The following is a 288,358-nucleotide window of genomic DNA, read 5'->3' on the forward strand; positions in this document are numbered from 1 at the left end:
CCTTGCGGGCCGGCAAGGCGGGGACGGCTAGTACAGAACATTCTTCCCGACTGTACTGGCCGTCGTCGCGTTTGGACTCTACTGTTACTTACCATCAGGTGGAGTAGAGTCATTTGCCATCCCGGCGCATATATAAAAAAAATGAAGTCCATTATTTATTTATAAGTGTAATTTCTAAATCTCATGTCATTCGTAATATATCACGTAGGTTTCCACATTTGATTATATTATAATCACAATTTCTATGGCAAGTCTCGCTCTAAATATCTACGGTCTTTGTTTTCATATAATTATTTTATTTAATAAAGCCTTTTAACTCAGATATTCGTTCATTGTTCAATATATATCTTCAACCCAGTTATATTATATAAAATTTTTCAAATTATTCTCGAATTCATTTGTAAGTGTAAATTTAACGTAACAATAATCAAAAGCTACTACAATGCTCTAAGTCCTTAATTCCACTAAAAAAAGTTTTTTTTTTAAAAAAAATATACCAATTTTTTGCAAAATAACTTTTTCTGTAATCAACCAATATCGTTAAGTATCATTCAGTCTGTCTATTTATCTGTTTGTTTTAACATTTTCTCTTAATGTAACAACGGAGGTAAGCGACGCTATAATCATAAAATAAACGAGTATTACGTACAATTTAGTTTTAATATTTATAAACATTATAAGTTAAAACAAACGTCGGATACATTCACGTTCATTAAGGACTCGTACGCTTTTGTGTAGAAAAGGCTTTAAAGAGCAATTCCATTCGCAAGGGATTTAGCTAGTAAGGAAATACTGCGCTCGAAATAGAAGGGATTCCCGACACAAACTAATATAAATCTCATAATTCCACATGCTAGTATAGTTTTAGCGAATATTTTGTTAAAACTTTTCTGTTACAGGATAACGTTGAATGCGATTATTGGCACGGTTCGCATTTTATGTTATTTTACGTTTCGTGACGTTATCTTTTTTGATGTGCATCTTAGCGCTCGGTACACGGTAGGGGCTAACTGAGAATTCGAGCGTCAGACGAGCAAGCTTAAGATTTCGAGCGTCAGATGACGTCAGCATAAGGTTCGTATAGCCTATTCCAATTGGAGTAGGAATAAAGGTAAACAAACGGTAGATTTACAAATTGTATGCGATTTTCTAATTGTTCTTTTTTTCTGTTGTTTTGTTCTGCTGTATTACAAACTATAAATAGTTCTCGATTAATTTACCTTTATTTATAATACATTACTATTCTATTTAACTAGTTATAACCACATGAATGAGACTTTTCGACACTAAACTCCAATAACTTTTTGTAAGCCCGACCTGGCATTTGAACCTAGGACCTCCGGGGCTGTGGCCTTACATCTAGCCATTAGACCAACGAGGCAGTCATCCAGCAATAGGACATTTACGATACTGTACTTAGATTTGTCTGGATGGCTGGATAACGTGTCGGTTCGCAAGACTACAATTTAATCCTAGGAAACTAAAAGGTCTAGGAAATTGACGGAAATATTTAGTATATGCCTCATTGGCTTAGAAACAATGAAGTGTTTCACACACATGCCACGGATATAACGTAAATTTGCGTATGATATTTCCGGTCGTGTCGGATTGCTGACCCATCGGATTATGAGAGTTAAGTAATAGAGAGTGCGTTTGTGTTTGCACATACATTTGTGCCCTTATATATCCAGTGCCGTTGGCTAATGGCTGCCTTAGATGAAATCTGATGAATAATTTTTATTTTTATTACATTTTAACATACTTCAGATGTAATGAATTTAACTATTGTTCTAATGAATTTACAAGCCGAGATGGCCCAGTGGTTAGAACGCGTGAATCTTATCCGATGATCGTGGGTTCAAACCCGGGTAAGCACCACTGTATTTTCATGTGCTTAATTTGTGATTATAATTCATCTCGTGCTTAACGGTGAAGGAAAACATCGTGAGGAAACCTGCATGTGTCTAATTTCATTGAAATTCTGCCACATGTGTATTCTACCAACCCGCATTGGAGCAGCGTGGTGGAATAAGCTCCACAACCTTCTCCTCAAAAGGGAGAGGAGGCCTTAGCCCAGCAGTGGGACATTAACAGGCTGTTACTGTTACTGTAAAACAAGTTATAATATAATATAAGTTGTTATTATAAAATAAAACAAATAAAATCTGCAATGCATTAAAAATATTCGCAATTAAAAAGCGAAAAAAAAATATATAATAAATTTATTTCTCTTGAAACTATTTTGTAATTTGTAACAACCTCTAAAAAACTTCTTTGAATTCTTGAAAAGGAGTTACGCTATAAATCCTATTAAAAGCTTAAAGAAATCAATTATAAGATTCAAACAACTTAAAGCCTCGAAGCCAATTGAGTGTAAAATCGAAAATACTAAGTAAAGTTTTAAGTGGTATTTGAGACTCAAGTAGATTCACTTATGTTAAACCTTAACTTATTGGAGCGTTTTAAGTCATTAACGTAAGTTAGATTCTATGTGTAAACTATAAACTATTGTTGTAGGCTCAATAGATTAAATTGTTGCACTGGTTTATTTCATATAGGTAATTTAATTGGTTAATATTAATTATTTACAAGACCGGCCCTTTAATTTTGCAAGATTAGTCCCTGTATGTAGCACTGTAGTTCTTTTTAGACAGATAGTTCTTGTTAGTTAGATTTAATAATATCTCATGATATGTACTTTAAGCATAATGAACTCCCATAGATAAGACGCATTTCTTTTAAACTTCAAGCATGGCACTATAATAATAATATCCTCCAGACCAATTTCGGCCACGGCGGCCTATCTCAAGAGAGATTAGCTACTACGCAGGAGATATTATAGTGCACAAATGTGAGCGCAAACACAGGTGCACTCTCTATTCCCTAACTCTCATAATCCGATGGGACGGCAATCCGTCACAACCGGAAAGAGTTCAGGCGCAGGACCAACGGCTTTACGTGCTTTCCGAGGCATGGCTGCTACTTAGAATTGACTGACAGAAAAACCCAATAACTTTTTATTGGCCCGACCTGGGAATTGAACCCAGGACCTCCGGGTCTACGGCCTTACATCAAGCCACCATAAACTAGTGGTTATAAATAGTGGTGGTTATAAATAGTAATGTAGTAATATATACTAGTAGCTATAAATGCCACGTAAGGACTTGTTAAAAACTGTCCTACCACTTCATTTCCATATCCTACTACTTCATTTTGTTTGTAATGGATAATGTATGTAACATTGACAAGAGACCAAAGCTTCTTTTACAGACTAGTGGGGACCCAGAGGAATTACTTGTAATATTAATCAAGTCATTTTCAAGTTTGCCCCAGAGCCACAAAATTACGAGTATAAATTTCTCAACATCCGAAAAACTAACATGGAAATGTGTTCATTAGTTTATAATGTTGACAGTACAAACAAATCTAACGTTGTATGACAATAAAGATGAACCCAAAAGTTCCCTACTAAAGCAACGTGATAAGACAAATTCGACATCAAAACAAACTTATCAAGTAAAGGCCGTGTGATATCAAAAGAATGTTCTAGTCCCTTTTTTGTATTATTTCCCTAAAACTGGCAGTCCTTGATTAATTACTGCCGGACGTTTGTATAAATGACTTGACTTAATTCTTAAATTACATTTTGATAAGCCTTTTACTAACAGGGTAGAGCTTTAAACAAACTCGCCTGGGTCAGCACCAACCATTCTATAGTTATTCTTCTGCCTTACAATAAAACTTTGTATTAACGTCTAACGTCTAAACAGTAATAGCCGAGATGGCCCTGTGGTAAGAACGCGTGAATCTTAACCGATGATCGTGGGTTCAAACCCGGGCAAGCACCACTGAATTTTCATGTGCTTAATTTGTGATTATAATTCATCTCGTGCTTTACGGTGAAGGAAAACATCGTGAGGAAACCTGCATGTGTCTAATTTCACTGAAATTCTGCCACATGTGAATTTTACCAACCCGCATTGGAGCAGCGTGGTGGAATAAGCTCCAAACCTTCTCCTCAAAAAGAGGAGAGGAGGCCTTTAGCCCAGCAGTGGGACATTCACAGGCTGTTACGGTCTAAACAGTTCTCGATTAATTTACCTTTATTTGTATTACATTACTATTCCATTTAACTAGTTATAATCACATTAATGAGAGTTTTCGACACAAAAATCCAATAACTTTTTATTGGCCCGACCTGGGAATCTGCACTGGGACCTGCAGACTCGGAGGTCCTGGGTTCAGGACCTCCGAGTCTGCAATCTTACATCAAGCCACTAGACCATCGAGGCAGCCAGGTAGTCATTTATTATTTAAACTTATATACCCTGCCTGAAAATCAATAAACACTAAATTATACGCTTTTGTATAATCTATGTAATCTTATTCTGAGTAATACGCAGTTTTTATTCTATTATATAAAACATAACTTAGTAAATATCTAAAATACACTAATCTAGCAGTATTCGTTTCCTTTAATTGTCTAACTTTTTTAAAGTAATACCGAAATAAACGGTATTATTAATGTCAATACGTCTATAAATTAATGTGACACTAATATTTTGCCTATTGCCTAACATTATTTCTAAATTATGTTATTTTACATTAGTTAAAGTAAAAATTAAACTTTGTACATGTGTTTATTTAAATCAAAATAAGCAAATTATTTATTTTTTATTATCTAAACAGAGCTTGTACGTGGAAACCAGACAACTGATATACTACTTTTCTTTTATAAAAACATACTTATATAAATAATTACACCCAGACAAACAGACATGTTCATGCACACAAATGTCTGTCCTGGATGGGAATCGAACCCACAACCTTCGGCGTGAAAGGCTCAAAAAAGTACGTACCAACCACGCCAACGGCCCGTCAATACTTAATAAATAATAGTATACTTTTATATGAATAATATTTATTTTGAATTAACAGACAATGATAGTAAATATATTTGATAGTGCTCATACCTTAATATTAAGTACAATAAGTTGAAAAGTTAGATATAAATGAATAACCTTCTGTACGACAGTATTAACAATTCCCACGACAATTTACAGAGCTCTTGAAACATTTTCGCGTAATGTCAGTACTTTACTATCGTAAAGGTAAAACAAACGACTCTGAAGCAATTTTATTTTGTAACAGATATCCTATTGAAGTTTTAATAATAATAACATTAAAATTAAACAAGATTTAATCTTAGTTTTAGACAATATAGTTAAATATTTTTCATTTTATTTAATGTTAGGTCTTTACATATGAAATTAGCGTTTTGTCGTACTGACCAATTTGACCTGAAATATATCCTCTTTGGACTGGAATTCCAAATTCAAAATTTAAAAATTCATTTAGCTGGTACATTTGAGTTTTGATAACAGTCATTCATTTATTTTTTCCTCATTATTTTTTTCTTTGGCGTCGCTTATTACCGCAATATGGAAAAATATATATGAAATATTGATATATTTACGAGTACGAGTTCTACCCTGGCACCAGTGCTGCAGAAACAGTTCGAAGGATTAATGATGTGTACGGCGCTGGTGTCACAAAAGAAAGCACGGTACGTTTTCGGTTACAACGTTTTCGTTCTGGAAATTTCGACCTTCAGAACCAACCCCGTGGACGGCCGGACACCAATGGAAAGTGGAAAATGAAGAATTAAAGGCTATTGTGGAAGCGGATCCATCACAAAGCACTTCAGAGATAGCTGCAGGCTTCGGGGTAAGTGTTAAAACTGTATTTATCCACTTGAAGCAAATTGGGAAAGTAAAAAAACTTGAACGATCGGTACCTCATGAATTGAGTGACTCGAACTTGCAAACACGCGTCGACTGTTGTGTTACTTTGCTCAACCGACACAATAATGAAGGGATTTTAAATCGAATCATTACTTGTGATGAAAAGTGGATACTGTACGATAATCGGAAGCGCTCGTCGTCGCAATGGCTGAACCCTGGAGACCCAGCCAAATCCTGCCCTAAACGAATATTGACTCTTATAAATATTAAAATTATTAAAAAGTTACTTGTGAGTGTTTGGTGGACTAGCGCCGGTGTCGCTCACTACAGCTTTCTAAAATCTGGCCAAACGATTACGGCACATATCTATTGTCAGCAACTGCAAACCATGAAGAAAGAACTAGCTGCTAAACAACCGAGATTGGTCAATCGCTCTAGGCCACTGCTGCTTTGCAAGACTACACACTGCACAACAAACATCCACTAAGTTAGAGGAGCTACAATTGGAATGTCTGCGACATCCATCATATTCCCCGGACCTTGCTCCGACAGATTACCATTTTTTGGACAACTTCTTACAAGGAAAAAAATTCAACTCCGATGCGGCAGTCCAAACCGCCTTCAAAGAGTTTATTGATTCTCGCCGCCATGGTTTTTTTTAGTAAAGGGATCAATGAACTACCTATGAGATGGCAAAAGTATATAGATAACAACGGTGCATACTTTGATTAATTAAATATATTTTACAAATAAAAATTGACTTTATATTCCTCCCGTACAAAACGCCAATTTCATATGTAAGGACCTAATATATATGTTTACGATTTGTCCTAAAATTGATTTTTTTTTTTGCATTTACTAAAGATAATTGCAAGTAATTAACAATTAATAAAATTTAACCTGATATTGAGTTGACAAATGTTATAAACGGAAAAATTAAACGGAAGACGGATAAATAGAAAACATTTTAAAATATCGCGCCTAAAATATTGTTACTCTTAATTAATATACGGCTAAGACTATGCCAACTACTATTGATTAATTGCTAAATTGTTAGCAATTTGAACCATTTAAAATTTCAACCAAACTGTAAGAACAATATAATCAATTCAAAAAAAGTTACTTAAACTTTTGAATTTTTATTGATTCCATTTGAGACTTCATATTTATTATTTTTTTATGTTGATAATGTGTTTTTATTGAACCACTACGATAAATTTTTGAATAACTATTTGAAACTTGGCAGAATATTTTTTTATTAATTCGATTCGTTGATATTTCTAACACTTTTATATAAATTCGTTTTCTATTTGTTTCAAAATATAACCATTAATAAATATGGGCCTATTTAACTTTTTTAACAATCCGCTAACTTTTTGTCGGTGAAATTCTTTATAAACTTAAATAAGGGTATCCTAAAGCGACCTAGATTGACAAACTTGGTATAATAATAGCCGTCATGGGCTTGAAAGGATTCCTTAAAACATATATTTATATGAACTTTGGAAAACTTTTTTCTGTTTATTTCCATTCTTATGAAGTGGATGTTTTCCCTTCTTCGAGCCTTGTGGACAAAAATAGATCACGTGACGTTTGTTTAATATATAATTCAGTATACGCTTTCTATGTTGTTATATAGGAAACAAATAAACATATTCTACAATAACAGTAAATTGCCTTATGTTAAATCAAACATACTATTACATAGATTATTATTAGTATTGTCGTTATACGTTTACAAGTTTACAAGTTATACGTTTTATTATATCGTTTTGTTTGTTTAACTTGTTGTAGGAAAATACGTATAAATTTAACGTACAACAATACATAAATATAAATATTATTGAAATCAACAATTACAATTTTTCCCGAGAGGTAATTGTAATAATTTTCAATTAGATCCAAGATCGAGTCCGGCTTGCCGCCGACCGCCCATAAAAGGCTTATCCAAATTGAATTAAGTCGTGATAGAGGAAACGTTGCTCCCAACCTTCCATGGGATTTCGTTCAAGATTTTTCATGTGACCTTTTCTTTCAATCTATTCCTTGAAATGTGGCACAGCTTAAAATATGTATTGGCTAATATTTATTGTTTAGATATTATGTGATTAAAAGTAGTAAGCGTCTCAAGTTATTTAAAATTATAAGAAATGATGACTCTTTGTTTTATTAACTTAAACAAAAACCGTTCACTTACAATCGCATATCCACGTAATATTCAGCTATTCGTGACAGAGTATATATAGAAATAAAATATTATTAAAACATTTTAAGCAAATTTTGAAATTCATCCAGATTTTTCTATTGCTTTAATAATATCGATAAAATACCAATACAATTATTACCCGTGTGAAAAAAACAGACCTTAAATATCCCACTGCTGGGCAAAGATTTTCTAAAAAGATTGGTAGATACTTACGTGGCAAAATTTTAACGAACACATGTAGGTTTTATCAGTACTAGCAAGCAAAGCTTTATAAGGTAAATGTGCAAGCAATTTATAAAGCATCAGAAAAAATCAATGAATGTTATTAAAAATATTAACGTTGAAGCAGAGACATCGTAAAGCAAAAAAACAATAAAAAACAACCTTGAAGTCGCTAAAAATCTAACTTTCATTAAAATCAGACAATTGTGTATAATTTTTTACAATTCAGTTGATGATTTGAGCAAAGCGGTCTGTTTAAATGAAATGAGGTTCTCAATTGAATTATCGTGAAGATGAGACGAGACTCATAATCTTTCTGTGGACCTCGCGGTCTATACGAACAAACGAGTTGCTTTCAGAAAATAAATCAAATTCTATTCTCATGAATAGTTTTTTTATTGAAGTAAAACGTGATGAAAGTAAAATTTTAAGGTTATGTTTAAAAAAATCCTTCTGACGGTGAAAGGTTTTTCTTCTATCACGAGTACTGAGTTAATTCTTTACCCAATTGCCCCAAAAGGGGTTTATTTATATTTTATTTCAATAGAGCTGTTATTGATTTTTTTATATAATCTGAATATTTCAATATTTGATCAAATCATATGCAGCATATATAAGTTACCAAGATATTTACCAAACTTGGCCACCTGCCTGCCCGACGTTCTATCCTGCTCTTGCAAGTTTAGTTAAATATATTTCGATATAATAAATACTAAAATAAAATATAATAATAACATTGGGAGCTTAATGACAATATTTCCTCTGGAAATCGATTACAATTTCGTTTACTTACTTCCACAAATTGTCTGTTTACTGGAAATGGAATTGGATCGTTGAGAAACAGTACACGTGACATACACTAATTAACACATTCAATCAGGATAGTGCTGGAAAATCCTAACTATATAACTACGAGTAATCAAATGACAATTAAATTAAAAGTGTTTTAGATTCTGTGCGCCTAGTGTAAGATTTTTTTAATTATTTGATGGCATTGACTTTAAAAAGCGGAGATGGCCCAGTGGTAAGAGCGCGTTAATCTTATCAGATGATCGTGGGTTCAAATCCCGGGCAAGCACCATTGAATTTTCATGTGCTTAATATTTTGTAATTATAATTCATCTCGTGCTTGACGGTGAAGGAAAACATCGTGAGGAAACCCTCATGTGTCTAATTTCATTGAAATTCAGCCACATCTGTATTCCACCAACCTGCATTGGAGAAGCGTAGTGGAATAAGCTCAAAGACCTTCTCTCTTCAGTGGGACGTTCACAGGCTGTTGTTACTGGTACTGGTTGACGTTAACTACCTTTTTATTAAATTCTGGTTACTAGCACTAGATGGCGCTATTTTAATTCCATACAAATTTCAGTTAACGACAACGCTATCAAATATTTTTTTATTTATTTAACTCGCATTAAGCACGGTATTGCTTTATATAAAGTAAATGTCTCACGGCTGGGTTAACTTCTTCTTTTGAGCAGAAGGTTTGGAGCATATTTCCACCATGCTGCTCCGATGTTAGGATTTGTGGATTCACATGTGACAGAATTTCAGTGATACATGAGACACATGTACAACACATGTACAATGTTTCCTTCACCGCTGAGCACGAGAGGAATTATAAGCACATGAAAAAAAACAGTGGTACTTACCCAGTAACATAAATACATTTATTTTATAAATTTTTCATAACCTATTAATTTATACTTGGGGTTCTAAGTATCTTCAATAAATCGTAGGTAATGTGAGCACCTGTTCTCAGAACACTCTAACTTGAGGGTTTTGAAGAGGAAATTTATAAGATCGCTTTGTAAATGGCCGATTGAATAGCTGTCAAATTGATTGATCGCATTATCCCTGATTGTTTTGTTACTGTAAAGGAAAATGGCTTTAATTTGTAAGATGTTTAAGGCTAAAATGGAAAGTAAATACATTTTGTTTATACTCTTCTTTTTATCTTTATTGATTCATGTCAAAATATCAAAAGCACGATTTCCTCCTTTATTCTAGCCTTAAATCTTCTTTAACTTTTTTATTTTTGTAGATAACTAATAACAATTTAATATGTTGTATAAAATAAAAACAATTAATAGGCACGTTGGTCAATCCTAATTTGCTTGCTGAGGCACGGGAGGTGCTACAAGGATTTTCTTGACATAAAACATGTTTTTGGCGGAAACATAAAATTTAATTAATGTAAATGTAAAATACATTTAGAATAAAGATTCTACTGAGAATGAGCAAGATCATTTTAGATAATATATCTATTTTTATTATTTATTAACATAGTTGCATGTTATTTACTTTACTTTACTTTCTGACAATTCACGCCCATATTCCGTGTTATTTTATTTAATGCAACGTTTGAGTGAAACGTTTTTTACGCACACATGTTTTACTTCTGTCACGTATATTGAGTTTTAAGCGCCTTATTTTCGATTATATATAAAACATATTCATTAATAAAGCGCTTAATATATATATGTTTTATTGCATTTTATCTCCACAGACGTGCATTAGATTTAGCTTATCTTGAATTTATTTTAATGTTATTTAAATGTGTCTGCATAATTTTTTATTTAAAATAATTATTTTTATTTTATAATAAATAAACGTTATCTAAGAATGTTTTCATTAGGCTTAGAATCTCAGAAAGCCTAACACATAAATACCAGTCGACCCTTTAGCCTACGTAAGTGCTTAAAACAATACCCAAGCATGTATGAAACGCCTGGTACGAACATTTCCCTCTAAATGGAAGTGAACCTGAGACGGCTGTATTTGTACATAGTGTCTTGTATGTAAGCGATACATAGGTCGGTATTTTATTTAGAAAAATAATCTAACGCTGTTAAATAAGAGAGAGTGCTTATAACAAAGTCTGGTGCTGTCTAACTAAAGCCGTAATGAGAAAAGTTTAGCAGGGAAAATTACCTAATTTTATCATCATCACTTCGTCATTTCAATGTTCTTTGAGAAGTTATATGACGTGTGTCTTTGTATATTTTTGTCATTAACTTTGAAAACATTATCGGTTATACACATGTATCTAAATTGTTATTATTGAGTTATTAAAAATTTATAATATTTTTAGTATTCATCGTTTTTTTTTTTTTTTAAATCATTCATATTTATATTTGATAAACTGTTGATTCACTAATTTAAAAAATGAAGAAGCTGCAGTCCTGGATTCAAACATTGGGTAGACCAATAAAAAATAATTTTTTGTCGAGAAATTCTCAGTAGCAACCCGGAGACGAAAAGAAGATAGTATTTACACGCCCGTGCCTCCGAAAGCACGTAAAGCCCTTCATGCGCCTGAACTCTTTCCGTTCGTATTCAGTTTCTCTTCAGAATAGTCGAAGTGGTCCAAAGGTGATAGAAGAACTTCATCAATTATACTGTTCATTTATTAACGACCATCACAAGCATATATAAAAATACGGTCATTCAATTGTATCCAGTACAATCAATTTAGGATTCAAACTTGTAAACCAACTTTTACGGAGATGTAAATTGCAGTATTTATACATATTAAATAATACTATAATAAATCAAAACCTTTTTTGCGTTACGATTGCAATAGTATAATTATATAAGTTATATGAAATTAGTAAGCTGAAGTGGCAGTGGGCTGGACACATATGTCGCAGAACCGACGACCGTTGGAGTAGACGTGTTCTGGAGTGGAGACCATGCCTTGGCAAACGTAGCGTAGAACACCTTCCAGCTAGGTGGAGTGACGATATACGCAAGGTGGCTGGCAGCGGTTGGAGATTGGCAGCTGAAAATTGAGCTCAGTGGCGTGCCATTGGAGAGACCTATGTCCAGGAGTGGACGCGAAAAGGGTGACAATGATATGAAATTACAGTAATAAGTAATATATATATACATTACTTATTACTGTATATATATATATATATATATATATATATATATATATATACATATCTTACGAGAGAAAATATTATATTATCTTCTTCGTTTTGTATAAAGATATTTGTGTATTAATAGGATTAATTAATAATATCTTTGTACTAGGTTTTTCGTAACGTAATAAGATTATTTACACAAAACCAACACGTGTAAAGACGGTGATGTTAAAACTAATGTGACATTTTACTGTAGAATATTTTAAGCTTTATGTTAATTAATGTAGAGAACTTTTTGCTTTAGCAACAATTGCACAAGTATAGCACTATCGTAGCAATTGTCTTGCACTCGCTTGCACTCGTAGCTACGTAGCAGATTGGCGGTGCGTAGAGATTTTACTTATGATGCAATGTTCGTGACATATATTAGATATGTATTCGTGACATATATATATATATTCAATTATATGTAAATATGCTTTTATGTAAATGTTTATTTGTGTATATGCTTGTTTCTGAAAATGGAAAAATCAATATAAGTTATTTTTATCTCACAAGTAAAAGGACGTTTTTTTTTTCTATAAAGCTGTCAGCAATTATACAAATTATTTAAGCATACTTAAGCTTTGCAATAAATTAACACAAAAACAACGCCAAAATATTAAATCGCTTTCTCATAGCAACAAAAACTAGTGACGTTTTTATCTCTAGTAGCGTCAGTTGGCTGTATATTTTAAGTCATAAGACTTTAAATTTGACATAAAATTATAAGAGGAACTGAAGTATTCGATGACATTCGATGAAAACCGTGTGCTTTATTATAGGTTTTATTACATTATATTTATAAAGATTAAGATATGTAAACATAAGGTATATTACAATCAGTATCGAGCCCAGGAACATACTTATTTTTCTCATGTGTTGCTTTGTGAAATGTCTCTACGCCATCGCTTAATTTTGAATGATGAGTGACCCAGTATAACATTACAAAATATCTATTGTGTCTGTTATTATTCTGCTTAAGTTTAAATTCCGACCACTTACCAGTTAAAAATATATTCTCTGACAAAAATATTAGATCCTTAATAATAACAATAATGTCCTCCAAAATGAAGGGTGAGAGAGCCAGTATAATTACCGGCACAAGGGACATAACATTTTTGTTCCCAAGGTTGGTGGCGCATTGGTGATGTAAGCGATGGTTAACATTTCTTACAACGCCAACGTCTAAGGGCGTTGGTGACCACTTACCATCAGATGGCCCAAATGCTCGTCCGCCTTCCTATCATATAAAAAGAAAACAAACTGTAACACTAAATTTCTTAGTATTTTGTTTGATGAAGAAAAGAGGATTTATATTTTCTTCGAACTAAGCCGATTTTAATGAATGAGCAGCCAAGTTGTGACATCAAGTATATTTTTATTGAACGCATAAAACGAGACAATGATATCACAGGGACATTTTTTAAATATTTAAGATGATTCTTTAAAAAAAACCTTTTTAAGGATAATTGCCAATCATGTTAATGATATTTAATTTTTAAAAGAAGGAACTACATAGCCTTTGTTCCTATTTTGTTTCAATTTTTATTTTATTATACACAAATCTTCAGGTATTTTTATTTACTTTTTTTAATTTATTTAAATCTCGTATTTGAGTCAACGCCCAATGATAGAACACGTCAATCTTAATCGAGGGATTAATGGATTTTAATCCAGTCCAGCACAGATGTTTTTTTTTGTTGTGATTAAAATACCCATAATGAATTTCATACTAGGCGTTGAATTAAAATATCTTAAGAACACCAAAGGTCTGATAAAATCCTGTCACTTAGGTATGTTTGTATATTGCCTGTACAAGAACAGCGTCACAAGTTCCAAATCAGTAGTATGCCTAAGAGGAAAGAAATAATTAGCTAGCAGTAACATTTACTTGCTATTCCGTATAACCATCCGTTACTCAAAGCCCCACCGCTGGGCAAAAGCGATCGGACCGGTCCTGCGTTCAGTGAGTCATTGGCGTCACGTCGATGTCAAAAAAAAACCAGCGTTTCCTCGAGGAAATACTGTTACATCCCTAATCGATAATACATATTACAGACATACAACTATCGATTGATTTTAATTATAAAGTGACAGTCAGCAATATATGTACACATTTTTATCAATAAGTCAGTTGTTCTGGTAATCAGTCACGGACCTCAGCTACGGACCTGGTTTCTGCCAATCGGTCTGAACAAGCAACAAGACTAACTCATGAACTTATTTGCCGAACTTATTTGACCCTTTAAAGACCCATCGCAAATCACGTATAACAGAAGTGATATACAAAAAATAAGTCTGTGTAAATAAACACTAGCGCTGGTGTTAATTTTTGTTGTTTTTTTAACTTAAATATACTAGACCTAGATTAAATTTAAATGTACGAGTACTATTAAATTTAATATTCAATTAAACATACACGTCGAAGAAACATTAACTTTTCTTGGTGTTAGTTAAAAAATTACAATTAATGTTACAAATAAATATTATACCCTTTACTAAATATCATATTGTGGAATTTTAATTATTAAACAATGTTAGACGCTTTCATTATAATATTACACTAAATTTAATTATAATTAACTGTTATTTTGTTGCTACGTTATATGTTAAATTTTAGTTCATATTTCATTCTATATTAAAAACAATTTAGTTAATACACTAGCTAGTGCCTGCGACTTCGTCCAATGAAGGTAGGTTTTATTACGATATATTAAAAAATGCATTTACGTGCCACTCTTTTTTCATCGGCCCACTTTAATTGAATGTACAAATACAAGGTTTTCACTATTTTACTGTATGTATAGATAAAACGAATACAAAATTTCTAATCATAAATAAAAATTTTAATGTATTACAATGCGTCATGCATTCATATACATTTTTAAATGACAGATGAATATAAAAAATCTATACCTATTTATAAAAGTCTGCTGAGTAGGTATCACCACATATTCTACCGCCAAACAGCAATACGTAGAATTGTTGTATTTCAGTTTAAAGGGTAAGTGAACTAATGTAATTATGTGGTGCATCGACAAAGTAACGGATTAAAGGATAAGCCTTACCACCGATTATCGATATCAATGGTGGTCACCACAACTAGCCATAAGATGGTCCATTTGCCAGAATTTGACATTATTTAGTTCATAGCGATTGCATAGTTGCATAAAGCGTTGTCTTCTTTTAATAGATGTCAAACTATTGATGTTAGAAAGAGACAAATTGCTTTGTCTATTTACTATAGAACGTTTTTAGTAAGCGTATTATGTCTTTATACCGACATTTGCATGTCTTTACCATATTAGGAAAATATTCCTTGATTAATACGCCCATATTTTTGGACCCAGTCTTATGAATAACAAGAATGTTAGTAATATTTTTTTCATTACACATTGCCCCTGAATTATTAAAACTTCCTGACGACTCTTGTCATATAGTTCATAGAGATAGTATAATATGAATAGTTTTTATTAAATAAATAGCAATAAGCGCTTTTCAATCGCCACGTTACAGGATTACAAAATAAATTATCATGAAAAATGTTCTTGTTTTACGATCTACTCAATTATGTAAATATTTATGTATTAATAAAAATGTTTATTCAGTATTTCTTAAAATATTCTACATAAAAACTTTTTATGAATGATTTTATTGAAATTTTTATACTTCTTTTTCTTCTTCGAAGTTTTTAAACTAAAATTTATTGCGTATTTATAAGCCGAACGATTCTAATTTAGTAAGGCGTTGCCATATGGATAAAAAAGTATAAATAAAATACAATGTACCTTATTATGCACACGTGCCTTGTAGTGACGGCGACGAATATCACCACCCCATCTCATCCCGTGGGGGGCGTAGAAGTCGACCCGAGGGAATATACACCAGAGAACGGGCAGCAGCGTCTCTCTGAGTACTATGACTAACTAACTGCGATCGCCAACCCGTCTGCCAAGCGTGGCGATTATGGCATATCCCCTCATGATTCGCACAACTAAACCACGGCCCCTAGTCCCCGGCAGCCCTGCTATTCCTAACTTTGGTAACAACTGTGGTAACGGCGGGGCAGGGGGTGCTAAGAATCCCCGGCAGATTTCGTGTTACCAACACCGACGACCTCTGGCCCTGGCAACATATAACACGCGTACACTGCGAACCAACGAGAAGATCATCGAACTGGAGGAAGAACTGAGCAGGTTACACTAGGATATCTTCGGATTATCCGAAGTCCGATGACAGGGGGAGGATACGATGATCCTGAAATCCGGTAACCTTCTCTATTTCCGAGAGGGCGATCAACTGTCTCAATGTGGTGTCGGGTTCATAGTCCACAAGTCCCTCGTTAACAACGTTGTGAAAATCGAGAGCGTGCCGACTAGGGTGGCGTACCTTATACTCAGAATCACCAAGCGGTATTCTTTGAAGGTCATACAGGTATACGCGCCGACTTCGACACACTCCGACGATGAGGTTGAGGTCATGTATGAGGAGTTTTCTAAAGCCATACATACCAATAAGACTTATTTCACTGTGGTAATGGGGTACTTTAACGCGAAGCTGGGCAAACGATTCGGTGATGAGTTAAAGGTGGGACCACATAGAATTGGAGACCGCAACCCTCGGGGCCAGATGTTGGCCGACTTTATGGAGAAGGAGGGACTCTTTATGATGAACTCCTTTTTCAAGAAGCCAGGTCTGCGTAAATGGACCTGGGTGAGCCCTGATGGGATGGGAAAACCAAGAATGATATAGACTTCGTCTTGTCGACGAGAAGACAAATATTTAATGACGACTCCGTGATCAATGCAGTCAAAACTGGGAGCGATCACAGACTCGTAAGAAGCTCATTAAATATCAATGTTAAACTCCAGAGGTCCCGACTGATGAAGTCTACGCTCCGACCATCACCTCTTCAAATCCGAAATCCCGAAGCCTTTCAGCTCGAACTCCAAAACCGATTCGATTGCCTAGCAGATTGCGAGGAAGTGGACACATACAACGACAGGCTTGTGGAAACTGTCTGTACGGCTGGGTCTAAGACCTTCAAGACCAGCCATACAAAAGGAACCAACAAGATCTCTGCCTCTACCCTACGGCTTATGGAGGAAAGACGGAAAATGATTCGGACGTCCCCAGCTGATGCTGCCAGCTATCGGCTAATCAACAGACAGATTTCAAAGTCTCTAACTCGCGACACTCGCCAATTTAATACAATGCGCATTAAAGATGCCATCGATCGGAACAAAGGCTCTAAAGTGTTCGCCAGAGATCTGTCTGTTGGTCAGAGTCAACTGACAAGGCTGAAAACTGAAGATGGCAGAACAGTCACGTCAAGATCTGAGCTGTTGGAAGAGGTTGAGAAGTTCTACGGTCAGCGGTACACGACAGCTCAATCACCTGTCAGTAGTCATGCTGCAGATCCCAGAGCAAGACTTACCCGACACTACACTGAAGATTTTCAGGACGTCAGTCTTTTCGAGATTAGAATGGCTCTCGGACAACTCAAAAACAACAAGGCACCTGGTGATGATGGTATTACAGCCGAGCTTCTGAAGAAGTGTGGTGGTACTTTTCTTTAAGCAGGGTGATAAAACCCTTTTGAAGAATTACAAGCCCATCTCACTGCTGAGTCATGTTTACAAGTTGTTTTCGAGAGTCATTACGAATCGTCTCGAGCAGAGACTTGACGACTTCCAGCCACCCGAACAAGCCGGATTCCGGAAAGGCTTTAGCACCATAGACCACATACATACGCTGCGGCAAGTTATACAGAAGACTGAGGAGTATAACCAGCCACTTTGCTTAGCGTTTGTGGACTATGAGAAAGCCTTTGATTCAATCGAAACCTGGGCCGTGCTGAATTCTCTTCAAAGGTGCCAAATTGATTATCGGTATATCAGGGTGTTAAAGTGCTTGTACGAGAACGCCACCATGTTGATCCGACTGCAGGATCAGAACTCAAAACCTATCCAACTGCAGAGAGGTGTAAGACAGGGAGACCTGATATCTCCGAAACTGTTTACCGCTGCATTGGAAGATGTTTTCAAGCTTCTGGACTGGAACGGTCTTGACATCAATATCAACGGCGAGTACATCACTCATCTTCGATTTGCCGATGACATTGTAATTATGGCTGAGACCTTGGAAGACCTCGGCACTATGCTCGATGACCTCAGCAGGGTTTCCCACCAAGTGGGTCTAAAAATGAACATCGACAAGACGAAAATCATGTCGAGCATTCATGTTGCACCTACTCAAGTCAAGGTTGGAAATTCCGCACTCGAAGTTGTAGACAACTATATCTACCTAGGTCAGACCATCCAACTAGGTAGGTCCAACTTCGAGAAAGAGGTAAATCGTCGAATTCAACTCGGCTGGGCAGCGTTCGGGAAGCTACACGATATCTTCTCATCCCAAATACCGCAGTGTCTCAAGTCGAAAGTCTTCGACCAGTGTGTGTTGCCAGTGATGACTTATGGATCAGAGACGTGGTCGCTCACAATGGGCCTCATAAGAAGGCTCAAGGTCACTCAAAGGGCAATGGAGAGGGCTATGCTCGAAGTTTCTCTGCGAGATCGAATCAGAAATGATGAAATCCGCAGGCGAACCAAACCGACATAGCCCGAAGAATTGCTAAATTGAAGTGGCAGTGGGTGGGGCACATTGCTCGCAGAACCGACGGCCACTGGGGCAGAAAGGTTCTCGAGTGGCGACCACAAACCGGAAGACGCAGCGCGGGGAGGCCCCCTACAAGGTGTACCGACGACTTAGAACGAGTCGTGGGAAGCCGTTGGATGCGGGCAGCGCAAGATCGGCCAACGTGGAAATCCTTGGGGAAGGCCTTTGTCCAGCAGTTGTCTTTCGGCTGATATGATGATGATGATGATGATGACCTTATTATATTTTAATTGAATGGTTTTAATTAGCCAAGCGTGTTGCAGTCCAATATAGTAGAAAATCGACAATTCTTAGCAGCGAGAAGTATACGTACTGTACCTGGTGATTTTTTTGCAAGCTCGTCTGAGTAAGTACCACCCACTCATAACAAAACAGCAATATTTAGTATATTCCGATTTGAACGATAAGTGACGTAGTGTTACTACAGGCACGAGAGATATAACATCTTAGTACCCCAGGTTATTAATATTTTTTACAATGCTAATGTCTATGGGTGGGAACTTACCATCGTGTCTATACGACCCTCCGCTTAACTATTCTATTTAAAAGATAGATAGGACACGAACGTATACTGTCCTCGAGCTAAGTGATTAACACTCTAGCTAGTCCTGGAAAGTTATCGAGTTAACGAGCAAAATAAACCCAGCAGGTAATGATTTTCCCCAAAGACTCATTCTCTCACACGGGCTATGTTGAACAACACCTCTTAAGGCGTAAATAACCTTAGTATATTATATACGTTTATCTATTCAATGTTATTATTATTTTTATCAATGTCATATATGTTATAGGTATATATGTTATAGGTAGCAATGAAAGTGTAAATAAATAAAACATCATAAGAAAACTTGCATATGTCGAATGAAATTCGGCCACATGTGCACGTGTGTAAGTACATTAGAATGACGTGGTAGAATAGGCTCTTGGCTTTCTAATGAGTAGAAGGAACCTTCCTAATTAGTAAGACATTTACAAAAAACCTCACCTTAAATTGTAAGGTATTTGATTACCCGTCTTGTTAATTTCTTAATACAGCCATAATAAAACAATAATCATGAACAATACCTTATATTAACTTAAATTACATAGCTTACATTACATTGGACAGTTGTATCCAAAAAAGTGAGATTAGCTCATAAATGGATTAACGACCTTTGAAACAAAGATAAATATTAACTGAACATATAGAAAAACTGACAACTTTCATTGGCCTTACGCGAAATTTTACATTTTGTCTTTAGGATCTGCATATATACAAGACAGCCGTATATACATATAAGACGCGTCTGATCGATATACATGTACATAACAGTAACAGCCTGTGAATGTCTCGCTGCTGGGCTAAGGCCTCCTGTCCTTTTTTTGAAGAGAAAGTTTTGGAGCTTATTCCACAACGCTGCTCCAATGCGGGTTGACGGAATACACACGTGACAGAATTTCAGTAAAATTAGACACAGGCAGGTTTCCTCACGATGTTTTCCTTCACCGTCAAGCACGAGATGAATTATAAAACAAATTAAACACATGAAAATACAGTGGTGCTTGACCGGGTTTGAACCCACGATCATCGGTTAAGATTCACGCGATCTTACCACTGGGCCATCTCGGTTCATACAGGTACATAAATAGCCTACTAAAATCCAATTATTCAGAACTCAGAAACCGTTATAATAACGTCAGCAACTGACTATTTAAATAAAAATGAAAGTTGTTGTTCACCAAGCTATCTATCATTATGTTAATTTATGTAAAATAAATAACACAATTTCTGCTTCTCATAACAGAGTTCTTATATAATTTATTTTTATTGCTGAAAACCTTAAGCGGATGAGCTCACTCATTACGTGTAATGGAGTCTCGCCCACAGGGCACAGATAAAATATTACACGCAGAACACGATGACAAAATCCTTGAAATCCCTTAAATACTGAATTATATAAAGCAAGAATTTTTATTATTTCAGTGCTACGTTTTACGATTTATTCACGCTTAGTTAAATTAATACTAATATTATTATGCCGAGATTACTATTTAAATGAAGATGATAGGCGCACGGTTGAATTTTACGTACAAAATTCATGTTTATACAATACTAAAACGTCTTGAAATATATTTAAAAATATGTCTTTTATAATTATATATTTAATACTCAGGACATCTGAAACTTGAATCATCATCATCATCATCATCATCACCCTTTTCGCGTCCACTGCTGGACATAGGTCTCTATAATGGCACGCCACTGAGCTCGATTTTCAGCTCTCAATCTCCAACCACTGCCAGCCACCTTGCGTATATCGTCACTCCACCTAGCTGGAGGGCGTCCTACGCTACGTTTGCCAAGGCGTGGTCTCCACTCCAAAACATTTCTACTCCAACGGTCGTCGGTTCTGCGACATATGTGTCCAGCCCACTGCCACTTCAGATTACTAATCCTTTGGGCTATGTCGATTACCTTTGTTCTCTGTCGGATCACCACATTTGGGATTCGACCCTTCAGAGAAACTCTGAGCATAGCCCTCTCCATAGCTCGCTGAGTGACCTTAAAATGGTGGGGCAAACGCACTGTCAGTGTCCACGTCTCGGCTCCGTAGGTCATAACCGGTAAGACGCACTCGTTGAAGACTTTTGTCTTCAAGCATTGCGATATCCGTGACGAAACTTGAATACAGCAATACAATGTATTGCAAAGTGAAATAAAGTCAATATTTTTTTTAACTATAAAATGAAGTCGATACTGTTTAGTGAATGTTAGTTCTTCCTACACCATATCCTTGATACACACTTCAAATCTATAGAACAAACTCCAAACTTACCGCAAAAAACGGTCGTGAAATGTCAAACAGTGATAAACGTCATTGACCATAATAATCATAGCATTTCAACAATACACGCATCAAAATTCTATATCACTATTAATCGGTTGTCAACACTGAGTGAGTAATGAAGTGAGCTCTGTAAATAATACTGCTGAAAAAACAAGTGAGAGTAAATAGTAAATGAGTGATTTTAGCAATGCAAGTCGATTTATCATTTTCTAGTAAATTTTAATTCTACAAGAGGGATTTATATTTTACTGTTTTCTCATGTATGAAATTTTCTTGTGATCTACAAAATGGATAGTACCCAAAGAGTGGACAGCCACACAAAGTTATTAATTGTATTAAGTGCTAAAAGCTTAAATATCGCGTTTCATTTTATATATGCAGTAATATTATTATATAACTCACCAAAAGCAAATACATTTTAAAGAATATATCGTATAAAAATATAAGGCTGATGTATAATATATTGTTCACAGATAAATAAGTGCAAAATGTGAAAATAATTGACATGGAAGCAGAGTGCGAGAATTGCAGCCTCTACACGGAGCTGAACACCAGCCTTTACAGCAATGACACGAGAAATGTCACGCTCATCAACAAGTTTTATTTCTATCAGGTAATTTTTTATTTTCACTAATATTATAATTCTGAAAGTCACTCTGCCTGTCCGGAACCTTCACGGCTATTACTGAACTGATCTTGATAAAATTTCGTATGAACTATGCTTGAACCCCAAGGAAGTTTATATGCTATTTTTTTTAACGTAATAACAGACCCCTTTCCCCTAAAACGCGAGCGAAACCACGGGCGGAAACTAGTTATTTATGCTTGCTGAAATCGGTCTGGAAGATTATTGTTACCGCTAAACAGCAATACTAAATACCTAGTGCTTAGCATTGTTGTGTTTCGGTTTCAAGGGTGAGTGAGCCAGTTTAACTATAGGAACAAGGAACATTGTCAATGTAAGGAACGGTTAATATTTATTACATCATACTACGGGTGATGACCACATACCATTAGGTTGGCCATTTCCCATCCGCCTACCTATAACATAAAGAAAGAAAAACCCAAAAGACATGATCCTGCCTGTTGTATCATCTTGTGCCAATTTTCATGGTAATCGGTCAAACGGTTTCTTCTATTCCACTTTTGATTTGATTTTATTAGAAAACCTAATTTAATAAAATAATATATGAAACTCTTATGTTTAAAGGTTCGCCAATATAATATTATAATTTAATTATTAGAATCTGATATTTGTGTGGGTAATGATTATATTTGCCGCGAAGTTAATATTTAACGTAATTAATTAATGTTCTTAGTTTAATTTATGCTTAAGAATAGTAAAGGTTAATATTGTGACGTTTTACAATTAATTTTCCTCTCCGTCCCAATATAAGGTTAGACGTGCGAGAAAATATAGTTTTAGATGAAGAATATATTTTACATGATCGTGGTTTTTATAAATGAGTGTCTGTTTTATAGCTCCGAGTGCCTTTTATAGTTATATGGAATGATAACAGCGCCGTTTAGTGACAAATCGGAATTTCAAATCGTAGTTTGTCAATGTTAACGCTATCTAACAAGTAAGAAAACTCGCACTAGGCTCGCTGGTGTTCAAATTACATTCGTTTCCAGTGCTCTGTCATTCGGTGAAGTGGTTAGGATATACCCTAATGAATATATTATCAAGTTATGCTTATATTATACCTTTATTTCAAAATAGCAATTCTTTGATATTACAACCATTGTTAAATTTAAACCTAAACATAACCTTTTCTGGAGTCGATCTCCACTGACCCCGTCAGACCACTGAAGTGTATGTACATTTTAAGGTTATAGAATTAGAATATATCTGTAAATTATTCCTTATCTTTTATTATATATATTATCTGTATTTTATGTCAATGATTAAACTATTAAAATTAAAATTTATTTAACATTACTTTTTTAAAGGGTGTCCATGGCATACCGGGATAGTGCCAAGTAATTTTAGATCGTCTCGCTAAAGTATGGGTCTAGACTTTCAGAATTCTAATCTTACGTTAATTGTATCATAAAACGGTATTATATTCTATATTATATGAGATGGGTATGTTATTATTTTTTTAATAAATTCATTATTCGGAATAGATGTAAAAAGTACGGAGTATCAATTTATTTTATTTTGAAACATTGAAAATGCAGATTTTGCGTAGCTCATGTCAGTTGAACGATCAAATACAGATATGGGTCTTATCCATACCACTGACAGTAACATTTCATAGCAGTTTTGTTAATTGTGTTATTTTATTGTAAAAAAAAAACATTTTCGAAATGTCTGTTGTTTGGGTGTTTTTTTTTTTCATTTTTTTGATTTCATTATAAAATAAATAAACTAATATATGGCCATCACCGTGTATTTCTATTGTTGTTACTGCGACTATTAAAAGATGTAGCACTTTCAGTTTTCATCAAAATTCCTATGAGCTTACTCCCGAACTTCCGTTTCATTCATTAACATCAACTCGACAACGTAATTTTGTACACAATACGCGAACCTTCCCCTTTTTGGGAATATACGAACTTCCTACAAAATGTTAATAATATAATTTTCGTAACACTTTACCACCATTTGTAACATACGTTAAAACTCGTTGTTAATCTCCTCTAACTCCTTTAATTAATACACAGTTGTAATTAAGGCAAGCGTATATCGTGTAACGTAATGTAGATTAACTAGTATAATATTTAATTATTATAATTAATGTATATTATAAAGTTATAATGTAAGTCAAACTGTGTGTGCGAGGCGGGTTCTTCGTTCTTTTTAAAAGCCCAAGATCCCAAGCAAACAATGATGAAAGGACTTTTGTTCAGTAAGTTGCAGTAGAGTAATTATGCCCGTATTACTATATTTAAGCTCGTCTCGGGTACCACCTATCAGATTCTTCCATCAAACAGCAATGTTCGGTATTGTTGCGGTGGAATTACAGGCACAAGGGACTTAATATGTGAATTGGTTATGTTGGTTGGTGGCGTATTGTCTATGCACGAAATGGTTAACATTTCTTACATCACCTAATTCTATGGACCTATCTAATTCATACAAAATCCATTCTTAAAATAAATTTATTATTTAATATTAATGCATAAAAAAATGATGTGGACGAACTACTAATTTATTCATTCATTTTAATCCATTTAACGCACATTTATACCAATCTACGTTATTAAAGTTTTAATGGGATATGATCTAACGCAATTATTTCTTAATATGCGAAATGAAGTCTTCCCTTTACAAAGGAAATCCATTATCGTCATAGGATGATTAAAAATCTTTGTTAACCGCTATTAACCACCATCGACGTCGTTTAAAAAGTATTGTACAATACAGTATTATGTGTTTTGTGATAATGTCAAATCCAAAATATTATTTATCTATATTATAATTTCTTAGAGGCATTTTTAAATTTTCATTTTACAATATTACATTAACTGAACGCTACATCTGGTTTGTAATGTTGATTTTATTAAGTACAACAGTATTTTTTTTTTCCAATAAAAAACGTAGATTTGTTAAAACAATGTAATCCAATATTTATGTCCAGCCTCAAAATCAAAAAAGGTTACCTAGTAATCGAGTGTTTGTTATGTTCAGGTACTAGCAGCTCCAAGTTGTTTAAACAGTATGAAACATCTTGTCCCGTTCCGTTGGTCGTTGCTTGGTATTATAAGAGTCATAACGTTTTAAAAATTTTGGTTATTTAAAGCACAAAGATTTTTCTGAAATTTCTCAAATCAAATCCGAAATTAAAATTGAAATACATTCAAGTTATTTTACAAGAATAAATAATATTGAAAACCACTACTTGTTCGGAATGTATATTCTACGAAGAAAAACAAGTTTTTTTTCTCTCAACTTTTAAATGTAATTATATCTATATGATGATATCATATCAAGCAAAAAAATCACGAAGATTTTTTTCGTGAAGACGTGGCATATTATTAACTTAATTTTATTTAATTACTTATTAAATTAAATTATAAACGAGTTGTTTATTAATATCTCGTTTATAAAGTTTTAAGTGAAGTACCAAAATTCGTTATCTTAATTTTCAAACTAACATTTAAGCATATTAAAATGCCTAGCTGCCAAGACTTTGAAACTCCAGAAGCGATTAATTTAAAAGATAAGGAATATGAAGTTTTCACTCAAAGATTGTTTTATATTAGCGTATTTATCAATAAATATTGAATTTTGAATAAAATCACCTATGGCCTATTCCAACTACAAGAGAAGTAAGCCCAAATAAACAACTTTGACACCGATATCATTGGTCACCGATATCAATTGAAGCGATATCATTGGTCGAAATCAATTCAAGAAATAGCAAAAAAATTGCCTTTTCAATGTCCGCGAAGATGTAATCGGAACTTCGAAAGTTCAATTGATGTGGTTATAACTAATTAAGTGGAATAGTATTATATTATAAATAAAGGTAAATTAATCAAGAACTATTTTTAGTGCAATACGGCATGCCAAGTCATGCGCATGCATTCGCATGCAATCTGTAATCTACGGTTTGTTCACCTATACTCCTGCTCCAATGGAGTATATATGATATTTTGATTTTTGAATAAGCAGACAGGATAACGAATTAAAATTATTGAAGAAGAAAGATATTATAATTTTACTTTTATACACAGAACGCCCAGCTGGCGGTGTTATGGGTGTTGTTGGTGGCGATCGTCGCGGGAAATGCGACGGTGGTGCTTGCTCTATTTCTCACCAAATCCAGGAAGAGCCGAATGAATTTCTTCATCATGCAACTTGCTATAGCTGGTAAGAATGAAACAACAAATTTTCAAACCATATTCATACTGTCCGACACGATATCGTGTAGAAGTTGAAGCAAACATTATATAAATATGCTTTAAACGTACGATAAAAATGTTTATTAATGCATTAATTCCTGATATTGATTCGTTTTTGTTAATATCGTGTCAGATATATATATTTTAAAAACCCTGTTTTCATACAGAATCAAGCCAATACCGAATAAATTACCTGAGAGAATGATAAAATTGACATTAAAGTCTAACATGTTAGCAAAATTATTAGCAAAAGATTCAGTTTAAAATATCATATCGAACAAAACAGAGGCAAGTCAAATCAATTCTTAATAATAACATTTTTGAAATATACTCGTATGTTCTAAAATGAGAAATATGCGTAATACTATAATAATGTACTAATCTTTTTTTATTTCTTAATTATTTAGCTTATTGCTTAAGTGTGTTGTATATTAATTTAGGATTTATCCCACAAACATATATTTATATAAGAGTTTGCTTATTTAAATATTCGAATAACGAAATTATAAAATTGGTTTACATTTTATATTCAAGATTAATTTTAATTTGATTCCTCCCATTGTATTTAATAGTTCGTCAGACTTGCGTAAATGAAAATAACTTACAAATTTCGAATTATTGCGATTTAAATCGTTGTAATGATTTACAAAGGAAGTTTTGTTTAACTTTGTAAAACTTTGGTTACTTTTGAAATTAATTACTTTAAAGTTTTTCTGTGTATATATTAATATAATTATTATATTATTTTATAAATTATATTAATGTATAAATATTTATTTATTTGAAGTTTAATAATTTCAATTGATTTATATTTGTACACCGTTACGTAAACTTTACTTAATTAAACATAATATATATGTAAATTAAAAAAAAAAACATAAATATAAATGTATGTAATACATATTAAAAGCTCTTATAATACGATTCTTTACCTCTTGTACCCTCAAAATAAGTTTATTATCAACGTCTAAAATTGAGCTTGGTTTTTGTACGTTGAAAAAACTTTTTTTTTTTATGGAGACTATTTTTTTGACAAAAATTTAAAACATGTAGTATGTGATTGCAAAATTAACCTTAAGTAATATAATATCAGATACAGAGATAAAGCAATTTAATATCGTGCGAAGTAACAATGTATATATGCGAGGTTATACAATAAAATAACAAAACAAGATTTGTCAAGCTTAGCCTAAGCAATTCAATTTTCCATAAAAAAACATTATATGTAAACGTAGAAGCACATACATCCAATGTTTAAAATAGAAACAACATTTATATTATTCACAGGCAAACATAAACAAATATACAGCCAAGAACTATTTTATAAAAATAAAATTTTATTTAGTAGTATACACGTGACAGAAATGGAGACTTGCACAAGAACCATTTTGTTCAATTACTATATTTTAAGTAACACTAAAACTCAGCCTTGAAATTATTCTTTTATAGCAATTTAGTTTCCGACGAAATTTTACTTCAAAAGTTTTTTTATTCAATTCCAATGAGTTCACTCAATATAATGTAGATGTTACTCCATTAACATAAATATGATTTAATTAAGCTAAAATATTACAACACAGTAAAATTTTACACAGATATTGATTGATAAATATCTAGAAGATTCTGATAGAACCTCTACATTCCAAGAAGGTGTCTTACCCATCAGAAAAAACAAATTGATTCACAGAAATATAAACGCAATATTTAAATTAAAATAATATTTCTCTTTTAGATTTATGGGTCGGGTTAATAAGCGTTCTACCAGATTTAATACAACGGGTAACGATTTCTTGGTTCGCTGGTTCGTTGGCCTGCAAATTGATGAAATATTTACAGGTATTTATATATTTACAATAATACTATTTAATAACAATAAATTCGAACGTTAGTAATTTAAGATATTATAATAAAATAATAATTTTATACGTTTTCAATGATTACATTTAGATAATAATATAATGTATATCTAATTTAAAAAATGGACCTTTTTTATAGTATAGTTTGGCGGACGAGCATATGGGCTACCTGATGGTAAGTGGTCACCAACGCCCATAGACAATGACATTGTAAAAAATGTTAACCATCGCATACATCGCCACCAAACTTGGGAACTAAGATGTTATGTCCCTTGTGCCAGTAATTACACTGGCTCACTCACCCTTCAAACCGGAACACAACAATACCAAGTACTGCTGTTTTGCGGTAGAATATCTGATGAGTGAGGGGTACCTACCCAGACGAGCTTGCACAAAACCCTACCACCAGTTACAAAAAATATAACACTTCGTCTTATTGCCTTTGCTAACAGTTGTTCTGGTTTTTTTTCGTCTAGATAATCGGAATTTCGATTCAAAGGGAAAATGCTGCTAACATTCTTGACACCATTCCACGCGGTCATGATTTGTACAATAGCTATTTTTAATTTTTATTTGTATATATTTAAAGCTTGAATGTAAATAATATATTGTAAAAGTAAAAATGTATTTAATGAATGCTGTATGGTGTTTGAGAGAGCCCTATCGTACTCTCTATCTCTCTCTCTCTTTTTACTCAACCCGTGGGTATAGTAAGAGACGACAAAAGGAAGAGAATGAACGTCACAATAACTCGAATGTTGGTAAAAACTAATCCACCAGCAAAAATATTCTCAAAGTTGGCTGCAGGCATGCAGGCCCTCAAAACCAGATAATAAACCTATTCTAGAATTGAATAGAACATAAATGCGCTGACCCCAAATTACCATTAATTATATATATAGGACCACCGAATATTGATGAGTATAACATATATATTGATGAGTATATAAAGAATTTACTATACCTATGTAGTATGTGTTCGGATAAAATAATACATGATATGCTAAGCTATTTGAGTTTATTCCCACGCGTGCATCTACGAACCGAGCGTAACAATGACTATCTGATCGGCTGCTACAACAAGCTTGTCATAAAGTAATAAAACACATGTGAAAAAAAAACAAGTATAACATTATAATTAGAAAAAGGTCTAACTACGTTAAGTTCAATATTTAAGAGTGATTTCTAAATTAATTATAAATGTGAAATGGAACAAGATTGCTAGCGTTATTCATATTCCAATTTTCTGGGTGAAAATATATGAGCCCTCTTCTTATTAGTTTAGGCAACGAGATGGGAAATTGACGTTCATAAACTTTTAAATGAAATAAACATAAAAAAAATAAGATTATGTTTAATATTAAAGGGCAATACAGGTAATTATGTATAATTTCAATTGTTATTAATGATCTAACCTTGTCTTATCTTACCTTTGTAAATTATACGTGAAATGTTTAATTTAGTTCAGGTAGATAATAAGTAAATTCAGTGAGCTTCAAAAATATTTCAACTTTGAAGTACAATTTAAAAACTCGCATTTAAATTTTTACAAAAATTTACTTATTTTTAGATTATTTTTTTAATTTGTAAGCCCATCAGAGTAGGAATCACCCACTCATCAAATACTCTACCTACAAACAGCAGTACATAGTAGACCTATTGTTGTTCCGGCTTAACAATTAAGTTAGCCAGTGAAATTACAGGCACAAGGGACATAACATCTTAGTTCCCAAGGTGTCGCAATGGCGATATAAGGAATAGTTAATATTTCTTACAGTGCCAATGCCTACGGACGATGGCTACCGCTTACCACTATTTTATAAAAAAAACACTTAAGTGTCTTTAAAGTCTACTTTGTAATGTTAATAGTAGTTAACAAAAGAAGCATTTATTCTGTAAAGAGGTAACACTTATTATAAATAATGTTTTTTAGGGTGTAGTTACATATTCATCGACTTACGTTTTGGTCGCGTTAAGCGTAGACCGCTGTGATGCGATCACACATCCGATGAATTTCACTGGAAGCTGTAAGTATTATAAAAACAACATTTTCATACCAAAATAATGTCCTCAACATACTCTCTGTCTCTCTTTCTCTCTCACACACACATACACACGCATACACCCATACACACAAACAAACATGCGTGCAAACGTATACGTGCCCTACCCAGCCTTATTTATACATAATTTAATCATAAATTTACGCGTTTACGTGAAACTTGTAAGTCACCGTATGCCTTGAATTAAGCCATTATTCATTTTAATTGAAATTAATTTTAATGAAAATACACTTATAAATGTTGTTTAGGGGTGATTTATTAACAAATGCTGTGTCTTCTTCTTTCGAATGTGAAATCAATGATGTCAGAAAGAGACAAAACTCAGCAGGTAACTAAACACTCCCCTATGTATATAAGCAATGAATTATAAAACAATAATCTTCGCAGGGCGTCGTGCGCGAGCGTTGATAGTCGGCGCGTGGCTACTGAGCTTTTTATTCTGCGTTCCGATGCTGTTTCTCTTCGATGAAGCTGACATTGAAGGTACGTTTGTTTACTTCAACGAGCGTATGTATTCTCAATACTCAAATGCCAGCAACGCACTTTCAGTCACTTGAATGTGTTCAAGATGTACGTTGGGGGACTGAAAGTGCGTTGCTTCACAATGTTGCAGATGTCCACAGGCGGTTTTAGTCACTTTTCATCGAGTGAGTCACCTGGCAGTTTTCCCCTTTAACATAAAAAAACTTCTCTACTAAAATAGAATTAAAGTCGAATTTTGTTTGTGGACTAAGTTAAGTTTTGAAGTGTTGACTCTAATGGTATCTTCGGTGTAGATATAAAAAGTGTTTATAAAATATTGTATGACCTTAAAATGATACTTCGCTTGCAAGATTTCCCAGATAAATATTGAAATTAAATTAATGCTTTATTAGTCGCTAGCATATTGCTGTCTTTATCCATAGAAACGCAATAACTATACAATATGTAAACAAAGCAATTAAATTTTCGAGAATTTCCAGCGAAAGTTGAACTCAAACAAAGATCGTAGCTTTGAAATGGCCCATAAAATTTTATGACAGAAATAAAACAATTCCTATTGAGATTTATATCGAAAATATTCAAACTTACTTAAGGCACTAGTCTGATTTATAGTGCGTTAATATTTGAAAATAGAATTAATATTTTTTTTAAATTATATTTAAAATGTGAATACTACCTAGATGAATCGAGTTTTAGAATAGGAATGGACGAAATACTTAGGAGACGTAAAGGTGCGATAGTTTACAGCCCCAGGACAGCTGGACAAATTTCAAGGCCTTATACAACACAATATCTAAAAGTCAGCCTTTTCAGTTCACAAGCATTTGAAAAGGATTTTTATGACTGGACTGAATGGTCTCAACATCATTTACACAGTCATTCCAATCATACTGCCCTTTGAACTATTGCTTGCAAAGCAACAACTACAACGTAACTATAATAGTCACGTTATTTTATTTAAAAAAATTTTTTTTTTAACATAGGAACTCTTCAATGCTGGTCCAGCATCAACGAAACCCAATGGAGGATATGGATGACCAGTGTTTTCTTGTCACTATTCGTTGCGCCTGCGCTCACGATATCTGCGTGTTACGGCGTTATCGTTGTGACGATACGACAGAAAAGTCGGCGGGTTCTCGGCAAAAGAGCAGCGGCGACACGTCAATGTAAGTTTAAAAAAAAAAAAAAACCGGGAATGCAATTGGCTCCACTCCGCCTGATGGGAAGTGATAGTGGAGTCCAAACGCGACGACGGCCAGTACAGTCGGAAAGAATATTCTGCACTAGCCGTCCTCGCCTTGTAAGCGAGCTGAAAGCTTTCTTTAACACAATATAACATAATATTGCTAATTAAATTACCAGTACGTTGGTGTGTTTATAAAAATGTTTATAAAAGTAATAAAAATGTCGTCAAAGTAGCACGGTAGTAATGTCGTCACGGATGCGCAAGCGATCCCGTGGCGGTCCTCGTTAAGACGGTAAATGTGGGGGAAACGCGTAATGCGTTTTTCCAGCGTGAAAAAAAGGCACGATAAAAATGTAACCGTAATTGTCGTAGTTTACGTGCTATGTGTTTAACATTTGCAGTACAAAGCGTTCGTTGTCAAACGTTTTTTGCCATTTCATTGTTAGGTTTCACCAATATAATGGAGATTTTTTTTTTGTTTTATCTCGTTTGTATTAGCAACGAACTTAAGGTCAAATTTTGACCACTCCGGGACTATTTACAATATATATAACATACCATTCTATAAAACACGGAATTCACTTTAAACCATTTAAATATTATCTTTTATTATTCCATGATAAATATATTATATATTACATTAAAATATATGATAACATTATATAAATAAAGAAGTGGGTGATGTTACGAGCTGGTAAATAAGTCATAAAATATTACTCATAAGGGATTTCCTAGAGTTCAGAAAATTTTACTTCATATCAATCCTAATATTATAATATAAGGAAGTTTGTTTTTTCCGAGCTCACATAGTAACTTTTATTGACATCATAGCTTAATAATTTCTAAATGGAATATGAAGGAAAATCGTTTTGTATGTTTGTGACAATTTCAAAACCATAAAAATCTCATAAATTATATAATATTTTATTGTAATTTTTTCATAAAACAAATATCTACATTCATGTAATTTTTTCATTCTACATTCATGTAATAAACTTAGCGAAATAGATTTATCAGAAAACAATAGATTATTGAAATAATTAATGTTTATTTTTGAACAGAGGCAAGCCTTGTTAAGAGAACACGTGGTTTAAGCGAAGAACGTGGGTTCTGGGTGTGCTTAGGAAATTTTGATTAAACATTATAATAATAATGATTGGTTCGCGCCGAATTTTAGCCACGGCGATCAATTTCAAAAACAAGCCGACTGCGCTGTCGATAATATTATTATAGTGGACATGTGTAATGTCTCAAGTGAAAATATTATTTTTTACATAAATAATATTTTTTTTCTGTTAAATACCCTTTTTAAGTTACAACCTCTTTAATTAAACTTTATTAAAAAAATATCGTATTTTATATCAAGCAACCCTTCGAGTCATTTTGTTTCGTCAGAAGTATTTTATATTGGGTCACTGGTTATTAGTTTATTTAGGACGTCAAATAAAATATTTTATTCTCTTTCAAGTGAAAAGCACAAAAACATTACGTATAATTATTATGTCCAAATATTATAAAATGTGTAATAAATTCTATTTGGCTTTTAAGCGCGATCATACCTTTTTCAAAACCTACCTGGGTAGAATAAAGTTCTACATGATATGTTTATAAACGATTAAACATATAAAGGGAAAACTGATTTTGGCCTCGGCCTTCGCTGGAGTACTTAGAACACCTCATCAAAGTTTCATCACAATCAGATAAATAGTTTTGGAACACATAGAAGACAAACAAACATTTATTTATTAAGAATGAAGAAGTAAATAGACTTGCCTGGCGTACCTAAAGAGTTGCACCCGTCGTTGTCACGAGCCCCTTTTCAATTCGTTTGATTAAAGTCATGTATGGTTTTAAATATAGAACTGAAGCATTTCAAAATTTATTAAAATAATGTCAATAATTAACATTAACATACAGTAACAGTCTGTGAATGTCCCACTGCTGGGCTAAGGCCTCCTCTCCCTTTTTGAGGAGAAGGTTTGGAGCTTATTCCACCAAGCTGCTCCAATTCGGGTTGTTGGAATACACATGTGGCAGAATTTCAGTGATATTAGACACATGCAGGTTTCCTCACGATGTTTTCCTTTACCGTCAAACACGAAATGAATTATAATCACAAATTAAGCACATCAAAATTCAGTGGTGCTTGCCCGGGTTTGAACTCACGATCATCGGTTAAGATTCACGCGTTCTTACCACCGGGCCATCTCGGCTTTCATGATTACATTAACATGAAATTGCAAAATTTAATATTTCGAATTCACGATCAAACACAATTTTATATAATTTTATATACATGCAGAACGAACTGTCTACAAATATAAACTATGATATATTTATTACAGATAGTGATGACTTGGACAGTCGACGAGCGAGCAGCCGTGGTATTATACCCAAGGCCAAGATAAAAACAGTTAAAATGACATTCGTGATCGTATTTGGTGAGTCTATATTTAATTTTTAACGTTGTTAAAAATCTTACTTCTAAATGTTTTAAGAAGACTTACTAATGGGCTCCTCGCTGGTATGTGGTTTCCAATCAAATATATTGGTACTGTGAGAAATATAACATCGTTAATCCGCCACTGACTCACAAAACATACTATACACACAGCCATACTAAGTATTCCTATTTGGCGGTAGAATAAGAGATGAGTGATAAGTACCCAGACGGAATACTAAAATAGAATGTTATTTAAGAAATATTAATTATTATAACTGATGCAAATGTTATGCAAAAATGATAGCCAACTCACAATGATGAGTTGGTGGTGCCTACTCAGACGGGCATACATAAAGCCCACCGAGTAAGGTTCGATACGAGTTAACAGTAATCATATTATTATGAATAAAATATAAAACCGAATTCTATTATTTATTTTGTTATCAACAGTTTCGGTTTCAATTACAATATTTATCGATAAACGCTTGACATGTTTGGAAATATTATTTCCATTATATTACAGCGGATGCGGAGATGACGTAGCTTTATATTTAAATAGGTGATAATAATAGTATTATCCAGGGACATTATTCACACACGGTCATATATTCCCAAACTAAGCAGAGGTTGTACTATGGATACCAGACAAATGATATACTACATATACTACTTTTCATTTGTAAACACATGCTTATATAGATAATTACACCTTAACTTAGGACAAACACACATTTTCATGTGTGTATGCACACACAAATGTCTGTCCTGGGTGGGAATCGAACCCACGACCTTCGGCGTGAAAGGCAAGTGTCTACCAACCACGCCCACCGACCCGTCAATAACACTAATGTAACGAAAACCCACCCTACTGATGTCTAGTTCTTGTCCAGTTACTATATTAAAACGATTAATGGATTGTTGAATTGTCTACGAGACGTAAATCAAAAACGTCCCATTAAAAATATTTCGTAAATTTCATAACATTAGAAGGATTTTAACTGCTCGTTATCTTATTGGAACTGTTCGTCTGTTCGTCGTAACTCAAAAACAATTACTTACATACATTAACGATTCATATTATGGAACTGATATTAAAATTTAGATAAAATAGTTGAAAATAAGAACCAAAATTTTAAATTTATATACACACTACTAAAATATTTATATTATTCACGGCACTCTTGTCTCTATGTACTCTCATACTCATTGTTACCCTACAGTTTCTTGCTGATTCGATTTAATATAATCAACGTTCTGAAACGGATTGATGATTCAAAACTACTCGTAAAAATCTATTCGAATAGAAATTGTGACAGTAATTTATAATATTAGTGAAATAAAATACGGAGATAAATAACGAGTACTTTTATGAGGTACAGGTCGTCAAAACTTTATCTGTATGAAAATATTATTCACGATTTATATTCGATGACAATGCTCCAATCTGTCAGAATTTAATTAAATCGTCGAACATTTCCAATTAATAATGAACGAGCGAATCGTTCGTAGCAATCGACTTTTAGTCTTCCAATTATTAAAATTAAAAATATAGTTTACTGTTAATATTTAAAAGTGCATTTTATTAATTAATGGTTGGGATATTGAATGAGTGAATAAAATGTCAAGTTAATCTTTCTGATAAATCTAAATATTCTTTTTTGAAAAGTCGAATTGGATCCAAAAGTCGAGTTAATTTAAATGGCTCGCTTTATTATTACTGAAGGTTTTTAATATGACAACTAAGTTTTCGAAATATTTAAATATTGAAATGATAAATATGTCCACATTTGTTAAGACAACACCTCAAAAAAAAATTAAAATATTAAGGATTGGACTTAGATAAGGCAAGTAATCGCGTTAAGGCTTGGCAGGCGTAACCCTAATTTGGTGGGCGACGAAGTGCATGGACGAATGGACAAGTTAGAAAATGAAAGTGATGCAATTACTATATGTACGTAAAATATGAAAAAGCTATACTGGACGCCAGCCCAGAGCTAAAGGATGTAAGCGCCAAACAAATTTTGTATGAATATCAAAGCGCTAAAGACAATATATAAAAATAAAGCCTTTTTCGAGCAAAAGTATTTTTTTAGTCTTTTATTTCAATTAGCTTGAGCTACATTCACGAGCCGGCCGTATTGTTTAAAAAAATACAGAACGAAAGGCACTATTTTATTTCCAGCATACTTGGTTAGTTTCGGTTGATTATTTCTATCGTGGCCAGAATCGGACAGAAGAACTGGTCTGATGATAATAAGACCAAATTGCTTCTATATAACTAAAAATTTTAAATTCTTATTTTCAAAGAAACAGACAAATGTTAATAATTTGTAAATAAATAAAATATGCGTAATACGACGACAAACGTAGTACGACCTAAAACTAATTTTTGGTCGGTCGCCAAAAAATATTGCCGAGAATTTCTGTCGCAACAACATTTAACACATATTAAATTAACTGTTAATCTATCATTTCTTCATTTATTACACTAGAATTAACCGTGACTTAATTAACATCTAGTTTGATAAATAATTCTGGCATATAAAAATAATGAATTTAGTAAATATTGTTATAATTGACTATTAAAAGTGTTTGAAAACAAAATTAAATTTACCTATATATATTTATAAACCGATTAGTGATCCTGGCAAAAAAACATAAACATTTCTCTTTACAGAGGTTGCCTGGAAGAAATCAATATAAGTGATGAGGCCGCCTTTGCATACTATATGGTCTACTTGTTATTATATGTTATTAAATGTTTGTAAATTGTGTGCAATAAAGGATTAATAAATACATAAACATATTTAATAAGTCAAAGCTGTTGAGTAAAGTTTCAATAAAAAGTTTTAACAGTAACAGCCTGTTAATGTCCCACTGCTGGGCTAAGGCCTCCTCTCCCTTTTGAGGAGAAGGTTTGGAGCTTATTCTACCACGCTGCTCCAATGCGGGTTGGTAGAATACACATGTGACAGAATTTCAATGAAATTAGACACATGCAGGTTTCCTCACGATGTTTCCCTTCACCGTCAAACACGAGATCAATTATAAACACAAATTAAGCACATGAAAATTCAGTGGTGCTTGCCCGGCTTTGAACCCACGATCATCGGTTAAGATTCACGCGTTCTAACCACTAGGCCATCTCGACTTTTTTAAAAAGTAAAAAGTATTAAAGACATATATAATTAATTTGAAAAACAAATAAAATCGTATGAAGAAATAATTAAAAACCATTTGCATAAAGTAATATATGATCATTTAAAAAATAAACAAAACATGTGCTTAACTATCTAATACATATGACGAGTAAACATCGCGTTACTTTTTAAGTCCTTGAATTTTTTTACATCAATCCTAAAAAAATATTACTTTCATAATTCACGTAAAATAAGAAAGAAAATAAATAGAAACACCGACACATTACTGACACATTCTGATTACGTATAAAAATATTTTTATCAATTTATATGTACCTGACCTACATTCAAATTTATTATAACAAGTTTGTCAAAATAGAACTGCGCTAAAACGTTTTAAAATATTTTTTCGGTGCGTTAAATCAATTTACACATTTTAAACCAATTAAAATAGTTTTATTTTATCCCACATGATAAAATAAAAGCTTTTTAAATCTGTTTAATATTCAAAATAATAAGAATTTTAGTTAGATATCGCGTTTTATTATGTTTCGTTTTGATTAATACATTATTGTAAAGGTGGCTAATATTTAAGAAAACGTAAATCCTAACTTAAGGTCACTCGCTTTAAACTCGAACAAGCATCACTAAAATGGAATTAATTAATTATTGTTTTATAAAGAATGTATATTTTCAATATATTATTAATCTATATATATACTAAAGCAGTAGAAACCATTTGTCTGTATATAAAATAAATTAATCAAAACACGAGTACGGGTGATGAAAAAAGAGTAGCAACGTACGAAAATGTTTTTTTTTTTTTTATATCATAATAAAACTGTTTTTCACGCGGACTAAGTCGCGAGCACCAGTATTATGTAATAAATAATTAGAAAAAAAATATATATATATTATATTACATATCAAATTTCTTATCTATGCTATTCGTTCAGTTACTTTGTCTGAAGCCAATCATGGGTGTAGAATCAGGTCATACTTACCAAAAGTGCATTGTCGTTGGAACTGAACCAACATATAAAATTTTAACTTTAAGATAAGATAGTGGTTCAAATTCAACTTGCAAGATTTGACCTAAGCAAACTAACATATTGCAAGTTCAATAAAAGCTTCTATGTGTGTCAATTTATTGATATTTTCGATGTCAATTGTTTAAAACAACATGACATTTCAATATACAAAATTAAATGTACTATATAAAATGGACTATATGGATGATATATTGAAATAAATATGACCGATGCATCCATGTTTATTCAAACGAATTGACGTCCATTTATTTAAGTAAAAATATTGAAAATGTCAGAGATGTTTTTCTTTCAAAACATCGTATTTCTCTTGATTTATATTCGATAATGTATATTTTGACTTTGTTTAGTCTGGAAAGTTGACGACATTGACATGAAAGCAGATGAAATATTGAATTAAAAGAAATGAGCATTACAGAAGTAACGAGCTTTAAGCATAAAGTATTGAGAGTTAGTAAATTAATTCTTAAATACTAGGTGGTACAACTTTGTGCCCATCTGGGTAGGTACCATCAGAAGATCTACCGCTAAACAGCAATTCTTAGTATCGTTGCGTTCCAGTTTAAAGGATGAGCGAGCCACTGTCACAGGCACAAGTGACATAACATATTAGTTCCCAAGGTTGGTGGTGCAACGGCGATGTAAGGAATAGTTAATACTTCTTATATCGCCAATGTCTATGGGTGATGGTGACCACTTGCCAGCCCGCCTACCTATATTATATGAATAAGTACAATACAAAAACACCAATAGGCCAACTCATGAAACTCACCACAGAGTATGATCGTAAAATGTCAGAAAGAAAAAGGTAATATGCGGCATTGACTGTATATAATATTCATACACGCATCAACATTCTGGTTCATTGTCCGCTTTTAAAATTTCACGACTGAGATACCAAGTGAGTTCTTTCGGAATAGCAATTCACTTCACTTTGGTGAGAATACTTTTTTTTTTTTTGGTTTTGTGGTAAAACTATATAATTTGTGTACATGCGAGTGTGTCTGAGTTATACGTATATTATAAAAACCTCACTAACAGCTTGGAATTTGGAAGTTGACAATGCTTTTCGTCTTTGGGACAGTGCGAGTATATTGCCTATAATTTCTCCTATCATACCATTCAATCTATGAAAACGGATTCCTTCCCTCCTGATACTGTATTTTTGCACAAACTTGTGTATTAAAATCTTTTTAGTGCTATTCATTGATAATCATTCGAAATTCAATCAAGAGAACATTATTATTATGATATAATTTTCAACCACACACACATACAAAATACATATCTGACAGATTTAATAGTAAGGATACCGAACGAAACGAACGAGCTAACGGTTGCACACTTAAAAAAGTTACAGATAATGTGTCCTTAATTGTTAAGACAAACATTAATCATTCATTCATTCTGTAAAATATAAAATGAGCGTTTTAAAATATCGTATGAACTAAGTTTAACACTTGTAAATGTCTAGAAAATCTCCATAATCCATTAGTCTAATAGGTTAACGACCTTAAAAATATGTTAAAAAGCGCTCACTTTAAACAACATGGTACATGAAGAGCAGAACCGACGTTAAACATTTTACGATCGCATCCATTATATTTAAGAGGACAAAATTGGTATTCTTTTATACTAATAACGATGTATAAAATTTCTAATATTATATAAACTTTTTAGTAAATTTGCTTTATAATATTCACCTAGTTAACGCAATACTATACCGTATTTTTTATAGTATAGGTTGGCGATGAGCATATGGGCCACCTGATGGCAAGTGGTCACCAACGCCCATAGACATTGGCATTGTAAGAAATGTTAACCATCGCTTACATCGCCAATGCATCGCCAACCTTGGGAACTAAGATGTTTTGTCCCTTCTGCCTGTAATTACATTAGAAGGTCGATTCAATATCGCGGTATCCCAAATTGAATAATTATGTGAAAATAATTATTATTATGTAATGTGTGATTGGTCTGTTTTGCATTATCAATATATATTGCACTAGTATTGTATGTTTATGGCTATATTATATATTCAATATTACATAGCATAATGAATCAGTATTTCGCGATGCGTGCAAAAAAATTAATGTTCCTATGTTTAGGATCGGAATTTGTATTACAGTTGACCCTACAGGTCTTGACAGGATCATGGCTTGAAAGGGCACCCTTATTTAATTGAGACTCAAGCTGGATATTACTTCAGACTTTGCGTCGGTTCAAAGGACGCCTTCTGCGAGACTGGCTCTCGCATTAAGTAGCTAACATTTTTGCATAAAATTTGGTCCAGTGGTTAATAAATCCAGGAATTGTATGTATATATTTTCAAAATAACATTTTATTTTATTTGGTGTTAGGGATTTGTGCAAGCTCGCCTGTGTAAGCAGTGGTTGCCCACTCATCATATAATCTTTCGCAAAACAGCAATAATACTTACTATTGTTGTGTTCCGGTATGAAAGGAGTAAGCCAGTATAACTAGAAGTACAAGGCATATAACATCCTATTTCCTAAGGTTAGTGATGCATTGGCATTTTAAGTAATGGCTAACATTTTTTATTCTTCTTATTAGGCATCACAGCCTATTTCCTAGTACGCTCACCGATTTAAAAAAACAACGTTTTATCTAATTTTATATAAAAATGAATGGTATCTTGACTCATTTTATACAATTCAATTTAATATGAAACAACTACATTAAATAAGTACATAAAAAATTACAACCATTATAAGCTGACACATGCAAAAGATGATACTGTGGTCTAAAGGTTTATGGCCAGGGGTCACGCCATTGACATAATAATACGCATATATTTTACTGACGATCGGAAATCAATATGTAATGTCATATGATATTTAAATAATGAATATTACTTTTCTCTAAGAAAAATAACCTTATTTACTCTGAATTTGTGTCACATCCCTCGTCCCTGTTTACATTACACAGGTTCATTCACCTTTACATCAAACGTAATAATAATGTTACTATTTCGGTTCAGTACTACTAGTGAAATCTATGTATCCATATAAAATATATCACTTAATATTAAATTATTTGCATTCAAACAGCACTTACCATCTTGTAATGTTTGAGTTATAACAATAAAGTATTCGATGATCTAGGAAATATTACATGCACTAGTAAGTAAATATTAGTGCACAAACATAGGTTCTGTCTCACTCATAATCCGTTGGGACGGCAAATCCGACATGACCGGAAATAATTCAGGCGTAGAACCAACGGCTTTACGTGAAAAGCCGAGGAATTGGAGTGTACACACTTCCAACTTCCAGACTTCGGGCTGCTACTGCCCGGGTGAGCCGGTTGGCGTGGTTGGTAGATACTTGCCTTTCACGCCGAAGGTTGTGGGTTTGATTCTCATTCAGAACAGATATTTGTGTGCATGAACATGTCTATTTGTCCTAAATCTGGGTGTAATTATCTATATAAGTATGTATTTACAAAAGAAAAGTAGTATATGTAGTATATCAGTTGTCTGGTTTCCATAGCACAAGCTTAATTTGGGATCGGCCGTGTGTGAAAAATGTCCCAGGATATTGATATTGATATTGGATATTGATACTGAGAACCCAATTCGAACCCAGGGTCTTATATCTAGTCCTTAGACCAACGACTATTATAATATACAGATATATGTATATAAGTCACTATTTTTTGTGATATTACATGACATACATATGGAAAAAACACATGGAGCCTCTCTTCAATAAGTCGTATTAGCAAAGGCAGATCGATCATTATCATTGTTTCTTAAGTAATTTACTTGGCTCTTACTTCTATCACAAATTGTAAAGCCGTCCAATTTTTTCTCTCAATATAAATGTAAGTCGCTATAATAATATTGTAACGAACTTTGATGTAAAGCTTTCTTAGTCCATATTAGTTATTCGCTAAGGCATAAATAAATCAACTGACTTAAAAAAATAAAACAAAATGCTTTAAGATTGAATTGAATGGAGGCGTCCATTAGGTTTATTTACTAAAAGGTATTTAATTTTTACCATAATTTTATTTCCTAAAAACAAATTCAGTACGTAATTATAAGTGAAACTCTGAATTTACTTTATATAAAATGTAAAATATACGAGATGGCCCAGTGGTAAGAACGCGTGAATCGATGATCGTGGGCTTAAACCCGGGCAAAAATCACTGAATATTCATGTGCTTAATTTTTAATTATAATTCATCTCTTGTTTGATGGTGAAGGAAAACATCGCGTAGAAACCTGCATGTGTCTAGTTTCACTGAAATTCTGCCACATATGTATTCCAACAACCCGAATTGGAACAGCGTGGTGAAATAGGCTCCAAACCTTCTCCTCAAAAAGGGAGAGGAGGCCTTAGCCCAGCAGTGGAGCATTCACAGGCTGTTACTGAAAAATGTATATAAGGCCCTCATTTAGTCAGTATGTTATGTCTGAGAACCGACACAGATTGTTAAGCACATCATGAAAAGTAAATGAAGTAACGTTCAATGTCCATCCAGTTATATTCCTTGTTATTGGGCTTAGACAACTTGGCACTCAACACCTGGGTTAATAACGAAGCCGAATATGACAAGATTGAGATTACATATAAAGTACATTGCTATCAGAAATCTTAAAATTCTGATTATAATGCTGCCTGGATATAAAAAAATCCATTCAAAATTCCAATCAATAAAAGATACACCGAGACAATACGGACAACAAGTCTGTCTAGATTGGTTTATCTAAGAAAAAAAATTGTTTTGTCAATTTTGTTTTTTGTTCAGTAATTATTTATTCTCGTCTTCTATTTTTTGGTATCGACGGAGTGTGAGCTGCATGGAAAGAATATGATGGACTTTCACGGCTGATCGTATATACCTATCGCCTATTTTTCTTAGAAATGCTTTTACTGATGAGTGGTCTTCCCACTATACGGTTGCCGCTCACTCATATTTAATATACTTATGGCATATATTTAACAAAAAACAGCTAAATTGTACAACTAATACGATCTCGTTGTTGCTTTGAGATTTTTAGATCTCAGAAGGTAAATTGGTACAAAGGTTCTCTGAGCACACACTAATATCCAGCTACTACTAGTATATATATTTAAGAAATTATTTGATTACCATAGAGACGGTAGAATTTTTATGATATAAAAGCTTGTCGCCAGATTTACCTGTGTAGATAAAAATAAATAAATTAAATAACTTCTGATAGATTTTAATTTTTAAAATTTTCATACTAAGTAAATGCGAGTAGGTTAATCTCGCGACAAGCTTTTATATCATATGAATTGTGTAATGATGTTATAAATTGATAATAAAAGTTTTAAAGGAAAAAAATATTTTATTCTTTTTAGCGCATTAATTAAGTCTTGTTTAAAAAAAAAAAAGTTTTATTACTTTTCATTTTTTTTATCCCTAACACACACTACAACAAGTAAAGTGACCTTCGACTTAAAGACGTATTCACGGCGACGTCAGTCACTCCTTTGGAACCAACAAACCAACCGACATAACCAATTATTTCAAACTTATTTCAATCTTAGTTATGCAATAATAATAATAATAATATCCTGGGACATTTTTCACACGCGGCCATTGTGCTATGAAAACCAGACAACTGATATACTACATATATTTCGTTTCTTTTGTAAATACATACTTATATAGAAAATTACACCTAGACTCAGGACAAACAGACATATTCATGTACATAAATATCTGTCCTGGGTGGAAATCGAACCCACAACCTTCGACATGAAACGCAAGTATCTACGAACCACGCCAACCGGCTCGTCAGCTATGTATTAATTTTGATTATTGCTGATATTTATTTACCATGTATTTCATTAACACTAAAGACAAAATATGGGGGTGTATCAAAAAAAATGACCGTTTTATCATATTTAAGATTTAAAAGTCTGTAAATATTTTATTCCTATTTTATACTTACCAATACTTAATAATTCATTTAGAGCATTCTCTAAACTTAATTATTCATTTCTGGTTTAGTTATTTGTTTCAGAGAAGAAACATGACAGTTTTCTACGAAATTCTCGTAATTATACGGCATTACTGGAAAAAAAATTACAGCCGCTCAAGCAACTCGTGAAATTATTAAATATGAAGGGGAAGGTGTCCTTGATCAGTGCATTTGCATTGTGCGGCGTGGATTTGAAAAATTTAGCAGTGGAGATGCGACGTTGAAAAGGAAGAAGGACTCCAGGCGACCATTAATGGATTGATGAGGTTCTGCATAAAGCCTGTTAAGTCAAATCTGTCTACAACTACTCGCGAACATGCCAGGGAGCGTGGTGTTTCGAAAATACTGTAAGTCGCCATCTAAACTCCATGAGGAAGGTGAAAAAGAGCAGTAGACTGGTCCGTCATTAACTTATTCCTCAGCAATCAGCTAAGAGGTTAGCAATTTGTGATAATTTACTGAAAAACCTTGCTGATATGAGATTTTACCGGAAGATTATCGTGAGCAATGGCTAGGTCGCGGTCAAACTGCTTTTCCGGTTGCTGCAAGGGGGCAATTTGATAAAAGCCCATGCTTTGCGTTTTTTGGAATTTTGAAGGTGTTATCCATCACAAATTTGTTCTAGATGGATGCTCTATGAACTCTGAACTCTACTGCGAATAACTGGATAAATTTTACGCCAAATTATCAGAGCGTTATCCTGCTTTGACCAACCGAAAAGGAGTTTTATTCCAACAAGATAATGCTCGTCCTCACACTTGCCGTCGAGCCAAAGAAAAGTTTGAAGAACTTCATGGGTTCGAACTCCTGATTCATCATATAGTCCAGACCTCGCACCATCAGATTACTACTTATTTCGATCCATACACCATTTTATAAATATTTGATAATTTTGCATAAGTTGAAATTGCGGTCCAAGAGTTCTTTGACAGCAATCCCAAGGAATGGTATCAGCGTGGGATCGAGCAATTGGCTAGCAGATGGCTAATGACGGTTGATAACAATGGATTAAACTTCAAGTATTAATTTTATTTTATATCAAAGAAATAATAATACAAATATTTGGTTAAAAAACGGTCATTTTTTGATACACCCTATTAATTCGCTACGGCCGCCTAGCGATGTAAAAGTCGCAGATTAGATCCTTACTCCTAGCTATTGTCGTCACACAAGCTGTACCCTTATTTAAATGGTAAATAGTAATATATAGTAATAAAAACGCTTTGGCGTTGGTTTTTAATTAATAATAAATAACTTATTAAATAATGACTTATTTTAATAAAATTATTTTAAAAAGTGTAATATGTATAGAACTTTATTTTATATGCATTTCATGCGAGCTTATAAAGTTCACTTTCCAAGCGATTTTGAGCAAATCGTCACGTCGACGCCCACATAGGTGGAGTTCTCGCTGGAATCTTATAAATTTACAATTTGAATCGTGACCCGACTCCTCGCCGCAATAGAGGAAATATTTAAACTTTTAGCTGCGACATTATTACTTTTATGAGACGGCGATATCGTGGAATTGGTTTTTTTAACTTATTCTCCGTTTTATCATTTTTCATTTTTTATGATACCCGTTTGAGCTTTGCGCATTTGATATTAAATATAAAAGAGTGAGTCGAGTTAGCCCAGTGGTTAGAACTCGTCGTCACGGTAGCATGCGAAAGCGATCCCGTGGCACTCCTCGTTAAGACGGAAAGGGTACCTCTGGTTTTTTAGTGGGTATTCCGATGTTCGGGGCGCACTCGTTGCCTTGAACACCGGTGAGCCCCACAACCCCCCACTGTTCCCGTGTGGGAAACGCGTAACACGTTTTTCCAGCGTTAAAAAAAGTGGTTAGAACTCGTGACACTTAACCGAATATTTAAAAACAACGGGTTCAATCTCCGGCAAACCCCATCAAATTTTGTATATGCTTGGTTTATGTTTATCATTTACCGCCATACAGCAACACTTTTTATTGCTACGAATACACATCATATTTATGTTCTGATTTTAATGAGTGAGGCCATGTGCAATGTTAATAAATCCCAGTGGTTGGTGATAGACGGATGGACGATGTAAAAAGTGATTTATTATAATAAAATAAATCTGTGTTTACAAGTTGTCATGGAGATCTGTTGAATGTTTTAGAAGTTGGTTTGCTGCAATGCCGTCTAGTAGCGTGTCTGATCGTTCGCCATCTTTATATGCCATAAAAAATAGTTAAATTAAAAACTGTTATTTAGACTAAAAATTTAAAAAGTAAAAAATCAGTATCGTCGTCAGAAGACCGCATTTTCAAATTAATCGGACCCTTATATAGAATATTTTATAAATCAGTCGCCTATAATTTGTTGTCTTCCCGGAAAGTTTATGAGGCTACGAAGAGTTGTTTAATCCAATGTTTTGAAAAGTTAATTAACTTTAAACAGTAATAATTCACTAAGCGAACGCATAAATGACAGGCTAGCCTTATAATGCTTCGCAAATTGAAAATTGAATTTCGGAAATTAACATTTGGAAATAAATAAATATGGAAATAAATAGGTAAATCATTTAATAGAAATAAATATGATAGAAAGAATGAATTTCGTTTTCACCAATTCCCATACAGGATATATGTATTTAACTTTATGTATTTCATATAAGAATGAAGTTACTTAAGTGAAGTGTATTTTGAATTTGAAGGCTAAGTAAACCATTGTAACTACATCCCCAAGAACATAACGTCATTCCAAAGATTGACTCTCATGATGATGACAACTCATTGATGATATAAGGCTTGGTTAATATTTCATACAGTGCCAACATTTATGGGCAGAGGTGATCACCATCAGGACGCCTCTAGACAGTCTGCCTGCCTGTCCAATGGGCCTGTCTTATTATAAATTTAATTTATATATTTGCATGATGTCGTTTTGGATTAGATTTAAAATATATTTATTTTCAGTATTCGTCCTCTGCTGGTCACCGTACATGATATTCGACCTCCTTCAAGTCTACGGCTACGTCCCCGATACACAAGTGAACATAGCCATCGCATCACTCATCCAGAGCCTCGCACCACTAAACTCAGCTGCAAACCCTGTCATTTACTTCATCTTCTCCAACAGGATATTCATTAGTCTCCGGTAAGTAAAAAAAGGAACATTATTATTTCGTCAATGTCCCATCGCTGGGCAAAGAATCTCATCTAACGGAGAACACGAGCTTAAAGATTTGGAATTTTATTCCTTCACACGGATGCACTGTTAGTTGTGTATGCATTGTATCAGGTAGTTTTATTCGACACATGCAGATTTCCTCACAATATTTTCCTTCACCAGCTTGGTGAATAATAGACATAAACTAAATACATTAAAACTTTATGATTCTTACTTGGATATAAACCAGTGATCTTAGATTTATATTGATATATAATCTACTGAGCCATCTCGATTCTTATATCTTATTTTGCATTAATTATAAACAACACTAAAGTGCATGAAAAGTACGAGTAATTACCCACCCGGATTTTCTTGTAACCACAGCCATCTCGGCTCTCAGTCCTCGTTGAATAGACATAAACTTGATATAAACTTTAGGAATTGTCAAAGCCGTAAAAATATCCCTTTTTAGAACATAAATGGCACAAGGTTTAGCATTTCGAGGTTCCTATCAAGACGTGTGCTTTAAACTCGCGTCCTTCTTGGTGCGATAAAAGATGCAATAAAATATAAATTGTCCCATATAGATGTTTTTATATATTATTTTTAGAAATTACCGATATTACGTGGCTTATTGATATTTAATGCAATATTTAAACATAAAGAGGCCTGATGATTGCTAAAAAATAAGATGATATTTAGTAATCATAGGTAGTATATAATTATAATCATATAATTTGTAATATAATAAAATGTTGTTAATATGTAAATACTTAAACGTCATATTGTTTTAATAAGTAAATTAAAAAAATTATTATACATACGCGTACTTTCCATAGATTTTTAAAAAATCTACAGATATTTTTATTTTTAATGAAAACTATATACATTAATATATAAAGGCTATTTAATAAACAATACAATAATTATTATTTATAATATATAACGCGTATTGTATTTAGATTCATTGATTTTCATACAGGTCAAACAGAATTCAATTATATATTTTTTTTTATAAAACAGGAAGGCGGACGAGTATATGGGCCACTTATAGTAAGTGGTCACCAACGCCTACAGACATTGGGCATTGTAAGAAATGTTAACCATCGCTTATATAGTCAATGCGCCACCAACCTTGGGAACTAATATGTTATGTCCCTTGTGCCTGTGATTACACTGGCTCACTCATCCTTTAAATCGGAACACAACAATACCAAGTACTGTTTTGCGGTAGAATATCTGATGAGTGGGTGGTACCTACCCAGACGAGCTTGCACAAAGCCACCGGTATATATGTAAAGTTAAAGTTACTTTTTTGTAGTCGACTTTAACTTATTTTATAAAAAGAATAGAGAAAGAGTTGGTACGTCATGGCTGGCCTAGGCCAGTCTGAGTACGGGCCTCGGGGTTGCCCCCTTTACCCGGGCTGTTCCTCCTCGACGGTTTTAACCGTCGCGTCTTTTTATTTTGGCCCAAAGGGCCAGAGTCTCAATGACCCAGTGGCTATTTATTTAGATGGTTGTTGTCGGTCTTTGAGTATTGTTGATGTGGCTGGTCAATCCGGTGGTTGTTGTCGTCCTCTCATCAGTCCAAATCGTCGTCATCTTCTTCGTCGATGCCCGCATCGGAGCATAAAAAGAATAGAGTAGCTATTCTTTATATGTTTTAGTTTTCGCCCGTTATTTTTGATATAATCTACATAAAAACTGTTGGTAACTTTACAATAAATTTTATACGTAACATGACGTTTCAAAAGTACTTATAAAGATCCTACTTGAATAAAATTTATTGGTTTTTTTATTATGCATAAAATTGCGATCCGGTTTGTTGCTGGCTTGTAATGTACACGAAGCCTTATCCAGAGTTTCGTTATAAATTGATACTTATTATGTACATGAAGCCTTATCTCGAAGTTTATGAATAAATTAATATCGATATTGTTTTTGTTTATGATTGAGTTATTTATTGAGAAAACTTATATTAAGGATAACAACTATCATTTAACGTCAATTTGAGATCCCAGACGCTTATTTACCTAACAAATCATCTCCCAGTACAGGACAGCTATATATCTTGTTGGGTTTCTCTTAATTACAATACTTCCCCGCCTAAGCCACTCTAAAGTTACACCGCTGTTTGTTGATATTGAAAATGATTTATGAGTATTGCTTAATGTTTAAATGTAAACAAAACGCGTAGCTCTCAATTATTATTAATATAGTTAAGGATATTTAAATAATTATTTTTATATTTCTATTATGTATTGTATATACATAATAGAAATATATACTTAAGTAAAGTTATGAGTACAATTATAGTTGCTAATTGTTATAAACAAATCCAACTTAGCTTATTAATTAAAAATTAATTATATATTTTTTGAGTATCTTGATACTTTACTAACAGCTTTAATGAGTTTAAAACCTTATTAAAACTGTTAGTAAAGTAAAAAGTTAAAACCATCAGTTCCAGCCTGTGAATGTCTTACTGCTGAGCTAAGGCCTGCTCTCTCTGTGGGAAAAAATGGTTTTCTTACCGGGATTTTAACCCACGATCATATGTTAAGATTCATGCGTTTTAACCACATTGCCCTTTCAGCTTTTTTTTAATCCATCAATTATTTTCTATTAAGACCAAATAGCCTATGGCGGCATATCTTCGGATTTATTTTAATTTAGTTGTTGTAATGTTTTTGGTATCGAATATTCACAACAAAACTTTGATTTTATTCTACTAAATATATATAAGTATATTCACTATTGTAATAAAATATGTATAAAAAATATGACTATTCATAAATTTTGAATAATCGAAAAACTCAATTAATTACATAAATTATATATATTTTATAAATAACATGTACCGCGATTGTACCTATTTTATAATAAATACAGATTTGTTAAATCAGTATATAATGATAATATGTATATATTATGAATATAAAGCCTGATATATAAAAGATGAAAAGATGGCCTAGTGGTTAGAACGCGTGAATCTTAACCGATGATCGTGGGTTCAAACCCGGGCAAATAGCACTGAATTTTCATGTGCTTAATTTGTGTTTATAATTTATCTCGTACTTGATGGTGAAGGAAAACATCGTGAGGAAACCTGCATGTGTCTAATTTCATTAAAATTCTACTACATGTATATTATACTAACTCGCATTGGAGCAGCGTGGTGGAATAAGCTCCAAACCTTCTCCTCAAAAGGGAGAGGAGGCCTTAGCCCAGCAATGGGACATTAACAGGCTGTTACTAATACTGATATATTATGAATACTATGTACTTTTTTTTTGTACTAGACATGGATTAATTATTTATTATTATTAACGGTGCGAAACAATAAAAAAACTCGAAACATAGCTCGGACGAAATCTGTGATAAATATAAATTAAAAAAAAAAAACCTTAAAAGTGAGCCTGGAAATATGAAAACTTTTGAATCTAGTACAATGCTACACATAAATGTATAGAATAATTACGTCATAATGACGAGATGAATTTGATACGAGTGCAGTCGACTGTTTTATTATTACAGTCCGGAGCCACCCGTGGATGTCGTAAAAGTCGACCGAGACATTGCTTTTGTGTGTCAATACCCTTAGCACTTATCGTCTCAACAACTAGTATGTTGCCAGAAACAAACCCACCAGGAAAAATATTCCCTAGGGGGACTTGCGTCAGACACGTAGGCCGTAAAAGTCAGCCAAATTATGTTTCTGGCAGCGTTATAAAGCTCACTTCGCCGACCCAAAATAAATGAGTTGAGGGCAAGCGATGAATTCGATTCCTATGAAGATCGTATGTTTAAAATAATGTCGTTTTAATAGAACTATATTCGTATTTTTTATTTTCTTTTTTTCTTTTTGGGCTTTGTGCTGTCTGGTTAGATACCACCAATTCATCACATATTTAACCACCTAACAGCAATACTGAGTATTGTTGTATTCCGGTTTAAACGGTGAGCGAGGCAGTGTAATTACAGTAACTAGAGGTATCTTAGTTTCGAAGATTGGTGGCGCATGGAAAATGTAAGGAATGGCTAATATTTCTTACAGCTTCAATGTCTATTGGCGATGGTGACCATTTACTAACCGGTGGTTTATCCGCCTACCTATAATGTAAAAAGAAAAAACGAAAAAGGACCAAAGAAACACAATATAAAATATTTACATACATATGACATTTTAGTCACAAATTTGGATGTCATTGAATACAAAAGGCATGGGACAGAGATGTATGGAAATATTTAAAACAGGCCTACGCCGTAGAGGCAACAGCTACCAACATACATTAATATTTATTTATACATACATACATACATACATATAAACACTATTAAAGTCTAAAACATTTGTTATGTATAGCTTAAGTGTAAAAAATACAGGTATTTTTGAATATTATTATTTTATAGGTTGCTGTAAATTTACCTTAAATTAACTGAAAATAAATATAATTTTTTTAATTGCTTATGATCGAATTGTACGGTTAATTTACAAGTTTGTTCTTAGATAATAGTTCCACTATAGAACGGCATAATTAATTCTCAAAACCAAGTAAAAACTCAAGACAGTTCAGAGAATATAAAAATTTATAGAATTAAGGATAAATTGTTTATTTATTTCATATGAGTTCTTAATTGGTTTTATCATTTTTTAATAAGTAATTAGTTTAATTGTATTTTTTTATGCAGCAACATTCCTCCGTATAAATGGCTATGGTGTTGGATGAAGACTGGTGACAGTTCCACGGTGAACGAGTCGAGGGCTCACACCGAACTACTGACGTCATCACACCGACGCACCAGACATGAACTAACTATCAGAGTGAGTTGCATACGATTTCATTAAAATTAGCCCGCCATTTTAATTAAATATTGAACCAATTATAATAATTATATAATATCACCATAAAGCCACATAGCTAAAAGTTTAGACTTTATGATTGTAATCGTATAGTAATTGTCTTATTATATTTTTTCTTCTTGACTATGCTGAAAGAGAACTGTCTTCACTATTAAGTTACTCGATTCATATTTTTTGTGTATGTTTTATTTATACTACGGATGATTTTATGTATTAAACAATTAAATAATTAATAGTTATTAATAATATTTTAAAATATAAGTATGTATATATATACTCGTACATAAAGATTAACACTATAAAATAAATTTCAAAGATTTTTTTTTTAATTTTTATTGTTAACGTTCTTTGGACTTATTCTAGATCATTACATACATATTTTACGCTTATAAAAATAACCGACTATATAACACGCACTGATATTTATAGCTATTAAAATTTACATAACATTCGTTAATTTAGTTAGGTAAAAGCCATAGTTAAGCCGTCTTTGGGTTTCAAGCTTGCTGCTTATTTAATTTAATTTCGCCTTTATAATATATTAATATTTATAAAGAAAATAATTTGAGCAGAATCAGAAAATACTCATATTTGTGAAATAAATTTCAAACTAATTTAAGCAAGTTCTCATTATGAGGATGTATTCATCGTTAGTAATTGATAAGTTTTTATCTATAATCACAATGTGAATTATTATATATATATATCAATGTCAGGTATTGAATTCGATACTTCAATATATTCAGCAACTACACGTATAATGGGAGATTGGGATTGGGAGATTAAATTCTGAGACCAGTAGGGCTATTCATTAAAACAAACTTAAAACTCGTCGCAGAAAAAAGTCGTGAAATTTCAGAAAGCAATATGCGATATTAACCATAGTAATTATAACATATCAAGAAAACACACATCAAAATATCACCATAAGACAACATTTCACGGGTGAGTAATAAAGTGAGCTCTTACAGAATACCAGTACAGATTTCGCAAATGGGATGTGAAATGTTTCCGCAATGTAACGATATAAATGTGTCTTGTATCGACAATAAATGAATGACCTACCTACCTACCTTCAATACCTAAGCAATACTAATAATAATGCTTTTAAATTAAAATAATGAGACTTTTTTTTCTTTTAAATAACAAGCAAATATCGAGCCAAGAGTACATTCCTTATTCAAAATTAGCTTTCCCCGACCGTAATGGTCGTTTCTACAGCGTAAAATGCCAGAACGAGACACGAAATTACAAACCTTAACGAATATTTACTACAGACCCACTTTTATATCCATTATTATAGGTTTTGTAATTATGTTAATTATTATATTGTTATCACAAATAATGCCCTACGTGTATTATGAAATTGCTTTCAAAGGTTTCGTAACTTTAAGTTAGTAACTTAATCTATACAAGCAATAATTTCGTTATTGTATTCGTAACGAGCCGCAAATGTTATTTATCATTGTTATATTACGTTTGTTTATTCATTTAAACTTTACATTAAAATGTTTTCATAATAAATTAATTTTAATTTTTTGTAATTTTTTTTACATTTAAACCGAATATTATCAATGAACAGCCTTTAAAAGTTTCATTCTATAATCTACTTCTGCTTAGAACGAAGTATTCTTATATACCGCTTATATATACCTCTTAATTTAAGGATAAGTTTTGAACTTTGTACTACCGCGTAGCTCATATTGGTTACAATGTAATTCAATTTCATCAGGTTTTCTTTGCTTATTTCTGCTTTCAGAAAATCAAAGACAAAAACTAAAATTGTATTAATACTCTTATTAGTTTATGAGATTCATCATCATCATCATATTCAGCCCACATTTATCCACTGCTGGACATAGGCCTCCTCACAGGCGCGCCAATTCTCCCGGTCCTGTGCTTGTGGCATCCATTGAGCACCCGCTATTTTCCTAAAATCTAAAAATGAGATTAATAATATAATATAAGCAATAGAATAGGTATTTTTAATAGTAATGATGACGTCCTCCAGACCTGTCTTGGCCACGGTGGCCATTATCAAAAGAGCCAACTGCGCAGGACATATTATAGTGGACAAAAGTGTACGCGAACACAGATGCACTCTCTATACCCTAACTCTCATAATCTGATGAGACGATAATCTGACACGACCTGAAAGAGTTCAGAGTTGGCCCGGAAGTTTACACACTTCCAATTCCAGACTCCGAGCTGTTACTGAAAATTTTTCGACAGAAAAACCCAATAATTTTTATTGGCCCGACATGGGATTTTAACCTAGTACTTCGGGGTCTGCGGCCTTTTATCTAGCCACTAAACCAACGAGGCAGTTTTAATAGCATAGATAAGAAAAACATACATATTAAGTTTCGTTAGACTTAACAGTGTCAATTATCCGAATGACAATATTATTGAAAAAAAAAACAATATAATTAAAATATCGACAATAATCAACTTTGAAATTCCTTTGTACCCTCTTTAGAACTCTTTATCAAAATAGGGGGCGTTGGGTACTTGTCACAGAAAGGTCCCTTAACGTCATTCGCAGACATGCTAAAACACTACAGGGCTATTGAAATTTGTTGTGTAGCGCGACGTCAGGCCATTTAGGTTAACAAAATTAATATCGCTCTATCTCGATGTTTTGCTTTATTATGAAAAACGATTTACAGGCTTCTAATTCTATATTCTAGTAACATCTTTTATAATATTTTTACCATTATTTCAATACTCATGATAATATAAAAATTAAGTTTGATTGTTTTAATAATGCGACTTAATCAAAGTAAACTGCATCGTTCGTCTGCTTTATAAGACTCCAAAACTCGAGGTCACGACTTCAAAGTCCGGGTTGGTCAGTCGAAAAAAATAATATTTCTTTTTTTGGCAAGAATCTATCAGTGGTAGTCCGGAATTAAGTTAAGGTAGCAGTTTTACATTGTGATGCTTCGCAAAGCACGTAAGTTAGAGACTACAAGAGAATATTAGAGAACGGCATTCCGCATAGAATATATATATATATATAATAAAATATCTCCTGCCTAGGTAACAAGCTTTAAAGGTTGACCAATCCTGACACCGACTGCCATCCCGTTCGCTTATTTCAAACGGTTTTGTTTTGTTAACTCCATGATCACAAACTTTTAAGTCATAATTTACGTAATATTTTATCCTTTTATTTCGACAGTGAAATTCGTAGATCCCAGTGATTCTTTCGGTGGTTTTGTCCGTGTTAGCGGAATATAATATAATATTTTTACAGTCACATATCGCAGAATTAGCAACAACATTAGTGATAAGAGAAATAAGTTTCTTTTGTGCTGTCAGTTTACGAAATGGATCGAAATGTCAAGTCGATACTTGGGTAGAATCAATGCTAACAAATGGCAATACCGAGAGGCAAATGTCAGTTGCGAATGTTGTGGCTGCACCGGCACAACGGCAGTTTTGGATAGAATTTACTATTTGCACGTATTTTTATTCGTTTCATCACGCCGATCATTGCAAATTATTGTAATTTTACTATCGATTCGTTTATTTAATATCAAGAAACCTATATGCGTTTTTATTTCTGCGCTACTTTGTGAATAACATGCAGTCTGATTCGGAGACGCTCTAACGTTCGCCCTAACGTCATACATAATTATTATATTTAAAGTTCTTAATTATATGTATATTATAAAACTTTTGTTCAACAGCTAAAGGACGACAGTGTTAAGAATCCAAAGCAGCGTCTACACCAGTGCAACAGTAATTCCCGTAAAGTAAGACTTCACCTGCCGGAGACACAACTTCAAATGAACAATAACTGCCATTCGCAGGGAACAAGAAGGCCAGCTGACACGTTTCTGTAAATAAGGTACCATTTATGTAATCCTAGACATTTTTTTTATTTAAGAGATTACGATTTTGTCGTCTATATTGAATGTTTCTAATAACAGAAATATATAAGTAACACATTAATTGACAGTGACATTTAAACTAAGACTAGGTGATGATGATTTATTAGAATCTGTGGTCTTCGCGGCAAATACATTCGATATGTTAGATAGATTGATTTTTATTTTTTAATATCGACTAATATTTTGATAACAATCGAAGGCAAACGAACAAAGTTAATTGAAAGGTATCAAAGTGACATGTCAAAACTGACATATGTCTAGTATTTTTTTTAGAGAAATCTGTCATAGGACTAAATGAACGTGGAATGTTTGTTTTTGATCGATTGGTTTGATCGCTTAAAACAAATGTTTTTTACATACTGTTTGTTGTCTTTGATGTTGTGTCCATAAATTAAACAAAATTTTATCTTATTTATCTAAGATTTTGTAATATATAAAATTTCTTATAGACGTAATATTATAAACATTTGTGTATACAATTTTATATGAAGTTATTAAAAATATTATAAATCTGAGTGTTCATAGTGCGCGTAATAATGTATTGATGTATTTGTTGTAAAAATAATGAAACAATATAAATGTAATGAATACTTAATAAATAAAATTGATTTTTATAATGTAAATTATTTTATATTTCAAGTGAATTTCGTGTGAATAGTCACTTCACGTAGTTTAAAATTATTAGCTACTTATTGTTAATTTTACTTAACTTTACTTTTAATTGAATAAAATACAAAAAGTCGATACAATAACACGTTACATTGCTAAGTATATATTTAATATACAAATGAAACAATTATAATGAAATAGATCTATTATGCATCGCCAAGATTGGAAGATGCATATAAACACGCTACGCCAGTTAAAGTATCGTCCGAAGAAAATATACGATGAGATATTTGAAAAAGATAATTTAGCGTCATACGTTGCGTCATCGTATTAAAAATTTAATTAACTAAAAATACAAAAATACTATAAAGAGCTCGAGAAATAACTGGTAATTTATACGTGACATTGGCAGAATATTTTGCGTAAATACCGTAGATACACGCTAGAAAAGGGATAAAATAAAATAACTAGTAATATTTTTGTTCTCAAATTTGAATATGGAATTCTAATTTGATTTGAATTTATTTATCTGTTGCTTCTTTATACCAAGTATATTTGAAGTTAATAAATCATGAATATAAACATATTCATAATTTAAATTGATTACAAATATATATGTATTACATGTTTATTTCAAAATTCGTGTCATACTAAAATAAGAAACATACATTAGGAATTGTAATAAATAACAATACAGGGAGTTATAAAAATAAGTATAAAAAGTGTTTAATTTCATTCTATTTTAATTATTTTTGTATCTTGTTTTTATTAAATAAATAAACTTTATTTCTTATAACAAAATCTACTATAAATTATAATAAAATTATAATTGTTTAATTTAACATATATGTGTTATTTATTTTGTATTATTTTACCTCAAATTGTAATGAAAATTATATTAAAAAAACTCAATTGTACATAATTATTTTTCATAAACGTAATATTCGTAAGATATTTTAGACGTAAGCCTTACTAGAAAACGTTGCGTAGTTAGCAGTGATTTTTCTCCTTCTCATCAATAATTTGACATTGAAAAGGAGAAAACCAAGACATTTTGTAATGCTACCGCTACACAGTGTTTATTAGTAAGGAGTTAAGGATTTATTATAAGAACAATATTTAACAACTAAATTGGAGTCAAACTCGGTTCAATCTAAGTTATTTAAAAGACCTTATGTATTTCTATATATAAATTTAATTACTACACAACTTCTATATCCTACCAATGGACACCAAATAGACAATGGTTTATCTTGTCGTAGATATTTCAAATGCTGAGTGTATTAAATATTCATGTAAACATAATCAAAAGTGGATGGCAACGTAGTGGTATGCCAGTTACTACTAAACATCAGACCCACATGCTCGTCTGTCTTGTTGTATATAAATATAATGTCTATGTTGTCTAAATTCAACATTTACATATTAATGTAAATGTTGAATTTATTATGTACGTTTGTCGTAGTAGCAAGTTTATTTTATACTATTAAAACGTAAGTAAATAAATGTATACAATTAAGTGTGGTGTTTTATTAATGAAAGAAATGTAAAAAAGTAATGTAAGGTAGCGGCCTGTAAATGTCCCAAAGCTGGGCAAAATCGCTCTCCACATACATCTGGCAAAATTTGATAAAGTTTTCTAACGGTGTTCATCATCATCACCCTTTTCGCGTCCACCGTTTCACGATGTTAGGAGATGACATATGTAGAAACAAAAGTTATACAATACTCTCAATGTGGATGTACAAAGGAAAATTAATGTGATGCGTATCATTCATGTATAGAATACATGAATATTTCTTGATTTCTTCTATCACTACAAATTAAATAAAAATAAATAAAGTAAAATTTGGTGTGGATGTACATCGTAGAGTATTTATGCAATAAAACTAAAAATTTGTCACGTCAACTTTGTACGTTATTTTTATCCGGCTTAATCATTTAAAACAAATTAAGAAAAAAAGGTTATGTTTTTGTTACTTACTTAGTGATTTTTAATTATTATGTATTTTTTTTTATTTGAACATATGAAAATATTGTCAATCTCATCAATCAATGTCATATTGATTTTAATGATTTCTTTTGAAAAAAACAACATCATACGATTTTCGAAATCGTTTCGTTTAAAAATTCACAACCTGTTGCAACATATATTGTTTCACTGATAAGTAGCATATAAATAAACATAAAAACTATAGAAAACTTTATATTAACTGAATCATATTTTCACGTACAATATTGTATATATATATATATTAGCCATATCGTAAATATGCAAATTGTATGGCATGATTATTAAATGTCAACACAAATTTGAACTATACGAATATCCACTTGTATTACACTTCACCACAACATTATATCATCATATATTTTAGTATATAAATTATTTGATAATAATTCATCTCGTGCTTTACAGTGAAGGAAAACATCGTGAGGAAACCTGCATGTGTCTAATTTCACTGAAATTCTGTCACAGGTGCATTCCACCAACCCGCATTGGAGCAGCGTTGTAGAATAAGCTGCAAAACCTTCTCCTCAAAAAGGGAAAGGAGGCTTTAGCCCAGCTGTGGGATATTCACAGGCTGTTACCATACCATACCATACCATAATTTCAAATCTACTTGCGGCTTTTTGCGGATTTATGAATAAATATTCAATAACAGTCTGAAGTTTGAAAGTTAGGAGTGCACACACACCCATACTTCGTAAAGCACGTTAAGCGGTTTATACTGCGCCTGAAATTTCTCCCTACGTGTCGAATTGCAATGGAAAATAAGAAGAAACATAGAGGGCATCAGATCGTTAGATGATTAGTTATTTGAGATTGATCCTAAATTAGACGGATTAATTATCTATCTAGCTATCCTTCTAAATGTAAGCGTATTGAAGGTTAATATTTCGGCCTAACTCCTAATCGACTGTATAAACTCAAATCGATTAACGGTCCTAATCGTATTAAAGCTCCGTGCTAAGCTGTATTGGACCGAATTGAATGCAATTTCAATTACTAATTAGCACTATTAGAAGTTAAACATTGATTTGAATCAAGGACCGTTAGCATAACCTTGGGTAAGTATAAAAAATAAATATTGTCTCGGAATTGGTAGTGGTAGAAAAAATCAAGAAATATTCATTTATTCTATGTATTAGCTCTTGAGAAGTATGGTGAGTATCACATTAATTTGTCATGTTTTGTATATTATATATCCGTAGCTACAAACACAAATTTTATTTAAATATATATTGTCAATGTCGATAATCTCTTCTAAAACAAATTTATGTCATACTTTAAAGTGTTTTATGTTAAAAAGATAACACAAAAAAGCAACATGGTAACACCTGCATAGTCTATTCCAATGGCAGAAGAAGTGGAGATAAACGAAATTTAGATTTACATATCCCATGTGATAGCTCTTAAATATTATGTACAATACAAATAGTTGTTAATTATTATATTTTTATTAATAATACAATGCTGAACTATTTACAAACACATTAATTTTACTTTCTAAGTTCCGCTAACAACTTCACCGACATTAAAATCCGGAAACAGTACAATTTTTTTGATTTATTTATTCCACTGATGACACCATTGGTCATGTCATTCAAGGTTTCAACTCAACTTGATTATTAATTTTTTCTTGTCCCGCCATTGGAATAGACTATAGTTGCACACAAAGGCAGCATTATCGCGAGGAGCTATCTCTCACAAATAACCTACGGAGCAAGAATTATTTGGAATTGCTTAATCTATATTATTATGATAAAGCTAGAGAATGTCTTTACATGATTTAAGCAATCCGATTTGAGGAATTATTTTTGTGGTTGATAGCCTGTTTATTGAAGGACGCTTTTAACCTTTAGGCTATAATTCTATGGATCGTTGCAGTAACCATAAACTTCAACCAATATGGAAAACTTAATAAAACAAGTATGTAAATAAATTAATTAATTAAAAATAAAGTTTGTATTTACTTTTTATTTCAGCCCATTACGGACATACAAATAAATAATCACTATACATACATACACACACGACCCCCATTCATGTGTCATTTTTCAAATTCAACCATTGTTACGAAAAAGGAAAGCTAATCGAATGAAACAAGAGGAATAAGCGGATACCTTATCGTTCCCTTTTCGTGAAGAAGTGACCAATGTATCGGACCATTTAACGGGAACGCGATTGAATGCCCGCCAAGAACAGTTTGCCTTGATGTGACGACTGTGGTTCGATTGGGTTTTAGATTGGAACTTGGTGATTTGAGGAGAAACTATATTATCGAATGAGTTCCTTCGACTTTTATGTGTTACAATAGAAATAAATTAGTTGATGTTTTTTTGTTGTTTTTATTTTAAATAATGTAGCCGTCGTATTATGGGATGTATACGTGATTCAAAAGATATTCTTCGTTTATTTAATCATATTTATCATGTAATATTTAAAATTGTTGTATTTCAAATAATTTTATCGTATACAGTTCATATAAAGATCACGCGACCCTCTTCGATTCTAATTTATGTTTTTTAAATATTATTTTATTCGACTTCAAACTTGTAATACTAGCAAACCATTCTTGTGCGGAGTACGAGTATGACTGAACTTATCGATATTTATAACAAACATGGATGGAGTACATTTGCGTTCAAGCAATAGCCAGTATTCAACTCTGCCTATAGACAATGGTACTGTATATGCCGCCTTTAAATACCTTTTTTTCTTAGTCTTACAGCATTTGATGCTTATAAGAAGAAAAAAGTTGCTTACAATATCAGAAACATGGGACATAACATCCCACGTCATTATTGGGCTGCTTCACTCAACCTTAAATCCAGAAGAAACCAACACAAAGCGTTTTTTGTGAAAACTTGGGATACAATGTATCCCATTATTACTTAGCCTATTATTACACAGACTCATTCATTAAATTAGAACACAGCAACACGAAGTATTGTTATTTGGTTACAGAATGTGCCCTGCCTCTATAATAAACTGCTCAATTTGTGCTAAGAGTGGATATGTAGTTGAATTATCAGGATCTAAATTACTATCTAGGAAATGACATTTGGAACATTGGTTTATTTTATAACTTAAGTGTCTACTAGGAAATGATTTTTGAATATTTAAAGTTAAAGAATGAGCGTATCAGAGTGGTAATTTTATTTTGTATGATAGTCATTGAAGTTGTACATGAACACGTTTTATTCGTGCGAAGCCGGAACGCGCAGCTAGTAATGTTATAAGATTACTTGGCTAATGCCGATATAGCTGCTGCAATATATCCTAACACTTCTGACTAAAGTCCTTGACAAAGACAAGGGGCATAAACAATTCTTAAATAACAGTTTTGAGGATTTTGTAATCTAAAACACTTTTTTAAATAATTTATTTAATAATTTATTTAATCAGCATTTCGTTGGTCTATTTACTAGTTTACGCCGGTAGGAGTCAGTTATTTGACTAAACAAAGGGTCACGAGTAAAAATCGGGTTCGGATCGGGTTAAAAAAATATCGGGTTCTTCTATCGGAGGTAGCTATTTCCCCTCAAAAGAAGTTACAAAAAATGAATTTTAACAGAAACAGGTTCAAACCACAGAATTTCCGTGTGCTTTATTAATTGTATAATGTAAAATTTTCGAGAGAAAATCTATATGTGTCCAATAAGTAGCGTGATCAAATAAACTCCCAACCGTCTCTTCAAATTGAGAGATGGCCTTAGGCCAGGAGTGGGATATTTGCAGGCTGTTACTATTTATATTTCCTCTTTGATATCAAACAAACACACTACGCGTATTCAGGGTTTTAGTAGCCATATATATTGTGTCGTCAAAGATTTATAGTCAATAAAATCTTGTAAATAGAAAATATCGATAAATTATTTCTAAACATCGAATTCCAGTGCTTCTAAAGCTTTTGTCCAAAGGAAATAAAACATAATATACTACACACATTTACATATAATTAAATAGACGATAAATAACGTCTATATTTCTATTGCAAATAACTATTGATACATTTGTTTACCCACGATGAAATACGAGTTGAAAATCTCTTTAGCACAGCAGCTGACATTTATTGCTCGGAAAGATTGATCGGGAAAAACATTACAAAAGTTCTCAGATAAATAATATATCACGTTCATTCAAAAGATATTTCAATGAACAAAAGAAAAAAAATACAGATATTTTTATTAGCAAACGACGTTTATTTTTTGTGATAAGTTTATGAATAAAAATCGTGTCATGATATTTTTTACGGCAAAAAATTCGAATCACTTTCCCTTTGTTATAGTATGTTTATCATTTGTTAAGGGTACTTACCATATGGCCCAATGGTAAGAACGCGTGAATGTTAACCAATGATATTGGAGTCAAGCCTGGGCAAGCACCACTGAATTTTCATGTGCTTAATTTGTAATTTTAATTCATCTCGTGCTTTATTATTAATTACGGTGAAGACAAATATCGTGAGGAAACTTGCATGTATCTAATTTCACTGAAATTCTGCCACATGTGTATTCCACTAACCCGCATTCGAGCAGCGTGGTGGAATAAGCTCCAATCCTTTTCTTCAAAAAGAGAGAGGAGGCCTTAGCCCAGCAGTGGGAAATTCACAGGCTGTTACGAGAAAGGTACTTATGATTTTGAAATGCCACTCTCTATGTATAACTAAAGATTCTTAATTTGAATGTAGTAACTGTATAATGAGTATTTAAAAAAAAAAACACAATTAAATTTCCTCGCGATGTTTTTCTTAACGCGAGGTAAATTACAAACACAAATTAAGCTTGACTTAACCTGCAATCATTGGTTAAGATTTGTGTTTTGACCACTGCACTATTTTGGCTTAAATATTCAATTCCATCAAAGACTTTTTCAGTACAGTAAAAGCCTGTTAAAGTCTCACTGCTGGACTAAGGCCTCCTCTCCCTTTTCGAGGAGAAAGTTTAGAGCTTATTCCACCACGCTGCTCCAATGCGGGTTGGTAGAATACACATGTGACATAATTTCAATAAAATTAGACACATGAAGGTTTCCTTTCACGAGGTTTTCCTTCACTGTAAAGCACGAGATGAATTGTTACAAATTAAGCACATGAAAATTCAGTGGTGCTTGCCCGGGTTTGAACGTACGATCATCGGTTAAGATTCACACGTTCTAACCACTAGGCCATCTCGGTGCATTAAGACTATTTCACTAAAATATTATCACTACATATTATAAAATAAACTTCATTCATCGAATCTATTGTCTGTATGAACGCGATAAATTCAAAAACTACGAAGCGGATCTACATACGGTGAAAACAATTGGATGGAGTAATTAATGAGAAAGGTTTAGGTGTATATTTGATTATGGTTTTATGTAAATTGGCTGAAATACGACGACCATTGTTAAAGATGTCGGAAAAAATCATGCGTACTGCAGTCGTTAAACAGTCGAAACAGAGAATATATATTACGATATATATTAAGATATAACATTTTATGTAAACCCTAATTTTATTCGTTAGAAACCGAGGTGGGTAGAAATTTATATTATATGCCTTTAAGTATATATATATATATATATATATATATATAGCCTAGCCTTTATATATAATCGAGACGTAAAATAAATTTTCAATAAAAATCATTTTATAAAGAAGCTTTTAATATTCGTTAGAGCTTACAATATATTTTTAAATAGACGAATTGTGTAAATTTCTAGCAAAAAGAAACAGTTTGGTAAAATATTAAGCCAATTCTAAATAAACTTTCAATGATGCTAATGTACAAACTATAAATTTCATTTAAAAAAAACAATTACTCAGAATGAGATAAACATTCCATAAATCGCAAATATTTTTTATCTAACAGTAGATAAGTCAATAAAATGCTAATTTATGAGGTAGCCTGTATGAATAAAGATTACGCATATATACTACCTTGAATTATTCAGTACCTGGCATATGTACCTGACTGGTTTATTGCGTTATCGCGTTATTGAAAAAAAGTTAAAAAATTAAAAGCCACTAAATGTCCCATGGCTCTCGATTTAAAAAAGTAATTTTAAGTAACAAAAAAATTATCTAATTTATGTACATGTTTATACAAAGTATATTTTTATTTTTTAAGCAAACAAGAGCGTAATCTAAAACATAGCAACCGTCCGTCGCCCGTCTGTCTTTGTGCCTCCCTCTGGTAAAAAAGCGTGGACATACTATCTGATTAAAACTGTGTGTTGGAATTAGCTCCCAATCTTTAAAAATGCTAAGAAATCCCAGCCGCGGGATAGTTACAGACTGTTGCTTTACTTTATTTAACTTTTTGATCTTAACAATGAATTATGTTTATGTAAACAATATAACTGATAAAATGCCTCAAAATATTTGAAATGATATACTCATAACTGAACTACGAACAAGGTCAAGCGATCTGGGTGCCCAATAAATCATTTCGACCTCGATGGCTATTGACACCGCCAAATTGCTTCTTCCTTACTGGATATATTACACATCGAATTATCGTACAAAACTGCCCAATAGATCCGCTTAATATAAGACAATCACGCACAAAAATATCATATTGTTTGGAGTTATTTTATTTCGTTAGATTTAGATTTATATAAATTTCATTACCCTTTGGATATGTTCAATTAGCTCTATTTGTTATGATATCAAGTGGAATAATACAAAACTTTATATATATTATTATCGTAAGTGTTTTTATTCAACTGCTGCACGACAAGGCTTTGTATGGATATCAAAGATATGGGTATTAATGTCAAAAATAAGCTTTTTTTATAATAGACAGTTGTAAAAAATAATTATTCTACAACAATATTTTTACAGCCAAGTGTAGTGTTATTCTTTATGATACAAGAAAGAAAAAAAAATTTAATACCTTTTAAATTTTTACTAACTTACTAGCTAAATAAAAGCTCATAAATATTGAGTGAGTGACGTATGAAGTAAGCATCTCATTTTTTCAGTGTGATTTTTAATGTTTAACCGACGAAACTATTGTTGAAACTTAACAAGTTTAAATTTTGAATTTGTGATATGCTAACAATTGAGAAGAGTGAGAGGTACTTGTTTATAAAGACAACGCTTCACCAGCAAACGTCGAAAGGTATTTCATTTCAAAAACGATGTAAATTCGTAAGTTTATACATTTCCCTTAACACAATACATGTAAACATTTACACAGCGTTTCACGCGTTATTCAACTGTCAACGGTCCGCGAATAACGACCGCGAATAACGACCCTCTATTGCGTGCACTTTTTATTCAAAATCGAGACCGTATCCTTTTATGGAGGCCAATATTGTTTTTCGGGAACTAGTACATTTGAACCGTAACCGTTGAATTTAACGATTATTCAAATATCGAAACAAGCTGTAAGAACCAATTTAGTTTTGCATTATGTACATATATATGTATTACAAGAATGAATTCGACTATTATTTATATACATATTTCTATGAAATATCATAGTTGTCCTAAATATTTTAAAAGGGTAAAAATATAAATGAAGATATCTTAAAATATCACTAAACTTAATAAGGATTTTAAATAGGTTTTTTTGATCAATTTGAGAATAAAAATCATGCATTTGATGGCTCATTAAATGACTAGTTATAAAAAATATAAATATTTTTATAGATTTTTTTTATAATTTTTAAATTCATATTTAAAAATAAATTCAAGTAAATATTTCGGTATTTACTAAATAATAGTATATAACGTACTGAACCCAATATTATGAAATGAATACAAAATATATTTTCCATATTTTTACAAAACTTAAGATTAATTTACTATAAAACGTAATATATATAAATAAACGTAAAACGAAAATCTGATGATTTCAAATACTAACGAATCCTCTCGAAGCGTTGTCAAGCTATTTTTTTGTAGTAATGTTTTGTAGCCATCAATTATAGGCATAATTTAGGCATAACAATTAATGGTTTAAAGCTATTGAAAACAGGAATAAAATAAAACTAAAAATTCAATTTGATTTACAAATATTTGCAAACACAGTATACATCTTTGTCAAATTTAATAGCAAAGTAAATATTCTAACTTAAGACTACAAAACTAATCAAACAAGAAATTACACCCTTAATAGTTCGATGTACAGTGTAGAGATTAGTACACTTAACCGCGTTAATTGGATTTGACGTTAGTTGTGCTATCAATTTTAATTGAATTCTGTCGTCTTAAGTCGTTTCAAAACTGTAAAAATCACGTTCGTCGTTTTCGTGTTATGCAAATTATGTGTGCTCGTTGGTCTGGTGGCTAGATATAAGGCCACAGATCCCGACGTCCTGGGGTTAAATCCCCGGGTCAGCCCAGTAAACAGTTATTCAGTTTTCCGTCGAATATTCTCAGTAGCAGCCCGTAAATTACGAAGTGTGTACACTGCCGTACCTGGAAATTCACGTAAAGCCGTTGGGTCTGCGCCTCAACTCTTTCCGGTCATGTCAGATTATCTTCCCATCGGATTATGCGAGTTAGAGAATAGAGAGTGCATCTGTGTTTTCGCACACAACTGTACCCTATACTATATCCTGTGCAGATGGCTAATCTCTCTTGAGATTAGTCGCCGTGGCCGAGAACCGTCGGGAGTCCTCCCGACGCAAGCCATGCAAGTTGCTGCGATGCTGAATTTATTGTAACATTACATGACGTGACAATCAAAGCCGGATAAGTAGCTTAGAAGCTACATGCAAACAGATAAGTATTCAGTTCTTGCATCCGTAAGCTAGACTACTAAAATCAAAGTCCTCCTTTTTTATTTCCAATAGTCAGATAATAAATAAAATATTACTAACCGAAAGAAAAAAAGTTATTTTTAAATTAAAATATCTTATGTATGTTATAAAGTATGGAGACTGACGAAACGTCCGTCCCACAAAGCGTTACCCATAAATCTATGTAAATTCCGGGGAAAAATTCGTGAATGTATCAAAGAATATGACAATTTTCTTGCAAACTATCTCCCGGGCTCTTTGTACCACACTCGCTCATTTATCAACGGGATTATTGAATCATTTATATTATTTTTTCTTACCGTTGATATATTTCATTTAATACTTTATTTGTAGTCATTTATTTAAAGTAAACTAACATCCTGTAATTATCCCACTGCTGAAGGCTTCTAAATAGAAGAATTTTAAAGCTAGATTAACCACACCGATCAAATGGGATACATATGTGACAAAACGTCACTCGGCATGCAGGTTTCCTCATGTTTTCCTTTACTGAGCACGAGATTAATTATAAAGCTTGCTCGATTAGAACCCGTAGCTTCGGTTAGTATTATATAACTGCTATCACTTTTACCAAAAGTAGGGCTTTGCAAGCAAAGTATTCAGTTATTCTGCCGCTAAATAGCAATATTTTATATGGCTGTGTTAAGGTTGGACTTGTGGTTGGGCCAGTGTAATTACAGACACAGATGACGTCACACCTTAGATCCCATGGGGATTGCAATGGTTGTGTAAGATGTGATTACATTTTTTTTTACGATAGTATACATACCATCAAATCACTCATTTTCTGGTTTCGTTAAAAGGCAGTTGCCAATGTATTTTTATTCTCATAATTAGAATCTTATTTCATTTTAAATTCCTCAATATATAACGTAAGTAGAATGATTTTACTTCATTTCTAGTATTTTATGTATAGTAAAAAGGCAGACGGATAAGTGATCTTCACTCACTTCTTAAAACCATATAATATAAAGTTTTGATTTTCGGTATATTAAATGATGTGAATTAAAATAACCCAAAGCTCTATCAAAAAAATACGTGACACTTGAACGAGCATTTAAATCTGCACATTGAATATGAATGTGCGCCGATATAATTTACACTAATAAAATCCCTTCATTCATTCTCCTGGCTATCAACGCACAGCCGAAGCTACAAAGTCTAGAAAGCTGAAACTTCGAAAATATCTTTAATTTTGTCACGAATGCATCCGGTTAGAATGTTTTTTTTTTTTTTGGAAAGTATAACTTTAAATTTAAACTCTTGAAATGGGACAAGAAACTGAATGTTACCCGTACGAAGCTATGTACGTACTCGTTGAGTGTAATATGATTTATTGATGTCCGTGTCACGTTTTAATATTAAATTTTTAGCATATTTTAAATGATTTATTATTCAGAATATAAACAAGACTAACGGCATTATTTTTTAAAGACTGCTGTGTTTTATAATATATGATCAATGTACAAAACAAAAGGTCAAAGGAACGATCCCCAAGGGCTAGAAGGTCATTGTCGATCACATCGTAAAACGAAACGACCTAAAATATTATATAGAAAGCGTTAGAATGTTTTTTTATCCCTTTTCCCGACGACAATTCTTCATATTGAGTCTATTTTTTCGAAAATAATATTTTCTTCGCTTTTATTTATGAATATGGCAATTCTTTGTAATCGAATCAAGTTAAAATACATGTTTTTTAATAATAATTGTAGACTGTTACATACGCTGTAATTTTTCACTAAAATAAAACTTTGTTATATTTAGATCTAGAGGCCCCGCCAACCGAGAGTCCTACCCAGCAAAAAATTATAATATAATTTTGCTCTAACCGCTTCGGAATGGAGGCCTCAAATGTTAAAGTGCCGAGGGATCTTAGATCACTAAGACCATATATAGGCTTGGTAATATTGTTTTATCGCAGACTGCAAGGTTCAGGCAAGGTTGGTTAGGGCAAAATTGAAGTTAGACATACTTAAATTATGTGGCTCTAGGGGTAGATTAGTAACTGTATGTATTTTGGAGTGTTTAAGATAAATAGACTTCGACACCGTTTGTTTAATTACCATAAAAGAATATTAACTGTATCGTAAATGGTTTTTTATATAGCCCAATGGCTACACGTAAGTATTACGGAAGATAATCGGTAGCTGATATTTCCACTGAATTTCCACTGAATCTTGTATCTTGTGCGATGGCGAAGGAAAAATGCCGTGAGGAAATCTGCACGTGGCCAATAAACTTCTGCTATATATAAATTCACCAACCCTCATCGTTATATATAAGTATATATAACCACTATCTTCTCCTCAAAAAGAAAAGAGACCTTTGCCCAGAAGCGCTACGTTCATTAGCTGTTTATTGTTTTATTTTACTAATTAATTAGCCTCATGAATAATAAGAGAGTTAACGAGTCATCTGAATAAACATTAAACGCATCTATTAATTATTACAGAAATGAAAATATGAGAGAAGAAAAAAATAATAACACTATGGTAGTTCCATTTACTAGAACCATGGGATATAAAGCGATATGGCTACCTAGCTATGTAAGCCTCAAATATGATCAAAACTCTTCCACATTACGAAAAAACAGCATTATTATCGCTCAACAAACAGTAAAGTTAATATTTATTTATAAAACAATTGTATACATTGATTACATAATTCAAATCAAAATTAAAATAGCTACTATACAAGTTATGATTGCGCGGATCACCACCATGGTGAGAATGTTAGCGGCATTTTCCCGTAGAATCGCAATACGGACTCTCTGGACAAAAAAGGTTGGATTCCTGTCACCTATGTACCCAATAAAATGGGCAATATATAATTATATAACTAACTGTGTATTCCACCAACACGCATTGGAGTGTGGTGGAATAAGCTCCAAAACCTTCTCTTCAAAAAGGGAAAGGAGGCCTTAGCCCAGCAGTGGAACATTCACAAACTGTTACTGTTACTGTAACTAACAGCTCATCCCGACTGCGTGATTATTGAAGTGAAAACTTCTTTAGGCGTGTTGCGCTGGTTGATCATTGTGGATAGACTCGTGGCTTCGTGTGACCGACATGCCAATGTTAATATAATGAAACCGTTGGAAGTACAAATATAAAAATACTAACAGTATTTACAAATAATATAAGTGTATTTTAGCTATTATTCATTAAAATTAAGCTGTGTTAATATTTTGTACCGAGTTTGCGACATACTGTGTATTTTGATGAATAAAAAGCTATATAATAAAAATAATTATTATTTGGAGTGACAATAGATGTGGCAATTGGACAAATATATTTAACAGTTTTTTTTCTATCGGCAACCTGGGACCGAATTCTACTAATTTATAACGATTACGATACATTCTCAATTGAATTCCGATCCAACTTTGAATCATCTATATTTATTCGAGTCGGTACCGAACCGATTATATGTTAACATACAGCGTTATGTCAAAATCAAACGTAATTGTTAACTTTTAAGGCAAAAGTCGATAATTAAATTAAAGAATAGGAAAACGGTAAAACGGCAACGATCACGCTTCGATTGCGATAATGTGACAATTTGTTACCGGATCCCGTCTAATCCATCCAAACACAGACAAAAAATACATACATCAAAATCGGTCCTGCCGTTTAGGATGAGTTCAGTGACATTACAGAAGAATTGCAATGTATATATATGTAATATTAATTATTAAAACATAATAAGCAACCATATTATGTTTATCAAATAATGATTATTATGATAGTACATCGTGTAAGCACTAGAAGTCAAAATAAACTTGCTTAGCAAGTTCCCGACTCCGCAAAGTTAATACCTCCTTCCTGGGGCACGGTTATCGTTTCAACAATAGAATCCAGCGTAAAACGATTTAAATGCTAAATTTGAATCTTATCTTTAAATAAATAAAGTATATTTTTCAATACAAGATGTTATGTGATAAAAAGCGTTGATTTTCTTGCAGTTAAATATATCTAATTGCTTATAATAATAATTATTATTAGACGATGTAAGGGTAGCTAGTAATTTTTTTACCAATTTTTCGTGTAGAAAATACATTCCTAAAGTAATTCGTAATATCATTATACTTAATTTTATCTTATAATAATACGACGATTCAAAAGTGCTCGCAAGAGCCTACTGGAATTAAAATTGTATTAATTTTTTGTCAAATAAATACTTATTTAAAAAAAAATACCAAAAAGGTAATATTCAAACTAAAGCAAACGTTTTGAAAAAAATTAAATTTTTTTATGTAACATTCTAAAATTAATTAGACTTGTCAGGTGCACGTTTTCAATGTTATAAAAATATCTTCAAAACCATATTCAAAATGTCCGCTTAATTCTACTTTTTATACGGACTGATAAAAAAAAATAAATATGGACACTGAATAAACTCGCACATCAATCAATGTCAGGCAATTGATAAAAATAATTTTCAATAAAGAAATAAGGATGGACAACTTCGGTAAGAATTTTCTAATCTTATAATATCTGTCGGTTAAAACTCGCTCTCAGACCATTTTTGTTTGAAATTTATTCATTCAAATCACGATACAAGTCGTTAAAAAATTATTTAAATTTGATTTCCTCGGCACTTATATAATTTAACAAATATTTACTCACCAACAATTTATTAGTCTTTGCGTAATTGTTTTTAATTTATTTCTTTATTAAATTTATTACATTAGTACCTTTCCCTCGAAATGAGTCCTTAACCCAACAGTGGGATATTCTTCTCTATACCTTGGTTTTAACAGCAATTTCTTTTTCTTAAGACAAAGAACTAGAAGAACTAAGCCTAACAGAAACAAATTCATCCTCGTCATCAAGTCCTGAAATATTGGAAGCAAACCAACCATTTGTATTAGAACTCCATGATATAATAAGAGACGAACCGAGAACCGAAACTGTAAAACCAGTGGGTAAAATTAAGAAGAAGAAGAAAAAGAGAAGTCCACAAGATACCGACACAATAGACACATCCTCTTCCAGTGTCCTCTCTGATTCGCTTCCAAGATTAACCGACACTGTTGAAAGAGATAAATTCTATGATGCTGACGAAAGTTACCATCAGTTGACAGGTTTGTCCAGAGTCGAAAGTTATTGAATTTTATTTAGAGTAGAATACTCCTATTATTACAATTGCATATGGATTAAAAAAAAATGTAACATTTATTAACAATTATATAATTAAATAGAACTTAAGCATCATAGTATAAAATAGGAAAAGAGTATTTTTTATTTATTTATTTATTTAAAAAATTAAATAGGATAAAAAATATAATACTCAATGAGCGCGATATGTGTCGTGTATATTTTAATTTCAGATGGTATCAGTACGGACGCTACGAGCGTGCTACCATTGGCACCGGCTACATCCAAACATAGCCAAGATCGAACACTACTTACAAAGCAATCTCAAACGCAGCGCTCCACGGGTTCTCTTCGGAAATCGTTATCAACGCTCATAGTAAATCTATAATATTATTTAAATAAGAGTCCATATTAGCGTTATGGTTTTCGACCGCCTAACGATGTAAAAGTCGCACGTACGATACTCGCACCCTTGGTATATTGCGGTCCACTCCTGAAACAAGCTTACGTTTAATTAAACGTAAGGAGGAGAAAATGCAAGTTGGCGATGATTGCCCGTGCCTCAAAAAGTATACGAATAACCTTTGGTCCTGCGGTTAAACTCTTTCATATTGTGTCGAATTTGTCGTCGCATTAGGAGTGCTTGACTAAAATATTCACATGTAACTATTACTGATAGAATTTCCCACAAAATAGATACAGTCCAATAAATAATAATCAATTTGTTTGTCAACTGATAATCGTAAATAAAATTTTGCCTCAAATTTAGAAATGCACTAATTTTTATCTTTTGTTTTAGAAACCCTCATTACCACCATAACGGGTAAGCGAAGAAGATAACTACAAAATGAAATACAAGATCGGTTTTCAGAAAATATGAATAAAACGTTCACGAAGTACATAGCTTAGCAGAATAATATCAATAACCGTTTTTATACAATCCATACTTTTATCAAACTATTAATAAATAATAATATTAGTGATTTGATCATTTTATTTTAAACTTTAGTAAAAGAAGGTTGAAAAAAAAAATATATCTTTATTAAACACAGAAGCATTACACATTCATTTATTGAATGCCCACAATTTTTGTGGTTTTTATTTGAGAAAGAACTCATTAACGGTGTTTTTCAGTCTCGTAATTGATTGAATTACAGCCTTACTTATTGACGTCGCTTTGCGGGTGATAAGAATACTGTCTTTTACTTTCGAATGTCAAATCATTTTGACAGACAGAATAACGGTTATAAGTAAGATGACTAATTATTAACTCCTCAATTCTCAATTCGCAGTTTGACCCGTGAAAACTCAATCTTTTTACAAATAATTTGTTGTCATTATATCACAATATAAATAGCTTTATATATTAGAACATAAATATCGCTAGAATACATTTTTCATATAATCCACTAACTTGCGAAAGAAGCTATTCTTAATATACTCCATATTGCTTTCAGAAATGTTTGCTGGAATTCAAATATTTCACATAGCACCGATATTGCAATCCCTAGGTGTAAAGTGCTTGAACATGTTTGAAACGCGAAAAGTAAAGAGCCTTGACAATATTGTTTGATCTTAACGGTGAATTTGTTAAAAGTCTTCAATTTGTTTTGTAGTATTAAGTCAGCTACATAACATATGATGAGGTCCCATTTTCGAAGTAAAACGGGGACACATCTAAGTATTGCTGATTTTCGGTAGAATGTGTGATGAGTTGCTACCAACCAAAGCGGGCTTGCACAAAGACCAAGTAAGCAGTTTTTTATAGGATGTTGATTTGTAAATTATTAAAAAATAAATAAAAAAGAATGATCTTGATTTTACCTGCCGGACAGGGAGACCCGAAGAAACGGCTGTTCCGCTGGCCGCCCGTGGCATAGTACAGGGGCCCGAGCGTGCCTAAACAGCTCTCGAGGCTGCCCCACCAGGCCACGCATAATCTCGGGGTGGACCGTCGTGCCGGTTGGTGACCGGAAGGTGGGGTCCCGGCGGCCACTTCCGGGGGGGTTCGGGGGCCCTTCCGTCCGGCGGATCAGTATATTTTCCTTTTTGGCAAACATTTGGGAAAACACGCCTCCATACTTTGCCCATCCCTATCGTGGCAATACGTCGCTCGCCTCACGTCTCTTTTCCTAATTATAAATAAAATCAATGTTTCTTTGTTTGTCTTGTATGCGTTCTCACATCTAACATTATTCGTCCAATTGTGATGAAACTTGTGCGGCTTGATGACGTGTGACGCAATCCACGAACACGCGCACGCAATGATTCTGATATATTTGTGTAACGTGCGAGTCGTATCGGACTAAAGAAAATTATATGACATGTTTTATAAACTAGTTTTTGCCCGCGGCTTCGCCTACTTTTAGTCTGTTTCGTGTAGAACTCTTCTTTCTCTTCCTGCCCTTATCCCACTACGTGGGGTCGGCACAATATGTATTTCCTTCCACTTCTCTCTGTCACTAGTCATCTCAGCACTTACCCCTTTTATACACATATTCTTTTTTAAGCAATCCATCATTTTCTTCGGCCTCCCCCGTCCATTTAAACATTTCCAAGTAGAACATTTATACAATATATTTATTTTTTGTGGTCTGAAACCAAGCCATTACGCTGTAAAAGTCAAAACTATCTTTAGATTAACAGGTGGTTTTGACAGAAAGCACTTTTTGCATTAATCCGGTAAAAAAAAAACAATACCTACATATAATATCAAGTGCATTCTTTTTTTTTTAAACAAAGTCGTACGTTTTTAATATTTCTATAATAATACACTATGTATTTTTTAAGATTAAAAGACAATATTTGTTCCATGAAGGTATATGTATAAGAAACTATTTAAATTATATAAGTATTCTAAGACAACAAAGAGAAAAACCGTTTTGAAGCAAGCCATTTAAACTGTCAAAGATAACGGCCCTTGTTGTAATAAATTGTCCAGGCAATCACTTGGTAAGAAATTAAATAAAGAAATTTATTAGCAAGCCGATAAATAAATAGGTATGACAAAGACAACTATTGTTTTTTATTTTAATTAAAAATTATCCTAATGCACAAAATATTCTGCCAATATAAAGTACGTTTGTTCCGTGTTATTAAAAAAATTAATGTTGTACGTCATAGACAGTGACAATGTCATTATGACGTATAAAATTTGTTGTTATGGTTGTAATAACGTAAATTTAATTAATTTTAATACTATTTAAGGAAGTCCCGTTGAGACGGGACTTCCTGTGAAATCATCGAGGTAAGTAAAACTACGACTTTTATTCATATAAAATAGTTTACACTTTAAACACTGCCCGTCTCGACTTCGTTCGGTAGAATTAATACTTACATACATACATACTTTTCATTCATTCATATTAAACGAATGGAAAGAAAGTGGAAATTTCTAAAAGTTATTAAATAAATCCATGTTCCAGATTCCAGCTTTCTAGGCTCAGTTATAGTTCTGGGCGTTAATAACCAGCCAGTACAAAAGATTTTATAAGTGTATATTTATTTTATATTTTCAGCAACAAAAATCAAAACAATTTTTACGAAACAAAATAAGCTCTGTTGGTTCTGTATAAAATGGATATCGAAAAACGATTAATTACAAAACGATTTATTTGTTAATTTGGCTATTTTTACGCTGTCTGTTCCTAATTTGTAAAGTTTTGAATAGTCCTTAGAACTAATTACAGTTTAAAATGCTTTGAGTATAGACCTTTTTTCTGAGCACTTTCTAAATTAGTTTTGGGGACGCAAGCTTTTTATTAACTTATTTAATGTGGCTCTATATTAATTTTTTAATAAAAACATAAAATAGTCATTAGAACGTGTGAATCTCAACTAATGATTGCGGACACAAACGCAGTCAATCACCACTATATTTTCATAAGGAAAATATATATCAAGAAGGAAAAAATGGACATATCAAATATATACATGCTATATATATATATATATATATATATATATATATCAAATAAATACATACGTGCTGAAAGCCTGCGTGCTAGAATTACAATCTTCTTAGAAGTAGAGGGGACCCGTTCAACGGTCTCTCCGCATAATGGTCCACTAGTGGGCACTATTTTACTTCTTTTTTAGTACTAGACAAGTTAGAAACAAAAATAAAATTAGACTAAGTTCAACTATTTTCAGTTTCAGTAATGGAAAAACCTGCTAACTGCAAATCCAAAAATAAAAAAGCTGCAGCAAAACCGAAATCTAGCAAAAAAAGGAAAAGCGATGGTAACATTATTCAATTAGCTTATTTCTAAATTTATTATTTATAATTACAGAATATTTATTTTTACTTATATTTATAAAACAAAGGATTCTTTCGTCTTCTCTTATAATTATTAATATTAGTAAGAGAGACGAGCAAATGAGGCATCTGATGGTATGTGGTTTTTGTCCATAGTCACTGGCTCAGAATGACGCTGCAGAGGCACATCAAATTCGATATCATTAAACCAATCACCGTGGCAGTTGGTATACTAGCAGAATGACGTTTGCGTTTTTATTGCAACATATTATATATAATTTACTATAGAAAAAAATATGAAGTTCTACGTTTTTATTTTCTTAGTTTGTACAAAATAATTACTTGATTGTATACTTGTAAAGAAATCTTATTAGATATTCGTTCAAAGAATATATAAATAAGTCTCAATAGTTTGCTTCGAACAGGACCCACGTGTTCCATGTTCTTAGCTGAACTCAGAAGAAAAATTGCACATAAAGGTAAAGAAGAAGAGGAAGAATCCCCGAGAAATATTATTCGTAAGTTAAAATTTTTTATGATGCAGGATAATTACTTAGTGCAGGTTTATTATGATTCTAAAATTTCATTTCATACAATTTCATAGAAACAATTATCGAGAGCATAACAAATGCCTTACCAGTCAAATTCTCTAAGAAACCGCCTTCGAAGAAAGACTCGCCTATGAAAATTGAAACTTTGCAAACATATGCTCCTGAACTTTTACCAAACGATACCATAGAAGTACCACACGCAATTGTTAGCAGTTCGAACATCCCTCTCCTCAACGAAGATACACCACCACAACCACAACGTAGGAAAGGTTTTAAAATTCCAAAAATGCCATTGGTCAGTAGTGATGTTTTTAAAACTGCTGTGGATAAAAAACAAAATATAGTAACAGAAGATGCAGCAGTTAACACGGGTGGTGAACACGATGTAGCGAGTGAAATAGCCAAACATGTAGGAACATTAAGAAAAATCTCATTAATAGCAGAAGAGTTCAACCAAAAAACCGGTAAATATATTTATGTAGCTTTAAAGTTTCGTCTTATTGTTAGCTATTTACTTGGATTTTAGCATTGAAATAAATCATCGTGAGGAAGTCTGCAAGAAAATCTCTACTCCCTTATAAAGCTTATTAATTCTATCTTATACATGTCCATTTTTTTTGACATATAACAAATGATCAAAACGTCTTCCTTACTGCCAAGCACTAGTCAAATCATGAGCACAAAGACACATGAAAAATTTGCTTACGATGCTTTCACGGAATTGAACTTTTGATTTTTGAATAAGGTCCAATTTTCTATTCCGTTTCTATTAACTATTTAACTATCTTATGAAGATGTTTATAAAGACATAAATATAACCGATCTAGCCTATCCTAAATTATATCAAAAATGAGATGTCAGTGTAAACTTTAAACAAAATATATATTAAAATGAAAATTGGTTTCGTATTTTATAGTAAGCTTGTTAGTGCAATAATTGAATTCTTATCGAAAAACTATTTGCAATTAAGTTAAAAAAAATAATACCTATTTCATTTCAGCTAAAAATTTAAAAGAAATTGTCGACAGCGTTCAAGAAGATTTACTAAAAAAGTTGGAAGAAATACAACAAGCTGAACAAAGAGCTTCTTCGTCAAAGTCTGAATAGTTTGTTTAAAAACTATATAATTATAAAAGTGAAACAGACGAAAAAAGTTGACAGATTTCCAAGCACTTTTGACAGTTAAAATAAAATGATTACGCATTTTAAAATTTTCTGTAATAAAAAATAAAGTAATTTGAAAACACAAAAAAATCGTTTTTGTCATTAATTTAAATAGAAAAATATTATCATTAATTAAAAAAAAACTTTATAGTGAATATCAAAAGAGTGAAATATAAAAGTCTTCGAACAATAAAAGTTACATTGCAGCTAGTTGTTATTTCGTTACTAATATTAAAAATAAAGTGCCAAACAAAGTATGAGAGATGTAACTAAAGTTATTACATTATCCCATGAAATTAAAAATATCATTTCCAATATTTAATTCATTATTAAGACAAAAAATATCAAAAACTAATCATTTAAATACAAAATACGAAAAATCATGCAAAATAATTTATCATTTAAAGATGGACAAACAAATACATCAGGTAAATAACATATACAATATGTGATAATTCGATTTAATATATTTATATAAAATTGTTATTACTCGTAACGTTGACACAGCGGAAGTAAGTAAAAAAATTAAGAACACAAGAAAAAATGAAGCTACTTGTAAATTCAAGCCAAGCTTAATACCCACGCTCAAATCCAGTACGCGAAAAGTACCTACAAAAGGATTATCTAATTCTTTAATTAAAAGTGTTTCTGAGAGAACGCGTTTTGAACATAAAAATATTCAAAGAATTCAACATTTAAATATAGATCACGGTGAGTGTTTTATGTCAAATAGAATAAAAGTAAAATAAATTTTGACTCTAACAATTATTTGCGTTAGTAAGATAACATAAGTTGACAGAAATAATCATTAATATACAAAAATGTGTACAGATATTTGCTCCGGGATAAAGTCACCGCCAAAATCAGTATCAACAGCAAGACCAATTCCAACCTTACAACATATATACAGACACGATTTGAGCAATGAAACATTTGCCGGTACGTGAAATTAACAGTAAAATTTGAATGTGTCAAAAGTTATATACAATGTATTCTTCGCTTGCAGATTGGCTATTAGAAACTGTAAGTGAATATCAAGATACACCAGAGCACTTTGCAGACACGATAAGTGGGGAAACACAAAAAGTCGTATCAGATTGTCGCATTTCTATGGATACAAACAACAACGGTAGGGATATTTTCTTTATTATACAAAAATTCATAAAAAAAAATTATTACGATATCCCAGTTAGTTATAATTTATGTTATAATTTTGCACTTATTAATTTTCAGATTCGTATCATTTAAGCAATAGCTTTTTAAGTTTCAATCCTACGATCAGTTTTAAAAGTACAAACGAAAATATACAGGATTGGCTTTCTACAAAATTAGATTATCCAACAAGAGACAATGAATCCGGTACTTTTATATTACAATTTTTAAAATACGGATGAGTATCATTTTCCTTCCTTTTTTGATTTTCGTTAAGTACTTTATTTATATTTTAGGATATCAATCCATGAGCAGACCTAGTTAATACAATTTGTCTGTAAATTCTAAAAATTCGTGTGCCTCAAAAATGTCCGTCGATGACAAATTTTACGTATTTTATAATATTTTATTAGACTCAAATTTGAAGAAGACTATGTTAAATCAAAGTAATTCTGGTAAATAGCTTAAAACACACAATGTTTACTATTTAATTATAATTTAACATTAAGTTTTAAATCAAATGATTATTGGTATTAATCATGCTAAATTTTATACACTCTTACGGTTCATTGTAAATTATATTTTTATTCGTATTTCAATCATTTCATGATTTATTCAGTCCTAGATGCTCATTTCTACAATTTTTAAAGTAGCTTAATAGAAAACATTGAATAATACTTTTAAAGTAAAGATTTTTATATTCAACCTAAACCAAAAAAAATCCACACTTGTTAATTGTTCAAAATTTAAGAACCATCAAAACTAAAAGCATCACTCACGTTTTTTTTTATTTGTATAAGTAGATAATGTGTTTGTTGTAGACGTCTCACTTGGTGAACAACCAACAGTTGTTATTAATAAAACAAGACGAAATTCTTTACAAATGAACAAAAAAAAAACAGCAATTCCGAAATTAAATACAGACACTATACTCGTTACAAAACAACCAGGTAACGAACACAGTTTTATACTAATTTTTAAACATTACAAACAAATTGGCTGTATTTATATAAAATCAACTTATTACCCAGACAATCAAAGACCAGGAAAATATCCATCAAATCCAAAACTTTCTAATCTGAAAAACCTGGAATATAAAGAAAAAAATCCTGTTGGCTCTTTCGTAGATTATCCATCTGAAGTTCTTCAAAAAACTACAAATTTTGACGCTAACGGTATGCTTGATATATTTACCAGTATAGTTACTGCAGCGCGTTACGTTACGCTGTATTTAATGTCTTGATTCTGTCCTATCATTAATAATAATTAAATTAAAATTACGTATAACTTTAGACTTCCAATTCATTGTAATTTTTTTTAAATCTTCTTCTATTTTATATTAAAACAGTTTTGCAACAGGTTATGAAACTCAATGTACTGTAATAGCTGGAAAATCAGAATTACAAGGCAATTTATCAAGCCCATTTACGATGGAACATTCACGCACAGGTAGGAATGAATATAGTAGAAGTATTTGATTCAGCCCAGTCAGTGCGTCAGACGTATCACGTCTGAGTGGGCTTCTTTTATTCCAATCTGAGTAGGATTTTTATTTTGGCTTATAAAGTTTATAAAAAAATATCAGTTATTGCTTAATTTAATAAGCCGTTGTACATTTATTTTGTTTTAAAAAAAAACTTAAAAATCAGAAGGAAAGTGTTCATATAATATATTATATATTATTTATCGATTATAAATAAATAACAAAAAATAATAATAATAAAGCCAAATAATTGACATGTCATCAAAAACCTAAGTGGTTTTCTAATACACGAATTAAGGAAAAAATATGCAATACGTACGTACGCAATATGCTTTAATTAATACGCATACTTCTAAATAATACTCGTAGAACTTATATTTGGAACAGGACTTTACATGTACGCGTACTCGTAAGACGTAGTACGTAATTGACCTAGGACGTCTCATCTCTAATTAGCATAATCCTCTGCCACCTAATGCCACCGGGTTACATGTTGCCTACATTTGTTAATTTATCTACACATTACAGCTACAGATATTGATATCAACTGGTCAAGATTGCAGAGTTCACAAGACAATACTACTATTGGAAAATCGTCGAAACTATCAAGTCTTAATAATGAATCTTGGCGATTGAGTTTTTATGGTGAAAAAAATGAACCAGATTCATCTAAAACACCAGGTATGAGGACTTACGCGCTATTTGATTAATTTAATTTTATTTGATTCATGTAATTCAAAGGACTGAATATATTATGCTATTATATTTTATATTTAAAAATGTTGTTAATTTTGCAAACCGATTAATTGTGAAAGGATGAAGCTTCCATATAAATGCTCTGCAAAGCTTAATATAGCTCGTAATAAAGTATTTATAGACAAATAAAGTATACGGAACCTCCAGCGATCTGCAACTCTTGAACTATTCACACACAATCCAGACTTCTGGTTGACACTAGTTATCAAACGAAATTAAAAAGTAAGAGTTTCAAACTTCCGTAATGGCAATTCTATTTTTGATATATCAAGGATCTGTGTACATGTCATCGAATTAAACGTTAACGTGATTTTAAGTTGGTCTTATTCGTACATACAAAATTTAGTATAACAAAATATAACCTTTTGTCAAACAAATTATCCCTTAATGCCTATTAAGCGTGTGCTAAAAGTTATTAAGCTTTTACATTATGAGGAAAACGAGGGATCGAAATTGCGATTTTTAGGGAATATGTATGACGGTCTGTAATGGACCAGATTTATGTTACAATGTTCATGAAAAACACAATTTTAGATAAGAACAGTTATCATGATTATTATTACCATTACTGCTGGAGAAAAGAAGTAGCAAAGAAGAACATAGCGGTGCAAGACCTTTGGGACTACAACGGAAGATGTAAAAAATGCCAGAAACATAGGATTACTCCTTATCGGAGGAAATGTGAGAGATTTGACATCATATTAATATTTATATAATAATAATACTTGTGTCTGGTTCTTGCTCTTTCACGGTAGCATACGAAAGCGATCCCGTGGCGCTCGTCGTTAAGACGAAAAGGGTACCGCTGGTTTTTTAGTGGGTATTCCGATTCGGGGCGCACTCGGCGCCTTGGACACCGGTGAGCCCCAGATACCCCCCCCCCCACTGTTCCCGTGGGGGAAACGCGTAAAGCGTTTTTCCAGCGTTAAAAAAATGGTTCTTGCTCTTAGCCAAGGTAGGTACAATTTACTCTCAAATATATTGCGCCAGTTTAATTACTGATACGAGACATAACATTTTGAACGATCTAAGTAATACTAAATAAGTAATTACCATGTATAGAATAGAACGTATTCATAATATTTCGTACAGTGAGCAGTGGTGGTTAGGTTTTAGAATACGTCTACCATTTCCGTCAATAATATATTTTAAACACTTATCATCATGCTAAGTTTTGTTAATTTTTTAAAGTCGTATGTCATTCTTCTTAATAATCATGTTACAGTATTGAAATAAATTTAAAGCTAAATATTGATATGCAAATTTGCATTTGCATTTCCAGTAACCGAAAATAACGTCCAACTTTTAATTCTAAGAAGTTTTCCGATTTCTTCAGTACCAAGGTCATTGAAATATTTAAAAAGGCGTATGTCAATCGGCCGTATCTGTAGACGGCGATGGAAATGCGTCTGGAAGAAAACAACCGAAAGATGGACTAACTGGTCCAAATCACCGTATAAGTTTAGAAAATGTTAGTACTGAGTCTATTACTAAGGATAACAATCTTATTTTCTTAATGCACGTACATTTCATACATCTTCACACGCAGGTGGAGCCGCAACGACGGACGAACGAAACGGAAACTAGTCGTTTATTAAGTTCTGTTTTTTACATTATAATATTTTTTTTTTATATCTAGGTACGCCACCCCGTAACATATTTTATAAAATACACTTAAGGTCGACAGCAACGTCTAATGACTCATAAGTATTCTTTATATATATGACTATTGACTTGGTTTTCAAATAAACAAATATTTTTAAATAAATACACCTCATGATGCTTGACTTAGTTATAAAATCAGATGAAAAGAAGCTTCGATTCGAATGAACTCCAATATAAGGTGTCAATAAAAAATCAAATCTTAAAAGCGAAATAAAATTTTCTTTTCAATTGAACCGTAAACGTGTGATCTTATTTATGTCTGGAGGACGAAAAATCAACAAAAACTAACTTGTTACATTGTTCGACCTCATTGAAATAAACGCACACTAAAATACGTACATAAAAACGGTTTTACTCATCTTATTATATATATGTTTGATTTGACACGAATTAGTCGTGGGTTGGGCTAGCGACTGCAGCGGTAGATCTCGAGTTCCACGTTTAGGCCCCGGGTCGAACCAATAAAAACTTGCGTGTTTTTGCTAAGAAAATAATAGCAACTCGGCCTCTGCGGATCATTGACGATTGATCATTCGTTCTTCGGGTCAGTGTTAATATTCTCATACGTGCGGCACGTAAAAAGGTTATCCCACGTCTGAACGGTCGTGTTGGATTACCAACCCATTTGAAATCGTTTAGGATAACCTCATCATCAACAATATTGTTAACTTGAAGAGTTTGTATGTTTGTTTAAAAGCTCTCATCTCAATTATCAGTCCGATAAGAAAAATATTTCTGCGTTAGATTGACTATGCATATATTAAAATTATTGAGAAAAGTTATATAATACATACACATAACACTAGGCCCCAAGGCAACCCCCTTGATAAATGAAATTTCATTACCTTTATTATATGTATTTTCATTACCTTTTTTCTCTTACCTATCATATCGTAAAAGTTTTTTGTCAGTTAGACTAAAATGTTTTGTATAAATCGCGATATATAAATGAGCCAAAAATATATTAATAATATTATTATATATTAATTTTTATTTCAGTCCGATCGATTAACTTAAAAAAATCTAACAAATGGAATGACGCAGATGTCCAAACAACAATATTCCTCTATAACGAAAGAGGTATGTATATTTTTAAATAGGATCATCTCCAAACGTTATTTTTAAGTTAACTTTATAACCAGTACAATGAAAACAAAAAATCAACCAATCATAGGGTATTAAGATTTTTTTTAATTATTCAATAGAATGTCTTCGATATTCAAAAACAATTAATCCGTTTATATATTAATAAAGTAGCGTTATAAGTGTAAAGCACATTAATCAGAGGAATCTATTTCATACACAAGAGTCAGATTACTCTGAAATATATTTACATCACATTCGTATAATATTAAATATTGTTATATTCAAAGACGTGTTAGATAAATGTATGTAGATGGTTATTATAAAACGTCATAAGTTCAAACGATAACATTATAACAAATACAAATCATAATATAATACAAATAAAATCCAATATTTTTAAAACAGAAAGAAACTAAATGGGTCTGCAATTTATCAGTGGTATGAAGGACAGTACTATTACATTATTTACATTATATACTCGTGCAGACGTAAAGATCGGTTCAACCATGTGAAAACGTAAAAGCCTTGCATTACTAGGTAGAAAGGCTTTGTTCAAGCCCGTTCTGTATTCTGGTATGAAAAGTAAACTTGTGTAATAGGTACAAGGGTTATAACATCTTACAGTAACAGCCTGTGAATGTCCCACTACTGGGATAAGGCCTCCTCTCCCTTTTGAGGAGAAGGTTTGGAGCTTATTCCACCACGCTGCTCTAGTGCGGGTTGGTGGCAGAATTTCAGTAATTTTTTTTTTTTTATAGAATAGGAAGGCGGACGAGCATATGGGCCACCTGATGGTAAGTGGTCACCAACGCTCTTAGACATTAGCATTGTAAGAAATGTCAACCATCGCTTACATATCCAATGCGCCACCAACCTTGGGAACTAAGATTTTATGTCCCTTGTGCCTGTAATTACACTGGCTCACTCACCCTTCAAACCGGAACACAACAATATCAAGTATTGCTGTTTTGCGGTAGAATATCTGATGAGTGGGTGGTACCTACCCAGACGAGCTTGCACAAAGCCCTACCACCAGTAAAAATTAGACACATGCAGGCTTACTCACGATGTTTTCCTTCATCGTCAAGCACGAAATGAATTATAATCACAAATTAAGCACATGAAAATTCAGTGGTGCTTGCCCGGGTTTGAACCCACGATTGTCGGTTAAGATTCACGCGTTCTAACCACTAGGCCATCTCGGCTTATACTATTATATCATACACTAATATCATCATAATACTATTATAACATCTTGGCTCCCAAGATTGCTACCGCTTTGGCATTGTAAGAAATGATTAATATTTCTTATACCCAATGTCTGGGTGACCAATTACCATCAGGTGGTCCATTTAACTGTCCGCCTACCCATATTATAAAAAAGACAGCGGACGTGGGGACTTGACACCTATCATTTTAAGTTAATCACTTATCGTATACGTCTGACAAAATAACTTCATTAATTGGGTATCCTATTATCTTATTTCTTTGTCTTACTTTTTCTATGTCACGTCTCGAACTCACTAGAAGATAAATGATCTAATTTGTAAGCAATACATGCGTCCTAATAGAATCGGACCCTTTAAAATTACATAAACTTCGTAGGCCGTGTAATTTTGCATATACCTCGCTAGACTTTTTATAAAATTGCAAGAATATTATAATTATATATATATATATATATATATATATATATATATATATATATATATATAGCTTGTGGGGTATTAAAGTAAATAGCTAGTTTACAGTGGTCTCCGCTATAGTCCCAATTATGTTGTCCCAATCATTCACTATCATTTACGAAAGTCTCGCGGAACTTGCTATTTATTCGTAGCTATTGGTTCATATCAGGAACATTATCGAAATATGTAGAACCATATAGTCTATAATATCTAGATTTTTCTCGATAGATGGGTCTCGATTCGTTATTATGTCTAAAGCTGAAGTCCAGAAGCCGGCGAGTATTTTTAGAGGAGTCAACCTAAATACGCGTATTATAATATTATAGTGCACGTGTGTGCAAGCTTAGATTTACTACACTACTAGTAGTACTATTCCTATGGGACGGCAATTACTAACTAACTATAAATAAGTTAAACCCAAGAATTATATAAATTCTAAATTCAAACATAAATCAAAAAGGTTAATTATAATTATGTTGTTTCAAGTTTAAGATTTTTAATCGAGATATTAAATATAAAATGTGATTATTTCACGTTCGTGAACATTAAAGTGCTTGCTTAATTAAATCTTAAACATTAACCCCAAAGAAATATTTTCGCTTGCTTTAAGCCAGCGCCCTTCAGTCTTTCGTTTCGTTAATGGCGAGTGCTTTAAATATGTTTTGTGTATCATTTAAAAAATCTTAAAGCTTATCACATTGAAGTAAAAGTGTCTCGAAGATATAGATGACTAAAATGTGCTTAGATTTCGCCCTCAGAAACACTAGCAAGATGTCGTTTTCTGTTTGTTATTGTATATTTTTATCTCTCCTTTTTAATTACCGCTACAGAGTGAGATACGTTTTTAATTTTGTTAATGGCGAGTATTTTAAATATGTTTTGTGTATCATTTAAAAAATCTTAAAGCTTATCTCATTGTAGTATAAGTGTCTCGAATATATAGATGATTAAAATGTGCTTGGATTTTGCACGCACGACCGACGACTACGGACAGCTACTCACCGCACCTTCCAACGGAGCATGTTGGTCTGTGTCGGCCTTGATATGAAGCCATTTTGTTATTCAAAGTGACTTATATAATATTGTCGCTATTTCTACAATGTTGACAATTGTATCTGTACAATACATACATTTCGGTAAAGCCTACGTATGTACGTTCAATGGTTTATAGACCTTGTAATGTATGAAATAAATTGGCCAATGTCTCTTCCAGGCGCCTCGGTGAGATCAGCGACGAGTGCGAAATCATATCTGAGGCACGCAAACGTTGGTCCGTCCATGTTCCGATTCCACACATATCCTTGTAAGTGTCAACGGCTAAAAGCATTCGATTTACGGATTACCCCCAAACATAGTAATAACTTGAATGTATTGCCAGACTTAAATCCTTATTAGTGCTATAAATGTTAGTCATATATTCGGTAGTGTTTTACACGTGGAGACGGGCGTACATATATTTTCATATAACGACCGAATGAAATAAATCCCACGTAAGCCAAATAATTTTAATACTAAATTACTTCAGTAACAGCCCGTGAATGTCCCACTGGTGTGCTAAGGTCTTCTCTCCTTTTTTGAGGAGAAGTTTTGGAGCTTATTTCACTACGCTGCTCCAATGCAGGTTGATGGAATACACATGTGGCAAAATTTCAGCCAAATTAAATTGTCTACATGCAATTTCTCGCGATGTTTTCCTTTACCGTCAAGCACGAGATTAATTATAAACACAAATTAGGCACATGAAAATTCAGTGGTTCTTGAACGGGCTCTGGAACCCACGATCATCGGTTAAGATTCACATGTTCTAACCACGGCGCCATCTCAGCTTTCCTTCAAATAATATATTACTAATAGACATTGCATATCAATAATTATTCAACAGTTACAGTCAGCTGCACCTTGTTTTGTCGCCTTCTTTCGAATGACAAGTAACTGATGATAGAAAGAGAAAAATCGGTGTATTCATCCCATATAAATAAAAATAATAATAATATATACAATGTAAGAATACTTTTTGGTGGTATCGTTTTGGTCCTTGCTGCTTTTGCTATTCGTGTTTTTAATAATACTACTTAATGTTATGCCAATACCTAAGTATCATATTAAATGAGAATTTTTTTATTCATACATATTTTTAGAAAAATTCATAGAAATAATTACAATATTCGTAAGAGGTTTTGTGCATATATATATTTTTAAAACCCAAGTGCTTGTGATTCTTCGCAGCGAAACTCATTGGAAATTCTCCAAACCAATCGAAGGCAACGTCATACAAGTCCTTGCGTTGTCAATGCAATTCTTTTGACGACAAAGCGAAAGAGTGCTTTTTCCCTTATGGAATACCAGGCGGGGAAAATAAAGAAGGTTATATTTAAATATTTTATCACATTAAATGTATCTTATATTTTTTTTTTCAATTAATCGTCTAGAAATTTAATCTGTAATTGGAATATAAATTAATTAAACTCGATATACTACGACATTGAAAAAAATTGTGTCAGTATTTTACGTAGTCGTCTGGATGGGTAAAATCCACTAATCGCATATTCTACCGCTAAGCAGCAATACTAGGTATTGCTGTGTTACGACTTGAAGGATTAGTGAGCCAGTGTAACTAAATGCACAAGGGACATAACATAGTTCAACCCGTGGGTTGGTAGTGCATTAGGGATTTAAGGGATGTTTAATATTTCTTTCAATACCAATATCATCAGGTAACCAATTCAACAGTCTGACTTTATCGTACGATATAAACATAAAATAGCAATATCACTAATTTATGATAATATAATATAAAATGCAATTTTAATTATATGGCTTCAATCCACGCTTTACAAGTCTGTAATTGTAACTTATATGTATATAATTTATACATTAGTTAATTATAATTATAATTTATATAATATAAATGACAAAACGAGTTTATTTGTTTGTTACGCTTAAACGTCTTAACTACTCAACCGAATATTATGGAATTTGATACACACAGGTCATTATCACTCAAGCATAAAGAAAGGGACGCAAGATAACTCACACCTGACCTCTCCCTCCTTCCCCTAAAACGCGGGCGATATATATTTAAGTGATAAAAATTTAAACTTCACAGATAATATTAAAACTATTGAAAGTAAGAACACGAGTGCTATTATCGACCCAAGTTTGATGAAGTTTGCCGATAGGCAGTCACAGGATGCGTACACGCAGATGTTAATAACTTGTAACAATGCAGGTAAATAGAAATTAAATATTAATATATATCTGTACGTACATTATTATTTTTGTCGAAATTATTTCGTTCTAATAAACAAATAACCGTAACAACCTGTGAATGTCCCACTGCTAGGCTAAAGGCCTGTTCTCCTCTTTTTGAGGAGACGGTTTGGAGCTTATTCCACCATGCTGCTCCAATGCGGGTTGGTTTCCTCACGATGGTTTCCTTCTAAATTATATTTATATTCACAAAATACGCATTATAATCACAAATTAAGCTCATGAAAATTCAGTGGTGCTTGCCCGGTTTTAAGCCTACGATCATCGGTTAAGTTTCACGCGTTCTTACCACTGGGCCATCTCGGCTCTTTAATAAACAATAAACAATTAAAAAATAAACAAATAAAAAATACTTAATTACTGACTAACTGATAAATCATAAATGTACTTCATTATATATTTATAATAATATACAAATATACAACAAACGACTGTTTTGTTCTGCATTTTAAATAGAAATTTTGTAAGTTACTTTTAGTAACGTTATTTATATTTTTTTATTTTAACTTGAATTTAATCTTAGTCATATTTTATATCATACGATTTACTTTGTTTTTTTAGATGCATATTATATTATATTATTTTTATATGGTATTGTGTTTAGCGCATAAACTAAACATAAAAATACGTCATAATACATACAATACTGTTGGTGGTATTAATAATAGAAAATAAAAAAATTGAGTGAAAATAGTTTCAAATAGCACGAAATCCTGAGACAAATGAGTTGTTTATACTACTTTTAGTAAAAGAATTATATTGGATTTATATTAGAGTCCGTAGGAACCACCATAAGCTGTAATAGTGCGTCGTCTTCGTAGATTAAACTATCTATACGCATATCTTGTTGTTGTTGTTGTTGTTGTTGTTGTTGTGTATTTACAATCTTAAGAAATAAATATGATATATGTTGGGTAGATGTAAAAATATGTTATATTTTTTACGTTACAGAGACAAACGTCAAGCTAAAGTTAGATATTGCTAGAAATGTTTTAAGAGCGCAGACAAGTGATATCTACATATGTGGTTCGGGTATAGACGAAGGTATAAATATAATAAGTAGTAAATAATAATAATGTCCTCTAGACCGATTTCGGCCACGGCGGCCAATCTCAAGAGAGATTAGCCAACTACGCAGGAAATATTATAGTGCACAAGCGTGTGCGCAAACACAGGTGCACTCTCTATTCCCTAACTCTCATAATCCGATGGGACGGCAATCCGACACGACCGGAAAGAGTTCAGACACAGGACCAACGGCTTTACGAGTTTCCCGAGGCACAGGAGTGTACATACTTACTTTGTTTATATAATAAGTAATAGCAGCCGCACTATATATATAGCGCAGCTGCTATATATATACCCGTATATTGTGTATTTTATATTTTAGAAGTTACAATTAATAAACATGATAAATTTATTAAAAAAAAAAAAGTTGAAGTTACAATCACATACGTTTTGTAATGTAGTTTCAATCATTTTTATTTATTATCTATGATACCAGTTAATGCCCGCTGTGCGTAGCAATGCCTCTTTATTTTATTTTTAAGCAATACAACTTACAAGGCCGTTATTGTACCGAGAGCCTTTAATCAAGTACCAACAAGTATATAAAGTGATTTTGAACTTCATCTTCAATTTCTTAAATTTCATTCAATCGGATGAACATACGTGACGTCGTGGAATATGAACAAAAACAAGCATTCATGTAGATATAAATATGTTTATTGGAAAAACTAATATATATATGGCTTACTTGCAGGAATACAAACATTGATCTCGAGTAAATCACATAGATCCATTAGGACAATGACCTCTAAGAATAACCTAAATAAAGGTAATACTTAGATAAAAAAAACGATTATACTTTCAATCATCATTTGAAAATATAAAATATACAGTCAGGTTAATCCTTTATCCGAAACTTTTATATTATTCGCCATTTTGATGGTGGACAGAAAGACAAAAGCTTGAAGTTATTAATTTATTACTGTCGCGACTTTTGATGTTCAATTGTGTTATTTGGATTTTTAAGAGTAATTAAGCAAGTGATTTACCTATTTGTATGACTTGGTAAACACCAATTCGAGGTTTTGATAAAATCAGTTTCACTTCTGGGTGCTAAATATATTATAGTACAATTCGTCAAAAAAATTACGTTTATACTTAATGTAATTGCAATTTGTAATAATTTTAATGAAACATAACGCTCAATAGATAGTTTTCTAAGTCCTTACGTACTTTCTTATATGAAAATATGATCTTTGTATCATATGATATATTTTATTCCGTAGCGTAATAGTTAAATATTGTCTTGAGCCGCAAGTTGGTGCTTGACACCGATATTATTATAGGACGTCTATACACATTTTATTATTTACTAAGACAAAGCATTTATTTTAAATTAGTTTCAATTGTCCAGTACATTATGTGTACATGCACACATAGATAGGGTACATACATAGGCACTACATTTTATTAATATCGTACGCAAATATTAACTTCAAATACCGCCTTCCTATAGTTTTTCATGACTTGGTCAAAGTGAAATCATCTCATGTCGTATTTACGTTTTGACACGTATATACGACTTACCGAGGAGACCAGGATCCCCTCCCGATTTCAACGGAGTCCTAAGCCGAGGTCCGGCCTCACAGGAGGCACCCTTAGGACGCCCGTCTCTCTTGAGCCCTGTGTGGCTCCCAACATCCGGCTGAGTTCAACTCGCCCATCCCGCCCGGTGACGCTGTAGAGGCCAATAAGGCCAACAGTATTACACATTTCGAAAAAAAAAAAAAAATACTATAGTTTATTTTAAGTATATGTTATTTTGATCTTAACAGAGATTCAGGCATCTCCAGATTCATCAATTAGAAAAGTGTCCACGTTTATCATAGATCAAGATAAACTGCAAGATGCCAAATCGAGTGTCGTTACTGGTAATATAATAAAAACAACGCAAGCAAAACTAACCTCTCTATTATTTATAATATGTCATTTTTGTATTTTTTTTTATTTCGTTTTAGACACAAGTATACCGTATAGAAGATTGAACACTAAGTTATTGACGCCGAAAGGAACAATTTTATCATGCACAGGTATTTAATTTTTTTATATGTGTAAGTACCGCATTGAAGAAACATGGTGATATAAACTCCAAGCGTTATAAAGGAAAGGATTTACGGGCCGATTGGCGTGGTTGGTAGATAATTTAATCCCAATAAGCATGTAGCAAAAAATAGGAGTTTTTGACAAAGAAGGGGTCTTCAATTGAACAACCGCTGGCAGAGTCGCGGATGAATACGCAAGTGTGCCCGTAACTTCGCCACCTGCGGAGCGAAAACTAACCGTGATGGTTTTAGTCTGTAAGAGTCCGACATAACCCTCTATCATCATCATCTGTGCTAGAAGGTATCCATGAGGATTTCCACAGGTATAAAAAAACATGCCACTCAAGCCGAAGGTTTGTGTGCATGAACATGTCTGTTTGTCCTGAGTCTGGGTGTAATTATCTATATAAGGTATGTATTTACAAAAGAAAAGTAGTATATGTAGTATATCGTTTGTCTGGTTTCCATAGTACAAGCTCAGCTTAGTTTTTTTTTTTTTTATAGAATAGGAAGATGGACGAGCATATGGACCACCTGATGGTAAGTGGTCACCAAACGCTCTTAGACATTGGCATTGTAAGAAATGTCAACCATCGCTTATAGCCAATGCGCCACCAACCTTGGGAACTAAGATTTTATGTCCCTTGTGCCTGTAATTACACTGGCTCACTCACCCTTCAAACCGGAACACAACAATATCAAGTATTGCTGTTTTGCGGTAGAATATCTGATGAGTGGGTGGTACCTACCCAGACGAGCTTGCACAAAGCCCTACCACCAGTTTGGGATCAGATGGCCGTGTGAATAATGCCCCAAGAAAAAAAAGGAAAGGTCTAAAGAGGCCAAACAGTGGGACATTTATAAGCTGATTCTTTATAGATATAGATATATTTTAGAAGTGAAACTTCCTTTTATGCGATTAGAATAAAATTGAAGATTAAAATTAGTTCAACTGTTTAAAACGTTACTGGAGAAAAATCTCACTGATAGTTTTACCTCTCACGTCTACATCACGTACTTTTCGTATTTTCTTAATCTTTTGTTAGCTGTGGTAAGTTTTATAATCCGGGTGTTAGTTTGGGGGACCATGTGTGTCATAATTGCTGGATTTTCGGTCCCTGAGCATGAGCATTAGCTACCACCGCTCATCAGATATATTAACGCCAAACAGGAATATGTAGCATTTTTGTGTTTCCTAACTTGCTCCAGGTTCGTTCTCATTACCCTGGTCAAGAAACTAATATGTATTTCTTGCAGGTACAAAAATCACGTCCGTTTCATCTGTTCACATTCAAACTGCGTCCTTTATATCCAGAATCCCTAAAATTACAACGAGTACAGGTAATGAAACCATTAATTTATTTTCTAATTTTTTTAATACTATATTTTATATATATATTTTAGCTGTATCAACTGTTTTGAATACGGAAAACAGAGATTATTCGACAGCACCATCTTTGAATTTGAGTATTCTAGAAGATGTTTCAATGGGTATTAATTTAAAATTTTATTTTCTGTGGTAGTTCGAAATTCAGCCATTTTTATGTACATATCTATGACTTAGTAGCTTAAAAAATTATATGATAATATTAATATTACTTTATTGATATATATATATATATGATAGCTTGTTATACCCGTATACAAGTTTTTTTTTTCAAAATCAGGCACGGATAATGCAAAAGTTAGCAGGAATGAAAAATCGACTTCGTACGCCCAATTTACAGATTATATAAACGCCGGTAATATATATATTTTTAATTATTTCCAACTTTTATGATCATGCCAATTTCTCGAACAGAGTAAATAAATAAAATATAAATAGATTATGTGTCAATATCTAGAACTCCTATTCCTTCTTTTCAGTAGACTAGTAGATTTAATATATACGTTATCGGAATGGCAAACGATTCACTTTATGGTAAGTGATCACCACCGCCCAAAGACCTTTGCGCCGTAAGAAGTATTAACCATTCATTACATCGCCTTGGGAACTAATATCTTAAGTAAGTTGTGCCTACGTTACTGTTTGACTGGCTCACCCTTACAACCGGCACACAACAATAGTAAGTATTGCTATTTGCGGTAAAATATGTGATGTCTGGGTGGTACCTACCCAGGCGGGCCAAACCACCAAACCCTACCACCAAGTAAGAATGTTCAAAGATAAGTGATTTGACTGTGAGGGAGTCGAGATAACTCATTCTATATTACGGATCTTAATCGAAGTTAGCAGATTCACGTGGCACCATAATTCCAGGTATATCTACCTCGAACCTACTGCAACAACTCTCTTTTAACGATGGACCTCATTATACACAGAAGAGTTTTGGAGCAGGTACGTCATTAATTCTATTTCGGCCTTACTTATAAGAGTTGCTCAGCGGCTGTTTAGTTAAACATAGATTTCACTCTTTCTGTCATTATTGATTTAACATTTGAAGGAAGAAAACAGCATCATTTAAAAAATTACCCAATCAATCTATAAGGCCGTTTATATATATAGATAATCTTTCCGGCTTCGCACGAATAGATAATAGGAAAAATGTATTTTGGATAGGATTTGCGTTAAATTCGTTCTTAGTGGCCGTCTACGTCGGGGAAGGAGCAACTGTGATAAATTTCAAGTCAACTGGGCGAATAGTTAAGTCTCTTTCATATAACAATTTTTTTTTTTTTATAGAATAGGAAGGCGGACGAGCATATGGGCCACCTGATGGTAAGTGGTCACCAACACTCTTAGACATTGGCATTGTAAGAAATGTCAACCATCGCTTACATATCCAATGCGCCACCAACCTTGGGAACTAAGATTTTATGTCCCTTGTGCCTGTAAGTTCACTGGCTCACTCACCCTTCAAACCGGAACACAACAATATCAAGTATTGCTGTTTTGCGGTAGAATATCTGATGAGTGGGTGGTACCTACCCAGACGAGCTTGCACAAAGCCCTACCACCAGTAAATATAATTATTACTTTAATTGATGTTTAGGAAATGCAAGCAAATGAGATAATAGTAATTTTATCCCATAGATACCATAAAAATAAAAGAAGTAACAAATTGTTCACTGAGAATTTAGTTTTCTTCAACCCTATTTTGCTCTTACTATTATGTACCTATCTCGATGGGTCTACAAGAACGCCTAACCTACTAGACTATCTAACGTGCTAATTAAAAAGAAAATTAAATGGTTAAGATATCAAGTACCACAAGATGACTGACAAAAATCACAATTTTTACAATTACGAGGGGATTTTTTTCTTCTATATGAGACCGTCCTTCAATTTATACAATAAAATAAGAAATTGTCCTGAGTTTGGTTGTTATGAGTGTAAATAGAAACAAGTACCCGGATATACATATAAGAATTATTTTTTATAATAATCAAAATTTAAGAAAACACACGCGTTAAAGGCGAAGGTCGGATAGTAACTGAACAGTGCGTCAGGATGCAGGGAACAATCTGCAAACTAATCAAAAATGCTAACGTGTAATATTAAATGTATGGAAGATAGGTAGGCACAGACAAATAAAAGAGAATCATAAAAGATATGGAATAACATACACGAAACAAGGGACTGCCAAACTTGATAACAATTATTCAACCCCTATTCAACTCAAGAGCACCGAGACATTTCGAACCTATATAGGAACATACATAAAAATATTTTCTATTTCAATTAACCAACAAACTTATCTGTCTGAAATAAATCGCTCGGATTTATTTTAACTCGTATCTTAATCGTATCGGTTATCTAGCGTACAGAGGATAAATTCGTCTTGTCCGGGTAAATTATTTTATTTTCTCTTACGTAGCCAAGACCTAAGAAAAAATGTTTGATTGTAGAATTTATTTCCTATATATAAATATAGTTATATCCAAAATTTCGCATATAGTGTCGTATTATATCTCTGATATTTATTTAATACAAAATCGGTCAGAATCGAATGATTTTTGTCATATTTTTTATATTTCATTTCAGTGCTGACCCACTTTGTACAGTATTTTTGAACACGCTCCAAATATTATTCTCAAGAGGGGGCAGTTACCATCAGTTCTTTCTTAGATACCGTCCCCATGAGACCAGTTACAGATGCGTGAAACGTATTTTGTGCACAAATATTGCGAAATCCTAAGAATTTTTACTGGGAAAAATAATTTAATAAAACTTATCCAATATTTATAGGAGTTCATCCAGAATGTTCTTCTATTTGTATCAATACGGATGTAGAAACAATACCAAAGTCAATAGAAACAGGAAGTTCCATTGAATTCAAACATGGAATAAAGAAAATCGATCGTTATTCTCAATACAGCACGAGGAGCTCAATGAGAAGCAACCGTAAGTATTATTTTTTTCAATATTTTTTCAAATTTACTTAGAAGGAACACTTCTTTGTAAGAATAATATAAACAATGTCAAAGGTGACATGTGAGTAAAGTTTGAAGGTCGAATTTTTGAGACTATCAAAATCGAAATATCCTAATTGTCTCCTTTATTGTAATAATTTCATTTTAGATAAAGACTAACTACTGAATTTTCTTGCATTTTCTTCTTGATAAAATCTCCATTCTAAACCAGTAATTCATAAAATTTAATGCAAATAAATTAAATTATTAAAGTATTTAGCAAAAATAATGTGATTGGTTAATTTAAGTCACATATGAATGAACAAAATGCGCGCGTGTGTGTATGTGTATGTGTGTTTTCGGTAATTAATCTGTATTTCATACTGCCTCGTTGGTCTAGTGGCTTGATATAAGGCCGCAGACCCGGAGGTCCTGGGTTCAATACCCAGGTCGGGCCAATAAAAATGTTATTGGGTTTTTCTATCAGAAAATTCTCAGTAGCAGCCCGGAGTCTGGAACTTGGAAGTGTGTACACTCCCGTGCCTCGGAAAGCACGTAAAGCCGTTGGTCCTGCGCCTGAACTCTTTCCGGTCGTGTCGGATTGCCGTCCCATCGGATTATGAGAGTTAGGGAATAGAGAGTGCACCTGTGTTTGCGCACACACTTGTGCACTATAATATCTCCTGCGTAGTTGGCTAATCTCTCTTGAAATTGGCCGCCGTGGCCGAAATCGGTCTGGAAGACATTATTATTATTATTATTATTATTTCATAAAAATATAATTTTTTTTAGAATTATCTAATGCTTCAGACCATTCGGCTCGCATCGGTCATAGTCGGCTGTTGTCGGTGCAAACTCTTGGCGAATCACTCTACGTGCCACCAAAGCAGACAGTATGTTCGACGCTTGACAAAAGTAAGTTCTTTTAGAATATTTTGTGCAATATATTTCTAAATTAAAGCGGGTTCAAATTAGATCGGACCGACAATTATCCCGGGGCGACAGTTGTATTAGATGCATATACATTGCAATAGCTCGGTTCACATTTGCGCGATCCGATAAAACCGTCGGTGGCGACACATTGTTGTTGCGTCGTTCACACTCGTTCGTCTTTCGGCGCGGCAAACGTTATATCCGTTGTATATTATACTATAAGTAACGAGAGAAAAATTTCTATACATGGTTGTAAATAAATAAACATATTTTGATTTATCTCGTGAAAGACAGGAGAAGGGAGGAGTAGACAATATAAAAAAAAATTGCAAAAGAACCGCGTGGCATGCATGCAAAGATGCTGTGTATTAAAATTTGATATTATTTTCTTCTGTTTTCTATTTAAATACCACATGCCAACAAGAACGTAGTAGTCGTTTATATTTCTATTACAATTAACTATTCATATCTACTTTAATTTTACTTTTTTGCCGATAACTTTTTTATGGCAGCGGTTGTCTGAATTAAAAATAGTTGTTGTGGTTTTGGTAACTTGCTAAAAGCCATATTAACTTAAAGAGAGGCAACTTTATTGAAATTCCAGACTTTAATTTTATTTATTTGTATTGATAATACTATAGATAACCCGGCAGACGTCCTGCATATATATGTATATATATTTACAAAAATCATGGCAATCTGTTGAAAACAATGAAAGTGAAAGTGCTGCAGTGCCATCTAATAGCGAGTTATAACAAAATAAATTAGAATAAAAGTCTTCTCTATTATAAAAACAACTTGCCAACTTTTATGTAAATCTGTTTCGTTACAAATCGCTCATTTAAACGGAGTGGAAGTCTAAACAGATATATCAACACCCACTTTTATATTATATAAGACTAGTATCAGCCAGTGGCATCGCCTAAGTGTAAGAGAGGGGGGCAACACTTAGTCGTTTTCTGTACTTTGTATACACGTTGTCCCTGACAACTAGTTTCACGATGATCGGTTGAGTAATTAGGACGTCATACCGTAACAAGCAAACTTGCTTTAACGCTTATACTATTAGTGAGGTAAGATTTTATAATAAAAAACGGATATTTAGAAAATTTAAACGTAAATTACGTTGGTTTTGTGATTATTTCATTAATTAAATCAAAATCAACAGTAATGTGTTCTTATATGAATTCGTGTTGTCGAAATTACAGCATCGCTTTTACAATTGTGTCGCTCACGGACCGCATACAAAAGGAAAATATACAAACAATTATGGGAGTCGCGTGGGAGTGATATATTCTGTTGTTTCGTTGCTTTTGTTGATATTTGAGCCAAATTTTTAAAAGAGCAGAATGTAGTAAATTGTATATAACGAGATGAAATTTATGAATGTATAATTTAAAAAAATATGAACGCGCATGTAGGCTACCTGAGGGTCACCATCGCCCATTGGCGCTACAAAAAATATTAATCATATCTTACATTGTTAATGCGTTGCCAACCTTGGAAACTAAGATATTATGTCTTTAATTACACTGGATCACTCATCCTTTAAACAGGAAAACTACAACACTAAGTAATTTTGTTTAGCGCTAGAATATGTGATTAGGTTGTACATACGCAGACGTGCTTGCACAAAGTCCTACCAAGTAAAGTGTGATTGAAATTAAAATAACGAAAATATTTTTACAAAAAAATATGCTTGCATCTTTAATCATGTCAATTGAAGACTTTAATAAAAACTAATTATCATATACAAATCGTGACCGCGTGGAATGGTGGAAAGCCATTGCCCCGTTGAATCTTAATACAGATTCTTTGGGTTAATAATGAACCAGCCCCCGCTGTAACCAGTGAAGACGTATCTACAAATTCTAACAATCGAAACATTGTTAATCACGGTAACTAATAATTTGTCTCTCATGCCTTTGTATAATTACTGGTTCACTCACCCTTCAAATTGGAGCAAAGCAGAACAAGTTAGAATATTACCAGTTGGCGCCGCCCACCCAGACGGAATTGCACAAAGGCCATTTCGAAATATTGATATTTTATTACTAATGGTTCAATCATGTGTAATATCTAAATAGATATATAAAACTTTTACCTTTATTTATCGCGAAATTATATTATAAATTTTATATAACGATACACGTATACACGATACAATCTTAAACCGTCGCGTAATGACACGGAAAGTTGTAGATTACTGGAGAACAGATGGTGTCATTATTTTTCACCGAGTTCTGCACCTTTCATGTCTGTCTATAGGATGTTTTATCAATAATTCTTAAAGTCGAACATCAACAACTAATATTACGATCATTGTAATTTCTACACATAAGGAATCTAATTCAAAATTGGTGTATAAGTGTTAAATTAGTTGTGTTTGTGTTAATTTTATAATGTTACTAATATTTAAATTTATATATTTATAATTATAAAAGCTTATAAATATATAATAAATTAAAGTCTTAATACCTGATATTTTATAAAATTTGAAAGGATTTTTTGCAAATACAAACGCTAACGAAGCGGGTTTTTTTATTATTAATATGAAGTTGAATGCATTTACATTAAACTAGTGAATAATGATCATTCGATCGTGTCCATAAGATTTATATTTTTTCAGAAATGAAGACTACGCAACAGCAGAGTATATCGTCAGCTTCACAAATTAATTCAGTAGACACACTCCGCAAATACCAATTATCAAAGAATATTCAAGCAAAATTAGATACTGGTATTACGTTACAGATTTTGCAAAGTCTTTAACTAATAGTGTAATATATAATTATATTATAAGTATAATATATATTATAAAATAATTAGCAACTTGCGTCCACATTACAATATCTATATTGACTACAGATAATATAATTTTACAAATATCAATTTTAACAAAAAAATATACATTTTTACTGAGACTGGTACATCTTAGTAATATAAGAGGCCGTGTGAAATATATCATAAATAAATTTTATATTCAAATTATTTTCTAAAACCGACGTGTTAATGTAACAAAAGGATAACGTGTAAGTGCCGTTTGATAAAAATTAAAAACCTTTAAAAATATCTTTAAGAAATTAATTTGCTTTTACATTTCTTAATTTTTATTTATCATTTTCTCACAGAAAAAAGTAACGTGGTCGCTCACTTAAAACCTTCTTGCAATGACCTTCCATGCAAGATCGAAAGCAATTCAAATAGAATAATTCCTATCTCGGAGCCGAATGTTGTGACGAGCAATTTGAACGCATCTAAATGGATAAAGGGTTGTGTTAATGAATCAAGGAAAGGTGTGTACAATACATATTCTGCAGAATTAAGCCATGTAGAGTCCAGCTAGTACAATGCTATATATATATATATATATATAACTCATCCAGGCATCGAATATACTTTAGCAAGTACGGGTAGAGAGCGGCAGTGAATTTCATAACCTCGAAGCATTAGATAAATCAGTACAATGTGATGGGATACGCAAAAGAAGTTGATAATTTTTTCTTTTATTTATTTCAGATGTCCAATCAATAATTGATTTGAGTGAGTCAACTGTAACAGAGTCTTTGGAGCGTGCGTCCTACGCTATAGACAATTCTGATGATAAAAAAACACTTAACGAGATGAAAAATCTATCGAAAGTCGTTATAAATCAACAGCGCGCTATCAATTGTGGTAATTTTAATATTATCTTATCTTTTATGAAAGAGAACTAAGATATACATTGCTCATCATTCAATTCCCATGGATGTTTCCATAGACAACTACAAACTAGTCATACATATTCGTAACATTGTGATTATAATTCATCTCGTGCTTTACGGTGAAGGAAAACATCGTGAGGAAACCTGCATGTGTCTAATTTCACTGAAATTCTGCAACATGTGTATTCCACCAACCCGCATTGGAGCAGCGTGGTAGAATAAGATCCTTCTTCTCAAAAAGTGAGAGGAGGCCTTAGCCCAGCAGTGGGACATTTACAGACTGTAACTATATTCGTAACAACGGAAACCCACATTTTGGATGCTTTAGATTGTGAGCTGGTTCACCCAACCTCAAGCGTTGGTTAATATTGATAGAATATTGTTTTTACATAGTAAACCACATTTCTGAAATTATATATTAGCTTCGAATTTATATATAATTATGAAATAAATGAACTTATATATAAATATGAATGAAAATCGTTTTAAGTAAATATGTTCTGGTCGCCTAAGATTAGTGTCGATCTCATCCAATAAAATTGAAAGTCTTTGTTTATTTGATTTCATTTCTCCTGTCGTTGGAATATATGATTAAATTCAAAGTATAATGTTAGATTAAAATTGTTTTTGAGCTAAAGATTTTTTCTTTAATTATCGTGTGTATTTATTTATTTAGATATATATTCTTTAGAACACACTTAGTTACATTTTATTGTGTATAGCATATAATGTTACTATATTTGTATACATTATATTCGAAACTTATTTCGTTGTTAATGGTAGTGTTGTTATAAACCAAATCACTTAATTTAATGTTTTTTTTTTTTAATTTTAATATCCTGATACATTATTTAAACACGGCCATCTCATTTCAAACTAAGCAGAGCTTGTACTATGGAAACCAGACAACTGATATAACTACATATAATATATAACATATAATAAATAATTACACCCAGACTCAGGACATATAGACATGTTCATGCACATAAATGTCTGTCCTGGGTGGAAATCGAACCCACAACCTTCGGCGTGAAAGACAAGTATCTACCAATCTCGCCAACCAGCCCGTTTATACTTCCTTCGCTAAAGATAAAATATATTAATCTTGTAAAACAAAGAGAACATATGGGTATAAGTATGGTTTTTGGTTAAAATATAAAATATTTATTTCGATTTTATTTATTGTGGCAGCGAAACCTCTCGAAGTTGTCTCATCGATAAGCGTCACCGAAATCTGTCCCACGAAAAACGATAATCAGCCAAATAAACAACCTGTACCAGTTAAACCAAGTGATTCTAGAAAGTTCGTCGTGGATCAAATAGCTTCAGGTAGATAATTAACTGATTATGACTAATCACGTTTCAATTAATATGTGATAATATAAAGTGAACCGCCACCAATAAGACTTTAGGCGCTTAGTCTCAAGGAATAACGTGCAATTCTATTAAGTAAAGTACATCGGATATTCTACCGCCAAACACCAATACTTACTTATTGTTGCGTTCCGGTTTGAAGGGTGAGTGAGCCAGTGTAATTACAGGCACGAGGAACATAACATCTTTGTTCCCAACGTTGGTGAATAATTGGCTATGTAAGGAATAGTTAATACTTCTGACATCGCCAATGTCTATAGGCGTTGGTGGCCACTAAACATCCATCGTGGCCCATTTGCCCGTCCGTGTACCTATAACACAAAAAAAAAGGAAAAAGGTAATATATAAGACATTTTTCTATTTTATTTATTTATAATCAACAGCGTTACAGAAATGGTTGTACAGTTAGTTAACTAAAATATTGCCAAATGAATAGCATAACAGATACAATCAAAGAAAAAGTAGAAACATAGTATTAGTATACATATGAACAATAAAATACATTGATGAAAAAATCATAACTAGAATGTATTGTGTGCGTGTGTGTGCGTGTGTTTGTGTTGTTGGTGTTTGTTATATTATTTTTTATTCGGTCATTATAATATGTATTCTTTTTCAGGTCGGGTATTAACGAATGACGTCACTGAATCCATACAAGTTCGTCCAGAAGTGGAAGATGCCGGTACTTTAAAACTTTTATTAAAATATATCAAAAAGCTAACTATTTTAAAATAATATGTGTATTAAGTTTACATTTGAACTTCGCAAGAATTGATAAAGTTTATTATTATTATAACTATTGCAAAGACTTAGTAGCTCTCAATCTGCCTTTATAAGAATATTCAGAATGTTTTTCTTCCTTGCAAGGTACCAATTCTGCTAATTTCCAACGGTCACGATGCGTTTCCGTCTCAATTCCACACAAAAAAGCCTCAGTTGAATCGTAACTTCGAGAAATTTCTACTAATTTAAAATTATTACGATATGTTCTCAATCCTGTTGCGACCCAACATCGATCGAATCGTAACTGGTATTAGTAGAATAGGAAAACAGTTAAGCGCCAACGCCAACGTAAAGTTTCGTCTCGATTGCGACAAAGTGACAACTTGTTAGTAGAAATTCACCTGTACTGTATTCAATTGAATATTTCTGCCTTAAATTCTGTATATAAATTCCTTATAAACGTACATTAACAGCATTGCAGCATATTGGTTCTGAACTCAACATATAACCCAACAAATATTAAGCCTTTCACACTGATTTTTATAATTTTATTAGGGAATTCCCAAATATATCTGTATAATTATGTAACTGTATAACAAACCGGTATGTAATGTGTATGTGTATGTATTGATTTATAAATTTCAAAATTGCCTTATTTTTATTTATCAGTTATTTAATATCCGCCATCCTTGCCACTTAAATTTTTCTTAATTGTAATTTCCTCTAAACAAAGACTTGCTGAAAAAAATGGTTCTTTTAATAATATGACTATTCTCTTCTGTATTTCTTATAATTATTTGTTTTTCTATTATTTTGATGTATAACAATACCACCCGTATTCACAAACAATACTTTGGTCAGTGTGGTACCAACGCTATGCTAACTCATTTCTGATAGCGTTCGCTTTGTCCAGCTTTTTAATTCGCAAACAATACCAATAACAATAACAAGTTATCATTCGCTATGCGCACGCACTGCGTGGAATACCGATCTGCGATTGGTCCATTTACGTTGCCTTCGGTATTTGTTTGATAGATGTGCTTATAAAGTAAATATTATGTAATAGTTTTGACGTGAAAGCAAACAAACAAACTTACTTTCGCATTTATAAGTTGGGTTTCCGTGTTTTTCTAGTATTGTATTGTATTGAATTGTATCCTCTTTACTACTTTTCTCTTACACATCTCGTTATTGACGCTCGAAATCTTGCGCTTATTCGCCTGACGTTCGAAGTCTCAGTTAGCGCCTACCGTGTACCGAGCGCTAAGATGTTTACACATAAAAAATAGCTTAAGCGAAGTTAAATGGTAGTTCACATCAACTGATACTTTGAAAACTTCCACTATGCATTTATTATATACTTAAATGTCGAGTTAATTAACTCAAGCGTCCTTTTAACGAACGCAACGCATTGCCCATCACTCAAGTATTGTTTATAAACTGAAATTGCGGACCCTATACATTCGGACGTAGTGTAAATCGTTATAGTATTGTTTGTGAACGAGGGGTCGTAGTTTATATCGCGTTACGCTTTATAAGTACATAATAAATTAAATTCTAATTTTCTCTAGCGCCGCCATCGAAATCAACGACCAATCGCAGTTCGAAAATCGGTATAATATTAAAATTGGACCCAAAGTATGAGAGTAATTGCGTTATAACGATTAACATTGATTCTAAAACTAGAAAGAAATAGGTGACTGTTCATTATGTATTCTCTTGAAGCTATGTATTTCGAAGCAATTATTCTTGCAAATATTTATTTTTGATTTTTTTGATATTTATAGAAATTAATGTTCGAGATTTTTATGATTCATTTTTAATTTTTTAATGTGTTTCTATTAGCAACAGACAGTATTCGTTCAATAATATATAAATCAAATTTTGCTGGAAGTTCCCAAATCCTACCGAATTTATTGTGTTATTGTGATGGAAAATCAAATACAAGTAATAAAGGTAAGCTTACACCAGCTTGTTCACATTTTATGATTTATTTAGTAAGAGTAGATTACATAGTGAAAGTAGATTTTAGTATGATATATTAAAATAAACCCGTTTTCCTTTTCGGCTACTCATTTTTTTATCGTTTTTTGATAAATGTATTTAATGCACAGACACACGGCTACTTCTGCTTTATTATATGTATAGAAGATGAATTTAAAAATATATTTAAATGAATATATTTTTTTTACTGACATCCGATTTCAATTAAAGCGTTAATGTTGCTCTAAGCTGATCTACCTGTTAAAACCGTAAAAAGATCCGTTTAGTAGTTTCGGAGATTAGCGTATACGTACAAACAGACAGCAAAGTAAAAAAATTCTTATAGCGTCTTGTTGCTCTTTTTTCATCGTACAGACTCATTTTTTTGATAAGTTAATTAAATGTACAGTCGCATGGCTTCAATTGCTTTATTATATGTATCTAGATTACAAGAACATGAGTAGGTCCCAATATTGTATACTTATCATTATTATTTATTCGGTACCATATAAAGTAAAGGACAACTTACTTTGTTTAATAAAATCGTTTAGAAACTTTGATCATTTCAATGGCAAACAGAATACAGACGCATGAATTTTACTTCTAGATATTTATTAAACGGCATTGAAAACTTTGTCATTATATTACGTTGAATGAACAGAATTAAACGGAGCCATTGAAACTATTGCTACTGTTCACTACATAAACAAACTGTGTTTTTATTTTACTTTAGTTGTTAACGTTTTTAAACAAACTGATTCAAGATGGCGGTACAAGTACCACTTCGTTTTCGTGTGTTTAATTTCTGTTTACATTTCATCTCCTGTTCGGCGGTGAAGGAAAATATCGTGAGGAAAACTACATATGTTGGATGAAATTGTGCCACAAGTCTATCCATCAAACGGCAATGATGCAGCAGTGGAATGGATCAGCGTGGTGGAAGAGCTTTTTCCTTTCTAAAGGAAGGAGATCTTTTCCCAGCTGTTGGACATTTACGGGTTGACAACCCGTTTACATTCTTTGTAAACTTATAAAGTTTTTTCAATTTTTCTTTAAGACTAATATGAAACTTAAAAATGTTAAATTGGTCTTTTACATAGGTACCTATATAGTTAATACTTAGACTTTATTATCAAGAAAAAATATAGATATTATAACTTGTTTTTATTGTTTATTGTGTCCACCTTAAACGTAATGATTTAATGATTGTTTGGTTAATCTTAATAATCTCTTAGTTACAGAAATCTTAAGAGAAATGACATCACGAATGACATCATGTATGTTTTGTGCCCATGCGGAATGCTGTCCAAGATGTAATCGTCCAGGTAATGTTCGATCGTCATGCGTGTGCGCATACACTTGTGTATTATGATATATTTTGCGCAATGGGTTATGCTAAAGAATAGCCAATTTTAAAAAAATTGGCCTCAATGTCTTAAACTAGCTTACGTGAACGTTATTACAATATAGTAGTATGTTTTAAATCAGTTGAATATAACACACATCTCTTCCTTGTAGCCAAAACGGACACATCCATTCAAGCTGTGGCGGAATTTCTCACTTGTCCAAAATGTACTTCAAGGATTGTTGATACATTACTGGATGATCAGGGTACGATATATTATACATGCTTAACATATCTACTCTATTTATTAAGTCGAAATAAAAAAAATCTGCTTAAAGTACAGTAACAGCCTGATAATGTCCCACTGCTGGGCTAAGGCCTCCTCTTCCTTTTGAGGAGAAGGTTTGGAGCTTATTCCACCACGCTGCTCCAATGCGGGTTGGTAAAATACACATGTGGCATAATTTCAATGAAATTAGACACATGCAGGTTTTCTCACGATGTTTTCCTTCACCGTCAAGCACGAGATGAATTATAATCACAAATTAAGCACATGAAAATTCAATGGTGCTTGCCCGGGTTTGAACCCACGGTCATCGGTTAAGATTCACGCGTTCTAACCACTAGGCCATCTCGGCTTTTTGGCTTCTTTCTGCTTAATGTGTATAAATAATACGAAAATAATAATATCATATCCATTTTTTTAGATACAATCGAAGATAAAAATTGGCACCTGACAACGAATAGTCTTTACTTCAGTAACTTACTAGCAATGAAGTTAGCTATATTTAAAGATTATTGTAAGTGTAATATATTATATTGACAGAATATAGAACAAGAAGGTCATAGATTAGTTTTACTCCGTGTTCGTATTAAAACTCCTTGCAGATAAGCTTAAAAAATATCTACAACAGAGCTTAAGATTTAGAGCTGTTATAATATTATTATAGCATAAATTAAATTAATGAATTGGAGTAAAAGTGCAAAAACTATTATTAAAAATATAATACCTCGTCTTAAAGTCTCTAATTGGTTCATTTTTAATGGTAATGCTAATACTATTCATGCCACCTTTCCACGTGGTCATGATTTGTACAAAAGCTATTTTTAATTTTTATTTGTAAATATTCAAAGCCTTAATGTTAACAATTAGTTTTTATTAAAATAAGCTTTTTTTATTCATATTATTTTATGTAGGTAGGTATTTAAAGAGCCATCATCTAATTGTTTCAGTTCAAAAACATCTAGCACCATCTGTTGAAACAAATTTGTACCACACACCGACGACGCCGATTTTTTTTACTGAAGCATGCACAATGAAACCTAGCGGAAGACAAGACGTATACTGTCAAGCAAAAATATCAAGACATCACACTAAAATTAAAAATAAACGATCTTGTTTTCTTTCACCAGCGTATAGTTTGGTCGATATAAGAGAAAACCAAGAAAAAGACGAGCTGAAAGCGGTATATGATATTCTTACAGCTATAGAAGGAAGAGTTCGTAGGATAAAAAACCATTTGCATACTTAATTTGCTGATAACATAATAGATGGCGCTGACTGTCAAAATAAAAAGTGTGGGAAATTGACACGTTAAAAAAGAAAAAATAATTTTATATTTGTATTTTATGGTAACTTGCTTTATGTTATATTGTTGGTAATTAGTTTATTAAATTATAAAAAAAAGTAAAAGTAAGATTTTAGTTTTATTTTATCAATTAAAATATTATATTGGTATTTCGAATTAAGAACTCCACGCGGTCACGATTTGTACAGTAACTATTTTTAATTTTTATTTGTATTTATTTAAGACTTTAATATAAATAAATGTATATACTTTCATCGATGGCATGTTGGAATGGAAAAAAAAATAAGAATTTCCGTGAAATGTTGAATCGTAACGCAAGGACATACCTACGTAACTCGTCGGTGCGTCACGGTAGGATGCGCAAGCGATCCCGTGACGCCCCTTCGACAAGACGGAGTGAGTACCGTGGTTTTTTAGTGGGTATTCCGGCGCCTTCAGTGCCGGCGAGCCTCACATACCCCCCACCTCATATGGGGGAAACCCGTAAATGCGTTTTTCCAGCGAAAAAAAAAATACCTACGTAACTACTCTACTAAGTACTGTGTAAAGTTCAAGTTCCTTTACTTATTAGATAGGGTTCACGATAACTGCGATTTGTATGGAATTACATATTGTAACTAGATGGCGCTGTTTATAAATTAAAAATTGCAGTTTCAAATAAGTGTTTTTATTTGAATTTAATTTGATTTGAATTTAATTTGAATGTTTTAGATCAATTTTAAATGTTCCTTATTACCATTTTTGAACAGTCAACACAAACTTTACAAGTAATTAACTAAAAACCTACCTTTTTCAGACATAACCAATAAATCTTTTTAAACGTTAATACGTATACAAAAAAAAAATTACACAATGACTAGTTCCCGCAGCTTCGTACGCTTGTGAAGGGGGAGGGGGGGGCAAGTGTAACCACATGACCTTTTCTGTACTCCAGACAACGTGCAATATTCATGATGAACAGTTAAGCTATAAAAGCGTAATAAACAAACCAGTTAAGAGTAAAACAAACGCATAAGGGATCTTACAAATATATTTACATTTAACAAATATTCAATAACAACAATATAAGCTTTATATAATAATTCTTTAAGTTACATAGATATGGGTTTTGACAATGTTTAAGTACAATTCTATTTACAAAGCAATTATTTGCTAAATATCTCATATAGTATATAGTATAATGGCATAGTTAAGACGCTGTATAGCTTTTTATTTTGTTGAGTAATTAAAGTACATTACTATACGTTCGATATTTAAACCAAGCGGATAGATACAGCAAGAGGGTAGTTAGCATTTTTTATATACAGAAGAGTAAAGACCATATCATGTATTTTTTTAATTACACAATTAAAAAAAATAACAATTATATAACAAGTTATATTTCAAAATATAAAAGCATATATAGAGAGCCGAGATCGTCTAATGTAAACAGCAAATCATTTGGAGACGCTATTGATTTAGTAGTAATGCACCGTCAGCAAATTAATAAATACTTATTATATTTTATTATTTTTTTAGGTAGGTACTCAACACTATACATATTTAACGTATTTTAATTGTCATTGATAATATTATTTGTGACATTTTTTTGTATAATGACCGTATATTGTATAATGAATTAATTATTAAGAAAATAATAAAAAAACAAACTTTCACTTCTGACGCTACTTATGAGAGTACGAGACCGAGGAACGTGGTAGATAGCGCAATTGGTTTATTCGTATTTTAGTCAACGTGTGTATTACACTACTACAGATGCAAAAACGTCTCCCAGCTGATTCATATGTATTGCTTATTAATATAATTAATAAATAATTATTAATATAGAAACAGATTTGTTGTGCGTAGTACATTGATATAATAATATTAATGCAGAAATGTGTTTATATTACTAACGGTTTAGTTTTTTTTTTTTTTTAGATTACAACACCATATACAGTATCCTTCTACCATAAGACTAGAACAAACAAATATACGTTTGTCATTCAAATTCGATTATAAATTTTATTTTAAATATAGGATTTAAAAAGCCGAATTCATAGTTCAAATTTAAACATCAATAATATAAAATATTAAAAATAAATAGAAATAAGACCTTTTTAAGTGATCCAATTGGAATGCAACGTTTTTTTGTGTAACGTCGGATACGTTACTTAAAAAGGTTTCACTTCTGTCACGTGTACAGACTTTTTTTAATGCAATGTGACATTCGATTATTTAAATGCATTTAATTACAAGCTATTAATTACAAACCTCATATAACTCCATCAGTCTAACCATCTAAGCCTACATATTCCCTGTTATACGAAATTTACAAAAAACATATAATTGTTTCATTCCCTTATTAATAGAGCCAACCAACCTCAATTAAGGGATTTTGTTAAGCATCCATTAATGAAGGAAGACTTTTATATAAAACTGGCGGCATTGAATCAATCTACCAGCTTTGACTTTTGGGACTTTCCTAAGAATGCGTAGCATCAGACAGTAAGCCAAATCTGTTAAATCCTTGTTCTTACAACCGTATGAAATGCTAGTTGCCGCACCATCAAATGAACACGAAATATAAGCAAATACGATCCTCGATATTAAGCTAATCTCCAATTACTGGTGGTAGAGCTTAGTGCAAGCTCGTCTGGGTAGGTACCACCCACTCATCAGATATTCTACCGCAAAACAGCAGTACTTGGTATTGTTGTGTTCCGGTTTGAAGGGTGAGTGAGCCAGTGTAATTACAGGCACAAGGGACATAACATCTTAGTTCCCAAGGTTGCGCATTGGTGATGTAAGCGATGGTTAACATTTCTTACAATGCCATTGTCTATGGGCGTTGGTGACCACTTACCATCAGGTGGCCCATACACTCGTCCGCCTTATTATTCTATAAAAAAAAGTAATTAACGTTTACATATTATTAATAAGATTATATGCACTAAATAATATTATCACAAGCACATATTTTCATTTAAATATTAATAAAGAATTTGAATATAAAAATTATATTTAATTTAATAATTTTGACAGATCTGTCATTTTAGCATCTGTGGTTTTGACCAGATGTTATAAAAAATTTGACAGTATTTCCATTTCAAGGTTTTAAACACCTGTTACACTCTTGTTTAGTCTATGGCACATGTCAATCGCCGCTATTGATTACATTTAATGTCATTTGAAAGTGCCTTTTCATCAAAACTTCAAGTAAATAATTATTTTGTATCTGTGCTAAAATATATTGCTTTAAATAATTCTTATTTTAAAATCAAACTTTAAAAAGATAAAATACGCCATAATATAACCCTCAGTCAACCCTTAGTATATATTTAGTGTCAATATCTATTTGGCACTTTATAGACATGGCCATTTATAGACAAATCTTCAGCTCCAATCCCATGAATCTGAAGATGAAAAGATAAATAAAAAAAAAATACAAACGTAATTTTTTTAATTGAAAAATTCGTCCATATTTTCGAATATTATTTATGAAAAATTCTGTCAAAAAAGTAGCAAAAGAAAAAAAAGTTATGTTTAATTCAAATTTTTATACATTTTGTATATTGTATATATATTTTTTTGTATACATACCAGACTTTCAAACCAGCGACCTTGGAGTGAAGACGTGTACTAAGGAATCCCAACCACAGTCAGCTATTTGATGGGGCCTTAATGCGTTCCAATCTAGACCGTATGTGAACTCTGAATGGTGTCTGATCGTTTCCAGAGGATCACAGCCTCGCTTCAGATCCCATATTCTATAAAAAATAACATTAAATTCAAAATAAAACAAAATTTTTGAGTAACAAATATACATTCAAACAACTGTCTATTTTCATAATATAGGTAGACGGCCGCGCAAATGAGCTAGCTGATGGTAAGTGGTACCACCATAGACTCACACAACCTTCCAACAAGAACACAACAATATTAAGCATTGCTGCATGGCGGTAGAATATGAGTGATGCCTACCGTGACGGACTTGCAAAAATCCCTACCACAAATTCATCTACTATTATAAAAGAATCGAATAAAAATTTGTTTAAATGAAATTACTTTTCAACAAATTTGACTTAAAAACCCATATTTAATATTGCAAGGTGAATACGTTTCTTCTATTTCAACCTTTAGTTGACTATGAAAATTCTATCTATAAATATAATACATAGGCCATTATATAAATGATACATACTAGGTGTGTAATATGGCTTCAAATCCCACTGGTTATATAAGCACTATGCCTTATATAAATCGTACGTATTGCATAACGGACGCATGTATATAATCCTATTATAAATATAATTCTTTCAGTTACCATGTCTAGGAAGAAAATTTGTATAATTTTTAAATAGAACATGATATTTTAAACTTTTTGTTTTTTTTTTTTCGTATTTTATGTTATAGGTAGGCGGACGGACAAACGGGCCACCAGATGAGTGATCACCACCCACTGACATTGGCGATGTAAATAATGGTAACCATTTTGTACATTGTCAATGCACCCTTGTAAGCTTAGGAACTAAAATGTCATATCCCTTGTGCCTGCAGTGCATACTGGCTCACTCACCCTTTAAACCGGAACGCTTTACCGGTAGAATATCTGATGAGTGGATGGTACCACCCAGAAGGAATTGCAAGCCTGCCACCGAGTAAACTATGGCGAATTAATCTTAAACTTGATCAAAATCAAATAAAAAATATTTTATTTAATATGCATTACTTATTGAAAGTCCAATTAAAAACCAACACTGGTTTAGAAAAGAAAATTTTATATTCTAAATACTAGGAAAGAATATTTGTTCTAATTAGTGACAATGTATGAATTATTTTTAAAAAGACATTCTCAGTGTAAAATAAGGTGTAGAGCGTTCATTATTAAAATTCTTAAAAAAAAAACAAACTATATACAATATAGATTAAATAATTGCATTTACTTTTTAATGTGAAGTTAATTTTACCGCCTTTTTATTAACATGATCCTAAGAAAACAGTTATGGCGGATCGGTGGTCTATTATATTTGATCGTTTAATAATTCTCAAACACTTACCTCGTTGTGAAGTCGTATGACACTGCAGCTAAAACTGAAGGTGCGTGCGGTGAGAACTGCACTCGTCGCACTGCACATTCGCATCCTATAAAAAATTAACAGACATTATTAAACTGGTTATTTGTGAATTCTAAGAGTGTGCCTGAATGTTATCTTTAACTTGTAATTTATTTTATTAATAAAAAGTAAGTAAGTAAACTAAATTTACGAACATTATAGTAGGTTTTCATCCAAAAGCTCATCTGCGTAGGTACCCCGCTCATTATTTATGTTACTCATAAACAACATTACGACGTATTAAATTCAGTTATAAATATTACTAAGTAATGTGTAATGAGTATTTTAAAATTGTATTAAACACACGTGTACAGAGATAAAGAATATAGTTTGGTATAATAATAATAATATCCTGGGACATTATTCACACACGGCCATCTGAACCCAAACCAAGCAGAGCTCGTACTATGGAAGCCAGACAACTGATATACTATTTTTCTTTTACACCCTTACACCCAGACTCAGGACAAACAGACATTTTCATGCACACAAATGTCTGTCCTGGGAATGGGAATTGAACCCACAACCTTCGGCGTGAAAGGCAACCAACCACGCCAACCGGCCCGTCTATTTATTTAGTCTCAAATTGAATCATATATTAAATATACTACCATAATGGTGTTAAATGCTGATTTATATGAATACGATGAATTGCTATATATTGCTATGGCTAGTATAGTTTTTTAATTTTAAATTCGGAACAAAAATTAAGAGCTCAAGGCACGTCAAGTCTGTTAAGAAAAAAGCCTTACAATGTTTTTTTTTTTTTTTTTTATATAATTGAAATTTTTAAAAAGGAATTTGGAATAATCGATCTTTAAATTTAAATATTTCGATACATAGTCATAGCAGAAAATGCTTCATTAACAATACTGGATTTTTCGATAAGCCCATCCAAACATCAAGTTGTTCGAGAAATACACGAATAAAATTCAAAACGCTTCGCCAACTATTTGCCTATATACACAATAATATATATTATTGTTTATTGACACAACGTTTTCAATCAAAGCCCTACTCGAGTAATTATTTAATTTTTGCTGTAATCATAAATTTAACAGCGTACTAATTATTTAAACCATATAATGTCAAATTATATTTCATGATTTGATTATTATTATGGTTTTTTTTTAATAAAAATGCACGCAGTGCACAGTATAATATTTTACCAATCTGTATTATCTGATTGGTACAATATTAATAATAATCAATCAAATTTAAAACATTAAAAAAAATTGAAGCAAAACTGTCTTGTTTTTTTTTATTACAAAAAGCTAAAATAATTTCTCGGTTCCTCTAAGGCCAATCAATATATTTTTTCCGAACCGGAAGTAGTTTCTAATTTGACTATCAGTAAGTGCAATGCTATCGAATAAAGGAATATCAGTTTGTGCCACTTATGTCTTCAATTAATAATTGATTAATAAAAATATATAAACACAAACAAATGTACACTTTCTTATATAATATATCAGTATGACAAATTAAAAATACAGATTGTATTATCACCAACACACACTTGGAAAACTTCAACTCAATCGATTGTCTGAAACTGGTTTTAAATTTAGTTGCTATGTTTGACCCACACTTACTAACCACTTAAGTCGAATAAAACCTTATAAAAATGACAAAACGTAGCACATATGACCTTTCCTTTTTTCTCATCATATGAAATTTACTTATTATATTAGAAATAAAAGTTATTACCTTTAAGAGTAAACATAGGTGATGTAAGTCGCCTAAGATCCCAACCTCTGACAAGTCCGTCCGAACCCGCGGTGGCAAGCGCATGCGTCTCTAGTCTACTCCAATCACAAGACAGCACCTACGAAGCAAATTCAACCTTATTGCAAAGAATACAAAGTTGATATTTACAATCATAATATCAATAAGCCTTGTAAACTTTATGATAATAACAATTCTTAATAAGAAGTTGCCACTAGCTAATATAAACTTTTTTTAATCTATTTTTTTTAGAGTTTCGTCACATAGTGATCATGTCACTCCTGTAAGAGCTTATACATATAAAAAATAATCGAGTTTCTGCGGTTTTATCAACTATTTAACCATCAATGCACTGCCTATTATGAAACTAAAATATTACGCCCTTTATATATAAAGCTGTCTATAAATATCCCACTGCCGCGCTAAGACCTCTCCTTTTTGAGGAGTTTGGAGTTTCTTCCAACACGCTCCTCGAATGGTGGATACACATAACAGATTTTCATCCGCCACATGCAGGTTTCCTCATATTGTTTTCGTTCACCACCGAGCACGAGATGAATTATAAATACAAATTAAGAACATAAAAAAATAGATAATACAACTAGTGTAGTAAAATACACTGTATTTTTTTTTAAAGAAGCATTCAGTTTAAAGGCAATAAACATTTACTTCAAATTCATTCACAATCAAATGTTATCGAATGAGATTGCAAATTGGATCAATAACATGAAGTCTTTGGGTTATATTGACATTGTATTGAGTAACAATATTATAATACTTGATACATTACATGAGCGATGATGGCCCAGTGGGTAAAACTGAATCTCAATTAAAAGCAGGTTTGAATCAGCGAATGTGATATTTCTAATATTTAATTTCCCTCTATGATAAGACATTGTGAACAATATACATACATCATAAAATGTACATACAAGTGGATATAGTGATGAGGATAATATCCCCCTGACTGATTTCAGCCTCGAAGGCTAATCTCAAGAGATGCAGGATTTTATAGTGCACAACTGAAATTGGAAATGTATTACATTATATATTATATAAATGTATTACATTTCCAATTTTAGACTAAGGGCTGCTACTGTGAATTTTGAACCCAAGCCCTGTTGTGGTTTGAACCCAAGACCTCGGGATCTGTGGCCTTAATATCTAGCCACTAGACTAATGAGGCAGTCAGTAGTAGGTATATTCAACCAGAAATAGAAGGGAACATTGGAGAAATAAACTGAAAAACCTGTTCAGAAAAGGCCTTTACTAAGCAGTAGGCCTGTAACTATAATATAATACTTTACCTCAGCATCATGTGCTTTTATCACAGCAGCCGGTCTACTTGGTTCCGTACACGTCCACAGTTTGAGGTGACCATCACCGGAGACCGAAGCAAAGGTGGCTGGTGAGTGTGGAGAGAATGTTGCCGTATAAACCAGCTGCGAGTGACCCGAAAATGTACTTAGACACACTTCAGATTCGGGATCCCACTGAAAAATTTCAAAAACAAATATTGTGTATATCATATAACTGTTTGACATTAACTTTTTATGAATATTTGAGTTTCCTCTACATTAATAATACCCAATTAGGATGACAAGCTGGTTGGATTGGTTGGTAGATACTTGCCTTTCATGTGGAAGGTCGTGGGTTTGATTCCCAACCCAGGAGAGACATTTGTGTGCATGAACATGTCTGTTTGTCCTGAGTCTGAGTTTAATTATCTATATAAGTATGTATTTACAAAAGAAAAGTAGTATGTATAGTATATCAGTTGTCTGGTTTCCATAGCACAAGCTTTGTACAATCTTAATTTGGGGTCAGATGGCCGTGTGTAAAAAATGTCCCAGGATATTATTATTATTATTTATTAATTCATCATGGAATATGAACATGATAGCACTATTCAAATTATATTTAAAAAAAAATGATTAATTGAACCCCACACCAATAGATATTGTCACTGTAAATAATATTTACTGTTTCTTATTGGCAGTCAATTAAAAACACTAAGATATATATGTTGCCTGTAATATTATATTAGCTCCTTGGCTATTTAAATCGAGGCACAATTTGTTTTCATCCACATGATGGGCTTGTAGAAAATTCTACAAAATACTTATAAAAAAGATAATTATCATTACATGAATTTCATGTTATATCAATGTAATATATATCTATAGAATAAATACTAAGCTAATAATATTAAAAGGAATACCTATCATATTTCAATGTGAACTCCTTAGTATATAATCTCTCACGTTTTGATTATAAATTTGTTAATTGTACATTTTTATTGCATGAAATAAAAATATTTGTTTACCGTTTCTTTAATTATTAACTTATTTTTGCTTTAATCAGATCATATATGAACCCTGTAAGAGTGTTACAATGCTCTCATAACACAAAAACAATTACAGTTCCTTTAAATACTGCAGTAAATATTTTTGTTTTTTTGTACCTACTAATAAGTTACGTACACCTTGAGGTTGGCTAATACAGAATTCAGTAAAGTTTAACCCTTTGTGGAATGTAATTTTCGGCAATAAACACTATAAAATTTCTAATATAATTTATGCTTCCTTCATTGTATATATAATAATTGTCCTATTTAAATGTAATGTTAACTTTCTTAAAACTATGAATCTCACCAATTTAACTGTCGTATCCCAACTAGCACTAAGTAGATGTGCTCGAGGCCAGTCCACAGAGCACACCTCGCTCTGATGTGCCCTTAATACCCTCAAAGGTGCCGCACATCCTCCTCTCCAAACTATCACTGCACCGTCACCCGCTCCACAAGCAGCAACACCATCAGCTGTACCTGACCATGTCTGCAAAGTATATTTTTAATTTATCATTAAATTTTAAGAATATAATATTAGATTTCTATTTTAAATCAATGAAAATTAAAATTAAATTACTGGTGGTAGGGCTTTGTGCAAGCTCGTCTGGGTAGGTACCACCCACTCATCAGATATTCTACCGCAAAACAGCAATCCTTGATATTGTTGTGTTCCGGTTTGAAGGGTGAGTGAGCCAGTGTAATTACAGGCACAAGGGACATAAAATCTTAGTTCCCAAGGTTGGTGGCACATTGGATATGTAAGCGATGGTTGACATTTCTTACAATGCCAATGTCTAAGAGCGTTGGTGACCACTTACCATCAGGTGGCCTATATGCTCGTCCGCCTTCCTATTCTATAAAAAAAAAATATAATGCCTAAAAATATTTTTTAATCAGAGACATAAAATAACTTGTGTTTTTTACATTTATTTTTTTAAGAAACTTATGTTTTAAAAAAAAACTAATTGTGATAGTAATAAACAAAGATGTTTTATTAAGAATTCTATTTGATAATTCACTATATTGTTGCGATAGATTAATTCTCAAAAACAAAGCAAAATATTATTGACTCAGGTTAAACTATAAATACCAAATAACAAAATTGTAAGCCGGTTTAGTGCTTTCGTCAGAATGTGCGTTTACATAACAACACTTATAAGGCTTCAATATACTAGTTTCATATGGAAAATATACAAGTTTATGGGATTATATTAAAGATGTAAGGAGTTTGAACTGTAGACTAGATTGAAAAGCCTTTTTAAATAAATAACAGATAAGATTATTGACACACCCCTTGTTTTACACACACATATTATTTTATAAGTGAATCTTACAATTTTATAGTATCAATTTAGCCAAATAGATAATATATTATATACTTTTTATAATATTGCATTATATTAAAATTACTTAGAGATTCTTCAAACTATACCTTCATAACTCGAAATTTTAATATTAAATCCAATATTACAACAAAAGTTAAATCTATTCATTGATATAACATTAGGTCAAGGTTAAAAGTCAAATGTTACCACATCAAACAGTCCATCACTCCATTCCAATTTCTGTAGTTCGACTATCGTTGTTCCCTCTGGCGATAATTCTAAGAAGAATAAGGTCCCACCCCCTGCTAGACCATAATACTGACTAGTGGCTACGGCTAATGAATCAGGCCGTGTTCTGGAAAACCGAACGCTGTAGCCATGGCGGCCAGGTGTTAGAAATGTTGGCATACTGATAGTGTAACTGAAAATACAAAAAAATACATAGCATCTTGCTTACTCATATAAACTTTAAACAGAAATTGAGTGATGTATATAATATATGTATACATATATGTTATTTCTTTAATTCCTACATTTATATTTTATTGCTTAAAAACATTTACAATCGTCAAATACTTCTATAGATTTTGTTGTTGATTGTTGTTTTACTATATATTAATTTTATAATTATAACCAAGGACAAAAACGCTTACGAAACGATACAACAATTATCTTGCTGAAATAAATCTCAAAATAATGTGTGATAGTTAAATCGCCGAAAGTAATAAAAAACTTACTGATTCTACATCAGACAATTTACATTATTTCCTTGGCCTTGACCTTTTGTTTTATAAAACGTATGTATACAGATCTAATTAGATTCTTATAAGACTAGAATACATATTATTATAAGTACAAAAATCACAACAAAAACAAGACGATTATATCCAACTTAACCCTTCAATAACTGTCAAAACATAGCTTGACATTTCCTTGACCGTATTTAAAAACATCAAATAGTGTTGTACGTTATAGTATCGATTTATTTAGAAGTTACCGTCACACAATTTTAATCCAATTTGTACTCCTACGAACTAAATCTAATTAGATCTTACTGAAGGAAACCTCACAGGGAAAGTATATATATATAAAGAGAACCCGCTAACCATTGTCATTTCTGGTGAGTGATTCACAACTCACACAATCCTAAACTACAATCCATAAAATTATTTTAAATCCTTTTATTTATAATTCAATCTCTATTCCTGACCAAACTCAAAACAAGCAAAATGCTTGACTACCTAGCCTTGGCTTTTGTGGTCGCGGTGAAAGTTTTCAAGAAAACTACTCCGAATGGCAAAGTTACGGTTTACCTTGGCAAGCGCGACTTCATTGATCATGTAGATTATTGCGATCCTGTCGATGGCGTTGTGGTGGTTGACACCGATTATCTGAAAGGACGAAAAGTTTACAGCCAGGTATAAAAGTGACAAGTGCAGTATGTGTAAAGTGAATTCGTTTTACTTTAAAGTGCTTCAATTTCTAATTGTATTTTTTTTATTTCTAAACAGCTCGTTACGACGTACCGCTTCGGTAGGGAGGAAGATGAGGTCATGGGAGTCAAATTCTCAAAGGAAATGGTCATTGGCCAAGACCAAGTTGTACCAATGGTCAACGCTAAAATGGAATTAACACCTGTCCAGGAGAAGCTGCTGAAAAAGCTTGGACCTAATGCCTTTCCTTTCACTTTCACCTTCCCCGAGATGTCTCCTAGCTCGGTAATAACTCTTGGCATTTCATAATAATATATAACATTTCCTGATACTCCTAATTCTAAAACATAATTATTTTGTTTAGGTAACTCTTCAACCATCCGAAGAGGACCAGGGAAAGCCCATGGGCGTAGACTACTGCGTGCGAACTTACGTGGCCGACAATGAAGATGACAAGGGCCACAAGAGGAGCTCCGTTACTCTTGCTATCAAGAAGGTATATTTATAAAATATTTTAAATACGGTTTTATTTCTATCGACACCACATTTACTATAAAATAATATAAAAACGTTATTTTAGTTGCAACATGCTCCAGCTGCCCGTGGGCGCCGCCTTCCAAGCTCCCTGGTGAGCAAGGGCTTCACATTCAGCAACGGAAAAATAAGCCTAGAGGTGACTCTCGACAAGGAGATCTACTACCACGGTGAAAAGGTCGCCGCTAACATAATCGTATCCAACAACTCCAGGAAATCCGTCCGCAACATTCGCTGCATGGTTGTACAGCATGTTGAAATTACGATGATTAACTCTCAATTCAGCCGCCACGTTGCATCTTTGGAAAGCCGTGAGGGATGCCCAATTACTCCTGGTGCCAGCCTTTCTAAGACCTTCTACCTGGTGCCTCTGGCTCGCAGCAACAAGGATATCCGCGGTTAGCACTATACTACAGCTTTATTATTATTTTTAGCTTAATATTTTATAATTACTTAAAAAACAAATTGACAAATATTATTTGTAACAGGTGTCGCTTTGGATGGACACTTAAAGGAAGATGATGTCAACCTCGCTAGCTCTACCTTGGTCTCCGAAGGCAAATGCCCTGCTGAGGCCATCGGTATTGTGGTTTCCTACTCGGTACGCGTCAAGCTTAACTGCGGAACCCTTGGTGGCGAACTCGTCACTGACGTACCATTCAAACTGCTTCACCCAGCTGAAGGTATGCAAAGCTACAAATTCTAGATACAATTTTCAGTATTAAAGGTTTTATGTACACCATAACTGGTTCAAAATTAAAATTTTCCTAATATATAGTTTCATCTGTTTTTTTCCACATAGGCACCGTCGAACGCCAACGCTTCAATGCCATGAAGAAGATGCAGTCCATCGAAAGACACCGCTATGAAAATTCGATGTATGCCAATGAGGAGGAAGACAACATTGTTTTCGAGGACTTCGCTCGTCTCAGGATGAACGAACCCGAATAAACAAATGAAAACTTGGAGTCGAACATCACCAAAAAAAGGGAAAAAAATATAAAAATACAAAAAAAATGTAATCAAGCAAGTTAGACAACATCTTGACCACGGGACAGTTCATTTAACCTTATAATCAATTCATTTTCATCAATTAAATACCTACTTATTTGGATAATAACCTATATAATTTTACCTATTTTAAAACCTTAATCTAGTCAGTTATGGATAGTGTGAGTTTGATCATTGCTAAATAAATTGAAATACATTTAATATCGATAATTAAAAAAATGTCCAAAAAATATCATTAACATCTAATTCTAACCTTACCTTATTTGTGCCTTTGTAAAATTTAATATATAGCTATCACCAGACAATGCCTTTTTATTTACACTGCATCTACCTATTTACGATAATTCATAAAAATACTTCAAAAAAATTCATAAATTTTGATGTGGTCACACTGACAACTTGTGCCTCACTGACATAACACTAAAATGGTATGCAAAGAAAACTATGATCTCTTTTGCATATCTATTGTATTCAATTTTAATTCAAAGGGGTTCATTTATCCCTACTCTTAACTATTGAACTTTTTTATCACTTCTCGATTATTCAAAGGTGTAAGTGTTGTGTACACACTGACCTGGGCAAGCATTTGATATGCATTATTTTTTAACTTTTTATGAAGTCGTTGTGTTTAACACAGAAAAATTAATTAATTAAAAAAAAATACAACCGTTATTTTATGAAATGAAGCTTAATAATTTTTAAATTTTAATATTCTAGGAATATTACATTTTTTATGATATAAAAATTATCAATTATAAAATATTTATATACAGGGCTTAAAATGAAAATTCAATTAATAATGTTAAGAAAATTAACGTGTAAAACATTAGTTATACATAGTTATGTAGCAAAATCTTTATATTATAGCTGTTAATAATATATAAGATTGCTTTAAAATATCTAATAAAGCAAATACTTCAATCTAAACTAGTTAAAATAGACTAAGTGTATCATTATTTTTCCTAGTCCCATTAACAGTATAAATAATGACCACACGATATTGCAAAATTGCTAACTGCATTTCTCTATAGGTCGTTGAATCTTAGTTCAGAAATATAATCCAGTTCGCATTTCACCTTTAGAAGTACTGCTGACTCAAGATCCCACCGCTGTAAAACAAATATAACTTATTAGTGTATTTTAAGTTTAATGATATATACAAGCATTTTATAGATGTAAATATATAATATTATGAGGGTTGTATATGAATGTAGAGCAATGGCAGATTCAGACACTTAGACAATCCTAGCACCTACTGTAACTACGGGCTACTAAGGTACTCTGATATTTAATGTTTGCTATTTTTTTCGTTGAAAGAATCAGCCATCATAATAAATTATTATTGATATTTTAATTTAATATAAAGAATTGTGAAATCGAAATAAAAATGCCTGAAAGATATTATATGTATGTACATATAATCAATATTCTGGTTGTGACAACAAAATAAAAAATGAGATTGTCACGAATGGGAATCTGCCTCCCTATATTTGGTACTACACAATAGCTCACTGCTGTTACACCCAAAATAGATGTAAAAATATAAGTTACCGATGACCGATTTCGGACAACGTGAATATTCTCAACGAATTGTAGTAAGCTGCGCAAGAAATGTTTACAAGCGCAAACATAAGTACTCTCTATTCCCTCACTCTCATAGTCCGATTGAACGACATTCCGACATGAACGGTGAAAATTGAAGCGCAAGTTCGAGCACCGCTGTGATTAATTTCTTGATAAAAACCCACTATTTTTTATTTGGTCGACTCAGGATTTTATACTAAAACCTCAGGATCGGTAGCTTTATATGCAAGGCTAGTACTTACGACACATTTAATTAAAATAGGTAACGAATTTTAAGCCAAGGCCTAAAATACATTAATCTTATAAAATACTGACGACAAAAAAATAATACTTCATGATCTTTTCTTTAGGATCCTGTAGAAGCATAAACCTACATACCCACTAAATAATTATCGATCCTCCGTTGTAGACTAGCAGACGTAACTATATAACTGCTTCCTCCTTGTATATGAATACAATGTGTAATGTCACCATTTTTGGAAAAGTCTGCTGTTTCTCCGACCGCACGTCACATTAAAATATATAATTTTAATGTGACGAAAAAAGAAAACTAAAGAGATAAACCTGGCTCCCTAATTAGGTAAGTTTATAATCTCTCATAAAATTAAATATTGTTTTGATTACAAATACACTGCTACATACTAGCAATTAATCTATTAAATCATTTTAAAAATGCATAGAATTTCTAAGACAATTTTCTCATGCTCGATCTGGTCAAACTAGTTATGGACAAAAGAATTGGACAAGGAAGATCCACGTAAGGACACATATTGTTATATTGAAAAGGGTTCGTCCAAAAACCTGTTCGTACACTTCCCTGTGGGAAAGGACATTAAATGACCCTTTATTTGCATGTGCAATATACAATACGTTTTCTGACGTACGGCCCGAACGTATGAGCTATTTTGTCGTATTCTATTACATACATTTTTGTCGAATATATATTTATCATGCGTACTTAAAAATAACTTTGTATTAATTTATAATTTTTGTTCTTTTCCTGCATAGCAGCTGCAGTATATTACAAATGTTATATAATAATTTTATAGTTAATTAAATATAAAGTTTTAAATAGTATTGATAATAAATAGCAATTAAGTTAACACTGAGGAAAAGTACACAAGACACAATAGCTAAGCAATTGTTACGTCGTGACGTCTGGCGTTTACTGTCCGATAACCATGGGAACGCTTAGTATTCAATGATTCAATGACATGTAAATTATATTTTTTTTAAAAAATTCAATCCGTACTCAAATTACCTATTAACGTAATAATATTGATCAAAACAAATTAATAAGCAGTCTTTTAAAAACTACAATAAATGTTTATTTTTAAGCCTTAATAATGATATATAAAAGTAATATATATTAAACATGAAGTATTGAATATTTCGCAATATAAAACATGAAAACTATCAAATCGTCTGTGTGTCACGTACACTAAATTACACAATGCACCCTCAAACGGACAAGTGTAACCCAAACGACACCTTGGCGATTCAAAATACCGCCAACAGGAAATAGGTAATGAAAATAAATATTATTCATAACAAAATAGACTCTATCGTATTATAATACAGTTGAATTTAAGTTGAAGTGAGAACGAAGTGTACATTATACTGGACAATATTCCCACGTATTGAACTGGTCAAACTGGTTTGTTGGAAAGTATAAGGGTGGACATCCTTTGACCGTCTTTGAGGGACGTGATAACGGTCGCATGTAAAGGATTACTTGTACATTTCGCAATGTGGGAATAATTGCGTTTATTTAATAATAGTTTAATATTCATGTATTGGCATACCGGCTTCACTTTTATTATTAACGACATACTATGTTTCAATGTGCATTTGTTGTAACAAATATAAATACAGTTGTGATGATTAATTTTTTAATTTTCATATGATAGTATAATTCTACCGCCAATAGTAATACTTAGTATTATTGTGTTCCAGCGTAAAGTGAGTTAGTGTAACTACAGGCACATGAGACATAAAATCTTAGTTCCTATGATTGGTTACGCATGGATGCTTTAAGGTATGGTTAATATTTCTTACAGGGCTAATGTTTATTGACGAGCCACTTAACATCAGGTGATCTATTTGCAGTTTACCTAGCAATTTTAATTAAATAATAATAACAATAATTCCTAATATAGTCTTGTAACAGATAATTTATTAATTAACTTATCAGTTGGTGCTGTAAATATTGTAACAGTTGCGTTCATTAGATATCTAAGTAATTCATCAGGTTCATTCACGTCTTTGAAATATAGTCTACTCAGTGCTGGAAGATTAAGCTGCAACAGGATGGTTAATTTTTGGTACATTATCATAATTAACCATTTAAAAAACAGTACATACTATCCTGATCGTATCTTATGCTGTATCACATAAATATAAGATCTTTTTACGATTCTATTAATATAATCAAATAAGTAAAAAATAATTAAAGTAACAGTCTGTGAATGTCCCACTGCAACGCTGAAATGGACTTAGGCCTTATATCTCTTTGAGGAGGTTTGAAGATTATTCCACCAAAGCGGGTTCATGGATACACAATGTGTATCCAATACAATATCAAATACAATACAGTGATATTTTTCTACGCCGCACATGAAAATTCTGTGTCCCTTACCTGGATTTGAAGCCGAAATATAATATGAATTTGATCATAGGTTAAGATCAAACCTCTGAACCATATAGGCTCATGAAATCAAATTGCTTGCCTAATATAATTATTACTACGAGTGTCTTCTTACAAAAAAAAATTAAGAAATATTCAATATTGAAAATCATTTTCAATTCCATCACGAAAATTCGTGAATTACGTAGCTGCTTTACGTAGTAACTTCATCATTATGAATAGGTGGTGAAACGTTTGTAAATTTTTATAATAGACGCGCAATACGCTCCTTACTTTTTTTTTCTCTGACGCGTGCTAGCGTTTAAATAAAAGGTATCACAGAGAGATGTGACCCCTTTTCTGCATGGTCCAGAGCAATAAAAAATCTAACATTATAACAATGACGAGATGCTTCGAAGGGACTCTTACCGCCGTTCAAGTTTACTATTTATTTTATAACGTTATAATAGATTATATTAAAGATTTAATATAACAACACGATAACGTAAGTTACTCCTAATTTATTTTACATATTTGATATATAATTTTATCACAAGGAATATTTGCAATGATTATACAATAAAAGTATTATTCAATATACACAAATGCAAATATTTTTACTATTTAAAAAGAAAACTTTATTTATTTATACCTTTGCTTTTGTAATTTTGTGTTAGTCTATAATGTTCAGTATTTCATTCATAAAACATTACAGAATTTTAAACTTGAAACATTCTAAGCTTGAAAAATACTTAAAAGTTCTTGTAATAGCTTAGTGCAAATAATATATATACATATTTTAATTTACATATTAATATATCCTCAAACGAACAAATGAATAGGGACAGTTATCCATTGGTAACAACTGTTAACAGTTTATTTAACACGATTCATACCCCTTATAAAATTTTAGACGTATTTAATTGAAAAGAAGATCTGATAAAGATGCTTATAAAGATAACAAGATACCCACATGTAACGGTAAGTTACTATTGTTACAAATTGACCGTTAGATACAGCAAAGATAAGAAGGTGGGGCTGTACCTGTTGTTTTTGTTGTTTGAATTATCTCATGAAATTATTATTCTGTTAAGCTTCAAACTTTTCAGAATTATTCAGTTATCATAAACGGCTAAGTGATATAATAATAGATTAAATACACGTTAAGAGAAGTGCCAAGATGTCGTAGTGGAACGCGTGAATTGAAAATCGAAGATTGCGGGCTCAAATTCCGGGCAAGCACGATTAAATTGTCATGTGTTCAAATTCGATATAATAAACAAATATAATTTCTGAGTCTCATATTTATATTTTGATGGTATTGTCATATATACCGATTTCAGCCACGGCGGCCAATTTCAAGAGAGATTTGCCAACTGCGCAGGAGATATTATAGTTACAAGTGTGTGCGCAAACACAGGTGCACTCTCTCTTCCCTCACTCTCATCATCCGATGGGAAGGCAATCCGACACGACTGGAAAGAATTCAGGCGCAGGACCAAGGTCTTTACGTGCTTTCCGAGACACGGGAGTGTACACACTTACAACTTCCAGACTCCGGGATGCTACTGAGAATTTTTTGACAAAAAAACTTAAAAACTTTTGTTGGCCTGACCTGGGTATTGAACCCAGGACCTTCGGGTCTGCGGCCTTACATCAAGCCACTAGACCAGCGAACCATTGTGATATACATATATAATGTAAATGTTATAAATAAGTATTTATTAAGACTGGCCGTAAAATCTTATCAAAAAATAAAATTCAGTCACTAATATAAACGACCTACATTAACTTTGTGTAATTCTTCAAAAAGATTCATGTAATCGATGTTTTTTTCTATCTAACGAAATATCAGATTTTAACTTGCTTAAATTTTTACGGAAGTCTGTCTAAAATTTAGACCGAGATAAAAGTTTTTTTTTTAAGAAATGTGCTAAATTTGAGGTATTTTGAAAGAACTGACTAAGTTTAACGAACTCGCCAAGTGCGTTGCCTTGACATATTACAGCTAATACCAACAGCATGGTACTGCGAATTATAGTTTCGCAATGTAATTATATTGAAGGCATTGTATGACTAACTGTTTAAACATCGGAAAGCTTTTATATACTAAGTAAATTTGTTAATGTCTAATAACTAACAATTATGTGCAAGTAGGTAGAAACGAAATCTCAGACTCAGTCATAGTTATTTCGCCGGAATTATTAAGACACAGACAAATGGCTGTAATTTATCTAAATGCCATTACAAATGAATATTACATATTAATATCAAAGAATCTTGTGGTGACATAAAACACAATAAAACTGGGTTGTAGCTAAATCATATTTTTATTAAAAGAGACTTGTTTTAAGGACAAAATAAATAATCGGAAAATTCAGTCAAACTTTTCTATAATAAATAATAACAAAATGTGTCTTATTAATCTAAACTTATACATTTTAATTATTAATTTAACTATAGTGAATATTACGAGGTATTGGTTGCAACATAAATGCTTGTCCTGTTGTTCGATCAATAACATAACCCGTAGATTGGTCTAGGAAGAGTCTAGGTATCGAAGCAGATGTTACAAGTTCAGGAGGTACGGGCTGTCTAACTCCTGCGCCCCCTTCATAGGGCACGAAATGTTTTGGTTCTGATGATTTAGGAAATTCAACTTGTTCATCATTTTCTTTATGCTTTATCACCAAGACAACGTTATTTTTCTCTTTGTTCTGCGGAACTTTCGTATCATGTTGTTGACGAAGGCGTCTTTTCGGTTTGATTTTAAATGGCCTATTGGTAACTTCTTCTTCATTGACATTTTCTTCACGTTTTTCTTTATCATTTATTTGTAACTTTTCCTTCGGTAGCCGTTCCTGTTCATCGTCCCCTTTTTGATGCGATTTTATTTTTCCATGTGCTCTCTTAGCCCTTCCACTTTCTTCATAATTGTTTTTATTATCGTCAGGATTATACTCATCTATTTCATAATTTTGATACTTTTCATTTGATTCATTATTTGTATCTTGCGGGTCTTCATGGTACGAACCATCATCTCCATCACTATCGTAGCCATCGTCATTTCCATGATTCCCTACATGACCTGCGTGATTTAAATCCCAGTAATGTTCTCCATATCCACCTTTCTTATCTCCCCATCGTACCTGTTTTTGAAAATTTAAACATTAAATAAATCTTATTGGATAAATGACTCATAATGACTATTTGAACTGTTAGTAAAATGAAATAAAAAATAAATAAACTAATGTCAGAGAGAGAAGAGAAGAGTTCAGTGTATCGTAAACCTCAATCAAATCAATATTCGCTGGCCCAGGACGAGTCAAGTCTTAAGTTATGTTAAGTTGTATTAGTCACAGATAATAACAACAACATATATATGTCATAAAATGTATGATAGTTAACAAATTCAGTATTGTAAGTAATAAGATAAAAGCAGTAGCAGCGTACTTTAGCAGAAAACAGTCCTGTAGCCGGTCTGGATCTCTCATGTCTTTCAACGAAGTGACGTTCACTCCCCAGCCGATGTCCCTGATCGAAGTCTTCAGAAGTAGGCAAATGCCTATACCTTCAGTCAAGCCAAGCCAAGCGCGACAGAGAAAGAAACATAGAAAAGTTAGGAAAACAAAGCGAGATAGTTATAAAACTGTTGATACTTTTCCCATATCCCTGTGGTTCTTAAAGTCTTTCTTCTCGTACCGCTGCTCCCAATTGTTCGGGTCTTCACAAACATGACCAAATTCAATCTTGTAAGGACTCAACTGTACTGAGAAAAAATCCCTATAAAGCAAATTGCACCTTGCTTAAAATAAATATTTTATATTATAATAATTTACTCTTTAATTCTTACGAAATAAATTATATAACAATAATAAAATAACCCTAATATATAGAATGAAACTGAATTATTTTATTTATTTATAATACTTTATTGTACACCACAAAGAGAAAAATACAAAACATGTATACTGCCTAAATAAATGTACAATTATAGCGACCTTATCGCTACATAGCGATCTCTTCCAGGCAACCAACGGTGTAAGTAATTACTGATAGGACTGACTGATGCAAACTGAATTATTTGAATTCAAGTTCCGGTATTCAATAAAGAAGTACAAAATTTAATTATTTATAGTCAAAGTAAAAATGACCAATGTTTCGTAAACGAAAATACCCTGACCTGAAAAGAATCCGTTTTTTTTTAATTTTTTCTAATTTTGTAATTATTTACAATAAAGATAATATCAAAAATATATAAGACTCATAGCTGATGCTCTTAGTTGTAATAATAGTGACGATTGTTATGTTTTGTTTTGATACTGAAAATAATTTGCTTGAAATTAGTACGTACTTATTTAATCAGACAAAAACCAGATTTTTTCTTTTATCCATCTTGATGTTTTAATTTCCAATACGAAACAAAACCACTTACTTTCATAGGTATTATATGAAATTTGTATTAATTACAAAATTATTCTAATTAAAAATAAATTATTTTATTAAGTAAATTTATCCAATTAAATCTTACTGGAAGAATTTCGCTTGAGCTTCTATTGTTGATGGAGTATTTTGCGTTGGAACAGCCGCAGCGTTAACCGGACTCCAGGTTGGTCCGGAACTTACAACGACGAAACACAATATCCATTTCTGAAAAATTATTTATGGAATTTCCGATCACAGACCATAAACACTGAAATCACTATATTAAATTGAAGTCATTTAAAATGATTGCTTGAAACGTTAAAATGCAACACATAACTAAACCAGAGCAATTTGTTTTTGCATTAGAGTTCACTTTCTCTTCTATTACTATAATAAATAATTTAACTAGAATTCGGTTATACGTAAAAAAATCAAGTACCGTTGTATTGAAGAGACGTTGAAACATCTTGAGCTGTTGGTAGTGGGTGAGGTTGAATGGTGGCTGTTAGATTATTTATAGAGACAGTCACCATCGATGCTTTGTGAATACTTTTTTCACAAAACAATTGTTTCAACTTTTAATCGATTGTTTTCCTATTTACTTTTTATTTAATTGTCGATCGTGTTTGCGTTGTTTGTATTATTATTGTTTTCCGAACGCACTTATATGAAATAAGTGCGTTCTGTAGTTAAAAATATCAAAATATATTTACAATTATTTAAAGTTTAAATCTATTCCATTTCTAATTTGAATCGATAGCTGATAGAAATTTCGCATAATATTAACTAGTTGGGATTTAATTTTTTAATCAATTTGGAATGCAACAGTTTAAGTTCAATAAGTATTTAATCAATTTATTGTAATAAATATTATACGTAATAAAATTTTGACACCATAATATTCATACAATAAGCACTTACTCAGAATATATGAAATTTTCATAAATTAAATTTTTATTAATGTTATTTAATTATATTACATGCTTCAGTGACCAATATTAAAAAAAAATATATTTTTTATATTTGCGAATAAGATTATTTTGTATGCATGCGCTCTAGTTATACACATTCGACTAACAATAACTTTAAAGTTCAAGAAGCATACAAGTTACTACACGCAAGCGAAATAATGTGTTATTATGTGCATATATTTACATTACACTAACTTACACGTTAACTGTGACCCAATTTAATTTATAAATCACTGGATCGTACTACCCAATCGTCAGTTATATCATTTTCAAAACTAATTTATAACACCCGACGTTAACAGAGGGGAGTTATATGTTTAATGTGCGTATCATTGTGTCTGTTTGTGGCAGCGTAGCTCCGAAACGAATGGACGAATTTTGATGCGGCTTTTCTGCCCGATATGATCGAGATGGTCCATTATTATGGACGCTTGAAGATTATCAGCTCATTTCTATTCTGACAAAAGGGTATTATAAACTTTTACAGGTCCAATTGATTTGAAATTGCGATTCTCCGACGCGAAGACGCTTGTATTAAAATATATTGTGAAGGTACTTATAAAAAAGTTAAAGGGCCAATAAACATAATTGTTTTTTACCTTTAAGAGCATTATAAAACAAAGTATATACAAAAACATGAAAGCACACAGTTGACAAAATAAATAAAGTAGTGGACCTCAATTAAAGGTGATAAATACAAGAACAATAAGGCAACATACACATTACAGCAGTTTAGGGGCTTATTCCAAACTTTTGTATTGCAGTATTCCAGTTTTAGCAGGTTAGCAGCGTAATATTTGTGTTTAAATGTGTTTTAGAGCTTACAGTGAGACGTGAGTGATACCATACAATCAGGGGGCTAGTATACACGTCTGCATTTTAGATATAAACTAAAGTTACTTATTATTTAAATTAATTATAATATTACCCATGAGTTAATGATAAAAGCCGACGCGACTAAAACACGTGAATCTACGACATCACATTATTTTCGTGTTTCATCATTATTCATATCGTGCTCGGTGTTGATGGAATCGTGAGGTCTGTGTGTGTGGGATGAAATTTAGCCACATATGTATCCCGCACCAGCACTGACCTTAGCCTAGCTGTAAACATTTACAGGCTGTACCTTTTTTAATTTTACGTTTCTAATTAAAAAATGAGCCGCAATAACGTTTTTTATATAATCACTTTTCTAATTACTGGAAGTAAAGTACTGGAAAGTTGTGAAATTGCTTCTTATATAATTTAAAATGAAAACAATAGAAGCGCTCCTGTTTTCGAAAGCTATTAAAAAACAATGAATCCAATCATAGGCCGTTTCCGTTTAAATAATTATGGGGTTTACGTAATTTTGTGCTAATACTTCCATTTAGATGTTGTGCAACTTAGAATTAATAAGAAAAAAATAAACTATTAACATTGAAAACACACAAAAATATACTTATAGTTTTTTTTCTAATTCGAATAGGAAAATATATCCGGAGTGAGCAGTGGAGTGTCGTTGAATGTGAGCCAGTTTAACTACAGGCACAAGGGACATAACATATTGCAGTATAATTTAAAAAATAATATTTATACGTTTGATTATAGCTTTAAATAGTTAACATAAAATAGTGTCGTCTAGTTGATGAGAATCGATACAAGAAAGTTTTATTGTCATTATTTTGTTATATTCGAGCACAAATACACATAACAAAGAAACGGCTTATCTGCCTTGACAATAGTAAAATGACATTTAGGTCTATTTATGAAAGCACAAATTAAAATGCATCCCAAGCGACTTAATACCTTACGAAGCTAGCTCGAAATCATCAGATATATTAACAATATTATTGTAAAGAAGTATTTTAGTTAATTGGAAAGTGTGCCTGAATTTTGGAACCAAGGTTAATTCTCAGGGAATAATTAAATTGAAATCAACAATATTATTTATATTAAGCAATAACTAACGGTGGGTTAATTTAGCGTGGTTACACAAACAAACAAATAAATGTCATTAATATCGGTATAATCCGTTTGTTGAAATGGTCGTTTCATTTATGATGTCTAACTGAAATCGGCTATGGAAGCTATTTACAACGAAGACCAACCAATTGCGCAAGAGTAAATAGTGCACAAGACAACACACACACACAGGTGCAATCATTATTTCCTCAATCACATGGAACTCAGCAATCAGATAGGACTGAAATCCAACATAACCGGGTTTATTTTTTTGTTTAAAAGTAGTAGCAATGCCCCTTTATAAGGATATACTTATCCCTTCAATAAATGATCACAGCTTATGTTAGGAGTGACAACGACAATAGCCCAAGAGTTCAAGATCGAACCTGCGACTTTCATATCCGTACGCAGTCCGTAAATCATTGAGTTATTGACGCTTTTCCTATAATAATCATAAAAAGTAATATAATTTCATTTACCGAGTCAGCTCACTTTAGACTGCCAAGCTTATTACATACAAAATAATTAATCTGGGCGTGATCTTGATTTGTACGTGAATGAGATAAATTGCTCTATTTATTAAGGTTATATAAGGCATGTGTATATGTTTCTATTGTCATAGTTTTATCGCATATATAAATTACAGTTAACGTCATTGCTATAACTTCAAACTCGTAATAGGCACATAGATTTGTTTTAAGAACACTTGTCATTTAGTATCGGTATAGAAATTTTAGTAACAATCATATGTTACTAATATAATAAATGTGAAAGTGAGTTCGTTTATATATAAATACATATATTTTCACGTTTTAACAAATCAGCGAATGATTATGAAATTTTGCATAAAATTTGTCAGAGTTACAGAACATGAGATATAATGGTACCTATCACCTCCCCCCCATCCTCTTAAAACGTGGGTGAAGCCGCGGGCGGAAACAAGCAATGAAATATACCTAGGATTCTGACATCTTTCTTTATTATACTATTTATCCAATTGGAAGCGAATATTTCGTATAAACATACATTGAAATCGATTATTGGCACTTCAAAAAACAAAGCATCAAAAACAAATTGTAAGCTTCTATTGTCAAAAATAAAATAAAATAAAAATTTTCGGAAATGGTGGTGTAGAGAATGCACGTTTGTTTGCGGAGCCATTCGTGACCTCTTCTGCTCAGTTTGCTAGTCAGTCGGAAAATCGGTAAAATCGCTTATGAGTCTTCATGTAAAGAACCTTTATCATAATACTGTATTAATCGGATAAAGCTATGTTATCAATGATATGTTGATGTCAAGGATAAAAGTAATATGCAAGAAATGTGATTTAGTAATTTTGCTTTTTAATTTAAGCTAAACATATTCGATAGTGTTGCAATTAAAATCAGGTGTACATTATAAAAGTTAAATCGGTTCAATTGACCTTTGCGGACAGATATTGTCAATAGAATGACATTAAAATATCAGATTACCATTAGACACGATTTCAATTGTGCTTTATATAAATAGTAAAACGGTCAATTATATCACAAACGAAATCAAAATACTTAATATTCGAACCAAAAATATAATTTATTCGAGTCGATCGCCTAGTAGATCCTATATGTAAATTTAAGCGAAAATCGGTGGTTCAAATTTGGAAAAGCCTTGCACTCATTACGAGTGAGGTGAGAAGACTTTATACCGGAAGTAAAAACATGACATGAGAATACTCACTTTGCGAATTGTAGAGCGATTTTGTATGAACAAACTCTAGATACGATGTAGAACTCGATCGCCGTCTGAAGCAGATATGCGATATTCAATGCGATAATTATACTATTTAAAGCATATACAGTTCAAAATATCACATCACCGTAAGACAAACGCATTCGAATTCAATTCAATTCGAATCGAAGCGATTTCTTTGGTCTTATTTTGATCAACCTTTGAACCAGAAATGGATTTTATAAAAAATAACGGACATGATGAGTTAATTCAAAAAGGGAAATATTTTAGTAATGGAAAATAATTGTTAAACATTACTAGAGAAATATACAACCACGACACAGCTTAGGCGGATGAATGTAGAATTCCGATCTTCAGGAGGAAAAAGAGGCCCATCATGGCGGGAGGCGTCCTTTTATAGCCAGGTTGTTGCAAGTGTTCTCGGCTGACCCCTTACCTAAGAATATTCATCCATCCTTATAATATTCCTACTATATATCATATTATAAATGCTAAAGTACGTTTGTTTGATTTGTTACGCTTTCGCGACTTAACTACTCAACCAGTCATCATGCAATTTTGCTTACATTCTCAGGGGACATAGAGTGCCCAACACCTCCCTATACGTGAGAGTGAAAACTAGTCCAACAAAATGGTTTTATGTTTTATAAAAAATATTTATATATAATAATAAAGAGCGTCTTTGTCGACAATTTCTCGATACAAAAATTTCAATATCGACCGAATACATTTATAAAGCTATGGAGGTCAAAGTCAGTGATGAAACAGCGTCTAACGTTCTTTTGTCAAAAAAAAAACCTTTTGTTAGTGTAACTGTTTATCAATGTTTTGTTATTTTATTTTAAATTTCGAATCTCATTCTGTACAATGTTTTTATTTTTCATTGAAGCCTTACGGAATTCAAAGAGGTTTTAGTTAATATAACACAATAATTAAATTTTTGATTTAAGAGCAATTAGTATATTTATTTAACATTTCGAAATAACTATATTAAAACTTGAACCAGCGCCCATAGACGTTGGCGATGTTAAAAATATTAACCATTCCTTACAAATGCACCACCAACGCAACATTACTAAGTATTGCTGTTTAGCGGTGGATCGTGAAGCCGCATCCTTATGCAAATCTAAATATAAAAAAAATATATATTAAAATATGTCAACAAAAATTTAATACAATAAATGGTAGCAATTCATTTCAATACAGTCTAACAGGTTTAAATAATGTATCCTTTCTCTGACAAAATGTCGAACAACATGAGCCCAATCTCCATGACGCAAGAAGATTAACGTTGATCGTAAATAATAAAGAGTAGGTACCCGAGGCTTTACTGATATACGAAGGATATTTAACAGTAAACATGTACAGCTTTGATACCACTCTAAGTAACATTAAACTATAGTCATTTAATTTGAAATGAATCGTTTATCATACCAAAAAACTGTTCATAATTATAATCATAATTTTTCATACCTGACAGTCAAGTAGAGCACCTGATGGTATGCGCTTATCATTTTTTACAATAGAAAATGTCAGAATTGTACCACAAAAGATGATGATGTCCTCGTTATGGATTTCGGCCAATATGGACATTTTCAAAGGACAATTGCGCCGGGCATGTGTATGTGCAAAGTCTCTTACCCCAGTCTCACAATTCTTGATAGGAAAGACCAAATATTGCGTGCTAAATGGCAAAACGCTGAGAATCATGGGATCTAAGATGTTATGTCCCTTTACTTTCAACTACCCTTAATTACACTAACTCACTCACTATTTAAACTAGAATCCAGCAATACAATAGTAAAGTTTATTATCAAACCTTAAAAACACGAGTATGTATTTCACAAAAAAAAATATGGTCCCTCCACAGTTTTCTTAGGTACTTCTCAAAATTAAGCCAGTTTTTTTTTATTACTCGACTGACTGCTTTTGTCACAATATTTTTAGTGTTGTAATTAATGAGTGTATAATTATTCTTGCCTCGAAAAGATTTTTTAATTTTACATTTATTTTTATTAAGAAGATTCCTAAAGGTGCCTTTGGGCCTGAAATGGAAAGACATGTCAAGTAGTACTTTGACGGCACTTTTAAGCATAATTTTATATTTAGTAAGAAATATTTTAGGTGTTGTCAATAGCGCCTTAATCAGTTTACAAATCAGTTTCAAAAGAGCCTGTGAATTGAAAAATGAAAATTAACACCATGTAATTATCAAACCACAAAGGTGCTTGCAATTTGACACTGGACCATCCCTTTAGATCCCGTGACTGCATCGTTGGTCTAGTTGCTAAATTTAAGGCCACAGATCCTAAGGTCCTGTGTACGAACCCCAGGTCAGGCCGATTAAAAGAAAATGGGGTCTTCTATCTCAGTAGGAAAAGCACGTTAAGCCGTTGATCCTGCGAACTCTCTCTAGTCGTATCGATTTTACTGTCCCATTTAATCATGAGAGCAATATTTCTTTGCTTTTGAGAGTGTACCTGTTTGCGCAAGCACTTGTGCACTATCTCCCGCGCAATTGGCTATCTTGAGACTTTCTGCTTTGGTCGAAATCGGTCAGGAGGACATTATTTATTAGATCCCGTGCAACTACTAATTGAAAAGAATGAATTTTACTCTCATATTCAAAGTAGTTTCGCTTTAAAAACTTTTATTTTACAATAAATAAATCATAAGAACGAATTATTTATTAATCTTAAAAACAATTACGAAAATCGAACGCAATCTTTATGCTTTTAATGTTGTTATAAGTAAACTGTATACGGAATTATTTACAACATCAAATTAATACTATAATAATGTTATAATTAAAAGGATTATAAAATATTACAAAACATTCCCGAATCATTAATTAATTATTCAACTTCGAGCTCGTTATTGAAGTCAGTTTTAAATATTCATCAGATGGAAAAAATGATTTATTTATTAAACCGAATCGTCAAGCATCAAAGCGTTAAATCGCTAGAAAGTGTTCAATTCGTTTTCTTTCTAGTTTAAAAGAGGCTGTTTGACACCGTGGCCGGCATTGCCAATTCGAATGCAGTTGATATGGATTGCTACATTTTGGTGAGTGTTTTTCTTTTATGTAATGGTTTCGTAAAAAATTTAAACCGGTTCCGAACTAGGACCCTACGTGGGAATCGAGTCCGTATGCAGTTTATTGAGACGAAGAATCGTTTATTAAACGTACTGTATGTAATGTTTATGTACTATATACAAAAACAAATATCTTGATCTTTTTGTAACGTATTTATGATTATTTGAATAATAAAGTAAAATCATATTAAAATTGATAAGGAACTCCTATAAAAAATATTTTATTGATAAGTATTATTCATTATCATTGTGAAATCCATTAGAAAATATTAATTGTGTTTTTATCACTAGTAGTTATTCACTATTTACGTGTTAATTATGACAGAGGTATCCGGCATAGATCCTACTCACGCGTAATCCTTACCCGTAACTAATCAAAGATATTAAGATGAAACCATAGACAATCTAGTACTTTTTAATGATATGACATATTCCTAACATTAATATAATATTTTTTTACAAAGTTCTATGTCTAAATTTCACTTATCATTCATTTAACAAACAAATAACAAATTCATAGCTTAAGTATAGCAAAATATTGTAAAATATAAAATGTATTGTACGGACTGTACCTTTTACAAGTTATGAAGGCTAAATAACTTCCGTAGAGCGTTAGTGGCGGAAAATTATAGACAAATTATAGAGTACCTAACGGCATTACTTGCATCTGCTGTATGACATAACGTAAAGTGAGGAACTATAAAAATATATGTATTCGAAATTTAAAGTTGAATTTGTGTAGTTTTTTTTTGTTTGGCATAGACACATTCATTATTAACCAATCAGATTTGAGAAAACTGGTAATATACATACTTGAGATGTATGTATTTTCTTCGTCTTTATAGATAATGGAATAATTTACAAGTTACGAGAGGTAATTGTTAGAAAGTCTTATTTTTTAATTTGAAACTGCCTAATTTAATTCGAGCATTATAACAAAAATTAAGGCTGAAAATAATTATTCTTATTTTTTTTTAAATTATGTAATATTGTCTAACGAGTGTTCCGTCATCCTGACATCAGTCACAATGTCTCTTCTAACTGACCACAAGACAACTGCGCAGATATATAAATAAGTGTGCAAGTGCTCTCCCTATTCAATCACTCTCATAATCCGATACTCTTTTTTCACTTCAAACTTCTAAGCCCCCGACTGCTATTGAGGATTCCGGCTCTCCGGGATCCCCAGAGTTTGAACCCTGGACCTCAGAATCAGCATCCTCATAAGTTATCAACTACAGCAATGAGGCAGTTAATAAGTTATTATCATACCATACCTCTTTTAAACACGAGTTTAAAGTCCTAGTTAACAAATAGTAATAAGAACGATATAACATTTATCAGAATGTTAACTGGCGGCTGTTTCGGTATTCGAGAATTTAAAAGAAGTAAATGCACGACCTTGTTTTTGGTACGATATAATACAATCTAATTATATTTTATTCCCTTTAACAAATTGTTTATAAGATATAAATATAATGAGTGATATAATAGATATAGATATACAGTAACAGTAACAGTAACAGCCTGTTAATGTCCCACTGCTGGGCTAAGGCCTCCTCTCCCTTTTGAGGAGAAGGTTTGGAGCTTATTCCACCACGCTGCTCCAATGCGGGTTGGTAGAATACACATGTGGCATTATTTCAATGAAATTAGACACATGCAGGTTTCCTCACGATGTTTTCCTTCACCGTCAAGCACGAGATGAATTATAAACACAAATTAAGCACATGAAAATTCAGTGGTGCTTGCCCGGGTTTGAACCCACGATCATCGGTTAAGATTCACGCGTTCTAACCACTAGGCCATCTCGGCTTTTTTATATAGATATAGATATAATAGATATAAATATAATATAGTAAGTGTAAAAAAGTAGCAGATTCGCACCTCCAGAACTCGTTTTTTATGTTATAGGTAGGTGGACTGGCAAGTGATTCACTTGATGTTAAGTGGTCACCGCCGATGTAAAAAGTATTAACCATTCCATACATCGCCAATGCGCCTCCAACCTTGGGAACAAAGATGTTATGTCCCTTGTGCCTGTAGTTACACTGGCTTTAAACCGGAACGCAACAATACTAAATATTGCCGTTTGGCAGTAAAATATCTGATGAGTGGGTGGTACCTACCCAGACGGGCTTGCACAAAGCCCTACCACCTTAGAATTACAATAACATTATTTCTAACTATGTGTTTGTAATCATTATGATATAAAAAAAGTTAAAGATTAATAAATTATATATAAATAATGTAATGACAGTGTATTCTATATAATAATATAAAATTAATTAAACCGCAAATTGCGTGCCGTGACATAAATGACGTATAAACGTAACGAAAGTAAAATTACACACGACGTACATAACAATGAACTCCTATTGAGAAAGACTTATTTGTTATTTGTTTTCTTTAAGGTTAAAAATTCGTAACGTGATCTATTGAAAAATACATAAAATGTTTTTATACACAGTGTACTCCTAATAAAAATTAGTAAGCTAAGATCTGGATTAATTGTACACCGCTTTATAACAATAATAAAAAATCTTACTTTTCTTCTTCATGCTCCTCTCGTCTCGCCCTAACATCATATATTAAAGGATGGGTGAGCCAGTGTAACTACAGGCACAAGGGACATAAAATCTCAGCCCCCAATATTTTGACGCATTGACGATATAAAGGATGGTTTTATATTTCTTACTGAGAATTAGTGTGTATTTACATTACTTACCATATCTGGACGAAGCATTTATTTGAAATTTTATCAGTTGTGTAATGGCAACTTAACATTTCAGGTTTTATTAGCGTGCATGGCAGTTACCACGTCAGCGTGGTCTGCGCCTTTCTACCCAGTGCACAAGGCACCACCAATACGCGTTACGAGATATGCACCCCTACCACATAGGCATAAGATACCGAGTATGTGTGACGTATATACTCACTGTATTTTTATCGTTTTTATTTTAAACAGGCATTATTATTATTATTTTTAAATTTATTTACCTATCTCTCCTTTGCTTAATAAAAATAATGTCTTAAGCTTAGAACACATATTGTGTTCTTAGCAGTCTGTAGAAAATGCTAATACACTGATTTTTTGAAAACTTTTGACTTTTTGAAATGGCAAAATCCTATTTTTAATGTAACTTCTTAATAATAATAGGCAGAAAATTAACATATTAATGAAAAATTCTTGTGTAAAGCAAAGTAATAGATTTTATCAAGGTCAATGATATATTAGCACAAATAAACGCACACTTCAGTCAAAAACTGTTTGTGTGTGCTAGTAATATAATGCAACACTAAGTTCAAATACAAGTATTCTAATTTTTTTTTTAAATCGTATTCCAGTTCGTCAGCCACAACCGAAATTTGAACAACCAGACCAAACGAAATGGGATCGTCCGAAGCGCGAACATTATGATTATGATGACCACGAAAGCAAGGGAACCAGTGGCGTTACGGGCCCCGTACACACATTCGTCAAAACCGATAAAAACGCCAACTACAAATGGGGAGTTCGACACCATGTTGGAAACAAGTACGCGTCCTAGCAAAGCGTTTCTGATTTCTTTTTTTTAATTTATTTCATTATATCATTACACTTTGTTGTTATACTTTTGTTAAATTAGCTTAAGAATTTATAATTTTAATAATAATATATATTGGTACGTTTTACTATTAAATAATGCTTAAGATAATTATTGAACTTTGATTTAAATATTGAACATCGTAACTATTACTGTAACGAGTGTTATGTGTGTGTGTGTATGGCGCACCAAATTTCCTTACATTTAGACCGCATAGCATTTATGAATCTAGGCACACACATCTATACTATTACCTAAAATACTCATGAAAGCTTAGGTCTTATATATTATGATCTTCCCAGCGAAGAATACAAATGAAACATTTGCATCACAAATTTCAAAGAAACAGTTAAACTAATTGGCCAAAAAACGTTTTTGAATTTGAATATATTTAATTGTACTTATTGCTTGACCCTTAGTACCATAACAATAAGAGTTATTTTCCAGTATAAGTTCCTGGAAATATGACACAGAAGAAGATCTCACATTTCTTGTCGTAATATTATAATAATGAGGGGTGCGGTTGGAAATAGTCACAGACTATAGATGCAGCATCTTGAATAACGCACATTTTCATTAGAAACCCTCTAGTCAATGGAGCATGATTATGTTCTACCAAACATAAAATACATCTTATTTATAAGATATGAAGGTGATAATTAAAATGAATTAAATATTTTATTTACAAGTAATTGTAATGCATAAAATAATGAAAAGTTTACAAAATTAATAAACATTCAACAAATATTTTATATAAGCGCAATTTCTTATATAATTTACTAAATTTCTACATTAGCAATGATTAATGCATTTTTTTAACCTTCCTCCATTTCTTTGTCGCAAGTTTAAACGCATGAAGTACGAACACCTAATCTTGCATCACACTCAGCACGTGTGTAACGCCGGCGGCTGTCCGGTGACATAATTAATGTTATACATAATACTTATCAAATTATCTAGAACTAGATCCGCCTCGAAATAAAGCTTTATATAATAAGCTTTCAATTTTAATTATTACCCATTATGAGCATAAATAGCACAGATAAAAAAATGTGACACTAACGTATTCTTTTAAAGGCATACAATGGAGCAGAAAGTTTCTGAAATGCTATTGACATCATACTTCGTGTTACTCAATGATGCAATTGAGCAAAACTATTTTCTAATTTAGGTCAGTACATAGAATATTTAAAAAAAAAACAGTAAAAAATAAACACGTTTAAATTTCCACGTTTTTCTTTCATTAAAAAAAGATATTGATGAATAAACTAAATTACACAGATAAAAAAAACGTCGAATAAACAAGTCTACACGAATTATAATCAAAAACGATAAATATGGAGCAGTTTATAGCGAAATGTAGGTTTAAATCGACGAAAAAAATGTAATAATATATTGCAAAATACCTAATTAATTGCCAAAAACTAGGCGATTAGGCAAACTATTCACGTAGCAACTTGAATTTGGAAATATCAATAAAGGCAATGAACTAATATTTCTGTAAGCTAATAGACGTGCCAGGGTCCACTCAGGGCTGACACAGATACAGTCAAACTCATATTACATCTGAACACATGAATGCAACTTATCAAGTTACTTGCACTGCAAATGTGCCATTTATTAGGGCGTTTTCAATTGGCGTACTGAATAAAGTCGTGTCTACAATATTAAAATACTACAGATAAAATTATTCTAAATCTTACATTCGTTAATTGACCTCCTTTGTACAAAATAAGGTTGAAGGACTTACTTATATAACATAATTATCAAATTATATTTCTTAACATTTTACCTGTTTTATTAATAGTAATATTAAAGAGATATATTTTAGTTTGTTTTGTTAAAACCGGATTCACGAAATTACTTAATTGATAATAGAAGTATATATGTATATATAGTTATGAGTTATGAATATAGTTTATAATTACAGGTTTATATATAATTATGTTCTTATGATCGAAATTGCATTCAATGGGGACATGCTGCTAGCGTTCTTGTTACCATTCCACGCGGTCATAATTTTTGCAGTAGCTATTTTCAATTTTAATTTTTATATATTTAATGCTTTAATGTATAAATAAATTTTACATAATATATTATTATTAAAAAACAAGCAAAAATCTTATTATGTATTGATATTAAGATTTTTTTATTATGTTAAGTTCTCAAATATTATATATATAAAATAGTGTACAATACAGCCAACCTTAAAAATGCCGTATAATTTCTAACCTCGTTTCCATCGTTTGCTGAGAACGCTAATAAAACACGTGTTTATCTATGAGATATGGCAAAAAGTTCAAACGTATTAGGAATGTATGGGCAAAGCTGGAGACATAGACACGTTGAACGGTAGATAGATTGATGAAAGCGAAGTACAAGTCAATTCGCAATAGACAGTCAATTCTACTAATCTGTAACGATTACGATACGTTCCCGATTCAATTCCAATCCAACTTTGACTATTACATTTTTATTCGAATCTTCTTCTTTATCGAACGGATATCGTTACGTCAAAACCAAGCTGAATTGTAAACTCTTATGTCAATAGTCGATAATTAAAATAATAGAATAGAAAAACGGACGACGGAATAGGAAACGGCAACGATTACGATTCATTTTGATTGCGATACAGTGACAAATTGTTAGTAGAATTGTAACCCCAGTATGCCTTTCATGATATGACCTAGAATTTAGTTTTTTTTTTTATATTCTAAATCGTTCTTGTATAATAGAGGTAAATTATGTTTGTAAAAGTGACTGATACGAAAGATATGTACTCATACATCTCGAGTATAGTTACAGAGATTTTTGTAACAATGATAACTCTAGACTCTGTGACTTTATAATCTCTCATAGTGTCCCTTCCATTTTATCATTCTAAAGCCAAGGAGTCAGAGAGCCATCAGAGGAGTACCATGAGTGACTCAAACACAAACGACCATTGTCGGGTCGCTCCATTATCTACTTGGACGGTAAGACGTCTGTTTTAGCCGAGATGACGTATGTATTTATATTATTTCTCTAACTGTACTGTTTCGTGTTTTTTAATTACTTTACCTACCGACCGACAACCGAAGCATTAATTTATTTAGGTATTTATTTTTATTATAAATAAATGTTATCGAAAAAAATTAAACTTTATAGAAAATAGATTATCTCACCAAAATTTATATGTAAGACTTTTTTTACATGAAACATTTATTGTCGTGCCTTTGGGCACTGATAAGACCTACTCGTATATCGTGAAACGGCTTGATATAAAAATGAACTATTTCTCTCAACATATAATCATTAATAATAACTATATACGTACATACATAATACGTATATTATAATATCAAGTTGTCGTAACAAATTATAAAATCCAACAATTTCATTTGTACGTGATTACGACTGACTGCAACACATCGGAAATATGCAGCAGGAAGTAAGTGCTTGTTACTTCATAATGAAATTAATCTCCCGTGAGTAATGTAATGGTTGGGCCACACGTGCTGAGCAAAGCGAAGCGACTGCTTGAAAAAAAAACCAACTCCAATCCAACAAAGCATAGCATATACATAATATGTAACAAATTGCATATACATATCTTTGTTGGATGCCTACCTAAATAAAATGTTGAGATATTTAAAAATGAGAATCTTCGTTAAGTTATGCTTTATTATACAATTATATTTTTTAGTTATATTTTCTTTTCTTGCAAGATTCTGACGTCTGCAAATATGATAAATGTAACAGCAACGAAACCAAGTCCTCTCAAGGCTCGATCTATCCTCAGGGATGATGGTGATTTCGCCCCCTGAGAAGCTTTTGATTTTTTTTTTTTTTTTCGCAGTGGAAACCTTCAGAAAGGTACCTGGGTCCTATGGAGGTGAAACCGGGTTATGTGGGATTCTTACCCACTAAAACCACTGCGATGGCCGTCCTCAGCACGGATCGGAGAGGCTGCGGGATCGTGTTGATATAACGCATCCGCGGCCTCTCCCGTCTTTTGCTCCACTCGTGGCTCGGCGGAGCTCTCATCAGGGGGCGAATTTCACCCCCCCGCACTCCTCGCTACGTACGTACGGCAGCGCTAGGCCATCACGGCTGCCGTTCTCCACAGGGCCGTCTGAAATAGGACACCTCACGCATCCACGGCCCCATGGTTACGCCCTATCTTTTAAGCCCCGGGCGTCTGGGCTATGGGAGGGCCGAGACGACGCCGTCGTCGTCTCCGCCGAGCAGAATCGGCCCTTTCCCGTTCCCGCTCAGCCGTCTCCTTTTGAACCATGACGGTTTCACAGAAGGAGGCTACGGCTCTCCACGCCGATTCCCTGCGAAGCATCGTCGACACAATTGCTCGCAGGGACAGGTCTTGTCAGACTTCACGGACCAGGATCTCCCTCTCCGCACTCCACGCGGGGCACACTTCCAACGTATGCTGAGCGGTGTCCCGGTCCGCGCCATAGTGGTGACACATCACCGTCGATTCGCGTCCTATCTTACACAGGTATTCTCCAAAACAACCGTGACCGATCATTACCTGCGTAGCCCCCTGAGAAGCTAGACTAACCTGTTTGGTTAGTCTAGCACTCGAATCACTACACCAACGATCTTGAATATAGCTTTTGATTCTTTAGGAATCGCGAACGCTTTCACTTCGCTTTGTTGTCCAAACTATGCGCTATCTCTTTGAGTGCGGTGATCTGATATTTAATAAACATGAAAATAATAACGAACAAAATTGTACATGATATTTGATAACGGTGAATTCCTTATACTTGTATTTAAATTTCAATAATGTGTACTTTCTAAATCTGGTTTCCTATTTTAGAAATTTCAATACATACTCGTATTTTCCTGTTAAATATTACTTTATCCACTCTTGACTTTTCACTAACGCCGTATCTTTAGAATCTGTTGAGCAGACGGTTTGGAGCTTATTCCATCCAGCTGCGCCAATGCGGGTTAGTGGATGTACATGTGGCAGAATTTCATCCGACACATGAAAGCTTACTCACGATGATTTTCCGTCACCGCAAAGAAATTATACATACAACTTTTAACTCATAGGCAATTGACTTACAGTGAAACAAAATCTTAATTATTTTTATTTATTAACAGCTTTACGGCTCTCCCATAAGAACAAACTCAAATCTCGCCGCAGAAAACGGTGAAAACGGAACGGTGAACGGTGAAATATCAGAAAGTGATATGCGACATTGGCCATTACAATTATGACATTTCAAGTATACACGCATCAGAATAGTATATCAACATACATCGCTTGTCAACATTTCACGTATGTGTAATGAAGTGAGTTACAGAATAACACTGCTTAACTCTAAACAATATGAACTTACTTAGATATCTAGACAAGACAACCAAGTTCAAGTTAACAGAACTGACAAGCAGCATCGTGTGTAATATTACAATATCAATTATAGTTTTAAAACACGTTGATATCTCATTTTGATCTCTCAAGAAACAAGTGTCTCATTCCTGTTATGTTTTTACGAAAATAACGAAAATATTCATGTACATAGTTCTCGGCCTCTTTCTTTCAGCCTTATATAATTCTGTTCAAGATCACTACAAAATATTAGTCGGCTATTCAAGCAGCCTTAATTTAGGGCAGTCACGATATATTCGATAACCTGACATCAATGACATGTACATGTATTGACACTGTTACTGATTGAAGACTGGTTAAAATAATATATAATTAAAAAGTATAAATAAATCTAATTAGCTATGAATATACTAGGCTTAATATTTGATTATAATATGGTTGCATATATACAAATTTTATGTCATTACATAAAAGAAATATATATACATATAATATAGGTCAAACCCGTTTGTTGTTGTGTTTTGGTTTTAAAGGTTAATAAGCCAATGTTACTTAATATGTACAAATTTTACTATTGGTCCAAGGGACGCAACATCTTAATTCCCAAATTTGACGGTGCATTGACTAAAATAGAAGTTGTAAATCTTATTCCTCCGCGATCCTCCACTGCGGGTTGTTTGATAAGCATTTGTCGAAATTTCATCCAACATTCTCACGGATGAATTATAAACACAGATTAAGCAGATGAAAATTTTGTGATGCTTGGCCGATTTAAACCTGTAATCTACGGTTATAATACACGTGTTCCAACCTCTGGACCATCACCAAAAGGACATATGATGTAAACCCATAATGTCAAATTCAAATTAATTTTAAATGGCGACTTAAATATGAGCCGAAATCGCACATGAACCATTTATCCTTTATATCTATCGATCTTTATTCTATTGTATGTAAAGCAGGCTGTATACATAATGTACTGTCATTGGCTAGTAAAAAAAACATTCGTATTAGTAGTCATAAAAATATGATTCGTCATTTTTGAAAAGAGATTTCAAAAGGATGTCGAAATGTATAAAGTAAATAATACTTATTATATCTATCACTTGTTCTATTTTTAAATCTGCCGGATTTTTACCTAAAAACCGTCTCTTAATGATTTCCGTTACGATACATAAGATCTAATTCGAAGTCTAGGAAAGAATTCGAATTTCAAAAATTTAAATACTTACTGACCAGTGTGAAACACTAAATGCTCTAGTTTTTGAATTACACTCACGCCGTACTCCCGCCCTCACTACATAGAAGGGGTGTCTCTATATAAAGTGAGAGTCACCTACACGCAACATACAATACGTTGTGCTCCCCGCGTGTGTGGTGTACTTTGTTAATTATTTTTAATAGGTTCAATATAAGTGTGCAATGTTGCGTAAGTGTATAACGTTAGCGATTTTAGGGTGTGCAGTCGCAGCGCCTCAGTATCAAATCCACCAACAGGTTGGTAAAACCATTCTTTTCTTTTAATTATATTTTTGGATATACAAATATTTAGCATTCATTCAAAATATTTTTATGTGTATATCGATTTTCAATCATTACTTTTTCTCTCGTAACTTGTTATGAATCATAAGTTTTATTATTTGCTATAAGTACAAATCGACGGTATTTTTTATTATAAGATATTTTTTGTTTTCATTCATAATATAAAAATAAAGTATTATCATGAACCAATTCCATACTTTCATGATTTAAGATAAAATAAAAAAAAAATCTTTACTAAAGTTTTACTATAGTTTTTAAAACCGCTATATTTGCTTTTATTTATGAATTCTATAAAATTAATAAAAACAAAAAATATAAAAATAACGTTCAACAAAAAAGTACCGAACGTTACGCGATTACTTTTATTATAAATACTTACTTAACTGTTCAGTATACAATTATGAGCACATAATGCATTATATATCTATCTATTTTACACGTCAATAATATATTGATAATCATATGTACTAGATATTTTGTCATTATATAATTTAAGTTACGATTGTTAATATTTATATTGTTACAAAAAGCAACAATATAACAAATAAAAATATATTTATTTATAAATTTTAACTGACCATTCATCTGTGATTTAACACAATTTAGAAAAGACAAATAAATCAAATAATAACTTAAAGTATAAAATTAGATTAAGCTTTATCCATACCAAAAATATATTTATTTATAAATTTTAACTGACCATTCATCTGTGATTTAACACAATTTAGAAAAGACAAATAAATCAAATAATAACTTAAAGTATAAAATTAGATTAAGCTTTATCCATACCACAACTTACGTGGACTCTCCGATTGATTTCAACAACGCAAGCCTTTAAATGCAAGCACGACACGTAACATGAAAATCGCATGTGCATGCATGAAATATTAAAAAATCAACCACAAATTCATGTAATTTTGCATAACGTGTGTAACATTTAAAAAGCGAGTCAAATCGCTACGTAACCAGTCGCATTGTTACAGTTGTGTAACGAACGACCCAGAATCGTCCGGTTATCCGTATCGAGATAATCGGTTTATTTCGGATTATTACCATCAGTATGTATTATTCGGGTCGAATCGAACATATTCGACATTTTGTACTTGCAGCATGTGGAAGTATTATGTTCATAAAATATTTATATTGATGATAAAATGTCTAAAACAATTAAATTAACATACCTATCATACATACTATATATTTATACATCACGGATTTCAGCTTAGCCAAAAGGTTGACTGATAGAGAATGCCTTTAGGCATTAAGTCCGCCTTTTGTAATGTGGTGGTCAAAAAAGTTTTTAAATAAAGTAAAATAAAATACCTTTGTAATTTAATTGTCGGAAAAGATTGAATACTAAGTTTCTTGCCGGTTCTTCTCCTTAGAATCTACATTCACAATTGGTGATGGCTCCAAGTTTATTCTAATCTTTTACAAAAGTAATTCGAAATTGAAAAATGTTTGTATGAAGTATATTTTGATTTGGTTTTTTTTTAAATTTTATAAAGTTCAACTTTTAGTATTAAAGAAAATAATAAGAATCTAAGGTCTCTGATTTTAATCAGTAACTTATTTACTTTATTTTTATTCCAAAAACTATGTAACTGGTCTTATTCATATTTTATTATATATTCATCTCAAAGTGTACATGTAAATTTTTACTATTATATGGGATTCGATTCACGCTCTCCATATTTCGCCTGATCTATAGTGTTGCAAATGTGTTTATTACTAATTAAATAATAATAAAATCATCAGCAGGATGAGGGCATTCCTCCACATCTATTGAGGCAATACATCGGTGGACAACAACAAGCCCAGCACATACCTCGTCCCGCTCAGCAGCCTGCACCAGCTCCTGCTCGACTTGTAAGCTACATAACATAAACCACTACTCAATATATTAATAAACTAACGTTCAGTTACTGAAACTGATCAAAATTAGATTAACAATTATAACCTTAATCTCAATGTTCATTGGTTGATGGCATCCAATGACGTCATAGGCGATCAATGAACGTTCAGTATTTAGTCAAATTAGTAAACTGCCTTTGTTAAGTAAGTGTTAATTTCTGAAACTGTCAATTATTATTACGAGGAAAATTCAAAACCGAATTTAAACAAATAATTTATTACAAAAGTACAGTTATAGATGTAGGTAATTTTTATAAGCAGTTATGTATATGTAGAATTTGATATATTCATATAATAATATAAAGTTTAAGTTCAATATAAACTGGTAAGCTTAGTTACAGGCAAATACGAAGTTAGCTTTAAATATTGTTATTATAACCAGATCCCCTCTTGTGGTTTTGTTGTATGTCCTTATAATAACACAGGCGCTCTCTGTTTCGTATCTCTCCTCATCCGGTGAGACAGCAATCCGTCACAGCCGGATAGATCAGACTCTGGATTGTGCTTTATGAAAAGGAAACGGAGGAATGATAACACTGCCAACTTCCTAACTCTGGTCGGACACTAAGATTTTTTTTTGCTCGACCCCCTGGCTTTGATCCAAGATCACACAATCTGAAACCTTATAAACCACAATAAATAGCAGACAGTCGTTTTTTTTTTATAATAAATTAACTCTTAGATAACTCACATAGACAATGTTTGGTCCATATTAATAAATGTTTCATTCTCAGCCATACAACGTACAAGCTGAGGAACAGTACCAACAAAGGCCTCAATATCAACCCCAGCCTCAACCTCAGCCACAACAGCAGTACAGGCCTCAACAGCAACGCGAACCTGAAGACTTTGACGTGAGTATCAAAATAAATTAAAGTACATTTACAACCGTAATAGCCCATAATACGTGAATCTTAAGCAAAAGTTGCGGGTTCAATTTTAAAACCTAGGCAAGTATTTCATAATTTATGCTAGGCAAAATTTATCATCATGATCTGCCTGTGTAAGATAAAATTCTGCCACATGTTTATCCGCCAGCCCACAGTATAATAGCCTCCTCTTTCAAAGAAGGCTTTGCCCAGAGAAGTATATGTGTATGCTACGAATTTATATTGATTGTTTTTTATGTAACTATAACCAATTTACTAAAATTATTGAAGGAAGTAACCTAACTATTGATTATTATAATTAATACATTCTCAAGTCATATTTAATTTAAAAAAAATGCAAACGTTACATAAACTTAAAACTTCGAGCAGTTATATGTAAAAACAAAAATCGTTTTACTTCATTTTTTTTCGATTAAAGGGTAATTTAATATTTTGTAGATCTGTAGCAAAATATTTTTTTTTATAAAGTCATTAAACAAACAATGGAGAATTAAATAGGTAACTGATTAAATAATGTACATAAATACATATATATATATATATATATATATATATATATATATATATATATATATATAAATACTTAATATACCAACGTCTTAGTAAATAATACATTATTTATTTAAAAACAAATAAAAACTTAAGCATTACTACCATTCTATATTAAAAACTATAATTATAAATTATAATTGCATTATTTTAAATATACATTTTTTTCTGGCGTGTATCTACGCTATTTGAGCGCAAAATATTCTGTCAATGATAAATATACATTACTAATAATAAAAAAAAAAATTAAATAATAATAAAATAGATACATAAATATTTTTTAAATTTAACGTAATATGTTGTGTAATGGCCATTATCCATAATTAACTATGGCAGAGTATTAATATTAATTAGAAAATAAGGAAACAATATTGAATAATAACGAAAACGTGTATTGAGTTATGATTTGGTACGGGGCGTGGGTGTTTTAATAGATTTTATTAATCCTTGCTTTCTTTTGAATATAAATTGAAACTTAAATATTACTCGATATATAAAATATTTTATTCCATTATAAAATAATTAGCTTCATTTATTTCGGTGGTTCTTTTTAGGTCTGGAATATTTTTATACTTATTAATTGTTATAATTATTATTTGATTTCGATAATAGTTATGTGTATGTCTTAGTTGTAGGCCATAGTAATAGTTATATAATAGTAATAATAAAGTCAATGCTTTATAATCTGCATCGTTGTATTATTAAGCAATATAATTTACTTAAATAACTTATAATAAGGCTTAATTAAACTAATAACAGAATAACTACATTCTGAGTTTATAACCATTTATAAAATGGTAGTAATGTCATTGACCTTTTGAAGATCGACAACCTGTGTCTTTTGTCTTTGTTAGATCGTTTCTTAGTAAACAAAATGATATGTTAATTTTTACTTCCTTGAATTTTTTATATACATATTTTAACATCTTTGCACCGTTTTAGTTTTGCTCAACAATAAATATTCTCTATTTTAAATGTTTTTAAATATTGATAAATTGTTTTTTTTTTTTTTTAAATATTTAAATTTTATTATTTTTTAAATTACGAACAAGGTTTAGACAAGATTTGATAAGGTTGCAAACAACTATTACATGATTTAATAAAAACACGTAACTATATTAGGGAAGTGAAAAGCAGGATCATTATAACTAGACATAACTTGGATTACTCAAATATATTTTTATATCCGTTGAATTTTATTCGTTTATATAGTCATGCTTAAGTAAATTAAGCTACTTTCACAACACTGATTAGAAGTTTCCGTATAATGTATAAGATACTAGTACGTGCGGATCGGCTATCGTAGAGTTTGTCGTGTTTGACTTTCACTGGAAACAGGATAGTCTCGTTCGTGTAATGTTTGATAGAGCAATTGAACCACTTCAGCTAACCTAACCTAGTAACAGTCAGTTATGCTACAGTTAATATGACTGTTTTAAAAACAGTACCTACTATTACAAATAATGTAAACAAAGAATCTTCAAGATCATAGAATCATTAGTAAAGTTAATCTTTACTAATCAAAGCTTTAATGTATTTTCTCTTATGTTTTAAAGTTATTGTTATTTTAAATTATTTATTAAGACTATAATCACAGGTAGATTGTACATAATTATTATGTACTAGCTACGTCCTACAGAGAGATATACGTTGATAAATAATCAAAATTGCGACAAAATTTAAGTTAAACGTTATTTTTTATTAGTAAATTCAATGGATTTTATAAAATATTTTAATAATTATTGACATTTTAAAATTGAAGCTAATAAAAATAGAAATCGAATTCTTGAATATTTTGGGTCTTATAAGGTTTTACATATCGGTTTTTTTTTCAGTGGTTTCATAGAAACCATCCATGTATATAAGATAATAATTGGCTATATAAAATTATACATAAGAATAGAAGTAAATCATTAATTAGAGGAATCATTTTTCATATAATTGGGTCTTGAAGTAAAAAAAAAAAATTGTCAGGTCGAAATAAAAATATCCTTTTTTTTAAATAAATATTCATGAACACATCAGTAATAGTCATATTAAAAGTATATCAAGTAAATTGAGAGTAAAAGTATGGAGTAAATGTGAATGTCCTATTGCTGGGCAAAGACCTCGCTTATTGAGAAGGTTTGAAGGTCATTCCAAAACACTACACTAGTGTGAGTTAGTAAAATACGTGAGGCAGTTTCATCCATCACATGCCGTAGACATACTAATGAGCGATGAAAATCATTAAACTCTTCTTTGGTAATCCAGAATTTACTTATTATTTAAGTAATTCCCTTAATTAATTGTGATTGTTGTTGACAGCCCTGTCCACGAATAAAATACAATTTAAACAGCGTAAAACAATAAATTGAGAACAGTATTCCAAATTCGATTTTTAAAATTTGATTTTTCTTTCCAGTCTCATCCTTCTTACCAGTTCGGTTTTGACGTAAACGACGATCAATACACCAACTACCAGAACCGCCAGGAACAGAGAGAAGGTGACGTTATCAAGGGCTCATACTCGGTTGTTGATAGCGATGGCTTCATCAGAACCGTCACTTACACCGCTGATCCTAAAGAGGGTTTCAAGGCTGAGGTAAGACAAAAATCATTTATTTAAAAAGAACACTAACATTATTAAATGCTTATATCAAAATAAATAATTGTACTAACTGCGAACTCTTCCAGCCAAACTTATAAAGTCGGAACAAGTTTAGAATTGAAATCAAATTTAAAAGCAATATAAATAGCACTCAGATGCATTCTAATCTATTATATATGAAATACTTATAATATCATACATCCTTTATGTAAATTTGATATGTTACAATAACTATGACATTATATTTTAGGTTTCCCGAAAGCCCACCGACATCGTGGTAAAAATTCCAACTCCCAAACCACAGACACTTCAGGCTCAGGCGCCACAGCAAATCGCTCACCAGCCGCAAATTGCTCACCAACAACAACAACAAAGACAACAACAATCCCCTCAACAGCAATACTACCGTTACGAATAATAAATTAAAAAATAAATCAACTAATACCACACAACGATCAATAGGACACGCATTATGTGCTCGTAAAGAGGTCCACATGTGTGGAGTCAGTGTTATTGTCTATGATTTTTATCTACGATTTTTAGAAGCAACAAAAAAATCGGCAGTATTAACTATTCCTATTTTGAATGAGATAAATTTTATTTCAAATTTCAACGTCAAATCGAACAAGTTCCTCAGCTTTATAAGTTTAACATAGATACAGGCCAAAAAAAGAGAAAAAAAAAGTTTTATACATTGTTATTTTAAAACAGTTGATTGACTATTTCATATCGTAGATATTTTTCAATTGTTGAAAAACTTTTTATTGTTAAGCTTAAAGTAGTATTTTTAGTATAGAAATGTAATTGCGAACTATTAGCATAGGATTTATGAATTCTAAGTCCCACTGAGAAATAAAAAAGTGAAATAAATTTATATAATTTAACTATATTTCGTTTTTTTTAATGAATACATTTACCCAATACATTCAATGACAAAATGTTTCCCAGGTATAACAAGACGTAATTTATACGGAGTACTTTTTAAAGTTATAAATCTCGTTTGTTCGCTTAATAAGGCCAGTGAACCTTTGGAATTTACAAAGGCAAATAATTAAAATATTGAAATTTTTAAAACAATAGTCATGATACAGACAGATGTTTGACACGAATGTTGGGTTCCCTTATAACTTTATTAGTTAATGTACACAATCATGGATTCACAATACAATGGAATAAAAATGTATCGATTTTTTTTAATTGATGCCTATCAAGCACACCATATTTTAAGATAATTAAGGATTTTTTAACATAATTTCGAGTTGAAGAGAACAAAAATTATTATCATCCAGGACAATCCTGTTTGACATTTAAAAACATGATTATCCACAACAAATTTATATTTTATACAGCTTCGGGTTTAGATTGAACAAGCTGTATTGAAAATCACTTTTATTTGTATTTTTTAAAACTAAACTCAAAAACCTTTTTTATTATTTGACATTAAACATTCGACAAGGGTAAGAGTATAATGCTTATCAAATTTCTCTATCCGGCTGCCTATTATCAACATTTTTCCAGTTTAGTTTTTTACAACATGATTGAGGTGTGTTAATAATTATTTATTATTAAAAACAATATATTTTATAAATATACTTGCATTTTATTATTTAAAATGCATATAAGAACATTGGTGTGTTCGAAATTAAAAATATTTAATTTTCTAGCTATGGAACTCCAAATAGGGATGTTCTTAATATTAAAAGAAAAACAAAGTCGTTAACCTTCTCTTAATATTTATTATTCATACGGTATTATGAAACATTTAATGTTTATTTAATTCATATTGATACTGATTTCTACTGATAATATTGGGTGTGGTTAGAAAATTTGTTTCACTATTAACTTGATCTGAAATGTTAATGCTGGCTGAATAAAACGACGTTCTTACCTACATTAAAAAATATAAAAAAAACACATGGCAATTTTATAATTTTATTTGTTCTTCTTTAAAATCACAATATATTAGATATATTTAATAATACAAACGTACTTTAGACGTCCCGAATAAATTACAATTTAATACTTTAACAATTAGTTATTCAGTCTGAAAACAATAATAAAAAAATATAAATAAAAACCGTAAAATGACCAAGAAATCGTAAAAAGCAATGCGATGCTATCGGTCATTTTTCGATTAGAAATATTAACATCTACATTAAATGCATTTTATATTTAAATACTCTTTAATAAATTACGTTGAATATTAAATTAGAAAAAAAAATCGTAAAAGATATAATTTTTCTATTTTTGATTATCCTAGATATATAATTTACAATTTAAATTAGACTTGTCAACTCTACTTAGCGACAGGCAACACTGGGCAATGCAAAGCAATGCAACATAGCCTTTGCATCATAGTTTGCAACACCATATTTATTTTCCGTATTTTTTTAAATTAAATCAATGGAAACAAATACTCAAAGACAAAACAATAAAGATATATTCTGTCTTCAAATTAAATTGGAATCACATTTAAGAATTTTCTAATAAATTAAATAATATTTTGAGCACTATATTCACTATACAGTCTTAGTCTAGGAAATGTCCTACTGCATAGGATCTGGTCTACAAACGCATCCCGATTCAACTAATACATAATCTTGTCCTGTTAACGTGACTGGTCCCAGGGGTAGGACCAGGAATAAATATGGTACATAGGTTTGTGTACACGATCCACGGACAACGGAACATTCGCTAGATCTGAAAAAAAATGTCAAAACTGAAATGTCATGTCTATTTTTGGCGGCAGAATCAAATATGCTGTATTCACATAAACTTTTAAAAAAATTGATTACATTTTTAATATCTGTCAATCTACTGAGTCACACAGATAAAATATTTATTACAGTTCGTATTTTTTTTTTATTTCTTCATTATAGGAATGCAGATCCGTAGTAATTGGACAGCTTATATATATTAAACAGTCTGATTCCTTACACCATCAAATATCGTATTTAATATGTTCTACCCCAAGGGCTGTTGTACTTTGTATTATACTGGCTTCCTTTCTCTTCAAACCGAAACACAGACAACTATCAGCCTGCGAATGTCTCACTGCTGAGCTAAAACCTAACCTTTTGAGAAGAGTTGAAGCTTATTCCACCACGCTGTTCCAATGCACACATCCAATGGTGGATACACATATGACAAATTTTCATAACACAAATGTTTTATTCATATTACGCCACGTTACGTCAAGAGACGAATTTTAAGCACAAATGTGCTTGTGGTAGCTTTCTTCGGGAAGATTATCGTGCGCTTACCGCTGGACATCCGCCACAAGGAATCAAGCGCTTGTACAAAGAAATATGCCTCATATAACTTATATTTCAAATTTAATAACTTATAACAGTTCATATGTTACCTATATCTCCAATAAGGTTAAAAGCTTTATCAGAATATATACAATGGAAACAAAACAAGCTAACCGACAATTTTCTGTTAAACATTAAAGATTAACTTACTCGCAAACTTCAAAAACAACTTGTTGTAAAAGATCCGGGAATTTCTGAACGATTGTCACCGGCTGTCCCGATGTTAGCGAGACACCATACATTGGTGCAGTCGTGTTGTACCGCGTCCGACACAGGCGTGATCCTCCGCATGTATTGGTGTTACCCGGAGTGAGGCCGGGTAGATTTGTCGCCCTTGCTGCAAAACGAAGAAAAAAACTTTAGCAAAAAAAAAAGAAACTATGTCCAAAGATACTTTATACATATACACCCTTACAAGCAGTTTTGAATTTATAAGATTAAAATTATTATTTATTATGGAAATACACGAATACATGTAATAACATATGTATTACATGAAAGTTTAATTTAATTTTAAGAAGAAAATTGAACAAGCATAATTAAAATAATATAAGAGTAAAATAAAATGGGCATAAATTTGAGTACAATGCAGTACAATTGAGTAGAATAACTTTATTGCAAAACCAGTTTTATTTAGAAATAGAATTATGACATAATTCAGCTTAAAATAACGAGGCAGTACAACTAATGATCTGTCATTTTTCAATTAATCAATAATATTCTACATTTTTAATCTGTAAACAAGTACAATGACAGATACTCTTTACGGCGGGAAACGGATTCACTTTAAAATTATCTTACGAGCATTGCGCGCTACATTATAATATAAGGATTTTATGATTGCAAATAATACATTAATTTAATCGAAATCTCGTTTTATTTCTGAGAATAATCTAGTTCTTTCAATACATATTCATACTAAATATTTAGTTAAGCACGCAGCATCATAAATAGCTATAAAACTTCGTTTATTAAGATTAATCAATCAATCAATAAGTAGGTTTTTTAATTCTCATTATATTCAATAACAAATGGCAATGTTTAAAAGATCTTGTTAGGCCGTAATTGTTTTAAAAGCAAATTAACGCTAATTACAGCTTATAATATGCTCTGTAACGAGAACAGTTATTACACAGAAATGCACACCGTAATAAGGATCTTAATAACACGCTTTAGCGTCTCACATGCAAAGCCTTCGACCGGTTTTTCAAATATGTTCTTGATGATTTTTTTTTATATAGGTATTATAAAAAGAGTATCAACAAATGTTTACTTTTAATTTTAAACTTAAAATGTCATACGTTTCGAAGTTTATGTTTATTTTTTTTAAATTGAATCAATAACAATTCAAAGAAATTATTATATAATATTAATTTCAATGTTTTTTGAATTTTTAACTTTCCGGTTAAAAAGAACTGAACTGAATATTTCACATTTTATAAACTTCTAAATTAAATAGGTTAGTCAATTAAATCGTAATATGAGTATTTCTAATAATTATATATTTTGTGTAATTATAAATATATTATCGTACCACTTCTATTTCCGCTCGAAGCTTTAACGGCACCCTCAGTGTAGCCGGCGTGTGCGTCAAGAAGCGCCCGTCGCATTACCGAAGGGTCGAGGACCCGCGCCATTCTGCCTTGTCGACTCTGACCCCATGTTGACTTCAACGCTCGATTCACAAGATGTCTTAAATGAGAAAAAAAAATGCAACTGCTAAATATTTTTGTTCTAATAAAAAAAATGGCGGATTTTAAATGGCGAAAATATAAATTAATGGATGGTTAGTTTATAAAATATCAGGCTAATAATTTTTTTTTACGCTAAATTTTAAGTGAATTGTACTAAAATGTTGAAAAAACCGTATAAGTGCAACTTTATCGTCCGTTTTAAAGTAAATACGTGAGATATAAAAAGAAAGCCATGTCATTCGCGTAGCTTATATTTTACTTACAAGTTTTTAGTTGTGATTACAGTTCAAATGCAAATAATTCTTAACAATGTGTTCGAACGCCTATGCCTATTCCACCAACCCGCATTGGAGCAGCGTGGTGGAATAAGCTCCAAACCTTCTCCTCAAAAGGGAGAGGAGGCCTTAGCCCAGCAGTGGGACATTTACAGGCTGTTACTACTTACTACTGCTACTGCCTATTACCGGTCGAAATAAAAGTAACTAATTAATTCAGACGTACACATATAATTCACGATACAATACAGTCAGGAGAACACTAATATACATATAAATTCAATCACGGTAATCAGAACCGAAAGAATATTCGGAATAGCATTAACTATAATTTAACATAGATGAGAAAACAATTATAATAAGGGCGATCGAAGTAAATCACTTGTGGAGGGTAATACAAGTAAAAAATCACTGCCCTCTGCGACGATCACGGACGGCGCGTAGGCACATGCCATCGGTACTTTTTAACAACGCCGTCCACTCGGGTTTGCGTCGTAATTAATGTTAATTGTTTTTAAATTTATGTGTGTGTGTGTTCTCCACAAGTTTAATAATCAAATCGGGTCCGTGATATCAGATTAATAGGAATAATTAAATTAGATATTTTTAAATCGTTATAAATGTACTAAAGATATATATACTGGTGGTAGGGCTTTGTGCAAGCCCGTCTGGGTAGGTACCACCCACTCATCAGATATTCTACCGCAAAACAGCAATACTGGATATTGTTGTGTTCCGGTTTGAAGGGTGAGTGAGCCAGTGTAATTACAGGCACAAGGGACATAAAATCTTAGTTCCCAAGGTTGGTGGCGCATTGGCTATAAGCGATGGTTGACATTTCTTACAATGCCAATGTCTAAGGGCGTTTGGTGACCACTTACCATCAGGTGGCCCAAATGCTCGTCCACCTTCCTATTCTATAAAAAAAAAAAAAAAATACTATATGATATAGAACGAGCAAGAGTAGAAACTGCTAGAAGTTTGTTGCTTAGAAGGTGAAGATTATTTGGAACTCTTCGGATTGGTCATGTGTCCAAAGTTTTAAGTTGATTTCAAGTTCGCTAAACTATAAGGAATTGGCACCTAGTCGGTTACGAGTACATTAACATGAACATTTCATTAAAAGTTAGAAAATAAGCTTACAAGTTAAGGGATAATATTACAGCGATAGGAAGAAAAGAAAAGATTTAAACAATAAATAACAAAGCTGTCTTATATTGGGGCAGACGATCAAACGATTCAATTACGATCCAACTTTGAACCATCTGTATTTTTACCGAATCGGAACCGAACCGATAATATGTTAACATATACCGGTATGTCAAAATAAAACGTAATTGTTAACTTTTATGGCAATAGTCGATAATTAAATTAAAGAATAGGAAGACGGAAAAACGATCACGCTTCCATTCGATTGCGATAAAGTGACAATTTGTTAGTAGAACGTCCGCCCTGAACACCCCAAGGCAAATGAAGTCGCGACCAATACGTCTATTTATGATTTTATTTAAATATTTTTATGTCTTTTGTAAGTTTAAGTTGCACGGATATATTTTTTAACTATATTATATAAAAATATTAAGTAAAAAATATTGGAGGGTTCTCAAAATATTCGATAAAACTTATTTATCTAGCGTTGTATTAATAATTAAATGTTAATAATACCTTTCCTATAAAGAATAGAAAAGATATTTTAAAACTGCCTTTTTTTAGATTGATTATCCTATAAGATAATTTTAATTACCCCTTATATCTCAAGTGTGTAAGGTTTTTATAATACGAAATAAAATAAATATGTAGTTAATTGTTGCTTCGATATTTAATCGGTTACGTTTTGCTATTATAATTGTGCTCTTGATTATTATTCCTGATTTAGATCGTATTCTACAACCATAATCCTGTGGATTCAACTCATAACAACATCCCCCCTCCCCGCCTCGTAGCCGCATGCAGAAACTAGTATTATAAAAAATGTGACCGACAAATCTAACTTTTGTCAGTAAAAAATGCTCTACGTAAAGGTATTGCGATAAGGCAAAATTAGTGAAAGTTATTATGAAACGCAAAGTGAGTTTGTTTTAAGTTGTTTTGGAATACAGAAATTCAACATCATATTGATTTTATTCATTAAACTGCAATTAAAAACTCAAATCTGACATTAAGTGGAATAAGATTACGCTACAATTGTAAGACGTGACATAAAGTACATTAAGCGCATGATAATTTACTCCGACATAAGCTGTCTAAGCTGTCAGACAAAATTGACTTTGATCATCGATAGATGGCGTCAAATGCAATTATCCCACGCTCAACTTGAAGCAAACAATCGCTATAAATAGCAATCATGATCAAGTTTTATTGTGAATGTACCAACACTAAATTATCCAAAGCATAACTTTGGTGTAACGGTTTTATGGGAAACCTCTCACGAACATGTAAAATGAGGATAAGAACTTCAATCGAAATTAACGGGACTCGGGTACTGATTACTCTTTTATTTTATCATCAGCGATGCGTGGATTGGAAAATTTTAACATCCAAATTTTCTGTAAGCAATTAACTTTTAAATAAAATTTTAAATAAAAAGATATGTTAAATTTTTAATTTACATTCTTGCATGTCATTGTCTTCATCGTCTACGTCCTCAATATCATTAATCCCTGGCTCCATTTTGATAAAGCTGCAAGAAGGTATAATGGACTCTTCCAGCAGCAATTGTTCTGAATTTTTTCCGGATTCCTTTTCTTCTAAAGCGGTTTGTAAATCACTCTCAGAGACGAGATGATCATACTCGTTTTTCGTCATAAACGTCGCTAAGCCCCTCTTCGGGTTGTAACCGAAAACTGATTCGCTTGGAGTTCGACGAATATGGACATTGAAGGTGTTGTTTAAAAGATATTGAACGTACTTAACGCCTTGATACCACTTTAAAGACGAATTTCGTTTATACCAATCATGTAGCATTCTTAATATATCTTCATTGGATTGTCCTAAAAAGTCATTTTTATTTCGACTAGCTTCAGCACACACGATTTTAATATCTGGATATACCGTATACATCCGTCGACATATTTGTTTTGTGACATAAATACCATTCTTCGATTGTAATATATTCGGTGCACCAAATACTAGAAATATTTCCAAGAGAGCATCGACGCTTTCATCTATGCTTATAGTCTTTAAGGGTTTCAGATGAACAAATTTCGTAACAAGATTCCTATACACGATTAAGCATTTGTAAGTTTCGCTAGCTACCGTTGTAACATCTATTATGTCCACTTGTCCTCGTGAATATAGTTCCGGATACACTTTATTATCTTCTTCAATACTCTCTTGCACGTCGGTATCTGATGCTTCATCATTGATAACTGATTCTAAAGGATCTGATCCTATCTCGATCTTTGATTCCACTTCAATGTTCCCGTCACTTATATCTAATTTATCTTCACTTTCGCTCATACTCTTAACAGATTTACTTCGCTTTATTACTTTATTCTTACAACCTTCACAAAGTGACAGGTAAAGCATGACTATTGCAGTCGTGATATTTTTGTACTTTGGTTTTATAGCGTACATCAAACGTGTTCTACCCGCATGGTTCATTTTTAAGTGATATTCACGTATGATGTCATATATTTCTTCTAATTTTACAAACATTTGTGGTTCCTTTTTTCCATCACTATGAGCCATGACCAGTCTATCCCCTTGTGAAGTTGTTATAAGATTATATCGTTTTAAACGCCGATAATCAGCTGGATGTTTCTTAATTTTTGTTTTCGCCTCTTTAACTTGTTGAATGAGCCGCGTATATTTTGCGGCAGTCATTAGGAACGTATTCGGCGCTGGCTTGTTTAATAATAATTCATTTACTCGCCGGTAGAATATCTCTCGATTTACATCGTTTGCATCCATTACATAGGAGTCACAATTACAAGTAATTAATAAAAGTTAAATACAACTGTAGATAACTGAACGTCTTCACAACGTAAACAAAAGCGTTACATAATAAAAGCAAGTTATTACGCGTATTAACCTTTAACAGCAAAATGCACACTACACGGAATGTCGGAGTCAAATCGTAACTTTATCGGCAAATACGAGAAGAACCGAGCGCGTACGAATACTGCGCCGGACAAAGAAAGATATTGACTAAACGAAAGCTCTCGCTCACACATATACCAGTACGAACGCGTTTTGTCCATTTAACTATCGAACCGGTCGACGTCGCGTTGACACTACAACACACTTATTACATTGACTCTTATCGCTATAATTTCAAGGTCTAATATTGTACGAAGACTAAAACATGAGTGCTAAATTTATTAGTCTACATAATATTATCTAGGTCTCCTATTAAAGTGAAACTCAATAATTTACTAACGTTATTTTTTTTATTTTTTTTTATAGAATAGGAAGGTGGACGAGCATATGGGCCACCTGATGGTAAGTGGTCACCAAACGCCCTTAGACATTGGCATTGTAAGAAATGTCAACCATCGCTTATAGCCAATGCGCCACCAACCTTGGGAACTAAGATTTTATGTCCCTTGTGCCTGTAATTACACTGGCTCACTCACCCTTCAAACCGGAACACAACAATATCAAGTATTGCTGTTTTGCGGTAGAATATCTGATGAGTGGGTGGTACCTACCCAGACGAGCTTGCACAAAGCCCTACCACCAGTATCTTTTGATCTACTTGTTGTAATCTTAATGTGTGTGATGTATTAACACATCGTTAGTGTTTAGTTTTTGGTATAAACCCTACCTAATGTAATATATCTGTACATTATCTGTGATCCTGTGCTTGTAACTTATATAATACATTTTTATATGTATATAAATATGCATTTAAATAGTGTTACGACTGAAATAGATAAGAGTTTGAATATATTAAACATTCACATTTCATTGCAATTATATAGAAGATTATTGTCTAGATCATCTCAGAAAAGTAGCACTGAAAAATGTATATACAAAATATATTCGAAATATGTGTAAAAAGTAGTATTTTTTTTCGATATGCTTATACAATTTTGGAGTGGGTTTTTAACACACCTATAAAGTGTGTGCTTATACTAAATAACATATTTTTAGCATAAGATTTCATATAGTCGTACTATGTACTTATAGCTTAATTATGTGGATTATTCATATTTTTCCTATATTTTAATGCAATAAGTATACTAAGCGTACTTATTTTTTATCTGTAAAACTTTTGTAACAATAAATATTTACAATTAAAATTTTAAAGAACCTACAACTTACTAGCAGCAATCCATTTGTTGACAGCCTCGTTACTAATTCAAAATCATTTTTTTTAATATATTTTTTTTTTGTAACTATAATAATAACTATGTATTATATTATGAGTGCCTATGATGATGTATGACATACAAATCATAAAATGCTGCCTGGATTAGCATTACCTGGGATATGGTGTGCCGTCAGGACCTGGACAATCTATTCCTTGGAGTGCATCTCCCCACGCATACTTTAATTTTGGCCCACAGTCTCCCACCACGCAGACAGCTATTGTCGCCTGGAAAATATCAAGAGTATATTAAAATTAACATTAATAATGTTGTAGCTTATAAACTAACATAGTTTTGTTTTATCAATAATTTACTCGATTTAATCACAAGTTAAACATTTTGCTTAATTAACATAAATGTTAATTGTCATGATTTCAATAACAATTACCCAAAGTACAAATACAATACAAGGTAAAAAAATAATTGAGAATTATAGATATTGGAATAAATAAGCTTGATAAATTTATCATCTGTGTGTGGTGTGCTATATTATTATTTTCTCTTTATTTAAAATTTTATGAAAGTTATCACACAAACAAACAATTAAAAAAAAACACAAAACTATCTCGATAAGATGATAAATAGTGAAAATATAATTTCATCAATAAAAACGATTAACTATCGATAGTCACGCGAAATCGTAAGATCGTGAGCTAGTCAGGACGGTATGTGTGTCGTGGCCCCATAGCACAGTTCTGCCTACAGTCCAAACAATACCTGTCCTTTCATGCACTATCTAACCGGTTCAACATTTCCCACTAAAATATAATTACGTAGCCCAGCTGGTGCAGGAATAAAAATATACCGTAATGTCTTCAAAATGTTATCCGTTACATTTATATCAAAATTAAAACTTATCCTATATAATATACGTGGTCTGTTTTAACATGTTTTATAACCTTTATACTTGACATTCCTTGCATTCTTAACTTTCAAAATGTTTTCTTTAATTATATTATTGCAATAAAGGTTTTTATTTTATTATTACGCATATTTTAACGTAATTATTTTATTGTTAAATTTAATCAGTGTATTCATTTTTTTTTATTTTACCTTTGCCTAAACAATATGTGTGAAAGAGATCAGCTTAAGTCTATGGTTTTTCTGTTTATAGAGGAAAAGTAAAAAGTAATGTAGTGATGCGCGATGAATCGTAAAAGCCCTCAAGAAGAAAGTGCCAGTGTCACATTTCTAGGTCAAGTGTATATGACATGTCATTGAACCGCAATTGGAAACTTAGATAGGTGTCAGGTGTAAAGTGAACTAAGTTCAAAATTATAGCCGTAACACTTAATACTTTAATTTTAATAAGTTTCACTTCGAATACTACGGAGATATAGATAAATTTTTACTTTTGCAATCCATCATATGATTTATTAGTATTTTTAAAACAATGATATTATATTAATAAAATAATTATTTTTTAAAAGTTTATACACGTCGCTAACTAATTTCCAGTGTATAAAGCTGGATCAACTAACGCGAATATGAAATAATATACACACGTGTCTCAAAGTTACTTATGTTTTCGCTTATTAAATAGTTAATTTAATATCAATAGCTGATTTATACAATAATATTATAATATTGGATCTAATAATTATACAGGGAATTGCATAATATTCATGTCAATGACGGCAAAAACTTACGCAATAAACTAAACCAGGGAATTAAAATCTAATTATTATTCTTATTGAAAAGTCCCAACAGAATAAAATAATCGTATAATACAAAAGTGAAAATAGTTTAAAGAAAAAGTAGCGAAAGTGTCTAGCGGTCACTTAGGTCCATTGTATGGAGATCACGTCGTAGGCGTTATTTTTCGATTCTTCAATTCCTAACCACTATATTGAATGGGTACAGTTTTATAAAATGATAACGGTTTTCATAAACAATAAAAAGTCTATATTTATAAAAAAAGATATTTTAACTTTAATCTACAATTCGAAATCCAAAAATGAATTGAGTATTTTTTTATAGATAAAAGTTTTTTCGTATAAGGTTATACATAAATACGTTTTGTTTTGTTTTAAATTGTTAACTAATATTTACAAAATATACTAAAATTTTCTAAGCACTTATAAAAATTTATCTGAAAATTATTATTTGAATTTACTTTATCGTACCAACCTTGAAGTAGCGATGATAAATAATTGTATGAAAATAAATCATTAAAAAAAAATTGCATCAAGATTTTTCTATATAAATTATTATTAACTTACTTCTACACTTCATGTGCACTTGCAAAAGTTAAATGTAGTTTTAATACATAGCTTAGAAAAAAAAAATTGAAATTAATTCGTAACAAACTGTGATTTAATTTAACTTGATTTAACGTACTATTTAATAATATTATGATTGTAAAAATGTTTCACTTATTTTCATACAGGTATATTCTAACTATTTTTAACTGAAAGTTTTGTACGATTACGATAAGGTATCTCACGTATTTCGTACTACAAAAATATTTGGTAGGTAACTGTTTAAACTAACATAACCGTGATAAGGTAAACATTTCTCTTTTTCCTCAAATGACATGTTGATCGTTAAAAAAAAAAACATTAAAAATGTAACAGATAAAACATTAATCAGCCATATAAAAACTTACTCTGGAATTTTAAACTTTTATCTATTTTGTAATATTTTTCTTGTGGCGTATTAAAACCAATTCACTAATATATATATATGTATATATATATATATATATATATATATATATATATATATATATATATATATATATATATATATATATATATATAATGATACTGTGTCATCGACGTAAGCGCACGGAACTATATAGCTCCGTAAAAAAAATTGTTTTAAAAATATAAGGACTGTGTTTTGAAATCATAAAACGTAGATATGTGTAAATAACAAAGACAGTGTGTGATCTATATAAAAACATTATTGTTTGAATAAGTTTAATACGCAAAAGGGTGAAACGATAATTATATAATATAGGTACTTTTACTGAGGGCAGTGACTTATTTTACGAGCAAAATAAGTTAAGAAAGTAGTGTATTAATAAAAATAAATGCTTTATAAAACGATTTTAAGAAACATCTAAAGTTCTAGTAATTTATTTCATAACAAAGAAATACTTTAAAAAATATACAGTGAAGTGAGTAGATACAAAGAGAATAACTTTTTTTGTAGCGGGTGTTTAATAAAATCTCCAGGCGCAGATTATAATATTGTACATACAGTTCGCAATTTTTACTTGAACAATAACCATATCGTTGGCCCAACGGTGTGAACCATACTTCCACGCACGAGCGATACGGGTTCAAACCCAAGTTGTTGGTGACCTATTTCAATTTATTTATTTTTCTGTTAAGAAGTTGCTGTTATAGTCGTTACTAAGTAAGAATGATTCCACAGAAAAAAATAATAACAACAAGAAATAATACTTCTCCAGAATCTTACAATGTGACAAATCGGCAAAAAAGCAAACAGTCTGAAACGTGGTCGCCTGCATCAGAACAACTTACTAAACAAGACGTTGAACAAATCATTCGTAATGAGTTTCAGGCCTTTAAAAATTTACTATTGGATGATATCACTAACATGTTAAACAAAATGATTCAAGAAAATCTTAAACCTATAAAAGAGCAAATATCTACTATTGAAAACTCGATGACTTTTTTGAGCGAAGAATACGAATCTACTAAAAAAATAATTGCAAGTTATGACGATAAAATTGCGGAAATGGAAAGAGAGAAAAATGCACTAAAAAATGTAACATCTGATTTGCAACAACGAATACATACTATGGAGCAGTATAATCGATCAAATAACATTGAAATACAAATGATTCCTGAGCATAAAAATGAAAATTTAATTAGTGCAGTAATGCAACTGAGTAAAGCAATATCATGTGATCTAAAGGAGTCTGATATACATCATTGTACTAGAGTTGCAAAATTGAACAACAGCGACAAAAGACCCAGATCTGTGATTGTAAAGCTATCCACACCACGAATGAGAGACGCGATGCTAGCATGTGTCATCAATTACAATAAATCGCATCCTGACGATAAACTTAACACAAGTCACATAGGTATTGCAGCAGATAAGCAGCCAATATATGTTATGGAACACTTGACACCGGCTATTAAGTCTTTACATGCAGCAGCTCGAATAAAATCTAAAGAAAAAAAATACAGATTTGTGTGGGTTAGACAGGGCAAGGTATTTATGAGAAAGACAGAACATTCAGAATGTATTTATGTAAAAAATCATACTGTTCTGAATAATATCCAGTAAATTGCTTTGCTCTCTAAACTCATAGATCATTTTAGTGTTTCATGTTATAAAATTCAACGGTCTTAATATATACTACCAGAACGTCCGAGGTCTCCGTACTAAAACTCATGACTTCATCTGCAATTTATCGTGTACAAATTATGATGTTATTATATTAACAGAAACGTGGCTTAATAATAAAATAGAGAACCATGAAGTATTCGACAACCGTTATACAGTATACAGAAGAGATCGTGATAGTTTACCTTTACATTGTAAAAAAGATGGTGGTGGAGTTTTAGTGGCGGTCTCAAATAAACTGAAATCAATGCGACTCAGTTTTTGTGAAAGTCAGTGTGAAGATCTTTGGATAAATATTGAACGAGAAAATTGTCACGATGAGTGTAACTCAATTGCATTATGTGCAGTTTATTTGCCTCCTCCCGTCAGCCGTAATATGCTATCTAATTTTATCAATAATTTTAATAGTAGAATTGCAGAGAATAGACAAAATGTTATGCTCGTGGGTGATTTTAATTTAAGTAATATCAATTGGTTCGCTACTGATGATAATGTTATTTCTAATAGTTCCTTAGGAAATTTGCTAGTTGATTTTGCATCTCTCAATAATTTAGTTCAACATAATAACATTAGTAATAACAATAATAAAATATTAGACTTAATATTCAGTAATCATAATAACATAAAAATTAGTAAGTCTATTTTGCCAATAGTGCCTCCAGATCACCACCATCCTCCCTTAGATATATTAGTTTCTTATTCATCAAGAACTTCTTTAAAAAGTAATGTTATTGGTGATAAGAAGAACTATTTTAAAGCTGACTACGTAAGTATAATTTCAGAATTAAATAATATCAATTGGTTAAGCGAATTTTGTAATTGTAAGTCAATAAACCTAATGATCGATAAATTTTATAAAATTTTGAACAAATTGATCGAAAAATATGTACCAAAAAAGAAACAAAAAGGTAAACAATATCCTCCATGGTTCACTAAGGAAATGATAAATTTATATAAAGAGAAACAAGTTTTTTTAAATAAATACAAAATATATAAAAACCCACTTGATGAAATTTCATTACGTCTTTTGAGCAAACGTTGTGCAGATTTATCGAAAATTTGCTACAATAATTACATTAAAATTGTTGAAGAAAATATTAGTAGAAATCCTAAATATTTTTGGTCATACCTTAAGGGCAAACAAGATAATAGTACCGCACTCCCAGGCATAATGACTTACAAACAAAAAGTAATGAAATCGGGATCAGAAATTTGTAACGAATTTGCCTTGTATTTTGCTTCTGTTTACACACAATCTCAAAGTTCATATACATTACCATCTTATAGTAATCAATGTAAACATGACTTTGGAGCGTTCACTAATTTTGTAATATCGCGAAGACAGATTTATCAATACTTAAAAAGACTTGATACAACTAAAGGGACAGGTTATGATAATATCCCTCCTATATTTATTTCTAAATGTGCATGGGTACTAAGTTTCCCTTTATATTTATTATACAACGAATCACTTCGCTCAGGTGTTTTTCCCGATAAGTGGAAAATAGCTAGGATCGTACCAGTATATAAGTCCAAGGGTAGTGAGTGCATTGAGAATTATAGACCGATTTCCATACTTTCCACTTTTGCCAAAGTATTGAAGCAATAGTTTACCCATATCTAGAATGTCATGTAAAGCAAATGAATAATAATAACCAGCATGGCTTTATAAAGGGTCGATCTACAACATCAAATCTTGTTTCGTACAGTGAATTCATTGTGCCAGCTATTGATAACCACAAGCAAGTTGACGCAATTTATACCGATTTAACCAAGGCTTTCGACAAAGTTTCGCACGATATTTTACTCTTAAAACTAAGCAAGTACGGATTCAATGGTAATATGCTTGAGTGGTTCAAATCATATTTATACAATAGACAACAATTTGTTGTCTTAAAAGGTTTTAGCTCGAGTCTATATAAAGCCTGCTCCGGGGTTCCTCAAGGGTCACACTTAGGACCTTGGCTCTTTAATATCTTCATTAATGATATTTGCGATACGGTACATTATAGTAGAGTATTTTTATTTGCGGACGATTTAAAATTAACAAAAGTAATAAACAACTTAGCTGACTCAGAGCTCTTACAGGTGGATATTAATGCTATATATAATTGGTGTAAAAATAATAAAATGGAATTAAACGTCAGTAAATGCAAGCATATAAAATTTACGCGAAAGCTCAATATAATCAAAACAATATATAGCATTGATAACATCAAGTTGGAGGAAGTTTTTGAAATAAGTGATTTGGGTGTCATTTTTGATGACAAGCTTACTTTTGTCCCGCACTTCAATAAAATAATTACGAAAAGTTCCAAAACGTTAGGATTTTTAATTAGAAATGGTAAACACTTCACGAATAACACGAAAAAAATAATCTATAACGCTTACGTGCGTAGTGTACTGGAGTACGGTAGTGTTGTGTGGAATCCTTGTTACAATGTACATCGTCTGCGTATAGAGAGAATACAGAAGCGATTTGTATATCATCTATCCAGAAACAAAAAAACCTCATACAATAAATCTAATAAAAATTACAGCAATCTCTTGAAAGACTTTAATATGGATAGTCTCTCTGTACGCAGACAATTACTAGATCTCTCTTTCCTATTTAAGATAATTCGTAACGAGATCGACTGTACTTACTTACTTGAAAAGATATACTATCGTATTCCAAGGCGCAATGTTCGTAGTTTTCTGGGCACTTTTGATGTCAGAATATCAAAAACGAAATTAGGATGTAATGCACCAATGCCTAGAACATCACGGTTGTACAATGGTTTTTGTCAAGATCTAGATATTTTTAATGACTCTGCCATGATTTATCGTAAACGGGCGCTAGAATTGTTGAGAGATGCAAATAAATAATAAATAAATAAATAAATAATAAATAATGTTATCTTAATTTTATTTTGTATTAATTAGTATATTTTTAGTAATATTTTTGTAACGTAAACTTTGCATGAATTTAATGAATTATTTAATTTTAATTTATACCTATATCAATTTCAAACTATTTGTGTTATTAATTTTAATTTTATTAAGTGCATGTTTATTTTTTTATGATCTTTAATTTGTACCAATTTGGACTTTTTTTTTTTTTTAATCTTTCTACTCATGTTGCTATAATTATGTGTTAATGTATTTTTAAAACAAATATTGTAATTGTTGTGGCTACTTTAAAAAGCTTCACATGTTAGCTATTTTCACTAAATTGTTTTACATTTGTCATTAAAACATGTAGTAGCTACTAGTGGTCCTTAAATAAAATAAATAAAAATAAATAAAATAAATAAATACTGAAATTCGGCCAGGGTGGCCAATCACAAGAACTGATCAACTGCGCTGGAGATTATTATATTGCAAAATGTTTTGGTGCTCTCTATCTCTCTCTCATAATCCAGTGAGATAATCCAACACGAATAGAGAGATCAGGCGGTGGCCTGAGACCCACTTCTTAACTCTGAGATGTTACTGTATTCTCAAATGCTCAATACTATTGCTAGACCGTCCCGAAATTGGTACCAAGAATCTTGGTTTCTGCAGTCTTATACGCTAGCTTCAAAGCCAAAAAGGCAGTTATATATACACACATAAATACAAATAAGTTCTAGAAATGAACCCGAATAATTATATAGAGATTTTTTTAAATTCAAATGTTAAAATTTACTAAATGCCATCCTGAATCTCGAATGATACAGTTCCCTAATAGAATCAGGCGCAACGAGGTACTTAGAATGAGAAGTATTTTGAAAACCATAATAAAAAATACTGAATACTACGAAAGCTAATGTAGTTGAAAGGTAAATTAACTAAAGTGGTAATTTTTACGAAGATTGAGAATAAATCAAATGAATTTTTAACATTAAGAAGCCGAAGTTTATTTAGTAATTATTCATATAGGACAATATAACGTATATCAACTTATGAATTCAACGAAACAAAATGTGTTAACAAGTTGAATTTTCGCTTAAACATGGAAAAACATTTAAGTCATCGAATATAAAATATAAAGCAGCAAAATTGCAAAGTGTCTTCGTAATAAATAAAATGTAACGAGAGTATTATAAATCAATTACGTAACAGTTTCAATTTATTTATTCGGTTTGTTTGATTCATGGCGAATTATCTTGAGTCCGGCCGCCTTTCATAGAAACAACATAATTATGTTATGCACTTAAGACTTCACATGAATGGCAAGTTATGGTTCATGATCTCGGTCAGCAACCTTTGACTAATGACACGTTAATGTGCTTAGATAGAGAAGAACGTGTTTATAACAGTAAATTTATGATAACTTCACCCGCAGTTTCTTGTTTTTTTTTCCTATCTCCCTGAACGGTTCGCTCCGAATGCATAGGCAATGAGTCAGTCAACCATGCTGTATGAGTTAGATGATTATTGAATTCGATAAAAATATTACATGACCTTAAAATGATTGTTATATTTAATTTTCATTAATTACTTCTCTATAACATTACGAAATTATCATTTGGAAAAGTCTTTTAGTATAAAATATACATATGTAGACTGAATTGGATACTTTTCAGTTTTTTACGTTTTCTAGTCTAGTTTAGGAATAAAATTATAGCACATAAAAAAGACGACTGAAATAGTAGACCGTCTCTGCGGCTAAACCAGTTTTAGTCTAGAAAGAAATTCATAAAATATCCAGTCCACTATTTTAGATTGAATTTGATAAAACAAGAAACTATAGTTTTTCATGACTTTTTATGAAAACTACTTATTAAAGTCGTGTAAAATCGATTGTTTATTTTTCACTACTTTTCAAAGTACATTTTTGTTATATATTTTAATAATAATAATAAAATAATGTGTATTAATTTTGTTTATATGTTTTAAGCGACGTTGTAACATCATCCTTTTTTTAATCCTGTAAAGTCTAAAAAAAACTAGCGTATTTTATATATTACTTACCAAATAAAAATAGATTATTATACTTTTAAGACACATTTTGTAAATAATAAATATATTATCACTATAAAATTAAAATAATTTGAATACTGCGGCACACTTATATGCAAAATTTTGTCCGAATGTGAAAATAATACATTCGCGTTAGAAGAAGGGCGTGCGGTCGGCGCACTGCCCGCGCAGACAACAAGTGGTGTTCATTATAACGGGAGTTCGGCCGGGAGTCCTAAGTGCGGGCGCGAGCGCCTACTTTGCTTCCGCGACAACCAATCTCTCTGGTAAGAAATTTGAAATTAGCGCCATCTATTCAACTATGACGTATCATTCATTCGGTACCAGTTTTTGACGTTTACCGATTAAAAATGACAGCGACACAAAAGCAAACACCACAAAGTATAAACGAAACGAAACAAGAAACAACATGGCCGCATGGGCCGGTGACAGCGGCTATTCAGAAATCAATACACAGAATAATAATGCTGGGTGCTTTTTACCGAAAATAGTAGATCAAGATAGTAATTGTGATATAAATAACGAATTGCTTAATAAGGATTCTGGAAGTTTCTTTGGTTTCGATAAAAAAGTCTCAGGGGATAGTGTGACGTCGAAAATCGAAATTGAAATAGTACCGTAAGTTTAATAATATATGATAATATTTCCTCTTTATTATCATGCTTTTAATAACATTGGAAAAATACCGCTTCTTTTTTGAAAAACAGCTGAAGCGATCAGCTGTTTGTCAATATGATCATATATCTCTTTCAAACATACGAGAACTTGTATTTGTGGTCCTTATCCCACTATTTCATTTTTGGGCATTCTATTTTGGTACATTACCATCACGATGCGGCTTGAATATCCTAATTTTGTTTTCTCTAATGACTTGAGTACATTCTTTAGTAATGATTGGAAGGTAACTGATATGTCATATACGAAAATACTACAAAGATAATATAATCATATCATAATCTAAAACATGAAACTTTAAACCCATTAACAATTATTAACACACCATAATGCTTTTAATCATTTGTTTACAAATATATTTTCAGCTTAATTAAATGAATCAACATAAATCATTCGATACCCAAAACATTTGTGAGTAAATCCAAAGAAAATTATTATTTTAAGTGTAAATATTTTTTATTGTGAACTTAGTTTAATTAACATTAAATTTAATATTCACTTTCCAGTGGTAACAATGGAGATTTCACAGATCTATCAAAGCCAAATATTAATTCACCAAAGTCAATTATGGATAAAAACAAACGCAGAATCGAAGAAAACAATGCAAGATATAAATGTGAATATGATGGTTGCGAAAGGACATACAGTACAGTGGGCAATTTACGCACCCACATGAAGACTCATAAAGGTATATCCATTGTAATAAATTAAATCTTAATTACATTTTTAAAAGATAAGTTCATAGAAAATTATAGAAAGCCCATATCCATTCTCATTAAAAAGAGAACATAAATAAAATATTTTTTAAATGTATCATTAATCCTTAAGCTTTTTGCATAAGAAGAATAAACTCTCTTTATAAAATGGGTTGAGATATATATACAGATATAATAGATGTATTATTGTAAAGTAAGAGTAACAAATTAATTGTTTTGTAAAAACTTATATCCCAGAAACCCATAATTTGTTATATTTTTTCAATTACAGGTGAATATAGGTTCATATGTCCCATGCAATCGTGCAACAAGGCATTCCTTACGTCATACAGTCTTAAGATACATGTAAGAGCTCACACAAAAACCAAACCATTTGCTTGTAACATCGGAAGCTGTAATAAAGCCTTCAATACACTGTACAGGTTAGCTTAAACATATATTTTTTTACATGGAATCTAGTTAGTTGAAAAAAGATATTATTAACTTTGTGGCAGCTGTTGTTTTGGCATGTATCATGTTTATTTATTTTGTAACAATGTGTATATGTCGTAGATAAATTTAAATTTAGTTAGAATTTGTTTTGATTGGACACTGTCTCATAGTAATAATCCCACATTTAAATGTCAATAAATACATCATTTTTTATTAGAATCAATTCAAACTCAGTCATTTTATTACTGTAGCCTGAGTACTGTTTACAAGTTACGAATAGAAACCTGCCGCCTACACATCCTGAGTCATAACACAATACTCCAAGGCATGAGCTTGACCGCTTTTTTTTCATTCATACATTTATTATGCAATACATAAAGGCTGAATTGTTTTTAAAATACGAATTTCTAAACAGAAGATGTGCTTAAGTAACTGATTTATGTGCAATTGGAAAGATGCCAATTCATGATTTCAATAGTACATTCTTAATCATTAAATTTTAGACTCTACAATCGATTTTCACCTTTAAGACATTAATTATAAGTGTTGTAATAAAATGTCTGTTTCCAATTTATGATGTACATATTTTTAAGACTCGGTGAATTTTGTAAATTGATTTTCAGAAGATCTAACTATATTTTTCTTATGAATCTATTTTTGTTTCTTGATCTTGGATTTATTTTTGTATTGTATTATGAATCTTATTTTCTCATTATGAACATTGAAATGTCTTCGAGCATAAATTATTTTGTTATTATTTATTTGTCACAGAGCGACTTAGCATTATTTACTGTCTTGGATTTGACATTTAATATATTTACGAATGTATTAATAACGTAATCTGTTTTATGTCACTTATACTGGCAACTGTCAATCACATAAACATATACTTTTTAAATAAACATTCGATTTTTAAACAATCACCTTTTTCTCAATTTCAGACTAAGAGCACATCAAAGACTACACAGCGGTGACACATTCAATTGCAAAGCAAACGGCTGCACAAAATTCTTTACAACACTGAGTGATTTGAAAAAACACATACGCACACATACACAAGAAAGACCTTACAAGTAAGTTATATATATTTTTTTCAATTTACATAACTTTAATCACAAAAACTTTCATTATGATTAATTTACTTGTACTGTGTACTTGTAAGTGCTTAAAGAAAGCTTTACTGTTCTCATAGTTGGACAGTGCTTAAACTTGCATTGCAGTGGTTTAAAATAATGCAGCAATTATTGACATAAACAAAAATTGTCACTGTGGGCTTCTTTTGTATCATTATTATTGGTGTTTATATTTAATTTTATATATACTTATAATTCCCATTTTGTAATTAGCACAGATAATTGATTTTTTTTCTATTTATTGGTAAGTAATAAGCTCAATTGCTCTATGCAGTTGTTGAGAAAATAAAAACCGCTCACCGTGGCTGGTTACAAAATACATATTGTGCTTATAATTATAAAACTATACATATCAGATAATATTATACAATTCTGAATTTTACATTCATTGTGTTTTTTTAATGGGTTTTCGAAACTATTTTGTAATGTTGCTAATATTGTTGTTTCTGTACTATCTATTTATTTATATATATATAAAATGACTGCCTCGTTAGTCTAGTGGCTTGATGTAAGGCCGCAGACACGGAGGTCCTGGGTTCAATTCCCAGGTCGGGCCAATAAAGGGTTATTGGATTTTTCTGTCAGAAAATTCTCAGTAGCAGCCCGGAGTCTGGAAGTTGGAAATGTGTTCACTGACGTGCCTCGGAAAGCACGTAAGGCCGTTGGTCCTGCGCCTGAACTCTTTCCGGTCGTGTCGGATTGCCGTCCCATCGGATTATGAAAGCTAGAGAATAGAGAGTGCACCTGTGTTTGGGTACACACTTGTGCACTATAATATCTCCTGCGGCGGCTAATGTCTCTTGAGATTGGCCGCCGTGGCCGAAATCGGTAATTCGTATTATTTATCGATAATTTGTTTAGAAGAAAAAAAAATTATTTACAATAAACTTATTCCAATAGCTTAGTAGTAAAGTTTATCTTGATGCAATAACCGTACGATAGGTAGAGAGCGTCGGCAACGACCCCTTTGTGTATTTGAAAGTAAGTGATTGGTTGGTCGTAACTCAGATGCGTGACGGACGGCTGCGGCAAGTCGTTCACGGCGTCGCACCACCTGAAGGCGCACGCGCGCACGCACTCGGGCTCGCGGCCGCACGCGTGCGCGAGCGCGGGCTGCGGGAAGCTCTTCGCCTCCGCCACCAGCCTGCGGGCGCACGCGAGGAAACACCAAGTGACTATTTATTATGTTTTATTTACAAATTGTGATGATTATTAGTGAGCCATATTCTGTTTTTAGATAATTATATAATAATACGAATTGTTAATCAACTGTTCCATATGTATTGAATTAAAAAAAAATCGAAATATGTTTTATTTATTAATGATTGATATCATGAATAAATAAAAAAATGATGGAAAAACTATGTATGTTTTTTATATATATAATATTACCTTTTTAAAAGATGTGCTACATATAATATATAAGGTAGTGCACAAACAAAAATTAATAGTTTAATATATTCTAAAGTATATTTTAATTATGTTATATATAGGCTGTCTCCTCTATTGAAATAAACAAATTAAATTCATATTATTATATCATTGCGATTAAATTTTCCAGATCGAATCCGAAACTCCGACTGTTGAAGTTATTGAAAATGATCAAACGAAAACCGACACTGACATTATGAAATGGGACAGTCTACTCGAATCTTTCGGTAGGATAACTACAGAGTCGAACTCGACCGACGGCAGCTTGGAAGACATAACCAGTGTCAATCCACTCTCAAACAGCAATATGGATATAACGGAACTGCTTTTCAACAACGCGACTAACGATTCTAAATTCTCTAACACTAATAACATCGCTGTTGATTACGATCTGAGTAACCTCGAAGTTCTATCACCGTTTAATGTTGATAAAGTAATCAAAAAAGACCCGAGTTACAACAGCTGGGTTGACGTCACCGATATACAACCGGATGTAATGCCTTCATCTAAAATAGATATTAAACCGAAAGCAATGCAATTAGCCTTAGCCAATGAAGTCGAAGTACAAGCACCGTGGATAGACGTGACCGCCTTAGCGTCTTCTATACAAGAGACACCGGTAAGTATCAAAGATAATACACCGGAGAGCATATTCACTCTCGCTACATTTGTTCCAACTCATATGCAAAGTTACATAGACCTCAATCCTGAAGTTATACCGACGGCCAATATCATATCACAAAGTTCGTTCGATTTAGATACACCGAATATTTTAGATGTAAGCGATAAAGTATTTAATGACAGTGAACTCGTGTCGAACCTTGATCCGGATAAAATCAATACGGATATTGAATATATTAAAAATCACAACGAAACAATCGACGATAGAACATTAAACACACCCCCTCCGAGTAAAGTACAACAAAATATTGAAATAAATCCAGCTAACTCCGTTTCATTCAATACGGAGTTGACACTTGAAGATACTCTGTTATTCGATAACGAACCACCATCCGATATGTACGTTGTACGGACAGAAAACATATTTGGTAAAAAGGCTAGGAATCCTCTTGAACAATTAACCGCTGATGCTGGTATCTGTTCTTGCAAAGAATGCAAATGCAGTCCGAATAACGGTGAATGTAGAAATTGTCAAGACCATGAAACGCCCGAAAAAAATGGTTGCTGTGATGATAAATGTTCGTGCGTCGATTGTAAATGTAACCATGCTGAAATGAAATGCGCTGTCGGCTGTGGCAAAGCAACGGACACAAACCACAATACATTTTTACACTATCATAGGCGACATAATAATTCGAATCTTGAAGATTTCGGCGTTTACACACATGAGTGTGATGAAACATTTCCGAATATTATAAATAATATAAAATGTTCTTGTAGTGAAACTGAATTAAACAAAAGTCCGAAATCCGATCGATGTTGCGGTTCAACTACTAATGCAAAATCATGCTGTGTGACCATTTGTTTTAAGAAGTTAGATGCCTTTAAACAATTTTTGTCAGAATCCGATTTGTTAAATGCCCTCAAATTGCATAATTTCAACTTGACCACAGGTTAACTATAATGCTTATTAGAAAAACTTCTGTTGCATTTAATTTTGTACAAAGCATTCAGTTCCTTGTTCAATTATTGTTATGAAAAATATTTTATTAGTATTATACATATTTTAAAACGAATTTATTGTTAAATTCAGAGTATTTATTTATTAGACTATTTATATATGAGAAATTATTTTAAAAAAGTGCCTTTTTAAATCATTTAAATTATATAAACATATACATATGTACTTTTTCATTAAATTACCAAAATAATTGTGTCCAAAGAATTATTAATGATATAATGATTTTTTAAAGAAATTTGCTATAAATATAAAATCTTGCCGTAGTTTATCACTAGTTAGAAAGGAAAGAGATATTTATACAAATATATAGATTTTTTTATAATTTATACACAGAATTAGTGTAGGCAGATGTACAATACAAAAAAGCTCATATAGAGCGAACAGTGTCAATTTATTAATGCAATTAAAAACATGCCATGATATGGTGCCATATATTTAAATATTTTTAAGATTTATGGAATGTAATGTATGAACTTTAGAAAGAAAATTGTTATGTTATATATATTATTATATTGATTATATAATATCACAAAAGGTTACATTTGGTGCTATTAAAGCCAGATCCAGTGCCTTAAATATTGTTCACGTACTTAATTTGTGCTTGTACATATTAGATATATGCGATTTTTAAACTATTTATAAGAGAGCAATAATCAAATGCTGTAATCTCTAGTCTGTGTAACAAATAAAATGCTTTTTTAATTATGTCTTTCATTTATATGTATTTCTTTTGAGTTATTCTAGTGGAATTGTCACTATTAATTTTAATTCTCTCAACATATCTTGTTTAAAAACTTTTCACAATTGCAGTTGGTCTCGGCTATTTTATATATAATATAAAAATATGTTAAGGCTTTATTTATTTTAATGTGTAATGTATCATTCTAAGCATACAATATTCAGATATACATTTTCTAACAGCGAAATATTTTAGAACCGAATATGCTTCATATATTTGGTTTGACTATGATAATGTATATTCCATGACTTATTTAGTGTATCATTCACATTGTAACAAAATTATACATTTTATTAGCGGTATAATTCTATATACACGAGTGGTACTCATAATAAATATATAATCATTTGGGGGTATATATTTAATTATAAATTTAATTGTATATGGCAGATAAAAAAAAGAGTACTGAGTTTGTAGCTCGGTCTTTCTGATAGTCTACACACCATTGATAGCTTTACTTTAAAATAAATCTTGTAAAAGAAGTTACAAAAGTGCTTGTGAGAACAAACTTGACTTGAATAATCAAAATACACATTTTGATATGATTTCATAAAAGATTAGTCTTTTTTGTGTGAACACATTAATAGAGTTCAATTAAACTACATGCAACATAATCATAATACAGTATTGAAGAGTTTTTTACTTTATGGTGTATTAGTCATCTTGACAACCTAATGGTTAGAAGACGAGAATCTTAACTGATGATTCTGAGTTCAAACTCTGGCAAGTATCACTGAATTTATTGTACCTTATTTGTGTATATAATTCATCTAACGCTCTGCAGTGAAGGAAAACAAAGGTAGTGGAACAGTTAGTGACATCTACAAACGCTCCAAATCTACACGAAAAGAGGAGGCCCAGGAGCAGGATATTTACGAGCTGTAACTTTACTTTTTACTATTTTTCTGCTATTTACAGCAGCGTAGCAAATATACATATTCACTAAAATCTATAGACATAGGTAATGCCAGAAGAGTATACTATTGCTGACGCTGGTAATGCACCAATCTCATAGAATAAAAGATGTTACATCTCTTGTAATATATATAATTAAACTAACACTCACCTTTACTAAGTTGGACTTGTTCACAGCAATACAAGGCTGTACTTTGATTCAGCAGCAGAAAACTGACGAATGGGTACCTATGAAGTCCGGTGTTTTATATTATGAAACATTGAATTTGATCATTGGAGTTATCACTTTTTTTAATTTTCAGATTATTTCATTGGGAGTAGTATTTCTGTTGCTTATTTATCATTAGGAACTGATTATATTTTTATACTAAATAATAAGATAAATGAAGCTAATTATCACTTTTTCCAGTCTAAGGAAAAATGAAACACAAATTGTTCAAGAGTTCATCACAATTAAATTCTTCAAATTCTATTTCTAAGTTGAGCTTTATAAAAGCTTTAATGCAATCTTTATATTTTTCTTAACTTTAAAATCCATAATACAATTGTTAATAAAACAAAAATCACCTGATTCTGGATATAGGTGTTAATAAAACATAATAGACAATAATTAAAAGCAGAAATATTTTTGAATTACATAGTATTAATATAAAATAAAATAATAGATTACATAGTAATTGCTCTTAAATCTAATGATAGCGTAGACTTATACCATCTAGCTACGGAATATAGAGGAATTTTTCTACATAGTTCCTTTAACGTCGCTTTTTTTTATCATGACGCCTGGCACGGGATACTGTGGCACGATGGCCGGGAGATGATTGCTCAGAGCTACATTCATCGCTGTCAGTATAGGCCTATGAAAGAAGAAATAAATATATAGGAATCCATTTTGATCTTTACAGAATTATTGAAAAAGAAAAAGTACCTTTTCATATGGATGTGGTTCACTTTGTTCATCAGTTAGCGTTACACATGCTAATAAACATACCAATTGAAATGCTGCACCTAAGTACAAGCCGTATCGTATCACAGTGCTCATCATATCTTCAGCAAAAATTTCATTTGGAATCATATTTTTTCAATTTGCGCTGGAATGGCTACGGCTACGTGGTGCTTATTATAAAATTTAATTCAAGGATAGACCTTGTTTCATTCAGTAAAAACAAAAAAAAATCTATATGAAGCGATCAATAAAATACAATGGATTTTGAAAAACAAAGCGGTCAGTCTCCGATATTGAAACCTATGTTTACTGTCAACTGTCAAGTGTCAAACGTCAATAAATGGCATCATTACTTTAGTATAGAAAGATAATAAAATGTATTATGTAAGTAAAAATTAAATTTATTTTTATAAGAAATAAATTATTGAAAATGTTTAATAAAAAAAGAATAAAATATAATAAGAGGCGGCGACTCTATTGAAAAAGTTAACTGTCAGTCTGAAAGTGACAATGAACAAATTTTGGCGGTAATGTGGTAGGTAGCAGCGGCAAATAATAAAAGTAAGGAAAACTTATTTTAAAATTTGAATGTAATAAATTCCATGTACATATATAATTCGATGTAATTCAAATTAACCATCTTTTAACTTTTTTCCTTTAGTTTTTATCTAGATGCAAATCAACAATTAATTAGTTACAACGTTTGAAAAGGATTCAAGTAAAGTAAATATGAGTTACCAATAGTAGCTTAATAAATTAAAAGGCAGAACCATGAAATTAAGAATTATGCACCTTTGTATGAAATTTCATTTATTGTTTTTTTACAATGCAACGGTAAAATCAACTTAGAGAGAAATTTATCAAACTTAATCTATGACATGAAATAATTGTTTAAATACTACTATGTACTTAATTTTTAAACGTAAGTAGATACATTTTTGAACAAAAATAATGTAACAATTACGTTTGTTATTGTATGTATAATTTTGTAGTTCTTGCGGTTCTACTTATCGCTGAATCAATAGCGAAAAAACGTAAAAATAACACTAATGAGGGTACATTGCCGCAAAAAAACCATATGGATATGAATGGAACTCTCAGAAAAGCATTTTTTGTGGTAAATTCATATTTGTATTATTAAATATAATTCTTTTAAAATTTATATTAAAATATTTTTAATTCTTGTTTATAATTCCCGCCGAGCTCGGCATACGTGTGACGAGAGAAATTCAGCCACACTTGTCCACCAACCCACCGTCGAGTAACGTGATGGAATAAAATTCATACCGACTCCTGAAAAGGAGACAATATATTTGCCCAGCAATGGGGATTAATAGGATTAATAGAAATTACTTTTAATATATAATAATAAAACTTAGTTATTAGTTATTATATATTAAATAGAATTATTCAAAGTATAAAAAGGCAAACTCAAAATAGCTAATAAGTCGAAGTTTTTATCGTGTCAGTTTAAAAATCAAAATAAAAATAGAAATTCTTAATAAAAAGATTTCATCTTTTTACATCCCGCAATGGCACCAGCTTCGAAATTTCGAAATTCTTTTGTAAAAGACTAGGTTTTAAACATAATCTTATAATCTTAATACAATATGTTATAAGCATGCAGCCCTTTCCGAGCCAAAAGAAAATATGATATGTTCACCTATATCAGCTCTTATGCCGCTTGGCAAGCTGGCTCTAGGAGCCGAGGGCCAGAGCTTAGAGGAACTTCTATCAGCTATCGGCGTCTCCAAAAAATCTATGGTCAGTACTTTGTTTATAAAGTTCTGTTATTATTTAGCGAAATTTCGATGTCAATTTCTAGAGAACTTTTCGCAAAGGTAAACATTAGCATCCGGAATTATGTATCTATGTTTAAAAACTAACAGAATTGGTGCATTCAATATTAATTCATCAAAAAAAAAAAAAACTAGAAAGCAAAACATATCTCTCTATCGAGATTTGAATTTGTTGACAATTATCGATTTTTCATTCCGATGTCTGCATATATGCAAATTATAGAATTTTTTTTTTTTTTAATAGTAACGATGCAAATTTCACATATGTGTATAATTTATCAATCAATATGCTATATAACTCATGATCAGATTATATCTACAGATCTCGAGTCATTTCAAGCCGCTAATACTTGAACTCCGCTACCTTCCCGGTGTAAAGTTGGATATAGCCAGCAAACTATACATATCGCTCCACAACCGACTTCAAAGAGTGTTCACAGAACAAGCCAAGGACATATTCGATTCTAGTGCAGAAAAAATGGATTTCCAGTACCCAACGTATGCAGCTGAACAAATTAATTCCTGGGTAAGCTATCAATTTTGTTGATTATCAAGTTTGGTTCTACCTTGTCACAATTATGCCCCGTTATAACACAGATGTCTGCATCATGGATTGCCTTTGTTTTTATAATGATTTCGACCGTCATCCACAGATGCGTGAATAAATTATAAGCAAATGATATTTATTACACTCGGTTTTTTTTATTAAATTCAATTGAAGCACATGACGCACGAACGAAGGCGGATAAGACTTCAACTTACAGAACCAAATCGTTTTGATTGATCAGAAATTCAAATCCAATCGATATGAAACATGTATGAGTAAATCGTAATTATACTGAAATACTTGACAGCTATCTAAGCGTGGTTCATATTCTTATTTGGTTATTTAACATTCAAGGTCTCTTCACAAACGAATGGCTTGATAAAAGATATTGTTACTCCAGTCGACGTTCCGCCTTCCACTTCTTTAGTAATGGTCAACGCTGTTTATTTTAACGTAGGTATTATTGTATGAACTTTTATTATTTAAATTATCAACAAAATTTATTTTATAATCATCTTCTTACTAGATTAGTTTCATTCTGGCAGTGTGTTTTTGAACAATGTAAGATAAAAATGGCAGACTCACTGTTATAGTGAGTCGCCTGCTGTTAGTTAATTTTGGGAATGCTTTTACTGGTTGTGGGTTTATTTTTATGCTACCGGGTTTTTGGAAAGAAAAGTGACGATGATATTGCATGGATCGATGGTATGAAACAATCCCTGAGACGCTATGTAATGACGTCTACACGTATAGTACCTTAGCGAATTCTACTCTCTGAAAACAGTGTGCAAATGTTATATTAATATTAAGAATGTTTATGTTACACATGGTTCCCATTTCGAGAAATATTCACTAGTCGGTTTTACTACTTTTTGAATATATGAACAATATTGTCATCGAATTGATAAATTAAATTCACTGCCTCTTTGGTGTAGTGGCTTGATGTAAGGCCGCAGACCCGGAGGTCCTGGGTTCAATTCCCAGGTCGGGCCAATAAAAAGTTATTGGGATTAGAATTTTCTGTCAAAAAAAAAATTCTCAGTAGCAGCCCGGATTCTAGAAGTGTGTACATTCGGAAAGCATTCCGAGGCACGGGAATGTAAATAAAGCCGTTGGGCTTGCGCCTGAATGGAGCGCCGTCCCATCGGATTATGAGAAATAGGGAATAGAGAGTGCACCTGTGTTTGCGTACACACTTGTGCACTATAATATCTCCTGCGTAGTTGGCTAATCTCTCTTGAGATGGCCGCCGTGGCCGAAATCGGTCTGGAGGACATTATTATTATATTAAATTGTGTGCAAAGCATAATTATGTTTACATAATGTTGATGACATTTTCGAAAAATATAAACGTTTTCATCTTAATTGTAATATGTCTATAATTTAGTGAATGAAATGATATTTCTGATTAATAATCTTAGGGTAAATGGAAAGATAACTTCGAGAAAGTCAAGAACATGACATTTTATTCACCGAATGGTCCAAGAACCGTTGAAATGATGTTAGGAACTGGATATTATAATTTCAGCATGAGCGACGCATTGGGAAGTCGGGTGAGTTAATTATTTAACTTATATATGTAGTATCAATAGAGACATTATTACGTAAGCACTGTCGATTTTATTATTACGAGTGAATTCTTAATTCCGGAATCCACAACAAGGTTATGGTGATGCTTGTACTTGTAGCTTATTCTAATCAAAATAAATCATAACGGATTCGTGAAAAAATGGCGTTTGAAATGTCGGCGAAATTATTATCGGAAGTGTGGAATAAAAATAAAAATGGATATAAGTAGTGAAAGTGGAATATCGTTGTATTGTAAATACAGATTATATCAATCAAGAATTGTTCTTAGTGAATAATTTAGGAGAAATATTAGAAAATCTGTTATGTGTACATCTAATGTTGTTTATCAAATCCTTTTGCGATTGGAATACTCTACGATAATAGGAACTGGTGTGGAGATATCCTCTCGTTTGAGAATTTATCTTGAATTTTCCTATTCATCTCCTAGCTTGAAGGCTTAAGATTATTCGGACAATCAACTTTGGTGTATTCTAAAATCTGTTTTGTGTATTATTTGTTTAAAGTTAGTTCAGATACCATACGCAGGGGATAAGGCAACGTTTCTCTTAGTACTGCCAACGTCACGTAACGGTCTACCGGTACTTCTGAGTCAATTGAAATTAGCACCAGAAATATTAGAATCAGCTCTTTCTCGGATGGAAGTAAGGAATCTACAGCTTGTAATGCCAAAGTTTAAAATTGAATCAGAATTAAATTTAAACGCGATGTATATGAAGGTAATTATGATAAAAATAAATTATATATTTATTCTGTTTTAGCGTTAAATCGTAATAGTTTAATTTAATTAAATAATCATGTAGTAATATTTTAATATACAATATTTTTAAGACATGAATACCATATAGACGAATTATCGTCGTATTTTCTAAAAATGTCAAGTTGTGACAAATCTCCAATTAATTGTAATGTCCTCTTCTATTCTTAATGTTTAACGGCAAGAACAGCTCTGCAGAAGATATTATAATGAACAAGTTTGTGCGCAAACAGAGAAGCAATCTCTTTTGCCTGACTCTCATAATTTGATGGGACAGCAATCTTGACATATGTGGGAAGATGGCAGGCGCGGAACCTACGGCTCACCAGGACACGGGAGTTTAAATACTGCCTACTACTCTTTGCTTAGTAGTGTATATGACCATTCGTAAAGAGTATATTCACATTTTATTGGCGGGCCGATTGGTGTGGTTGGTAGGCCTTTGATGACAGAGGTCGTGGGCTCAATTCCCACTTAGGATAGACATTTGTGTGCATGAACATGTCTGTTTGTCTTGTTTGTCCTGAGTCTGGGTGTAACTATCTATATAAGTATGTATTTACAAAAGAAAAGTAGTATATGTAGAATATCAGTTGTCTGGTTTCCATAGCACAAGCTCTGGGATTCTCTTCTCTTTGGGATCAGATGGTCATGTGTTAATAATGTCCCAGTATATTATTATTACGTTGACAATAAAAGTGTTTTATAACTTTTTCAAACAAATCTCTTAGGTCGGAGTCAAACAAATATTCAATAATGTTGACTCTGGTCTGACTAAAATAGTACGAGATGAATCGCTACATGTAACTAAAGCGAAACATAAAGCATTCATCGAGGTCAATGAATTTGGTACTGAAGCTGCGGGATCCTCAGGTAAATTAAAATTTTCTTAAGATAAAAAAATAGTAGCTAGCATTCAAATATATATAAAACCTTTTTTAATAATATAAGACCTCAATGTTTAATAACCGCCAACTCAAATTGTCTCAAAAGTAATTATGTTCAAAAACTTCTTATACCTTAATCGAAAGACAACAGCTATCTTTTTAATTCAAATCTTTTTAAACATCAAAATTGAAGGACACTTATATATGATGTATATATAAACAGTTATTTGCAAATATGATTAAATTAAATGGTAACTGGTAATGCGTGTAATCGAAGGTCCTCATTTTTTTAACGACGTTTTTTTGCAATTTTACATGGCATAGAAAATCTTGTAATTTTTTCTTTTTATAGAATAGGAAGGCGGACGAGCATATGGACCACCTGATGGTAAGTGGTCACCAACGCCCTTAGACATTGGCATTGTAAGAAATGTCATCGCTTACATATACAATGCGCCACCAACCTTGGGAACTAAGATTTTATGTCCCTTGTGCCTGGCTGGTTAATTACACTGGCTCACTCACCCTTCAAACCGGAATACAACAATATCAGATATTGCTGTTTTGCGGTAAAATATCTGATGAGTGGGTGGTACCTACCCAGACGAGCTTGCACAAATCCCTACCACCAGTAAATGTAATACCACCAGTAATTGCGTAGATGTAATACATGTAATCAGTATTATTAATTTATTTTTAACAAAATAGATTTTAATTAAATATAAACAACAAATAATAACGATACGATTTGACTAAGTTACTAAATATATACTAATAAAAATTTTTTTGTAAGGCCTACAAATTATACATTACAAAATTATACCAAAAAATGCAGAGCGTGTAAGATTTCAATATATAATTTTATTAGGAATCAGAAGTGGTAATAGTTAATAATACAAAAAATATGCAAATTAAAACTGATATTAACAATCGAAAACATAAATATAATTTATCGAAATACAGCGGGATTAATAAAACGGCACGTATATTTTTTTTAAAATAAAAACAGAAAAGAAACAAAAAGAGGTTGGTTGGTACCGCTAGACTACGGGAACACGTCCGATGTCTGTCAATGTTATCATATAAGTAGCTGCGCTTCGCAGTTTCATCCGTTTTAAATTTAGAATATCGACGTTTTAAATTTAGAAGTGTCATTTAACAAAAGTTAAATGTTACCAACGGCTTCCATTGTATATTATATCTAACGAACGAGCAATAAATATTTGAAGCGTCAAAAGCGCAATGGTTAGCGATGTTAAAGTCGCAGATTCGATCCCCTTGTGCTATTGTCGTTCTGTCTTACCACAAGCTAAGCTAAAGTAAAATAGGAATAGTAGTAATTAAAAAAACGGGAATTATATATATATATATATATATATATATATATATATATATATATATATATATATATATAATTGTGATAATACATTACGTACTGAAAAAGAACATGTTTTCAGTGTTAAATATGATGAAGTTATCACAACATAAGCCGATGGATTTTAAGGCGGACCACCCTTTCTTATTTTTCATTTTAGTGAAAGGACAGCAATTATTCTCCGGGAAAATAGTTAATCCAAAATAATGTATTCTGTATCTGTATTTTTTTATATTTAATTGATTTTGGATAATTAATTTGAAAAGTAATAAATGTATCTATGAGTTGTTTGTTTTCATTATTTTCCCTTTTTACCTTTTAGCCACAGATAACTAATAAAAAATAAATAAAAATGAAGTTATAAGTTAAAAAAAAACGTTGCAGCAATTTAATAACTAATAGCTCTCAAACCACTCCTAAGCTTTTAAACGCAAATTAATCACCATTCATTACAAGTCTAACTTTTGTTTGTCGATGAGAAGCAAGTTGCGCGCAAGCGCGAAAACTTTCTCGGAGATCGCAAGTTTTCATTCACCCTTCAACCCCTGTTCAGTTGGACTTTGTCCGCGGTGGCGTTAACACCTATACAAATGCCAATCATATAATCGCAAACTTTTACGTCTCTCTTTACGATTTAATATCTCGCAGTGATTCTAAGTGACGTTTGAAGTTTTAATGTAATATAAATGGGAGTTTATTTGTTTGTTTTCAATATAAAAGTGTTCTTATTTTATATTTTAATAGAATAAAATGTAATGTAAATATAATAAAATTCAGTTATGGAACAAAATGAAATCGTCACAAAAGTTATCGGTCTGTTAATTTATTTGAAACTAAACCAGTGCATAAATGGAATTGCAATTCTGGACTATTTTCTTCATAATCCAAATTTGTTTTATTCACGCGAAGGGACAGGATATTGGAGAGAGTAAGTTTTATTACAAATAATCCTCGAAGTTTTTTAATTTATTTAAAGTTTTTGTAATCGAATAAATTAAAGTGGTTTATAATTATTTACTAGAAAATGAATGAAATCTAATTATGAGTATTTCGCGATTATTTTGCGATACTATACGTAACAAAACAAACAATTCTTAAATAGATTGTTTATAGCCTTATATCCGATGGGTTATAATTTTATTTAGTTAAAAAAAAACAATCTTTAAACGTAAAATAAATTTTAGGTACTGCTCATCGGATCGGTGATAGTTTAGCTAATGGCGAACATAAAGATGACAATAAAAGACCATTAGATTTTCTAATAAACCCAAACAATGAAGCCAAAGATTATTTTTTACCGCCCGTGTTTCCAAATAATGAAGAATTAGATGATGATGATGAGGATGACGAAGATGACTCGTATTTAGATTACGATTATGATAATAAAGAAACTAATTATAAAGACTCACCGGATGTAGTAACAGTTAAGAGTAATACTAAAGATGTTTTACCAATAGATGATAAAATACCATTGCATACGACCAAAGATAATCTCCCGGTTTTCCTCCTGGAACCAGAAAATACGTATGTTGTAAAAAATAAGCCAGCCACACTTAAATGCCGCGCAGCAAATGCTTTAGAAGTAAGTGTATATAGATACGATAATAATTTATAATCCCTAATTTAAGTAAGGTAGAAATTAATAGAATATTCATGTAAATTAAATTACGTTTTATAAAATACTATTTATAATATATTAGTATGAATCGAAGATTTTTCAAGTAAATATCTTTTATGTTGTATAAAAATGTAAATTTAAATTTAGAATTTGAATTTCAATTGTTGCATGAAAATATTTTATTCTTAACTGAATATAATTAAAATAAAAACCGTTCAATGAATATAATCAAACATTTTATGTTGTAAGGAAATTCGAAATTCAAATTTGAAACAAAAAAAAAATTCACTTTTTAGGTATATTTCAAATGTAACGGCGTTAAAACTCAAGCGTTAAATTTCGAATTCGTTGATCCGCAAACCGGGGTGCGGATAATAGAAGGGGAATACAAAGTGACAAGAGAAAATGTTGAAGAATATTTCGGGAGCGAGAAATATCAATGTTCCTGCTTCGCCTGGACAAGCAGGGGACAGATACGGAGTCAGCCTGCTACCATCGAATTAGCTTGTAAGTTATAATTTTTTATTTAGATTTTAATCACTACTTTTTTTAAATTATATTTTTATAGTATTTAGTATTTTTTGGTTTGCTTTCATTGCGAACCCATTGGTTGGATATATATGTGGCAAATTTTCATCCAATACATGAAGGTTTCCTTACTGCAACACAAATTAAGAACGTGAAAAATCTGATAGCCTTTGTTTGATCAGAAACCATCGATTAAGATTCCCTTGCTTAAAAAGCCCTACGGCTTAGTGCAAGCCCGTCTACTCGGGTAGGTACCAATCATCAGATATTTGACCGCCAAACGGCAATATTCAGTGTTGTTGTGTTCCGGTTTAAAGGGCGAGTGAACCAGTGTAACTACAGGCACAAAGGACATCTTAGTTCCCAAGATTGGTGGCGCATTAGCGAGGAATGGTTGATATTTCTTACATCGCCAATATCTGGCGATTCGCTTACCTACTTCATAAAAAAAAACATGTCCTTATGTGACTGGGCAATGTCGTATCTCTTTATGTTTTACAGGCGTAATATCAGCTACACGCAAAGAGTCGAGATTGGCACCTATAAAAATTATACGCACCTATTTCATTTACACGAAGGGTGACTAGAGTTTGGTTGACCAGATTGGTTGGAGGTTTACATTTACTGTTCATTAGGGTCGTAGTGTATAGTTATGTATGTGTCTTCTTTAATAAATGGCTTAAATATAGGTTTTTTAAAACATCTCGTTTAAATATACAACCTCTTTCGTTTTATCATATTGACATAGATTTGCTTATAATTAAATTATGAATAATTATGAAATTCAATAATAAATTTATAAATACAATAGTACGATAAGGTTTTGTAAATTATGTATAATTTTAGTATGTTTCTTACTTATTCAAAATGTTGTTTTGAAGATTTAAACAAACACTATACAAGAGGTTGGTGATCGCTATTTCTATGGAAATAGCTACGGTACATTCGTAATCCAATTTACAAGTTAGCTTTGAAGTAATACAATTACAAGGAAATATGCGATATAATCCGATAAGAAAGGAGGATTTAAATTTTACTTGAACGCAGCACTAATAAGTCTGGGGTGCAACTTATTCACCACCGTAACTGTGTAACACTGGCTCAGTAATAATATAATAATAATATCCTGGAAAATTATTCACACACGGCCATCTGATCCCAAACTAAGCAGAGCTTGTATGATGGAAACCAGACAACTGATATACTACATATACTACTTTTCTTTTGTAAATATATACTTATATAAATTTACAATTAACTACCATCAGACTAAGGACAAACAGACATGTTCATGCACACAAATGTCTGTCCTGGGTGGGAATCGAACCCGCAACCTTCGGCGTAAAAGGCAAGTATCTACCAACCACGCCAACAGCCCGTCGAAAGCCTGTCAAAACTAAAGGTTAAGTTAATCTGCCACTAACTACTTATGTTTGAAATTTTTTCATCATTCTGTTTTGGCTGGGTCGAATGATGAGTACAATTTGAGGACAGTAGGTACGATTTTAGGTACTAATTTAATAGCACTATATGTAAAGTAAAAATATATGACAGTAGCATTCGATGATTGTAGATTTTACTAGGAAAAACGCTTTTACGCGAGTCAGAGAGGGTATGTGGGACTCGCTGGCGTGAAGTGCGCCGGAATATCCACTAAAAAACCAGCGTCTCTCTCCTTCTGTTCAGGGAGCGTTTTGGAATCGCTTGCGCATACTAACGTGACGTTGGTGGTAGGGTCTTGTGAAAGCCTCATCATATATTCTACCTACAAACAGCAAAACTTAGAATTGTTGTGTTCCGTTCGGGAGAGTGAGTGAGCCAATGCAACTACAGGCACGAGGGACATACCATCTTAGTTCCGAATGATTAGGCGGTGGTATAAAAAACAAAACAAAAAACAGTGTTGCATGTGTGTATGTTAGCCTGCAAATGTATATTTGATTTAATGTGTGTTTGTTCGTTTATCTTTAGTTTTGTTATATGTTAGCTTACGATAATTTATTCAATTATAAATGAATTATATACTAGAATTTATTATATATAAGTATATAATTTAATGAAATAATTTATTGAAATATGGGCGTTGGAAATATGAAAATAATTTATTCATTCATTAATTTTTTGTATACAATTTCTTTAATCGAAAATACTCGGTTACAATCGCTTTTAAATTAATTTATCTGTATTGAATTATTTACCAAATAATGGCAATTTAACGTTTAATTTAGTTTTTTTCGTATTTGTGAGTTAGTGGGTTCCTAATATTTCTTATTACAAATTGAAATTGGGAAATTTTGTATTGAGAAATTGGGACAACTAGTTTCTAGTTAAATGTAGTTATAAACATTGTTACAATGTCGTGAACTTGCTGGTGACTTTCTGAAAATTTACAAATACAGAAATTGATAATTATTAAATTAAAAACGTTAGTTATTTAGTATTTAGTTAATTAATTTATAACCTAAATCCGATTTTATAATATATGATATAATTCTACTCCAAATCTTTTATATTATAAATTAGTAAGAAAGGTGTAATAGGAAAATATTTTAATAAATTTCGTGCATTAAGCGTCAATGGCGCAATGGTTTACGGACCGCCTAGCGATGTAAGTCACAGGTTCGATTTTTAAAACAAAACAAAACAGCTATCTCTTTTTTTAAATGTTTTTTGTAGTTGAAAGTGTAGTATCTATCAGATAAAAAATAATAAGAAACAAAAAATATCTTAAGTTAATGCGTATTTCTCATTCGTAATTAAGGCGTAATGAAAGAAAAAGAATACATCCTAAAACGAACCGTATCCCTCTAGATATAAAGAAGCATTTCTCAGTAGCCCCACAATCACAGCTAGTGAAGCAATACGCACCAGTGACTTTCCGCTGTGAACCGCCTCCAGCTGCGCCCTTCGCCCAGCTGTACTGGCTCAAGAACGGCGCTCCGGTAGCCATTGACGATAATGTGCAAGTTTCGAAGGAAGGCGACTTGCTCATCAAACAGGCATCTTTGTTGGTGAGTATGACGTCATTACTCATTAACTGCACAATAGTAGGTTATTAGGGGGTGCGACGAGCAGCCATTTGTTTAGGGCCCAGTAAAAGATGATTATTATGAAATATAAGTGGTTTATCTGTAAATGGTCGTATATATCATATAATAAAATTAATGGTGGTAATAGTTAACATGATTTAACGTAAGAAATCCAAATTATTAACTTAGTGATGCAAAATAATTTAGAATAAAAAATATTAAAGTCAAAAAAAAAAAGTTTCAATTACATTGTTCGAATAGAAAGAATCAAGAGCTTTGTAGCTTTAGCTCATATGTTTAAATTTACTAAAAATAATAATTATTATTTTTTGATACAGTCAGCACTTCAAAAACTTAAATATAAATTATTTAATACAATTATATCAAAAGCGTACCACCGTTTTACAATTAATTATTTAAACAAAAACAACATATGACTAAACAAATAAAACAAAATAAAATAAAGAGTTTATTGTTATATTTTTTTTTGTAAACGGTACAAATCACTGATTAATATACTTATTCTCTATTTTTCGTGATATTCGCGCAATAATCTCAGCTGGCAACTAAAAACAGTATTACAATAATATATAAATCACGACTGCGTGGAATGTTGGCAACGATGCTAGTAACATTACCCCATTAGACATAAAAGTGTTTTCCAGGACATGGCAAACTACACCTGCGTCGCTGAGAACTTGGCAGGCAAGAGAATGTCCGAACCCGCACTGCTAACAGTTTTCGGTAAGTATTAATATTAAATAGCTACTCGAGACCTGAATTTTATATTTCTATTGTTAAAACTTACAAACATCTCGTTGAATTGCATTTTCAATTCTTGATGTTTATTTTAGTACGTTTCGAATAAAATATTTTTTGAAAATTTGCGGGATTGGACGAGTCAATAAGTTTTTAATATAGAAGCGTTATATTTGCTTATTGATTGTCATAAATCTACCACCGGTTCGGAAATAAACACCTCAGACCTGAGAAGAACCGGAGAAAGAAACACAGCGGGGTTTTTTTATATCTCATCCTTTACAATAAGTAATAAACAACAATAGCCAAATTATAAATACTTTTTTATTTTAAATAACCTGGAAGCGATAGTTTCATTCCCAGGGTGTGCAATCATTTAAAAAAGTCATTGGTTGTGTAATATCCTTTAGCACAGAAGCGTTCATCAACGATTAAATTTCGCAATTGAATATTTTTGAAAGTTTTCTGGGATCCTGTTGTAAAAGCGTATACATTGTCCCATAAAAGACAAGCACCACATGTATTAAAACACAAATTGAACATGAAAATTTACCTATTGGAATGTCACATGTTCTAACCACTGGACCATTTAATATATTTGAAAGTTTACTTATAATCTTTAACTGTAAAGATAACTCTTTCATCGCTTTATTAATTCACATTAATTAACTTATTACATTTATAAAAAAAAACATACTAACTTTTATCTTATTAATAAGTAAGAAGAGTGTGATAGGAAAATATTTTAGTAAACGTTATATATATTAAGCATCGATAGCACAATGGTTTACGGGCCGTCTAGCGATGTAAAAGACATCACAACACTTTAAAATAATTTTTTTTTTTATTTATAACAATTTATTACGATATATGACGTCATATTTTTCCAATTTCTAAGTCTTTATGATAATAGTGAACGGAGGCTGGACAGCTTGGTCCACATGGAGCGATTGCTTTTGCGCGAGACAAATAAGCGAACATCGTAATGGACGAGGCAGGAGACGTGTGAGGACTTGTACCGCTCCTAGACCCTTGAACGGAGGCCAACCGTGTATTGGACCCAGCGTGCAAAGAACTCAGGACTGCTTAGATTGTGATTTGGGTAAGTGCACCTTTTACTTAGCTTAAATTAAAAAATAAGTAGATTGGTAGAATCTGTGTAAGTAACTTCAGTGTTGCTTGCCGGGGGATCTACTGGTGGTAGAGCTTTGTGCAAGCTCGTCTGGATAGGTACAGCCCACTCATCAGATATTTTACTGCAAAACAGCAGTACTTGATATTGTTGTGTTCCGGTTTGAAGGGTGAATGAGCCATTGTAATTACAGGCACAAGGGACATAAAATCTTAGTTCCCAAGGTTGGTGGCGCATTGGCTATGTAAGTGATGGTTGACATTTCTTACAATGCCAATGTCTAAGAGCGTCGGTGACCACTTACCAACAGGTGGCCTATATGTTCGTCCGCCTTCCTCTTCTATAAAAAAAGAACTCACAGTCATTGGCTAAGATTAACATTTTTTACCACGAACATAACCATCATGGTTCTATTCTTTATTGCACCATAAATACACAATAAATGAATGTATAAAGTTAAGTTAGGTGCACCAGGTAATTTAATAGCTAAAGCGGTGATCTACTTTTTAAGTTATATATTTGAAATAGGTATATAATATGAGTATAAAAATATTTTACACATCTGTATAAAATATTTATTATTATTTTTGGAATTTGTGATACAAGAGGATTGGTCCCTGGTCTAGAGCATCATGTTTCAGATTCATTATTCACGTGAGACTGTTTTATGGATACACAGTACTGTGCTATCATATATTTTATAATATACCCGCCCTCGGTAATATAAGAGTGCATTATATCAACAACTGTTGTGGATTTATAATAAGCGTGAGCAGAAATGCCATAGATCTAGTGGCTAAGATATAAAGCCGCAGATACCGAGGAGCTTGGTTCAACCCAAGGTCGGGCCAGTAAAAAGTTATTATGTTATCCTGTCGAGAAATGCTTACTAACAGCCGGAAATCTGGCTGTTGACAGTATTTATATTGTCATACTTCGGAAAACACCTAAAGTCATTGTACCTGCGCCAGCACTATACTATCGTGACGGATTTGTCATCCCAAGGGATTTTGAGGGAGAGGGAATAGAGTGCACTTTTGCTTACACACACATTTCTGTACTATAATTTGTCCTCCACAGTTGCCTAGTCTCTCTTTAAGACTGGCTTGGCAGAAATCAACCAGAATGACATAATCATTGCTCATGTACTTTAAGCCGTAGTATGAATCCTAAAATTTCGATTATGATTCTGCCTGGAATTAAAAATATAGATCAGTTTAAACTAAATCAAAATAATAGAAATAAATATAAATATATGTATAGGACTTGATTATTTTATGAAAAGTCCGCGAGACTTTGCGATTTGGATCTACTCGTACCTTGAAAAATTACAATTGTCGTTCAGAACGCTCACAAAAAAATGTTATAATGAAATTAAGTTTAACTAAGTCCATTAAATAGATTTATATACATTCGAAAAAAATAGGATTTTGCTACAGAATTCCACCTTCTCATACGAGGATCTACAAAACATGACAACGAGAATACAATTCGAAACATTGTTTCAGATGTATACGTGGATAACTTGGACGAGTTGGCAGATGAGTCATCTGACATTATATTAGGTATGTAAAATCTATTAATTAAATTTAATATAATTATATATGTTACTAGTTTCCGTACGCGAATTCACCCGTGTGTTAGGAGGAGGGGGGGGGGGCGGGTGAAGGTGTAAGGTACCATATGTCCTTTTATTTTTTATTTTTAAACGTGAATACGAGACGTACAACCAAATAAACTCATTTTCGCAGTTATAATATTAAGTAGGTATAGTATTAAATGCACTTACATTCTAATTCGACTAATTTATTAGACTATGTTATAGACCTGTCCGAAAACGTTGATCACAAGACTCAAATTGATGCTATTTACACGGATTTTACGAGCGCATTCGACAAAGTTAGCCATACAATCATGCAATCTAAGCTTATGTATTACGGAATCCATGGTAATTTGCTGAATTGGTTAGTATCCTACTTAAATAACCGATCTCAACGGGTGATTACTCACGGCTATTCATCTTTTGCATTTGTTCCCACATCCGGGGTACCCCAAGGATCCCATTTAGGTCCAATTCTTTTCTTAGTTTTTATTAATGATATAGTAGACAGCATTAAATTTAGCAAATGCTTAATATTCGCCGACGATCTCAAAATCTACAGACCTATAAAAACGTTATCCGATTCTGACCTTCTCCAAGCAGATATAGACGCTCTCGCTAGCTGGTGCAATAAAAATAACATGGAATTAAATGTTAAAAAATGTCTTCATATAAAGTTTACAAGACGCAGAAAACCGATATTATCTAAATACTCTATATCTGGCGATCCTTTATCCGAGGTTAATTCCATTCGAGACTTAGGTGTACTTATCGATAGCAATTTAAATTTTATTAATCATCTAGACAAAATAATATCAAAAGCTTGGAAAATGTTAGGATTTGTAAAACGAACATGCAAGGATTTTAAGAATACTCGCTCATTGCTCTGCATTTATAATTCTCTTGTACGTTCCAATTTAGAGTATGCATCAAATATATGGAACCCTTTTTATAACACTCATATCGAAAGACTAGAGCGAATACAACAAAATTTTACCCGTTTTCTTGCATACAAGGATACTAGTTGTCCTTATCGCGCTAACTACAACAATAGGCTAAAACATTTTAAAATGATATCACTTAAAAGTCGCCGTGAAATCAGCGATGTTTTGACCCTACACAAACTGATCCATGGTCAAATAATGTCATCCGAACTACTTCAGCAAATCAATTTAGTTGTTCCCCGCAAAATTCCTAGACACCCAATAAAAAAACCTTTTAGAACTACAGCTTTTAAAACAAATTTAGGTAAACATGCACCCCTCAACAGAATAATTAATTCTTATAATGAATATTCTTCTAACGGCAATATCGACATCTTTGCCCAAAGCAAGCCAACTTTTGTGAAGCTCTGTAAAGATCTCATAGTATAACTTTAAAACCATTTTATTCATAAATTAATTATTTCAACCCTTGTAGATTTTTGTTGTTGTATTTAAATTTTATTTTATGTTTTGTTTAATTGTCTATAATTTATTCATCTTTTTTAATTTTTAGTTAAGACATAATTAGGTTAGTATAGTCTTATCTTAAGGTCAATGTTGTTTACACCTGTAATGATTTATTCACCTAGATTTAATACCCTGTATCTAATGCTAAGTGAATGTGTTAGTGATAAGTCGATGGTGTAACTATTTCCAATAAATAAATAAATAAAATAAATAAAATATGTAAAAATTTGTTGAAGGGCTTCCTATAAGCTCGCCTTGGCAAGTACGAACAACTTCTCAGAAATCCTAAGTTTAATCGAAGGATTGAGTGAGCTACTTAATAATATTACTGACTCTTATGGCCTTCCTTATGAACGTTGCTTAGCGAGTGATGAGTTAATATAAAAATTTAAGGATTTTTTTTTTGTTTTGTTATCTATCAATAAAAAAATTTAACAGGTCGCTGGTCTCAATGGTCTGAGTGGTCTCGATGTGATTCAGACTGTCTCCAGACCAGGAGACGAAGGTGCATCACAAGCACCGCATGTCTTGGCAAAGACTATCAGGTTGCGCAATGCCCTTTATGCGTTCGAACATCAAAATCAGATTTGCATGATGGTAAGTGATTTGTGTCTTTATATTATTTACTTTTAATAATATGCGAAGATCTTTTAGAAGAAGTTTTAAATAGAGCTAAACTCCAGTGAATTATGTTCGTAACTTGTGCTTATTATTTACCCGTGTAAGCGCATCAACCACCCGTATGGTGGTGATACGGTGGCAAACTAGCTGACAAACGAATTCTTAAAAAGAATTGGAGTCCCACCGAACAAAATACGTTTTCCTTCAAACGAGGCGTGAAAAGGGGTCTTGCGGGCGGGCAAGGCGGGGGCGGCTAGTGCAAAATATTCTTACCGACTGTACTGGCTGTCGTCGCGTTTAAACTCCACTACCACTTACCATCAGGTGGAGTGGAGTCATTTGCTTTCCCGCTCTATATGAAAAAGACAAAATTAACAAATGTCGCTGATGATACATAGGGTTTATATATATAGTGTATGTTTGTACGCCCGAGCATTCCAGCAAAGATACATGGTCATATTTGTTTTCTTTGTGATATTTGGTAAACGATGAAATGTTTTCAGGATCGTCATATTGGCCATTATTCATAGCATTATCTATAGCATTTCTAATTTTCATCGTTGTCGTTGTATTGGGAATAAAATATATGAAGATAAAAATGGCTGAAAATTCCCCATACGTCAAACCGCCTCCTGGTAAGAAATATTTTTTGGAACAATTATTTTAAGTATTTAGATTATTTATTTACCGTTTGCTTAAATATCACTGATTAAGCAAAAATATTTTAAATATGAATCCATCTATGTATATTCAAGTTGTTTCATTAGTTGTGACGTCACAGGGAGCTGGAAGCTATTTTAAGTAAAGTTCATCTATGTTTTATATACTGTATAAAATATTATATATCGCTGTTATAGTAAAAAATTCTAATTTAAATTACAATGTGAAGTGAAGAGGCATCTTGCGGACCGGCAAGGCGAAGGCGGCTAGTGCAGAAAGTTTTTCCCGTCTGTACTGGCCATCGTCGCGTTTGGACTCTACTACCACTTACCATCAGGTGGAGTAGAGTCATTTGCCCTCCCGGCAAATATATAAAAAAAAACACACACATTTTAATTGGGAACTTGCGTAATGTGTATTCCTAGTTGATTTTATATAAAAAAAACTTGTCTTAATAAATGTTACAAACATGATTACTTATTATTGTTGCGTTCCGGTTCAAAGGGTGAGCGAACACGTGTTAACACAAGCACAAGGGACCTAACATATTTGTTGCTAAGGTTATTGGTGCATTGGTGATATAAGGGATTTATTATATTATTATTTTTTCCTACGGCAACTACGTCTATGGTGGTGACCACTTACCACCAGCCTCATATGTCTGTCTACCAATTTTGTCAAAAAAAATCAACATATATTTCTACATCTATATTTATAAAATGTTTAATTTAAAACAGGTACTAATTACTTTGGTAACGTTATAAAGAGAACGTTGACTAACCAACCAGATTTGACTATACATGAAGAGTTCCACACAGTCGATTCGAGGCGAACACACAGACAGACAAGCGCTTCTAGTAACGCTCGTCATGAGCATTTGTACGAAGTTCCGCAATTGGCTAACAGGTAAGAACTATATTTAGTAAAACTTTGTGTTTTAAAATATTCAGACAAGTCGATTTTAGTCGATCATTTACTTCGTCGAAAGTTATATTTTCAAAAATATATAGTATTCTTTGAATAACGATTAAATAAGAAAATTTATTTCAGTTACATCTCCCCAATAGATCACGAGGTAAGACCACAAGTGGAGAGTTTCGCTTGCAAGGACAAGGAGTCAGATCGCTCTGACTCCAGCTGCTTTTTGAGCTGTGAGTTCACCCATCACGCTTCCTTGGATGATTTAATGACAACACTTTCATTGGCATATTTTGCTGGCAATAAAATGACGTTTTCATTATGAATCATAAATAGTGACTAAGCGTCCGATCGAGTCATTTGTGACGCTATAATAGCAAAAGATTTTTGTCGTCACAAATAAATGTAGCCATAGCTTTTGTTTTTTGCTTGGTCGCGGTGTGTTGTTCGTAAATAATAAAGAAAAAATGATTTAAAAAAAATCTAACACTCACTCTTAGCTTATGCATTTTATTAAACAAATATCACAGTATTCATTACGTTCACATTTTGTCTATGAAATCATTATTGTGATTTTTTGTTAAGAGAAAATATGTCATTCAATCATTCGTTTACTTCACAGCTTTAAAAATCGATTGTCTTTTAGATTTTTTTACTATATATAATTTAGATGTTTCATTTCAGCGGGATCGTCATATGGTAATGAAAGTATAGAAATGTCACCATCGCTTAAAAACAATGCTTCTGTAGATTCGAAATTTCTAAATTCTCAATATTTGGAAACAGCTACGTCGAAAATCGTTAACAGCGACGGTGATTGGCTAAATTTAGATAAGTGTGGAGTCAGATTATTTATTCCCGATGGTGTTGTTGAGAAAGGAGAAGAACTTTTTTCTATTGAGGTCACAGATGAAGAGTGGAACAAACCAAATTTACAAGAAGGTAAAGTATTAATAATCGTTTATATTGGAATTATGTTACGTAAATATTGACCTACTTCTAAGCATTTTATAGGCTAGATCATTTTTAGAATAAAGTCTGCATATTTTGACCTAAATCTAAAATATATATCTCGACCTGAATCTTCAATTTATTCTAGAAATAAAGTTAGTTCGGTACAAATTTAATCTTAATATACAGTCTTTACAAGGTTGTCTGTCTATATAATTATTGCTTATTGCCTATTTATCTATTTATAACAAAGTTCTTAACTATATTTTAGGATAAAAATATGTTGATCCAGGATTTACGCTATCAAACTCAAAAATTAAAATATATTTTTAATACGGACTAAATTGACGATTATTAAAAGTTTCAGTATGAATTGTAATGAAAATCTTTGGAAAGAAGAACAAAAAAAATTACATCGTACTAAAAGAGACGAACTATATGCACTAATAAAGCTTAATTTCCATGATACCGATTCAAATTCCTAAATCGAACATACGTATTGAAAAATGCGAGTTCATGGCTGAGGACGATAAAATCATAAAATTTTCATGTGATCAAATTGCGTTTTTGTTCATCTTTATAAAAAAACATCATTACATACCTTACATATGCTGTACAAAGTTCTGTTGAATATATATCTCTCGGTGGACCAGCTTGGTGGAAAAAAAACCACAACTTCGTGACCCTTTCACATTCCTTTATCTGAATAAAACACTGCGTATACTTTGAGTCCTTATGTACTTATTTGAAGAATAATTTTAATTTATCATTGGCAGGTGAAACGCAACTTAGTCCGGTAATCAGGTGTGGACCGAAAAATTTTCATTTCTGCAAAGCGGTTATCCTAACATTTCCACATTGTGCCGCATTAAAGAACTCCAGCTGGGTTCTCTCTATACTTCAAAAACCTGAAGAAATCAACTCAAGGGAATGGCGAAAGGTCTTGACTCTTGGTCAAGAAACGCCAGGGACTCCAATCTTCGCTCAAGTGGACCCAGCCAAAGTGTATCTTGTTTGTGAATTCTTGAGTGATTTCGTTTTAATCGGTAGAAGTTTTAGTGCATTGGATGCTAAAATGTTAAAGTTAGCTCTCTTTCTTAGCAAACGAGTGGACGGCTATTACGATCTACACTTACACGTGTTCAATGATACTCCGTACGCGTACTACGAATGTTTTGAAAGTGAGAGACGATCTGGCGGTTTCCTTCTATGTGATCCGAAAATAATATATTTTCAAGAGAATTGCTCTGATTTATGTGTCAACGTACGGGATGTGGGAGCGGGATGGAAGATACAATCCGGTGGGAAATATCAGGAGCTGTCCTTTTCTAAAATTTGGAATATGAATGTAAGATCACTGCATTGCGTTTTCACCCTTCAACAGTTAGACGCGATGAACTGCTTAGAATTAAATATCACGGTATATCAGAAGCAGAAACAGACAAATTCGGTCGTTTTCAATTTGAAAACAAACGATTTTAATTCTAATTTCAATTGTAATAAGCGTTTTAGTTATTCGGGCATGGAAATGGGTTACAGCGTCAATATCCTCGAGAATCCGTTCAATTATTCATCATTATCGAAAAAAGATGGGCGATATGATTTCGTTTACAGAAATGGCGTTCAAAGAAGTAGCTATACTATTGACAATAATTATTATAGGACGAACGTTTTGACTAAATCGGATAGGGTTATACTTTGTAAATTGCTGGACGGTCAGACGACCAAAGCGAACGATTGGAGGTTGCTCGCTGAGAAGTTGAAAATGACGTCATTCTATTATTACTTCTCGAACACATGTTCCCCGACGGAGAACATTTTGAATCTGTGGTTATGTAGGAACAACGATTTTAATATGTTAGTGAATTTGTCGAGAATATTCAGGGAGATGTCGAGGATCGACTGTGCAACGGTCGTGGAGAGACGCTGCTTTCCCAATTAGACTGATTTCTTATTTTTAAATATATTTTTTCACTCTAGTCATTGTTTTTTTTTTTTAATTGTAATATCACGCTTAGGAATTTCGTGTATAAAGCATGTAGTGCTTCGAATGTTGTTAAATGCTACGAAAGGTGAGACGGTTTTGAAAATGAAAAATGTTTCGTATTTATTAGCTATTTAAACATGGCCAAATCGATGAAAAAATTATAATTAGAAAAATAATAAAGGGTATGTCGTTAAAATCGATTTTAATATTTTCTTAGATTTCTACACGTAGTATACAAGAATTTTACATTTTAAGAATTTAATTGTACGTTCAACGTTTTTATTTATTTATGCACATTTTACTTCAATACAATAATACAATAACAGCCTGTAAATGTCCCACTGCTGGGCTAAGGCCTCCTCTCCCTTTTTGAGGGGAAGGTTACATTACATTTTACTTCACTTTCATCAATTATATTTAAATACACTTTTATTTGAATTATCAATTAATTTTTACTTATCGCTACTATTGGTGCAAAAGGTCGTATGTACAAAGTTTACTTTTAAAGTCATTATATACGTTACCATGAAAACAAAAAATATAATAATTTTATTTATAAAAATTAAGGAAAGAAATCCTTTTGAGGTAAATAATAACATACGACCTTTTTCGAAATTTTGTATAAGTCATTTATTGATACAAAATGATAAGTCAGTTCTCAATATGGTTTTCTCGTACAATAGTCAATAGTAAGTAAAAAAGCGTTATTTTCAATACAGCACAGTTTGTGTAGTTCGTTAAGTAAATCATCTAGACGATAATTGATCGTTAAAAGATTTTCTAGTTTAGAATAAGTTGACTTTCTGATTGAAATTGTTATTTAATTTTCTCATCATTTTAATGACAGATTATAAATGATAATAACGTATTGTAACGTAAATAAATGTACCAATTTTATTATATTTAGTATGAGTTTCCACAAGCCTACATGTGTTCTATAAATGCATTAAAACCTTCTTTCGGTTTGAGAGAAATATTCTTCATCGAATACGCTTTTTCATCTTTAACTTTAATATGTCTACCTTTTTTGATACTTTTGCTTACAAGGCTTTTTTTCTTTTGTCTTCTTCACTAAAAACTAATTGAATTATTTTGTTTTTCATTTGAAATTTTAAGAAAAGGTTCACATGGTAGGTCATTTTATTCTTTAAAGTTTATTTCACCCTGTATTGTTAGTGTGAACGCGGTATTATTTCACAGATTCTAGAGTGCTTAATATATAACGGAGAGTATGTTTTAAACATAATTAGTTATGTATAGTTACCAACCAAATAGAAATTGTATCGTACGTTCGATTAAAGAATATGAGATGGTTCAGTAGTGATTTTAAATTTTTGAAGTAAATATATTAAAGCAATATTTGTTTTTTATTTAATAAACTTATATTACAATTTCCTATAAATATTTCATATTATAATAAATTCTTAAATAATTTTATTTTCATATGATTTTATTTTACGTGGTCAGTAAATAATATTAAAACATTGAGAAATAATATTTATTTTAATTTTTTTTTAAACTTACTCGAGCGTTGGTAAATGCTCTTCACTCGTTTTTATTAAATTTTATTTTTTTAATTTAATGTTAAAATTTATTGACAGTAGGCGGTGCTCTTAATTAGAAGAATTGATTAACCCTGTAAAAAATATTGCCACTATTTAAATTCCTAGAAAATTGAAGGTGGAAATAAATTAAAGTAAAAACAGTTATTGTTTTCATATAATCTTTGTATTAATCCTTTTTTTACGAGAATCGAAAATGGTTTACTATAATTTTATTAATTTGAATTAATTAAATTGTACCACACTTGATTAAAATCAAACATATATATTATCAGCGCATTGAAAAAATGTTTGGCAAACTTTTTCGGGCAGCCGCTTGCTTGACACCACCAATACGTGGGAATGCTTTTGCTAATTTCTTACCATCATAGTTGTTACTATAAATCTTTGCTAACAACCGATCTAATCCGATATGACTGAATAAAAGTTTAGGTGCAAAATCAATTAGCGTTACGTGCTTTCTAAGGCATGGGGAACCACTGATTATTTCTACTGAAGAATTGAAAAATAACTTTGATCGGCCTAACCTCACGAACCCCAGGATTTCGTTATCTTCAGCATAAGCTTACCATTCGACAAATGAGACTGTTTTAAATAAGAGTAAATTAAAATATTAGATAGGTACCATGTTTTGATTTATTTCATATAAAATAAAAATTATTATTTATTGATTGAAATATTCATTTCTACACTTTCGAAGAAAAAGAATCAAATCACAAAAGAGCTTCAGAAATTATATCGTTAATAGCTAAGTAAAACCTTAGCTCCGAAACACGTAACACACGCCGTGACCCAAATACTAGGTATTCAAGTATTAACGCTAGGGTTGGAGCCCGCGATTGCATTGTTTAATAATTGAAGACCTTCCGACATTACTCTGTATTGAGATGTGGGCTACGTTACAAGCGATTAGTCCTTCTCACAAATACTGTTTTTGTATTATAATTATCATAGTCATTCGACTGCGGCTTTGATATATAAAAGGTGATGAAGTGTCTTAGTGGCTTTAGAATTTTTTTTTTTGTATTAAATGTCTATACATAATTAACGAATACTATCTTGCCAATAAATTAACTTGCTAATGGCAACCAGAAAGAAGCCGCACCACAGGTATTAAATCACCGTAAATATTGTATTTTACACATAAATTTGTCGGAACTTCAGAAGGACCCTTAAAATGATCTTGGCTGTTATCCTCCATGATGGGCGCGATAATGGCGGAATATCCGAAATAAAAACACATTTTAATTGTTCAGTACACTGTTATTTAATTTCACAGTACAATTACACAAAATAAAATACGGTAAGGTTGATTAACTTGGATTGAGAGCCAATAGGTTAGAAAGTGTCTGTCTCGTGTGACGGTGACAAGTGAATGATCAGCTGTTAGCACGTTTGACGACACACTACCCTATTCGGGATTACCCACTCTTAAAATAATTATTCTATCACAAATAACTAACTGTCATAAGCAATTGGTTATAACAAAAAAACACAATAATTATCAGACCATTAAAAAGGAGCAAACTATGATTACTACTTAATCTCCCACTGAAATTATCAACGCGCCGTCATATAGAAGAAATATAGAAATGTAAAGAATAGATGACAAAGAATAAAATAATGGTCTTCAATGGCGGATCTTACAGATAACCTTTGGTGAGAGAAGTTATGTAAAATAATAGTAAGTGTTGTCAAATTAAAAGTAAAAAAAAACGATCGCTTAAACTACATTATATACCATTCAGAAAACTATAAGCTATAAGTTTAAACTAAATACTATATGGAAAACTTGAATTCAAAAAATGACAACGATTGACTCGACATACTGGACTGCTTAAAACGTTTAACTTGAACCACTTTTCTGTTTCACGAGTTTCCTTTCCGTTCTATTAAAGAAATCCCTTAACAAACATGAGGGTGTAACGCGTGTTCCGAATTTGTGCCCATTCCGAATGCGAAAAGCGGAATTAAATCATTTTAGTATGAATAGACTGATTTCATAATAAATCGTTTCATAATGTATATTAGATAATGTGATATATGTTCGTGAAAACATAAATATTTTATTAATAAAAGAGAAATAATACTTATTTATTATTTCTCTTTTATGTGTTACCCGACACAGGGTTAGTAATTATATTGTGAAGCAATGTATACGCTTGTATTGGATCAGGTTAACAAAAAAATTTGTGGAACGTTTGTATGTTAAAAGTTATTATAAAATTTTTTAAAGACCATAGAATGCCTTGGAAATTAAATGATAGACTCCAGCACATTTCAAATAATAATAAATATAATCCAATATTTTTAATAAAACAATATAATTCCAGTGAGTTTCTTTCATCGGTCGAAGAACCGGATCTAATAAGTTAGATATTGAAAATAGATTTTGATTGGAAAAATTCGAAAATGATTAAATAATATTCTTACGACTAACCGCTAGTCAATGGTACCGTGCCGTAAAAACTTAAGCTATAAGCAAGTGCCAATACCAATTGTACAAAGTTTCAACTCAATCGTTTGATCGATGCATACCGTAACAGCCTGTGAATGTCCCACTGCTGGGCTAAAGGCCTCCTCTCCTCTTTTTGAGGAGAAGGTTTGGAGCTTATTCCACCACGCTGCTCCAATGCGGGTTGGTGGAATACACATGTGGCAGAATTTCAGTGAAATTAGACACAGGTTTCCTCACCATGTTTTCCTTCACCGTAAAGCACGAGATGAATTATAATCACAAATTAAGCACATGAAAATTCAGTGGTGCTTGCCCGGGTTTGAACCCACGATCATCGGTTAAGATTCACGCGTTCTTACCACTGGGCCATCTCGGCTTTAAAAAAAAATACGAAAGAATCTAAATATTAAATATATATACTACTTTTCTTTTATTAAAAACGTTAGCGTATATGAGTACATCATGATGATGTCGTCCTGATCGATTTCAGCTACGGCTACCATTTTCAATGGGGCCGTTTTCAATCAAAGTTTTTACTATACTTCTATAATATTATACAACGGCTTTACGTTCTTTTCGAGGTAGGGGGTGAACACACTGCCAACCTCCAGACTCCGGATGTTACTAAGAATTCTTGAAAGGAAAACACAATATATTTTTACTGTCCTGAGCGATTCTAGAACTTTGATATCTGCGGCTTTATAAGTTATTCGCTAGAGCCACGATTGTAAAGATTATTATCGAATACCTAAATATGAATAAACAATAGACATAAAAACTAATTAATTTTATTCTCAATTCTCATATTAGTTAACGCATTAAATACAAAGTCGCTAATTAAAATTTTATATAACTTTTACTAAAACTTTGTCAATTAGCGTTGGATAAGTTTCATTTCCAATTTATCCTTATTGATTAATTTTTCTATGAGTTCCATACTCCTCCAGCCATAGATTAGTTTTTAACATTTCAACTAATTAAAGACGTCACTTGTTTTACCTCGAATTCTATTCAACTTGATTGTGAACTGCTTCGTAATTTAGAAAACTCCAATACAAGTTCCCTTTGGTCCTGAACAGGATTTCCCGTCGAAGAATGTTAGATCAAAGATGTGGTACAACCGACAACCTGTACATTCGATCTGTATATGTCTATTCAAATGTGTTTCATAAGCCTTTTGATATAAAGGTTAGTATTGCTTAGAAGATGATGGCACATTGTGTTCTGTATGGATAAAGCCATGAAGAGCAGTGATCTGTATAATGAGGGAAATAAAATATGTAAGGAAATTCTTTTGTGCTCACTTTTCTAGCTAATGATATACTGACCGAATTTCGTCGCGGTCAATGATTTATTAAATATACGAGTATTTATAAAATGTTTTCATCTATTCAAATTTAAGGGCAATTTTTTTTTCATTTTAATATCTTTAATTTAAGAGTTTATAATACGGTAGAGTATTATCCAGCTCTCTGAAATCTGGTTATTAGAAGATTCATAAGATTGTTTTTTTCTATAAATTTTTAATGCGTATTTTGTTTTTTTTATTTTAATTTTATATATTATAAAAATGACTGTACTAAGATTATTATAAAAGTACAGACAATTATTCTCAATAAAGTAGTAAAACTATCAAATTAATGTGAAATCGTTAACATTCACAAACTGTTAAAAACACAAACATTAAAATATTTTCTCTTCCTGGATAGATAGCGAGTGTTCTTTCTCCATACTGTCATAACATAAATAAAAATATACAGACAAAAAATAAAAGAAAGTTACACTAAAGAACACCTTGAGATTTGATAGTTTAAAAAAAAAGAAAACTTCGTGGGTACAAAACAAAAACATAGTTGTAACATACCGTCATGAGATCGCAAAATCCAAGTTCATCACTCCCAACCCTTTAGAAGACGGCACATTTGAAAACACTTTCCCTAGTGAGCACGGCGCAAGGGCCGCACCTAATTGGAGAGCGCTTAGTACACGAGCTCTTCAACTTGTCTTATAAAGAACCTGTGGTTTACACTGACTTGAGGTACAGGATTTTTACTTTAATATTTCACCGTGATGTATTTCAAGTGTCCTTATTAGGCACATCGTAAATATTAAGTTAATATTCCATAATGAAACAGCCCTTTTCGTTTTGATTTCAGATTTTAATTTTCCTTATCATATTCAATACGTAAACGTTGTAAATGTTTGCATTTTTTTTATTATGAAGGGGAAATATGTGTACTTATATTATTCGAAAAGCCATAGATGTGCAGTCTCAAGAGCTCAACGATATAGAAGGAATCCTAGTGATGTGAAAGTCGCAAGAAAACCGCTTAGCTGAAAGGACTAGCAGTAACAAAAAGGTTTATAATAGTTTTAATAGTTTAAAAAAATATAAAATATATAATCTTAACTATTCTAAGTAATTGTTACATTTTTTTATATTCTATTTTGGCCATTATACCGTTATTATAATCGCAAATAATCCACCTTTATTGAATTGAATCTGATTTATGAGAACATTTCAAAGACAAACCGGTGCTTGAGTTGCGGCGTACAACAAAAGATAACAAATCGCGCTTTTAACACACTCGTTCTCGCTGAGTACATTTTGGCTGATTTATGAGTTCACATCAGAACAGCGAGGCGATGGTAATGCGAAGTGACTGAAAATTTAACTTTACTTTCATATACTTTGGTTCGTATCTCATGTATATATCAAAACTTAGAACATCGAAAATAAATGTTTATTAGTTATGATTGATACTATATTAATAGTATCGTGTAGTAGTGTACTTTACTTATTTACTTACTTTCCTTTATTTATTTAGTTGGAAGTGTGTACACTCCCGTGCCTCGGAAAGCACGTAAAGCCGTTGGTCCTGCGACTGAACTCTTTTCACTTTCCACTTTTCACTTTGAGAGTGAGGGAAGAGAGAGTGTACCTGTGTTTGCGCACACGCATGTGCACTTATAATATCTCCTGCGCAGTTGGCTAATCTCTCTTAAGATTGGTCGCCGTGGCCGAAATCGGTCTGGAGTCATTATTATTACTTTACTTATATTAAAAAAAAGTGGTAGGACTTTGTGCAAGCCTATCTGGGTAGGTATAACCAACTCATCCACTCATCATCAGATATTCTACTGCAGCAATACTTACTTACTTACGTATTGTTTTATCCCGGTTTAAAAAGTGAGCCAGTTTAACTTCACGCACATGGAACATATCTCATCATCATAAATTAATAATTTAGTAAGGCGTAGAATAAAATTATCATTTGAAAAGGTGTTTTGCTATATTTTATATATGAGACGCGATTGATTACAAATAAAAATATTTTTACTATTCTAATTTATCTGCACAATTACTGCAGTATTAAATAGCTTTACTAACAAAATTAAAGCATTTCTAAGTATCTATTGCTATACGAGTTTTACCGTAATAGCCTGTGAATGTCCCACTGCTGGGATAAAGGCCTCCTCTCCTCTTTTTGAGGAGAAGGTTTGGAGCTTATTCCACCACGCTGCTCCAATGCTGGTTGGTGGAATACACATGTGGCAGAATTTTAGTGAAATAAGACACATGCAGGTTTCCTCACGATGTTTTCTTTCACCGTAAGGCACGAGATGAATTATAATCACAAGAAAATTCAGCACATGAAAATTCAGTGGTACTTGCCCGGGTTTGCACCCACGATCATCGTTTAAGATTCACACGTTTTTACCACTGACCTTCTCGGCTCAATACGAGTTTTAACAATGTTATATTTGTTCATTAAATTATTCTGAATACAATAACACAGAAGCTAATTTATTTATTATTGTTGTGAAATTCCTTTACCTTTTTTATGTTTCACATTTAGTGGTGCTACGATAAAGAATGAATTTATTTATTGTCTCCATATAATACAAGAGAAAGTCTTGTTCGCTACGTACAGTACCATGTATACGGAGACTAGCGTCTAAAAAATAGACCCGATAAATCAGGTCATCAGGCTCACAATTCATATAAATATATTTAATAAATTCGAAGTACTAGTGATTATTTTTTCTAATTTTTTTTTTTTTTTACTTTTAAGTCTTGACTATCAGTAATTAATTAAAATGATAACTTATCTTCGGAGTTCTATTCGCAGTCTATTTGTTCTAGACAATACAACACACGCCGGTTCTATCTCTATGCAAATTAAACCCTTAACTTTCTGCATTCGGTCGATTTAATCGCTCGAATTTCCTTTAACTTGAGAGAAACTTCGAATCGAAGGGTGAATAAATTTAAAAACCTCTTAACAGAATACTTAGTGGGTGCCGAAAAGTTTATGTTTACGGCAGAAGCATATTTTAGCTTGTAATCTAAGTAAGTGGTTTTAGTGAAGTTTTTTGGGTATATATAATGGCTTCGAGAAGTTAAATGATAAAATAATATTATTCAATTTGCACGTTTAAGTAAAATTGCCTAACCATTACTAATTATTGTATATTGTTTTTTAGGTTAAACGTCTGAATTGGTTTATATAAATTATATTAGCAATCTATAATTATTAATAAAAATAATTTGAATAAAAATAAAATAATTTATAAGCTTTAAGAACCGTCAATCTTAACCGAAGATGCGTCTTGAAACTAGGACAGAAAATAATTAATTTTGTTGTACTTCATTTGAATTAGTGCTCGACGGTGAAGAAAAACATTGTGACGATATCTGCATGTGATATGAGCTCCAAAACATTTCCTCAAAAGGAAAATTACCCATACATTTATAGGCTATATTTACTTTATAGTAATCTTGGCGTGATTTACAAAATATTTTATTCTTCATAATTTATATTTCATGAACTTATAGTATTTTATTAAATTTCAATATTATAAACGTTTTTTTTTTTATAAATACCGCTTGCTTGAAGTGTATTGCTTAGCATTTTAATTTAAATCTCTAGAGAAATTTTTAAAGTGTTATACATTACATGTTATATTAGGGGGCTGAAATTTCCCAAAATGCTTTTTAATATGAGCAGCGCGTGTCCCTTTTTCATTATAAATATTGAAAAAAAGAACAAATATGAATAAAGCACGGAACCCCACTCTAGTCATTCCCGTTCGCGCTTCGCTGCATTGTTTCTAATAACTTAGGATTACTAGGGTAAGTCCTTTACTTATTAATCTTTAAAAAAACTTCAGTCAATTTTTTTATACATTAAGTCCTAGTGTAATTTTCATAACAGTTTTGAATCCTCTCTTAAAAATATAAATATAATTTTAAACGAAAATCATTTTTGATTTTTGAAAAAATTAAATATTAGGTCGTTACATATTAGAAATTACCGTTTTGTCGTACTGACCACTTTGATCTGAAATATCTCTTCTTCGGTTAAGAATTCCAAACTCAAATTTATAAATTAATTTAGCTGGTACATTTGAGTTTTAAAAACAGTCATTCATTTGTTTTTTCATTATTTTTTTCTTTGGTGTCGCTTATTACCGCACAATGGAAAACACGAAATATCAGTATATTTACGAGTACGAGTTCTACCGTGGCACCAGTGCTGCAAAAACAGCTGGAAGGATTAATGATGTGTACGGCGCTGGTGTCGCAAAAGAAAGCACAGTACGTTTTTGGTTTCAACGTTTTCGTTCTGGAAATTTCGACCTTCAGAACCAACCCTGTAAAGAATTAAAGGCTATTGTGGAAGCGGATCCATCACAAAGTAGTTCAGTGATAGCTGCAGGCTTCGGGGTAAGTGATAAAACTGTATTATTCCACTTGAAGCAAATCCGGAAAGCAAAAAAAACTTGAACGATGGGTACCTCATGAATTGAGTGAATCGAACTTGCAAACAAGCGTCGACTGCTGTGTTACTTTGCTCAACCGACACAATAATGAAGGGATTTTAAATCGAATCATTACTTGTGATGAAAAGTGGATACTGTACGATAATCGGAAGTGCTCGTCGCAATGGCTGAACCCTGGAGACCCGGCCGAATCCTGCCCTAAATGAAAAAGTTACTTGTGAGTGTTTGGTGGACTAGCGCCGGTGTCGTTCACTACAACTTTCTGAAATCTGGCCCAACGATTACGGCAGATATTTATTATCAGCAACTGTAAACCATGAAGAAAGAACTAGCTGCTAAGCAACCGAGATTGGTCAATCGCTCTAGGCTTTTTTTCTGCTTTGTGACAACGCAAGACCACACACTGCACAACAAACAACCACTAAGTTAGATGAGCTACATTTATTACAATTATTATTATTACAATTGGAATGTCTGCGATATCCACCATACTCCCTGGACCTTGCCCCAACAGATTACCATTTTTTCCGGAATTTGGACAAATTCTTACAAGGAAAAAAAATTCAACTCTGATGCGGCAGTCCAAAACCGTCTACAAATAGTTTATTGATTCTCGCCCCAATGGTTTTTTTAGTAAAGGGATCAATGAGATGGCAAAAGTGCATAGGTAACAACGGTGCATACTTTGATTAATTAAATATATTTTATAAAAAAAAAATTAACTTTATATTCCTCCTGTACAAAACGCCAATGTCATATGCAAGGACCTAATATATGTTTTTTGGCATCATCATATATGAGCGCTAAACACTAAGGATATAATGTGTAGAGCAGTCAGTGTATTCATTCAAGAAGTTGTTTATACTCCTTGCAGTGGCAATATATTGTAAATATAATTTTTTTTTTATCAAGTTCTTTAATTATTAGAAGTTTTCGATTTGCCACTAACTAAACTTAGAAAATAACACTTGGGCAGAATGGTCATTAGAGAAGTTATACGTCACACCCGATTTTCAGTATATTAATTATTCGATAGTGTGTAATGCGAAGCTTTGTATTTTTTTATTACATTTTTTTTAAGAAAACTGCACTGCATATGGACACATGTAATACCGGAGGACTTGCAGGAGCGTTGCCAGTTTAAGGAATGATTCATAAGTATCTAAGGGTACTAAAGATATAAAACGTTATATGGTCGGCACTTAGCAGCGTTTTGACGACGTAAGGCGCGTTCTATACTTCTTTTATATATTCTTTAACAATTTTTTTTTTAATTTCCATACCAATTCCAAGATTGCAAATTTACCTCTGAATTTTAATATGTGTGTGTGCTTAATTTGTGTGAGGGAAACATCTTGAAGAAACTTGAATGGCGTATCGGATGAAAATCTGTCACACGTGTAACCACTAAGCCGCAACAAAACGGTGTGGTGGAATTAGCTTTAAATCTGCTCCACAAAAAAAGAGACGTTAGCCCTTAGTAATAGATATTATAAAACAATTACTTCATATAAGCAGATGGTAAAAATTATCATTTGTGGGTAAGTGGTAAGCATGCGTCATGCGACAAAAACAACAGGGTGATTAGACAGTCCTTTAAGCGATGCTGGTTCAAAAGACTAGAAAATTTAATGAAAATAAATGTATACATTATACATAAGATAGTCCATCTTTTCAAAAAAAACACCAACTGAGTCAAAATTGGCAGATGTACGCTCTGTATCATTACGTGGCTGACTGGCCCAACACGATTTGGCACTTTAAACACCCCTCCCACCAAATAAACACAGATTGACGCGGAGTTATTTCACTAAACCATTCCCGATGCAATTGATACGAGTTCCCAAGTATTGTGTGTTTATATCACTTAAGTGGTACCGTTTTATGATAAACACATTCGTTTTTATAAATCAAACAACGTGATTTGGACTATCAATACAAAACACCAGAGTTATTACCAACTTTTTGGATGATTGTAGACACATTTTCGAAATCGAAGTTTTAAAGGAAATTAATTTCAGTTTAAATTAGTAGTTTACCTAATTACTCAGTAATAAAATACAATTTTTCCATTTTTTAAAATGTACTTTAAACATGTTTAAATTCAAATGGTTTTTGAAAGAAATGATATGGTCACGAAACTCACGACATTTTCACCCTCCACGTTGAAGGGTATTATTATACGTACCGGATTTATCTTAGTGCATTTCACGTGCTGAAGGGAGACGAATCCGTTAACTTCACGACTCACTGCAGCCGTCCCCAGACAAGACAAAGGCGACAACGAAAATAGAGAAAAGGCGTAAAGGAACGAATGACGTGTGACGGAAAGACGCGCTCGACGCTTGACATCTGCTTCCTGGATATTTCGTTTTTATATGTTACAATGCATATAGAATTTACAATAATATAGTTATGTATGTTCTAATTACAAATATAATAATATTTTACATATTTATAGACGTGTTTCGTTGACGTGAAACGATGTTATTATAATGATTTTTTGTCTGAAAAGGTAAAAACCAACGGTAAATCTAGACGCAAAAGATTAAGATAGAAGATACTACGAATGAAAATATAAGCCAATGACAAGTTTACATACAATAATGATTTATATCTTTTTTTAATTAAAAAAAAACACCAAGCGCAAGATGTTAAAGTAAAATCTATATGCATAAAAGAAAAAATATTTCATCCCTTTAATATATACCGTAATTGTAACATATGAAACATTCAGTAATATTTGTTTCAAAAACATGAGTTTTATTTTAAGAATTTTAAATTCTTCTCGTACGGATGAAACTTTGTAGTCCTTTGTTTTTTCCTTCGATTCCTTCCAAAACATAAAATTCGTAGCGATAAATGATAATTATTTTATTGTTCAAGTATTCTAATGTAGCTGAATAAAATATAGACTTTATTATTTTCTGGTTCAAGTTGCAAGAGGCGATGCATTCGAGATAATTTCAAGCGTACACGTGCGTTTTTCTGACGACTTTTATTATTATTGTGGAAGTTGGATAGACGCGTGATTTTATAGATTCAACGGATAAATCGGCAACAAAATTAACAATTATTCTATTTTGATAATTATCGCCTAAGCACTAAGCTAAAGCACTGAGGGGGCTGTGTATTAAGTCATAGTATTAAGTATCTCTTTTTATTCCTAATTTCATTCAAATCAGCGTAGTAGTTTTTGCGAGAAAAAATGACAAAGAACATATCCTCACAAATTTCCACATTTTCACAAATTTTATGATGTATTAATTCTTTAAAATTGAATTCTTATATTCTTCAGTCTTGGTTAAAATATCATTAGCGAGCACTAACACACTAAAGAAGATAGAAACTTGACATGATTATTTATATAAGTGCAATATGATAAAAAATATTAATGTATGGAACTCTTCAAAACAAATAAGGTCATATATGCACTTACCATCTTTATTACGAGAACACCTAGTTAGTAGTATTGTAGAAAAAACGATGCGATAAATACGTACGTTAAGATCAAATTCCTTTGTTAGCTTTAGTTTGAAGTAAAGGAATACGCTTATATAGAACACGTATAAATATATTAATAGTTCTGAAATCTAGATTTAATCGATATGGCTTCCAAAGAATCCTAGAGAAATAATACTTAGAAATCTTCGAGTTTGAATAACTTGTACCACACTCGCCCACTGTCCCTGCGCTCCGATGAGCATAGAGTATACAGGGGTAAAGGGGAATATTTTAAGGGGAGCTCCGGCGAATTTGGACACTTTAATGCGAGTTTTGATGTTTTATGCTAATATCGAGGCAAGTTCGTCGAATAGTCACTGAATCGGCGGTCGTTAGGCAAGCCGACGCTGCTAAAGTTCTCTATAACAATCCCCGGGTAGTATAAATGTAGTCGATTCTTGTTCAATGAATAAATAATTTAGATATTATCAGTGATGAAGCAAATTGTCCATTCAATTCAATTTTACTTGTTATTTCTATTAGAAAGTTGTGTATTAATTTCTTGAAATTGTTTTTGTGGACATTAGACATCTTAAATCAAACTTATCAAATATTATACCTAAGAACAATATTCAATTAGTGTTGATAATAATAATTATTTGTTATTGATAGCTATTTGTGTTAGCGAACTGAAATTGAAGTCCACGATGTAATTTTAAAAACAAAAAATAACTATTTATTTTATGCAATATGAAGAGATTGCTTTGGGAATAAACATGATTTTTGAGCACGCCTAAAATACAGTTTTTTTTAAGGTTAATGTGGAGTGGACTCTTATTAAAAGAATACTATAAAACGTTAAAAGTTAACTTTTTTAAAAAAAAAAGTTCTGTTCATGATGTCTGTTATCAAATAATGTAACAGATTTTTTAATTCCATTCGATCCTGTTTTAAAAGACTTGCTTGCTTGCTTTTGATAGTCTATTAAAATTCGTGTTCAAATTTCTAGAAGTACCTGAAATTATAAAAACCTTATACAAATAAGATTATACTATTTGTTATTATCGAGGAAATACGAACCAAGAAATGAGAATTGTCTACATATTATCAAATCGTTTGAAATATTTTTTTTTTGAAGATTCAAACGTACATAATCATAATTAGATATTGATTTATTACTTCATTATATGCCGAGTCAATAGAGCAAAGAATCTAAAATGGCGGCTTGTTCTAGCAATTACAGCAGTACAGTTAGCAAAAAAAGTATTACTAGCTTTCGCCTACAAATGTAAATATACAGGTAGAATTATTTTATTTTTAAAAATCGTATGTCTGAGTACATCTGTACTCAGACATACGATTTCTGCTATCTAGCAGTGGGTGTGATTGAGAAATAATGATAAACGACCAATTTGAGATCAGTTAGTCTATTCACTCGGCTTATACATATACATTTAAGTAATACTTCAAATTTTGGAAGTTGTCGGTGTTTATATTCCCGTACCTCAGAAAGCAAGTGAAACCTAGAGTCTTCCGGCCGAAATTTTTCCAATCGTGTCGGATCTCGCCATCCATTCATTCATTATGAGAGTGTATTTATTTTTGTTGGTGCCCACTATGACGGACGGTATGGCTTCGGGGGCTGAATTCGTTCGATTGAACTACATTTTCAATATCAATGATATTTTACAAACATATATCGTTAAGTTGTTTTATGTGGAAAAGTAATTATAAATATGAAGAGTTATTTATATATGGCTTGCAGTAAACTTTTATTAATAAATTCCGGTTTTCAGAGGATTGACATCAAAAGAATAGACATTTATTTGCGCTTATCTGAATTACGTCCTGTCGACGTGTTCATAAATAGTTTCTTGTCTATGCCTTCGACGTTTTTCTACTTGAATGAACGATGACATATTTATGTATTAGAATAAATTGTTTTAGCAAAATATTTTACCATGAATTTCCGAAATGATATTCAATTTTGAATATAATTTCTTCTATGTTCCTTGATAAAATTCCAAACCTACAAGTTTATGCGGCACGGTGCTCTTGGTGCGCGAGTCGCACTTGGCCGGTTATTTTTCTAATATGTATTTTAATAATTTAGTTATTAATATGTGTCTTCAATATGCCCTTGTTTTATTCTGAATAAAGTTTTTCTTAGTCTTAGTCTTTAAAAAAATTATCTTAATTTTGACAGTTTTGAAAGAAAATTAAAAGACGCGTCATCTCATTGTAACTGTTGACCTAATTCTCAGATAGAAAATTAAACAGTCATAATGAGTAGGTTCTTTCCATTGTTCAGATTAATTCTTTGTTAAATTAGAAACAATGGGTTTGCATTTCGGAGGCTTTCGAGCTATTTTAATTAATCTGTTTATTTTGACAACATTTTCGAATGAAAATAGTTTGAAATAACTCACTTTGTTGTATCTTATTTTGTAAAGAAACATGAAAGCTACTCCATGATGGATAGTGGATACATGTGGACACAAGTAGATTTCCTTACAATGTTTTCCTTCACCACCAAATATGAGATTATAAACACAAATTATGAACACGACATCCCGTTTGAACCCGATATCTTCGGATAAGATTCAATTGTTCTAACCACTGGGCTATCTTGGCTTTTATTTATATTATTGCATAAACAAAAAAATTAAATAAGAGAACACTAATTTATTATTTTTTGGTTTTCGTACTAAAACAACAATACTATAAAGTTTAAATTATTAATGTTAATTAAATCTTTAAAACATTTTTTTATAAAATCACGTAACTTAAATTTCATTAATATATATCTATGTTAGTTTAATTTTTGATGCAAAATTATGCTCCGATTCCGGGACTCCCACATAAATCGCGGTGGCGCCGCTTCGTCGTCGCCGCAACGCCTTGCGTTCCGGGATTCGGGATGTTCCACGGGATTTATTACAATGTGAGCCGGTCTAAAAGCGTGGGCGGGACCGGCGGTCCTGCTGAGATTAATATGCGTTTCTATTTGATAAGAACTTTACGACGTAATGCATTCCTGGTGGCTGTGAACTTTTTCAGGGAAATGTATTTATTGTTTTAGATATTTACATTGATTTAGGACTTTATTTAAAAAAAAAACAAGATATGAAGCTCAATATTTCTGTTTCAAAATACGTAATTATAGAACAAATTAGGACGTATTTATTTAAAACGTTTTCAAAAGTTCAATTCCACCAACTGAATTGGAGCAGAGTGGTGGCTCCAAAGCTTCTCCTCAAAAAAAGAGGGAGAGAAGGTCCAGCAGTGGGACATTCACAGGCTGTTATTTATTAATAAATAATTAGCGAAATACTAATATTATGGTTATATGTAAGAAAGACTATTACAGTATCACAAGGTTAGACTATTGATCCGATACAATTACTTCGACAAATATAGCATTTATACCATGCATTACATGATGTTTTTTGTATCTCGACATCGTCTTCTCCCCTAAGACTATAATCCATTAAGTTGTCAAGCGGGATTGATAACGAAGTCAGTATCCCGTTACGTGGGTGCATCACTAACGACGTCTTTGAATATAAGTAAAAGAAAAAAAAATGGGTCTTTTACTGTGAGTCAGAAAATTATAGGAACGTTTGAATATTTAACTTTATTATACCCAGCTATATGGTACAAAAAGCGAGCATAACTTTTAGGCAAACTGCTTAAGATTTTAATATTTAAATTAAATAATTAATGTAGTGTGTTTGTGTCTGTGTGTCTTCTATTCGTACGTCTGTGTGTACCAATTCATAATAATCGGTCTAGTCATTACATGAATAAAACTAAACAAACTTATAATCTCGTTTATGGGATTAATAATTCTCATTCAATAATTAAACTCATTTATCTGTGAATCTTTGAGTGTCTGTAGAATCGTAGCTCCTAAAGGAATGGACCGATTTTGATACGGTGGTTTTCTAATTGAAACATAATAGTGTCAAAATTCAAAATATAGAAGAATCGTTATCATAAATATAAACAAACGATCCTTGATGTTATATTAGTACCGATAGCAAGAAAATAATAATTAAAATAATTTAAAGAGTTTAATATTTCAGTCCATTTGCTTTGATGATACATCAAAAACAATGTTAACTTGTCTAACAAACGGAACCGCAATCAGAAAACATATAAATCTTACACGGCTTGTAGAGCAGTAAGTGCGTGGAACCGCTGTTAATACTTGGACGCCACCCTCCACGTCAGCTACACTTGTTTGTGAAACACCCGTGAAGATTCTGTCGTTGAAAGATTTTATTGTTGAAAATAATACGAGTTGAAACGAAGTGCTCATCTTGTTCCATTGAACTTTTAAAGTTTATTAATTTTATAAGGTAAGTAAGTAATGTATGATATTTTTTTTGAGTAATTGATTGTTTAAAAGTATCTTGTTTTAAATATAAAATTTTGAACAATATCGCTATTTTTGTGGTTAGCTCGATAATGTATTATATTATTTGGAGTGTCATTAAAATACAATACTGCTTTTCTTATCAAGAATTCAACTGTTTATTGATTGTTGAAATCTTGTTTTTTTTTTTGCATTATTAACGTCTCTTGGTCCTTTTATATAATATATGATAGTAGGCGAACAGTTAAATGGGTCATCTAATATCAGTTATATTGCCTCTGCAAGGAATTTTAACCATCTCGTACATCTAATATCTATCTCGTATCTCTTCTGCCTGCAGTTGCACTGGTTCAGTCACCCTTCAATCTGAAACACAACAATACAAATTTTACTGCTGGTGGGGCCTTTTGCAAGCTCGTCTGGGTAGGTACCACCCACTCATCAGATATTCAACCGCAAAACAACTGTACTTTTTATTGTTGTGTTCCGGTTTGAAGAGTGAGTGAGCCAGTTGGTGGCGCATTGGCGATATAAGCGATAGTTAATTAGGTTAGGACATTAACATATCTTACAATGCTAATATCTATGGGCGTTTTTCAATAATAAAAAAATACAAATTATTGCTGTTTGCCGTTAAAATATGTGATGAGTAGGTGGTAAACCCAGACATTTACAAAACCTACCACCAAGTAATGCCTAATTTATTATTCTTAATGTAATCATACATAGAAATAGAAATATATCAATATCTTGTTGCTAAGTTATAACTCCGTTGTGATAATTTATTTTATTATTAATACTTTTTGTATAAATATAAAACTAATTAAAAGAAAATAACATTATTTGATATCTTTAGTTAATTGCTTTTCTTGTTTCAATATAATAGTTGCTCTGCAGTTATTAAGTGCCGTTACATTTATTACAAGAAAATTGCTTGATAAGCATGAAGATATCGAAAAAGTTTGATAAACGATGTTTGAGGGAGGATTGAGAAATGCAGTTATTTGTCAAATTTCTTCTAGCAGTGGTGTTTTATTATGACGTAGGTATCTAGTATATAATATGAGTTATATAATATAAATAGCTGGAACTAAATCGTCGCTTTATTTTCTTTTACTTTTGATGTGATATTTTTATTGCTGCAAATATCAAATAAAACGAAGTATTATATTAATTTTTTTTTTTCATTTATATGAACTGAATGTTTGAATCAGCGACATGACAAAAAATCGCTCTTTCACTCGGATGCATACAATCAACAAACGGGAAACTTTTGAAAAATTTCCTCCATATCCGGCCTTTGTGAGACGGCAAAGACGAGACATGCCACGCAATGTTGACATTGTTGTAAAATCGTTCCTGTTGCTTTATATGTCACTTTTTGTCGTGCTAAATATTATTTCATTGGTTTTTTCAACAATATTTTTTATGTAAATTGTAATAATATACATAGTTTAAGTCACCGCTCTTATTAAGATGAAAATGAATAATCGTTTATCGAATGAAGAATACGTCCAATTGATCGAATTTCGGCCAGAATTACTAACCTCTGTAAGTTGTAGTAACAAAAACAGTAACAATAATAGCCTGTTAATTTTCCACTGCTAAGTAAAGGCCTCCTCTCTCTTTTGAGAAGGTTTGGAGCTAATTCCACCACGCTGCTCCAATGCGGGTTGGTGGAATACACATGTGGCAGATTTTCAGTGAAATTAGACACATGCAGGTTTCCTCACGATGTTTTCCTTCACTATTAAGCACGAGATGAATTATAAGCTCAAATTAAGCACATAAGTATTCAGTGGTGCTTGCCCGGGTTTGAAACCACGATCATCGATTACGATTCACGCGTTCTACTCACTAGGCCATCTCTGTAAGTTGCACAGGAAATATTCTTTAATAGTGCATAAGTGTGTTTACAGGCTTAACCGTTGTCTCCTTACTTTTATAGTTTAATGAGACGGCAATCCGATATTACTGAGATTTTCAGACTCTAAGAACGAAACTCAGGCTTAACTCTAGCTAGGAAATTCTTAGTAGGAAACTTAGTAGGAGACTAACAGTTTCTTAGCAAATAAACTTAATAACATTTTACTTGCGCGATACTGGATGTTTATTCAGTACCAGGGATCTAGAGCCTCATAAGATAGTCACCAGAGCCACTAGATCACAAGTTACAAAATCTATTGGTAAAATCAGCAAAAAATTCATTAACTATTTATTATCAATCCAGTTATGAAACTCTTATTTTTAAACCAACAAATAAATATGATATACTGGAAAAGTTTACTTTGTTTAAAAACTTTTAATCCAAGTTACGACTAAAGCTGAAATAGCCACAGAAATTTAAATGGTCATATGACTATATATCAAGTTTTACATTTTATGAGATATAAAGTAATATCTTAATGTAGACGAAGGGACTGTTGCCGTTCTGGGGTGTTTGAGGAAAACTGTTGCGGAACTATAGAACATACATACAAAGGCATTAGAAAGGGAATCCTCAAATCTCTAAAATATAATCATACGATTTTTTTTGGAAATATTATTAAGATATTGAAAGAAAATATTAAATTAGGTATACCGCGGACTATTTGGGTACCGTTTGTGATCTAATATATTTATATACTATATTAAAAAAAAAAACTCGATATAAAACCTTAAGCCCTAAGTAAAGTAAAATATGTATAAAACATTTCATACACGATTACTATCTATGTGCAGAATACTCTGTATTATTAAGAAGTCGACATAAAGTTTGTTATATAAAATTCAGTGCAGCGTCGAGAACACAACACATTGTACCGTTCACGGTTTATTTTAACTGAAGTTTTGTCATATCTGTGCTTGTACTCTTTGCCGATTGTCATTTTTCTGCTCCGCGGGTGGGTAGTGTGACAATGCGCCGCGGGGCGTGTTGGGGCCCGGGGGAGGGGGTATCGTGTTTGTGATGTTTTCATTTTTCACTCACTTGCCACATTTTTTTATACAAAACATGTGAAAAGGAACGTTTTGATGCCCGAAATGTCGCCCGCGTGATTGGTGTTTCACATTTTACAACGAATTTCATTTTCGACGAGAAAACGTAAAGGATCAAACAGTAACGTAATGTGTCTTTTGTAACGATAATATATTTAGTACCGGTTGATGAAAATAATTATCAGACAGTGATATTTCACAAATGGTTCACTGCTGGGCCTTTTCTGTCACCGAGAGAATTACTATCGTCGAGGATATTTAAGTTACTGGATTAAGTATAAAAATATAGGACATAGGTCATTCTTAGCGTTCAATCTTACTTCATACCAAAATTCATCAAAATCTTTGTAGTGGTTTAGCCGTTGAGCGTGACAGACACACAGTTACTTTGGCATTTATAATATTAGTATAGATAATAATAAAAAAACATATATAAATTTTTTCGTCATCTATTCGATGTTGTACCGAATATTATTATTATTATTAAGCATTAAATAATATATTATTAATATTAAGCGGTGAAAGTATTCACGAGGTTTTATTATTAAATTGAATGTATAAATACCTTGCCCCAATTACTATACTATACATTAAGTTATCAGGTGGTCCATTTGCCCGCACATTAAAGAAAATCTCTAAAATAATCAACTTACGTCTTTGAATCTTTTAGGTGACAGCGCAACAAATCGATTGTTTAAATTAAGAAATAGGCACTTCCCGCGTGTCACTTAAGTGAAATTTACAGATATATTATAAGTATCAAAGTTAAATCATTACTGATGTAACGTGTAGTCTGCTGAGCGGTAGATATTGGTTCACAAAGGTGTGTGTAAATTGGCTCAATTTGTACCCGGCACGTCCGATGCGCTCGGATGAATTATTGTTTATTATATTATTGCGGAAAAATCCTTTTGCCTTTTATCATCGTTGTGTAATTATAACTATGATTTGAAATGTTGAAATATCTGAATTTCTCTAAACGTAGATGAAACGGTTAACTTATGAACTCTCTCGCTGCCAAGTCTCAATTTTCTGTCCTTCTGACCTATTTCGGTCATGAAGGCCATTAACACGAAAGTAACCAGCTGCGCAGGACAAGTGCACAAGTGGGTGCGTCAAAACAGGCGACAAATCATTTACTAAGAAACAGCTACAAGAACAACGAGACAGTCATATATATGACTGACCACTAATTAATGAGCCATTAAGTGGTCGTAATATTATTAAATGTTTTATAATCAGCCGGCGACGTGACATTCATGAGTCCACTCCATAATATGATAATATAATTCCATGATAGGGACCATTTTTCTAAATTATGACGAACACTCCTCGATAAATAACATAAGTGACATCAGAACTAAACATATAATAAATGTAATAAAAGTGAATAACAGCCTGTAAACGTCCCACTGCTAGACTAAGGACTCTTCTTTTTGAGGAGGTTTTGGAGCTCACCTACACATGATTTCCAATGCGAGTTGGTTTTGGTGGTGAATTTCAGTGAAATAAGACACATGTATCATCCTCGTGACGTTTTCCTTCAGCGCCGAGCAATTAAGCACTTGAAAATTCAGTATTGCCTGCCTGGGTTTGAATCCATAATTATCGGCTTAGAATCATTCGTTCTTATCACTAAGCCATTTAATTATAATAGCCTAAAATTTTAAAAGAAGTATTAGCTTACTTAAAAAAAAATTAAAAGTAAAAACATATTAGGCACTGTTTAAAAAAAAAGGTTTTGGTAATTTAAAGGATTTTTCGAAAACCTTTTGGGTCTACCTAAATTATCTTTATATATTTGTATTTTACTGAGTTGTTACGGAATAAATATATATTAAAGGGATAAAGTATATAAATATTTAAAAGAGGCTCACATAAATTGCGGCGTTTATTTGTGAACAACAATATACGCTTGTATTTCTTGCAATAAAATGCTCTGTTCCGAAACATGTTACCGCTTATTTTAAAAAGATATTCAAGGATTTTATCGTCTGTGGTCTCTCGTATAAAGTTAGTGTCGTTCTTTACGAAACGACTTTTATTGTCACTTAAATTTAAGTAAATATTTTCATTGGTTTCTATTCGATTTTACTGTTATTTGAGTGCAGTCCTTCTGCTTTGAAAAGTATATAATTCAACGCTAAATTTATATTACCACCATATTTTTCGTGCATATATTTAAAAAACAGCAAACAGATTAACATATCTTAATAGATTGCCGATTTAAAACATGGCGGCCTATATTATTTCGTTTATCATCCCTTTTTATGAATAAGAGTATATCATAATTTGATATCAAAAAATTCAAGCAAATCAAAAGCTACATGTTATAAATTTGTAAATACAACAATCTTATTAAACAATAATGTAATACAAATATAAACAATAATTTCTTAGATTTATGCGAACTGTGATATGTTTGGTGTTAAAACTTCGAAATATTTATTCAATATAAGTAATTGCCAGTCATTCAATATAAGTAATCAGAAGTCGAGATGGCTCAGTGGTAAGAACGCGTGAATCTTAACCGATGAACGTGGGTTCAAATCCGGGCAAGCACCTCTGAATTTTCATGTGCTTAATTTCTGTTTATAATTCATCTCGTGCTTTTCGGTGAAGGAAAACATCGTGAGGAAACCTGCATGTGTCTAATTTCATCGAAATTCTGTCACATGTGTATTCCACCAACCCGCATTGGAGCAGCGTGGTGGAATAAGCTCCAGAACCTTCTCCTCAAATAGGGAGAGGAGGCCTTAGCCCAGCAGTAGGACATTTACAGGCTGTTACTTTAAGTAATTGCAACTTAAGAAGCATTTTAGTTCTATATCAGTTGTTAAAAACATGCCAGCGATTCGGAAATACCTCAGACTTGTAGAGTACCGACAAAATAATTTTTTATTGAACAGTAATATTTTATTCTTCAAAGCAGACCAGGTAGTGTTTGCATTATTTTCAAACTGTGTTATCATATAAAGTTAAAACTAAACCTATATAGTTGTTAGTTTTATAATAATTATATAAATTTTCATTTAAACGTTTTAACATTAATTGCTTGAATGTTTTCTAGAATCGTTTTGTTTAAGCGTTGTGTGTATTGTACTCCACTACTAACCCTGTCTAGTTGGGTAACATAAGCCAATGATACTTCATATTGCTATATTGCTTGAAAAGGCTAAGTAAACTAGTGTAATTACTCGTACAAAGAACACAAGAAAACTATTTCCATTGATGTTTCTTCTCTTATTGAGGTTGAGGTTGAATCTGCAATGTTCATATAATCAGTCGTCTAAACATCTATCAACGATATGTTCACGCATCATGCCCAGACACCGAAAAAATATTTATCAATAAAATTAACATTTTATTAACTTATAGTATTGCCAGTACAAAAAATTTAAATTATTATAATTAATTACGAATGGCGACATTGTACATTTTTCTGTCACATTTCTCTCGAGTCTCATCCGTTATTGTTTTAAATTGTTACCTGTATGTTGTACGAAATAAAAACTTATACTAAATTGCAAGTAAAGAGTTTCACTAGAGAAATTCCATTTCTTGAGCGTAAACAAATATATTTATACAATATAAACAATTTGTAGACTACTTATCGTCAAGGCCTTCATATTGTACCAATAACAAATTCCGACCGCGGCTTCGCCCTTGTGTAAAGGGAGGGGGGCAGAGGTACCTTATTTTATTATCTGTACCCCCGACAACGTCACATTTATAATACTAGGATATATATGTAACTATAAATAGTTTTGTTTATTTTATCATATAAGTAGGTATGGCTGACGGGCTACCTGATGATAAGACACCAAGAAGGACATGCAAAAATTCCTTCCACTATGTAAGTCTAAAGTCTATTTAAAAATGACGTTAAAATCTTGGTATTTTCAGCGAAATCGTCGACCTTATAATATAATTACACGCTGTTACGTCGCGACTGTAAAACGTTAAGAAATGGAGTTCATGCTCGGTTTGGGCTCGTTGCGGTGTTACGTGATTTAATTGTGGATTTCGGTTTAACGTCAGTTTAACGTGAAAGGCATTTTTGAATCGAATAAATGAATTAAGATTCAGTAATACATTTTATGTCTTCACAAAATATTAGATAAATAAAATATATCTTTTCATAAACTATTATTACATTAGACACAATCTTTTGAACATCCCAATGCTGGGTATAGTCCACGCCTTCACATAAGAAAAGGACTTGGAGTTTATCCCACCACTCTGCTTATTGTGGATACATACATATGTGGCAGAACGGCGTTTGCCTTCACCGTCGAGTACGTTATTAATTATACTGGGTTTGATCCTCGAATCTCCTGTTAATTTTTATCAGGCTCAATTTTCTTTAAAATACAGTTTAATGACAATGACATTCTATCACTAATACAAAAGGAGTTTTCATAGTCTTTACTTATAAATAAAGACTTGCCACAATTCTATTCATTTAGACAATTCTATTAATAAGCTTAATATTTTGTCGCTTGAGAAACGCAGGAAATGCAAAGATCAGGTTTTTCTTTACAAAATTGTAAATAATTTGGTCAATTCAATTTACCTAGTCAACAATATTTATATCAAGTATTCAAATTCCATTGCCCGTTCAAACCATACCTTTTATGTCCCAACGCGTAGAACGAACAATGCTAAAAATCGCTTTTTGGTAAGAACATGTGACAATTATAATAAACGCTACTCTAATATAATAATAAGTTCTTAGAAGCCTTAAAAAATTGCATTTGTCATTAATATTCCTATTTTTTTTTGTTCAGTTTTTTAAATTACATTTTAAATACTTGACTTTATATATTTTAATTAATTGTTAAATAACTTGTTATTGTTAGATTCACTCCGTGTTTGAATGTAAAAGTTGAAACTTTGTTGGCTTATGTGAGACTTATTTTGTTACCAAATGTTTATGTATTATATTGTGCTGTATGTTTTCCAAAAAATAAATAAATAAATAAATAAAATCTCTATATAACTAATAGCCCATCAAATGAAACACCTGACACGTTCATTTAGCCAGTATATTTGTTTGTCCCGGCTTCGCACGGTCAGAATAGAATATACATAAAAGCGTTATATTGAAGGAAAAACATTCAAACACTTTTTTTGCATTTTTCGTTAGTAATCCTAGCGTACACATAACAACCCAAATTATCACCAGGAACGCAATAGAAGGCAAACATTCATTTTTATTTATATAGATTACAAAACTAGATTCAACGTTTCGTCGTTCTTAATTCAAATTACTTTTAAGATCTCTTACAAAAAATTATCATCAACTTTAAAGCTAGGCGTTACGAAGTTAATATCAGTTTATTCGGCTCAACAATTCGTTTACAAGATTTAGACAACGCTTTGATCTCGGGGCTGCCGGCTAATCAAGTCTCGAGGACGAATTTAACAGGTACTAGTCTCTCATCTTGAGAATTTAATTATTTTAAATGGAAATTTTAAAAAACAAACTCCATACCTTTCATCAATCAACAATCGGCTTATTAAAGTTATAACTGTAATTTTAATTTATTGTCAAAGGCTACACATAAATGTTACACTTACATTAAACTTGTAAATATTAGCTTTTTTTTTGTTATAATTGTAATTTATAATTTTAATGAATACTTTCGAAGATGAGATATAAGGGTCGACATGTAAAGTGCCCCGTTACTTTTTTGGCTCATGAATGAGTATATGCATAAATATTGCTTAAGCGAAATTGCTATTATAATTGTTAAGGGAGTGACAGTCTATAAATGTGTCTGTGCTGAACAAAGGTCTCCCTTCTCTCTTCTTCGAAGGAGAAGGCTAATGTTTTCTTTCACGATGTCTTCACAAATTATACACATTAAAACTGAGTAATGTTTACTCAGATACACGACTTTCGGTTACCTGAAATCTTTATGTTTTATCCAACCCATCACAATAAATCCTATTGCTTAAACAACAAATACCCATCAGTTTGTTAAAAAAAAAAACACAAAGCATGTAATGTACAAAATAAAATGCATCCTGATAGTCTATTATTATCTACATACCTATGAGTATGCCTATAAACTGTCACATGGAACAAAAATAGCCTATGTTAGGAGGCGGTATTTTACGATTCATGTTTTTCAAGACTTTTATAGAAATTGAGCGTTTTTTTTGGAACAGGCACACAAGGTTAGATGATGAGCTGAGGTAGCGTAGTGGAAAAACACATACATCTAAAAAGTGAGTTTTAAGTGATTAATTTTTGTTTATAATTTGTATGTGTCAGATAACATTTATTATATTTATTTCCATATTTATTTCCACCAAACCCCATTGGAGCGACGTGATGATATAAGCTCCAAAACTTGTTCTTAAGAAAAAAAGGTTTGACACAGCAGTGGAATATTCATTATATGGTATTTAAATTAAAGATGCATTAAGTTAATCTTTCTCAACAAAAAAAATTATACAAATACATCAGTATAAAATAATATATTTTATTGCAGACGCAATTTGCTACCATTTTAAAACAACTTTGAAGAATAAAAGAAATGCAATTTCAAAGAAACAGAACCCTTCACAAAGGGATGTACTTATTATCCTTGGTACAGAAAAAGGTTATTCTAGACGACCGACGCTGAAATTGCTTGCAAATTGATACGTCTCTAAGCCCAAGGAAACAATTAGATGCCGACCGCAATAATGATGCATGTCCCCCCCTGTAATTTAGACATTTGACTGCATTTTCAGCAACAGTATCATGTAATCGAGTACGTGGATTTTTTGTCTTGTATTTGTTCTTTTCTTTGTCATGTCTGCAAAATATTTTACTGTCTTTTTTGTTTCCTTCTTAGGCTTGTGTTCTTAGTTGAAATTGTACATATGTGAAAAGTACAGTAAGTGAATTGCTGTGGTGTGGTGGCTAGTTTATAATGCTTCAGACCCAGAGGTCCAGAGGTTAATCTCTGGGTTGGGAAAATAAATAATGAATCGGTTTTTCTATTTTTTCTATTTCCACCAGCCTGGAGCTTTAAAGTACATTTGCACGTAAAGACGTTGGTCCTGCACCTAATTTCTTTCCGGGCGTGTCAAAATTGCCATTCAATGGAAGACGAATGCGATAGAATCACGACATGATATACTTATTATTAAAAATCGGTAAAAACTACATCGACTATATTTTTAGAGAGGAATATATTAAAATACATATTTAGGTACACAGATTTATTCAGACGAAGTTCATGATCATACGCAAGTCGATACATCATATTTAGCGGCACGCCGATCAATCAGTAGCAAACGTCACATCGGCCATTACTCAATTAAGATCAAATGATTGATGCGACCGAGGGGACATTACAAATCTCTACTGGCTAATATCAAAACATCATCTTTGAGTACTAGTATTTTTTTAATTTCAATATAAACCTTATTTCGTAATCATCAGAGTATATTTTGTTGTGGTTCTTATTTGTCGAGTTATTTCTTTTCTTGGGATTGAAACGTAAAGTAGGAATGATCGAGATGAATCCATAATAGTTTTTGCTCCTATATGAAAAACATTGTGGATAATATTTTGCGATTAAAACGATCTATCATAAATAAACTAAACTATACACGACTAAAAACATATGCATTAAGTATAAATACGAGCATAAAGATACATAAATTGTAAGACCAAGTACCTCCTAAAAATGGAATCGTAAATAAAAAAGTTATAGTAAGCTCTTTGTTGATATCGTATAACTAATCTGTGAACTGGCTAAGCAGTGGGTCTTGATGTAGGAGGATGATATGGAAAGTTATGTCAATAATAACAATATCTTAAATATACATATATTTGTAATTTTTATATAAATGATGACATACTCGAACGGTGACGAAAGCTTGTGTTTTGTATACATTTTTCGATGTTCATTGTTTACTGTAATAACAACTTTAAAAGAACATGCTACATTTCTTTTTTATTGTATATATAATTATAGTTGTCCAGTTTTTAATTAAGTCTAAAATTTAATTGAATACTTACATAAATGTATAAAGTCACAGTTGAAAATGTGTGCGATGTAATAGCTATTTAGTTCCTATTATTTTAAAATCGCAGCAAACAATTTTTACATATTAAGAGACCAAATATATTATAACCCAAGGCACGTACATGTCCTCGAAGAAATTGTAATATAAAAGAACTTAGCACTTTAAAAAATAGGGAGCACTATATTAAAATGCATAAAATTAAAATAATAACATTTGAAACAGGAGCTGTGAGTAGCTTGCTGTCACATTCATCTTGTTTTAATCTACCGAGTTCTTGTCAAGTTTCAACTCCTGGCCAAGAGCTAAGACGCTCTAATACCCAGACTTAGGATACAGTTGATAGAACTTAGCGGGGATTCTTTGAAAGTATTCTTATTTGCAACTATTTTGTACGCTTTATATAACGAGTTTCACTTGTATGGAACAAAGTTAAAATATACAAAACTAGCATTTTTTTTTGCAAGTAGTTTTAATTCGGTTAATAATAATGTCTTCCAGGCCGATTTCAGTCACGGCCTATCTAAAGAGAGAGTAGCCAACTGCATAGGAGATAGTGTGTGCAAGTGTGTGCGCAAGCACAGGTTCACTCCCTATTCCCTAGGTCTCATAACCCGATGGGACGGCAGTCCGACACGACCGGAAAGAATTCAGGCGCAGGACCAACAGCTTTTCGTGCTTTCCGAAGCACGGGAGTCTGGAAGTTGGAAGTGTGTATAACACTTCAAAATTCCAGACTCCGGGCGTGCTACTAAGAATTTTGTGACAAAAACACCCAATAACTTTTTATTGGCCCGACCTGGGAATTGAACACAGGACCTCCGGGTCTGCGGCCTTATATCTAGCCACTAGACCAACGAGGCAGTCGATAAGATACGTAATCCGTTACGAAATGCATTGTAAGATTAATTATTATTAAAAACCTCACTTAAATTGTTTTGATGATCTTATACATTACTCCGACAAAAGCGTGTTTTAGCTTCCTAAACTATAAGTCTATTAGTAAATACTGGAATGTATTTTTGAAACAAATTTTCTTGGGATGATTAGTGATATTTTCATGTATTTTTTTACGTTTGGCATGTTTTACTATGAGCATTGTTTCCATTTTGTGGCAATTTGTGTTTTTTTTTTTATTTAGAATAGTTAGGCTGACTAAAAAAAGGTTCACTTGAAGGTAAATGTGGTGACCAGATACATAAAAATATAAAAAATATTAAACATCCCTTACATCACCAGTGCGTCACCAACCTTGGAAACGAAGATATGTCCCTTGTGCCTGTAGCTATACTGATGTATATACATTTTAAGCTATCTTTGAATAACTGAGATTTATTGATCATATCTTTGTAGAAATAGAGATTACTAAAATATTTTCGAAATTAAACATTTTTGGAGTTTCCAATAAAACGTTTTTGATGTAATGTTTTACTTCTGCAACTTATACTGTTCGGGGTTATTTTTGTAAAATAATCAATGCCTAATTTGTTAGTAATTAAAACGAACATTGGAAATCAACAAGTAATTAACCATGTAAAATATTTATAATGAGTTCGTTGACAATATAATTAATACCGTACCATGACTTTCTTGGTTTTAATATAATATGTCCACAGTCTTTCATGGCGTAGAGAATCCCTGTAAAGTAAATATTTGGCGGAGTAATTAGCGAGTTGGAACTCGTGAGGAGTCAGGAGCTCGAGTGCCCGACTTGCAACGTTCCTGTCACAGCACCATGTACAACGAACTTGTTATATAAATTACTTCTTATGTAGAGAAGAATATATTAAGGGAACATTCGATTTATTTATCACCTGACAACAGCGAATCAAAAGTGAGGTTTATGATTTTAACAGTCTCTGTATCTATCTGTTCCTGTTTAGCTTATCACATTTTTATAAATAACAGTCGTTACCTTAGTTTTACACTCCAATCTTTCAAAGGCTGTGACATCATTTAAATCCAACATGGTGGACACTACTACATAATATCTATGATATGACGTATGTATGATGGAGTTCGGTGGCTTGGTTATTACTTCCATACGGTATAATTGATTGATAATAATATTTTTTTGCTTAGTCGTGTATTAGTTTTTTTTTTTAATTTATCTATTTCATATTTTTTATTATCATATTTTTTTTCACACTGGTAATACCTAAACATTAAGACAATTATTTTTTTATTTAAGGTGGAGGATTATATAAACATATTAGTTTTATTTTCATTCTTTAAAAAAACAATTATTTTGTATACAGACATTCGTTTTTTTGTCCGTCTCGTTGTCGACACAGCTTAAGTATTTGAGCCCCTCGAACCAGACGTAGCCTGAGTGCAGACGTATCATTTTAAAATTGTAAAACAAAATAAAATTGAATACGCTCATATATTTACTGGTGGTTTGGATGGTATTGAAGATACATTTTTAAATCATATTTATCATTAGAAAATAAACAATATAACGTACTTAACATTACTGATAAATGTTCTGTGGTTAAATAACACTTTATCGACGTCTTTCAAATGTCAAAGCTCTGATCATAGAAAGAGTGAATCGTGTGAGTGTGGAACCGCACAACGTTAATTAATATAAGCCGGTTTATACTTTGATCCATTACAAATTAAAAAAAGGAAATATATATTAATTGAGCCCATTATTAAGACCATAATTTATTCGTTAAATACACGGAATTAAGTAATGTTATTAAATAAAACCTTCGTTGTAATGCACTCTTAAAAGAGTGGTTGTGTGCTTGTGTGATATAGGAAGTCAGTTGCCATCGGTTAGATCACATTGAAATGCGATGCTTATAAGTTACTTGGGGATGTTTCTGTTTCTCGCAGGATCTTTGCGTTGCATTGCCGGAGAAAACCACAGCAGTCGCTTCTGCCACCGTTTCTTATATATCTGACCATAGACCCGAGATATTTGCCTTCTAGGCCTTGTTCCTTCTACATGGCATGGAACATATAAAATTAATAATATATATAGCGAAAATTTAAAGTGTACAATAATAAAGATATTTGTTGTTTTTTATCCTAGCACCAGTTTCAGCCTGTCGACTTTTCAGCGCTGAACAAAGAACTCATCAATTTACGGAGAACGTTTGGAGTTTATTTTACCAATCCCTCAACTCAAGGTGGTGGATGTACAAGTGGAATGATTTTATCCAACACATTCATGTTTCCTGCCGCTGGTTTTCTTCGTTGCTGACCACGAGATGATTTACTGGCCTAGAACCCCTAATCTTCGTTTAATATACAAGATCTAATCAGTGGGCCTTTTCAGACGAAAACAATAACAGCATAAATTAATTCTAAGCTACTTATCTGCAAGTAAACACAAACTGAATATCATTTTATAGTACCGCAAGATTTACGTCAGTATTTTCTTATAAGTAACCCTCAACTATCTATCGGTCCCTCGGACCCTGTTGTGTTTCAATTAGATATTTGTTATCTTGTGTCTCGGTTGGTCACGCGCAGATCTCTATGCCAGATAATTTGGAACGTGCAAATAAATTGTTTAGTTTAGGGGTAAGGGTTAGATTTGTAATTGTTGTATAATGTTTGTAGATACATTTTAGGGTTAAATAGTGTTTCTCATTCCTTATACTAAGTTTATGTATCTCTTTATCTTTTGTGTAGAATATACGTTATACGGTTTACGAACCATTTAAATTTCTCGTTTAAATATCGTAAGATCATGTTGTATAAAGTTTATAATAGGGAATATTAACTAACGATGTACATTCAATAACTAAAGAGTCCGGCTGTATATGTAAAAGTCTCAAATTTGATTATAAATAAATGGAGAGTTAACCCTCATATTAGTAAGTATCTTAACTAAAAATACTAAAATATTAGATGTTATTAGTAACGGAATAGCCTCTATAGATATTTAGATATTTCTCACTCGCTTTAATCTTTCCTCTTTTTGAGAAAATAGTTTCTCTTACTCCACCATTCAGCTTAAATGATGGATGCAGACTTTAATCCTGCGCATGCAAATATCCTCACGATGTTTTAAACAAATAAAATTATCAGACCGAGTTGGAATTCGTAATTTTCGGCAAGTATTCATCAGTTCAAACGATTGTTGCTATATTTGAGAACAACCAATTAATTAAAACATTTCTAAAATGTTCTACGCTGCATTATATTAAAAAATAAATATTGAAATATATTATTACAACGATTATGAGCGGGTTAAATTTTTGCTTTGGCCAAAACTTTTCGCTTCATGCCGCAGTTATTATTTACATAAAGGCTGTTGTTGTAAGGATGTAAACAATTTTGTAATTAATCTTATTATGAGCTGATTTTTATGCTTTTATACATTTTGGGAATTAAAAAGTTACACGTTGGTCTAACTGTATAGTAAAACGAAAATGAAATTCTGGTAATAAATTAAAGCTAACCGTGACAACGGCTATGTTGGGAATTTTAATGCATTTCAGTTCATGATATATTTTAGTGAAAATGTACTAACATTTAGCATCTTTACGTAATATTAAAAAAAAAAAACAAAATTACATAATTTTTTATACACTGTTGCAGTCTATGTATTACATTATATTTCAGATTAAGAAAGGTCAAATTTTATTAGAAAAATATTATACTTTCGTATTTATTCATATATTGTTTATGCCATTATTTACGTTACACAAAGTTTTACTATTTCGCGGATGATGAATGGGTAAAATTTGGTATAATTTATGATAAGACCCGTTGGTGTAGTTGCTAGATATAAGGCCGCAGTTGCCGAGGTCCTTATTCAAACTCCAGGTCGGGCTAACAAAAAGTTATTGGGTTTTATAATTTGTACACGCTTTTACCGTTCCATTGGGCTTTTGGAGTAATGAAATAGAGAGGGCATCTGTTTGTGCACACACTATAATATGTCCTGCGCAGTTGGCTAATCTCTTTTGAGATTGGCCACCGAGGCCGATATCGGTCAGGTGGTCATCTGGCAAGCTTGCATAAAGGCTTGCCGCTATATTTCAAAAAATGTACTATTAGATTGTAAAATTTTTATTGATCCTGTGAAACTATAATGAATAGGTTACGTAAATTTTGTGTCATTGTACGCGTACATCTCTTATTTATCCGCTTTCTTTTCCTTCTTGAGTAGAAGATATATCTTAAATATCTTATATGCGCATGGATTTTATATATTGTTCTCTTTTTACATTTTTGTGTGTGTTTTATAATTATAATATATTCAATAACAGCCTGTTAATGTCCCACTGCTGAGCTAAGGCCTCCTCTACCTTTTTGTGGAGAAGGTTTAGAGCTTTTTCCACCACGCTGCTCCAATGCGGATTGGTAGAATATACATGTGTGAATTTCAATGAAATTAGACTAATGCAGGTGTCCTCACGATGTTTTCCTTCACCGCCAAGCACGAGACATATAATCAAAAATTAAGCACATGAAAATTCAGTGGTACTTGCCCGGGTTTGAACCCACGATCATCGGTTAAGATTCACGCGTTCTTTCCACTACGCCATCTCGGCTTTATATTATAATATATATAAATACTTAATTAATTTATTTATTAAAATCTGTTAATAGTCTTATATAATCATGACATATATTTTTTCAGCATTTATGGATAATTAGTTCCCATATGTAGCTATTTATATTCCGGATTTGTAACATCTAAGTTATAGTTCTATTATGTTGTATTATAAAACCATAATAAAACGATTATGCGGCCAATAACAGACCGAGTCGCGGTAAATAACTAGCCACCGCAAATAAACTAAAACTAATTGGATACAAAGCGAGGGAGTGCCAAGCGTGAACCGCAATTAGTAGTTTAACGACGCGTGCCGCCTAATAGCTTGGTTAAACTTCGAATTTGACCTGAACGGAATCGAATTAGCAGTAACTAATTGGCTCTGTAATAATTTTTAGCGGAAAAGTGAAATCAGATGTAAACATTTCATTATTAATCAAAATTTAAGGATACTTTATTCAAAAAAGCTCTTGAGAGCGCTTATGAGTCGTTTTACAAGATTAATTGAAATTTAAAGTTACCGCATCAGTTCGATGTGTAAATTCTGCAGATAAGTTAATCGGCAATAAAAGTCAATCGTTAATATTTTCTGACAATTAAATTATAATTGAATTATTGTTCATCTCGCACAGAAATCGACGAATGCTAATTTTACTAGGAATTCGCTTTTCTATCTTCTTAACATGAGCGTTGAAATCAATTGGAACGTGTGCACACTTGCATTAAAGTAAGTATTGCTTCCATATTTTAAATAAATACGCATTAATTTATTGATGTGTAATTATATCCTCAGTGGGCAAGCACCACTGAATTTTCATGTGCTTAATTTGTGTTTATAATTCATCTCGTGCTTGACGGTGAAGGAAAACATCGTGAGGAAACCTGCTTATGTCAAATTTCACCGAATTCTGCCACATGTGTATTCTACCAAGCCGCATCGGAGCAGCGTGGTGGAATAAGCTCCAAACCTTCTCCTCAAAAAAAGGAGAAGAGGCCTTAGCCCAGCAGTGGGACACGCAACAGGCTGTTGCTGTTGCTGTAAATAAATTGATATGTAATTATATTCAGTCGCTCTGTAACTCAGATAATAAATGGATTTCAAATTTAATTGAAGTTTATTTTAAATACCCCAAGTAATGACTTTTATTATAGGAGCAAACACTTTTCCCAAGGTCAGAAGTACGACTACTATAATTCGAGGATAGAAAACATGAACACCAAGTGAAGATTACGGTATCCGGGCATACGCTACTTATATTTCATTCAATTTTGAGTTTATAATTCTTTCATAACTTGCATGTTTCCAATAAATTTCTACAATGTGTGTGTATAAACACGCATTGGGGCAGCGTTGAGCTACAAACCTTACAGCTGTAAAACAACTACAGCCAATTATTACTTTACTACTATTTAAATATTAAACAGATTATACTTTGACATTTACTTTATTGAACACTAGCGGCCCGCCTCGACTTCGTCACATCACGGTTTAACATTTACATTAAAAATGATTTTTATAGGAAAAAAAAATGATACCTTGGCTTACATTATTGTAATTTTCGTAGGATTCTCTAATTTTGTTGAAAATAAAATATAGCCTGTGTTACTCCCTGATAATGTAGCGTTCTATAGGTGAAAGGAATTACAAACAAATATACAAAAATCAAATCTGTTCTCTTTAAAATATAAGTATACACGTATATATGGTATATTGTTTGGTAATAATTTAATATTATTTAGTAATTGCAAAATATTTTTTGAAAAATATCCCGTTCTATTATTTATTTTAAAAAATCAGACAGGTTAATGTCCGAACAATACGGAAAACAACATGCTCGTTCCATTCTCATTCATTACATTCATTCGCTTTGTAAGGATTTGTGGAACACACATTATGGTGAAATAAGTGTGGCTACCAAGACCACAGTGTAAGGACAGCGAAGAAATGGCGCCGACCGACCGTGTTCTGCAATTAATGATTACCGAGATTGATATCGAATGGAAATGTCTGTTAGATTCCATCATTTCGCACAATCCAAAGAAAAATCTACCATTAATCTTGAATATATTATTTCATCTACAATAATACTAAAATTATTCAACCATTTTCATTCATAATATATTACAATATAATATGTGCTATATCAGTACATGTTATAAAACAAAGTCACTCGCTATGTATGTCTGTTTGAACGTTAAAAACTCAAAAATTATCGAACGGATTTTCGTACGGCTTTCGCCAATATACGGAGTGATTCATGAGGAAGGTTCAAGTGTATAATTCATTATGGTTTTGAGTAAATTGGCTTAAATATGACGAATACTAACGTGTGCCACGTAAACTAATACATAGTCGCTAAATTTGTTATTATAATTCATCTCGTGCTTGATGGTGAAGGAAAACATCGTGAGGAAATCTGCATGTGTCAAATTTCACTAAAATTCTGTCACATGTGTATTAAACCCACATTGGAGCTGCGTGGTGGCATAAGTTCCAAAGCTTCTCCTCAAAAGGGAGAGGAGGCCTTAGCACAGCAGTGGGACATTCACAGGCTGTTACTGATACGACGAGACTAGTTGCTAATAAAAAATATCATATTTACATTGAATTTCTGTAAATTGTAATAGTAAATAATTTAATTATGTATTAAAAAGTCTTATTATAGTGCCGTTTCCAGTAATCTATATCATATTAATGTTTCTGCAGAACTGTATACAGGATTTATTTATTGTTATGTATCGGAAACGCCTTTGCGTTGCGTCTAACATATTGCGGCGACGTCTGTACGTGGATTCAGAGAAAATGTTATATTTTTTCTATACATATCTATATTAATACGTGATCTTCGAAATTTGTCGTATATTTTTTCATATTTGTATGAGATGAACGCAACATACATTTATTATTGGGATATTACTTGTTTATTACTGAGATAAAGAGTCAGTACTCGATATAACTATTTATACTAATATTATAAATGCGCAAGTAGTTTTGTCAGTCCTTTACGCTTTTACGGCTAAACCATTAAACCGATTTTGATGAAATTTGGTACGAAGCAAGCTCGAACTTCAAGGGAGTACATATATATATAGGGTTCCTTTTTATAATTAACATCTGACCTCCCCAAAATACGAGTGAAGTCGTAGGCGACAACTTATAATTTATGTATTTGTATTGTCGCGGGAAGACGTTGGATGCGGGCAGCGCAAGATCGGCCAACGTGGAAATCCTTGGGGAAGGCCTTTGTCCAGCAGTGGACGTCTTCCAGCTGATATGATGATGATTATCTTGAATTTGATTTATTTCTACTGATTTTTTTGTTTTTATTGAACATAGAGAACAAATATTATTAATACAAATTATTTTATAATTAATGTCAATCGTAATCAATTAAACTCATCGACAGAAAATAGCAGTTTGTGCAGTATAATATGGTATTAAAAACTTAAAGACATTTCAACTTTACAAGAACGTGACACTTAACGTGTCAGAGGTTGACCTGTCAGAAGACTTTCACTCACACGTCATATATATATACGATTCGAAGCAGTTTCACTTCAAATGAGCAGTTGCGCTCCATCCTTATTTTTTTTTAAATATATAAGCTAGTGCTTGACTGTTATCACACCTGATGGAAAGCGATTATACAGTCTAAGGTGGAGCCCGCTTGCCTTGATGATGCCTGTTTGATATTTTAGTAGTGGGGAATGCGGAGTTTGGGAGGGTATTCCAGACCCGATCTTCTCATTCTTTAGACATCAATATTTATTCTTAACACTCTTCTGATATATAAACATAAGTATATATTATAATAAAAAAAAAACTATTTTTATACGTATAAGCTCAATCTGTTCATCCAAATAAGTAATACTGACCTCTTTAATTAATAAGTTTAATTGGCAAATTATAAGTTTACCTTTAAGAGACACCTTGTTTAAAAGGCTTTAAGCGAAATGAAAATGTTATATAATCATTACAACTCGCTGTATGTACCGAATTACACTTCGCTTTTTTGATTTTTTTGTCGCCATTTGGACCCGAACTACGCTAGTTTACTCACGCTCAGTTTTTCAAAGGATGTCTGTGGAAGGATTTATGCCCCGAAACACAAAGAGATAAGGCCCGCTACACACGACCCCCATTAATATCAATCACCAGATGTGCGTCGCCGCCATGTCAATACTGATAAGAATTTCAATGGACATCAGGAAACTTTTTGTGGCGTTTACGAGATGTTTTTTTTTCGAAAATAATTCATTTTCTTAGCAACGAAAGTTGGAAAAACCTTTTTTCCTAATATCAAGATTGAATAATATTATTGTGTTAAATTTATTGCGTTATAGACATCTGTATGTAAATAGGCAAAGACAAAACAGTTAGAGCTTTGTCTTCTGTGTTTGTCGACCGATTTTCTTCTTTTTTTTTTTTGTTTAGTATGTGGTATGAATAGATGTAGTTTGAAATTGTGACGTACTTACGATTAGTGTGGGAACAAACATGAGCTGGTTCATCTGTTACGCGACTATTGCACAGGGCTAACAATTATTCTGTAGCACAATGCATGTGATAGGTGGAATAGTATAGGAACACATGCGGGAAGATGAAATATTTTTTCTAAATTTCTTTTTTTTAAATTACCTGTAAAAATGGAACCACCCTCGTCACTTGGAACACCAAGATTTATTTTTATTTAACAGCTAGGATTAGTATTTTGGCTACTATTGCTTGAAAGTGGTCGCCACCAAATATATATATGAAATTTTAACAATCCATAAAAAACAATGGAAATTGAAAAAATATATCCCTTGTGCCTGTAATTGTACTGGCTTACTTACCAACCGAAACAAAACAATATATGGTGCTGTTTAGCGGTAAAATAAGCAATGAGGTTTTCGTCCAACAGTGGATGGCAATAAGCTGAAAAGAAGAAAAAAAAAAGTGATGAGTGGATACCATCAAGAGACATCTTGCGGGCCGGCAAGGCGGGGGTGGCTAGTGCAGAACATTCTTCCCGACTGTACTGGCCGTCGTCGCGTTTGGACTCTACTACCACTTACCATCAGGTGGAGTAGTCATTTGCCTTCCCGGCGCATATAAAAAATAAAACCAACCAAGACGAACTTGCACGAAGTCGCCTTCTGAACCGAAAGCACCAATAATTGCACCATCTAAATTGCGCATCGTAAACAATTGTACTATCCGTAAGTAAAACGCATCATTTCTTGAACACATTAAACGGACATAAATAAATTAATTGTAATTTGATTGAATTATGCTTCTTGCCAGACAAATGACGATATAATTGTTCACTCCGATTGGATATCTGCTACTTCGTTACTTAACGGATGTATAATAAAATAGGATACTGCCTATAAATTAAACTCAGTCTTATGAAACTCGTCAAAATTTAATAAGTCATAAATTCAATATAATTTAGAGCTAGGAATAACGAAGTAGTTAATTGTGAAGCCTTTGTTATACTTTCAGCTTTATTGCTTTGGGAAAATTTTAAAAATGTTTTATTAAAGAATTTTAAGGTATTTTACTGATTTTTTTTGATAGAAACTTCTTTAAAAAGTAATCTTTTAAAAAACTTACTGCATTCATTAATTTAGATCTTAATTGTAATCTATGTTTAATATACACATGACTGAATTTTCATGTGCTTAATTTGTGTTTATAATTCATCTCCTGCTTGACGGTGAAGGAAAACATCGTGAGGAAACCTGCTTATGTCAAATTCTGCCACATGTGTATTCTACCAACCTGCATCGGAGCAGCGTGGTGGAATAAGCTCCAAACCTTCTCCTCAAAAAAAAAGGCAAGCAGGCCTTAGCCCAGCAGTGGGACATTTACAGGCTATTACTGTTTAATCAAACAACTTGTGTGCGCATTGTATGAATTATTTACTTGGGGAAATTTTACTGGTCTAGGTCTCTAAATTTGTTTTCTCTTATTTTCATATTCTATTTATGTATTTATTCTATTTATCTTGTACTGTTTGTTTTCCTTATTAAATAAGTTAAAAAAAAACTTTAATTTTGAATTTTACTTTTATAGTTACTTATATGCTAATTATAAATACTTTGAGTTTGAACTCTAATGATTGAAGAAAAGTTTCAAAATTTCACGAGTGAGATACGAAGTGAGTTCTTACAGAAAAACTCACAATTAGCTCTTTGTAATTTTGAATATATTCACTAGAAGGCGCTGTTCATTCCATTCAAATCGCAGTTAGCCCACTAAATAGCACTGTTGTTGTCATTTTGAATTGTCTATAACCATTTTTTCATTTGTCTATTATTTTATTCGATAAGACTGTTAAAAGTTACAACATAATGTATCCCAGTTGTACATAATTTATGAGTCACTGAAGAGTAATCAATCAATCAATCGACAGCCAATCATCGTCCACTGCTGAACATAGGCCTCTCTCAAGGTGCGCTAAAGCTTTCCGTCCTCCGCCTTCCGCATCCAGTCGGTGCCCGCCACCTTCTTAAGGTCATTGAATTGAAGAGTTATATTGTTACGTAATTTACTTTTAAGATGAATCTAAGAGATTTCTTCACTCATTAAATTATCCAGTACAAACAAACCATTGTTTTCCAGACGTCTCAGAATTCTGCCAAAATTTGCACGAAAGTTCAAGATGTTTTCCTTTCTAGTTGAAAATCTCCATCTCATCAGATATTCTACCGCAAAACAGCAGTACTTGATATTGTTGTGTTCCGGTTTGAAGGGTGAGTGAGCCAGTGTAATTACAGGCACAAGGGACATAAAATCTTAGTTCCCAAGGTTGGTGGCGCATTGGCTATAAGCGATGGTTGACATTTCTTACAATGCCAATGTCTAAGGGCGTTTGGTGACCACTTACCATCAGGTGGCCAATATGCTCATCCACCACCTTCGTATTCTATAAAAAAAAAAAAAAACTATGTCTGCCAATTATTTATTTATTCAATATTAACTGACATAAACTGATCAAAAGTAAATAATACTTAAACAAAATATCTTAAATTCTAAACACATATATTTAGTAACAATTAGGTACTTTCAGTAAAATAAAAAAAAAATACAAGATCACTAAATACTAATAAAAATTAATATTATATAATTAATTAGTTATATGTCCCTGCTTCTCACGAGTAGTATAAAGGGTCTAAATAAAAAGCTTATATTGAAAGACAAAGAATAATTACGTTTATTTGGGCCAGTAACCTTCGCCAATGTACGCAGAGCATCTCACACAAGTTACAACACGATATCAGATGTATGGTTTAGAAAAAAATATATATAATTTAATACTGCGATATTCATAATTAAGAATGAAGTCTACCTACTGATACGTTCTGTTTCTGATACGCAATATAAAATATAAGGCAATTCTTAAAATAATCGCTAACATCCTACGCATATATTATGTTTTACTTCAAATGCTTCCTGTCTATCAAAGAGACGGGCGCTCCCCTTAAGACATCGGACATGACTTAGCTTTTACACAAATCCGTTTTGTATAACTAATGATGTATTCGAGAGTGACAGACGCTTTGTAAATATCGACTTAATTCATTTTGTTTATATGATATTTGGTGGCTTCATAAAACAAAATAGACGAAATTGTCAGCATGCACATTTCTCACATTATACGTATGTAAATAACTGTGTCTTGGTATATAATCTTGAAAATATTTTACATACAATCACGGTATTCGACAACCGTTCGGCATACCAATTAGTCTAACGCCATCTTAATTGGCTTGCTATTTTTGTATAACAAATGTTTGATCGCTTGTTCTTCCAGCAGCTGATGACTGATTTTAGTTAAAGTGGTCAATCTGAAAGTAGACTAGCCAACTGTGCGGGACATATTATAATTACACACAGGTGTGTGCTAACACAGGTGCACTCTTGATCCAATAAAACAGCAATCCTAAATTTTCTCCGATTGTTATATCCCTTGTGTCTTTTACACTGGCTCACTCGCCCTTCCTACCGGAACACAACATTACTAACTATCACTAGTTACAGTAACAACCTGTTAATATCCCACTGCTGGGCTAAGGCCTCCTCTCCCTTTTAAGGAGAAGGTTTGGAGCTTATTCCACCACGCTGCTCCAATGCGGGTTGGTAGAATACACATGTGGCAGAATTTCAATGAAATTAGACACATGCAGGTTTCCTCACGACGTTTTCCTTCACCGTCAAGCACGAGATGAATTATAAACACAAATTAAGCACATGAAAATTCAGTGGTGCTTGCCCGGGTTTGAACCCACGATCATCGGTTAAGATTCACGCGTTCTAACCACTAGGCCATCTCGGCTCATAGGCCATCTCGGCTCATAGGCCATCTCGGCTATTACTAGATACTTACCCACAAAGTAAACGGATTCGGATATAGTGAGAATTAATCAATCTATAGAACCAATCATTTGTTAAGAAGTTATTTATGTTATCCTGTTCGTATATCTATTGGCATGCCAATCTGTATACAAGTTGATATACTTCATCATAGAAAACGAGTTACAAAAGACCTGAATAGTATATATACTTCTGAGAGTCTCCCGATCAGTGTCGAAGTATATAAACTGAAAATTATATCGTGAATTAGTACTGAATTCTAGTTATTAATCAATTATAAAAATAAAATATCCTTAAATAATATCCTGGGACATTATTCACATACGGCATCTGAAACCAGACAACTGATATACTACATATACTACTTTTCTTATATAAATACACACTTATATGGATAATTACACTCAGACTCAGGACAAACAGACATGTTCATGCACACAAATGTCTGTCCTGGGTGGGAATCGAACCCACAACCTTCGGCGTGCTAAAAGGCAAGTATCTACTAACCAAGCCAACCGGCCCGCCAAAAAAAAAATAAGTTTAAAAAATATGATTATAAGCTAAGCAGGCCCACAATATAGAATTATTATCATTGCAGTGAGACTTAAATGAGGTTTTAACTTACAATAAGCATTGTGCTTGGAGGGCTGGCGGTGAAATTTCATTTTTCATTTGCCATGTTTTTCCTGGGAAAGTGCAAATGACGCTTGAAGAGATTTGAGATAAAGAAAGGTCGGTGACGGCGACTGTAACAATAGGATACGGCAGACGAGCGTTATAATACACGCTTTTATAATAAAAAAAAAATATCCTTCGAGCCGGATTTGAACCAGCGACCTATGGATAACAATCGCACGGCTACAGTCCACCGCTCTACCAACTGAGCTATCGAAGGCACAGAAGATATCACGATTTTTTAAATCGTGAGATTGCGATTTGCACTTGAGGTGAAAGGTGTGCCCTACTTATATTATCATTCGATATGAGCGTCCGCGTCGCGTTATTGTAAAAATGTATCAAGATGGAGTAAATTGTCTATATTTTCGATATATTTTGTGATTTCAAATAAAAACAGAACATATGTAAATAAATAAGTAAATAATGAATCATAACGGATTAAAATTGAAACGTTGACCAGTGTTTTATGTAAAATACCTTTAACTATATTATATAATGTAATCAATTCTAAAAAATTGAATAAAAATCTGGTTTATATATATTATATAAAATTAATACGAAATAGTGTTCTTGTTATTATTAACATGGAATTCCTTTCATTTATTACTATTACTATTTGTATTTATTAGATAAAAATATATACAATATCGGATGAATACATAATATAAAAGGTCATTCATGTTCTTGAGATTGAGGAAGAATGTTTTCATCACCATTGCTCATTTTAACGTAACACGCTCTTGTTTATCTTGTTATTGTAACTATATGTGCATATAAGTTTATATGGTATATTATTGCTCTTATCTTTTTACAATATCTTTTTTTAAAACATCCATAACATGAATCCATAAAATGCCATTTTTCCAAAAAGGAAAATTAAAAAAAAATAAACAAAATGTGAGGTATATTTAGAATATTAGTATGATTGATCACTGGTGGTAGGCCTGCTATTGTTGTGTTCCGGTTTAGGTTAGGGTGAGTGAGCAAGTGTATTGACAGGTACAAAGGACATCTTAGTTTCCAAGATTGGTGGCGCATTGGCGATGATGCGATGGTTAACATTTCTTATAATGCTAATGTCTATGGGCGTTGGTGACCACTTACCATCAGGTGCCATATGCTACCTATTGTATAAAAAAAATTAAAGAAAAAATGTACTTCTTCTAGAAATAAATAAAGTTTATAACGTTGAACCTAATTATTTTGTCTAAGATTTTAATTAAGTAAAATTGAAGTATACACACATGCTTAAGTTATGTGATCCTTCAAACATTTACTTTTTTTTAAATAAAACAAGCTTAAGGTCTTAACAACCTGTTGGTCTAGAGGTAAATGAGTTAAGTAAAGGTTGCCTCCGTTCATAAACATAGGCTTTGTAAGAAAATGAATTTTAAGAAAAAAATGTTAAGGTGTTATTATTGTAATAGTAGTATTTGCAAACCGGATTATTCTTCTCCAAAAAATCAATATCATGTATTACTGTGTTCTGTTTTGAGGGTGCGTAAGCTAATGTAATTACAGGCACAACAGACATAATATCCAAAGGTTGGTGTATCGGTGCTGTAAGGAAAAGTTTTTGTTTTTTTTTTTTTCTTCAATAGACTATTTACAATTCCGTGCCTTGTTTATCTTAATTGTTAGACTTTTATATATTTTATTTGGTCATATACTATATAATATATATAATAGTTTTAAGTGTAGTCAACAAATTAACAATGTGGTTTTACACTTTTCAGTTCTCAACTGAGGTAAGTAATATTTATTCATCTTAATATAGTACACTTATCCACTAAGATATCGCGAGTACAAATGTTTTATTATAAAGGCACGCTGAATATTAACAAATATTATACTACCGTCTTCTGCATTTATTTTTAACCCCTTATCGTTATCCGATGTGGATGCATTACCATTCGGAAGCATCATTGTTCAAATTCGCTCATACCAGCTTGAGCAAGCGCTTCCATATCGATGAAGTATCTACCACATATTGCCATTTTGATCGTATAAGAGTGTGGCCACACGGGTTGTACCGCGTTACGATAACTGAGCATTGATGTTCCGTCATATTTCATACAAATATTTATGGTATGTCACACGCTGCATCGTCTGACGACAATGTCTATTGAGAGCAGTGGTCACCATTAGAAAGCTCATTTGCTCTGATTTCCTACACTAATAAAATAAAGTGTATTAAAATATCATTAGTCATTTAAAAAATACTAATTCTCTTATTTTTAACCCCTTATCGTTATCCGATGTGGATGCATTACCATTCGGAAGCATCATTGTGACAGTATTTTAAATTAAAACTTAAATAGAAATTAAATAATTCCCTGTATTTAAATCAGTTCGAGGATTTACCCGCTGGTTTGCTCTGCCCATAACAAAGAGAAATGTAAACAGCGTTTGCGTCTACATTAAGCTATTCACGTGCCGGATCGTTGTCTAATTGTCCTTTTGTTTGCTCAGCGGATGATCTGATTTTCTGTACTCTGAGTGGTTAGCGTAATTATATTATATCGTGAGGATTGTCTTAGAAACACTCGGATGCTTAATTACGACTGCTTTTTGTCTTAAGATTAATTCGTAGAGAAAAAAATCAGTCTGAATTAAAGTTCAACGATAAAAATATTAAAAAAGATCAACCAAGATGAATGTCAAAATGGCTGTATTTCATGTAAGTGAATTTCCAGACATACCCACAAAAAATACACTTTTTGTAATTTTATTCCATGACATTATTTTGTATGATATATACACATTAAAATATTTAATGTCATTTGATGATTTTAATTAAACTTTAAAAATTTAATTTACGTAATACGATATTTCGCTAAAAGAAAGATTAGTTTCTGAAGACATTTTTAAAAGTCACAATATATTATACAACCAGCCTAAGATGGCGTAGTAGATAATGCAGAAGATCAAAGCATCACGCAGTTTGTCCAATTCTGAATTGGTGTGTTCTAGGTCATCTTATTTGCTTGCAAAATATATCGTGTCTTAGAATCTCGAGTATATTTTTTTATAAAGTCGAAATCTTCTCGAAATATAAGAGATAATTGCTTAGCAATAATATATTTATGAGGTTTCTAAATTAAAGCTAAATCGCCGATACGATAATACAGGCGCTAATTCTAAATCGAATTGTCAAGAGCTTTACGTATCAGGATTACGATCCTAATATCTATAAATCGAAACGCCAATCACAGATTCGACATTCGACAAATCATCAAATGCAAATAGAATAGTTCACAACTCGCAATAGTCGGTATTACGAAAAGTGTCCATTCCGCAGTTTCATGACTTTAGTACCAGTACCATAAAACCCTTTCATGCGAGCTCACCGGTAAACTGAGCCGCGATGACGTGGCGTTTCTCGGCTCAATGGAGCATATTGGCGTGGTCCTAATACTAACGGAACTTACATGCTAAACGATTTTATGTACGTCTCAATAGCTATTTACATTGATTTTTAAATTAAATTTATTATAATACATTTTTAATTCTATTTTTAAAATTATAAATATTTACTAGTACCATTTGTGATATTATAGAGAAATAAAAAAATCTTTATATAAATTTAAATATAAAAGTATTATTTTATAAATAGTTGTAACTTATATTTTTTTTTAAGTTTTTTTTGAACACGCTTACACTCGGACTGTAGGTGATTCCTAACGAGCAAAAACCTTCCGTACTAAGCGGCGAATTACCCTGATTCCCATAATTACAGCAACCTATCCGAATACTATGTCATCGTGACGCCATTAGCGGTAAGCAAAATTGTTTTGTGCCATAAAGCGCTGTGTTTTAATGCTGAAGGAAAAACAGTAATTATAGCATTATTGCGTTCTAGTTGCTTTTGTGATTTTTAAGCTTCCGGTCATGTCCTATTTCCTTTATGACTTCATTGGGACGCGTTTCACGGTTGCATTTCCGCGTTTTATACTGACACATAATTCAGTGATATAGAGATCTTAACTGACAAAAATCTTGAATTGAAATAAAACTTTTTTATTATTAAATCCTATCCTAATACTAGCAAGTTTCTTGCACATTTTTATATTATTTTTACTGTTGGTAGAGCTTTGTGCAAGCTCGTCTAGGTAGGTACCACCTACCCATCAGATGTTCTACCGTAAAACAGCAGTACTTGGTATTGTTGTATTCCGGTTTGAAGCGTGAGTGAGCCAGTGTAATTACAGGCACAAGGGACATAACATCTTAGTTCCCAAGGTTGGTGGCGTATTGTTGATATAAATGATGGTTAACGTTTCTTACAATGCCAATGTCCCATTGGCAGTGGCCCATATGCTCGTCCGCCTTCCTATTCTGTAAAATAAAACATTTATGAATACCAACTTTATCTGTCTGTTATTTTTTTACGGCTAAGCCACTGAACCGAATTTAATGAAACCATTTTGAACTCCAAGGAAGGATGTAGGCTACATTTTTATACCTAACCTGTTATCCCTCCGAACTGCGGGCATTATTCCATGTTCCATAGATTATTGATTGATGCAATATTCCATAGTTTCACATTCATAGTAACATTGACGAAATTATATCTGTCCAATTATATATATTCCAAAAAAACGTATTTAAATTTTTATATAATTTATCTATTACAATATTTATTTAATATACAATCTTTATTTAATAATGAAGTACTTTATTTAAATGTTAAAAATTAGTCGATATTTCTGCCTTGATTGAACACGCAAATGGAATGGAATTGAAAGTCCAAATATGCATGTACGTTTAATCAGCTGCGAGACCAGACTGCGTTATCTCGCCGGCATCGCAACCAATTATGCTCCCCGACGGACACAGATACAATCTTAGTACCTCGCAGTAGGGAAGTTCCGAATAGCCGTATTGGTTGCGGCAAATGTAGAATGTAATTTTTATCCAACTACTGTTAAGCTAAGGAGATAAACGCAATTACGATAAAAAAAATTGGCTTCGGAGGAATTTACAGGATATAAAACATTATGACGTCACTATCATCCTTAAATAACAATATACGGATTTATATATACATAAATCCGTACATCGGATATGTACACATATATATATGTATATATTATAGGACGAACAAATGGGCTAACTGATGGTAAGTGGTCACCAACGCCCATAGACATTGGCAATGTAAGAAATTTTAATCATCGATTACATCGCTAATGCGCCACCAACATTGGGAACTAAGATGTTACTCTTGTGCCTGTAATCACACTGGCTCACTTACCGTTTAAACCGGATCACAATAATACGTTTTGTTGAACATATAACATATTGTATGTTCAACAAAACACAGGACCAAAAGTATCTCGAGGATCTATCTCTATCAACATTGACTTATAATGCCACTGTTTACATATTTAACACAATCACCCAATTAAGTATTATATTTGTTTTGGCGAATTAACCAATTAGGTTATTGAACTTTATGAAGTCCAGTTATGACGCAAGTTTTTATATTAATAATATTACATTAGCAGTAGGGGAAATATTGCGATATCTGCTTTATTTCTTATTTATATCAGACCCAGCAAGCAAGAAACCGTTTCGCGACAAGTATATTTTGATCTTCATGCGTATATTTTTTAAACAATTCGATATAAAAAAAAAGATAATTAATATGTATAGTTTGAAGATTCCGTGATAAGTTGATCCCTTCAACAGCGTTGTTAAAAAAAAGATTATCATTTTGTTGTTGGACAGAAAGTTAAAGTAATTAATTAATTATATTGGCGGGACTTGTGATTTGTTGAATGTGTTCAATATTGTTATTTGAATTTTTAAGAGTAATTTAGTGAGTAGTTTACATTAATTTGTTCAGACCAATGCGAGGTTTTTAAAATAAATTTCGTTTCTGGATACGAAATGTTTAAGTATAATAAGTAAAATTTACAGTTTTTTTTTTGTTTATGTTACTCGATATCGCCGATTGTAATCAATTTAATGAAACTTTTTTACTAAATAAGCTGTGCCTGTGATCTTATTAAAATTGAATAAAGAAATATATACGTAAGAGCGGCGTAATGTACACCATTATATAAGGGAATTCACCGCTTGTTTCTCTAAAAAGCGCTGACTTACGTATTATGTGCGCGGTTTGAAATGCCTACCTACTTATATTTAATATAAAATCTAGAAAACTTATTTACCATTGAACTGAATAATATAATTAGTATTTATAAAAATATATATTACTTAAAAATTCTTTAAAATAACATTTTTTTTATATAAGAAGTTTTTTTTTTTGTATAATAATATTTATATTTTTTTATATTAATGTTTTGAAAAACACAATTGATAAAATATCATCTTGCAATTATCACCCTTATTCTAAGTTACGTAAGAACTATAGAGATTTGCTTAAATTTATCACATTGGTAATATTTGCTATAACAACCATACTGCTTTTTCAGATTTCAATATGTGACAATAGTTTTACACTCATTCAATTGATATGAATCCGAGCTGTTACTGAAAAATTCTAGACAGAAGAACCTGAGATATTTTATTGAGTCGAACTATAAGGCTATTGAGAACAAACTCGTAACTCAACGCAGAAAACGGTCGTAAAATATCAGAAAGGGATATGCGACATTGACAATAATAATTATAACATTTCAAGAATACAAGAATCAAAATAGCATATCTCCATAACTCGGTTGTCAAAATTTCATGGATGAGCAATGAAGTGAAATCTTACAGTATAGCATAATTCACATGTGGTATCTAAAAATATATAAAAATTTACGCTCATTAAATCGACAATCAATATTATAATTGGTAATGAAACATTCTCCTATACTAAAGTATAGTGTTTATATGTATCCAGACAGACACCAACACCCCTTTATCACGACCATAACTATGCTTTAACAGAATATTGGATTGTAATACAAGGACGTAAAGCGTATATTTGAATGCAATAATATTTTAGTTAGTGATAAGATAACATTATTGAGTGACCCATGTTTAAGAGACAAAATGACTCATCGTTCGTTGTTGTTGAAAGTTGTTGTAGAATAACAATATGTTTCATATTTTTATGAACACATAATCACGGTATATATTTATTAAATAAAAATAATAGCCAGATTACTATATTACCTATTCAATGGTGAGACTTTAGAATTCTTAATAAAGGTTATTAGATGAAAGTTATATTATTGAATACAGTAATAAAATAATAATGACGTTATAAAATTTTCAACTTTTCAATTGAATCGTTGGCATAAAGACAAAGCCAATATACGTATAACACATCAATGATTTAATGATTAGGATGTTGGCAGTTAAACGAATATATAGTCGGTTTTATTGGACACGCAGGGGGTGCGTTACGATTGAGAAAATTATTTTATTACTGTCTACATTTGTATGGATTTATTCGAATTATTCATTACCGATACACTATGTGTATATTTATATCATTCAATCGTATCAAAATGTTTATTATTCAAATACACATTAAAATTTATTGTTTTCAATATTCTACAGTTTTTAACTTCGTATCACAGTATTTATTTTAATAACTCATTGTAATATTGTTTCTAATAGTCTTTTTTATTGTTATTAACTATACACTATATAAGTGGTTATTGTCTCCGAGTTAACCGCCAAAGACTACTAATACGTAACCTTATGGCGAACTGTCAATCTTATCAAAAATGTTAGGATGAGACTATAGACAATTTAGTACTTTTTAAAGATTTCACATAACCGTACTCTCCCCACCACATTATTAACATTAAAAGGAAAATAATTTACATGTAACAGAAAAATGCAATGATTTAGTAATTATATAAATAATGGTTTCTGACTTAATATTTCTGTGTGTGAACTCCATACAACAAAGACGTCAAGTCGATGAGTCATACGCTCCCAAACTAATTTTATTTAATATTGAAAATGAAGTAACACGTATTATAATAATAAATATAATTGAGTAATAAATGAAGAATATTTTATATGAAGTATGTTATTTTATACATCCCGGTGCCGAAAGTGCAACAGCACACAATGATTATTATTTTTGTCAGGACTTGCTTGAAATAGACGGGACTAGAATACTCGTTATGGCCTTAGAGACTTGCTTTGACACAGAAAATATACAATACTTTTAGCCCCGAGTCTTGAGATTATCGGTACGACAGAATCGATCATCAATGGGCTAATATATGTAAAGGACAGTTGTGTTTCCATTTAAATACGTTAATAGAAATGGGCAGTGCAATAATATTAATCGAAATATTAAATATATATATTTAGGAGTTATTTTTTTATTCAGAGATACCGAACCGAAATAATCTAGCGGAAACAATGACAGAGAAGAGAAAAGTACTGAATGACTATTATCTTTGCCTGTAGTATAAGTAACAAATTATTTCCAGCTACATTTTACAAATGAAGAAGATAAAACCATACTAATTTCCACAATCTATTAGCCAAGCGCAGCTACGATCCCCGAACAATTTAATTCCTCTTGAGGTTTCCATATCATAATTTCACGCTACGCCCTGCTCTTTAAGGACAAAAAACCCGCAAATGATTTGCAATTATGCAGTCTCAATGGAGTTATTACATCTACAGGGGGGCCGATGGACCCGGCAGGGTGGCCACTAACAATTGAATTTTAACGACCTCTATAATACCCTATACATACTGCCTTTACCATCGACTTTGATAAAATAAAACATTTACTTATTAAATTTAACGTGTTCAAAAAATTATATAAATATATTTAGAATGTGAACTGACATTTCATTATCGGTTATTTTATTCGAATATTGTGACCGAAAATTCTAAATATAAGTTAAGTGTACAAATTATTACATTTAGTATAAGATGTATTAAATAGTTGAAAAACTAATTAAATATATATACTTTTAATTTTACAATTCATTAAAATAAGTCACATACATAGATATTATATATAAGCACTTAATATATATATGCAGTACCGTGACTGACTTACTATCAATACCCAGTATGAAAAGACATGAAATTAAAAAAACATATGTTCGGTTTGTAATATGGTTATCATATGTGTACGTACTTAATCAAGTCGACCACCTTGAAAGTGTCATTATGTTTAAAACAACAAACGAATATTGTCATATAGGTTTTTTGAACGTGAAATACGTGTAGCATTAAAAATGCTTTAATTAATTTACGCGAGCAAAGTATTGTCATATTACATACATTTTTATTGTATCATAATAAAAAATATCACCGATCTATCCAATCGCTTGAAATTATTCGTCAACTAACGTCAAACTCGTACGTGTTAACAGTGTGTCTCAAATAAGATTTGGGCACAGATGGCTAGCCAGATTCAAGTATGATGAAAATCCTATTTTCCACGGTAGGATCGTTGCAGACCGCGGAATGCGAAAACGACCTTATTCTTGCTATAAATTATTTATTTCTCTATACGATTTGCATTCTAAGGCTATTATAATCCTACTCATTCGGTTGAAAGGACACTTTGATTATACAAGTCAAAGGACGTTGATAACATGGGTTCAAGCTTTGAGTATCATTGTTATAGAAAGGCAATTTTATAAAATTTGTCGCTAAATTATATAAGAAAAAAAATAGGACAAAAAGGAAAGAACGTCATAATTATTATATATTGCGTAATGTTTATACAAACTTGGTAAGAAAAGGTCAATGATTAGATGACAAGCTTAGAAACGGAGTAGAATTTTTATTTTATTTATAACGGTTGTATTTGAAAATATAAAATGTACAGAAATTGAAAAATGCTATAGATGATGACATTAATTTTAATAAGGTTTAATTTTTTGTTACAGATCCCTCGGGTTTAAAACTAAACGTGGCATATAGTTTACAAATACTATATTTTTAAAGTTTGTCGTATATGTGAGTTGGATATTTATATATACATACCTACATAGACTTTTTAATTAAATTATTTAAAAAAATCTCTAAATATAATTAAAGGCAAGCGAAGATAGTAATAATGGCCGGTACCTACTAATACTAAGAATAGATCAATTTCGTTTGTTTTTTTTTCTAGATCGAAAAAAACTTCTAATCTGAATTATATAAATTTTTTATCTATACTAATATTATAAGAGAAAACATTTAATATTTTGTATGTTTGTTTGTAATGGATAAATTAAAAAACTACTTAACCGATTTTAAAATTTCTTTCATCTATTATTTTCATGAAAAATTGGGCTCTACGAAAATAGTAGTATATAACCAAGGGATTTTTTTTATAAAAGTTATTACATTACATTATTTTCATAAATAACAATAATCTTATGAACAATAATGTTCAACCCGGAAAAGTCGGAGTGGACTGCTACTAATATTATAGATAGGTTATAGTTTCGTATTATAGTATGGTGACTGTTTTCAAGTTTTCGGCGCTTAGATTTTCACAGTCTGGCATGACGCTGGCAAAATTTCAACTGATTATAATATCTTGTTTACAGTTGTTTCAAAATTCTGAAAAAGTTCGAAACAACATATACATAAACAAACATTAACATATCAAATTTATTTATTACTTTTTTTTATATTTGAACAATCGTTGACTATTGTAAACGCAATACACGAACCAATTACCAATTAACAATTCCGTTTCACGGCAGATGTATTTGAAAGCATTTTTTAGAACACAAAGCGTTTTATTTCAATGCGTTGAAAACAATAGTTCGGAACCATTAGTACGTAATGTCACCCTTATAAAACTATAGACGGGTGAGATCAGGCGTTATTATAATCAATTAAGGCCCCTACACACGTCGCGTCCGACACGCGCCGTCTAATGAGAGCCTGTGATCTCAGCCAGTGGCGTGTGAATATGTCAAAAAGAACAAATTACATTCTTTTTAGAGATCAGTAATTATATTTTTCATCTGTAAATCCGTAATTTGTCAATCATTGACGTGATTACAATCAAAATGGCACGTCATTTTTAGTAACAACTCCGAAATAATATTAATATGATAAAAAAGGTCTTAGACTTATGACAGTTGATTTTAATGTCGTGAGACTGCTACTGAAGAAGTAGAGAGGTCAGGTCTGCCTCAATGCCTGATTGGAAAGTAACAGGTATATCTGGGATCCTTTGTAAATAGCGTGGAGGGTGGAGGGATATTCCAGGCGCACATTTTAACGTACTAACAAAGTAAAAAATATTTATTCAATATAGAAGCATTATAATTGAATTGTAATTAACAGTGCAATTATTCATGTTTATATTTGAAGCGGTCTGGAGACAATAATTTTATTCACAAGGTGTTTTATCATCAAAAAAGTCATTAGTTTTATAATATCAACATAGAAACGCTCCTTAACATTTTTTTTTATTTTACATTTTTGATGGTTTTCCGAGTTCCTGTTGTTAAAGCGTATTTACTATAATATATATACAAGTATTTAATATATTGTAGTATTTTATATACTTACTAATTAATAATAATACGCATAATATATATAATAATATATATTATGCGTATTATTTTATTGTCGAACTAAATAATTTTTAGATTTGTAACTGTATTCGAAATCTTCACATTAATTTATCACAATCGGATAAACAATACGTGTAATGCATAAAATACTTACATAAATAAGCATAATTCATATGCTTATTTATGTAGGTATTTATATATGAATTAGAAAAAAATATATAATAAACAAAATATTAAGTTTCATTCATATGGCTTTGCAGTTGTCAATTTGTGCCACACACGAGGTAACTCACGCTTTATACAATTAAAAGAGTAATTTAAAGCACAAAAAAGCTCTATACACGATATAAAATGTTGCAATTCTTCTTATTTGCTAATTACCAACCCTTAAAACTCATGCGGCTTCCCCATTTAGGGCTTTCATTGCACGATATATTTTTAAAGGGTACATACATATGTATATCTTAAGATCATTTGAAGTAGAGCCCGTTTGTGCTATCGTTCACGGATTTGATTTACTTGTAGCGAATATTTACTTGGTGGTGGGTGGTGCGAGCCTATTTATGTAGGTACCACCCATTCATAACTAAGTCTACCACTAAATAGCACTGCTTAGTACTGTACACATTATAAGCAACGCAACAAGAAATACAAGGAATGGTGGTAAGCTTATGCAATTTCAGCACAAATGATTTCTTATTTTTCATATGACTTATAAAGTGTGGTGTAATATTTTACTCTAAAATGTACTTGTTAATTCTATGAACTGATGCTAAGGCCGCAGACCGCAAAATATATTTGAATTTATATTTATAACAAAAATTTAACCTAAAAAATATTTTATTTTGAAAATTATTTACCTTAGATGTAAATTTAAGGTAAAACTAACTAAATTGTCTTTTTATTTTGTTTTAAGTTGGACAAGTTCTACACATGTCGTCAGAGCGTCACGGTAGCATGCGCAAGCGATCCCGTAAAGACGGAAAGGTTACCCCTGGTTTTTTTGTGGGTACTCCGTTGTTCGGGGCGCACTCGGCGCTTTAGACCGGCGAGCCCGCATACCCCCCGCTGTTCCCGTGGGGAAAACGTGTAATGCGTTTTTCCAGAGATAAAAAAAAGTGCAACACTTGCCAAATATTTCCTATCTCAGTAATTACAATCACTGATTAAAATTTTTGACAAATTGGTTTTGTTTCATTCTACATTTAAAAATACATTTACGTTTACAATCATTCAATCAATATGTGGTGGCAGTACACTAGAAAATTAAAGTCAATCAAAAACGAAGAATACCATCGCGATAATCTGGCTCTGTTCCAAATTTTTCTATTGGTTTCAGAAAAAGTAAAAGTATGAGTCTTGTATGAGTTATACAAATACCGCAATATGATATTATGTAATAGTACATCCTAATTTAGAACTTTTTCTTTTTTTTAGCTGTAAGACGGACAGACAACAAATATGCTAACAGTTGTCCCTAATCGTTACATCGCCAATACACCACCAACCTTGAGAACTAAAAGGGGTGCCTGTTCTAGTTCACTCACCCTTTAAACCGGAATGCAATTACTATTAATTGCTGTTTGGAGGTGAGCTTGCACAAATTAGTAAATTTACACCAAGTAAAGTAAATATTTTAGTTTTAGTCATAATTCTTATATTTCGATATAATACACTAATCAACTACGTTATACTCCGCTCCCATCATTTAAGTGTAATCTAGTTAATTCTAACGCTTTGAACTATTGCCATTCATATTTTCCTCGTCAATGATCAAGAAAATTACTGCAATATTACTCCCGGGACGCACGTGGATTCGATCAAATGTGGAACGTTCCGCACATATCATTACCGAAATATGATATTTAACATCAACATGTAGAGGAATAATAGTAATAAATTATTATTTTGCATGTATCGTCGAAATAGCTTATACATATTGATTTTTACTAGTACATAATTATTATAAGCAAAACGTGTGGACGATATCTTTGTTAAGTATTTTGTATGGACGTGTTACTAATATGGACCAAATTGTTAAATATCAATACTACGGTATTTGATGGATAGGTAATATCCGGAAAGATTTTTCACACACGGCCATATGATCCCAAATTAAGCTTGTACGAAGCTTGTGCTATGGAAACCAGACAACTGATATACTACATATACTACTTTTCTTTTGTAAATACATACTTATATAGATAATTACACCCAGACTCAAGACAAACAGACATATTTATGCACACAAATGTCTGTACTGGGTGGGAATCGAACCCACAACCTTCGGCGTGAAAGGCAAGTGTCTACCAACCACGCCAACCGGCTTGTCAAAATAGATAAATATATAGAATATACTTTTTTGTAATAATTCTATTCCTTTTTATTATATCTGACACGGTAGTGCCCCGCCAAGACAAGACAGCGGAAGCGCAGGGCACTACTTACCTTCTCTCGAAGTGATTCGTCGTATTTTTATACTCTAATATTACCTATAACATACCCTTTTTATTCATCAAAGTACACAGTATGTCACAAACTCAGTACAAAATATTAATACAGCTTAATTGAAATAAATAATAATTAAAATACACTTATATAATTTATATATACTCTCAGTTTTACGTAAATTTCAATCATTATTAACCTCATTAATTTCCACAATACTAAAATTATTTGTACTTTCAACGATTTCATTATATTAAAATAGCATGTCGGTGACGCAATGCCACGAGTCTATCATCTCCGATAAACCAGCGCATCATACCTACAGAAGTTTTCACTTTAATTACATGTTATGTAATTAAAATGAAAAATAGATACATCCTTATTAGTATTAACTAACTTTGACCTTGTCGCTATATAGCGATTTCTTTGAGGCAACTAACTATTAAATATAATTTATACTAAAAAATTCATAGAAAGACTAAATAACTTTAATTGGCTCGGCCTAGGTCTTGAACCAAGATCGGGATCTACGGCTTCATAAGTTAGCCACTTCATAAGTTACACTTATTAAATAACCACGTCCAAAATATATACAAAATATAATATTTTATTTAATACCAAACTTAAATGTTTAGTTCTTTTAAGCAGTACTTACTTGACTCAAAAACAATATTTCATAAAAATGATTAATGTTTATAATATACAAAAGAATTTCTAAGTTTTATGATTCTCAAAAAGTATATATAGATTTATAATTGCATTATCTAATATAAATTTTAAATATTAAAAAGTTTGAACCAAGAAGTTTTTATTACACAAATATTATTACCGTATTACTTCAAATTATTCGTCATTCGTAAACGCTTAGAAACCCTTATAAGGGGTACAGTTTTTTATCCTTTTTAATGAATCACCCACGTGACAAATTGCAGTTTTGATCATTATTCTGATTACAGTTACTATTTTAATGTTAGAATTATTCAATTATTCTGATTCATAGTAATCGTAAGTCTGTATTTCGTCATATACCTCATTTCTGGAGGAACTTTCTCCTCTAGCTCCAATTAGATTTGGTAGATACTCATGTTGCATATTTCATCCGACACATGCAGTTTTCCCCACAGCACACAAAAATTAAGTGATAAGCATGCGGGTTTGAATCTGCAATCTTCAGTGAAGATTCACACGTTTTAATCACTTAACCCTCTCGGTTCTTATACAATTTAATTTTATACAGAAGATTTTTATAAAGAAACAATATAATGAGTAACAAATTCTCAAACAGTTGTTAAGGAAATTCTGCGATAGTATTTGTTACTTAATTATTATAACCCTTTTTAAGCCAGATTGGGTCGCAAACGAAAATATAAATAGAAAAGTTCGTTTCATTCAACAAAACGCTTTGTAATTCAGGAAGGAGCTGAACAAATCTTGATGGTAATTAATGCTTAAATGTCGATCTGCGTCTAGATTATGGCGCTATTTGCATGCACTTGCAATAATTCAGAGCAGTGCAACCGTTAGATTACTGATTAGCAAAAAGCAAAACGCGAACTACATTCAAGCAATACAACGGTATCTATATATGTGTAATGATTTATACAATAACGTCTATACATACATACATACATGCATCCATACATAAAATAAATAAATAAAATAAAAATAATTTATTTCATTCAAAGTAGTACACTTGTTTATACATCGTTGGGTACCCCCTTTTAAGTATATCGATACCTGTAGTTGGAGGCCCCGCTCTTCCCTTATGCAATCAGCGGTAAGTACTACGAGACAGCAGTTACAAAATATACTATACTTTACATAATAATTTTCTCATACTAAAACTTAAATATTGACAATCACGGTAATACAATAACAAATTTTATCTAAAATGTGTATTATTATAACAGTATTAATATGTTTGAGGGTATGTGTGGCGTGATGATGTGAGAGTATCTGAGTTTGTATGTATATACATACATACAAACATACATACATACATACATAGGTGTCTTTTTAAATAATAATAGTTCATAGTGATTATTCCCTCTTGATCGATTTCGACTACGGCAGCATTTCGCAAGGAGAGAGTTAGCTAATTGCGCAGAATAAATTATAGTACACAAATATGTGCGAAAAAAAATGTCTCTCTTATCTCACACGATGAGAGAGACGGAGAGAGAATGGGACAAGAAGATCGCCTGATGAGAAGTTATAACAAACGTGCATAGACATTGGTGCTATAAGAAATATTTAACATTACTCACGACAACGCCAAGGCGCCACCAACCTCGGGAAACAAAATGTTTTTTATCTGGCGCCTGTTGTTACACTGGCTCACTCCCCTTTCATACCAGAACACAACACTACTAAGCATTGCTGTTTGACGGTAGAATATCTGATGAGTGGGTGGTATCAACCCAGACAGCCTTGCACAAAATCCTACCACCAAATATTGTTATACCTTTTACATCTAATTGAGATGTAGCACGTGCAAGTGTTCTATGTAAAATAATAGAAGAATTATTAATGATGATAGCAACCCTAAACAGAACGGGCAATGTTCGTATACGACAACTAAAAATCACGTGGTATCTAATACAAATTATTTACAAAGGATTACTAATTGCTGAACACTCGCCTGCATTGCGGCGCTACGTTGTTTGTATGTTTGTCCCACATCGGCTCTGTTTGTACGAGTGCTATGCCTCTAGATTTGTGTTTCTGATTAGTTGCCAGATGCGTTAACATCCGTTGTTTTGTTGATTAATTTCCTAATGGATGTACGGGTGGACTGAACAAAATCCTTCTGACGTTAATTTGATAATGAAGCTATTGTGTTCGGTTTTGCTAAATCAAAGCTTTACGCTTTGTTGGTGCTTTGTAATGCCAAATATATGAAAATGATAATTTTTAGGCTTTTTCACAAATTTTTATATGATGAGTACATCTGAAATATTATTGTTTATATGAAATAGCATGCTCATTAAGACATGCGTACTTGTAGTGGCTGCAATTATATGTTTATTTTTGAGACGGATGATATAAATATGTATATTTATCAGTTAATAAATAATGTATTGAGCAAACTTACCTCAGGCTGGGCAAAGTAGATTACATCTACCGTAGATTATCTTTAGTTTTAACCGTTATACATACGCGAACGACTTGAAAATTTTAATTCCAGACCGATTTAAGAGATCAAAATGTAGAAACTAAATAGTAAGTATGTTTTTTTTAATTTTTATACTGGTGGTAGAGCTTTGTGCAAGCTCGTCTGGGTAGGTACCACCCACTCATCAGATATTCTACCGCAAAACAGCAATACTTGATATTGTTGTGTTCCGGTTTGAAGGGTGAGTGAGCCAGTGTAATTACAGGCACAAGGGACATAAAATCTTAGTTCCCAAGGTTGGTGGCGCATTGGATATGTAAGCGATGGTTGACATTTCTTACAATGCCAATGTCTAAGAGCGTTGGTGACCACTTACCATCAGGTGGCCCATATGCTCGTCCGCCTTCCTATTCTATAAAAAAAAAAAAAAAAAAAAAAAAAAAAAAAAAAAAAAAATTATTATTATAAATTTAAAATTTGGAACATAATTAAAAATTAAAAGCTGTCGACATCATGTCATCGGTAATTCAACGTAATAACTACAACTATTTCAAGGAAAATAAATAATTTTAAATATATTAAATACTTATAATAACTTTGTAATATTTCACGCCTTGTCAAAGACATAATCTAAATTGTTTCTAGAGAAGCTTTCGAAATATTTTCACGTAAAAATACCACATTCAAAATCTTTCTGTTATTTCTTTGTTGGCTTGTCAATGCTGTGAAAACGTCGATACTTGGTTGAAGTCATGATGACATTTCTTAAATGAATTTTGCGTAAGCGAGCTTCTTATGAAGGCTGGTCATAATACTCTTAGATCTTGATGATATATTTATTTGTTGTTGAGCTGAGCTGCTACTTTTGAGCCACGAAGTTTTTTTGTGTATGCCCTATAAATTATAGTATACTATGATAAATTATAGTTTTCATAGCTAAATTGTATACATATCAATTCAGATCTCTTATAATGTAAACGCAAGCACGGTTTTTTTTTTTTTAATATTTAGTAAGTGTGTTTCTTTACCGTTAAAAGCAATTTATCTACGATATAATTTCCCTAATCATTACACATATAAGAGATTACGCCTTGGGGGTGAATATTGGAAAATGACTGCAGACGTTACCGGTCGTTTCACTCCACTTACTTAACTTTCTAAATTTCCTCCGCCTTAACTAGGCTGCCTTTAAAAAATACATTTCCAAGGGTTCCGTATAAAATTTAACTTAAAAAAAATAGTTTGTAAAATAATTCCATTGAAATCAAGTCAATAGAAAAGTTGTTATAAGTCTAAAGACTTTGATATAACTAGAGGTGTTAATAGTCAGTCATTTGTAGTATTATCGTGTTCCAAAAGGTTGTTGGTTCGATTCCCACCCAGGACAGACATTTGTGTGCATGAACATGTGTGTTTGTCCTGAGTCTGCGTTTAATTATTTATATAAGTATGTATTTACAAAAGAAAAGTAGTATATGTAGAATATCAGTTGTCTGGTTTCCATAGTACAAGCTCTGCTTAGTTCTCTTTGCTATTAGCTTTTATTAGCTCTGCAAGTCTGCTTAGTACTTAGGGATCAGATGGCCGTGTGTGAATAATGTCCCAGGATTATCATTATTATTATTATACTCACATACAAAGAAAATGTCGTGATAATTAAACACTTTTAGTTGATATAAATAATGAATATATACGTTAGATCACTTTGAATAGAATTAACATTCCAGCGGGACCCTGTGAAGGCGTTTAAAAGTGGCCCTTTTATTGCGCTGCTGTTATTGCCCGTCTCGCTAACAGACATCAAACGAACTAATTCAATAAGATGCATCACAGGACCCTTCTTAATCAAGAAAATACGGTTTTTTTATTCCTAAAAGACAGCTTACTTTTATAAGATGTAAACTCCATCTCAATACTTAAAAAAACGTTTGATAAAATGTTGCGTATATTTAAAAAAATATACATTAAATTGTTACTAGGAACATTTTTATAAAAAAAAAATTAACGATTTTTTTATATGTTGTATATCTTTTGAGATATTATTTACAATATAATCGGAGAGTTAACTGTCAGTTAAGGAGCTTTCCAAAGGAACGATAAAGTCGAGATACAATTATTATTAACCATTCATTGCACCATCAAAGCTAACAGAAGAACGACGATGTTGCTTTTACTTGCAATAAGGCGTACTCTTCTAACTGAAATAAAAAATACAAAAAATATGCCATTACATACATGCCATTGGTAGTAGGACTTCGTGTACTTGTAACAGTAAAAAAACAATATTTTGTATTTTGTTTTGTTAATAAAGGATTTCAAGTTGGTCAATTGAATACAAAAAATTATGAAAGTCGTAACTTTACCTAAAACCCTTCAAAGACTCGGACCGCGAAATTATTATCATCCTATTTTCAATACTTTGCAAAGCTAAAAACTGCAAACGTTTCTAAATACCAGCAACGGAGTACGTACGGTCGCCGTTACAAAATTAAAATTCCCTTTGAACACTTCGTGGCAATTGCGGTCAAAGGAATTAGAAGTGAAATGCTTGTTTCAATTCTTGTGGTCACTTCTAGCCGTTAGTCGTTTATTTATATTGAGTTTTATTTGACGGAAAAGGAAACGTATAGTATACTTTTTGTAAGTCGAGATGACTCAGTGCTTCTAACGCGTTATAATTAACAGTAACAGCCTGGGAATATCCTACTGCTGGGCTATGGCCTCCTCCCTTTTTGAGAAGAAGGTTTGGAGCTTATTCCATCACGCTGTTCCAATACGGGTTGGTGGAATGCACATGTGGCAGAATTTCAGTGAAATTAGACATATAGGTTTCCTCACAGTGTTTTCCTTCACCATCAAACGCGAGATGATCAAAAATTAAGCACATGGAAATTCAGTGGTGCTTGCCCGGGTTTGAACCCACGATCATCGGTTAAGATTCACGCGTTCTTACGCGTGAATCTCAGCTTATTTAATTATATTATAATTAACCCAAGGTTCAAATTTCGACAAGTATCTGCGTTTATAATTAAGTGACAACTATAGTTACTACTATTATTCCTATTTTCCACTCCAATTAATCGTAAAGCTTGTTTTAAGAAAGGGGATGCAATAGCCCAAAGGGTAAGGATCAAACCTGGGACTTTTACATCGCTAGGCGGTCCGTAAACCTTTGAACTACTTAGAAATTTGTATTTATCAGATAAAACATGTATACCAACCCGCATTAGAACAGCGTGGTCGAATAAACACGAATGTTACTATAAATGTACAAGGTATACCTGTATGGAAAGCAACTGATACAAACAACGCTTTTTTATTATCTATATAATCTTTTGTAGAATACGCCCGATTTATTATTATTATTATTTTTATTTTTATTTATTTATTAATATATTACACGACTAATCTGCGATGTTATTCTATAAAAACTTTCTTCGTAACTCACTCGTGAAATGTTGTCAACCAACTTCCTGTGATACGCAGTATTGATGAGAATTCTTAAACGGCCTTACTTATAAACGTTGTTTGGTGGTTGATTGGTTAATGCTGTCTTCTTCTTTTGAATGTCAAATCAATAATGACAGAAAGAGCGAAATCAGTTTTTAACTAAACATCTATAGTGCTAATCTGTAAGAACTTACTTCAATACTCATCCGGTAAATATTGACAACAGCCTTATATATATATACAGTCATATACTATTTTGATGCGTGTATTCTTGAAAAGTTATGATTATTATGGTCAATGTCGTATATCACTTTCTGACATCTTACGACAGTTTTCTATGTATGTATTATTATATTGTATATATTACGTGGTAGGTTTCGATTTTTTTCTTACAGAATAGCTTATAGCTTGCGTTCATTATGTTCATTAAATGTTTTTAAAATTAATTATGCACATATAAAACCATTCATATACCTATATATTTCTTTTATTCACGTTCTTGGAACGCATTGTATGTATCTAGTGAAATACAGAAAAGAAAATGTTTGTAATAAACGTATGTAGCAAAGTGCACTTTCACAAAGCAATCAGAAATAAAAGGAACGCATGACCTAGAAGGAATACATATTTATTCATTCTCCGGAAACAAGCCTTTGTTGTCAGTTTCCGCTTGTTATATAACATATAAAATGTAATTTATATTATAAAAATTGTTCACTATGCGTAAAAATCCCATGTCTGTGCAAATAAATGTTTGCTTTTTAGAAAATACGAAGTTTAGTTGGACTAAGCTAACTGCACTCGTCTATTTGTGACTATTCTAATATTGCAGTTGCGATTGTTTTTGCACGAAAACAAAACAATTTATCGCTTAGAATATGTATGAAAACGAATAAATCTTGCTTAAACTGACCAGAATTACGTTTTTACGTAATTAATTATATTTCAATATTTATAGACTATATATACGTGTATAGTCAGTACGTGTTCAAATAAAGGCTCATTTTGGTATCAGTATGAAAATAATGTAGTTATTAATTATATATCAAAATCGTTTGCTCGTGATTGTACATAGAAGTGTGTGTATTTAACAAACATCGTAAATGTAAACTTACTTACTAGAGTCAGAAAATACCTATTTCATATAAGAGTAAAGTTACAAAAAGCAGATCAACAAAAGAAGTTGACACACGGTAATACCATTAATCTTATATAATCAATGCCTCTATTGGTGTCGATAAGATCGTAGTGGAAATAAATCTTCGAAGAGAGCTTGTCGGCGCCAGTCTGCCGAGAGACGGTTATGGAATGACTGTACGTGTAAGTAATAGTGGTTTCGAGGCAAAAACGGGACGAAGAGCACAAACGATATCACTAAAAACAAAGACCTTACGTGTAATCTTGTATAGAATGTGCTAGGCAAATGCTTCTCTATTTAAAGAAGAATGTTTAGTATCACTGCGCTGCTCCAATGCGGGATAGTGGGTACACAAGAGTCCGAATTTCTTACAATGTGTTCACCGCTTAGCACGAGATTTTATATGGACGCAAATTTTGCACTTTAAGCCTAGTATTTGCCCAGACTTGAACATGTAATCTATGATTAAAATCCACATGTTTTATTCACTGAATCAACGCATTGCTTTTATATAGGCTACATGTGTGTGTACATTAAAAAATATTAGCATAATAATTTTATGGGACATATCTAAAATTTTACATTTAATAATAAATAGAAATAATTATTTGAAGAGATTTACTAAAAAGTTTTGTTTTTAGATTACAAGCAAACAAACAAGTAGGCTTAGAGAATATATTAAAAAATGTTGTTAATAATTATCAAATTAACTATGGCTGCTTTATTCCGAAATAAGATTCTTTAATAGCCACATAAAAATAATAAATACATTTTATTTACAAAATAAATTTAAAATGTTATAAATATAGGATAAAATAAATAGAATGTTTTGGAAAACAGTTAATAGTTATAAATGTGTTTAGTCAACATCCGCCAAACTAAATTGACTAACGAGATTCCGATCCATTTATCTTACTTAAAGATGCAGAGTATTTGAGCTCAGCTTAAAACCAGCTAAACGCAAAAAGACTGTAATTATCTTTGAATTTGGAATTATAACTATCAAAAACGCTGATTTTAACAATTAAATTTTACCTAATTAACGATAATAGAATGACGATTTTTCTGTTAATATCAAAAAGTAACTCATTTGTAAAACGCACACTACAATGATGTAAATAAAAGTATATTTAAATAAGGAACGAACAAAATATAAGAGAGAGAAAGTAACAATAGGAGCGGTGTAATAAAAGCGTATATATAGTAATTTAAAAGAGCATACAAAACTATTCTTTTATTTTGGGAAAAGAATTCATTTATTCAGTTTTTTTTGTTAAGAATTCCATACATTAACCATATTGTTTATCTGTGGTTATTACTTAGAATGTCTTGTAATTGCTACATAATATCGGATGTGATTTAAATTAAAAAAAGTGTCGTTAATAGAATATGACAATGATTTATTTTATTGATAACTTTTATGGTGCATTTTTTAATTATATTAAAAATTAGTAATTTACATATAATATGTTTTATATTTATACTTTAATGAAAAAAAATAGATAAGATAATTTTGCATTTAAATATTTATTTAAAAAGAGCACTTCTCGAAAAACGAACGAAGAAAAAAAAAAACGAAGATTTTTTTTATTTTGTTACACATGGACACTGGTGACTACTAGAAATACAGACCACAGTCAGCAAAACAATGCGCTACAAAAAGCTGGAACTAGGCTTAGAGCCAGCGGTTAACTCTGTCCGTACCTACATTCTACGCCTTTGTGAGGCAACTTTTTGCTGGTTTCGTTTAGAGCGGCTTTTTGTGCGGCGAGAATATGTTTCAGTTGAAATTGCGATTTAAAATAATTGTCTTTTTGTATAAAATGTAACTAAAAATATTATTAAATGTAATTTTTGCTTTTAAAATTATTTTTGCTATGGATATTTTGACGATATTTTTATGCTCATAGTATTTAGGAATGATAGACTTATAAACACGATGATATATTTTATCATCATGATCGTACACTTATTAATATTTTTATACTTATTATAGTTATTTAAACAAATATGTTTTGTATGGGTTAGAAATTTGAAAATTTGGCAGTTGATACATTTTATGATGTAACACCTACTAAGGAAGGATTTCTGGAAATTCCTCCCCTAAAGGGTTAAAATAAGGAATGATTGTATGGAAACCCGTCATTTTTAAAGTTAGAATGCATGAAGTTTTATATACAAGCTTCTGGTTACATATATTTCAATAAATATTTATTTCAGTGTAAAATAGGGGTTAAAAATTAGTGTGGGGGGATTCCATCATTTTTGATGTAAGAAGAATGATATTTAATATTAAAACTTCTGATTAAAAATAAATGCGTACGTATTTCGTCGTTTTTAGAAATTCAACCCCAAACTGGAGAAATGGGCTTGAAACTTAAAAATGAAAAAAATAGTCAGACCTGCTTGAAATTTACTATTTGTGTTTCTTGATTGAATTGATATACATATATTTCAAAGAATTTAAAAATTCCACTTAAACGGGTGGCAACTTTTTTTCGTTTTTTTTAATCATTAGAACGGTATGTACATATTCGCTTAAAAAACTTCATTCACATAAGGGTTCAAATAACGAAATGCTAAATATTAAGATAACAACATATGTATAGAAGTCATTAGGACAAAAAACGGAGGCTGGCCCTGAATTGATTTAATTTGACGGAAGTCATTATCACTTTAAGGTTTAAATATTTTTTTTCTACACTTTTTTTAAACTTTATTTGACATTTATTTGTGATGAGAATCTGCCACAAGTAATATTGGAGCAGCCTGTTGAATAAACAAATGTTATATTATCCACAAAACGATTAGAACCCTTGGGTATAAAGATATGTATTTCCCAAAAAAGACATGATTCACTTCCTATTAGGAAATTATATATTTAAAAAAAAATTATGTGACATTAGTCACGAGAATACGGTAGTGCTAATTAAATCCGAATAACTCAGAGATTCAGGGACGGTTGGCGTGGTTGGTAGATACTTGCCTTTCACGCCGAAGGCTGTGGGTTAGATTCCCACCCAGGACAGACATTTGTGTGCATAAACATGCTGGTTGTCCTGAGTCTGGATGTAATTATCTATATAAGTATGTATTTACAAAAAAAGTAGTATAGCTCTGCTTAGTTTGGGATCAGATGGCCACGTGTGAATAATGTCCCAGGATATTATTAAATATTTAACGCACTATGACAAAGTAAAGTAGGTAAGTGTCAGGCAAAGGGGTAGTCTTTTCCCGAAAAAACACATAAAATTTATAAAAGACATCAGCAATAGCAGATAATAGTAACAGATTAACAGACGGGCTGGTTCGGATGCAGGACCAAAGGAGTTTCAGATTTATTGTGTCGCAAGATAAGAGTGTTTATTATAATTTACTGGTCAGATTTGGGAATTCCAGATATTAGACAATCGAGGAAATTTAAAAATATAACCTAATATAATTCCATCTATTAATATTAATCAAAATTAAGCAAATAATGTTTTTTTTATTAAAAATGTTTAATTTTAAAAGGAAGTAAAAAAGTTAAAAACATTTCCGTGTCACTATTAGCGTGCTGTAAAATTAAATCAACGCAATAAACCGAGAGTAGCGTGTTGAATCACGTCACAAAGACTGAAGCGTTCCAAATAAAAAAGTCAGCTTAACACGAACAAATGGGGAACATTTGGACAAAAAACGGAGGCTGGCCCTTAATTGATTTAATTTGTCGGGAGTCAAAACTCCGTGGTGTTGGAGGTGTGGACCGTTACGTTGAAAACGATAAGACTGCGATATAATGGATGTTATTATAATAAAAGCTTCTATTACGAGATAGATTTAAAAAATAATAATTATCGAATGATTTATATGTTATATAATATACATGTGACAGACGCAAAACCAATTTACATCAGAAATATTTCAATCAGACGTTACATATCTTCTAGAAATTTTTAGAGACAGATAACAAATACATCACACACACATATTTTAATTCAATCTTTTATCAATGTTTTATAATACATTCAATTCAAAATTTTACATTATAAAAAACGTTTATATAAACTTACCCTTATTCATTCTTTGCGTTTGTTTTTAGGCTTCGTTCAATTTGTTTTCATTAAAGCTTTTATTGTGAGCCGTGAGCCGACGTGCTTTATGACCGGATTAAGTGCATAAGTGTAATCTCAATTGCATTTTTGACACTAAAACTTAAAATATAAGTGCTATTATGTTATTTGTTCAACTTGTTTTTTTAACAAAGCTTCGTAATATAGTTATATAGTTGAATTTGAACGCGACTGGCCAGATATAGGTAATTAGATTTATTAGATATTTTAACCTACTTTAAGGGGTTTTCCTAGGATTGAAATTATTCATACAGCTTCAATAAACAGGATCAAAGTGTCCTTTTTACTAATTTTATTCGAAATTTTTGCCTTAATTTACTAGCCCCACAGGGCTCATCATCAGCAATTATTTGTATTGCTTTCAGTTTGCTAAGTAGAACAATGTTTTTAAAGACATAGGACATGAAGCTTGCCTTTTACAAAGAGTTAAAAAAATCGAGATTTTTTTTTAATTTGTAAACGGAACGCCAATGTTCCTTCTGAAAAATTTATCACCTCATATTATTATGACTAAAACTTTTCGACTACTAAACAAAGGTAATTATAATTTAATAATTCTAAATTATCATAAGCTTTGTTTCAATTATATCCCAAAACTTTTGGAACTTTGAGCAATTGTAAAAATATTTTTTTTTTATCTCCTCTGCCTCCACTGGTGACGGGAGGGTCGGTTAATTTTTGGTCCAGTGAATTGGAATTACCTCTCCATGGGGCGACAGTATTTGATTGGTTCTCTTCTTGCCGTCATTTCACATGATCGAGATAAAGTAATAATTGCAAAATTTTACTAGCTGAAATTCTCAGTAGTAGTTGGTATGGAAGTTGGCAGTGGTACCAATTTTACAACGTGGAAAGCACATAAGGCCGATGTTCCAGATTGTTTTTAATTTCGCTGCAAAAAAGCATTTACGCGTTTCCCCCACATAAAGTACGGGGTAGGATATGTTAGACTAACATTAAAAAACCAGCGATACCCACTACGTCTTTTCGGGGGCTGTCACAGGATGGCACTACAGTTACACTCCGCCGGTTGGCACACCTCTGCGAGCCAATGATTCTTAGGGAGGTTTCTGGGGTACAGAGAACCCCCAAGCCCTGTTGATGCTTTCGGCGCGGGAGAAAGATTGCATACCGTCGACCGCTTTTTGGCCTCCTTCCGCTACATAACACATTCCGAACCTGAAAATGAGAGTGAGGGAATAGACATTGCACCGCAGTCTGTGCATACACTTGTGTTTTATAACATATTTATGTGCCAAGACCGAAACATGGGCAGGAGGACGTTATTAAGAAAATAAAAGTGATACCAAATCGAATAATAATATTTTAAAGTCGTTCGTCGAACAGAAGTGACCTCAGTACGGTTTAGTTATTCACGTATGTACATGCCAATTTTATGACTAAGATTCCTGTTCGGTATCTTGATATGAATTTAAAATTCGCCCATAAAGAAGCAGCGAATGTCTGAACTACAGAATGCAATCTTATACTGTATAAGGATCGCAAGCCATACAATTGAGAAAATATTATATATGATTAGAGACATGATATATAATATAACAGCAGAACTTAAAAATAGGCGTTATTATATCAAGATTTACGAATTCTATACAATTTGCTAATAGCTATTTATTATGCACTAAAACAATTTTTGATTAATATTCATTTATAATACAAAACTTTTCCATTGAACTACTTTATTTTACTTTCAATATTATATTTATTTTACTATCAAAATACTCTATCAAGTTAAGTTTCCGCATTCAAAACGCTATTTTTTGCGAATCCACAAAGTAGCAACTCTCCAAAACTTGGTTGATATTTTAATTAGGACTCAAACATATATATATAACTATAATATATATATATTATATATATAATATATATTATAGTTCTGCGCTACAATAGTATTTCTTATAAAATTTTCTGTTTTGGCGTAGTTTTGGCTATTTTTCGGTTGGTACCACATAGTAATTCTACTAGTTTTTCTTCTGACAAACAAAAATAGTCCGGTGGAAATGAGTATCACCCATTTACCAATGTTTTTCTACCGTCACCCATTAAGACATGGTACTGCTGTGTTTTTGGCTTGAAATGTGTGAACCAGCGTGATCATAAGCACACTTTACACGACAGATGGTAATTACATGAGCGAGATATATCGCGCTATATATTCCATGGTCCGTCAATCTAATACCGTTTTATTGTGAGCTCCACAGCGAAAAGGCTCTTTGTGATGTAAAAGATTGATGCCCATCTTCCACTTGAGTCTTTACAGAAGAGCGAAAAATACGCTCTACTAGGTGGCAGCTATCTTATTTATAAAACCTTAATATCTTTAAAAAAGTTTAAGCGAAAGAAATTTATGAGTTTCATATTATTTTTACAGCTTTATTTAAAAATATAAATATATATGATACTAATATTATAAATGTGAAATTTTTGTTTGTTTCTTATTCAATCACGCAAAAAGGAGTGGATGGATTTGGATGAAATGTTGAAAAGAGATAGTATATACCCTGACTTAACACATACGCTGCCTAATACTTGCCCCTTTACACACCGGTGAAGCGGTGGGCAGTTAGTTATTGTTTAAACATTACGTTTAAATTCTTTAACTAAATTTAATTATAACGTAATTGCACAGCGTATATTATAAAACTATAGCTAGTTATTTAATCTATTTAAGCTCAGTATACATTTTATGAAACCGTATTATTTTATAGACACAGTAACAGCCTGTTAATGTCCCACTGCTGGGCTAAGGCCTCATCTCCCTTTTTGAGGAGAAGGTTTTTTAGAGCTTATTCCACTACGCTGCTCCAATGCGGGTTGGTAGAATACACATGTGACAATTTCAATGAAATTAGACACATGCAGGTTTCCTCACGATGTTTTCCTTCACCGTCAAGCACGAGATGAATTATAAACACAAATTAAGCACATGAAAATTCAGTGGTGCTTGCCCGGGTTTGAACCCACGATCATCGGTTAAGATTCACGCGTTCTAACCACTAGGCCATCTCGGCTAATATATTATATAGACAATAAAAACTGAAAGGCACAACTCAGAGTACATGACAGTATTTAGGTAAAAAATTACATACTAAGCTATTACAGACAGAAACATTCCTATAATAATTATCTTTTATAAATAATATCATAATTTGTCGAATAAATTATGATTATTTTTCACGCCACGCTAAGTGTTTAAATACAAAAGATTTTCATGAATTTATTTGATGTCGAAATCAACCGTTACGATGAATGCTATCACCCACAAAGAACTAAATTTATACCCTGTGCAGCATTCATGGAAACGTGATTAAAAAAACGGATAGTCCATAAGAACACAAAGCGGTGGATTTATCGCCCACCTCTTGTGCCCAAAACATGCTCACAAAGATCTAGATCGTTCCTAGAAGAGTATATTATAAGCATTTAAACAATATCAGTAAATATTAAATGTCAAAAAACAAATAAGTTTCATACGATCAAATATTTTTGTTTTCAATTATCAAAATGTATTTCACATATTTTATTTTATGACTCACAATATGTAATACAAGGAGTAAAAATTACAAATTTATAGAAAAAACTTGATGATTGTATGATATTTTTAATGTGGTCTGTTTTTATTTTAGTATCAACTAATAACATATTCAGAATATAATTAGGACTAAAGATAACAGAAGTGGCAAACACTTTTGTCCGACTTAACTTAGCAGTTTATAAGTCCTCTAATTTTGAAGGTAAGGTTAACTGTTTATTCCACCATATTGCTCCAATGCGTGTTGGTGTGTCATGTGACGAGTTTCATTATACACATGCATACAGTAATAGTAACAGCCTGTTAATCCCACTGCTGGGCTAAGGCCTTCTCTCCCTTTTGAAGAGAAGGTTTGGAGCTTATTCCACCACGCTGCTCCACTGCGGGTTGGTAGAATACATATGTGGCAGACTTTCAGTGAAATTAGACACATGCAACCTGCATGTGTTAAATTTCAAATTTAAATCCCCACAATATTTTCCTTCACCGTGAAGCACGAGATGAATTATAAATATAAATTAAGCACATGAAAATTCAGTGGTGCTTGCCTGGGTTTGAACCCACGATCATCGGTTAAGATTCACGATAGATGCATGCCTCTCACAATGTTTTTTTATTGAGTACGAGATTATGAACCTAAACAAGCTTGCCTGGGACCATTTCTACTAATCGACACCGATTACGACACATTGTCGATTCAATTTCAGTCCAAGTTCGACTAATCTATATTTATTCATATAGAAACCGAATCGAATGATGTTAACATATACCGTTTAGTCAAAACCAAACTGAGTTATTGACTTTTATGCCAATAGTCGATAATTAAATTATAGAATAGGAAAACGAAAAACGGTAACGATTACGTTTCGATTCGAATGCGATAAAGTGTCAATTTGTTACTAGAATTGGTCCCCTGAGTTTGAACCCATAACATTCCATTGAAGTATTTAAACATCTAGCCATGTAAGGTCTTGTTTAATAAATTATAACATGTCTCATCCTGTAAATAGTTATTTAAGTCTACTGAGAGCATTCTATGTCCAAGTAAACGATGTTCAACTTTCCCTTTGTAGTAGGCTTCATATATTGTGGCTTGTATTATGTATTAAGTTTACCGACCAAGGCCGAGCTTATCATATTTTTAATCCACTCTTTGTTCTAATTGGCCATAAATATTTGTTATTATATATTTTTTTAATTTCATATAGACGAACGAGTAAATCGGTCATCGGTAAGTGACCACCGCCTATAGACATTGGCGCCGCAAGGAATAAACATTCTTTATAAAGCCAAGGCGCTAACAACTTTGGGGACTAAGATTTTATGTCCTTTTTGCTTGCGCAACTGGCACACTTACACTTCCAACTGGACCACAACAATACTAAGCATTGCTGTTTAGCGGTAGAATATTTAATGGGCGGATGGTACCCAGGCTTACACAAAGCCCTACCTACACAAGGTGGCTGTATATAATAGTTTTAACTTTGACCGAGTTTTGAAAGAGTTTTTACACTTTTAACAAAATTAAATTTAAAAAATTCTTTAATAGCCACTGATTTCTTTTGAGCCAAAAATATTGTTAATTACTATAACTGACACAAAGATAATTACGAACATAAACGTTGACGTTTAAAACTTAGCTGGTATATAGTTAAACACTGGATTATCTCTTTCAGTTATTACTTATTTGACATGCGAAACAAAAAGACATCATTATTTAATTAATCTAACCTTAAACTGTACAAATACAGCCATCAGGGTTTTACTAGAAACCTTTTTTTTTTTTTTGCCACCAACCTTGGGAACTAAGATTTTATGTCCCTTATGCCTGTAATTACACTGGCTCACTCACCCTTCAAACCGGAACACAACAATATCAAGTATTGCTGTTTTGCGGTAGAATATCTGATGAGTGGGTGGTACCTACCCAGACGAGCTTGCACAAAGCCCTACCACCAGTAAAAAAAAGTAAAAACAAAGTTTATCAGTAGGGCTGTTTTATTTATAAATAAAAAAATTGTATTCGAATTTTAAACTTCAAAGCCAAATCAATCAATATTGCATGAGAACTTGTTTAAAAATAAGCGCTAGAGAAATGAGTAGAATCTTAAGGTGGCGAAGGACGAAGCTCGTGTAATCCTTTAAAATGCTGAGTGAGGAAATAAGGGTTAAGTTTTAAAAGCATTTCGCCTGTCATGTGCAGAACAAGTAAAGCTTGATTAGCGGAAAATTAAAAAGTGTTACTTTACATGAGTTGAAATTAATGTCCTACCCGACGTCGTACGGGTACTCTTAATACAAAGCTACCTTAAATAAGCTTCCTTTTAGAATCGAAATTACCAAAAAAAATTTAGATTTTAGTCTATCTCCTAAATTTCAGCATACCAGACTCACTCGTTTTGACAGTCGATAAATAAAAAGTCAGGACAAACGGTTTAACAATACAAAGGAATAACGCTTCACTAATGACGGACTGAATTTTTTACAATTTAATCAAGTCCTTCGCTTATTTAATGATCGTTATCACGTGATGCTCGTCTACATATAATAAAGTAGTAGAAACTGTGTGTTTTTGCATGAAATAAATTAGCTATTGTTCAATTTAGAATTTTCTAAATTGAACATTAGCAATTATAGAAATCGTTAAAAACTCTTTTAAATATAGTGTAGCACCCTTCTGTTTATTATTATTTTAGAATAATTTTACATAATAAAACCTAGATAATATTTTTAGATATGCCCTAGATTCTATTTTTAACGAAATATCTGCCGTTTAGTTTGAATATTTTTACGATATATCTGCTTAAAATACATTTTAATTTATAGTATTTGTATACCTTTATATGTGTATATTTGTAAATTATTATGTTTGATATAATTAATTTCATGTGTGTTCCAAGTTGAATAAATCGTTAACTACATTATAAATAAATAATATACCTAAACTTGTATTTATCTCATCACTTAAGGCACAAACTGACACACGACAATCGGATAGGGTTTTAAATAAATAATGAGGGAACTAACATCCGGCGCACAGCGCGTCCGACACTCTGGCGCTTTTTAATAACACAATTTTATTTACTATTACGTACTATTTACCTTATTCAAATATTTATGATTTTGTAATCTAAATAACCCTCTTGTTATACCAGTGTTGTTTTAATATTTAATACATGAAGGTGGAACACAGACGTATATATTTTTATAATTTATTAGAAAAGATAATGCTGTTACGGTGCAAAAATAATTTTCGTTAAAAAAGCGATATACTTGTAAAACCCAAATTAAATATAGCATATTATTTTAATTTCGATTAACAAAAGATCCACCTCCTTATTCAAAGATTGCGCAAGCGCAAACAGACTGGTCTTCATGTGTAGTATTTAGTAAATTAGTAGTACGTATTAATTCCAATATAACATAGATCTTTATTTTTGGTGTTTTGTCTAGTTTATACGACTGCTATAGACCGCTTATTAAAAGTAATTAAAACAACCCAATTATATTATTTTTTTCGATATAATTTCGTTTTCTATTAAGTAAAATTGTTCTGTTACACTATATTTAATTTTAGCTACACTATATTTTTCAAATTAAATAAAAATGACTTTCAAATAACAGTAAATGTTGCCAGAATAAAAAGATTATATTTTTTCTTAAAGATAAAAATTTTAAGAACGGAAGGGATCAAATCAAAATCTCACCATGCCTTTACTTGCGATGCTTGGTCTATACACGGTCTATACATATCTTTGATATTCTATACCGTCTACGCTGCATTACTGCCACGACAGATATAAAAAAAGCCAATTTTAATTTTTTCATGATCAAAGAACCAGCGATATCGAACAAAAATCGAACGGCGGAGAAATAAATAAACATAATTATTTTTAAAAGAAATATCATACCGATTAATAAAATTAATTCGAATTTTGAATTCTAAATAGAATGATAGAAATCAATCTTCACACTAGCCAGTATTAAAAAATCAGCAATTTCACATGTAAGGATCTGATAATAATCTATCTTAATAAAAGGGCTTTAAAAATATAACGGGACTGGTTTAGTTGTTAATTTAATGAAATATATACTTTTCCCATTATCTGTGATGATGACGACTGTCTCTGTATAACTGCCAAATTCCAAAATCCTGGCTGTAAATGATAGTTTTTTGACTAAAAAATCTGTAACTGTAAAAAAAACATAGTACATTACTAAACTACTTAAATATAGTTAATCTTCATTCAACATTATTAAACTTTGAATTGGATAAGCAAAAGCAATATTATTCTTGGTAGTGAATATGAAACACAATAACTGTTTTGTGTATACCCTGTAATCAACCAAACGTCTAATTGATATATTGATACGTGAAGCATTTGACACTTAAGTATACCGTACGCTTGTCCGGCCTTTTCCATGTCAGTTATTTAAGAAATTATTATAGACTACTAGACTACTTTTGCTTCAATTGCTAGCTTTCATCATCCATAACGTAATATTATTATTAATAACAAAGAGATATCGACTTTATTTCATTGATAATATAATTCAGTTTTATGAAACAGTTAAATAACATAGGCTCTGTTACCGTAAAAATGTTTCGTGGAATATTAAACGCAAAATCCCTTTGTGGAATTTTAAAAAGACAAAATGAATAGAAGTGGAAGACAGGGTTAATATTTATTTTTAATTACCTTTGTGTCATGGCTTCTGTTGAAGCCATGGATAAAGAATTTAACAATTAATGGGTGCAGTTCCTGCGAATATATTTTTTCCGCTTAATTTTACTATTTATATATTTTATAAGAGTTTTAATTATGTTTATAGGATAGAAATAGAAGTAAATAGGTGCCAGGGCCTTCTAGATTTCATTCGCTATATCCATAACATATATATTCTATAAATATAATATTAATAATGTCCTCCAGACTGATTTCGGGCACGGCGCCCAATTTCAAGAGAGATTAGCTAACTACGCAGGGGATGTTATAGTACACAAGTGTGTGCGCAAACACAGGTGCACTTTCTATTCCCTTACTCTCATAATCCGATGGGACGGCAATCCAACACGACCGGAAAGAGTTCAGGATTTCCGAGGCACGGGAGTGTACACACTTCCAACTTCCAGATTGCGGGCTGCTACTGAGAATTTTCTGACAGAAAAACCCAATAACTTTTTATTGGCCCGACCTGGGAATTGAACCCAGGACCTGCGGGTCTGCGGCCTTACATTAAGCCACTAGACCAACGAGGGAGTCGAGTAATATATTCTATATTAGTCTGGTAACGTAGCATTTCAGGTAGTTTTCCTACGTCGATGGATTGCTATATTCTTCAATACATCTCGAATAAGTAATATGTGAACCAAGTATTAGACTGATTCACCCGGCGGGTGTGGGATTGGAAGATTACGGAAGCGGAAAAAATTTTAAATTATAGTACGCCGGCTGAAACTTTTTTATAAATAGTTGACATCATACTGAGTTGAAAAAAAAATCGTCATGTATGGTATGGTATGCGTCAGCTGCTCGCATAAACTTGTAAAAAAACCACGTAAAATAAAGTTATAGTTCGCTGGATGAAATTTAACTAAGTGATTGTTTCAAAAATTTGAAGTACGAAAACTACAATCTGCGTGTGTACCGTTACACAAGGAAAGCTGACGCAGTAAAGATACAGATTATTCGAGCAATGCACTCTATCAGAAGTAAACAGCACGTGTAAAACAATATCGTACGAAAACATTTTATGTTTTTGTCGTGTTTTATTTAATATATATATATATATATTAAATAAAATCATATATATATATATATATATATATATATATATATATATGATTTTAATGCAGTACGAAATAATACAGAATGTAAAATGGAAATAAAATGAACTATATGTAGAATTGTAGAAATCGTAGAATACTCGTAGCTAGCGTAGCATATCTACGTAAAATAACCACTAATTTTTTGCATGTGTTATATAAACTGATAATAAAATGAAAAATTCATACACATATGTAATTCTTTACGAAGCAATCTATCAAATCTTTGTCGCACTTCCAAAAAATGGAATTCCTTACCAGCTCACGTGTTCCCCTCCTCTTACAACCCGGGTTCCTTCAAACGAGGCGTGAAGAGGCATCTTGCGGGCCGGCAAGGCGAAGGCGGCTAGTGCAGAACGTTTTTCCCGTCTGTACTGGCCGTAGTCGCGTTTGGACTCTACTACCACTTACCATCAGGTGGAGTAGAGTCATTTGCCCTCCCGGCGAATATATCAAATGACAATATATAAACACCAAATTTTATATATACACTAATATATTAATACTAAAATAAAATAATATTAATTGTTATAATATAATAATTTTCAATCTTTTTTAAATTTGTTGCTCTTAAGCTACATATCCATAAAATCAAATTAAAGGAAAATTAGCAACTTTCGTGTTACCGACGAGTACATACGAAATGAAAATGTTAGTAAGTTGTGAAATTCTTTTTGAACAAATGCAAACACAGATATTTCTAACTATTTCAATTAAATCGCATCACGGTATAAACATCATGAAATACCTAATTATTTTGTAATCCCTATACAAAATAAAAATAGGAAATAGAGTTTGATAATCAGTGTAGCTACAGGTACAATGGACATCTTAGTTCCCATCCCAGCACCGGTGAGTTAAGAGATAACTAGTGTTTCTTACGGCGCCAATGTCAATAGGCCGATGTGACCACTTACTATCAGGTGGCCCATTTGCCCGTCTCTATGATGTAAATATATGTAATATATAGGAACACTTAAACTGGCCTCTTGTAAACAAGGTGCTGCCATGGCAATTAAGCCATGCATCCGAGCAAGGGCAATTTTTTTATACAATCCATTCATTCGGTACCGAGCGACCGTGGCGTTATCTTCAGAGGAATCTTTATAGAATTGCCAACTATTCAGAAACATTTTTCAATGTTTTCGTTTAAAATCGACTGAATGATGAATGAACGGTTGAGAGACATATTTGATTATTTATGTTATTTAACACTAGCTATTCCGCGCGGTTTCAATGTTACTGCTATTCTTCTTTAACGCGATTATATATATAAGGTTATATCTATAACCTTATTCTAAAATTGGGCTATCATTTTTTACAATTTGATATTTGCATAGATTACCGCGTTCAAACAAAAACTAACAAACTTATTAGCTTTCTTATATTATAGTATAAATTGCGTTAAGTATAATTGATACGTTTTATTTGAAAAATAATATATAGAAACGAATTACAAGATGAATTTAGATATCGTTTAAATATTTGTCACTCATCATCACCTTTCAATGATTCCTTTAATTTTGTTCAACGCATTGTGATATAAATTATTTATAACATTGCAAGGAAAATTTGGCACACTTAAGACCAGCTATCTGGTGCCAGAGTTTTTGGTATTGCTTTTGTAAGTATATTGGTATCTTAGTGAAATTTACGCAGTGTTGATAGATGGGCATATTATAGATAGACATAAAGACATACTCGTCGTATATCTAGTAACAATTTTTGTTAATAATAACAGATTTAAAAGGTTGTTTAAGTAGTAATAAGTTAGACAATATGTATCTTTTTCTTTCGAATTCCAAACAATGATGACAGTAAGAGAGAACTCGATTTAAAACCAAACCGCTAAGTAACGTGAGCTTTTTGTCGTATTGACATAAATTATAAATATTTTTTCATAAAGTTAAATAGAATTTTCAATTATTATATAAAAAACGTTGCACATTGATTATATACTCATGTATAATAAAGGATATTTGGTGATTTTTTATTATTTGTTGGTTTGGCTTAACACGTTGATATGTGTGTTTTCATGTTTGTTACTTGATCACTTTTGAACGGCTTATTAAATTCTAATACATTTTAGCATATAATTCGATGAAAACGTAGTATAATAATAGAGTAATTCAATTATTGATTAAAAAAGTCATTACAAAAATTTAACTTAATATTAGCCGAATAAGAAACGGCATCTTACGACATTGTTTGTACGTTGCAAACGATTGATACAATATTCAAAAAACAATTAGTTTTGCTGACGAATGGTAAAATAATCAACGAGGCGTAATTCAAAAGCGTATCAATGAAAAACGTATCCTTAATTTTCAGCTCAAATCTATGTGACAAAAATATTATACGAACGGTCGGTTACTGATGAACGATAAAGATTCGTTGAATATAGAAACTCCGCATAAATACACCCTGAATATTCGGACGCAACGAGTTGGCAAACTGTCTCATAACAACATAATCATAGATCGTGTTCCGTTAAATGTACATTAAGCTATAATTCATTTTTGTTCACTCGGTTGCACAGCGATTCCGCTTGTCAAGACTATCGTTAATTTACGGCGATGCGACTGTTTTGATTCAAGATATGATATTATTTATTGTTATAGGAATATTATCCGAATAGTAATATGGTTAGGGAAATGTTTTAAACGCTTTCTTCGGGTTTAGTATAAATTAATAATAGAAGATAATGTCTCGCTCAGATTGAAGGTTTTTAAACATTATTGAAATTGAGCCCAGTGGACACTCGAATGTTAAGCGACGATTGCGAGTAATAGTAGTTGCGATATATGTACATGTATAAGATTAGTTATTTTTTTGAAAATTAAGAAATAAAAGATAGATCGACATTTTTATATTTTAGAAGAACTAAATCGAGATAACTTCAAGCTACTTTTATTGATAAAAATATATTAAACTAACAATCATAAATTATTTATCGTATCAAATATATTTTTTATAGAATTAATAGGCGGACGACCATATGGGCCACCTGATGGTAAGTGAAATGTTAACCATCGCTAACCGGGTGGTACCTAGTTTAACATAGTTTTCAATATATGTTAAAACATAATAACCCTTTCTCGTAGACACGCTATAATCAGATAACTTAATACCTCGGACACAGAGTGGAAGTCAAAGAAAAGACCGTATTTTAAAACTAAAAGATAGTTTTATTAGACTTGACTTTAAGTCGGAAGTATTGAACAAATTGAAAACGAACGTGATTCGAATATATTTTGAATTCTTGAATGTTAAACTTCATTTTATATTAACAATTGTTTTAAAATTCTCGATCGACAAAAAAAAAATATTTCCTCTTTATACATTCATGAGCATAAATAAATATTTTATAATACGTAATCTCTTGTTAAAAAATCAAGTTGAAACAAATAAATCGATTGATCTTGGTCAAAAACCGCCTGGGTAGTTACAACCCTTCCATAGCCACATGAACAATTATTCTACCGCCAAACTGGTTGAATACTGCCAATCATTATCATTCACAAAGAAACATAAAATATTATTTTACCATAACCTGTTTCTGTGTATCAATATAAAAAACTAGAAAAACCAAAATATTAATAGATTTCGACACCGTTTGCGTGATTACATTTAACGCAGACGTTGTGACGTTTTGTGACGATGACGAACTAATTGTGAGCTATTAATTAATGTAATAAAGTAAATAGTATAAGAACGTTCTAGATATATATATTCTATATATATATATATAGAACGTATATATATATATATATATATATATATATATATATATATATATATATATATATATATATATATATATTATTCTTTGCACAAATTTTAATGGTAATCTCAAACCA

General features: G+C 32.1%; 13 protein-coding genes, 1 long non-coding RNA gene and 1 other non-coding gene across 19 annotated transcripts; 9 read left to right on the top strand and 6 right to left on the bottom strand.

Annotated features, from left to right (window-relative positions):
• The first annotated feature begins 22,100 nt into the window (after positions 1-22,100).
• LOC126768344 (cardioacceleratory peptide receptor-like) lies at positions 22,101-56,500 on the top strand. The gene is made up of 10 exons (XM_050486368.1): positions 22,101-22,208; positions 26,282-26,417; positions 28,182-28,285; positions 30,239-30,332; positions 30,756-30,851; positions 31,835-32,017; positions 34,383-34,478; positions 47,588-47,768; positions 52,478-52,610; positions 56,345-56,500. The coding sequence occupies exons 1-10, from the start codon at positions 22,101-22,103 to the stop codon at positions 56,498-56,500; spliced, it is 1,287 nt and encodes a 428-aa protein (XP_050342325.1).
• Positions 56,501-72,160: 15,660 nt separating this feature from the next.
• On the top strand, positions 72,161-73,965 carry LOC126768575 (uncharacterized). 2 transcript variants are annotated; one of them, XM_050486764.1, is made up of 4 exons: positions 72,161-72,395; positions 72,706-73,011; positions 73,258-73,400; positions 73,824-73,965. In XM_050486764.1, the coding sequence occupies exons 1-4, from the start codon at positions 72,383-72,385 to the stop codon at positions 73,842-73,844; spliced, it is 483 nt and encodes a 160-aa protein (XP_050342721.1). In that variant the 5' UTR covers positions 72,161-72,382; the 3' UTR covers positions 73,845-73,965. The 2 variants fall into 2 exon arrangements, with proteins under 2 accessions (XP_050342721.1, XP_050342723.1); XM_050486766.1 differs by having other exon boundaries at positions 72,712-73,011.
• A 2,215-nt stretch (positions 73,966-76,180) lies between these two features.
• On the top strand, positions 76,181-79,072 carry LOC126768565 (uncharacterized). 2 transcript variants are annotated; one of them, XM_050486752.1, is made up of 5 exons: positions 76,181-76,271; positions 77,177-77,266; positions 77,708-77,800; positions 77,887-78,297; positions 78,834-79,072. In XM_050486752.1, the coding sequence occupies exons 2-5, from the start codon at positions 77,185-77,187 to the stop codon at positions 78,938-78,940; spliced, it is 693 nt and encodes a 230-aa protein (XP_050342709.1). In that variant the 5' UTR covers positions 76,181-76,271; positions 77,177-77,184; the 3' UTR covers positions 78,941-79,072. The 2 variants fall into 2 exon arrangements, with proteins under 2 accessions (XP_050342709.1, XP_050342710.1); XM_050486753.1 differs by lacking the exon at positions 76,181-76,271 and having other exon boundaries at positions 77,212-77,266; positions 77,694-77,800.
• Positions 79,073-80,516: 1,444 nt separating this feature from the next.
• On the top strand, positions 80,517-109,207 carry LOC126768345 (uncharacterized). Its single transcript, XM_050486370.1, has 31 exons — positions 80,517-80,604; positions 80,971-81,099; positions 81,181-81,324; positions 81,509-81,598; positions 82,161-82,313; positions 82,923-83,069; positions 83,671-83,859; positions 85,053-85,133; positions 88,038-88,127; positions 89,051-89,188; positions 89,931-90,053; positions 91,046-91,138; positions 91,857-91,931; positions 92,938-93,033; positions 93,121-93,192; positions 94,462-94,545; positions 94,609-94,695; positions 94,872-94,946; positions 95,465-95,542; positions 97,394-97,549; positions 98,350-98,472; positions 101,120-101,230; positions 101,622-101,786; positions 102,010-102,165; positions 103,389-103,526; positions 104,191-104,253; positions 106,140-106,250; positions 107,513-107,602; positions 107,796-107,888; positions 108,330-108,422; positions 108,856-109,207. Exons 1-31 carry the CDS (start codon positions 80,517-80,519, stop codon positions 109,152-109,154), a joined length of 3,630 nt encoding a protein of 1,209 aa, XP_050342327.1. The 3' UTR covers positions 109,155-109,207.
• A 1,016-nt stretch (positions 109,208-110,223) lies between these two features.
• On the bottom strand, positions 110,224-120,600 carry LOC126768545 (peroxisomal targeting signal 2 receptor). The gene is made up of 8 exons (XM_050486723.1): positions 120,445-120,600; positions 119,915-120,128; positions 118,687-118,869; positions 117,340-117,525; positions 116,015-116,132; positions 114,251-114,335; positions 112,794-112,960; positions 110,224-112,606 (listed from the first exon to the last, which is right to left on the bottom strand). The coding sequence occupies exons 2-7, from the start codon at positions 120,113-120,115 to the stop codon at positions 112,801-112,803; spliced, it is 933 nt and encodes a 310-aa protein (XP_050342680.1). The 5' UTR covers positions 120,116-120,128; positions 120,445-120,600; the 3' UTR covers positions 110,224-112,606; positions 112,794-112,800.
• Positions 120,601-120,806: 206 nt separating this feature from the next.
• LOC126768523 (arrestin homolog) lies at positions 120,807-122,990 on the top strand. Its single transcript, XM_050486696.1, has 6 exons — positions 120,807-121,125; positions 121,219-121,425; positions 121,505-121,636; positions 121,721-122,072; positions 122,163-122,357; positions 122,477-122,990. Exons 1-6 carry the CDS (start codon positions 120,937-120,939, stop codon positions 122,623-122,625), a joined length of 1,224 nt encoding a protein of 407 aa, XP_050342653.1. The 5' UTR covers positions 120,807-120,936; the 3' UTR covers positions 122,626-122,990.
• A 6,358-nt stretch (positions 122,991-129,348) lies between these two features.
• Positions 129,349-131,786, bottom strand: LOC126768346 (uncharacterized). Its single transcript, XM_050486371.1, has 4 exons — positions 131,760-131,786; positions 131,427-131,545; positions 130,555-130,678; positions 129,349-130,044 (listed from the first exon to the last, which is right to left on the bottom strand). Exons 1-4 carry the CDS (start codon positions 131,784-131,786, stop codon positions 129,349-129,351), a joined length of 966 nt encoding a protein of 321 aa, XP_050342328.1.
• Positions 131,787-138,891: 7,105 nt separating this feature from the next.
• Positions 138,892-142,614, top strand: LOC126768579 (uncharacterized). The gene is made up of 3 exons (XM_050486772.1): positions 138,892-139,032; positions 141,855-141,978; positions 142,411-142,614. The coding sequence occupies exons 1-3, from the start codon at positions 139,015-139,017 to the stop codon at positions 142,611-142,613; spliced, it is 345 nt and encodes a 114-aa protein (XP_050342729.1). The 5' UTR covers positions 138,892-139,014; the 3' UTR covers position 142,614.
• A 6,747-nt stretch (positions 142,615-149,361) lies between these two features.
• LOC126768569 (cuticle protein 19.8) lies at positions 149,362-156,138 on the top strand. Its single transcript, XM_050486758.1, has 5 exons — positions 149,362-149,484; positions 151,288-151,398; positions 152,178-152,297; positions 155,287-155,466; positions 155,723-156,138. The coding sequence occupies exons 1-5, from the start codon at positions 149,410-149,412 to the stop codon at positions 155,888-155,890; spliced, it is 654 nt and encodes a 217-aa protein (XP_050342715.1). The 5' UTR covers positions 149,362-149,409; the 3' UTR covers positions 155,891-156,138.
• Positions 156,139-157,644: 1,506 nt separating this feature from the next.
• On the bottom strand, positions 157,645-175,603 carry LOC126768570 (uncharacterized). The gene is made up of 5 exons (XM_050486759.1): positions 175,338-175,603; positions 166,185-166,297; positions 160,321-160,478; positions 158,937-159,123; positions 157,645-158,172 (listed from the first exon to the last, which is right to left on the bottom strand). Exons 1-5 carry the CDS (start codon positions 175,371-175,373, stop codon positions 158,019-158,021), a joined length of 648 nt encoding a protein of 215 aa, XP_050342716.1. The 5' UTR covers positions 175,374-175,603; the 3' UTR covers positions 157,645-158,018.
• Positions 163,236-164,825, bottom strand: LOC126768515 (KRAB-A domain-containing protein 2-like). Its single transcript, XM_050486676.1, has one exon. The coding sequence runs from the start codon at positions 164,665-164,667 to the stop codon at positions 163,348-163,350; it is 1,320 nt and encodes a 439-aa protein (XP_050342633.1). The 5' UTR covers positions 164,668-164,825; the 3' UTR covers positions 163,236-163,347.
• A 26-nt stretch (positions 175,604-175,629) lies between the features above and the next one.
• LOC126768478 (uncharacterized) lies at positions 175,630-182,077 on the top strand. 3 transcript variants are annotated; one of them, XM_050486617.1, is made up of 7 exons: positions 175,829-175,964; positions 176,387-176,432; positions 176,528-176,709; positions 177,009-177,159; positions 178,111-178,242; positions 179,311-179,473; positions 179,864-182,077. In XM_050486617.1, exons 3-7 carry the CDS (start codon positions 176,589-176,591, stop codon positions 181,310-181,312), a joined length of 2,016 nt encoding a protein of 671 aa, XP_050342574.1. In that variant the 5' UTR covers positions 175,829-175,964; positions 176,387-176,432; positions 176,528-176,588; the 3' UTR covers positions 181,313-182,077. The 3 variants fall into 3 exon arrangements, with proteins under 3 accessions (XP_050342572.1, XP_050342574.1, XP_050342573.1); XM_050486615.1 differs by lacking the exon at positions 176,387-176,432 and having other exon boundaries at positions 175,630-175,964; XM_050486616.1 differs by lacking the exons at positions 175,829-175,964; positions 176,387-176,432 and adding an exon at positions 176,163-176,247.
• A 1,585-nt stretch (positions 182,078-183,662) lies between these two features.
• Positions 183,663-184,493, bottom strand: LOC126768587 (uncharacterized). Its single transcript, XR_007669238.1, has 2 exons — positions 183,958-184,493; positions 183,663-183,886 (listed from the first exon to the last, which is right to left on the bottom strand). It is a non-coding gene; the product is annotated as an uncharacterized LOC126768587 (long non-coding RNA).
• Positions 184,494-184,655: 162 nt separating this feature from the next.
• On the top strand, positions 184,656-207,512 carry LOC126768583 (netrin receptor UNC5C-like). The gene is given in 21 exon segments (XM_050486775.1): positions 184,656-184,897; positions 184,968-185,092; positions 185,596-185,739; positions 186,097-186,300; positions 186,676-186,774; positions 187,743-187,874; positions 188,415-188,627; positions 189,397-189,538; positions 191,010-191,114; positions 192,088-192,509; positions 192,842-193,052; positions 195,885-196,084; positions 196,768-196,846; positions 197,775-197,963; positions 199,502-199,558; positions 201,483-201,641; positions 202,169-202,300; positions 203,063-203,231; positions 203,376-203,476; positions 203,928-204,185; positions 204,971-207,512. Coding segments are annotated over 21 exon segments (4,326 nt in total). The 5' UTR covers positions 184,656-184,878; the 3' UTR covers positions 206,137-207,512.
• A 42,003-nt stretch (positions 207,513-249,515) lies between these two features.
• Positions 249,516-249,601, bottom strand: Trnay-gua (transfer RNA tyrosine (anticodon GUA)). Its single transcript is given in 2 exon segments — positions 249,516-249,551; positions 249,565-249,601. It is a non-coding gene; the product is annotated as a tRNA-Tyr (tRNA).
• Between the last annotated feature and the right edge of the window lie 38,757 nt (positions 249,602-288,358).

This window comes from Nymphalis io, chromosome 5 (assembly GCF_905147045.1).
Source record: "Nymphalis io chromosome 5, ilAglIoxx1.1, whole genome shotgun sequence".
Taxonomy (NCBI): domain Eukaryota; kingdom Metazoa; phylum Arthropoda; class Insecta; order Lepidoptera; family Nymphalidae; genus Nymphalis; species Nymphalis io.

Bases quoted from the DNA above. Each gene is read 5' to 3' on its own strand.
- LOC126768344 (XM_050486368.1), top strand. From the start codon at position 22,101: ATGGAAGCAGAGTGCGAGAATTGCAGCCTCTACACGGAGCTGAACACC. The intron at 28,286-30,238 runs GTATTTATATAT...AATGTTTTTTAG, and splicing joins AATTGATGAAATATTTACAG to GGTGTAGTTACATATTCATC. The intron at 30,333-30,755 runs GTAAGTATTATA...TAATCTTCGCAG, and splicing joins GATGAATTTCACTGGAAGCT to GGCGTCGTGCGCGAGCGTTG.
- LOC126768575 (XM_050486764.1), top strand. The intron at 73,012-73,257 runs GTTTGTCCAGAG...TTTTAATTTCAG, and splicing joins AAGTTACCATCAGTTGACAG to ATGGTATCAGTACGGACGCT. The intron at 73,401-73,823 runs GTAAATCTATAA...CTTTTGTTTTAG, and splicing joins AATCGTTATCAACGCTCATA to AAACCCTCATTACCACCATA.
- LOC126768565 (XM_050486752.1), top strand. From the start codon at position 77,185: ATGGAAAAACCTGCTAACTGCAAATCCAAAAATAAAAAAGCTGCAGCA. The intron at 77,267-77,707 runs GTAACATTATTC...TGCTTCGAACAG, and splicing joins CAAAAAAAGGAAAAGCGATG to GACCCACGTGTTCCATGTTC. The intron at 78,298-78,833 runs GTAAATATATTT...ATTTCATTTCAG, and splicing joins AGAGTTCAACCAAAAAACCG to CTAAAAATTTAAAAGAAATT.
- LOC126768345 (XM_050486370.1), top strand. From the start codon at position 80,517: ATGTCCGTCGATGACAAATTTTACGTATTTTATAATATTTTATTAGAC. The intron at 81,325-81,508 runs GTATGCTTGATA...GTTTTGCAACAG, and splicing joins TACAAATTTTGACGCTAACG to GTTATGAAACTCAATGTACT. The intron at 94,546-94,608 runs GTAATGAAACCA...TATATATTTTAG, and splicing joins TAAAATTACAACGAGTACAG to CTGTATCAACTGTTTTGAAT.
- LOC126768545 (XM_050486723.1), bottom strand. From the start codon at position 120,115: ATGCCAACATTTCTAACACCTGGCCGCCATGGCTACAGCGTTCGGTTT. The intron at 116,133-117,339 runs GTAAAGTATTAT...TTTGCTTCGTAG, and splicing joins TAAAAGCACATGATGCTGAG to GTGCTGTCTTGTGATTGGAG. The intron at 112,961-114,250 runs GTAAGTGTTTGA...TATTTTTTATAG, and splicing joins TCATACGACTTCACAACGAG to AATATGGGATCTGAAGCGAG.
- LOC126768523 (XM_050486696.1), top strand. From the start codon at position 120,937: ATGCTTGACTACCTAGCCTTGGCTTTTGTGGTCGCGGTGAAAGTTTTC. The intron at 121,426-121,504 runs GTAATAACTCTT...TATTTTGTTTAG, and splicing joins CCGAGATGTCTCCTAGCTCG to GTAACTCTTCAACCATCCGA. The intron at 121,637-121,720 runs GTATATTTATAA...ACGTTATTTTAG, and splicing joins TTACTCTTGCTATCAAGAAG to TTGCAACATGCTCCAGCTGC.
- LOC126768346 (XM_050486371.1), bottom strand. From the start codon at position 131,786: ATGTTTCAACGTCTCTTCAATACAACG. The intron at 131,546-131,759 runs GTACTTGATTTT...ATAATTTTTCAG, and splicing joins AACGTCTCTTCAATACAACG to AAATGGATATTGTGTTTCGT. The intron at 130,679-131,426 runs GTAAGATTTAAT...TTTGCTTTATAG, and splicing joins GCTCAAGCGAAATTCTTCCA to GGATTTTTTCTCAGTACAGT.
- LOC126768579 (XM_050486772.1), top strand. The intron at 141,979-142,410 runs GTATGTGTGACG...ATCGTATTCCAG, and splicing joins ACATAGGCATAAGATACCGA to TTCGTCAGCCACAACCGAAA.
- LOC126768569 (XM_050486758.1), top strand. From the start codon at position 149,410: ATGTTGCGTAAGTGTATAACGTTAGCGATTTTAGGGTGTGCAGTCGCA. The intron at 151,399-152,177 runs GTAAGCTACATA...TTTCATTCTCAG, and splicing joins CACCAGCTCCTGCTCGACTT to CCATACAACGTACAAGCTGA. The intron at 152,298-155,286 runs GTGAGTATCAAA...TTTTCTTTCCAG, and splicing joins GCGAACCTGAAGACTTTGAC to TCTCATCCTTCTTACCAGTT.
- LOC126768515 (XM_050486676.1), bottom strand. From the start codon at position 164,667: ATGGATGCAAACGATGTAAATCGAGAGATATTCTACCGGCGAGTAAAT.
- LOC126768570 (XM_050486759.1), bottom strand. From the start codon at position 175,373: ATGTGTCTTAAAAGTATAATAATCTATTTTTATTTG. The intron at 159,124-160,320 runs GTACGATAATAT...TTCGTTTTGCAG, and splicing joins TTCGAGCGGAAATAGAAGTG to CAAGGGCGACAAATCTACCC. The intron at 158,173-158,936 runs GTAAGTTAATCT...ATTTTTTTTCAG, and splicing joins GTTGTTTTTGAAGTTTGCGA to ATCTAGCGAATGTTCCGTTG.
- LOC126768478 (XM_050486615.1), top strand. From the start codon at position 175,756: ATGGCCGCATGGGCCGGTGACAGCGGCTATTCAGAAATCAATACACAG. The intron at 177,160-178,110 runs GTTAGCTTAAAC...TCTCAATTTCAG, and splicing joins GCCTTCAATACACTGTACAG to ACTAAGAGCACATCAAAGAC. The intron at 178,243-179,310 runs GTAAGTTATATA...GTCGTAACTCAG, and splicing joins ACACAAGAAAGACCTTACAA to ATGCGTGACGGACGGCTGCG.